This window comes from Pimephales promelas, chromosome 23 (assembly GCF_988280905.1).
Source record: "Pimephales promelas chromosome 23, fPimPro1.hap1.1, whole genome shotgun sequence".
Classification (NCBI taxonomy): domain Eukaryota; kingdom Metazoa; phylum Chordata; class Actinopteri; order Cypriniformes; family Leuciscidae; genus Pimephales; species Pimephales promelas.
Window position 1 is genome coordinate 28,921,379 of NC_142791.1, and position 288,358 is coordinate 29,209,736.

General features: G+C 39.0%; 18 protein-coding genes and 4 long non-coding RNA genes across 32 annotated transcripts in view; 15 read left to right on the forward strand and 7 right to left on the reverse strand.

Annotated features, from left to right (window-relative positions):
- Positions 1-3,713: 3,713 nt before the first annotated feature.
- Positions 3,714-29,217, reverse strand: arvcfa (ARVCF delta catenin family member a). 3 transcript variants are annotated; one of them, XM_089126181.1, is made up of 19 exons: positions 28,996-29,217; positions 24,857-24,970; positions 22,206-22,313; positions 20,795-21,251; positions 19,699-19,772; positions 18,572-18,890; positions 16,297-16,480; positions 15,138-15,255; positions 13,850-14,018; positions 13,327-13,344; positions 13,006-13,071; positions 10,623-10,750; positions 9,901-10,051; positions 8,430-8,622; positions 8,172-8,283; positions 7,341-7,428; positions 6,687-6,763; positions 4,882-4,985; positions 3,714-4,298 (listed from the first exon to the last, which is right to left on the reverse strand). In XM_089126181.1, the coding sequence occupies exons 1-18, from the start codon at positions 29,011-29,013 to the stop codon at positions 4,893-4,895; spliced, it is 2,487 nt and encodes an 828-aa protein (XP_088982307.1). In that variant the 5' UTR covers positions 29,014-29,217; the 3' UTR covers positions 3,714-4,298; positions 4,882-4,892. The 3 variants fall into 3 exon arrangements, with proteins under 3 accessions (XP_088982307.1, XP_088982306.1, XP_088982308.1); XM_089126180.1 differs by having other exon boundaries at positions 24,857-24,973; positions 28,996-29,216; XM_089126182.1 differs by lacking the exon at positions 13,327-13,344 and having other exon boundaries at positions 24,857-24,973.
- A 5,421-nt stretch (positions 29,218-34,638) lies between these two features.
- Positions 34,639-78,520, reverse strand: zdhhc8a (zDHHC palmitoyltransferase 8a). The gene is made up of 10 exons (XM_039670359.2): positions 78,368-78,520; positions 44,129-44,250; positions 42,968-43,125; positions 42,614-42,786; positions 41,808-41,910; positions 40,982-41,073; positions 40,659-40,773; positions 39,085-39,193; positions 38,877-38,983; positions 34,639-35,989 (listed from the first exon to the last, which is right to left on the reverse strand). The coding sequence occupies exons 1-10, from the start codon at positions 78,448-78,450 to the stop codon at positions 35,207-35,209; spliced, it is 1,845 nt and encodes a 614-aa protein (XP_039526293.2). The 5' UTR covers positions 78,451-78,520; the 3' UTR covers positions 34,639-35,206.
- Positions 43,326-49,572, forward strand: LOC148969484 (uncharacterized). Its single transcript, XR_016149572.1, has 3 exons — positions 43,326-44,252; positions 45,147-45,343; positions 49,254-49,572. It is a non-coding gene; the product is annotated as an uncharacterized LOC148969484 (long non-coding RNA).
- Positions 51,370-52,823, forward strand: LOC120478456 (uncharacterized). The gene is made up of 3 exons (XR_005622719.2): positions 51,370-51,751; positions 51,943-52,060; positions 52,129-52,823. It is a non-coding gene; the product is annotated as an uncharacterized LOC120478456 (long non-coding RNA).
- Positions 53,802-54,410, forward strand: LOC148969485 (uncharacterized). Its single transcript, XR_016149418.1, has 4 exons — positions 53,802-53,868; positions 53,979-54,146; positions 54,217-54,267; positions 54,347-54,410. It is a non-coding gene; the product is annotated as an uncharacterized LOC148969485 (long non-coding RNA).
- On the forward strand, positions 54,493-58,319 carry LOC120478455 (murinoglobulin-2-like). Its single transcript, XM_089126451.1, has 10 exons — positions 54,493-54,698; positions 54,774-55,506; positions 55,612-55,717; positions 55,828-55,995; positions 56,066-56,116; positions 56,196-56,257; positions 56,331-56,543; positions 56,619-57,835; positions 57,938-58,057; positions 58,168-58,319. Exons 6-8 carry the CDS (start codon positions 56,255-56,257, stop codon positions 56,751-56,753), a joined length of 351 nt encoding a protein of 116 aa, XP_088982577.1. The 5' UTR covers positions 54,493-54,698; positions 54,774-55,506; positions 55,612-55,717; positions 55,828-55,995; positions 56,066-56,116; positions 56,196-56,254; the 3' UTR covers positions 56,754-57,835; positions 57,938-58,057; positions 58,168-58,319.
- Positions 58,323-59,117, forward strand: LOC148969486 (uncharacterized). Its single transcript, XR_016149598.1, has 3 exons — positions 58,323-58,545; positions 58,741-58,809; positions 58,921-59,117. It is a non-coding gene; the product is annotated as an uncharacterized LOC148969486 (long non-coding RNA).
- A 15,262-nt stretch (positions 78,521-93,782) lies between the features above and the next one.
- LOC148969487 (uncharacterized) lies at positions 93,783-96,690 on the forward strand. The gene has a single exon (XM_089126254.1). The coding sequence runs from the start codon at positions 93,913-93,915 to the stop codon at positions 94,900-94,902; it is 990 nt and encodes a 329-aa protein (XP_088982380.1). The 5' UTR covers positions 93,783-93,912; the 3' UTR covers positions 94,903-96,690.
- Positions 96,691-96,761: 71 nt separating this feature from the next.
- Positions 96,762-107,631, reverse strand: LOC120478441 (ankyrin repeat and LEM domain-containing protein 2). The gene is made up of 12 exons (XM_039670337.2): positions 107,361-107,631; positions 106,592-106,921; positions 106,223-106,405; positions 104,631-104,818; positions 103,566-103,754; positions 103,064-103,186; positions 102,706-102,769; positions 102,257-102,441; positions 100,985-101,091; positions 99,617-100,027; positions 99,126-99,257; positions 96,762-97,160 (listed from the first exon to the last, which is right to left on the reverse strand). Exons 2-12 carry the CDS (start codon positions 106,902-106,904, stop codon positions 97,004-97,006), a joined length of 2,052 nt encoding a protein of 683 aa, XP_039526271.2. The 5' UTR covers positions 106,905-106,921; positions 107,361-107,631; the 3' UTR covers positions 96,762-97,003.
- Positions 107,632-109,729: 2,098 nt separating this feature from the next.
- LOC120478449 (protein FAM222A) lies at positions 109,730-123,662 on the forward strand. Of its 5 annotated transcripts, none has more exons than XM_089126255.1 (4): positions 109,730-110,148; positions 115,266-115,387; positions 115,852-116,005; positions 121,549-123,662. In XM_089126255.1, the coding sequence occupies exons 3-4, from the start codon at positions 115,882-115,884 to the stop codon at positions 122,262-122,264; spliced, it is 840 nt and encodes a 279-aa protein (XP_088982381.1). In that variant the 5' UTR covers positions 109,730-110,148; positions 115,266-115,387; positions 115,852-115,881; the 3' UTR covers positions 122,265-123,662. The 5 variants fall into 5 exon arrangements, with proteins under 5 accessions (XP_088982381.1, XP_039526284.2, XP_039526286.2 ...); XM_039670350.2 differs by having other exon boundaries at positions 109,731-110,148; positions 115,266-115,391; XM_039670352.2 differs by lacking the exon at positions 115,266-115,387 and having other exon boundaries at positions 109,731-110,148.
- A 1,790-nt stretch (positions 123,663-125,452) lies between these two features.
- On the forward strand, positions 125,453-135,113 carry dact3a (dishevelled binding antagonist of beta catenin 3a). 2 transcript variants are annotated; one of them, XM_039670301.2, is made up of 4 exons: positions 125,453-125,826; positions 129,378-129,483; positions 129,970-130,041; positions 133,687-135,113. In XM_039670301.2, the coding sequence occupies exons 1-4, from the start codon at positions 125,641-125,643 to the stop codon at positions 134,595-134,597; spliced, it is 1,275 nt and encodes a 424-aa protein (XP_039526235.2). In that variant the 5' UTR covers positions 125,453-125,640; the 3' UTR covers positions 134,598-135,113. The 2 variants fall into 2 exon arrangements, with proteins under 2 accessions (XP_039526235.2, XP_039526236.2); XM_039670302.2 differs by having other exon boundaries at positions 133,690-135,113.
- A 5,170-nt stretch (positions 135,114-140,283) lies between these two features.
- LOC120478451 (uncharacterized) lies at positions 140,284-142,817 on the reverse strand. Its single transcript, XM_039670353.2, has 3 exons — positions 142,739-142,817; positions 140,773-140,921; positions 140,284-140,673 (listed from the first exon to the last, which is right to left on the reverse strand). Exons 1-3 carry the CDS (start codon positions 142,796-142,798, stop codon positions 140,556-140,558), a joined length of 327 nt encoding a protein of 108 aa, XP_039526287.1. The 5' UTR covers positions 142,799-142,817; the 3' UTR covers positions 140,284-140,555.
- A 3,246-nt stretch (positions 142,818-146,063) lies between these two features.
- LOC120478415 (putative transcription factor ovo-like protein 3) lies at positions 146,064-149,887 on the reverse strand. The gene is made up of 4 exons (XM_039670296.2): positions 149,771-149,887; positions 148,168-148,361; positions 146,732-146,918; positions 146,064-146,499 (listed from the first exon to the last, which is right to left on the reverse strand). Exons 1-4 carry the CDS (start codon positions 149,859-149,861, stop codon positions 146,189-146,191), a joined length of 783 nt encoding a protein of 260 aa, XP_039526230.2. The 5' UTR covers positions 149,862-149,887; the 3' UTR covers positions 146,064-146,188.
- A 2,612-nt stretch (positions 149,888-152,499) lies between these two features.
- On the forward strand, positions 152,500-168,180 carry vaspa (vasodilator stimulated phosphoprotein a). Its single transcript, XM_039670336.2, has 13 exons — positions 152,500-152,643; positions 156,696-156,867; positions 158,716-158,896; positions 160,141-160,210; positions 161,073-161,403; positions 163,679-163,812; positions 163,955-164,003; positions 164,097-164,130; positions 164,233-164,284; positions 164,556-164,612; positions 166,612-166,684; positions 166,766-166,823; positions 166,939-168,180. The coding sequence occupies exons 1-13, from the start codon at positions 152,639-152,641 to the stop codon at positions 166,974-166,976; spliced, it is 1,254 nt and encodes a 417-aa protein (XP_039526270.2). The 5' UTR covers positions 152,500-152,638; the 3' UTR covers positions 166,977-168,180.
- A 1,714-nt stretch (positions 168,181-169,894) lies between these two features.
- On the forward strand, positions 169,895-182,437 carry nhlrc3 (NHL repeat containing 3). Of its 2 annotated transcripts, XM_089126350.1 has the most exons (8): positions 169,895-170,056; positions 170,404-170,559; positions 171,750-171,900; positions 174,351-174,551; positions 179,477-179,568; positions 179,743-179,855; positions 180,903-181,182; positions 181,996-182,437. In XM_089126350.1, exons 1-7 carry the CDS (start codon positions 169,967-169,969, stop codon positions 181,141-181,143), a joined length of 1,044 nt encoding a protein of 347 aa, XP_088982476.1. In that variant the 5' UTR covers positions 169,895-169,966; the 3' UTR covers positions 181,144-181,182; positions 181,996-182,437. The 2 variants fall into 2 exon arrangements, with proteins under 2 accessions (XP_088982476.1, XP_088982475.1); XM_089126349.1 differs by having other exon boundaries at positions 180,903-182,437.
- On the forward strand, positions 176,016-178,235 carry LOC148969488 (uncharacterized). The gene has a single exon (XM_089126352.1). The coding sequence runs from the start codon at positions 176,780-176,782 to the stop codon at positions 177,650-177,652; it is 873 nt and encodes a 290-aa protein (XP_088982478.1). The 5' UTR covers positions 176,016-176,779; the 3' UTR covers positions 177,653-178,235.
- Positions 182,438-186,534: 4,097 nt separating the features above from the next.
- On the forward strand, positions 186,535-188,545 carry LOC148969489 (uncharacterized). Its single transcript, XM_089126351.1, has one exon. The coding sequence runs from the start codon at positions 186,646-186,648 to the stop codon at positions 187,618-187,620; it is 975 nt and encodes a 324-aa protein (XP_088982477.1). The 5' UTR covers positions 186,535-186,645; the 3' UTR covers positions 187,621-188,545.
- A 5,609-nt stretch (positions 188,546-194,154) lies between these two features.
- emsy (EMSY transcriptional repressor, BRCA2 interacting) lies at positions 194,155-214,717 on the forward strand. 3 transcript variants are annotated; one of them, XM_039670326.2, is made up of 21 exons: positions 194,155-194,289; positions 195,245-195,302; positions 196,194-196,299; positions 196,379-196,478; positions 197,583-197,657; positions 198,164-198,339; positions 198,537-198,692; positions 198,777-199,036; positions 200,290-200,524; positions 200,785-200,988; positions 201,782-201,931; positions 202,115-202,285; positions 203,646-203,782; positions 203,861-204,037; positions 204,725-204,896; positions 207,263-207,427; positions 207,816-207,971; positions 209,040-209,164; positions 210,127-210,480; positions 210,796-211,158; positions 214,214-214,717. In XM_039670326.2, the coding sequence occupies exons 3-21, from the start codon at positions 196,197-196,199 to the stop codon at positions 214,397-214,399; spliced, it is 3,465 nt and encodes a 1,154-aa protein (XP_039526260.2). In that variant the 5' UTR covers positions 194,155-194,289; positions 195,245-195,302; positions 196,194-196,196; the 3' UTR covers positions 214,400-214,717. The 3 variants fall into 3 exon arrangements, with proteins under 3 accessions (XP_039526260.2, XP_088982233.1, XP_088982232.1); XM_089126107.1 differs by lacking the exon at positions 214,214-214,717 and adding an exon at positions 212,984-213,043; XM_089126106.1 differs by having other exon boundaries at positions 203,646-204,037.
- Positions 214,718-230,995: 16,278 nt separating this feature from the next.
- On the reverse strand, positions 230,996-237,962 carry lrrc32 (leucine rich repeat containing 32). The gene is made up of 3 exons (XM_039670339.2): positions 237,818-237,962; positions 236,089-236,179; positions 230,996-233,035 (listed from the first exon to the last, which is right to left on the reverse strand). Exons 2-3 carry the CDS (start codon positions 236,173-236,175, stop codon positions 231,134-231,136), a joined length of 1,989 nt encoding a protein of 662 aa, XP_039526273.2. The 5' UTR covers positions 236,176-236,179; positions 237,818-237,962; the 3' UTR covers positions 230,996-231,133.
- Positions 237,963-241,632: 3,670 nt separating this feature from the next.
- klhl35 (kelch-like family member 35) lies at positions 241,633-251,605 on the forward strand. Its single transcript, XM_039670298.2, has 8 exons — positions 241,633-241,771; positions 244,066-244,417; positions 245,352-245,845; positions 247,297-247,481; positions 248,207-248,325; positions 248,465-248,653; positions 250,350-250,538; positions 251,109-251,605. Exons 2-8 carry the CDS (start codon positions 244,067-244,069, stop codon positions 251,370-251,372), a joined length of 1,791 nt encoding a protein of 596 aa, XP_039526232.2. The 5' UTR covers positions 241,633-241,771; position 244,066; the 3' UTR covers positions 251,373-251,605.
- A 25,033-nt stretch (positions 251,606-276,638) lies between these two features.
- Positions 276,639-281,936, reverse strand: mpzl1l (myelin protein zero-like 1 like). The gene is made up of 6 exons (XM_039670334.2): positions 281,762-281,936; positions 280,604-280,764; positions 280,083-280,296; positions 279,762-279,891; positions 277,835-277,940; positions 276,639-276,863 (listed from the first exon to the last, which is right to left on the reverse strand). Exons 1-6 carry the CDS (start codon positions 281,832-281,834, stop codon positions 276,765-276,767), a joined length of 783 nt encoding a protein of 260 aa, XP_039526268.2. The 5' UTR covers positions 281,835-281,936; the 3' UTR covers positions 276,639-276,764.
- A 3,198-nt stretch (positions 281,937-285,134) lies between these two features.
- psmg1 (proteasome (prosome, macropain) assembly chaperone 1) overlaps positions 285,135-288,358 on the forward strand; it is a 6,507-nt gene continuing 3,283 nt past the window's right edge. The window contains exons 1-3 of the mRNA XM_089126200.1: positions 285,135-285,364; positions 287,516-287,604; positions 287,695-287,816. Of these exons, the coding sequence (XP_088982326.1) occupies positions 285,240-285,364; positions 287,516-287,604; positions 287,695-287,816 (336 nt within the window). The 5' untranslated portion in view covers positions 285,135-285,239. The remainder of the gene's footprint in view (positions 285,365-287,515; positions 287,605-287,694; positions 287,817-288,358) is intronic.

Consider the following 288,358-nt stretch of genomic DNA (forward strand, 5'->3'; position numbering starts at 1 on the left):
GGTCGCAGTGTGTGTCTGACGTCCAACAGTCAGTTCCGGATGCGTCTCCTCTTCTGTTAATAATCCTAAACACATAAACACATAAACATCTGCATTCTTGATTCTCACATTCGTTTACTGTCATTACAATGAAATGTATGTGAAATGCATTTATTTTATGCTAAGTATCCACAAGTTTCCGAGGGGCACTCCTGTAAAAAATAAAGTGGGTGAAACTTCCGGTGACGCGGCGGAAGTAGCATTCCAATGGTATTTTGTGTGTTAGTTAGCGAAGAGGCTAGCTGTTTTTCGGAGAATTATTTTACTATTTAAAGACGCAAATCTTTATGAGAGATGTCGTTACGGAGCTCAGAGACAACATGTGCTGTTCGCGGTTGTATGTATAACCGGACTAAACTAATTTAGTGGCTTAAACGTGATTGTTTTGAACATAAGCTGAAAACGAAATCAGAGTGATCCTGCAGAGCCCGTCTCTGATCCTGCCAACGACTGTAGTTTCCATCACCTCCCAAAAGACGACGAATCTTCCTGTGTACATTTGTTTAAATTCTTAATGTTCTATAAACTCTATCAGCATGTGATTGGCTGTTCGCTACTGATGTTACACCTAAACTCAGGATCAAAGCCTGTGTTGACAGAATACCAATGTGCCAGTTAATGTATTCAAGCAGCACATTCATTTATAATTTTGAATAAACTCCAAAGCACAATGACTAAGTGTGTATTTTTTATTTGAATTGTTTGTCAGCTCGCACAACTGTCTGTCACCATGCCTTGATGAGTATTGATTATTAATAATGTTATTATAATACTCCCAATCAACTACTGCGGAGGGTAAAGGTACTGTTATTTAACCCTTTTGAATTTCGTTGAGGTTGTGTTCCCACATCGTTAGCTAGTTTGGATCGCTATAACTTGAATGACTGTCAACTGTTGAATGAACGAGTGTGAAGTATGTCAAGTTGCGCTTTGTTTACTTCCAACCGGAAGTCGCGCCCACTTTTGACGCAAGGCCTCATGGGGCGTAGGAAACTTGTGGATACTATAAATACATTTACATATTTATGTAGCCTATTAATGTAAATACATTACAATTTAACGTTTGGTTACTAAACTGATATTCCTAAATTTGAAGTTATTTATCTGGAAACAGCGCTGATAAACTTAGCGATATGTCAGTAAATATGTCAATAGATTTGTAGTATACTTGGTATGAAATAAATATATTTTAAAGGTTTTTTCACTATACACACAAATTATGTAAGTCAAGATTTTGGCATCATAACAAATCATATGAGATACAAAGTCATAATTATGAAAATAAAAAGCATTTTTGAAAAGATTAAAGTTTTAGTGTTAATTTCAACATATTATGTTATTTTGAATGTTGTCAATTTCCACTTATGTTAAAATAATTATAACTTTTAAGTCATAATTTAGACTTTTCATGCTATAACTATTCATTTTTACTTGATAAAGTATTCATTTCAAGTTTCATGTCATAATTTTAACTTAATTTTGACAACTTCGAAGTCAATTGCAACTTTTTATGTCAATTATAAAGTTTAAGTCATCATTTTGGCCTTTTATGACCTTAATGTTTTATTTTTATGTCTTAAGTATACATTTTAAGTCATAATTTTGACTGTCATAATCATTTCAATGTTTTTCATAATTTAGACTTTTGATCTCATAATTGACTTTTTAATGTCCTAAAGTCAACGTTTTATATCAGAATTTCAATTTTATTCATTATTTCAAATATTTATCTCATCGTATGACTTAAGTAGGCTAGTTTCAACTTTTTATGTCTTAATTATAACTTTTTAGTTAGTTTAGTTAATCTGGACTTTTTATGTGACAAAACAAGTTTTAAGTCATAATTGAAATCCAAAAACATAATAAATAACAATTAGACCTTTTCAAGTTGTCATATCAATTTTGACTTCAATCATTACATCATAATTATTAAGTTTTAGTAAAAGATTTGGCCTTTTATGTCATTATTTTGAATTTATACTGTAAGTCATAATTATAAATTTTAAGTCATAATTTCGAGTTTTCATGTCATAATTACAACTAAAGTCATAATTTGACATTGTGTTGACAGTTCCTCTTGTCCTCTGCACAGCCGCTCCGGTCACTGCCATCGCCGCTTTAGAGCTGCTTTGGCCAAAAACACTAAAGGAACTCTTTTATTTCCACTGCTATTTCTATTTTAAAAAAGACTTAAAAGTGTCATTAGCATATTGGCCTTGAGCCTTTATTGTTGTACATAGTGTAAGGCATGCCTACTTTTTTCCATGTAACAATTTTAAATTGTGATGTGATTGTATTGTGTATATTTGAGCCTTTTTTATTATGAGATAAAAAATGATGAGTGTATTATGAGTCTTCGCCAGCTCATAGCAGCGGTGATGAGGAGCTTATGGAGGTTTTATCTCGTGTTGTAGCTAGATTAATTATTGAATGGCCAGCCGATGATTCAGAGACATTTTTTGATTCAATTTTGAATTGAACAGAATTTTGACTGTCATAATCTCTTGACTCTCATCATTTACTTTTTAATGTCCTAAATTCAACTTTTTATATAATAATTTTGACTTTTTTCATAATTTCAAAGATTCATCTCATCATACTCCTGACTTAAGTAATTTGAACTTTGTATGTCTTACATGTCAAGTAACTCTCATTAGAGTATTAGTATATTATCCTAGACTGTCAGTAGACTTGTTAGGTTAAGCTTTGGGTTTAGGAGAATAAGTTTACTTGTAGTCGCCAAGTTACTTATAGTCAGTTGAATGTCTGTTGGGGGACCAACAAAAAAAGTATTAGAAGATATTAAGCTGAAAGTCTACTATAATGACAGTTATTTGACATGTAGTTGAAAAGTTACTTGTAGTTAGTAGAATGTCTAAAGTGGACCATCGAAATAAAGTGTTACCCATTAATTTAAAAGAGGAACAGAGATCTGGATTTGTATTGACTAACATAATACTGTAACAAATGTATTGCTCATGGGAGTTATTAGCTAATGTTAACAAATGAGACTTTATTACCAAATGTTGTAAGTTGTAGAAATTTTGTTATGGTATGTTTTTATCTGTCTATATATTTGTATTCTTGTTTTAGTTTTTAATTATTTTAGTAGGCCTAGTAAATTTTAGTAGATTTGAAATGATGCCTTGGCAAATTAACTCAAGCTAACATGCATTTTCAATCAAATTTTATTTTATTTTAGTTAACATTTATTTTATTTCAAGAACTTTATTTAAATTGTATGGTTTAATTTGAGTTAATTATCAAGTCATGATATAAGTCATTATATAGATCAGTGGTAGTAAAACAGCATGCTATAACAAGCAAAAATACGCAAATAGTTCTGAACGGGCATTGCAAGCTTGCTCAAATATAATAAAGTAAATAATAATATAAAGAACGTTCATTTAAATATATTTGCATATGAACGCATATCGCCTCTGGCTCACCTGTGCAGTTTCTGTTGTTCTCCTCAGTCAGTAGGCTAATCGATGATTTTCACTTATTTCTGCCGATCAGCATCTGGAGCTTCAGTGATTCCGTAACCGATGCGATTTCAAAAAAGGCGAATCTTTTGAACCGAATCTTTTCTTTTGAATCGCTCAAAACATTCCACTGACGATGAGCGACTCGTTCATTGCGCCCCAAGAAATTTGCAACAAAGCAAGTTTTGTTTAATTTTTATTGCATTTTATTTTCTGTTAGATGCATGATTTAACAGATTTATTAAGAACTCATTGATTTTTATTTTTCAAGCCATTAAATGAAATTATGAAACAAATTTAGTATGAATGCATTAAAATCTCTGTCATATTCTCTGATTTAGACTGTTCAATTTCGTCTTTGTCTGTAGAGAATATTAATATAATCATATAATGTTATCATTTCTTTTTGTGCATAAAACTTTAGATAGGCTACAGAACTGAAATCGTCTGTGTGGATGATCAGAAATATATGGAACACTATTATACAATTTATAGACTCGTCAACAACAACAACAACAACAACAACAAAAAAGCAATAGAAACAACACAAGATCATAATATGGTGTATAATCAGATCTATGAGTGACTCATCACATCATGATACTTGAGTTTAACAGTGAAGATTGCCAAAGCAGCAAAGAGTCAAATTCCCTGTTCAGACGGATCGGATCTTCAGCGTTTGGTCGTGTTGCATGTCGTATTTGTCTCGTTTGATTCTGTGATGAATTGTGCTGAACGTCAGTCTAAATGCAGGTCTGAACGTGGATCTGCAACCTGTGAAAACACACAGGTTGTGAGTTTTCATCAAACTTGACATGGTAGTATATGTGTTAAATTATAACAACAACAATTAGGGGTGGAACAATATATCGCAATACAAAAACGCAACAGTATGTATCGCGGATACTGACTAAAAATGCAAATTTTTTAAAAAAATGCAGAGTTTTAGTGTCAGTACAACATTAAACTACTATATGTTGTATGTAATGTATAATAATGTGATGGGGGAATATTTGTGGGTCCTGATAATGCCAGATGTCTGTAAAAAGTGTCCTACATTATTTTAAATATAATTTAGTCAATGAAAGAGCGCATTTGAGTTTCAGAATCATGAATATTTTACAATATTGTACCAGCACCAAGTCCAAGCATATTAATTTCCACAGCCAATTTAGCATATTAATCAGTAGTTAATTTGTTGTTAACCTTTTATCGTATGTCTTGGAGTATCGCAATAATATGGTATCAGTTCAGTATCGTGATATGAATCAAATCGGGAAATTGAGGGTACCGTTACACCCCTAGATATTTTGGGTCTTTATATGATGATGATGATGTGTGTGATGGTGTGGTTTACCGTGAGCCGGATCAGACCCATGAGTCGAGTGGTTGAGGCGTTCGCTCCACTAAACCCACGGCTGGCCTGCTGGTCCTGATGAAAGGCCTCTTATCACACACACCCTGAAACACAATCAACAGCAGCTTCTTACACACATACATGACGTCCTGGGGAGATCGGTGTTTAAACCATTAAAATAGGGAAAATCTTTAACACATTTTTTTAATAATATTTGCATGAAGAGTGTGAAACACTGACGGTGTGGATCCACTTGTCGGTGCGACGCTTCTGTTGCACCACTCCACTTTATTCCTTCCTCCTTATGATGTAACGAGTACATCAAGACTTATAGGACGTTTTCCTGGTTCCGGCTGACCTAATCTCTACAGCCTAACATTGAATTATAGAAGTTCTAGACGTGTTGGGATGTTAGATGTGTGTGTGTGTGTGTGTGTGCTGGGAGATGTGTAAGAGATGTGTTTTAGTCTAGCTTTGAGCAGTGTTTCTGCTTACTGGACAATGTTAGGAACAGAATGTTTAGCAATGCTAAATAGGAAACGGATCTCCCGCCTGCAGTCGATTTTAATATTCTAGGTATTATCAACTTTGAGGATCGCAACAGACGTGACGGACTATTAATGTGTTCTACGGCGTCGAATATCCATGATCACTGGATCTCTGGTAAGTTGTAAGTAACACTATATCAAATCCAACCTTTAGTTTAAACTTATAATCGTTTGTTTTACTGGCGTTTCTTTTATCAGTCCCTCCAGGATTTCACGATTTTTTTGTGTGATTTTTGCAATCAAAATGGCTGATTTTGTGGTGGTAATTTCCAAAAATTTGTGAAAAAATTTGCGATTTATATATAACATTTACCATAATAGTATTCAGTCCTTCCAGAAAAACGTGGAGTTTTTTTGTGATTGTTGCGGGCAAAAATTGATTGATTACGCGGTAAACTACTGGCAGCTGTGGTTGCCAGCATCATACCGTAAATTTATGCAATTTTATGCGATGAAATTGCAGGAATTTGCAAAAATTGCGGTTTGATGAAAAAGAGAAAAAAAGTGATTCCCCAACATCCTGTTCTCACTCGGCTAATGTAAGAGTCATTTCTTATTACTTCCTTTGATAAACAAGCATACATCATCATAGAAAGTGCTGGGAATATTTAATTTCTCATCTTGTTTTATTTCAGACTGTAACGAGTGTAAATAAGGTGTGGCCCCTTTAAGAGCTCTCTGCAGTGTTATATGTGCGTCTCGAACGCCCCGTGTGTGCGGGTAATTTCTGTTTGATGCTACTTCTTTTATATTATGTTGTTTATTAAGTAACGATGTGACGGTAGAACGTGTGACGGACAGTTATACGAGTTCGATTTGTGAGATGTCAATCGCCTCCGTGAGTCTGTCTGGCGTCGCGTAATTGCGTCACTTCATAACGTTCCCATGGAAACAGGGGGAAATGGCTGCTCTTGTGTGAAGCAAACGCAACATTTTTCAACCTTCTGATAAGATACATGTGACTTTTTTTGCAACGAAAATGCGAGGATTATGAAATTATGCAAACCCCGCATATTTTGCACGGAAATCGGCAATTTATGCGGCGAAAGTGCGCCGTATTTGAAAAAATGCGGCCCCCGCATAAATATGCGGACTTTGGCTGATTTTGCATTGAATTCAGCGATCGCATAATCAAGTTTTTCTGGAGGGACTGTTTTATTAAACTCCGCAGCTCTTCTACCGCTCAGTCCGGCTGAGGGAGTGTGTTCCCGCAGGAAAGTGACGTCAATGCATACAGGACACAACATGAGCATTGACCTGAAAAGTTTCTCGTTCGATCATGTGACACGGAGCGTCTCCGGCTCTCTCGGCCTGATCAACGGAGCAGTATCCATCTGAAACAGCAGAACACATGAATTAAAGTGCATAAAACACACACACCAAGGTCGGAAATTAACGGGACATGAGGCAAAAATGCCCCCCAGTAGTCAATAATTTTATCCCTTAAAACTCATCTTTGATCACTAAAATGATTTTCCTTTTACAAAATGTCTTCATGCCTTCATTCCTTAAAATATCTTGACTGTAACTCGACACCCTCGCCTCATTTAGTATGTGCGGTTCTATGAATATGCAAATCAGCCCCGCCTCCACTCACTCACTCACTCAGAGATCCACTGGTTGACGATCACACGTTGATCTGATTGGTTACAAGGTCGTTTGTGACGTCAGAAACACCAGCGATTTCAAAGCGTGTTTTTGAGACTGCAGTTTTAAACTTTTTATGTAATTTTTTATTTAAAAACAATATTTTTATTTATAAATATGTCCTTAGTGGTGTACAAATATCCTCGTAAATGAAGAATTTATTGTCAATAAAACGTATATGCCATTACATGACAGAAAGGCTTGTGGAAAAGAAGCATTTTTCTCATTCTCATGAATATAGTTCAGTAAATGCGGATCAATTACCTTGGTGTTTCTCCATTAAGGGCAGTGTGATGTCATCGCTCCCTTGCTTGGCGTTCTTCTGCTTTTTGGGCAGGCCGGAGACGGCTGGCTGAAACCAGATCGATTTTCATCATCAGGACAACATGAATATGAATATGAACATGAAAGTACGGCTGTAAATCAGCAAGAGATGAAACACTGTTATCTAGGGCTGTGACGTATGGATATCTTTCTTAAAGCGGTGAAGAAGCAGCAATCACGTGGTTTGGTGGTTAATCACAATCTATGACTTATGATGAAGATTGCATGTTCTTGCATACATATGCACATATAACTTTATCATATTTAACTTATATACTGCAGCACACTTTTGTTCCGTGCAAATGTATTTATTTCTACACCATGCCACTACCTTCTTATCGCGACCAGGTCAATGTTCATATCAATCTGTATTTATTAGCCTCTATATTATACTTTTATTCTTATTTTCCATTTCTTTATTGTGTATTTAATGTGTATTTCTGTAACAAGCGAACAACTCTAATATTATATTATCTTGATCATGTAAATGCACAGGCATCATAAGTGTTAGCCAGTTATTTATGGGATGTGCCATAGGCTATTTCATTTCGTATTCACGTTGATATAATAAAAATATTAACAATAATAACATGAAATAATATTAATTTATATAACTTTGTTTTTTTTTTTAATAACTTTTGAGTTTAATAGGAATTATGGAACCGTTTTTGTCGTTGTTTGTAACCCATTTTTTGTACAATAAATTATTTTAAAAATTCGGTGATGACTTCAACGCCGCAGTCAGCTTCTCTTTACCAGCTCTGCTGTTACCTTGAAGTGTGTTTTGTTCCAGCCGGCCTTGAACAGTGTGTGTCGGAGATCTTTATAGGCCCAGATGCTCTGCAAGATGTGTGCCGCCGCTTTGGTCTCGCGCAGTGATTGGCTGACAAGAAGGGAGGGAGGGATGGATGGAAAAGTAAAACAATTTTATTTTAAAATTCACTAGTAAATTTTTTTTTTAAAATCTGGTGTCTGACTAATTTTTGGTTTGACAGCACAGCATTTCTCAAACGTGATGCGGTTTGTCACCTTGTTTTGTTGATTGACACCAGTTTCTGTATTCCCTGTCCCTGGATGAGGAATCTGGCGTTCTCCAGGTTCTCCGAGATGATCTCCAGGATTGTGTTCAGGATGGCCACCACCGTGTCTCCCTCCAGGTTTTTAGCGGGTCTCTGTTGCCCACAGGGAAGATTACTGACCAGATCCCGCATGGCGATGCTCCCTGATTGGGCCACACAGATGATGATGTCAGCCTCATTCACATTTACAAAGCGACTTACAAATGAGAACATCTGAAGCCACAGTATACAAGTGCTGTAAAGTCTAGCACAGAACACAGAGCAAGGTTTATTTAATTATTAGAAAAACAAATAGAATAGAATAGAAGGTAAGTGCTACTATTAATTTGTCAGGTGTTAGAGAAAAAGGTGTGTCTTTAGATATTTCTTGAAAATGGCCAGGTTATTCCTCCAGCTTGGAAGGAATGTTGCTCTCCTCATTTACATAAATCACCATCATTATCATCACCATTGTGATCACCATCATCATTACCGTCGTTATCACCATAAATGTAAATGAGTACAGCATAGTGTCACTGTATATTCATATCTCATCACCATCATCTTTACCACCATTATCGTTATTGTCATCACCGTTGTCATCACCATCATCGTCATCATCACCGTCATCATCGTCACCACTGTCATTAACACCATCATCAACGACATCATCGTCATCACCATTGTCATCACCGTCATCATCACCATCATCGTCATCATCATCACCATCATCGTCATCATCATTACCATCATCATCGTCATCATCGTCACCACCGTCGTTAACACCATCATCAACGACATCATCGTCATCACCATTGTCATCACTGTCATCATCACCATCATCGTCATCATCATTACCATCATCATCGTCATCACCGTCGTCATCATCATCTTTATCACCATCATCATTATTGTCATCACCATCATTATCATCGTTGTCAACACCATCATTATCATCACCATCATTATCATCACCACCGTCATTATCATCACTATCATTATCACCATCATCATCACCATCATTATCATCACCATTGTGATCACCATCATCATTACCGTCGTTATCACCATCATTATCATCACCATCGTCATCACCATCACCGTCATCATCATCATCACCATCACCATTATTATCATCACCATCATCATCGTCGTCATCACCGTTGTCATCACCATCATCATTGTCATTACCATCATCATCATCACCGTCATCACCATCATCATCATCACCATAGTCATCACCATCATCGTCATCACCATTGTTATCATCATCATCACCATTGTCATCACCATCATCATCGTCATCACTGTCGTCCTCACCATCATCATCACCACAGTCATCACCATCATTGTCATCACCATTGTCATCACCGTCGTCCTCACCACCATCATCACCACCACCATCATTACCACCACCATCATCATCATCACACAGGTCTTACCGATGAGGTCTTTGTTCTTGTGGTCGATGGCCAGGTTTCTGAGCGCGATGGCGATGGCTCGCACCACTTTATCTGCGTCGGAGTGCAGCAGCTCCACCAGCACCGGCAGACCCTTCTCCTTACGCACCGTCACGCGGATGTAACTCGACCACTGGAAAACACACACACACACACATTATGAGCACTAACTAACTGCGTTATGTTAGTTTTGCGTTACTTTTTTTTACCTGGGCAGGGCTTGTTTTCATTTTTATAACAAAAAATTATATTTTTGGGCAAATGTACCCTTTCACAGCACAAGTGAAATAATAAGCCTCACACCACAAAACTACAACAATCGTGTTAAAGGTGTCGCTGTGGTCCACTCACGGCCCAGTGTCCGACACACACACACACACACACACTCGTGTTAAAGGTGTTGTTGTGGTCCACTCACGGCCCAGTGTCCGGCACACACACACACACACTCGTGTTAAAGGTGTTGTTGTGGTCCACTCACGGCCCAGTGTCCGACACACACACACACACACACACACACACACACTCGTGTTAAAGGTGTTGTTGTGGTCCACTCACGGCCCAGTGTCCGACACACACACACACACACACACACACACTCGTGTTAAAGATGCTGTTGTGGTCCACTCACGGCCCAGTGTCCGACACACACACACACACACACACACACACTCGTGTTAAAGATGCTGTTGTGGTCCACTCACGGCCCAGTGTCCGGCACACAGGTTCTGCAGCGCTCCGGCCGCCGCCTCCAGGGTGTTCTGGTTCTGGCTCAGTTTGAGGAGTGACAGGTAGAGGCGAACCACCTCGGGCTGGTACAGGAGCTCCATCCCTGCAGGAACACACACACACACACACATCTGAAGCTCCAGTAGCGTCAATCATTCATGAGCACAGGGACTCATCTCCAATGCATGGTAAGAGCAAATCCTGTACGGTTTACATTATTTCTGAGGACATGGAGGTTTTTCTCTTCATGCTGAAGTTTAATACTTAATATGAGAGGTTTGTTCAAATCACGATGAGCATTAGACTAGAGATGTAGTGCCTACAGGTCACACCTGAACCGAGACATTCATGATTTTTGTCCCCCTGTGTTAAATCTAGCTTTTAATGTTGTTTGTGTGTGTATGTGGTGTGTTTAATCCGCTTTAACACACACCGTGTGTAAGTTGATAAGTGGACAGCATTGCTGAGTATTTCCTCCTTAAAACTGCAGTGAACCAAAGACAGTCTCAAAAACACGCTTTGGTGTTTCTGACACCACAAACCACCTTGTAACCAATCAGATCAACGTGTGATCGACAACCAGTGGATCTCTGAGTGAGTGAGTGGAGGCGGGGCTCATCTGCATATTCATAGAACCGCGCATACTAAATGAGGCGAGGGTGTCGAGTTACATTCAAGATATTTTTTGTAATTTTAGTGAGTTTAAAGGTATAGAATGATTGACAACGAAGGACTTCACCTGGTTCTCTAGACTCGTACCACTCTATATGGTTCTATATAAAACTCTAGGGTTCTTGAATCAATTTTAAAGAACACTTTATGCCAAAAAGGTTCTACTCTTTTTTTTACACATTTCCCCCCAAAAAACTCTCAGTAATCAGTTTTTTCAGAAGATCCATAATTTTTAAAGAATTTCTTCAACTATAAAGATAAAGAACCTTTCGAAAAGGATCCATGGGTCGATGGATGTTAAAGGATCTTCATGAACCATCAACGCCAATAAAGAAACTAAAAAATAAAAATGGTTATTTTATGGAATCGTGACGAAAACCACCTTTTGGAACCTTTATATGTGTGTGTGTGTGCGAGTGTGCATTTGCGTGTGAGTGTGTGTTTGATTGTCTGAGTGTGTGCGTGTGTGTGTCTGCCTATATCTATGAAACGCCTGACGGAAGGTTCCATAAAGAACTGAGCTGAGAGAGAGAGAGAGAGAGAGAGAGAGAGAGAACATTATCCGTAATCTGTTATACAAACACACATCGAAACAATTCCTTTCTTTCCTGTAATGAGCAGAAGAGTTTCCCACATCACAGGAATGTTCTCCTGATTATGAGCTGAGGTCAGATCACATGTGAGTAAGCGCTGGTTCATATTGTCATTCTCAGGCTTGATGACCCAGTTACATGAAATTACAGTCGTCTGGTCTTTAAACACACACTCATCCGCTCCCATGTAAATGTAATGCCACAGCAGCGCATTAATAAAACAGAATCATATTATGTCAATAAGATATAAAACACGTCAGCGGAAATCAAAGCTGTCCACAGATGATCAGTTCAGATCAATATGCAGTTTTCCTCTCCTAATCTACTCTACAAGACAGAATACATAGAGAAAACACTCTTCTGGTGTTTATGAAAGCAAGTATGTTTTTAAATCATTCATTTGTTTTAATATATTTGCTATAAACATGCAAATTAAGACATTGGCTGTGTGAAACCGTGCAGAACGTCTCATTAATACATTTATGAATTCAGTTACTTCTGTCAATCATTCATAGATGCCAGCATTTCTGTGTGTGTGTGTGTGTGTGTGTGTGTGAGTGTGTGTGTGAGTGAGTGTGTGTGTGTGTGTGAGTGTGTGTGTGTGTGTATGAGTGTGTGAGTGAGTGAGTGTGTGTGTGTGCTTCCGCATTTGCTACAAATAAATGCTTAAACTCAAATGAAAATTTAAAATGTTGTTTGGTGAAATAAATAAGTTTAAGTACTAAAGTTCAATAAAAATAAAAGTAATATAAAAATAAAGAAAAGTTAAATAGAAAGTTGCTTTGGGATCTAACTGAAATTAAATAATTTTTAAGATGAAGAATTAAAATTGAATGACACTAAAAGTAATAAAGTAAAATAAATTTAAAAAGCTAAATTGGATTATAAAAAATGACAAAAGCACATAACAAAATTAAAACTGAAAATAAAACAAGCTAATGCAATTGTTTAGTATATAAATGGTTTAGTTCAGTGTAGTCGTGATACGCAGATCTGACCAGCAGGAGGCGTCTCAGTTCCCATGATGCCTCTGTGTTTGGCCTGCGGTGTGTGTGTGTGTGTGTGTGTGTGCTGGTTTCAGACGGACTCAAACCTTTCATCGGCAGACTCCTCCTGGGCAGATCCGTGCTCTTCTTCTCTACGGCTCCGTGCCGCTTACCTGCGAATCACAGCACACACATCAGCATCTGAACACCAGTGTGTGTGAGTGTGTGTGTGTGTGAGAGAGAGGGTTTGAGTGAGATTGTGTAAGTGAGTGTGTGAGTGAGTGAGAAAGTGTGTGTGTGTGTGTGTGTGTGAGTGTGGGCAGCAGTGGGTGGTGAGTAGGAGCACTCGTAGAGTAAATGGAGAGAGTGTGTGTGTGTGTGTGTGTGTGTGACTGACTCTCGGCAACAGTGAAGGATTCGACACTCACACTGATGGAACCATTCGTCTGCAGCGTGAAACAGAAAACACACATTTACACACAATCACAATCTGAGAGAATAAGACCTAGAACTTTTGTACTTTCTGTAAAGCTGCTTTGAAACAATATGTATTGTGAAAAGCGCTATACAAATACATTTGAATTGAATTGAACTTTTTGTATTTTAAACAAATGAATATGGAAACAGTCATTCCGTCACACAAGCTGTTCAAACAACACAAGTGGACATCAGTGAGATTCGTTGCTGCTTTTTAAAGAAATTGATACTTTTATTAATCAAGGATGCATACATCGATCAAGATTCAAATAATTAATATTTTTTAAATAAAACATGTTTCAAGTAAATACTGTTCTTTTAGAAACATGACCTTGAGACTAATTATTGGTTGATTATTTCTGGTCTACATGATTTTATTACTTTTTGTTTTTAATGCAATTCCATCAGAGTAACTCTCTTTTTCAAGGGAAAGTAATTATCCTCCAGTAATTAATGAGTAATGGCTTTAATGACCTTTGCTGGTGCGTCCAGTGAAGCAGTCTGGCTCCTCCCTCTTCTTATGATGACCTCCTGACCTCGCACTGTGATTGGCCGCTTGGACGTGGAACTTCTCGGCTCCGGGAACCTCCTTGTGCACGTGATAGGAGAGATTACGCAAGATACACACACAGTTCTCCACCGACTGCAGGAGAGGAGACACACACACACACACACACACATCAGCGAGATCAGAGGACATGCCCACACCAACGACACACACATCATTCACACACACTGCACCATAGAGCAGGGCATTCACTTGGATTCAATTATAAATAATAATGCATCATAATTATAATTATTATTTTAATTATTATTATAGTAAATTAAAATAAACAAAATACTACTACAAATAATAATAATAATATAAATTATTATAATTTAATTAAACTAAAAAGTAATAATAATAATAATAATAACAATTATTATTAAATTAAACTAAACACTAATGATTGTGTTAAATAAAATACATTTTACTTTAATAATATCAAATTTAAATGAAACTGAATTAATAAAATAATGATTATGATTATTAATATTAATATAATTTAATTTAAACTTTACATTTTAAATTTAGTTATTTAAAATAATAATAATTATTATTTATGTTATATTATTGATTGATATGCTGTAGTGTGTCATTATTAAATTATTATTATGTTTAATTTAACTTTTTAAAAATTCAACTGTATAAATAATACTTATAATAATAGTAATAATAATACTATTGTTGTTGCCGTTTTGAATTATTACATTTAATTTTTATTTAATAATAATAATAATTTTAAATGAAAATTAAACTGAATTAATAATAGTAATAATAATAACAACTATAAAATTAAACAAAATATTAATAAATAAATAACTAAATTAATATTAATTATTAACATTAAATTAATTTCATTTTACTTTAATATTAAATCAAAACAGAAACTGAAATAATAATAATAATAGTAATAATAATAACAATTATTATTATTACAATTACTAATAAATTAAAGTAATTAATTTTATAAATATCATTGATTTTACTTTAATTATAATATTAATTTAAAATCAAACTGAATTAATGATTTGATGATTTATTTAATTAATTAATTAAATTGAGTTTATAGCTTAGCATCGTTTATTACATTGTTTTTTGTTTAAGGGAGAAATCAAGATGTTTTAATACACTATATATATATATATTTATATATATGAGTTGGTGTGCAGGTGTGTGTGTGTGTGTCGTGGCCTGGATTTCTATGTAAATTCTTACTTTGTTATTGATGTCTCTCTTTGCGACGGCAGAGTAAAGCGCGTGCAGAAGCGCGTCCACGAGACCCTCACACACACGCAGTCTCTGTCGCGCTTCGGCTCCGTCTGAACTCACGTTCCTGCAAACACACACACACACAGCCTGCGTGTGAGATTCAGTGTGTCCCACAGCATAGTGTGCCACTAAAACCTTGACTTCCTAATTATGTGCACTTGTTTAAAAGGATTATTTTATTTTGGTCTGGTTCAATTGATGGCATCTGTTTGTATGGTTAATTGAATCTGTGATATATGTTTGTGACACAGCTGAAACCTATAATAAAATGTTGATGTATGTTGAGTAAATGTTATACAGATCCGTCAGGTCATTAACTTTTAAATGCCTCATTATGCATTAATATGAGGAGAGTCTCCACATACTGTAATAGACCCGCGACTGCAGATCAACGTTTTGGGAAATGAAATGAAAAGAGGAGGATTGTAACTGTGACAAGATGATTGACAGGTCAGTTTACGGTGAAAGTGTGAAAGAGAATGCTAAGCCCCGCCCCCTTAGTTACTAAGTGTTGCTAAGTGACAGCTGTCAGCGTGTGAACCCCGTCCTGAGATGTTGTTGAAGGACCAGCTCTCGTCGAGGAGCATCAAGTGGGACTTATATGGAGGGATATATAAAAGATTTTCAAATAAATATGGCGGGATAAGCCTCAGCTATGCAGGTTTGTGCGACTAACTTCCAGAAAATGAAGGTTTTGGTCTTCATTGGGATTGTTGAATCCTTAGGGAACCATGTGCGCTCGCATCCCTGATATCATAAATAAAGCGGGCTTCAGTCGTACAGTGCAGATAATACTCCTATCACAAGAACCCAACACACACCGTTTAACATTTTTGTGACATAAACACCATCAAACTGACGAGAGCCTCGCATCTTCCCATGTGTCTCTATGGCGCTGAAACCCTTCTGTGTGAAACTGATACTCCACTGCCATTGGCTGATCTGCGTTCGAAGGGGAGGGGCTTACCGATAGGTCAATTGTATGTCCCAAAGCATGTCTACTCTTCTGCTACACACTCAAAAGTATCTACTAGGGCGCAAGTAGGTGGACCACACTCCCTGATAGATGTGAGGGTTCAGAGAGAAACGCTACGAGCGAGCGGACCTCAGGCATCCAGACGTGTTCTTGAAGACCGTGTTCCACTCGGGATCCCCGGGCCGGGCCGGGTCGTTCGGGTCTCCTCTCAGGCCCGAGTGAGGGATGATGATCTCGTCCGTCAGCGTCTGCAGGCCGTGGTCGATCACCAGCATCTTCAGCGGCTCGTGAGACGACAGGTTCCACAGCGTTCCTGAAACAGCACCAGACTGAGATTCACAACAGTGGGGTCTACAACTGGCTGAGGCTTTAGATCAAACATTCACAACTATTTTTACAGTAGCTTTGAAAACAGTAAAAATAGTGAAATATTATTCCAATGTAAATCAGCTGTGAATATACAGTAGAATTAAATGATTCCTTTGATTAAAGCTGAATTTATTTAATTAAAAATACAGTAAAAATCACTAAATATTATTGTAATGTAAATCAGCTGTTTTCCATGTGAATATACAGTAGAATTCAATTATTCCTTTGATTAAAGCTGAATTTATTTAATTAAAAATACAGTAAAAATCACTAAATATTATTGTAATGTAAATCAGCCATTTTCTATGTGAATATACAGTAGAATTAAATGATTCCTTTGATTAAAGCTGAATTTATTTAATTAAAAATACAGTAAAAATCACTAAATATTATTGTAATGTAAATCAGCCATTTTCTATGTGAATATACAGTAGAATTAAATTATTCCTTTGATTAAAGCTGAATTTATTTAATTAAAAATACAGTAAAAATCACTAAATATTATTGTAATGTAAATCAGCTGTTTTCCATGTGAATATACAGTAGAATTAAATTATTCCTTTGATTAAAGCTGAATTTATTTAATTAAAAATACAGTAAAAATCACTAAATATTATTGTAATGTAAATCAGCTGTTTTCTATGTGAATATGCAGTAGAATTAAATTATTCCTGTGATTAAAGCTGAATTTATTTAATTAAAAATACAGTAAAAATCACTAAATATTATTGTAATGTAAATCAGCCATTTTCTATGTGAATATGCAGTAGAATTAAATTATTCCTGTGATTAAAGCTGAATTTATTTAATTAAAACTACAGTAAAAATCACTAAATATTATTGTAATGTAAATCAGCCATTTTCTATGTGAATATACAGTAGAATTAAATTATTCCTGTGATTAAAGCTGAATTTATTTAATTAAAAATACAGTAAAAATCACTAAATATTATTGTAATGTAAATCAGCTGTTTTCCATGTGAATATACAGTAGAATTAAATTATTCCTTTGATTAAAGCTGAATTTATTTAATTAAAAATACAGTAAAAATCACTAAATATTATTGTAATGTAAATCAGCCATTTTCTATGTGAATATACAGTAGAATTAAATGATTCCTTTGATTAAAGCTGAATTTATTTAATTAAAAATACAGTAAAAATCACTAAATATTATTGTAATGTAAATCAGCCATTTTCTATGTGAATATACAGTAGAATTAAATGATTCCTTTGATTAAAGCTGAATTTATTTAATTAAAAATACAGTAAAAATCACTAAATATTATTGTAGTGTAAATCAGCTGTTTTCCATGTGAATAAACAGTAGAATTAAATTATTCCTGTGATTAAAGCTGAATTTATTTAATTAAAAATACAGTAAAAATCACTAAATATTATTGTAGTGTAAATCAGCCGTTTTCTATGTGAATATACAGTAAAGTGTAATTTATTCCTGTGACAAAAGCACATAAAGAAATGACAAAAACTAACATTTGTATTTAAAAACTAGTATTTGCTGCTCAATATTTTTGTACATTTATTTTCCAGGATTCTTTGATTGAATAAGTTCAAAAGAACAGCATTTATTTGAAATATAATCTTTCGTAACATTCTAAATTTTCTGTCACTTTTAATTAATTTAATGCTTCCTTTATGAATAAAATGCATCATGGATTTTCGTGCATCATGATTGAACCCAGGACCCCAATCATCTGAAAGCTGAAAAAATAAGCTTTCCATTGATGTCGGGTTTGTCAGGATAGGACATTGATCGCCTTTAAAGATGTCCATTTATGTTCACGGTTTTTAAATATATATTTACGGCAAGAAATTTACTAAATATGTTCATGGAACATGATCTAATATCCTAATGATTTTTGGCTTAAAAGAAAAATCGTTAATTTTGACCCGTACATTGAATTGTTGGCTATCGCCACAGATACACGCAGGCCACTCGGTCCGTTGTTAGGCAGCAAACCCGCTCTCCCTCAAATTTCCCCGTTCTCATTGATTAATGAATGCTGATGCGCACCTGTGACCAGTTCCCGGACGTCGGCGTCGTTGGACCTCCTCAGCAGTCTCAGCAGCGCAGGAATGCCGTCCGAGTTCTTGATGGCCACCTTGTTGAAGTTGTCTCTGCCGTAGGAGATGTTCCTCAGCGCTCCACAGGCCTTGCGGTGCACCTCGGGTTTGGGATGATCCAGGAGCCCGACCAGAACCGGGATTCCTCGGAGCTGCCGGACGTCTTGCTTGACCGTGTCGTTCTCGTAGCAGAGATGCTGGAGATACGCCGCGGCGTTGGACTTCACCGGGTCCATCGGGTGGCTCAGCATGGAGATCACCTCCCTGCGGTCACACACATTATTAGCATTAAATTAAAACTACACTAAACACTCATAATACTTGTGATTAGTTCAGTTTTAACTATAATTAAAGTAAGTTAAAACTAATCTAAACACTAATAATACTAATATAATCATAAAAATATATATTTTATTAAATAAATTGAATGCACTTTAATGATATAATAATTAAAAAAAATTGATATCACATATACGATATACGCATATACATACGAAAAAATAATATCACATTCAAATTTAACTGAATTAATAAAATTATAAGTATGATTATTAATATTATTTAATTTGTAAATGTAATGTAATGTAAATGTAAAATGTAATACTGTTTAAAATATTAATAATAATTATGATTATTTTTATAGCCTTGTAGCGAGTCATTATTAAATTATTATTATGTTGTTTAATTTAACTTTAATCATTTTATTAAAATGCTTATAATGATAGTAATAAAATAATAGCAATAATTCTTATTATTTATTACTACGATTTTTGTTGCTGTTTTGAATAATTGCATTTATTTTTTATTTTAATAATAATAATAAAATTAAACTCAAAAATAATAGTAATAATAAAACTTATTATTATTACTATTAACTTTAAGTAAATAATCATTCAAACTGTTATTGATTTTACTTTAATTATAATATTAAATTAAAATCAAACTGAATTAATAATAACAATAATTATTAATTAAAATAATTAGTTTATTTTAAAGCAATTATAATGATAACTATACATTTATTTATATATTTATATATAATAACATAAGCATGGTGCATGCGCTGCCGTCCCTCAGGTTCGGGTCTCTCCAGCGCGGGTCTTTCCGGATCGTGTCCAGGCTCACCATGCTGGCCCGTTTCTGCGGGATCCCTAGTGGGAAAATGGTTTAATTTATTATATTTGAAATATATTTCCTTTTTCATTAGTACACTGCAAAAATAATAATAACAAATTGTACTTGGGTCCCAGAGTGAGTGTGTGTGTGTGTGTGAAGTTTTATCTCAAAACACCCCACAGATATTTTTTTATATGTCCGTTTTTTACAATTGTCACTTTTGTGACGGTGATGCAGATGTTTAGAATAATAGATTAAAAATTAATAATAAAATAATAGATTCACCATTTGCTATACAAGCTATAACGCACATACTATTTTTTAATGTGTTTATGTGAGAGATTAAAATCTGCCAAACTTCACATTCTACTTCTGAATAGCATGTCTACTTCATAAATTGTATGAAAATTATAGGAATATATTTTTCAAAAATATATTTTCTAAAAATACACTTTTAAGGTGGACATAAAAGGGTCTTTTTAAACTGAAGCTAAAATCTCATTGAGATTGTTGTAGTTAAATTGATTGGTTGACTGATTTATTTATTTATGTTGTTTTATGGCCTTGACAGTATGTGTGCATTTATTGTATGTGAATATTGGTATTGTCTGTGTAATGTTTTGTTAGCTTTGTCTTGTCTGGGGGACTACGGATGAAAAATAGCCTAAATCCGGTACAATACATGAAATGGTAATTTTATGTAAATATTGTGCATGGTCCCTTCATAAATAAATAAAGAATACAAAGAATACTTGAAGTGAAAATTCAGTTTATTTTTTAAAAGTGTATTTATTTGCACTTTATTACCAAATATCTAATTTAGGTATATTTTAACTGTGCTGGAAATGATCATTGTAACAATGCATTTTATGTGCTTATTAGAGGTCAGATACATATAAATATCAGCCAAACTTCCCATACTTCATAAATTGTATGAACATGATGGAAATGTATGATTCAGATCACTCAAACCATATGGAAATGGAGGCACCGTTATATGGCTTGAGGTTTACTAAACGAGTGTGTGTGTGTGTGTGTGCTAGTATTGTGTTTTCACCAGGGATGCACGTCCGGTACAGATCCTGGAGGAACGCGTGTGGAACCGGCCCGAGATGCCCGTCCTCCGAGAGGTCCAAACTCTGCCTCATGTGATGGACCGGGAGGTTTGGTACGCCGGAGAGAATATCTATCCCATCATGCTCTGCTTTTGAAGCGCCGCCTCGAGTAAGACTGTCCCGGTGGAGCGGGAGCGGGAGTGTGTAGCAGTTTTCTGGTAAGTAGTTTCTGGTGGGAACGCTGGGAAAATGGAACGGGAATCCATGTAGGAGCGTCAGGGAGTGAGTGTTCAGAGTGCCGTAGTGAGCCGATTGGTCCTTCGGATTCTCGAGGTCAGAGGTCACGCTGGCCTCAGGGTTGGGGGGTAGGACCGTCGGACCTTCCTTATCGACGGAGGATTCGGGAATCGGCTGGGTATTCGGCGACTGTAACTCGTCAAACACTTCAGATGAACTTTCCTAGACGGGAAAAGTCAAAATACACACATGATTTGAGGAATCACACAGGAATAAATACTTCAAAATGTAAATAAACAGCTAAACATCAAAGTATGATGCAATTATTTAAAGTCCCCCTGGGTTAAATCCAGCGTTTAATGTTGTTTGTGTGTGTGTGTGTGTGTGTGTGGTGTTTTAAATCCGCTTTAACACACACCGTGTGTAAGTTGATAAGTGGACAGCATTGCTCCTTAAAACTGCAGTGAACCAAAGACAGTCTCAAAAACACGCTTTGAAATCGCTGGTGTTTCTGACGTCACAAACCACCTTGTAACCAATCAGATCAACGTGTGATCGACAACCAGTGGATCAGTGAGGGAGTGAGTGGAGGCGGGGCTCATTTGCATATTCATAGAACCACGCATATTAAATGAGGCGAGGGTGTCGAGTTACATTCAATATATTTTAAGGCATGAAGAACATTTTTTTTCAAGGAAAAAACACTTAAATATGTCATTTTGGGGATCGAAGATGAGTTTTAAGAGATGGGTGTCATGGTGTGGCTCTGGCTGAAGGACGAGGAGACCGGAGTATCGGTAGAGATCAGGGTTTATTATATACAAAAACTGGCAGGAAGACAGGAACACGGACGCCACACGGGCTTACAACAAGCATCTATAGACAACAACCGACAAAGACAGAATGAAACTGAGGGAACTAAATACACAGAGGAATCAGACATAATGAGGTGAAGACAGGTGAAACAGATGAACAGGACGCTGAACGGGAGGCTGATGAGGGAGTGAGTTCAGGTGTGCAGACAAGAGGATCATGGGAAGTGTAGTGCTGGAGACGCAGACAGGATGGTGCAGACGAAGGACTGTGACAATGGGGGACTTTAAGATATTTCTTTCGGCAATAATTGAGTGGAGAACACTAGAGTTCTCTCATACGAGTGATGTGTGTAATATTCACCTTCAGGACATTGGGCAGGACCAGTTGGTTGGAGCTGCTGGAGCTGAGCGGGTTGGTTTCGCTGTCCGGACTGGACGACTTCTCTGTCCCGATGCCTGAACTCTCAGTCTACAAAACCAGCACAGAAACAGCGCGCTTTCCTCAGCGTGTGCTCATTACGGCTCGTTTAAAAACAGAACGGCTCATTACCCTGATGAAAAAACAGCAAAAACCAGCCTAAGATGGGTGGCTTCCAGACTGGTCATGGCTGGTTTAGCAGGCTGGTTTTACAGGGGCCACTTTTCTAGGTGGTTAGGCTGAACCCAGCTTACAAACCTGATAAAAACCAGCTAAACACCAGCTTGGCCACCCTGGGAAACCAGCTTAAACCAGCTAAAATCAGCTTAAACTAGTGACATCCATTCTAAACCAGTTTAAACCAACAACATCCATATTGAATCAGCTAAAACCAGCCAACCAGCTTAAACTAGCTTAAACCAGCTAAAATTAGCAACATCCAGTTTAAACTAGCTAAGACCAGCAACATACAGCTTAAACCATCTTAAATCATCTTCAACCAGATTAAACCAGCTTAAATCTAGCCTAAACCAGCGACATACAGCTTAAACCAGCAACATCTAGTAGAGCCCGACCGATAAAGGATTTTGAAGGCCAATACCGATACAAATATTTTTGGGTTTTAAAATCCGATATTCCGATATATCGGCTGATACTTTATTTATTTTTTTAAACTGGACATGATAAGTCACAAATTTTGTCCTGCTTATTTGAGTTCAGAGAACTGATGGGGATGTTCTTTTAATTGTTATTCAAGCGATGTATGTATCGTGACCAACTCAACGAGTGTTGCCAACAGGAACGGTGTAGAGCGCCCTCTGGTGGACAAACTATACAACTCCAACACTCATGACATGGTTCAAGCGTGTTTCGTCCGTTTTTATTTTATTTTTGAAATATTCATTTATCGGCCATTATAAATGCCGATACCGATAGTTTGGAAAATGCCTAATATCGGCCAATAATATCGGTCTGCCGATATATCGGTCTGGCTCTAACATCTAGCAATATCCAGCTTAAACCAGCTCAAACCAGCAACATAGAGCTTAAACCATTTTAAACCATCTTCAGCCAGTTTAAACTAGCTTAAAAAACCACATCCAGCTTAAACCAGGGACATCCAGCTAAAACCAGCTGAAACCAGCTTAACCCAGCGACATCCAGCAACATCCAGCTTAAAACAGCTAAAACCAGCAACATACAGCTTAAACCATTTTAAACCATCTTCAGCCAGTTTAAACTAGCTTAAAAATGACATCCAGCTTAAACCAGCTTAACCCAGCGACATCCAGCTTAAAACATCTAAAACCAACAACATACAGCTTATCTTCAACCAGTTAAAACTAGTTTAAACCAGCGAAATCCAGCTTAAACCAGCAACATACATTAACATCCAGCTTAAACCAGCTAAAACCAGCAACATACAGCTTAAACAATCTTAAAACACCTTCAACCAGTTTCAACTAGCTTAAACCAGTGAAATCCAGCTTAAACCAGTTTTACCCATCTTAAACCAGCGAAATCCAGCTTAAACCAGTTTAACCCATCTTAAACCAGCAACATCCAGCTTAAACTGTTTAAGGCCAGCCAACCAGTTTAGGTTGGTTTTGGTTTGCTTTTCCAGCAGGGTATGTTTGTTTTTTAAGGCTATGAATAAAATCTACTCTTATAAATTAAAATCCAAAATAAATCATTAGACATGAATTATGAATAACTGATTGAAGAACCCAAAGATTTTTTTAATCTCAAAATCTAGCCAAACTATGAATATTTAAAGACTCAAATCCTTTTAAATCCTTTTTTATTAACTGTTTGCACAGCATAAGGATATCTAAACTGTAACATTAAAAAAAGATTAGTTGGTTAAACTTAAGACAAGTTACCTGGTAGCTTAAACTTTTGAGTTCATTTAAACTAAACATTTTAGTTAATAGAACTAACTAAATCTCTTCCAATGCATTAATTTGTTTTTTTAGTTTCAAAATTTTAAGGTTTCTTGAACACGTCACAATATTCCTCATTATAATAATTCATATGCAGAAGAAAGGGGCGGGGCCTGGTTGAGTTAGTTAGTAGTGTGCTAAACTGGCGGTTATGGAAAGGGGCGGGGCATTTCCCAAACACACTCAAAGCGCTCGACCAATCAACACACTGCTCCAGCCAACCAATCAGAGCACAGTGTGCTTTTCAGAAGGAGGGGCTTCATAGAGAAAGAAAGTAAACAGAGCGTTACTGACAGACTGGGAAGAGAGGAGCCACAACAATGGAGAATATGAGGAGAATAATCAACATTCAAGCAGGAAAACCTGTTCTAGGAGAGCCTGAAACTAGACTGTGTAAAAGGGCAGAATAGCCTCTCTTTAAGTTAAACCAGCAAATAATTTTTGAGCAGACTTTCTATGGCAACTATGAGGAAACAGCTACTCAATCAATTCAATTCAATTCAATACACTTTATTTGTGCCCAAGGGGCAATTAACGAGGCCACATAGAGTCACGTAAACATAAAAACATCATCCATTAAATAAATAACACAATGTGCACGGAATACATAGTAATTATAATTATGAATGAACATATAATGAATTGACCTACATGAGTTTCTGTGTGATGCGAGGCGTCCGCTGTGTCCTCCGCTGGAAGAGCCTCCTCTATCTTCTCGATGGTGTCGAGAGGGCACGGTTCGGCCGGGGGTTCCTCTGGCTCCGGCTTCTTTCCGACCAAATATAACAAATATGGAGGAGAATCAATATTAGCATGAAATCTGAGTGTTTGTAGAGCGTCTGTTTGAACAAGCACACACATTCATGACAGAGTTTATCAAATCGTCCTGATGAACGTCTCCACATTAAAGAGCATCGTGAGATCACAAAAAAACTTTTGATGAAACTGCGTTAATATCACCTCTGGGCAAATTCACTAAATTATTCTCATCCCGGCAACGGAGCAAACACTCTTAGCAACCCCAGCAGAACTTCCTCCCAGAGCATCCGAGAATTATCCATGAGCGCAGCCTCTAAACAGCCTCGTAAACACAAGACACGCTTTTAAGAGACAACTTACACAAACAACTGGCACTGAAACTGCTAACAAGAGTGGGAGAATTACTCAGACTCAACACTAACCTGTAAAAGTTATTTTAATCATTTGTTATTTTGTCTTTTGTCAAACTTAAATTCACAAATGTTGTTCACAGTCTTGGTTGTTATTCATTACAAGTAGTGTGAGTAATGTGACGTAATCCAATTTTTTTCAGAGTACTTTTAAAATAAAATAAATATCTGTACTTTTTTTCCAATAAGTAATGCAAATTTGTTCACCCATTTATTGACTGACAGCTCTACTGTCTTCATGTTGAGAGAAATCAGGAGTAAATGCAGACGCGCCTTGTGTAACACTCTTAACGCCAACATGTAACATTACTTTCTATAAAAAAGTAACTAGGTAACACAATTTGTTACTCTTTAGGGAGTTAGGCAAAAGTAAGGTAAACCATTACTCTCCATAAAAAGTAATAAAGTAACACAATTAGTAACTTTTTAGGGAGTAATGCAAAAGTAACATAACACATTACTTTCCATAAAAAGTAACAAAGTAATACAATTAACTTTTTGGGGAGTAACGCAAAAGTAACATAACACATTATTACTTTCCATAAACAGTAACTAAGTAGCGCAATTAGTAACTTTTTAGGGAGTAACGCAAAAGTAACATAACACATTATTACTTTCCATACACAGTAACTAAGTAACGCAATTAGTAACTTTTTGGGGAGTAACGCAAAAGTAACATAACACATTATTACTTTCCATAAAAAGTAACAAAGTAATACAATTAGTAACTTTTTGGGGAGTAACGTAATGTAACCCATAATTACTTTCCATACACAGTAACTAAGTAACGCAATTAGTAACTTTTTAGGGAGTAACGTAACACATACTTTTTAAAAACAGAAACTAAGTAACAAAGTTGCCTTTTTAAGGCAGTAACGCAACATTGTAACACATTACTTACTTTTAAAGGTAATTTTCCCAAACACTGATTGTTCAGCATAATATTCTGAGTTTCTGTTGATTAAACTCATTTATTTGAATTAACTTTTTTTAGCTTAATGAACTCAAAAGGCAAACACGTTTTTTTTTTAACTTTAAATTAAATCCTGATTTATTATTTCAAACTTTTGTGGAAAAGCCAGGAAAGTGAGTTAGTTCTTTTGTTTGTTATCTAGCGCAATGACATTCCCCACGAACTGAAGTGATCTGAATAACGGCTCCTGTCTTCTGGAGCTGCAGTATTTGGATGTTTGCATCATTGATGATTCGGTTTATTCCTGTGAAGCTGCTTTGAAACGATCCGTACTGTGTAAACGTGACTTGGCAGATGTTTTTGGGTCACTGTAACTCAACAGGTATGTTCAATCTAAGAGGAATCTGGCTTGCGCTGCATAATGATAATTTCCGCTTTGAAGCCGAATCATGTAATTCTTACGCTGCCGTCTCTGGATCATGAGCGTTTCCTGAATCTCTCAGAATAATCCCATCTGCATATCTCCATCATCTCTATAAAGGACAGCGCGTGATGGAGCGCTTCAGGACAGATGAAGCCGTGCGGGAACCAGCTCAATGTGCTCGTCTTCTGCACTTCCTGTTTGATCTCTGCTGACTTCCTGTTTGTGTTTATTAACTCATCACATCTTACTTTCTGTGTTTATTTTCTTTTTTTTTGTGTATTTTCTGTTTATTTCCTTTTTTCACTACACATTCTTAGAAGGTTCTATTAAAGGGTTTTTATATATAGAACCTTTTAGGGGTTCCATCACTTTATGGATTTAGTTTTAATTTATTTTTAATTCATTTTTACATTTTACACTGTAAAAAATATTGATGGTTTAACTTAAAAAAGTAAGTAACCTGGTTGCCTTAAAATTTTAAGTTCATTGAACTGGAAAAAGTGAGTTAATACAATGAAGGAGATTAATTTAACCATCAGAAACTCAAAATTATATGTTATCTGAACTAAATAAATTATTTAAGTTGATTTGACAAAAGAAAAAATGTTGTGATTACTACACTGTAAAAATTTTTTGTTGGTTTAACTTAAAAAAGTAAGTAACCTGGTTGCCTTAAAATTAAGTTGATTGAACTGGAAAAAGTGAGTTAATACAATGAAGTAGATCAATTTAACCATCAGAAACTCAAAATAATAAGTTATCTCAACTAAATAAATTATTATAAAGTTGATTTGACAAAAGAAAATATGTTGTGATAGCAAATCTTGAAAATATTTTGTACAGTGATGAATCATGCAGCTCATAAAGTCATCAAGTGACCTTTATTTATAGCGCTTTACAGAGATAACAGGAAAATAATGCAACAAAGTTTGTTTCTAAGAAAATAGTGTCGACATGAAGTAAGGCAGATCAATGATATGAATATTAAATGAACATAAATAAACATATATTATAACTTTCTAAACATAAAAAAAGAATTATGCATTTGTTTAAGATAATAAAGCAAGAATATAAAAGTGGTTTTGCATGTGTCGAACGGTTGCTATGTAGGCTAGTTGTTCGGGTTGTTAGGGTGTTGCCATGCAGGTTCAAATGAGTGATGGTAATAGTGATGCTTGACTTGACTAAAAATGGAGAAAAATGTATTTGACTCAGGGGTTTTATACAGCAACCATAAATCTAATTTAGTGTTTGTGGTAAAATCACAAATGTGCAATGGTTCTTATTCAAATCACATTGTTAAGAAAATGATAATAATAATTGACCAAAACAAAGATTATTGGAGTGCATTTGACAAGAAAATACTATTTCTACTTCAAAATTGCCCATTTAATTCAATATTTTACTTTTTGATTCTTTGCAATTATTTGTGTCTTGTGTAAATTGTTTCTATACTAATTGTTTCATATTTTGAGTAAAACCATGGATAATAATAACGATTAAAATACACTCCAAAAAACATAGTTTAACTTTATGTAAGAAGTGAGTAAAAATACTAAATGTGTAATATTTAAGTTATTTTAATGAGATCTAGACATTGGAAATATGTTTTAACAAAATTCCAAATTATTATTAAATAATAAATATGATTACAGGAAAGTCTCAGAGGTGGAGCAAGTTATTTCAGGATGATGAAAGATACATATGCACTGATGATGAATTATGTGTTTATCAGCCCTAAATTCCCACCTCATAAACGCCAGATGATTATATGGTTTCTAACCCGTTTTACAAAATACGTCATGCCAAGTGGCCCATCCATCATCCATCATCCATCCATCATCCATCATCCATCCATCATCTACCCATCCTTCGGCTGCTCGTGCACATGCCGGATCCTCACACACAGTGTCAGTGACTCGCTCAAGGGCAGCACGGATCCGAACACACACAAGTGGGACACATGAATCACGGAGCGACGGCAAACTTCATCGGGATCTGCATGTGATGCGCGCGCCTGCAGTGCGTGTTTTGGTATGCCAGTCGAGTTACGCCGCATCCAACGCAACGCAACGCAGCGCGTCATTCCCACGGCAACCAGAGTTTAAAGCTCACTGCCAAACGCGCACTAAAGCACGCGTTAATCATGATGACATGTGATTCAGACGCATGTGTGAAGCATGTAATGCACACGAACACAGTCCGCAGTCCGTGCATGGAAAGATCCAGATCGCGCGATGTCCACATAACGCTCGACTGACGCGGAACGCGCGGAGACACTCACCTCCTTCACCTCCTGCATGCTGGCGGCGCGGGCGACGAGTCTGGCGTTTCTAAAATACTGCTGTCTCTCTCTCTCTCTTGCTCTCACACACGAGCAAGCATCCTTCCTCCAGCCTCACGCGTACACATGCACTCGATCATGTTCTTTCACGCACGCGAGCGCGCGCACAGCGCAGTGGAAGAGCTGCTGAATCAACAGCACGGGTTGCACTCTCTCTCTCTGTCTCTCTCTCTCTCTCTCTCTCTCGCTCTCTCTCTCTCTTCAGAGCGCAGCGAGGAGTGCGACTGTGTGTGTCATTCATTAAATGAGACCATTAACGCTCATTAAACAAGAGATGCGAGTGAACAAGAGGTCCGAATGCGACTGATGATGCACACACACACACACACACACACACACACAATCTCTCTCTCTCTTACACACACACACAAGTTCTCTCGCTCACACAAACACTACACACTCTCTCCCTCTCTCACACACACACACACACACACACACACACTGTCTCTCTCACAAATTCTCTCGCTCACACATACACACTCTCTCTCTCTCTCTCCCTCTCTCTCTCTCTCTCACACACACACACACTTTACACACACCCAAACAAATCTGTTATCAGATTTTCAATTTTTATCAGATTTTCATCTTTCTATCTCATAATTATAAAAATAAAAGATTTTTTTTAATATCATCATTTATTTTTCCTCTTATTATGACTCATTATGTCATTTTGACTTCTTTCATGTTGGCTTTTTAATATCATAATTACTTTTTAAACCATCTCTCTCTCTCTCTCTCTCTCTCTCTCACACACACACACACACACACACACACACACAGACACACAATTGCGTGAAATAAAGTCAAAATTGTGAAAAATAATGTAAAATTTACTCTCTGAGAAATAAAAGAAAAGAGAATTTTAAGAAAATAATCTGAATTGCGGTACAGGACAATTCTGACTTCATTCTCAGAATTTACGAGAACGAAATTCTGAGAAAAATAGAATTGTGAGCGAAAAAGTTACAATTAGCTTCCACAGAGTCCTGACGGATCGGCCGAAGCTTCATGCTTTTACACACACACACACACACACACACACACACACACACACACACACACACACACACACACACTGTACACACACACACACTCGTTCGTGTCTATGGCACGAATGTCATTTCTCGTGGCATTTATACGCCAAAAACAGTTTTTGCGTGTATTTGGCACGCGATTTTCGCGTACATATGATACGCACTTTTTTGCGTATAATACGCACGAACTCCCCACCCCCCTCCCCCCTAAACCTAACCCAGGGTTTTTTAGTGCGTACCATATACACGAAAAAAACACTTTTGGCGTATAAATGCCACGAGAAATGACACTCGTGGTATAGATACGCATCTTCATGAGACTGTGTTGCTCTATCTCACACATACACACACACACTCCCTCAGGCTCTAAGATGGGAACTAGCCAGGAGCAGTTTATGATAAATAATAAATGAACAACTCTATATGATATAATGAATGTTAAAGAACTTGCCTTGGAGAGCCGGAGGATTTACTCGCATCTTCAACTTTCCTCAGAGAATCCAGACACAGACAGAACCATAAACCTCACCAGAGGATCCAGTAATGCACATCAGACAACAGTCAAACATTTCTGCAGGAAAATCTATTTCCGTAACACATGAAGATAATACATTAAAATACTAAAAAATATTTGAAAATTGTAAAAAATATATAAGAAGGACCATATAGGCTAAGCGAACTTTGATATTTAACAAGAATATTCATGCAATTTTACATGACGTGTTTATTTGAATTTTATGTAAAAAGTAGAACTCACCTTATAGTCGAGATAGAACATGACTTTCCCAGAATCCTCTGCGTCAACCCGCTGCATTATCTGCATCCGCCTGATCTCATCGACTCATTCTCATAAAGACCTTCAACATGTTTAAATAAATAAATGCAGAATAAGAGCATAAACAGTGGTTGTGTAGTCTTCTCACTGACGGTTGAGTTCAGAGCACACTTCCTGCAGGAGAACCACAGGCGAGACGAGAGATATGGAAAGCTGATTATTATAAGAAATTAGAAAATTAAAACTGCGTAATTATGAGATAAAAAAGTTGAAACTATAGACCCAAAAGGTAAAATTATGGTTTAAAAATTATTTTAATTATTATATTAAAAGTATATATATAAAAAATGTCAAAATTACATAATGAGTCATAATTATAAGAGGAAAAAATTAAATTATGATCAGTAAAAAACTCATTATGAACTCAAAACTAATTATGAGATAAAAAGTTCAAAATATGGCAAAAAGTTGAAATTCTAATATCAACTTAATGTGTGAGTGTGTGTGTGTGTGCGTGTAGCTATGTTCGAGAGAGTGTGTGTGAGAGTGTTTGTGTGTGTGTTCTCTGACAACATTAATCTGAAGTTCACCTGCCTCAGCTGCTGTAGTTTAAGCCAAGTTTAGTCCCAAGTATCTCTGGTCTTCCTGCAGGAATCAGTTTATTATTAAACTCGATCTGAACGATAAGTGTTCAAACCACGACAGAGAAAGCAGGGTTGTGTTATTCCGATTAAATGGACTGATTATAAATTTGGGACTCGGCTTTATCTCTGTCCGGGAAACCTTCTTAATGCCACAATTAGGCTATGCTTTAAGTCGAAGCTTTACCGATTATTAATTATGATTTAGTATTTTATCCCATAAATCAAAATTATGACTGTCAATATCAACTTTTTAGTATTACAATTATAACCAGTTTCACAGGCGGAAGGATAGTTGAGAACTCATGTCATGGCAGCATCTTCACCTGGTCTGAACTTGATATGCGAGACACATAATCAGCTCCTCCTCATAACAGCAGTGTGTCGAGGCTCTACAGACTGAATCATCACGACCCAGTCATTAACAGCACTCGCTTCTGCTGGTTAAACACCTCACACACACTTTCAGACTCACACAGCTCGGTTAATATTTGATCAAAGCCAGGAGAACTGATTCCATCACATTGTATGCTCGCGGGAAATTACCGGGGATCACGTGACTGATCATCACACACGGACGGGCCGCGCGCTCTCTACGTCACCGCACGTGCATTTCATGCATTTGTCAAATCCAGACAGTAAACTACATCAACCCCTTTAGGCTTTAGCGCCATCTACTGTTCTCGAAGGGGAAGTTACTATTCACATTTGGTATTTGTTCAAAGGTTACATGCAATTTGCAGGATCGTTTGTATTTGTGAAATAGCCTATTGTCTTGGCTCATTTATTTATATTTTTAAAACACAATATTGGTTATTCTACTGTATGTTCGCTCAAATTGACCGCGTTTTTGCACATTTCTTTCTGTTTGTTTGCGAGTCGAGGTTTCCTTCAGAAGAGCAGATCGAGTTTGTTTGCAAAATGCTGGATTTGTTTGTTTAATTATGGCACATAATTCGCCCCAGCATAAGAAACAGACTTCCATGATCACTAAAAATAAAGAAAAGCTTTTCCAGCCATTGCAGTCCATCAGACCACCTGTTATATTCTCATTCTGCTGGTAAAGTTAAACTACACTCAAGCCACCCTTGATATCTGAAGTGAGGAACCACATTTAACAAGGTATTTCACTTTCAGAAAAGATGTGTAAAATATGAGCAAGGAAGGACACAAAGGAAGCGTTTTTAAACAGACTCATTTACATCAGTGGAACAACATGTAATATTTCTCAGTGAACACCAGAGGGAACTTCTGCTCGAATAAAGTGTGTGACTGTATTCCCATCCTCTCACTGAAGAAATCAAGGAATAGGCTACTCATCTTTAGTGAGGGTTTGTATCTGTCGATTATAGACAACTCTTGAATATTGCAGTGTTTATTTTATTTATCATTACTGTGTTACATTCATGTTCCAATTAGTTCCTCTTCCAGCATCTCTTCTTTGATGACGTGGGCAGGGCAACCTGTCACTCACATATAATCAGCCAATAGCAAAACATAGCCATCCAATCAATTCCCCCCAGACACAATAAAGCCCGGCCACATTTATTCTTGTGTATATGAATATGAAGAAATGATATTTAATTGACTTTAAGAGGATAAAATACATTTATTCATTGAGAGAATATCAAAGCAAAACTATGAAGCCAACAAATCAAACTTTATTAGCCAAGAAATAATTTATAAAACACAATATTGATACAGAAAAAAAGAAATAACAAGAAACAAATATATTTTAATTATATAATTAACAAAAACTTTTTAAAATAATTTTAAGCACCATACTTTAATTGTTAAAATTTAAAAAAAGAAACTAAATAAGAATTGCTCATAGAATATAATTTTATTATGCAATATATTCTTGTAAATACATTTTAAAAATATATACACTGATGGTCAAAAGTTGGTAATAATTAAAAAAATTGTAATCTGAAAGTCTCTTCTGCTTAAAGTTGCATTTATTTGATAAAAATACAGTAAAAACAGTGAAATATTATTCCAGTGTAAATCCGCTGTTTTCTATGTGAATATAAAGTGTAATTTGTTCCTGTGATATAAAGCTGAATGTTCATCATCATTACTCTAGTCTTCAGTGTCACATGATCCTTCAGAAATCACTCTAATATGATGATCTGATGTATGATTATTATTTTTCAATGTTGAAAAGTTCATATTTTTGTGGAAACTGTGATTGGTGTAAATAAGAATATAGCTTTTATTCATCAAACACTCATTAAATTGATCAAAAGTGGCAGCAAATACATTTATAATGTTTCAAAAGATTCTATTTCAAATAAATGCTGTTCTTTAGAACTTTCTATTTGGTCTGGCTATATCGGTTGGTTTTGTGCCGTTAAGAGATGTAAATATCGGTCGGTTTTGTGCAGTTAAGAGATTTAAATATCGGTTGGTTTTGTGCAGTTAAGAGATTTAAATATCGGTCGGTTTTGTGCCGTTAAAAGATGTAAATATCGGAATGTTTTGCTCCGTTAAAAGATTTAAATATCGGTTGGTTTTGTGCCGTTAAGAGATGTAAATATCGGTCGGTTTTGTGCAGTTAAGAGATTTAAATATCGGTTGGTTTTGTGCCGTTAAGAGATTTAAATATCGGTCGGTTTTGTGCCGTTAAGAGATGTAAATATCGGAATGTTTTGCTCCGTTAAAAGATTTAAATATCGGTTGGTTTTGTGCAGTTAAGAGATTTAAATATCGGTTGTTTTTGTTCTCTTAAGAGATTTAAATATCGGAATGTTTTGCTCCGTTAAAAGATTTAAATATCGGTTGGTTTTGTGCCGTTAAGAGATGTAAATATCGGTTGGTTTTGTGCCATTAAGAGATTGAAATGTTTTGCTCCGTTAAATGATTTTAAATATTGGTTGGTTTTGTGCCATTAAGAGATGTAAATATCTATTGGTTTTGTGCCGTTAAGAGATTTAAATATCGGTTGGTTTTGTCCTGTAAAGAGATTTAAATATCGGAATATTTTGCTCCGTTAAAAGATTTAAATATCGGTTGGTTTTGTGCCGTTAAGAGATGTAAATATCGGTCGGTTTTGTGCAGTTAAGAGATTTAAATATCGGTTGGTTTTGTGCCATTAATAGATGTTTTTATCGGTCAGTTTTGTGCCATTAAGAGATTTAAATATTGGTTGTTTTTGTTCTGTTAAGAAATTTAAATATCGGAATGTTTTGCTCCGTTAAATGATTTTAAATATCGGTCGGTTTTGTGCCGTTAATAGATTTAAATATCGGTTGGTTTTGTGCAGTTAAGAGATTTAAATATCGGTTGGTTTTGTCCTGTAAAGAGAAGTAAATATTGGTCAGTTTTGTACCGTTAAGAGATTTAAATATCGGTTGCTTTTGTTCCATTAAGAGTACAGGATTAAATTGATGAAAAGTGACAGCAAAGATATTTATGGTACAAAAGATTCTATTTCAAATAAATGCTGTTCTTTAGAACTTTCTATTCATCAAAGAATCCTGAAAAATAAGTCTTCACAGTTCCCACAAAAATATGAAACCATTTTCAACATTGATAATAATCATAAATGTGTCTTGTGCAGCAAATCAGCATATATTAGAAGAGTAATTGATGGCGTATCAGCGTCTCCCAACACCTTTTGAGCAGGAAAGTGAAATTTTCCAGGTCTGCATAATCCCTATTGAAATTCCCTGATTTTTTTGATGATTTCCGTGAAGGACTCATAGTTCAGGTTCGGGTCTTTCTTCTCCTCTGATGAACGCCAGTGCTTTCTGATGGCCGTAGGAGGAGCTGGGAAGAGGCGATGGGAACTGTTGGGAATGTCGGTCCAGAGAGTGATAGAAGGAGGGAGAGAGGGATCGGTTAAAGTGCAGCGGGGAGCTGGCGGTCCGAGGCGTGCGGGTGAGCGAAGATGAGGAGGAGGAAGACAGATGCGGCCGGCTCCCGTATCCGTACGCTGCGCTGCTAAGGAGGAACTCGCGCGAGCCGTACGCCGGAGGAGTCGGTCCGCGAGACGACGGGCCTCGGAAATCATGTGGAAGGCTTCGTCTGCTGGGAACGTCGTAGATCCCGGAGTTCGGAGCGAGAGGTTTGTCCTTCTCGTCAGGTTCCCGGCGCTCCTGAATGGAGCTCATTAGCGGTTTAGCGAGGCTGTCGTAGCAAACGGGCGACGGCTCGCGGTGTTGAGGTGAATGCCGGCTAATATTCATGAACACCGGGCTGCAGTTGCATCCAGGACCTCGGGAGAGACTCGAATCCGTGGGAAGGAATGGCGCCTGGGATCCGAGGCGCTCGACGGGACGCAGAAGACTGTCGTAGGACAGACTCCCGGATCGGCTAATGAGGATGCTAGCGCTCGGATGTGGACCTGGAGTTTCGGCTATGCGACGGTGGGAGTGTTTCAGACTCAGCGAGCGGGAATTCAGAGTCAGAGAGTTTCCGGGATTCTCCGACTGAAGGAGACTGGGATCGGACGTGTGCTCCTGCGGGACCAGCGGGGAAATCTACAGGGATAGACAAAAGAACATCATTTAAAATCACATTTTGTATTCTTGCATGAGTTATACATGAGTGTTGTGTTAGTGCTATAACGGGTTTTTATTAATGCCTCATTGTCTGATCTGTGACTGTGTTGTAATGATATCAAATTTGAATGTGATTTTTATGATTATTTTGCTTGTCCCGTTTACAGCACTGTGGTCAACTGTTGTTGTATTAATATGTGCTTTATAAATAAATTGAACATTGAACATCTAGAAGAATATGCAGCCACAGCTTTATAGTAAATCTGTTTTCAAATCAGCACAAGTAATCTTAGAAGTCAAATTTATTTACAGAAATTCATACTGTTATGTCTATAATGCAAGTTTTAGGGCTTAGGGATATGATGATATAACAATGTTATGATTTATATCTAAAGTTTCATTAAGAGATTTAAATATTGTTGGCTTTGTTCCGTTAAGAGATTTCAATATCAGTTGGTTTTGTTCCATTAAGAGATTTAAATATCGGTCGGTTTTGTTTCGTTAAGAGATGTAAATATCGGTCGGTTTTGTTCCATTAAGAGATTTAAATATCGGTTGGTTTTGTTCCATTGAGTGATTTAAATATCGGTCGGTTTTGTGCCGTTAAGAGATGTAAATATCGGTCAGTTTTGTGCCGTTAAGAGATTTCAATATCAGTTGGTTTTGTTCCGTTAAGAGATTTAAATATCGGTCGGTTTTGTTCCATTAAGAGATGTAAATATCGGTCGGTTTTGTTCCATTAAGAGATGTAAATATCGGTCGGTTTTGTTCCATTAAGAGATTTAAATATCGGTTGGTTTTGTTCCGTTGAGTGATTTAAATATCGGTCGGTTTTGTTCCGTTAAGAGATTTAAATATCGGTCGGTTTTGTGCCGTTAAGAGATTAAATATCGGTCGGTTTTGTTCCGTTAAGAGATTTAAATATCGGTCGGTTTTGTGCCGTTAAGAGATTAAATATCGGTCGGTTTTGTTCCGTTAAGAGATTTAAATATCGGTCGGTTTTGTTCCGTTAAGAGATTTAAATATCAGTCGGTTTTGTGCCGTTAAGAGATTAAATATTGGTCGGTTTTGTTCCATTAAGAGATGTAAATATCGGTCGGTTTTGTTCCATTAAGAGATTTAAATATCGGTTGGTTTTGTTCCGTTGAGTGATTTAAATATCGGTCGGTTTTGTGCCGTTAAGAGATGTAAATATCGGTCAGTTTTGTTCCGTTAAGAGATTTCAATATCAGTTGGTTTTGTTCCATTAAGAGATTAAATATTGGTCGGTTTTGTTTCATTAAGAGATGTAAATATCGGTCGGTTTTGTTCCATTAAGAGATTTAAATATCGGTTGGTTTTGTTCCGTTGAGTGATTTAAATATCGGTCGGTTTTGTTCCATTAAGAGATTTAAATATCGGTTGGTTTTGTCCCGTTGAGTGATTTAAATATCGGCCGGTTTTGTTCCATTAAGAGATTTAAATATCGGTTGGTTTTGTTCCGTTGAGTGATTTAAATATCGGTCGGTTTTGTTCCATTAAGAGATGTAAATATCGGTCGGTTTTGTTCCATTAAGAGATTTAAATATCGGTTGGTTTTGTTCCGTTGAGTGATTTAAATATCGGTCGGTTTTGTTCCGTTAAGAGATTTAAATATTGGTCGTTTTTGTTCCGTTAAGAGATTTAAATATCGGTCAGTTTTGTGCCGTTAAGAGATTAAATATCGGTCGGTTTTGTTCCGTTAAGAGATTTAAATATCGGTCGGTTTTGTGCCGTTAAGAGATTAAATATCGGTCGGTTTTGTTCCGTTAAGAGATTTAAATATCGGTCGGTTTTGTTCCGTTAAGAGATTTAAATATCGGTCGGTTTTGTTCCGTTAAGAGATTTAAATATCAGTCGGTTTTGTGCCGTTAAGAGATTAAATATTGGTCGGTTTTGTGCCGTTAAGAGATTAAATATCGGTCGGTTTTGTTCCGTTAAGAGATTTAAATATCGGTCGGTTTTGTGCCGTTAAGAGATTAAATATTGGTCGGTTTTATGCCGTTAAGAGATTAAATATCGGTCGGTTTTGTTCCGTTAAGAGATTTAAATATCGTCGGTTTTGTTCAGTTAAGAGATTTAAATATCGTCGGTTTTGTTCTGTCAAGAGATTTAAATATCATCGTTTTTTTCTTCTGTTAAGAGATGTAAATATCGGTCGGTTTTGTTCCATTTAGAGATTTAACTATCGTCCGGTTTTGTTTCGTTAAGAGATTTAAATATCAGTTGGTTTTCTTTCGTTAATTGATTTAAATATAGTCCGATTTGTTTTGTTAAGAGATTTGAATATCTGCCGGTTTTGTTCCATAAAGAGATTTAAATATCGGTCGGTTTTGTTCTATTAAGAGATTTAAATATCGGTCGGTTATGTTCTATTAAGAGATTTCAATATCGTTGGTTTTGTTCTATTAAGAGATTTAAATATCGTCCGGTTTTGTTTCATTAAGAGATTTAAATATCGTTGGTTTTGTTTTGTTAAGAGATTTAAATATCCGTCGGGTTTGTTTCATTAAGAGATTTAAATATCGGTTGGTTTTGTTCAGTAAGGAGATTTAAATATAGTCCAGTTTTCTTTCGTCCGTTTTCTTCCGTTAAGAGATTTAAACGTAACTCGGATTTGTTCTATTAAGAATTTAATAGTCAGTCGGTTTTGATATATAAAGAAATTGGAATGTTGGTTGGTTTTTCCATTTTCCAAATTAAACTAGCAGCCGTCTATGCGAAGATAATGAGAAATATAGGATATATAGGATACACATGCACAACCTGTGTTTGAACATCATCCTGTGTGTCAGTAGCATACTGTGGTTGAAACGGACTTCTATCGGTACAGTGTAAACAGTCTCACCTGATCTCGGGGAACCTGGTAGAGCACTTTGGTAGGCGACTCTGCAGTCTGAAGGGGAATTATTTTGTGTCCTGAAGGCATCGCAGCTCTGGACTGGAGCAAACTCTCTGTTATAAAGCAAAACGAGAGGACATGAGGACGTTTAGTGTTTCAGACCTTTCAGAAACATGATTGTGCTCAACGCTTCCACACACACACACACACACACCTTCCAAAGCTGCCAGATGGTTCTTGAGCAGGACTGGGTCTGGTTTAGGGGGCAGTGGAGGGGGACTGGTCAAACTTTTACTGTCTGGATCATCTACTTCCTCCAGAGACTGAAACAAACACATCAAAATATAATACAGATACTGTTCCAGCAGTGACGAAAAATCCCACTCTCACTGTCTACATGTCAATCATTTGTTAACAAACAAGTATTCATTACTTCAATGAGATCTTTGTTTCTGCCTTAAATTATGACCTTGTTTAAATTAATACATTTATAGATAACTGTGATTTTGTATATGTACATTTCTGAAATACATAACTTAGTTTCCTCTGATAATAGATCACTGTACACTGTAATGTGGACTTGTGCATTTTCTGTGAAGCCGCTTTGAAACGATGTACATATACATCATCCATCATTTATGAAACATACAAATAAATGTGAATTGAATTGATTGTAGGGGAAGCTACTTTGAAACCTTACAAACCTGGGTTGTTAAACTAAAACTAATACCATAAGAAACATGTCTGTAACTTTCAAACATTATAAGCCATCAAATCTTGTCCAGACAAACTTTACTTTCTAGTTTAAGTTCAAATTAAAAACAGATATGTAAGACAAACAAGTTTTATAAATATATAAATAAAAACTATACAGATAAATAAATAAAAACTATAACTAATAAAAGTTTTACTAAAATTAAAATGAAATCAAAACATAAAAATAAAAACAAATTCAAAATATTAATAAAAACTATAAATATATATTTAGAAATACAATAACTAATAAAATAAAGAAAGAAAATTACTAAAAATAAAATAAAATCAGAAAATGTAACTAATAAAAAACATTCAAAATATTATTAAAAACTATAGTAAAATAACACTAACTAAATAACAAGTCAAAATTCAAATGTAATCAAGCTTTGTATCTAAGCTGTCAATATATCTTTAAATAATTGTTTTTTTTTTCAGAGCAGCATTTATTTTTCAGAAAAACCTCATGTGTTATAAAGTCAAATCTCATTTAACTAAATACATAACAACATTTATAAAAATGGTATAGACGATCTATCTAAACTGACAGTATCTTGACTTTATCTATAAAACTCTGTAAAAGGAAGTGAGTTTATGAGCCACAGCTGAACGCAAGTTAACTTCCATGATCTTACTCAGTTATTCACAGCTTTTATTGAATTGAGTTGAGTTGAGTTTAGTTCCTTTATTGTCCACAAGTGGAAATTAGTATTTGGCTTCACTATACACCAACACACAACAGAACAATATAAATAAAAAATATAAAACAATTAAAACAATAACTTTCCCATAACTACATAATGAAAAATAAATAAATAAATAAATAAAATGTAAAAAAAAAAAGAAAAAAAAAGTTGCCCAGTGCTAGATTTCCTGAGACTGTTACAGCTTGTATACTGCGGCACTCTCGCTGGTCTAACTGCTTCTATTTGGATAAAAGTGTCTGCTAAATGTCTAAATGTAAATGTGCATATACATTCCATGCATACATATCCACACCATGCCCCATGATGCAGTATGGATAAAGCCGTGCACCTTGACGGGGAGCGCGTGGCTGGAGCTCTTCACCGGCGTCAGTGTTTGAGACTCAGGCTGGTGGAACGGAGGATGAACGCGAACCGGCAATCCGTCACTGAGTTTCCCAGTGTACCTACAATTCCAGGAGCAGACGATACAACTTCAATAAAGTTATCATTTAATACTATATACTGTATAATAAATAAACAGCACAAAAAACATTCTGTGCTGAACATGCATGCTGTTTTTGGCACTGTTCCTTCATTAATGAACAATTACACTGATTAATGTACAGTGATGAAGGAACAGTGCAGTACAGTGTCACGTGTCGACCCGCTCACCTCGGTATGATGGGACTGAACAGCACAGACCGCAGGTTGTGGCCGCAGCCGCTTGTGAACGGGTTCACTCCGCCTTGAAACTTCCCTGTAACCTGAGATTAGTTTCAGTGAGAGTTAGCTCAGTGTTAGCAGGATTCGCTCTGTGTACCATGATCTCATGTGTCCATTTCCACAGCAAATTGATTTGGTTTATGTATTCTTGATTTATGCATTCTTTAAAACAACTTGCATACATCATTCTTTATTCTTTAAAGCAGACATATTTATTTGTATAAATTAAAATAATTACACCTCATTTACGCTATTAAACAGCAGTGAATGCTTTTCTCTTTTAGTTTAGTTTAGGTTTATTAGGCACTGTCACTTTAAGACTGAATGCACAGATCCAATGCACTGACGCACATCCGCTATTCTCACACTGTTTACATTCTGTAAAGATATAACCGACAGTGTTTACATGAATATTCTCTGCTCTATTGCATCGTCACTCTTGCTCAGATCTGTCCATATGCTGTTCTCTTTCTCCCAGGCCAGACGTTTACATTTTTTAAAGTTTTTTAAGAAATGCATCAAGCGCAAGCCAACTCGTGATCAGCACGTTACAATACATATGTGCGCATCTTCCACAAACGCAGTTCTGTCTACGTAGATCTCTTCCCAAATCGTCACTAACATTTTCGTAAATTTTTTATGAAAATGTCAATAGATTTTCGTCATAGTTTTTGTCATTCGAAACTAGTTTTTATTTAGTTGTCACATTTTCGTTCGTGAAAAAATGTCGTCGACGAAAATAATGACGAAAATGATTATTAACACTGGGTCTCACCTGTTCGTTTGTGGTGCGTCCTCGTGCCACCAGCACCAGATGAAAGCAGGCCAGACCCAAGACCGGGATGAAGAACAACCCGGACACGCTCATGACCGCCAGCCTGAACACACACTGTCAAGGCACTCAGTCGTCTGTGTGACGATTAAATATAGAATGCAACCGACCATAGAATGCAAATAAATATGTGCGTAGTGTGTGTGACGTCACCCGTAGTGTTTCTGCAGAGCGTTTCTGAAGCCCAAAGTGGGCGGAGCCGGCCGTCGCCATCTTGGCAACGCGTCACTCCCGGATAAACGAACATATGCAGTGAGATTGGCTGAGGTGGTGTGACGCTAATGCTAGCAGACAAATGGCTAGCGGTGACATCAGTGGCTATCCACCTGTCACTCAAGTGACCACGCCCTTAATTATGCACAACTTTTAGGCTTGATATAATTTAAACGGATAAGTTATACAGTAAAAACAGTCACTTTCATCACAGTCGATATGAAGGGCAAAATTAGCTATATAGAACGACAACCAAACTGTAAACATGTTTTTTTTTTTGTGCTGTAAAGTTGGGCATTTTAACATGCGGGTCTATGGGATTGAGTCTCTTCTGCAGCACCTCTAGTGGCCAGTGAAGGAACTGCAGTTTAAGTCTCTTCCATGTCGGATTCAAGAGAGAGACTGGAAGGTTGTCGCTTGGACCCAACATGTCCACTTCTGACTCAGCCAATCACATGAGTTTGGAGGCGGGGCTATCAGTCTGACTGACCAATTATTCTAGCTTACCATGACACATTAATGCAGCTTAAGGATACGTGACAGCGGCGTGCAGTTCCCACAAATCCTCCAGGTGATCCAGGACATACAGGAGACCTCCGGAAAAAACACCAACCATGTGAAGACTCAGAGACAGGAGGAAGAGGAAGAAGAAGCGATAGTTGCGTCGCCCGATGCAGTTGTTCACCCAGGGACAGTGATGGTCAAAGTTCTAGAGATTGAGAGAATATGACCTTTCCTCAGCGCAGAACCTACACTTTTTAAAAATACATGCTTATGATTGATTAAGACGTAATGCCATAAAAATCTCCAGCCAGATGACCAAAATCTGGCCACCCTGTAAATTACTGTACAGACAGGCAGACAGACAGACAGACAGACGGCTGTCTCACCTCCACACAGTGATCACACACACTGCAGTGAGAACATCGGGGTGGCCTGTAGAAGTGACAGGAGGAGCACCACTTCATGCGCACCTGCACTCCTCTCACCTCCACCGTCTTGTAGAGTGGAGCGCGCAAGTCTGCGTCCTTGTCCTCGTCGTCATCCGCTGGAAACACAGCGTGAAAACATGATCTGTTTATATATATATATATAAACTATGCACGCTATATGCACGCATAAGTTCTGTATTTGACGCAAGGATGCTCGTCCATTTCCGGTTGTGGAGATTAAAGCGGAGGAAAACCGAGGAAAACGGGATTATAGCAGAGTCTTCAATATTTACTGTCCTCCCGTCTTTGAAACGAAACTTTCATACGTTTAGATGTAATTTTATATATAGTTATGTTTATTTAATATAATTTTAAAAAGAAGCATAAAAACATCGAGGGGTGTCTGTTTTGTCTGTTTTTGTGACTAACGTTTCATTAGTATAACCATAGAGTATAAAATTCAATGTAAATTCTCGGTATTGCATTGGACTCTACGATCGGCGGAAGTTATCGAGCATCCTTATATCTTCACCGGAAATACCGCCGTGCATAGAGCCCATTGCGCCTTTTCAGATATCCCCTCTCAAGCAGAATGCAATAAAGCTGTTTATGAATGTAAAAGGTCTGAAATGTTTGTTATTGTCAAGTTATTGTCTTCTAAAAGAAAGAAACGAGTCGTCAGTAATTCCATTCTCACTTTCAACGTAGGTTTGTCACTAATTTGCATAATGCCAGACTCTGGTCCTGATCTGAGACTGGAAGAGTTCGGCTCGAATCGAGAAGATGCTGTTTTCTGAGATTGAGACGGTAAAACCCACGCCATCGTCACTGTTCTTATCACTGTGATCAAGAGCTGCGATTCAGATATGATAATGAGCGTTTGCTTTCTGACCAATCAGAGCAGTGCAGCTCTCAGAGAGGCGGGGCTTAGAGAGACTGAATCTACACAGAAGCGTTTCAGACACTGAGAGGAAGAGCTGACGCTGCAGTGGAGATCATGAGGACATTACAGTGTTTTTGAGCTTGAATGAAGGTGAACCTGTTGTAGGAGACGCCAAAACAATATTAAGAGCCTTTAAAACAGCAGAATAGAGGCACTTTAAGCTTGACTCGACTCACCCCTCGGGAACACGCCGGCGTCCATGAACGTTGCCATGGTGAAGTTTGCCATAACAAAGAGGAACACGATTCCGACACATGGTGGGAAAATGAGAGACACGTTTTCAGCGAGCCAAGGACACCTGTGAGAGATACAACATTTACTTTATTAACCCTTTAAAGCTACTGCAGCATATTTGATGCAGTCATTTCCAACATGATCTGAAAAACCTGTCGCACTCGATCTTCCACTCCTGACTGAGAGTTTAGACTCTTTTATCAAGTAAAAGTCCTTCAGTATATTGTACAAACGTCCTCCTTCAGCTCGAGCTTCACGCTGTCAAATCTGCTCTGACATTATCAAGCAAACGTGAGAATAGCTGTGATGTTGTTAGTAATATTTCAGCTGGACTGAAGCAGGTTTTCTGGATTATCATCATAAAAATCATGAGTATCAAATATGATCATCAGGCTTTTGAGGAATTGGTTTATTTGTTTATTTCTCATATTGGATTGCATTATGTATTTTTTAAAAGTACAGATCATATAACAAAGTATTAAAATATCATCTTACCAAGACATATCATTGGAAGATATGGATATTTATATACAAGTATCTGCTATACGGTCCATATGCAGCAAAACACATATTTTTGCCCAGTTTGAGGCTCTGATAAGTTTTTCTAAGTTTTTTCATAAGTTTTTTTCCCCTCCATATTCTCACTATATCAGACTATATGAGCCATAAAAGCTTGATGCATCTAATATGATGCGCAAAAAAACACACATATACTAAATATTTTGTCTAAAGGTTCAATAAACTGTTCCATTTTTAAAAAATATTTATATAGATATATATAAATATGTTCTCTAAAGATTCATTAAACTGTTTCAAGTTTTAAAAAATCCTTCAGGTAAAATGGGCTGTAAATGCCGTTTCATGTTGACTTTGAGAATCCACCTCTAAGAACAATCAAATTAAATCCTGTCAATGCACTAATGATCGTTTCCGATCTGCCTTCATTGTTCCATCCTTTAGAGCCAATGTAGTGTGGGCTGAATAATTCACAAGCAAAAGTTGAATCAAGCGTCTTCTGTGGTGTTTGAAGCTCCGTCTCGAGCCCGTCTGACAGGCCCGTCGGCCCCAGAGCAGGGCCATCACAAAGTCAAAAATGAAGAGTGGATCAGTCCAGAACAGGGGATGATTACATCTGGAGCATGAGATTAAACGGAGAGGTAAATCACGGCCCCTGGGACGCAGATTAAACTCAGGTTTTCATTGAATGAATGTTTCGTTTATGGAAGGATATTTCTGCCGCATATGAAAAAATAAGTCATTCAATTGTTTATGCTGTTGTTTATTCAATTTATGCTACAACTTCAACTTAGAATTTAATCATTTTTTTACTTCTTATATCATAATTATGACTTAGACTTGACTTAGACTTAGACTTAGATAATTTTGACCTTTTATGTCATAACTTTCGATACTCCTCGACACCAGGTTTATTTATTGTTTTACTTGTTGTGTGCTTTTTAATTTTGGTAGTTACATTTTTATATTTTTTAAATTCTATTCTTTTCACTTTGGTCAGCCTTGTTTTTTTTTAATGTGCTTTATAAATAAACATTGTAAACTTAATGTTATAATCTTTACTTTTTATATTGGCTAATGACTTTTTAAGTCATAATTTTTTCATCTCATAATTATAATTTACCAAAGCATGATTTTTTTCTCCTTACGTGTTAGAAATGGATTTCCATAATCGTGAGATCGAATTAAAGATATGGTTCCAGCTGATATGCATGCAGATTTGTTTCTGTCACATATTTCTTCATACTCTCTAGTGTCTGTGACACAGTTCTGTCTGGTTTATGTGTGTCAGTGGTGGTCCTGTAGTAAAGAGGGAGGGGAGGGTCCCACTAATCCCAGATTACTGACTGCGGATCAAACATCCATCTGCCAGAAAACTGCTGGATCCTTATGAACACACACTATAGTGAGCACAGAAACCGGCAAGCAGAACATAAGACAATCAAGTAGTGAGATATATATTTAGTATGACATGAAAGATTAAGCCTATTTTAGGACTTTTAAGGTTTTCTTTTCTTTAAATTTTTATCACAATTAAGCACATTTGCCCAATTTGCCCCATAATATCTAATTGAAATGTGCTTAAAACTGTTTATTGATGTTTAGTCACTTTTGACCGGAAATGTTTATGCTTTGATTTCTTTTACTTTATCGGAAAGTTGGACATGATTAAAAAAGGTCAAAGTTTCTCGGGGGAACCCTAAGTTTCTCGGGGGAACTCAAAGTTTCTCAGGAGAACCCAAAGTTTCTCGGGGGAACCCAAAGTTTCTCGGGGGAACCCTAAGTTTCTCGGGGGAACTCAAAGTTTCTCAGGAGAACCCAAAGTTTCTCGGGGGAACCCAAAGTTTCTCGGGGGAGCTCAAAGTTTCTCTCGGGGGAACTCAAAGTTTCTCGGGGGAACCCAAAGTTTCTCGGGGGAACCCAAAGTTTCTCGGGGGAACTCAAAGTTTCTCGGGGGAACCCAAAGTTTCTCGGGGGAACCCAAAGTTTCTCGGGGGAACCCAAAGTTTCTCGGGGGAACCCAAAGTTTCTCGGGGGAACCCTAAGTTTCTCGGGGGAACTCAAAGTTTCTCGGGGGAACCCAAAGTTTCTCGGGGGAACCCAAAGTTTCTCGGGGGAACTCAAAGTTTCTCGGGGGAACCCAAAGTTTCTCGGGGGAACCCAAAGTTTCTCGGGGGAACCCTAAGTTTCTCGGGGGAACTCAAAGTTTCTCGGGGGAACCCAAAGTTTCTCGGGGGAACCCAAAGTTTCTCGGGGGAACCCTAAGTTTCTTGGGGGAACTCAAAGTTTCTCGGGGGAACCCAAAGTTTCTCGGGGGAACCCTAAGTTTCTCGGGGGAACCCAAAGTTTCTCGGGGGAACTCAAAGTTTCTCGGGGGAATCCAAAGTTTCTCGGGGGAACCCAAAGTTTTTCGGGGGAACTCAAAGTTTCTCGGGGGAACCCAAAGTTTCTCTGGGGAACTCAAAGCAAAGTTTCTCAGGGGAACACAAAGTGTTTTTTACCTGTAATTGCTGTATTCTGTGAAGCAGTGAACACTGTTTTCAGGAAGGAAGTTAATGTGCACGACACGTGTCTGATCCGAATGAAGCTGGTCTCAGATCAGACTGATATCATTTTTACATGAACTTTATTGTGTTCGATCTCATAATCAGAATATCACTTTCAGAAGTGTTTCCTACACAGTCAGCATCACCAAACACCACTCAGACTCAAGACAATATATAAAGCATATACGCTGTGGGAAAGTGAGTGAATCACTGAATATAGGTCATGAACAAATGATTTCTGTGTGAGGACAAAGGCTTTTCTCTTTAAGATCCTGATTTCTTATCAACGGATTACTGCCGATGTCTCTGTGATTTCTGACCATCTGCACACACATCAATCCCTGATGAGAAACAGAGCCCGAAAGCTAACAGCAGCAAAAACACACAGAGATTCCCATCAGTAACATATACAAATATACAAACAAAATGATTCACTCAAAAGTGCTAAAAATCATTTAGAGAAAGACAGATTCACACAACAAATCAATCTCAAATCAAGGTTTGGATGATATATTCTTCATTCTTCATGCTCTAATAATAATAAATGCAGTGTAGCAGTAACGTGAGGCCAACGAAAATAAGAATAGTGCCGTGATAAAAGCTGAAATAACACCAATAAGTCTGGAAAGTGATGAAAACGTCAAACAACTGACAATTTGCTTATATTTGAGCTTATTTGCCTAGATTCCAGTGTTATTTTAATGTCATTTAAATACCATCATTGTTTTCAACGTTGATAATAATCATAAATGTGCCTGATGAGAAACAGTAAAGCTAACAGCACCGAAACAAATACACCGTCATTGAAGTCTACAAACACAGAGGTAGTGTGTTACTCGTGTCACCTGGATCATCCCTGTGCATGAAAACTAAAATGAAAAAAGAATTCAAAATATTAAACTGTAATAGTGTATCTCAAAGAATTGCCTCCATTTACCTTGTGTGTTAAATTGCTTAAAAAAACCCAATATGATATAATAACATAATATAAAACACTATATAATACAAATATTATGATCCGATTTATCTGTGATTCTTCCACTAGATCTAGTTGTGTCATAAACTAAGTTCACTGTTTTCGATCTGGTCTAATAATAAGCAGACACTTTTATACGAAATAACTCATAATCACTTATTACAAACAAACTGGATTTGAAAGCATTGCGACCTTCAGTCAGCAATAAGCCAGGTTTAGTCCACAGAACCCACAGAGTCCACCAACACAGAACAGATGTAGCGCCGCGCTTTCATTAGTTCAGTTAATAATGGCCCGTCTATCTCTGAAACAGCAGCCGAAGATTACAATCATAAATAACCTGGGGACAATCATGCTTTACACAAGCACAGTGCATGCTGGGAAATCTGCATGCATTCCCAGAGACTCTGGTGGAGCATTTACAATATGAACAAGGCGTCAAATAAAAGCTGAATATTATGGGATAAAATGATTCACTCAAAAGTGATATAAATCATTCAAAGTAAGACTGATTTGCACAACAAATCAAGCTCAAATCAAGGTTTGGATGCGTATCTTCATTATTCACGATGAAAGCATAAATAAAACACGTTGTGATGAAACGTGACGCAGATGAAAATTTTTTGTCACGATTCCAGTGTTATTTTAGTATCTTTCAGATACTATTATTGTTTTCATCACTGATAATAATCATAAATGTTTCTTGATCATCAGATCCTATTAGAGTGATTTCTGAAGGATCATGTGACACTGAAGACTGGAGTAAAGATGCTGAACATTAAGGAATAAATTACACCATTCACATAGAAAACAAATGATTTACATTCTAATAATATTTTGTGATTTTTTTTTTTACTGTATTTTTATTTAAAGAAATTCAGCTTTGATCACAGGAATAAATTCACATAGAAAACAGATGTTTTACATTGTAATGTCTTTGATACAAGCAGCTTCTGCTCACCAGCATTTATTTGATGATGAATGCAGGAAAAATAGTGAAATATTATTACAATCTCTTATTTATTCCAGCATCTGAACGGTTGGTGTGTGCCGATGACAGATGTGGTTTCTGTGAGCTTAAACTCGTGCAATGGAGGTCACGCGCCGGATGAACACCTCGATGTGTCCTGACTCCTGAACGGGGAATAAAACAGCACTGGGAGCAAATCCTAATCCCGATCTTCCCATCTGCTGGTGCCATCAGAGCTAAACGCACAAAACCGCATGAAATCTGGGACAGGCACGGTTTCAAAGGTCATTCCAGCTCACCTGAACCAATCAGATCAGACTTTCGTTTCAATGCGTAAAGTGCTCGTTCTCGACATGGATATATTTGCATATAAAAAGTGGAGCAATGCAAATTAACAATCACAATCCTGTGTTTCAGAGACTAGATATCTGAATCAACGAGATATATCCAGCTGCAGACCCGCAGCACCACCAGTTTCAGAACCCCAGTGCCAGAACCGGAAGTGAAGGAGGGGCGGAATTATTATTATTGCATTATAATTATTTTAGCAAGCATGTAAGGACAAACCGGGCCTTGAGTTCCTCATTTGATACATTGTAAGTTAAATTTAAACAAAATTGTTGTGATAAAACAGGCCTAGCTTGGGTTGAATTGGTCCTTTATAGATCTTTAACAAAATAATGCCGAATTTTCTCTTTTTTTAGATTTTGACATTATTTTACACGAAAAATGCATGCTGCACATGTTCTTGTGAAATAAAGTATATTTTATAAAAAATACCCATGCTTTTTTATTTATTTTTTATTAAACAATCAAAATCATCTTACAAATACTTCTTCAATATCAAAACAATTTAAGATTTTTGTAAACACAATAAAGAAATAAATAAATAAATAGAACATAAAATATCACAGAGGTCTAATGAGTTATCAGATTGTGTATAATTTTGAAAACCGCCAATGATTGTCTTGTTTTATATCTTTCAAAGCTTTATTATACAAAGTTAACTCCTTCATAAAAACCAAAAAACTTCCTAAATCTACACGTATGTATAAACTGCTTGGCTAAAATTATTAAACTGTTATACATTAAAATAGAGTCTGGTTGAACCAGGCTACATTAAAAAGCCCATAAGTTTCAAGTAGCCTATTATTTTTTTCACCATCATGATCAGGAAGTAACTCGTAATACACTGAAACGAATAACTGAAACTGTATACAGTTATTTTACACAAAATCAATGTTTTAAAATGCTTATTGTATAGTAATGTATAGCATCATAACATTACGTAGAGAGTAGGACGTTTCTTGTTCAATAAAAGCTGTTTCATGTGTAAAATACCCTCCAAATTACGTTAGTGGCGTTATTAGGTTTCAAATCTAAGCTCCGCCCCTCAATTACGTTCCTTGCGCTGGTGTTGGTTAGAATCTAACGCCGCCCCTCACTTCCGGTTCTGGGGTTCTGAAACTGGTGGTGCTGCGGGTCTGCAGCTGGATACTATAGGAATCAACACACACCAATGCTACACGTTTCTTAAGTTGAGTAGATGAACTACCGAGCTCACCGTCTTCATCCAAAGACCTCAAAAGCCACCTCTAATAATCGTTAAAAATTCAAAACACAAAGAACTCGTTAAAAGCAGAGGAAAGCAGCTGAAGAACACCACATATGGGATGTACGATCAGTTCACCAAACAAACTCAAGACCGCAGACGACTTAAAAGCAACACCAAGGGACTTCACCTTAGCGGTCGCCCTACAGGTCGGAAGTGGAATTGTCCATTATCGCTGTCGTAAATCATGTATCCTACTGTCGCGCACGCGCACGCACACACACACGCACACATCTGACGTTTACGTCGATGCATTTGTAAATCAGGAGAAGAGTTTTCGGGAAGGTCTCTTTACGCGCAAATCACTTTCACTCGTATTTACGAATGTTTCATGATCATGAATGAGACTCACTGTGAGGAACTGCAGGCCAACGGTGACGTCACGCGCGTATACCCTCTATTAATAATTTCTGAACATTGAATCATTCATACAAGCATAGAGTAGAAAAGCAATAATTCTAATCATTTGCTCATTGCAACGCAGTGTGACAACATGCCCCGCCTGCACAACTGGGACAAAGTTCTCTTAAATATAGGATTTAAACCCAGCTAGTAGTTTGTTTAAAATTAACACAAGAAACTTTTGCAATGGTTAAATAAATGTTCAGTAATATCTTCAATACATAAGCTATATACTTTTTAAATGTTAATATGTTAATATGGCAACTAGAAAATTCGTCCGCTAACCTCCATAATGTGTCGTGTTTCAAATCAATGCCAGTTGGAACTCCTAATCAAATGATAACATTAATTACTGCCAGGTGGTGAATTAATTAATTGAATTAACGAGATGAGTGCGTTCCTGATCTATTCAAGTCTGAAGAGTGGCTTGATAAGGGTTAGCCTTGGGTGATCTGTCCTCATGGCTGTTAGGGAGATTTGTGTTTGGGAGAAGCTCATTTTCACCCTTTTTCCTCTTTGCTGTTGATGGACTTAAAGAACCAGGTCAGTACCATTAGGATTTGAAGTGAACAGAAGCATTCTGTTTTTATGTTGGAGTTGTTTCCTAAACTTTATAGATGGTGAAAATAAGTTTTGTGAACCATTGAAGCTTTCCTTTGACACCATTACTACTCTTGGTTTGTTTGCCATCCAGTGATCAAATGGATGATGGTCCTGTTTTTTTCCCCCCACAGGTTATTCATGGTGAATTTCCCTGTGGTGATTGAGTCTGGATCTAACTCCAAATTATGCATAACTCCTCTGAAACCCCAAGAGATTGGTAGGGGGTTTTCCCTCTGCTTTTGTTTCCAGGTCTGTCATTAGATGGGTGTGGTTCTTTTTGTCTTGGTTTCTTGTATGTTAACTGAAGTTCTCTACAGGCTCCTTGGGTAGATGGAGATTTGGTGCAGAGGTTGAAGTTCAAGGGGTGGTCGAGGTCGCCTATCTTTGTGTCTCACTGCCTCATTGCTTGTCTGGCTACGTGGTGTGCTCCACCTCCATCACCTCCGGTAATCCCCTTGGTAGTGTTGGGACTCTTCACTCCATGGCTACTCCATTCTGCGACGCCGCTGTGGGATGCAGTCCTGACTGTGGGCTTGGTCTCCGTCTGCCCTTCCCTGCTCAAGGCCATCCCCCCTGGCCGTCACCACCATCTGCACCAACCTTTTGCATGGTTCTCTTCGGGTTTTTATTGCCGTCCGCCCAAGCCGTCCGTCCGTCCACCCGCCCAAGCCGTCCGTCCGTCCGCCCGCCCAAGCCGTCCGTCCGTCCGCCCGCCCAAGCCGTCCGTCCGTCCGCCCGCCCAAGCCGTCCGTCCGTCCGCCCGCCCGAGCCGTCCGTCCGCCCGCCCGAGCCGTCCGTCCGCCCGCCCGAGCCGTCCGTCCGCCCGCCCAAGCCGTCCGTCCGCCCGCCCAAGCCGTCCGTCCGCCCGCCCAAGCCGTCCGTCCGCCCGCCCAAGCCGTCCGTCCGCCCGCCCAAGCCGTCCGTCCGCCCGCCCAAGCCGTCCGTCCGTCCGCCCGCCCAAGCCGTCCGTCCGCCCGCCCAAGCCGTCCGTCCGTCCGCCCGCCCAAGCCGTCCGTCCGTCCGTCCGCCCAAGCCGTCCGTCCGTCCGCCCAAGCCGTCCGTCCGCCCGCCCAAGCCGTCCGTCCGCCCGCCCAAGCCGTCCGTCCGCCCGCCCAAGCCGTCCGTCCGCCCGCCCAAGCCGTCCGTCCGCCCGCCCAAGCCGTCCGTCCGCCCGCCCAAGCCGTCCGTCCGTCCGCCCGCCCAAGCCGTCCGTCCGTCCGCCCGCCCAAGCCGTCCGCCCGCCCAAGCCGTCCGCCCGCCCAAGCCGTCCGCCCGCCCAAGCCGTCCGTCCGTCCGCCCGCCCAAGCCGTCCGTCCGTCCGCCCGCCCAAGCCGTCCGTCCGTCCGCCCGCCCAAGCCGTCCGTCCGCCCGTCCCCCCAAGCCGTCCGTTCATCCAAGCCGTCCGTCCAAGCCGCCCGTCTGTCCAGGTCATCCGTCCAAGCCGCAAGCCGTTGGATAAAATGTAGTCTTTGTTGTAATGGTCGATACTAACTTTTGTTACTGAATGTGATCTTTTAATGTGACGGGCAGAAGTAAGTCCGTCCGTCGGTCCAAGCCGTCCGTAGCTGGAGGAAAGGTTGGTGCAGATGGTGGTGACGGCCAGGGGGGATGGCCTTGAGCAGGGAAGGCCAGACGGAGACCAAGCCCACAGTCAGGACTGCATCCCACGGCGGTAGCGCAGAATGGAGTAGCCATGGAGTGAAGAGTCCCAACACTACCAAGGGGATTACCGGAGGTGATGGAGGTGGAGCACACCACGTAGCCAGAGAAGCGATGAGGCAGTGAGACACAAAGAACTAGGCGACCGTGACTAGGCCGCGACGTCGCAGAATGGAGTAACCATGGAGTGAAGAGTCCCAACACTAGTCTCCCAAGTTTTTGAGGTGAAAAAATACGGTAAGTTGTGTAAGGGAAGTTCAATGACGGATCTGAGGCCTTAATCTAAAGTGCTTTGTTTCTGGTTTAGTTTTGCCCAAGTTTGACGTTCAACACCAAATTTGAAGACCAAATTCAAGTCACATTTCTTGTAAATGTGAATGTTACTGAGGAGGGAACAGGTGAGCTTTTGGCTAATCTGAACTATATACTCTTTATCATCTTTACAAGACATCCACTTTAAGCCACAAAGTTGATATTCTTCACTGTTTGTTTGGACTTTCTCTCGCAGATGTCATGGTCAACATCTGCAATAGTGTCCTTGACAAACAAAGCTGTATATCTCTTGGAGGGGAGCAACTGGCCCAACAAACTGCTGTTGAATCGAACCACAAACAAGAATGGACGGGCTGCGTTCTCCCTAAACACGGCTAATCTTAAGGCTGATCTGAATCTGATGGTATGACTTGTATTTTGTAAAAATTAAGACTTTCTCTAGCATGAAACTGATTAAGTTTGATCTCCCCCAGGCGAGTGCTAATCCATCGTTATAAATCGCCATACTTCACTACAGATACAAGGTTTGTTCAGTTTCTCTTGACAACCCATCGTTTAGTGAACTGACTATAGTGAAGCTCAAATGTGGTGCTTCGCTTCCAGTGACCGTGGAGTATTCATTTGTTGGAGAGGCTGGTATCTACAGCGCTGACATAATCTATATTGTGAGTGGACATTAGTTTTGTAGTTAAGTTTGCTGGTCTATTTGTTCCACAACTTGCACACCTATGTCTTCTGTCAGATCTTATCCAAAGGAGTGATCATCCTCCATGGATTTCAGACGGTTAAAGCAAAGACTGATGATGCAGACACAAGTGGCTCTGTGACGTTCCAGTTGTCCGTCAGCGTTGATATGGCTCCAGCAGTGCAGATTCTGGTCCACAGCGTTCCTCCCAGTGAGAATGTAGTTGCTGCTAGTGTGCTGTTTGATACTGATATGTGTTTCCAGAACCAGGTACTGTATGATGTGGCTATTTTTCAATTTGGGAATGTTGGTGTGTGTCCTACAGCGTGTTGGTCCTTGTTCCAGGTGTCTCTGCAGTTTTCTCAAGCTACGGCTGTTCCTGCGGAGGGAAACGTTCTGATGGTTTCTGCTCAAGCAGGATCTCTGTGTGGTAGATCAGAGCGTCTGGATCATGGAGCCAGGAAGACGTCTGAGTGCTGAAGGGGTGTCTGTGTGCCTCAATCAGGTTTTTCGTTTTGGCTTTTAATCTGGATATTTCAGTGTGTGGCACTTCAGATTAGAATGCCACTTCAGTTTATCCCAGTGTCTGAAGTACAAGGGCCTGAATTTTTATCGCAACTTCAGTGTCGGTATGTCTGTTAGTTTGATTCTTGCTCTAGAATTGGTACATGATTTAAAGATAAAATGTGGTCTTGTGTTGTAATGGTCTATACTAGCTTTTGTTACTGAATGTGGTCTTTTAATATGACTGTCGGAAGGACGTACGTCTATCTGTTCATGCGTCCGTGCGTCCGTCCGTGCATCTATCCGTGCTTTCGTCCGTGCGTCCGTCCTTCCGACACAAAGACCTGAGCGCTGCAGAATGGAGTAGTTATGGAGTGAAGAGTCCCAACACTAGTCTCCCAAGTTTTTGAGGTGGAAAAAATACGGTAAGTTGTTGTGTGAGGGAAGTTCAATGACGGATGTGAGGCCTTAATCTAAAGCACTTTGTTTCTGGTTTAGTTTTGCCAAAGTTTGTAAACGCACCGCAGACCTACAGCGTTGCAGTTATGGGACTGAAAGTTGAGTCTTGTGCCAAGTGAGATGCTTTATTTTCTTTGTCTTGTGGGTGGAATTTTTTTATTTTTTATTTATCATCCTTTTGCCTGTGCTTGACTTAATTGTGTGTTTGTTCTCCTACCAGATGAATGCCACGGGCTGTGCCTCTCTTACGTTTATCAACACCAAATTTGAAGACCAAATGCAAGAAGCATTTCTTGTAAATGTGAATGTTACTGAGGAGGGAACAGGTGAGCTTTTGGCTAATCTGAACTATATACTCTTTATCATCTTTACAAGACATCCACTTTAAGCCACAAAGTTGATAATCTTCACTATTTGTTATGACTTTCTCTCGCAGATGTAATGGTCAAAATCTGCAATGGTGTCCTTGACAAACAAAGCTGTATATCTCTTGGAGGGGAGCAACTGGCCCAACAAACTGCTGTTGAATCGAACCACAAACAAGAATGGACGGGCTGCGTTCTCCCTAAACACTGCTGATCTTAAGGCTGATCTGAATCTCATGGTACGACTTGTATTTTGTAAAAATTAAGACTTTCTCTAACCTGATGCTGATTAAGTTTGATCTTCCCCAGACGAGTGCTGATCCATCGTTATAAATCGTCACACTTCACTACAGATACAAGGTTTGTTCAGTTTCTCTTGACAACCCATCGTTTAGTGAACTGACTATAGTGAAGCTCAAATGTGGTGCTTCGTTTCCAGTGACCGTGGAGTATTCATTTGTTGGAGAGGCTGGTAGCTACAGTGCTGACATAATCTATATGGTGAGTGGACATTAGTTTTGTAGTTAAGTTTGCTGGTCTGTTCCGTAACTTGCACACCTATGTCTTCCGTCAGGTCTTATCCAAAGGAGTGATCATCCTCCATGGATTTCAGACGGTTAAAGCAAAGACTGGTGATGCGGTCACAAACGGCTCTGTGACGTTCCAGTTGTCCGTCAGCGTCGATATGGCTCCAGCAGTGCAGATTCTGGTCTACAGCGGTCTTCCCAGTGAGAATGTAGTTGCTGCTAGTGTGCCGTTTGATACTGATATGTGTTTCCAGAACCAGGTACTGTATGATGAGGCTATTTTTCGATTTGGGAGTGTTGGTGTGTGTCCTACAGCGTGTTGGTCCTTGTTCCAGGTGTCTCTGCAGTTTTCTCCAGCTACGGCTGTTCCTGCGGAGGGAAACGTTCTGATGGTTTCTGCTCAAGTAGGATCTCTGTGTGGTAGATCAGAGCGTCTGGATCATGGAGCCAGGAAGACGTCTGAGTGCTGAAGGGGTGTCTGTGTGCCTCAATCAGGTTTTTCGTTTTGGCTTTTAATCTGGATATTTCAGTGTGTGGCACTTCAGATTAGAATGCCACTTCAGTTTATCCCAGTGTCTGAAGTACAAGGGCCTGAATTTTTATCGCAACTTCAGTGTCGGTATGTCTGTTAGTTTGATTCTTGCTCTAGAATTGGTACATGATTTAAAGATAAAATGTGGTCTTGTGTTGTAATGGTCTATACTAGCTTTTGTTACTGAATGTGGTCTTTTAATATGACTGTCGGAAGGACGTACGTCTATCCATTCATGCGTCCGTCCGTGCATCTATCCGTGCGTCCGGCCGTGCATCCGTCCGTGCGTCCGTCCGTCCGTGCATCTATCCGTCCGTGCATCTATCCGTCTGTCCGTCCGTCCGTCCGTCCGTGCGTGCATCTATCTGTCCGTGCATCTGTCCGTCCGTGCGTCCGTCCGTCCGTGCGTCTGTCCGTCCGTCCATGCATCTATCCGTCCGTGCATCCATCCGTCCATGCATCTATCCGTCCGTGCGTCCGTCCGTGCATCCATCCGTCCGTGCATCTATCCGTCCATGCATCTATCCGTCCGTGCGTCCGTCCGTGCGTCCGTCCGTGCATCCATCCGTCCGTGCATCTATCCGTCCATGCATCTATCCATCCGTGCATCTGTCCGTCCGTGCATCTATCCGTCCGTGCATCTATCCGTCCGTGCATCTGTCCGTCCGTGCATCTATCCGTCCGTGCATCTATCCGTCCGTGCGTCCGTCCGTCCATGCATCTATCCGTCCGTGCATCCGTCCGTCCGTGCATCTATCCGTCCGTGCGTCCGTCCTTCTGACACAAAGACCTGAGCGCTGCAGAATGGAGTAGTTATGGAGTGAAGAGTCCCAACACTAGTCTCCCAAGTTTTTGAGGTGGAAAAAATACGGTAAGTTGTTGTGTGAGGGAAGTTCAATGACGGATGTGAGGCCTTAATCTAAAGCACTTTGTTTCTGGTTTAGTTTTGCCAAAGTCTGTAAACGCACCGCAGACCTACAGCGTTGCAGTTATGGGACTGAAAGTTGAGTCTTGTGCCAAGTGAGATGCTTTATTTTTCTTGTCTTGTGGTTGGAATTTATTTATTTATTTTTTATCCTTTTGCCTGTGCTTGACTTAATTGTGTGTTTGTTCTCCTACCAGATGAATGCCACGGGCTGTGCCTCTCTTACTGTTGATAATTCAGTGTTTTCAACACCAAATTTGAAGACCAAATGCAAGAAGCATTTCTTGTAAATGTGAATGTTACTGAGGAGGGAACAGGTGAGCTATTGGCTGATCTGAACCATATACTCTTTATCATCTTTACAAGACATGCACTTTAAGCCACAAAGTTGATATTCTTCACTGTTTGTTTGGACTTTCTCTCGCAGATGTAATGGTCAAAATCTGCAATGGTGTCCTTTACAAACAAAGCTGTATATCTCTTGGAGGGGAGCAACTGGCCCAACAAACTGTTGTAGAATCGAACCACAAACAAGAATGGACGGGCTGCGTTCTCCATAAACACGGCTAATCTTAAGGCTGATCTGAATCTGATGGTACGACTTGTATTTTGTAAAAATTAAGACTTTCTTTTGCATGATGCTGATTAAGTTTGATCTTCCCCAGGGGAGTGCTAATCCATCGTTATAAATCGCCATACTTCACTACAGCGGATTCGCCCTCGCTGCTCATGCTGTTGATCCTCAGAGTCTGGGTGGTCTTAGCTGGGAACTGGGTTGTTGGCGTTGTTGTCCACCGTTACGACGGTGAGTGGTAATCCACAGGACGCCAGCACCCACTCCACGAATTCTGAATTTCTACTCGTATGAAATGAGGTCTTTATACACCCCTTAGGTCAATTAATATCTCCAAATTGCTGCAGTAAAATGGTTTGAAATGAAGTGTTTATACTGTATGGGATGTCCCCTATTAGAAATAACCTTTTATTTTCTACTTATTAGGTATTTATGTGCTTCTGAAGTTGAATAATGCGACATTTCTCCAAAATACTGCAGTAAAATGGTGTCACGGTTGGTAAATCCTAAGTCTACTTCTTGTCTCGTGTTTCTGTTATTATTATGGGTGTGCCGCTCAATCAGCGCTTATCAGCAATGTGTATATCTTCTCATCTCCTTTGTCAGATCGGTGTTTGTGGTTCCCGGTGTGTGTCTCGGGTCTCGCTCAGCCGTGTTCTTCCCTGGTTCTTGTTCGCCATTTCTTGGATCACTGTTCGTCGTTGGATTTCTCCACCACTGCACCTGACCATTGGAGTCCCTGTGTCGCTAACCTGTGTTCCTGGATAGAGACTGTTACTTGTCATTTATTATAAATAAAAGAGTCAACTGCATTTGCTTCCGTCTGATCTATCATGACAAATGGAGTCTATACTGTATGGGACGCCCCTACAAGAACTGACCATTAGTCTACTTATTAGAAATGAGGTATTTATGTGCCTCTAAAGTCGAATAATGTGACGTTTCTCCAAAATGCTGCAGTAAAATGAAAAAGAAATGTAAGAAAGAAAAGTAGTCGTTACTGTCCACATCCACGCATGGTAATTTTGTTAACATTTTTTGCTGCTCCAGAAAATGAAAACAATTAAATTTTTGTTTTTAAAAACCTAAAAGATTAGGGGCGTTTGATAACATTCGATTTGATAACTCCGCCCCTCGAAGGGCTTGCGGGGATAGTATCATAAACAAACACACTTCTAAATACAACAACTTAAATATGATCAGTTTCACCTCAGAAAGTATTTGGCAAACATTTTACAATACAAAAAAAGACCAATCACCCATTCCCACCCATTTTGTACACTTTAAGTAAAACTACACAGGACCCTCAAGAAATCAATAATACCCTTCGCCAGTTCTACAGCTCTTTGTACACTACCGGCACTTAACCTCTACTGACTCTTTTCTTAATAATCTGGACCTTCCCTCATTAACCACAGAACAATCAAACTCTTTATTAAAACTCATCAAACCTGAAGAACTCAAAGCCTTACAAAGCAAATCACCGGGACTATCTCATCACAGAAATCCAAACCACATGTACCATTCCCACATATATGAAGAACACGGCGCTCATTACCGATTTACGGAAACCCAACACACATCCGCTATCATTAATCAACACTGATCTGAAGATTATCACAAAGACTCTAGCGACCAGGATTGAAACCGTTACGCGTTCACTGATTCATCCAGACCAGACAGACTTCATCACAAACAGAAATGCAACAGACTTTTCAATCTTATCAGTATTGACCAAGGACAGCCACAAAAAACTATAGTTGCATCACTAGATGCAGAAAAAGCATCGACGCGGTCAACTGGACATTCTTATTCACCACCCTCCGTGAATTTGGTTTTGGAGAGTCTTTCATCCAATGGATAACACTATACACTTCACCAAGCTTCACTCGGAGGATCCGGACGGGGACGCCCACTCCCTCCATCTCTCTTTGCCATATTCACTGAACCACTTGAAGCAGAAATACGCCACAACAACTAAATTAAAGGAATCCAAGTCAGCAACTCTAAACACAAAATGAGTCTATATGCAGATGATTAACTATACTCACAAACTCCATCCCAATCACTCAACGTCATCAACAAATTCTCAAAAATCTCTGGAACAAATCCACTATACCTCCGCTATCAGGAGAAGATGTGGACTCACGACCCTTCCCTTGCCCTCAACACGGGTCACATCCAGTACTTAGGCATATTAATGTCCCCCAGGCCGTCAGAGCTCTACAACCTCAATTATGCCTCACTCCTCAAGAAAATAGAAGATGATTATAAACGATGGACGAGCTCCCACTAATAGGCCGTATCGAAATCTAGACGCACCCTAGCGGCAGCAAAGATTATTCAGCAGCCAGTGTGGTCTATCAACGTCGAGCTGGAAAACCCAAACTCTGATCCGGCCAATCACATCGGGTATAGAGTTGGTGGGCGGGATTAACATAATGACGGCAGAGTTGTGACGTTCCGCATGATTTCCACAAAGAAGATGGTGCTGGCGAACAGCGGTCTTTCGAAGCGGCTTTGGCCGCGACTCTGGAGGACTTGGGAGTTAAGAGAGCGTCACGTAAGTCATTCTTAAAAAAGGAAGATGTGTTCGGAGTTGATGACCGGATATGGCAAAAGTTTAATATATCAACTAGCTCCGCTGGTGGAAAACGCATCCCAGATACTCAGGTACGTCTGCAAGACGTCTGTTAAAGATCCCTTCATCTGGAAAGCTCTTCATCTGCTGTTTACGAACATCTGATTGAATAGACGTCTCTGTGATGTATGTGTGCTATCAGGGATGGGACAGCGCAGTCTCATCATATCATATAACTGACGTTTTGGGACGTCTTTTGACCATACGTCAATATTCGCCTTTTTAGGGCCCCCTTAAACGTCGGTAGATGAGGTTATGGGATCCTAACTCTAAACCTAACCCGTCACCTAACTGACGTTAAAGGTAAAGCGTCAGTTGTCATCACATCCACCGACGTTTAAGGGGGCACTAAAAAGGCGGATATTGACGTATGGTCAAAAGACGTCCCAAGACGTCAGTTATATGACTTTTTGGGATGAGACCGTGTTACTCAATGATCTGATTGGTTGTAGCGCTGTCCTATTGCGTGCAGAGGGATACTGAAAGACAGCCGTTAATCCCGGCCCTCGGATTGAGGTGTGCCAATTGCGAGTTCCCAGACCTAAGATCTTGATGTCGGTCTGGCTTGCCAGGCTACCGTATCACAACAATCAAAATGGAAATTCTTCCCCAGATCAATTCCCTATTTTCAATGATTCTGATTACATCGACGGACTATTGGTTCAAAAAACTAGATTCCCTCACCACCCACTTCTACTGGAAAAAAAACACCAACATAAACTAGAAAAAAAAGTTTGATGACAAACTTTAAGTTGGCTTGAGAAAGCCGGACCAGAGCGTTTGAAGTTTTGAAGTTTGAATGAAGTTTTAAAGATAGATTAGAAAGAAAGAAAGAAAGATGGATAGATTAGTTAGAAAGAAATATAGATAGATAGATAGATAGATAGATAGATAGATAGATAGATAGATAGATAGATGTTTTCGGCAAGAATCTAACATGATTAGCATGTAGCTAGCTTGATGCTAATTTGATTAGCATGTAGTTAAGATGATTAGCATGTTGTTAGCATGATTAGCATGTAGCTAGCATCATAATAGCATGATTAGCATGTTGCTAGCATCATGCTAACGTGTTTTTATCAAGAAGCTAGCATGACTAGCATGTAGCTAGCATCATGCTAACCTGATTAGCATGTTGCTAGCATCATGCTAGCATGTTTTAGCAAGAAGCTAGAATGATTAGCATGTAGCTAGCATCATGCTAGCATGATTAGCATGTTGCTAGCATCATGTTAGCATGTTTTTAGCAAGAAGCTAGCATGATTAGCATGTAGCTAGCATCATGCTACCATGATTAGCATGTAGCTAGCATCATAATAACATTATTAGCATGTTGTTAGCATCATGCTAACATGTTTTTAGCAAGAAGCTAACATCATTAGCATGTAGCTAGCATCAAGCTAGCATGATAAGCATGTTTTTAGCAAGAAGCTAGCATGACTAGCATGTAGCTAACATCATAATAGCATGATTAGCATGTGGCTAGCATCATGCTAGCATGTTTTTAGCAAGAAGCTAGCATGATTAGCATGTAGCTAACATCATAATAGCATGATTAGCATGTTGCTAGCATTATGCTAGCATGTTTTTAGCAAGAAGCTAACATGATTAGCATGTAGCTAGCATCAAGCTAGCATGATTAGCATGTTTTTAGCAAGAAGCTAGCATGACTAGCATGTAGCTAACATCATAATAGCATGATTAGCATGTTGCTAGCATCATGCTAACATGTTTTTAGGAAGAAGCTAGCATGATTAGCATGTAGCTAGCATCATGCTAGCATGATTAGCATGTTGCTAGCAAGAAGCTAGCATGATTAACATGTAGCTAGCATCATGCTAGCATGATTAGCATGTAGCTAGCATCATAATAACATGATTAGCATGTTGCTAGCATCATGCTAGCATGTTTTTAGCAAGAAGCTAGCAGGATTAGCATGTAGCTAGCATCATGTTAGCATGATTAGCATGTAGCTAGCATCATAATAACATGATTAGCATGTTGCTAGCATCATGCTAGCATGTTTTTAGCAAGAAGCTAGCATGATTAGCATGTAGCTAGCATCATGCTAGCATGATTAGCATGTAGCTAGCATCATGCTAGCATGTTTTTAGCAAGAAGCTAGCATGATTAGCATGTAGCTAGCATCATGCTAGCATGATTAGCATGTAGCTAGCATCATGCTAGCATGTTTTTAACAAGAAGCTAACATGATTAGCAGAAAGCTAGCATGATTAGCATGTTATTAGCATCAAGAAAGAAAGAAAGAACGAAAGAGAAAGAAAGAATTTTTAGAAAGAAAGATGCATAGATTAGTTAGAAAGAAAGATGGATAGATTTGTTAGAAAGAAAGCTGGATAGATTAGTTAGAAAGAAACATGGATAGATTTGTTAGAAAGAAAGAAAGAAAGAAAGAAAGAAAGAAAGAAAGAAAGAAAGAAAGAAAGAAAGAAAGAAAGAGAAAGAAAGTATTGTTAGAAAGAAAGATGGATAGATTACTTGGGTAGAAATAAAGAACGATAGATTTGTTAGAAAGAAAGATGGATAGATTAGTTAGAAAGAAAGATGTATAGATTTGTTAGAAAGAAAGATGGATAGAATTGTTAGAAAGAAAGATGGATAGATTAGTTAGGTAGAAAGAAAGAACGATAGATTTGTTAGAAAGAAAGAACGATAGATTATTTAGAAAGAAAGATGGATAGATTAGTTAGAAAGAAAGATGGATAGATTAGTAAGAAAGAAAGATGGATAGATTAGTTAGAAAGAAAGATGGATAGATTAGTTAGAAAAAAAGATGGATAGATTTGCTAGAAAGAAAGATGGATAGATTTGTTAGAAAGAAAGATGGATAGATTTGTTAGAAAGAAAGATGGATAGATTAGTTAGGTAGAAAGAAAGATGGATAGATTAGGTAGAAAGAAAGATGGATAGATTTGTTAGAAAGAAAGATGGATAGATTAGTTAGAAAGAAAAATGGATAGATTAGTTAGGTAGAAAGAAAGATGGATAGATTATGTAGAAAGAAAGATGGATAGATTTGTTAGAAAGAAAGATGGATAGATTAGTTAGAAAGAAAAATGGATAGATTTGTTAGAAAGAAAGATGGATAGATTAGGTAGAAAGAAAGATGGATAGATTTGTTAGAAAGAAAGATGGATAGATTAGTTAGAAAGAAAAATGGATAGATTAGTTAGGTAGAAAGAAAGATGGATAGATTAGGTAGAAAGAAAGATGGATAGATTTGTTAGAAAGAAAGATGGATAGATTAGTTAGAAAGAAAAATGGATAGATTAGTTAGAAAGAAAGATGGATAGATTAGGTAGAAAGAAAGATGGATAGATTAGGTAGAAAGAAAGATGGATAGATTAGGTAGAAAGAAAGATGGATAGATTAGGTAGAAAGAAAGATGGATAGATTAGGTAGAAAGAAAGATGGATAGATTAGGTAGAAAGAAAGATGGATAGATTAGGTAGAAAGAAAGATGGATAGATTTGTTAGAAAGAAAGATGGATAGATTAGTTAGAAAGAAAGATGGATAGATTTGTTAGAAAGAAAGATGGATAGATTTGTTAGAAAGAAAGATGGATAGATTTGTTAGAAAGAAAGATGGATAGATTAGGTAGAAAGAAAGATGGATAGATTTGTTAGAAAGAAAGATGGATAGATTAGTTAGAAAGAAAAATGGATAGATTAGTTAGGTAGAAAGAAAGATGGATAGATTAGGTAGAAAGAAAGATGGATAGATTTGTTAGAAAGAAAGATGGATAGATTTGTTAGAAAGAAAGATGGATAGATTTGTTAGAAAGAAAGATGGATAGATTAGTTAGAAAGAAAAATGGATAGATTTGTTAGAAAGAAAGATGGATAGATTAGGTAGAAAGAAAGATGGATAGATTTGTTAGAAAGAAAGATGGATAGATTAGTTAGAAAGAAAAATGGATAGATTAGTTAGGTAGAAAGAAAGATGGATAGATTAGGTAGAAAGAAAGATGGATAGATTTGTTAGAAAGAAAGATGGATAGATTAGTTAGAAAGAAAAATGGATAGATTAGTTAGGTAGAAAGAAAGATGGATAGATTAGGTAGAAAGAAAGATGGATAGATTTGTTAGAAAGAAAGATGGATAGATTAGGTAGAAAGAAAGATGGATAGATTAGGTAGAAAGAAAGATGGATAGATTAGGTAGAAAGAAAGATGGATAGATTAGGTAGAAAGAAAGATGGATAGATTTGTTAGAAAGAAAGATGGATAGATTAGTTAGAAAGAAAGATGGATAGATTTGTTAGAAAGAAAGATGGATAGATTTGTTAGAAAGAAAGATGGATAGATTTGTTAGAAAGAAAGATGGATAGATTTGTTAGAAAGAAAGATGGATAGATTTGTTAGAAAGAAAGATGGATAGATTAGGTAGAAAGAAAGATGGATAGATTTGTTAGAAAGAAAGATAGATAGATTAGTTAGGTAGAAAGAAAGATGGATAGATTAGGTAGAAAGAAAGATGGATAGATTAGGTAGAAAGAAAGATGGATAGATTAGGTAGAAAGAAAGATGGATAGATTTGTTAGAAAGAAAGATGGATAGATAGATAGATAGATAGATAGATAGATAGATAGATAGATAGATAGATAGATAGATAGATAGATAGATAGATAGATCATTAGTTCATATAGAATGGTAGTTTAATTGAGTCTAGGGCTTCAGGGAATTTAGATTTGAGTTTTTGTTGTACGCTATTGGGCCACCGTAGTCTTGGCTCAATTTGACCATGCTGCAATGAAAGTCAATGGGATTTTTATGATTTTTAATATTAATTTTTAAGAAATCTGAAAGTCGAATCAGTCTAAAAAGATATAGCACACTAAGTCAGAACAGTCTGAAGGTCTGACCCGAGTTTGGAGTTTGTAGAGTCAAAGCTCTAGGAGGAGTTAGAGTCAGAAAATTTTGAGTAAGAAGAATAATAATAACTAGAAAAAAAAGTTTGATGACAAACTTTAAGTTGGCTTGAGAAAGCCGGACCAGAGCGTTTGAAGTTTTGAAGTTTGAATGAAGTTTTAAAGATAGATTAGAAAGAAAGAAAGAAAGAAAGAAAGAAAGAAAGAAAGAAAGAAAGATGGATAGATTAGTTAGAAAGATAGATTAGTTAGAAAGAAATATAGATAGATAGATAGATAGATAGATAGATAGATAGATAGATAGATAGATAGATAGATGTTTTTGGCAAGAAGCTAACATGATTAGCATGTAGCTAGCTTGATGCTAATTTGATTAGCATGTAGTTAAGATGATTAGCATGTTGTTAGCATGATTAGCATGTAGCTAGCATCATAATAGCATGATTAGCATGTTGCTAGCATCATGCTAACGTGTTTTTATCAAGAAGCTAGCATGACTAGCATGTAGCTAGCATCTTGCTAACATGATTAGCATGTTGCTAGCATCATGCTAGCATGTTTTAGCAAGAAGCTAGAATGATTAGCATGTAGCTAGCATCATGCTAGCATGATTAGCATGTTGCTAGCATCATGTTAGCATGTTTTTAGCAAGAAGCTAGCATGATTAGCATGTAGCTAGCATCATGCTACCATGATTAGCATGTAGCTAGCATCATAATAACATTATTAGCATGTTGTTAGCATCATGCTAACATGTTTTTAGCAAGAAGCTAACATCATTAGCATGTAGCTAGCATCAAGCTAGCATGATTAGCATGTTTTTAGCAAGAAGCTAGCATGACTAGCATGTAGCTAACATCATAATAGCATGATTAGCATGTTGCTAGCATCATGCTAACATGTTTTTAGCAAGAAGCTAGCATGATTAGCATGTAGCTAACATCATAATAGCATGATTAGCATGTTGCTAGCATTATGCTAACATGTTTTTAGCAAGAAGCTAACATGATTAGCATGTAGCTAGCATCAAGCTAGCATGATTAGCATGTTTTTAGCAAGAAGCTAGCATGACTAGCATGTAGCTAACATCATAATAGCATGATTAGCATGTTGCTAGCATCATGCTAACATGTTTTAGGAAGAAGCTAGCATGATTAGCATGTAGCTAGCATCATGCTAGCATGATTAGCATGTTGCTAGCAAGAAGCTAGCATGATTAACATGTAGCTAGCATCATGCTAGCATGATTAGCATGTAGCTACCATCATAATAACATGATTAGCATGTTGCTAGCATCATGCTAGCATGTTTTTAGCAAGAAGCTAGCAGGATTAGCATGTAGCTAGCATCATGCTAGCATGATTAGCATGTAGCTAGCATCATAATAACATGATTAGCATGTTGCTAGCATCATGCTAGCATGTTTTTAGCAAGAAGCTAGCATGATTAGCATGTAGCTAGCATCATGCTAGCATGATTAGCATGTAGCTAGCATCATACTAGCATGTTTTTAGCAAGAAGCTAACATGATTAGCATGTAGCTAGCATGATTAGCATGTAGCTAGCATCATGCTAGCATGTTTTTAACAAGAAGCTAACATGATTAGCGGAAAGCTAGCATGATTAGCATGTTATTAGAATCAAGAAAGAACGAAAGAGAAAGAAAGAATTTTTAGAAAGAAAGATGCATAGATTAGTTAGAAAGAAAGATGGATAGATTTGTTAGAAAGAAAGAAAGAAAGAAAGAAAGAAAGAGAAAGAAAGTATTGTTAGAAAGAAAGATGGATAGATTACTTGGGTAGAAAGAAAGAACGATAGATTTGTTAGAAAGAAAGATGGATAGATTAGTTAGAAAGAAAGATGGATAGATTTGTTAGAAAGAAAGATGGATAGAATTGTTAGAAAGAAAGATGGATAGATTAGTAAGAAAGAAAGATGGATAGATTAGTTAGAAAGAAAGATGGATAGATTTGTTAGAAAGAAAGATGGATAGATTAGTTAGAAAGAAAGATGGATAGATTTGTTAGAAAGAAAGATGGATAGATTAGTTAGAAAGAAAGATGGATAGATTAGTTAGAAAGAAAGATGGATAGATTTGCTAGAAAGAAAGATGGATAGATTTGTTAGAAAGAAAGATGGATAGATTAGTTAGAAAGAAAGATGGATAGATTAGTTAGGTAGAAAGAAAGATGGATAGATTAGGTAGAAAGAAAGATGGATAGATTAGGTAGAAAGAAAGATGGATAGATTAGTTAGGTAGAAAGAAAGATGGATAGATTATGTAGAAAGAAAGATGGATAGATTAGGTAGAAAGAAAGATGGATAGATTTGTTAGAAAGAAAGATGGATAGATTAGTTAGAAAGAAAGATGGATAGATTAGTTAGAAAGAAAGATGGATAGATTTGTTAGAAAGAAAGATGGATAGATTTGTTAGAAAGAAAGATGGATAGATTAGTTAGAAAGAAAGATGGATAGATTTGTTAGAAAGAAAGATGGATAGATTAGTTAGAAAGAAAGATGGATAGATTAGTTAGGTAGAAAGAAAGATGGATAGATTTGTTAGAAAGAAAGATGGATAGATTTGTTAGAAAGAAAGATGGATAGATTAGTTAGAAAGAAAGATGGATAGATTAGTTAGGTAGAAAGAAAGATGGATAGATTTGTTAGAAAGAAAGATGGATAGATTAGTTAGGTAGAAAGAAAGATGGATAGATTTGTTAGAAAGAAAGATGGATAGATTAGTTAGGTAGAAAGAAAGATGGATAGATTTGTTAGAAAGAAAGATGGATAGATTAGTTAGAAAGAAAGATGGATAGATTAGTTAGAAAGAAAGATGGATAGATTTGTTAGAAAGAAAGATGGATAGATTAGTTAGAAAGAAAGATGGATAGATTTGTTAGAAAGAAAGATGGATAGATTAGTTAGAAAGAAATATGGATAGATTAGTTAGAAAGAAAGATGGATAGATTAGGTAGAAAGAAAGATGGATAGATTAGTTAGAAAGAAAGATGGATAGATTTGTTAGAAAGAAAGATGGATAGATTAGTTGGAAAGAAAGATGGATAGATTTGTTAGAAAGAAAGATGGATAGATTAGTTAGAAAGAAAGATGGATAGATTAGGTAGAAAGAAAGATGGATAGATTTGTTAGAAATAAAGATGTATAGATTTGTTAGAAAGAAAGATGGATAGATTTGTTAGAAAGAAAGATGGATAGATTAGTTAGGTAGAAAGAAAGATGGATAGATTAGGTAGAAAGAAAGATGGATAGATTTGTTAGAAAGAAAGATGGATAGATTTGTTAGAAAGAAAGATGGATAGATTTGTTAGAAAGAAAGATGGATAGATTAGTTAGAAAGAAAGATGGATAGATTAGTTAGGTAGAAAGAAAGATGGATAGATTAGGTAGAAAGAAAGATGGATAGATTTGTTAGAAAGAAAGATGGATAGATTAGTTAGAAAGAAAGATGGATAGATTTGTTAGAAAGAAAGATGGATAGATTAGTTAGATAGATAGATAGATAGATAGATAGATAGATAGATAGACAGATAGACAGATAGATAGATAGATAGATAGATAGATAGATAGATAGATAGATAGACAGACAGACAGACAGACAGACAGACAGACAGACAGACAGACAGACAGACAGACAGACAGACAGACAGACAGACAGATAGACAGACAGACAGACAGACAGACAGACAGACAGACAGACAGACAGACAGATAGATAGATAGATAGATAGATAGATAGATAGATAGATAGATAGTTCATTAGTTCATATAGAATGGTAGTTTAATTGAGTCTAGGGCTTCAGGGAATTTAGATTTGAGTTTTTGTTGTACGCTATTGGGCCACCGTAGTCTTGGCTCAATTTGACCATGCTGCAATGAAAGTCAATGGGATTTTTATGATTTTTAATATTAATTTTTAAGAAATCTGAAAGTCGAATCAGTCTAAAAAGATATAGCACACTAAGTCAGAACAGTCTGAAGGTCTGACCCGAGTTTGGAGTTTGTAGAGTTAAAGCTCTAGGAGGAGTTAGAGTCAGAAAATTTTGAGTAAGAAGAATAATAATAACTAGAAAAAAAAGTTTGATGACACAAACTTTAAGTTGGCTTGAGAAAGCCGGACCAGAGCGTTTGAAGAATTTTGAAGTTTGAATTAAGTTGGAAAAAGATGGAATTAGAAATAAAGAAAGAAAGAAAGAAAGAAAGATGGATAGATTAGTTAGAAAGATAGATTAGTTAGAAAGATAGATAGAAAGATAGATAGATAGATAGATGTTATTGACAAGAAGCTAACATGATTAACATGTAGCTAGCATCATGCTAGCATAATTAGCATGTAGCTAGCATCATGCTAGCATGATTAACATGTAGCTAGCATCATAATAACATGATTAGCATGTTGCTAGCATCATGCTAGAATGTTTTTAGCAAGAAGCTAGCATGATTAGCATGTAGCTAGCATCATGCTAGCATGTTTTTAGCAAGAAGCTAGCGTGATTAGCATGTAGCTAGTATCATGCTAGCATGATTAACATGTTGTTAGCAAGAAGCTACCATGATTAGCATGTAGCTAGCATCATGCTAGCATGTTGTTAGCAAGAAGTTAGCATGATTATCATGTAGCTAGCATCATGCTAGCATGATTAGCATGTAGCTAGCATCATGCTAGCATGTTATTAGCAAGAAGCTAGCATGATTAGCATGTAGCTAGCATCATGCTAGCATGATTAGCATGTAGCTAACATCATGCTAGCATGATTAGCATGTTGCTAGCAAGAAGCTAGCATGATTAGCATGTAGCTAGCATCATGCTAGCGTGTTATTAGCAAGAAGCTAGCATGATTAGCATGTAGCTAGCATCATGCTAACATGATTAGCATGTTGCTAGCATCATGCTAGCATGTTTTTAGCAAGAAGCTAGCATGATTAGCATGTAGCTAGCATCATGCTAGCATGATTAGCATGTAGCTAGCATCATGCTAGCATGTTTTTAGCAAGAAGCTAGCATGATTAGCATGTAGCTAGCATCATGCTAGCATGATTAGCATGTTGCTAGCAAGAAGCTAGCATGATTAGCATGTAGCTATCATCATGCTAGCATGATTAGCATGTAGCTAGCATCATGCTAGCATGTTTTTAGCAAGAAGCTATCATGATTAGCATGTAGCTAGCATCATGCTAACATGATTAGCATGTTGCTAGCATCATGCTAGCATGATTAGCATGTAGCTAGCATCATAATAACATGATTAGCATGTTGTTAGCATCATACTAGCATGTTTTTAGCAAGAAGCTAACATGATTAGCATGTAGCTAGCATCATGCTAGCATGATTGGCATGTTGCTAGCATCATGCTAGCATGTTTTTAGCAAGAAGCTAGCATGATTAGCATGTAGCTAGCATCATGCTAGCATGTTTTTAACAAGAAGCTAACATGATTAGCATAAAGCAAGAAAGAAAGAAAGAAAGAAAGAAAGAAAGAAAGAAAGAAAGAAAGAAAAAGATTTGTTTGAAAGAAAGAAAGAAAGATGGAATTGTTAGAAAGAAAGAAAGAAAGAAAGAAAGATAGAATTGTTAGAAAGAAAGAAAGAAAGAAAAAGAAAGAAAGAAAGAAAGAAAGTGAAAGAAAGAATTGTTAGAAAGAAAGATGCATAGATTAGTTAGAAAGAAAGATGGATAGATTTGTTAGAAAGAAAGATGGATAGATTAGTTAGAAAGAAAGATGGATATATTTGTTAGAAAGAAAGATGGATAGATTTGTTAGAAAGAAAGAACGATAGATTTGTTAGAAAGAAATATGGATAGATTTGATAGAAAGAAAGATGGATAGATTAGTTAGAAAGAAAGATGGATAGATTTGTTAGAAAGAAAGATGGATAGATTAGTTAGAAAGAAAAATGGATAGATTAGTTAGGTAGAAAGAAAGATGGATAGATTTGTTAGAGAGAAAGATGGATAGATTAGTTAGAAAGAAAGATGGATAGGTTTGTTAGAAAGAAAGATGGATAGATTAGTAAGAAAGAAAGATGGATAGATTAGTAAGAAAGAAAGATGGATAGATTAGTTAGGTAGAAAGAAAGAACGATAGATTAGTTAGAAAGAAAGATGGATAGATTAGTTAGAAAGAAAGATGGATAGATTAGTAAGAAAGAAAGATGGATAGATTAGTAAGAAAGAAAGATGGATAGATTTGTTAGAAAGAAAGATGGATATATTTGTTAGAAAGAACGATGATAGATTAGTTAGGTAGAAAGAAAGAACGATAGATTAGTTAGAAAGAAAGATGGATAGGTTTGTTAGAAAGAAAGATGGATAGATTAGTTAGAAAGAAAGATGGATAGATTAGTAAGAAAGAAAGATGGATAGATTTGTTAGAAAGAAAGATGGATAGATTTGTTAGTTAGAAAGAAAGATGGATAGATTAGTTAGAAAGAAAGATGGATAGATTTGTTAGAAAGAAAGATGGATAGATTTGTTAGAAAGAACGATGGATAGATTAGTTAGTTAGAAAGAAAGATGGATAGATTAGTTAGAAAGAAAGATGGATAGATTAGTTAGAAAGAAAGATGGATAGATTTGTTAGAAAGAAAGATGGATAGATTTGTTAGAAAGAACGATGGATAGATTAGTTAGAAAGAAAGATGGATAGATTTGTTAGAAAGAAAGATGGATAGATTTGTTAGAAAGAAAGATGGATAGATTTGTTAGAAAGAACGATGGATAGATTAGTTAGAAAGAAAGATGGATAGATTTGTTAGAAAGAAAGATGGACAGATTTGTTAGAAAGAAAGATGGATAGATTAGTTAGAAAGAAAGATGGATAGATTTGTTAGAAAGAAAGATGGATAGATTTGTTAGAAAGAACGATGGATAGATTAGTTAGTTAGAAAGAAAGATGGATAGATTAGTTAGAAAGAAAGATGGATAGATTTGTTAGAAAGAAAGATGGATAGATTTGTTAGAAAGAACGATGGATAGATTAGTTAGAAAGAAAGATGGATAGATTTGTTAGAAAGAAAGATGGACAGATTTGTTAGAAAGAAAGATGGATAGATTAGTTAGAAAGAAAGATGGATAGATTTGTTAGAAAGAAAGATGGATAGATTTGTTAGAAAGAACGATGGATAGATTAGTTAGTTAGAAAGAAAGATGGATAGATTAGTTAGAAAGAAAGATGGATAGATTAGTTAGAAAGAAAGATGGATAGATTAGTTAGAAAGAAAGATGGATAGATTAGTTAGAAAGAAAGATGGATAGATTAGGTAGAAAGAAAGATGGATAGATTAGTTAGAAAGAAAGAACGATAGATTAGTTAGAAAGAAAGATGGATAGATTAGTTAGAAAGAAAGAACGATAGATTAGTTAGAAAGAAAGATGGATAGATTTGTTAGAAAGAACGATGGATAGATTAGTTAGAAAGAAAGATGGATAGATTACTTAGTTAGAAAGAAAGATGGATAGATTAGTTAGAAATAAAGATGGATAGATTAGTTAGAAAGAAAGAACGATAGATTAGTTAGAAAGAAAGATAGATAGATTAGTTAGAAAGAAAGATGGATAGATTAGTTAGAAAGAAAGATGGATAGATTTGTTAGAAAGAAAGATGGATAGATTTGTTAGAAAGAAAGATGGATAGATTAGTTAGAAAGAAAGATAGATAGATAGATAGATAGATAGATAGATAGATAGATAGATAGATAGATAGATAGATAGATAGATAGATAGATAGATAGATAGATAGATAGATAGATAGATAGATCATTAGTACATATAGAATGGTAGTTTAATTGAGTCTAGGGCTTTAGGGAATTTAGATTTGAGTTTTTGTTGTACGCTATTGGGCCACCGTAGTCTTGGCTCAATTTGACCATGCTGCAATGAAAGTCAATGGGATTTTTATGATTTTTAATATTAATTTTTAAGAAATCTGAAAGTCGAATCAGTCTAAAAAGATATAGCAACTCGAGTCAGAACAGTCTGAAGGTCTGACCCGAGTTTGGAGTTTGTAGAGTTAAAGCTCTAGGAGGAGTAGCAGTCAGAAAATTTTGGGTAAGAAAAATAAGAAGAAGAATAATAATAAGTTTAAATAGGATTTCAGTAAGTTGGCTTTCTCAAGCCAACTTAATAATAATAATAATAAGTTTAAATAGGATTTCAGTAAGTTGGCTTTCTCAAGCCAACTTAACTAGAAAAATTGCATTTCCTGCGGAATATGCGTGTGAATGCTTCAAAAGCTGAACTGAAATGTACAAACAAATGCAAAATATTGCAGTTCAAATATTTGAAATGCAAAAACAACAGCAAAACAGAGCAAAAAAGCAAAAAAAAAGCTTAATTAAAATGCATTTAATAAGCTGAAATGCAAAACAAGATCCAAAAATTTTAGAAAACTAGAAGTTTATTTAGAGAGGTAAAGAGAGGTAGAGAAGTAGACACAGGTAAAGAAATAAAGGGGTAGAGAAAGAGACAGAGGTAGAGAAGCAAAGGAGTACAAAAAAAGAAAGGTAGAGAAAGAAAGAAAGAAAGAAAGAAAGAAAGAAAGAAAGAAAGAAAGAAAGAAAGAAAGAAAGAAAGAAAGAAAGATTAGGTAAAAAGATAGATAGATAGATAGATAGATAGATAGATAGATAGATAGATAGATAGATAGATAGATAGATAGATAGATAGATAGATAGATGATAGATAGATAGATAGATAGATAGATAGATAGATAGATAGATAGATAGATAGATAGATAGATAGATAGATAGATTATTAGAAATAAAGAGAAAGAAAGAAAGATAGACAGAAAGAAAGATAGACAGAAAGATAGACAGACAGAAAGAAAGAAAGAAAGAAAGAAAGAAAGAAAGAAAGAAAGAAAGAAAGAAAGAAAGAAAGAAAGAAAGAAAGATGGATTAGGTAGAAAGAAAGAAAGAAAGAAAGAAAGAAAGAAAGAAAGAAAGAAAGAAGGAAGGAAGGAAGGAAAGATGGATTAGATAGATAGATAGATAGATAGATAGATAGATAGATAGATAGATAGATAGATAGATAGATAGATAGATAGATAGATAGATAGATAGATAGATAGATAGATAGATAGATAGATAGATAGATAGATAGATAGAAAAATAAAGAAAGAAAGATAGAAAGAAAAAAGAAAGAAAGTTTAGTTAGAAAGAAATATGGATTTGAAAGAAAGAAAGAAAGAAAGAAAGAAAGAAAGAAAGAAAGAAAGAAAGAAAGAAAGAAAGAAAGAAAGAAAGAAAGAAAGAAAGAAAGAAAGGATTAGTAAGAAAGAAATATGAATTTGAAAGAAAAAAGAAAGAAAGAAAGAAAGGATTAGTTAGAAAGAAAGATGGATTTGAAAGGACAAAAAAAAGGAAAGAAAGGATTAGTTAGAAATAAAGAAAGGATTAGTTAGAAAGAAAGATAGATCAGTTAAAAAGATAGATAGTATAGTTAGAAAGAAAAAGATTAATTAGAAAGAAAGATAGCATAGTTAGAAAGAAAGATAGATTATCTAGAAAGAAAGAAAGATAAATTAGTTAGAAATGGGTTAGATAGATAGATAGATAGATAGATAGATAGATAGATAGATAGATAGATAGATAGATAGATAGATAGATAGATAGATAGATAGATAGATAGATAGATAGATACACAGATAGATTCACAGATAGATTCACAGATAGATACATAGATAGATACATAGATAGAGACATAGATACATAGATCATTTGGACACAGAAAGTCAAATAGACAGGCAGATGGATAGAAGAGGATAAAAGGAAGAGTAGAAAGGAGAAGAGATTAGGAAAGGAGGAGAGAATAGGAGGACAGGAGGAGTAGAGGATTGGAGGAGGAGAAGAGGAGGGAAGAGAGAGGGAGAACAGGAGAAGAAGAAGCATAAATGCAACAAAAACTTGTAGTATCCTTCAGAAAAGAGCTGAGTGACTTTCCACCAATCAGAACACAGGACCAGTTATGTGTGTCTCCCTTTGATCTTTGCTAATCAGCATCACCTGTGCAATCAGCTTTCCTATTTAGACAGAGGCCAAAATTGCTGATACTTGGCCTCAAACAAACCTCCCTAGAGACAAAACTATAAGTTGTATCGGCGAAATGACCTGACCGTGAGCGAGACAAGGCCTTTGTGAACGATGTGATGTATTTTTTGTGTGGATAGAGTTGAAAAAAGGGACCACTTTGGCAAGTTAAAAAACTGGTTCGTAATGCTCTGATCACAAAAGTTTGACCTGAATTTATAATTGCTGCCAATGGAGGATTGTCTGTCACTCTTGTGCTTTGGAAGGACACAGTGAAAAAACTATAAGTCCCAGGGATTTACTAAACACATGAGAGGAACCACAACAAAAATACCTACGTTTCAAGTATAATTTCATGCCCAAAGAGTGAAAATTGTGGTCAGGCCAGCGATTTAAAAATTATTTTTTAGCATTAGTTTTTAAGCTGGCACACTCTAGCTTATGACATCACGTGCTCTAGCTCTGAACAGTCTCTCTCATTCACTCCCATTATAATTTCAGAAACGGCTTGAAAAACATCATGAGACTAAAGTAGAGATTGTGAAAAAAGTATAATAGATATCAAAAAGTTGAATACAACTTTAATAGCTTACAAATTTCTCAACATTTTAAAGTTTAAATGACAGAAATAGCTGAAAGTATGCAGAAGTTGTAGGCTTTGAAAGCAGAAGGAGCATAAAGCAGAATTTGAAGAATTCTCCATTGACTTCCATGTTAAAAAATATGCACAAAAAGTTTAATAATTTAAAAAGTATAAAGGTTATAAAAAAGAAAAGTAATAGCACACATGTCCTTGAAAAGCTGCACATTTTGATACTTGAATGGTTTTTGTAGCACAAAGTAGAGAGGAGAAGAAAGCGACCGAAAAACGTACGGAAGAATACGGAATAATAAGAAAGATTTGGATTTCAAGAGTGTGAATGCTTGAAGCATTCACACTAATAATAAGTTTAAATAGGATTTCAGTAAGTTGGCTTTCTCAAGCCAACTTAATAAATAAAAAATATAGGATAACACTTACAACACTTCAAAACACTAGGAGGACTGGAAACACCACATTTTATGCACTATTGTCTGGCGAACCAACTGCAGAAACCATCTAGAAATGGACTCAACAACAAACACGTTCGTCTTGATCTTGAGCAATACTTGTGCTCCCTCAATTCAAAGGCAAGACCTTCCCTTTCTACCAAAGTCGATAAAAAAACTGGACTTCTATCATAACATTACAATAGCAACATCTCCTGGTGGAAAACCAATAAATCACTCCCAGCACCATCTGGCACAACCCTGACCTCCCTCTTCACAATGAACCGATTTATCCTTCACCACGTATTTGAAAATCATAAATTTATGCTTTTCACCTCAATTATTCAGAAATTCGGGATCGAGAGAGACTGATTTCTCTACTACCAACAGCTTAAATTTTTAATTCAAAGTAAAATAACTTTAACTAACACCCTACAGCCTTCTAAAATCACTGAACGGTTATTAGAAGAAGCCAACCACCCAAGAACACTTATATCCAAACTCCACAGCTTCATACACACCGTAACCCTGCCTAAGTGATCTCACGCTACATCCCAACTCGGATTTCTGGACACAGATCTACAGAAATACCTTTACTGTGACTACCAACACCAAATTACAACTCATACAATATAAAACTATCCACAGAACTCAAGAGTACACGGATGATCTGGCCCTGTTCACTCTCTCTGGACTACATGGACTAACACACTATCCTCCATCCATCCCTTCCAAACACAAAACCCCAGTCCATGTTTCTCTAGCAGTCGCTAAAATAATCTTTCAAAACTGGAAATCAAAATCCTCTTGCCATTTCACCCAGTGGATTAACTTCATTACAGATTTTATTTTGACAAAAGAAAAATATAGACCTGAAATGTTGTAATGGCTGTACATCAGAGCATAAGCAGTGGTTTGCAGCGGCTCACTGCCCTACTTTCAGTGCTGGATTAAAACCACATCTCAGTATATGGAGTTTATAAACCGTACTGTGCTGTCCTGTTCAACATTAAACCCAATACTACAAATACACTAATTAAGATTTAGCTTGTGGTTGTGCTGCTGCTTATCTGATAAAAACTCAAGTTTCTTCAGTCAACATGAACGGTGTGAATGAAAGAGTGTCATGACTGAAAACCAGGTGTAAAGGTAATGAAAAATAAAAACAGTTTATGTACGGGGAGGATTCCCAGCATGCAGTTCTGCGTTTAAAAGACGTCTGTAGAGCCAGATGTGTGGACTAACACAAGGCAACGTTTGGGCTGTCAGTGTCTAACCCATCGCCCGAGAACAGACTATCATCAGTTAGAAAACATGTCAAAGAAATGAAACTACACACCTGTGATCGCTGACTGATTACATGATGGAGTATCATAAATCTCAAGTTATTTTTGGCAAAAACAACATTAAACAAGCCGGACTATACGGTGTGTGTGTGTGTGACTTACGTGAAGACGAAGAAGAGTGTGGATGAAGAGACCAGCAGAGCGGCAGCGGTGGACACTGGGATATAAGCGCTGCTCCTGCGCATCGTTCATCTGCAACATCCATCAATCAGCCCAACAATCACACACTCATCATCATCATCATCATCATCATCATCATCATCAACCCCGGCGGCAGCATCAGTGATTAAATCCTCAGTGTCTTTCTCCGGTCAGGTCAGTGTATTTATACTGGGGATGCTGAGAGGGGGCGGGGGTTGAGGGCTAGTGGGTGTGGCTTACAGAGGGCGGGGTTTGATTGTCCAGGGGTGTGACTTACAGAGGTGAAGAGCAGGGTTGATTAGTGGGTGGAGCAGAATGGTAGTGGGTGTGGCTTACAGAAGGTGAAGCAGGTGTTTATTTATGTATTTACATACAATTTAATTTATTTAAATCATGCTTTTGTTTATTGCATTGTGTATTTACATTAAATTAAATTTATTTCAAGAAATTTATTGTAATCAAATATATTCATTTAAATGCATTTTTAGTCAAATACATTTATTTATTTTACATTTTTAAACATTTATAAAACACTAATTAATTTGAGAAGTCATGTTAAATGACCTCTGATCTGGTCATTGACTTTTGTGTGATAATCTGAGAAGTTTTCATAGACTGTAATAATAAAAGCTGTTTCCAGTAGCGAGTCCTTCACTGGCGCCCCCTGCTGGAGTAGAGGATAAACACCATTAATCCTGCAACACTCACAGACACACGATCTCGACATTCTGGACTCAGACAACACACCAACCCCACTGTTTTATTAACAAGTCTTTATGTAACAAAAAAACACATTTCATTACATTATAATTATAACTTAAATATGCATTAATAACTCCAGCATGATAAAGGCAACACAACTGCTGCGCAAACATGGAAACATATTCTTTAACTTGCATTAGTGTTCAGGAAGTGGTAAAATCAGCTGTAATAAATGTGAATATAAGAGCTTGAAGAGTGTGAGAGATCTCAGTGTGTGTCTTTAACTGAACTCATTGAAGACTCACCAATTCTACAGACGGATCAAGCTGGTGTATTCATTCCTTTGAAAAAAAAAAGAGTTAATTTTGAAATATTAATCAATAGATTGGAGAGGCTCGGGATCAGGGGGATAGTGCTGAATTATAGTAATTTAAAAGACAGGAAACAGTTTGTGAAGTTGGGAGATGATTGTTCGGGTGTTGCGTGTTTTGTCCACCAGAGGTCAGTATTGGGACTAAAATTATGCATTCTCTACATAAATGATACATGTAAACTATCTGAACTACTGAAATGTGTGTTATTTGCAGATGACACAAATGTCTTTGGTTCTGGTCACAATTTGGAGCAACTCCTAGACTTAATCACTTTAGACTTCAGGAAAATAAAATAGTGGTTGGTTTGATATAAACAAGTTATCATTAAACTTGAGTAAAACTAAATTGAGGATTTTTGGCAACTGTTCAATCAAGCAATTTCAGTCAAAGAAAATGTTAACATAGAAAGCGTATATGAAATTAAATTCCTTGGAGTGGTTATAGATGCCAAGATTTGTTGGAAATCTCACATAAAATATATCCAAACAAAAATGTCTAAAGTATCTCAATCCTGGCTAAAGCTAAACTCATTCTGGATTATCACCATACTTGTATTGTTCATTGGTCGTGCCGTATTTAAAGTATTGTAGAGGTTTGGTGAATCACATATCAAAATACATTGCAATAATTTTTTTATACTTCAAAAAACAGAAATAAGAATAATTCATAACACATGATTATTTTCACACAGTCTAAAGCTTTAAAACTATTAGATCTGGTTGAATTTCCAACAGCTGCATTTATGTTCAAGGCTAGAAACAATGTATTGCCTTGCACTATACAGGAAAGGTTTTGTGAAAGAGATTTAAGGAGAATGTCAAATTTTAAGACTCCCTTTAAAATTGTGGAATAAACTAAATAATGAGTAATGAGCAATGTACAAACATATTACATTTTAAAAAGATGTACAAAGAAATTATATTTTCAGAGGTACACAGAAACATAGCATTAATAATAACTTGAGCTTATACTGAATAATGTATGGCCAGGATCAGTGGATCTGCGACGTGTCTGGCAGTCCAAAGAAAACACAAAATACATAATATGTATTTAAATTTCCAGTTATGACCAATAAAGTCCAAGAAACTCAATGTAAAATAATAAATTATTATCCATGTGATGATTTTATAAGTTTAAAAAAGGGGTTTCTACGTTTATTTTATAGTTGTAAGTATTCCACATTATTTTGGTCCAAAGTTTCTCTTTATTTTTGAAGGGTTTTACAAATTTGTAACGATAACTGATGTAATGATCTTGTTTATGGATTGTGATACTGGTTTATTGGAAATGGATAATATAACAAAAACTATCATTTTATTTGGGAAATATCAGGCTACATAAAGCAAAATATGTGTTAATTGCATCAAATGGTAGACTATTTTCCACTGAGTTAAAGGAGTTTTAGGATTCTATGACTTCAATGGGCTACCAATCATAAATCTATGAAGACATCTTCTCAGTATATGTTTGATTGATTTTCTGATACAAGATGCAGAGTAGTGAGTTTTTGTATAGACTCAAGTGTTTTGTAAATCTCCGCATTCCCCTATTGTTATTGTTATTGAAAAAAAAGTGCGGTCGTGCACATGCGCAGTGTAGCGGACCTCGTCTCACACCACAAAGAACTCAACGACACCACTGGCTTCGGTGGACCACGTCTGCAGTTTATTGAAAGAGGACAGAAAATCAACACACGCCTTCAGTGTTTACTCTCTCTCAGCTCGCTCTCTCTAGTCACAGGCTGTTCTCAGATCATTTTATACAATAAAGTTTTGTATTACAACAATTTTGTCTCTCATTTATGAAAATTCACTTTCACACAAAACATATTAAAGAAATAAAATTAAATTGGTTACACATTTTTACATTAATATTATAGCCAATATGTCTCAATTTCTTAGATCGTATAGTGGTTTTTTTTTCCTTATTCAAAACAATTTCACATACCTGCAGTTTATTGAAAGAGGACAGAAAATCAACACACGCCTTCAGTGTTTACTCTCTCTCAGCTCGCTCTCTCTAGTCACAGGCTGTTCTGAGAGAGCAGGCGCGCCGCGCGCGACCAGTCCGTTACCAATGACGTCACTCACTGGCCAAACTCGAAATATTAATTTTAAACAAAAATACAGAGTTTTCTTGTATTGTAGAACAAAATAAAGAGTATACTTGTAGTGCACGTAATTGTTTTAAATTGAATTTAACAACTTAATAATTAAACAAAAAGTTTGCTGGAACAGTTACCATGGAAACACAAAACACTACACTCTCCCCTCCTAAATTTCAGCAAACTTTAAGACTATAGGCAAGTAATTTTCCTTTAAAGTGGGATACCCAGACTTCAGTCACTCAAATGAATAGCAAAACATTTTGCTTGGAAGAAATATGCCCTTATACATATTACCATAAATTCCCACAAAAAGTACTTCTCAACCCATTTTAAAGTTCACCCAGTTCTAATTTCTGGTCAGTTCTCAAAATCAGCTTAACATTTGACTCCAAAGATCAATTCAACTCTCGATTAAATTGGACAGACTTATGAGCAACTCTGCAAGAGGATCTTTTTGCCTCGATTCAGTCAATATCATGCTCATACACTCAAGCAGACGCCTGACAGGTTTCACTAGCCTTCCTGCCCTGGTTCTGACTGTTCCTTCACTTGGTTTCAAATTAGTATCTGCTACAGACACTGTTCTTGGGGGCTTTCTCTGTGCATGTCCACTTTTGCAACTTGAGGCTTGATGCTTAGAGCTTCCGACTGACCCGCTCATTGAACTGGCATCATTTGACATGACAATTGATTCAGCTTGAACACTCTGGTTGCTCGCAGATTCTTGGAGCCTTACCCCCTTCCTGCTGCATGATTGAGCTGGTTCTAATTCATGTACACCATTGTCATCCTCAGACTGCTCACTGTCAGAGTTCATATCCCTTGTACCACATTCATCACTAGAACTTTCAGTGTGCTCACTTTTACTTCTAGTAGAAAGATCCTTCTCTCTTGTTTGACTTGCACAGACTGATTTTTCCCACTCCGTGGCATGTTCTTTGGTATTCTCTACAGCACATTTTCCACTGCTACGAGTTGCTTTTGTGTCTACACCTTGAAAAATCCATGCAGCCGTTCTACTGTTCCTTGATTCCCTTTCCATACTGAACAAAGACCTTTCGTCCTCAGTTTGACATTTTTCATCCTCCGACGCTGTTGATAACACTGTCGATTCGATTTCCGGCTCCTCCAATGGAAGAAAATTGACTGGGAGGAGGAAGTTACGATGGACAACCTTACTTTTCTTTGTTGTAGGATTCTCAACTCTGTAGATGGGCAATGATGGGTCTTTCCATGTCACTACGTGAACTGCTGAGTCCCACACATCTGCCAGCTTTCCCTTTCCTCTTTCCTTTTTATTCACTAAGAGAACACGGTCTTCAACCTCCAGAGGAGCACCCTTAGATCTTTTGTTATACCCTTGTGCCTGTTTTCTCTGTGCCTCGGTAGTGTTGCTTTTAGCAATACGCACAGCTTCTCTGAGATCTTTCTGAAGAGATTTCACATACTCATCATAGGCCTGAACATCTTTATCTCTGAGAACACTTCCGAACATGACGTCTACGGGTAACCTTGGAATTCTTCCAAACATTAAGTAGAAAGGTGGGAACCCTGTTGTTTCGTGGGTGGTACAATTATAGGAAAATGTGAGTGTCTGAACAATTTGTGGCCACTTCTCCTTTGCTCGAGGAGGCAAAGATCGGATCATGCTACCAAGAGTGCGATTAAATCTTTCTGTCTGCCCATTACCCATAGGATGGTAAGGTGTGGTATGGGACTTTTCAACACCAGACACCAGCAACAACTCAGCGATCAATTTGCTCTCGAAATTTGCACCTTTGTCGGAATGAATTCTCTGTGGAAACCCATACACACAGAAAAAGTTATCCCACAATTTTTTAGCCACTACTTTGGCTGTTTGATTGGGGCAGGGGAACGCATGGGCTAGTTTGGTGAAATGGTCTGTTATAACTAGAACATCAATACTCTCTCCATGCATTCCTTCTGCGGACCAGAAATCTATGCATACGAGCTCAAGTGGTGCACTCGTTCTGATAGACTCTAGAGGAGCTCTAGCCTCAGGTTCCTGTGTCTTTCCAACAACACATCGTTTACAGTGTGAGACATACTTCTTTACGTCCGTGTCCATACCAGACCAGAAAAACCTCTGGCGCACAAGATGAAGTGTTCTACTTTGCCCTTGATGGCCCGCGTCGTCATGAGTTCCTCTGAGAGCAACAGCTCTCAGTGACAGTGGAAGGACAAGCTGATACCTGACTTTACCGACCCGGTCTTTGGACCTGCGGTACAGAACTCCATCTTTTACTTCAAGCTTTTCCCAGTGTTTCAGATGTCTTATTACTGGTGCAGTTTCATTGTCTCTCTCTCTACGCGATGGTCTCCTTTTCCTGTCGACAAAGAATGCAACACGGGACACAGTTGGATCTGCTTTCTGCTTCATCCGTATATCCTCCATAGAGAAGGCCGGAAGGGTGTTGACACCTCCATGTACGCATTTATTGTTCTGGGCCAGATGAACACTATGAACTGGACTGTTGGCTTCCCAGTTGAGACAGGATTCAAAGACAGCTCTTACTCCTTCACTATCCACTCCCTTCAGTGTTTCAACTTGGGAATCCATGCTGCTTTCCCCCATTTGATGGTGTACATTCACTGATAACCGGAAGGCTTCCTGTATGGTCTCAGAAGTCACATGTTTAGATTTGATCTCAAGTGCATCACAGACCTCTAATGTTCTGGCAAATGGGCGGCGGCTCAAAAGATCAGCAGGGATGTTTTTGGTACCTGGTATATATCTGAGGTCAAAATCAAAAGGGGCAAGCTTAGATACCCATCTCTGCTCGCAGGCATCTAGCTTTGGCTTTGACATTATGTACGTCAGGGGATTGTTATCAGTTAGCACTGTAAATTTAGTCCCCTTCAGCCAATGGGTGAATTTATCACATACTGCCCACTTCAGTGCATAGAACTCCAACCTATGAGCAGGGTAATTGGACTGGGCTTTTGACAGGGTCTTACTTGCAAAAGCAACTGGTCTAGGTTTTGTCTCACCTTCTGGAATCTGACTCAAGACTGCACCAAAACCATCCATTGATGCATCCGTAGACAAAAGAAAAGGTCTGTGGAAGTCTGGGTGGGCAAGAACAACAGTGTGAGAAAGTGCATGTTTTATGTTCTCGACAGCTGTGTCACACTCTTCAGTCCAGTCTTCAGGTCTTAAACGCCTAGGTTTGGAAATGAAGGGGTTCTTTTGTCCATGTCTCCTCCCGACTTTCTGTCCAGCAGTCAGTTTAAACAATGGTTTCGCTAAAGTCGAAAGACCTTCAATGAAATGGGAATAATAATTTGCCATCCCAAGAAAAGACTTAACTTTGGTTGGTGAAGGAGTCTTTCCGTCTGTTTCCATCAGGTCTGTGGATTTAATGTCGCTGATTGCAGACACTTTCGCTGGATCGGTTGCTATGCCACTCTCAGTTACAATATGACCCAAAAACTTGACGGTTTTTCTCAAGAAATAGCACTTCTTTTGTGCCAGTTTCAGGTTATGCTCCTTAAGCCTGGAAAACACCATCTCAAGGCGATCAAGCGCTTCCTTCTCAGTTTTGCCGAAGACGAGTAGATCATCTAAGTAGCAAAGAAGCGAAAGGAAGTTCTGATCTCCAAAGATAGACGTCATCATCCGTGAGAATGTTGCTGGGCTGTTACATAAACCTTGAGCCATGCGATTATATTCATAGAGCCCCACTGGAGTTGTACATGCAGTATATTTTCGATCATCCTCATGGATTGGAATGTTATAGAACCCCGATGTTAGGTCCATGGTGCTAAAATAACTATTTCCTCCTAATGAGGCAAGGGCATCAGCCTGATGGGGTAAAGGATACGCATCCTTCTCTGTCCTTTGGTTGAGCCATCTAAAGTCTGTACATATCCTTAGCTCTCCAGAGGGTTTCCAGACTAAGACTAGGGGTGACGCCCATTCACTGTTTGACTTTTGGATGATACCACGCTCCTCCATCTCATCCAAAGTTTTTCTCAATTTTTGATAATGGGTGGGTGGAACCCTTCTGTAAGGCAGTCGAAAAGGCTTCTCATCTTTGAGTCGTATCCGATGAACAGTGTTCTTTACTTCACCACAATCTAGCTTGTCACGAGAGAAGGTACTTTCATACTGTACTATGAGATCAGTCAGCTCTCCTTTCCAGTAATCACTTACTTCACAGGATTCAATGTCAATTTCTGTCAGCCCCAAATCTCTCAGCTTGACTTCATAGTCAGACTGCGGCTTGCCTTTCTCGTTTAGCTCATTAACTTGGACAACATTCTGCTGAACTCCTTCCTTCTGGTATTCTGTACCTTTTTCAGCAAGGTCTAGTTCCTCTAGCGCGAGGCATGGGTGCACGTTAGCAATTTTAGTATTGCGGCGCAAAACAATAGGGCGGTCAATCATATTGATCACTTTCATAGGAATCCACTTATCACCCCAGAGAGGGCAAACACTGCGAGCTACCATAACATTTCTTGGTGCAGAACGGGAAGTGGAAGGTTCGAGCATTACAGTGCTTCCAACAGACAAGGGAACTTCTTCCTTTAACCTTCCCCAAACCAAATGTTCTTGCTGTGGCTCTAGTGTAAGGCATTGTCTCAATACTACTGTGCCAACTCTCTGTGGTATCTTATCTCCATGCCATCGGTCAACATTAGAAAGCACATTCAGCAGATGTTCTTGACCATTATCTTGGACTGGTTGAGATAAGCTCTTCCAGTACCACTCGGTTTTCTTCATCTGCCGAGTCACGTGCCTGATGACATTCGATCCAACGATCATTTCATCTTTTTGACCAGGGACAACTAGAAAGTTGATTGTCATTTTGCAGTCAAGCATATCCACACTCAACTCGTATGTGCACTTTGGTTTTGTTTCATTCCCTCCACAGCCTGTAAGTACTTTTTTGGTGGGTTTACTCGAATCTGTGTAGATCAAGTTCCAATCTTTCAGTGTGCGTTCAGCTGCTTCACTCAATGTACAGGTAACGGATCCACTATCAACAAGGGCTAATAGTTTCACTTTCCCCTCAACCAATACTGGAGCATAAAACAAATCATCTTCATCATTAATTCTCTGGTAGACAGCTTTTGGGGCCTCATATGGAGTCTTTTGCTGAACTGTAGTTACTTCAATTAAACTGTTTTGACTTAAGTGGACGTCATTGGTAGTTACATGAACAGCTAATTGGTTTTCTGGGGCCTTTGCTTGGCTGACACCCACACTGTCCCCCCCACAGTGCAGGTTTTCTAGTTTAAATGGTGTTCAGGTCTGGTGCTTACGCTGGCTGTGACTCGTTTTACTTGTCTTTTGTCAGGGCATTCAAACCCTCTGTGGCCTGACTTGAAACACCTAAAACACAGTCCCTCCTTGAAACAGTGAGTCTTTGTCGTATGGTCTTGAGCCCTACATATTTTGCAGGGGACTGCAGAGCTTTCAGGCATGACCTTGTCCTGTTCCGTTCTCTGTTCTTGCCCCTTCTGTTTGACAAGGAACTGCTCGAGAAGAGAAACTACTCGCCCTAGGAGAACAGAATCTGAACTGCTTGCTTGATTACCTGCGGTGGACTGCTGTTGGGTCATACACCAAGCATTAGGTGAGGTTTCATCAATCCTTCTCTCTCTATCTACTCTTGTAGACTGCTTGTCTCTGTGGTGACTGTCAATTAATGCTTGAATTTCATGTGCGTTCCAGCTTTCCAATGGTTTACTCCGAAGGGCAGTGTACAGACCAGGCTCGGGACAATGCCTTACAAACATCATTGTCACTTCATGACTAGGGTCTTCAACTCTTTTTCCTTGTCTTTTTAGGCATTCATCAGCAAGGTCAACAGCCTTATTCAGTCTGATCCAATAATCCAAGCCACTCTCTGACTGCTTTGGCAAAGTCTCATAAAAGTCTCTTAAAGGTGTTGTAGAGGAGATTGCATCTCCAAAATGTTGCCTCAGAATTGAAAAGATGATATGCGGGTCTCTAGCCACATCAATCAAGGGATTGTTGCGAATACATGTCCTCACAACATCTTTGGCATGGCCCATTAGCTTGTCGAGAATCTCTTGGCCCTGTTCAGATGCACTAAAGCCCTTCTTGTTCAAGTAAGCTTGCATCAGTTCTTGCCATTCACTAATGGTGCATCGATCTGTCTTATCACCTCTAAAGGTAGGAGGTTCTTTGATGTCTTGATGCCTAACAATTAGGTTCAAATTTGATAGATCAGGAATCTGAGGTGAAGGCTGTTGGGCATTAACATAATCTCGCTGGGTATTTGGCCCTGCAGATCTCAGGTTTGCAGAAATTTGGTTCCCTATTTCACTACCCAGTTGTTTCATTAAATCTGCCATTGTTTGCCACTGACTCACTTGTTCTCCCACTGGGGAGTTGTGTAGTCTTTCCCCATTAGGCATAGTTGAGTCACTACTCATACCTTGCACAGTTGGGCTACTAGTTGGGGGACATACAGGAGGAGCTAAACGTACTGGAGTGGCTACCATGTTTTGTTCTAGCATACTATTTAACTGGGCCCCCCTCCCCAGTCCAGTAGAGAACCTCTGCGAGCTTAAAACACTACCCCTTACACAAATAGGTGTCACCATTGCAGGATTAACAACTGCATCTGACATGTTTTCTTGTGTTCTGTTGTGTGTAAAACCGTAACTGTCCATGTTTAAGTCACACTGCTTATCTGCCACGAAAGTTCTGTTGACTGGTGATGTTGATGACTTGTCCCGGTGATCTGCGATGGCTGATCCCTTTATCCGGGTCACGGCACCAATTTGTAGCGGACCTCGTCTCACACCACAAAGAACTCAACGACACCACTGGCTTCGGTGGACCACGTCTGCAGTTTATTGAAAGAGGACAGAAAATCAACACACGCCTTCAGTGTTTACTCTCTCTCAGCTCGCTCTCTCTAGTCACAGGCTGTTCTCAGATCATTTTATACAATAAAGTTTTGTATTACAACAATTTTGTCTCTCATTTATGAAAATTCACTTTCACACAAAACATATTAAAGAAATAAAATTAAATTGGTTACACATTTTTACATTAATATTATAGCCAATATGTCTCAATTTCTTAGATCGTATAGTGGTTTTTTTTTCCTTATTCAAAACAATTTCACATACCTGCAGTTTATTGAAAGAGGACAGAAAATCAACACACGCCTTCAGTGTTTACTCTCTCTCAGCTCGCTCTCTCTAGTCACAGGCTGTTCTGAGAGAGCAGGCGCGCCGCGCGCGACCAGTCCGTTACCAATGACGTCACTCACTGGCCAAACTCGAAATATTAATTTTAAACAAAAATACAGAGTTTTCTTGTATTGTAGAACAAAATAAAGAGTATACTTGTAGTGCACGTAATTGTTTTAAATTGAATTTAACAACTTAATAATTAAACAAAAAGTTTGCTGGAACAGTTACCATGGAAACACAAAACACTACAGCAGTACCGATCGTGTGTGCGGGTCGGGTGCGCATTGAGTGGTGATGATGACACAGCGCGTTCTCGAGTTGTGCTGCTCGTTTCCTCTCATTGGGAGATTCAGGATTTATCTCAGTATTCTGATTACGGTGTTCAGTCTGTTGGTCAGGGGACATCTGAACTAATCATGGGCAACGAAATCTCACAAGAGACCTGTGATAAGAATGCTCTTCAGATTTATAAAAGAATTTTACAGCATGAGCCGCACATCTTACCAGATGTAGGCATAGATGAGTCTCTGCTTAAGTATTCTGGTCCCGACTCTAATGCTGTACTGCAGGAGGAGTTCTCTAATAATGAGATGCTCACCAGGGTGCCGGATTACATCAACAGTTTCGGGTCTGCTCTTGCTGCACTAAATAAAGTCCCGAATGCTGTCGGGATTGGAGCTCTGGTGATTTCCTTGATCGTAGAGATCATCATCAAGTGCGACACTCAGACAACTGATGATGACCCGTACAGCCTGTTACGACGAGTGTTTGGGGAAGAGAAAGCTTCGAGTGTCCGGGACACAATGACAGAGTATCTGAAACGCCATGAAATATATATGAACAATGACCAACGATTACGGGAGGAGATACGGAGACTGGAACAGCAGCTGAGCAAAGATCTCACCATCCTCAGGAACTCCCTTCTGCTTGACGGACAGATGAGCAGCCGCGGGTTCAAGATCTGGGTCAACGGGGCCGCCTTCCACCTGCAGATGCTGATCCACGAGGCCCGGCTGGAGATCCAGGCTGGAAAACCCGCATCAGACTGTGTTCATGAGATCGAAGCTGCAATCGATGTGTATTTACGGGACCTGGATCTTATGCTGGAGAAATACATGACCTACTTGATGAAGGTGTTTACAATTAAATATGTCGAGGTCGGCTACGCTTATCCAGTGGCGTTTTATTATCTGAGAAATATTGAAATTGAACAGTGTAGTAAAATCGAGCTAAGTAATATTTATCGTGGTCCAGAATTTATGGCGGCTTTAATGAATCTTGTTCACTCAAAGTATGAACCAATCAATGGTTTAAAGAGTTATTTTTTAAATATCAAGAACAATCTCAACTCTCGAATCCACGACCGTGGTTCATTCACTCCGAGTTTAGTTTAGATATGTGGTGTTGATAAGGGATATATTCAGTGGCGGCTCCTGCAAAATCTCTCAGGGGGTGCAAATATTTGGATGATTGATAAGGACAAGGCCCACCCATGCAATGGATAAATTAACAGCTTAAGAATGTAAAGGCAACTTCACTTTAATATTAGCTAATGACAAATAAAGTGACTTAATAACAATAAATCTTCTTATACTCACTATTATTACATCACATTACTCACTTAAAGAGATATTTCACCCAAAAATGAAAATTATGTACTCTCATGTTGTCCCAGCCCCGTCAGACCTTCGTTCATATTTGGAACACAAATTAAGATATTTTTGATTAAATCTGAGAGCTGGATCACTCCTCCATACACAGCAAAAATTTTTTTTTAAATAACTCTGCCCTTGGAGTTGAATTTTTAACACTTTTTCAGAGTTAAAATGTAACTCTTTATGGAGTTGAAATACTAATCCTATATATAGCTACGGAGAGTAAATGTAACTCTAAAAATAATTAGGCTATATGAACTCATTACCAGTGTAAAAAAGTAACACTTAAAAAAAATTAGTTTAACACTTCTTAGAGTTAACATTTATTTAACACAATATGTTTTGTGGAAATTACTACACTGAACACCATATTCTTGATTTATGCCTTTATTTCAGCAAATTTGGTTCAGACTTGAGGAGGAGTGACCTTCAGCCGCTTGTCTGCAGGACAATATCTGAAGATCACAAAAACAACAGTATGAGGCATAATATAATCTGTTCATTGAGAATGCAAAAATATATTATCTGAAAATCACGCACATCGTGGGTCACCACTAATACGTAGCCTAAGGTAGCTGTTACAATTCAAATCATTGCAGGCCTACACAGCACAACTATAGGCTACCTTATTTTCCAGGGCAACGTTAGACTCTGCAATTGTGTAACCACGTATGCCTGCATTGATGCATCAATTTCACGATAAAACACTCATTTTCAGAAACACGGTGAATGGAAAGACGGTTAGCTAATGTTAACTCGTTTACATCGACAAAAACCCCACGCAAATAGTCAATTCAAAATTTGAAACAAGGAAACAAACGTTCAACAGCAAGTTTGCATAGTTGACGTTAGTAAACAGTATAACTAGCCCGATATTAAGTTGGTTTGACGTTGGACGTTTGACATTTGGCAGAGATTCAGCTCATATTCAGCTTTAATACATCAATAACAAAAGGGTATAAGAACGAAAAACAGGTTGTGTTCGAACTGTTGTAAAACGTATATGAGAACACGCAGAGTAGTTTTTGTGTTTTATTCGGCTTTACTGTATCACAGCATATCCATGTTGTAATGTAAAACAACAGAAAGAGACCGTCTACAAAGTACAAAACGAAGAGGAAAAACGCTAAATTGTTCCATTCACATATGCTTTACTCTTAAAAAAAGTGTTTAAACTGCACAAAAAGCCATTAAACACACACACACACACACACACACACAATCTCAATCGGTAAAAACACGGTTATGTGTAATTGTTAGAACACATGCGAAGAATAAAATGTGTTGTAAAAATAATGTGTGACATTTATCCCAAAATTCTATTAAAATAGTGTATGCTGATAAAATAACTGCTTTCAGTTTGTTTAGCTGTCATAAGTGATGCAAAAACGATAGTAGGCTACTGAGATTCATATTTGCAAATAAATGTCTCTAAAATACATTTCTGAATATTTGTTGCTGATTTATAGAAGAACATTCACATAATCACATCACAAGGTATGGTATACTCTGATATTTAAAGAAAGACATAAGCTCATTAAAAATAAATGAAGAGTTTGGTTCCAAAACACTATAAATCCATTTTGATGAATTTGAGTAAAACTGTGTTTTATTTAGCAAGAAAATGGGCAGATGAAAACCACTATTTTCTGTTTCAATTTTTCCACATAGCATTTGTAGGTTATAATAACAATAAAAAAATTAAATCCAGGTTTTGATTTTCAAAGATTTATTATAAAAACAGATAGTTTTTTTCCCCAAAATGCAATAAATCCATTCATTTTTTTTTTCAAAATGCAATTAATCAAAATAAAATTTTATACACATTGATTTTTTTTTCTTGTGCATACTATAAACCCATTGCTTTAATATAACAACATTCGGTTTACACTCTAAGGGTTATGAATTACGAATTATGCATTCATTCATAATTAATATCATCAGGAAACGTTTTTTTTAACAGTTCAATGTTTTTCATACATGACTTCATGGATGAACAACACCTTAATTAAAACATTAACTAAGATGAGCACATCATCATGAATTATGATTTATTAAGCATGATCTAACGTTACTTCTGCATATCGCTGTTGTCAATCTTGGGACGTCGCCGCTGAACTTTTTTGACGGCGATCAGCTGTAAACTGGCTCGGTCCTGCTCGGTTTTCGTTGACTTTGAATAAAACAACTGAAAGTTTTTCAAAAGATCGCCTGGGTCAGTGTGTCAGCGTGACAGAAGTTTGATGCTGTCGTGTGAGAACAAGCAACAGCGAGTGCCTCATCTTCTTAATCTCCTCACTTAATTCGATTTCGAGGATGCCTTACCCTTCGCAGGTTCACAATGCTGTCAAAATTATTAATTTTTTTGTTTGTTTGTTGATCGAAAAGTACAAAATAGATGTGTAAACCTATAGGTTCCCGGAGTTAAAGCGCTGCCGTTACTGTTTACATTGCGTGGAATTGTGCGTTGATATTTAAGCGGATATGTCGCATTTTGCAGAGAAAAGAGACTGGCCTTTGTCGCGGTTTGGAAAGAAAGGGAGAAAACATTACATAATAACATGGCGGATATCGCATTTTGCTTAAAAGTAAACATTGACTTTTCAAGACCGACCAGATACAATACAGATTTTTGCAGTAACTCAATTATTATTTTTTTAATGGCGTTTATCGCGTTTTGGAACCAAACTCTTCAAATATTGTTCTAACTCAACTCAAATGGTGTGTGATGTTACTGGTTAATAGAAGAACAATTTTTTTTTTAATTCTTTTAAAAATTCATTGAGTTTTCTATCTCAACTTCAAAGGGTGTGTGTTGTTGCTTGGACCAAAAACATTATTTAAGCGCAGGCGACTTTTTTATTTGTAATTGATGGTAAATTGAATAAAATTCAAACCTGATAATAAATTCATTAAAAATAAAGTTTTCAATCCCAACTTCAAAGGGTGTGTGTTGTTTCTGGATTTTACGAGAACATTTTGAAGTCTTCATTCACAGAATCACATGCACAAGGTTAATTTTCAAACACCGACATATAAGCTCACCTATAACGGCTCCTGAATGTTTTCTCCAGATCAGAAAAAAATCACGCTTCTACATACTTTTAGGGCGTAGTATAAGTAAGCGAATTGGGACGCAGCATATGACTTCAATCATAAATCTATGAAGACATTTATGTTTGATTGATTTTCTGATACAAGATGCAGAGTAGTGAGTTTGTATAGACTCAAGTGTTTTGTAAATCTCCGCATTCCCCTATTGTTATTGTTATTGAAAAAAAAAAGTGCGGTCGTGCACATGCGCAGTACCGATGGTGTGTCCGGGTCGGGTGCGCATTGAGTGGTGATGATGACACAGCGCGTTCTCGAGTTGTGCTGCTCGTTTCCTCTCATTGGGAGATTCAGGATTTATCTCAGTATTCTGATTACGGTGTTCAGTCTGTTGGTCAGGGGACATCTGAACTAATCATGGGCAACGAAATCTCACAAGAGGAACGTGATAGGAAGGCTCTTCAGATGTATGAAACAGTTTTACAGAATAAGCCGCACATCTTACCAGATGTAGGCATAGATGAGTCTCTGCTTAAGTATTCTGGTCCCGACTCTAATGCTGTACTGCAGGAGGAGTTCTCTAATAATGAGATGCTCACCAGGGTGCCGGATTACATCAACAGTTTCGGGTCTGCTCTTGCTGCACTAAATAAAGTCCCGAATGCTGTCGGGATTGGAGCTCTGGTGATTTCCTTGATCGTAGAGATCATCATCAAGTGCGACACTCAGACAACTGATGATGACCCGTACAGCCTGTTACGACGAGTGTTTGGGGAAGAGAAAGCTTCGAGTGTCCGGGACACAATGGCAGAGTATCTGAAACGCCATCGCATGTACATGAAAAATAACCAACTATTACGGGAGGAGATACGGAGACTGGAACAGCAGCTGAGCAAAGATCTCACCGTCCTCAGGAACTCAATTCTGCAGGACGGACAGATGAGCAGCCGCGGGTTCAAGATCTGGGTCAACGGAGCCGCCTTCCACCTGCAGATGCTGATCCACGAGGCCCGGCTGGAGATCCAGGCTGGAAAACCCGCATCAGACTGTGTTCATGAGATCGAAGCTGCAATCGATGTGTATCTAGAGGACCTGGATCAGGTGCTGGAGAAATACAAGACCTACATGCTCGATTCATATATGATTAGATTTCAACATGTAGTGTTAAGCCAAATAAAAATTTTCTTTTTGCCATGGGACACACACAAATTCACAGTTTTTGTGAGAAATAATGAAACTAAACAGTGTAGTATAGTCGTTGTTGATGTTTTATGCAATGGCTCAGAATTTATGACGGCTTTAACGAAAGCAATCATCAATGGTTTAAAGAGTTATTTTTTAAATACCAAGAACAATCTCAACTCTTGCATCCATGAGCGTGGGTCATTCACTCTGCCGTCCGCATAAGGTAGGCTATAGATAGGCTATATGTGGTGTTGATAGACAAGGGATATATGGGGTTATTGTTGCAATATTCACTAATAAGATCCACAAATAAAATATGGTCAAATTCACAAATAGTCTAAATAAAATGAGATTTGCAAATAAAACAAATGTTTTATTATTTTAAAAACACAACTCTGGCTGGCATTTATTTGTGAACTGCTTTCTGTGCATTTATAAATAGGCTATTTGTGAATTTGATACATTTTTTGAATGTCATTTCTCGTGGCATTTATACGCCAAAAACTTTTCGCGTACATATATACGCAATTTTTTGCGTATAATGCGCACGAACTCCCCACCCCCTCCCCCCTAAACCTAACCCAGGTTTTTTTAGTGCGTACCATATACACGAAAAAAACACTTTTGGCGTATAAATGCCACGAGAAATGACACTCGTGGTATAGATACGCATCTTCATGAGACTGTGTTGGAATATTAATCTATTTATTTGGAATATTGCAACAATAATAACCCCATAGGGATAGTGGTTTTCAAAATATTTCAAGAGCAAAATGTTTTTTTATTTATTTATTTATTTTTTTGCAACCCTAACCCAAGTAGCCTATACAGAATACAATGGGACTAAAGGCGCATTTGACTTTATTCTCATTTAAAACACTGTGCGCAAATTCAGCTCAGCACTTTTCTTGCGCTTTGATGACGCATGCGCACTGGATCGTTCATTGACGCAAAGCTGATTCGGCAATCTGCACTATTCTGATTAGATATGCGGGGATTGCACGGGTTTTAACCAACAACCTACTATCGTTTGCTCTAGGCTATGCTTTAAAAAATACACTACAAATATTACACATCAAATCCTTTAAATTGAATAACAGAACAAGAATGAAAAAATATGCCAAAAAGCCAAAATGAAATAATTTAAAGCGAAAGTAAAAGAGGCATTGGCCTCACGTAACTCACACAGCTCAGCCATCACACACACACACAGCCTAACAACACTTTTGGGTTTATTCAAAAATATTAAGTTAGATTAATCTTTATTTATCTCTGCTTCAAATGAACACTTAAGGTTTTCTAGGACTATTTTCGCACAGTTGCACTTCCATTGTAATATTTTAATGTATTTACTCTCATCTTGTGATCTACATGAGTGTGTTATCTGTGTTTTGCTGCGCAGTGATGTTACACGTTTGAGACACGTCTGCTGCTTTGAATGTCTAGCATCTGAAATATTTTAGTTCTATTTCTGGTTTAAAAATCCTTCAAATTGCTCCTCTTCCTCGTTGAAGACTTCTGCATCTTTGAACAAGTAAATGTTGTTCATTATAATAGTGTAAGTGCTGAACACGTCTCCTACTTCACTGTAAAGTTTGTTCTTAACGATTACTTTTGTGATGTTCATGTAAAGGATCATGTGTTATTCCACGTGAGTAAGTATTGCTTATATACTATACTATACAGCATTAAATAATTTTTTAATTTATTAAATAATTAATTAATTTTAATGCCTTTGGGCCAACTTTTTTGTTTATTTAATTGTGTATTTACATTAAATTTGTTTTAAGAAATTTATTGTAATCAAACATATTCATTTAAATGCATTTTTATCCACTTATTTTTAATTTTATTTTACATTTTTAAACATTTCTAAAACACAAATTAATTTGAGAAGTCATGTTAAATGACCTCTGATCTGGTCATTGACTTTTGTGTGATAATCTGAGAAGTTTTCATAGACTGTAATAATAAAAGCTGTTTCCAGTAGCGAGTCCTTCACTGGCGCCCCCTGCTGGAGCAGAGGATAAACACCATTAATCCTGCAACACTCACAGACACACGATCTCGTCATTCTGGACTCAGAAAACACACCAACCCCACTGTTTTATTAACAAGCCTTTATGTAACAAAGAAACATTTCATTACATTATCATTATAAATTAAATATGCATTAATTAATAACTCCAGCATGATAAAGGCAACACAACTGCTGCGCAAACATGGAAACATATTCTTTAACTTGCATTAGTGTTCAGGAAGTGGTAAAATCAGCTGTAATAAATGTGAATATAAGAGCTTGTGTGTGTGTGGACATCTCTGGTTAAAGGCGAGTGTAGGCTCTGCTCGGTGGACTGAACATGAACTGTCCCGGGTGGATGAAGTGACCGGCGCGTCTGAGCTTCGGGGAGACGGTGACCCGCGTCGGGACCGATGGACTGCGACTCTCGCCGCCTCTGCTCGGTGACGCTGACGGCCAGCTGGAGATCACACACAACAGAATGTCATTACATTTTACAGAATACAAGTTTTTATCAGTGGCGGGGGAAAAATCGCTGTTCAGTATCTCGATATTTTATCAATACAGTAGTAGCGCAAAGTATCGCAATATTTAATTATACAATTATCTGAGTTTACAGAAACACTGAATGACCAACAATATTCACCGCCAGTTCAGTTAAAATGACAAATACACCTTCATGCTTCATGATTATCAAGATTTATTTCTAAATACTGAAGTTCTGTCATTAAATATGCTAATGCTGGAGTATCAGAATATAATGCTTGACTGACAGACTTTAAGAGTGATTTAGATATTTTACAATGATAAGCTGATTTGGTGGAATTATATAACAGTTTTTGCAGTTAATGTGTAGATAATGTTCACAGAATTAAAAATGAGTTTTTTGTATTTTAGTAATGCTTTGAATAATATATATCGCAGAATCGAATCGCAATACTTGCTGTCTCGCGATATGTTTAGAATCGCAATAATCTGGAATCGTGGCCCAAATATCGCAATCCTATCGATTCGTCAGATTTTTGCCAGTTCCCAGCCCTAGTTTATCATACGAAACACTGCGACTGCAATTAAACATCAAGCGTGCAAACGTTCAGATTCGTGCCGGCTGAGATCAACGAAAGCCCAGTTTACTTGTGCAGGACTAAACTTCCTGTTTATGATTTTGTAAACGTTTCAATGACCCGGTGCCACTTGCAGTCAGGAGCGACTTAACGTCCGTGAAATATGATATAAACGTCAGAATATTTGAGAGAAGGTATTGTTGAAAATCCTCAAATATGATCCTCATCAACGACATCTTTTAAGTATTTTAGGCCTAAGTATAAAGGCCCAGTTAATACTGTGAACATTTTATATTATAATTATGTGTAAATACTGTTTGGAATATGTTTTCTATTACATAACATTTTGGCATTATTTTCTGTTCTCTATAGTACTGTCCTGTTCCATTTTTTAGATCACATATTCAAAAATTAATTCATTTTTGATCTACTTATTCGTTTAAATACATTCATATTTTTAATTGTTTTATTTATTTATGTATATGCCTTTGTTTATTTCACACCAAATTTGATTAATTCATTCATTTGAATTTTTTATTTTTCTATCATGTACAGCTTTAAATAATGTTTTATTTATTTTTTATATCTATTTATTTGATCTATTAAATGTATAGATTTATTATTTATTTGCTGAAATCATTTTTTTCTTATCAATTTATTTTAATAAAATTTGCAAATTTTTCTGAACCAATTATTATTATTTTTTTATTATTTATTGAAATTAATTTATTATTTCTTTGTATTTATTTATTTTCTAGAAGGTTAATTAATTGCATTATTTACTTGCTATCATACTGGACTGTTAGACATAATTAAATTTATTAAAATCCAATTTTATTTTGATTCATTTATTCAAACCAAATTAGTTCCTTAAATCATGTTAAATTTATTTGAATCTTTATTGAAAATAATTTCTGTTTTATTTTAATATTTTTATTTTAAAATTCCTATGTATTTCAATTACATTCTTTCATAGTATCCTACTGTTCGGCTGGATGTATTATTTATTATTATTTATGATTGTTTTAGTATTATTCATTATTTAAATACAATTATTATATTATTCTAATCGATCTTATTTACTTAAAGATGCATAACGCAAGTATCTGAGTTTTTGCAGAACTATGCCACCTCTGGAGAAGCAAAACTATTATTAAATTATCATGTTTTATTTATTTTTAAATCCAACATTTTTGCTAATTTAGTTAATTATTTATTTTTCATTACATATTTTTAATGAAATCTATTACTTTAGTTTAATCTTACTTTCTAATAATAATATTTATTTTTATAAATATTATAATAACATAATATTTATTTTGATGTGTTTTCCTCCCCGCTGGTCTGGCAGTAGTGTGTACCTCTGTGTTTCGGATGCCGAGTGCGCCGTGACCCTGTCCCTCCACCGGGCGACGCTGGGGAGCGCGAGCGGGTCGATGTCCACGCCGCTCAGCGCCAGCAGAACCTCACAGTCCAGTTTACTGGGAGAATCACTAGCCAACGTAAAGGCAAAACAATTAATAAACCAAAACTCATCCAGACGCCTTCAACATCTCTCACATTATCTCAGTTTATTGGCTATAGTTATGAAACATGAGCAGAACTCAAGCAATGCTTCATGTTGATCAGTGTGTGTGGAAAAAGAGCAGAAAACACACTTCAGCTCAAAGTGGACGAATCATTTCTGGTCCCAAATGAAGAATATTTGGGTGTAATATGTCACAGTTTACTTTATTTTGCTTTCCTCACTCATATAAATGAACTATAGTGTCCTGAACACACTAGTGAAACAATACGAAACTGATATCTGGTGTGTGTTAATAATGTCCTCCAGCTGTGTGTGATTCCTCACCCGAGGATATAAACGTCCGGTCGGCGCCGATCCACAGAGTCCCGGTCCGCTGAGCTGCGAGTGGATTTAAACGATGATCCCGAATCCGATGAAGACTCTCTGTCATCATCATCATCTTCATCAGCTGTGAAATACTCCTCAGAGCTGACACTGGACCCCTCGTCTGCTTCATCACTTCTGATCATGTGATCCGCCGAGAGCAAAACCTTCTCGAACTCCTGCATGAGGTCACAGACCGGGAAGCGTCGGGATGATCCCGGATCCTCGTCCGGGTCAGGGGTCAGGCGGGCCTCAGTGCTCCTCAGGTGCTCGTCCAGCATCTGCAGGCCGTCTCTGCTGGACAGGTCGATGAAGCACTGCAGGAAATCCCAGTGTTCGGCCCACGGGTGTCCCATCTCACGAGCCAGCTCTCTGCGGACCACACACTACACGAGTAAGGCTGAAGAATGACAGATTTTTGGCTGAACGAACCCTTTAAATCAATCAAACCTGTCACAGTTATTCACATTTCCCCCCATTTTGACTGTATTATAATGTGCAGTTTTATTTTAAAGGTGCAGTGTGTACGTTTTAGCAGCTTCTAGTGGTGAGGTTGTGAACTGCACCCAACATAGCAGGCCGACAGGAAGTGATGTCATCGTCTGAGACAGCAGAGAGTAGCCAGTTAAACAGGTCTACTCTATAAAGCTTCTTTAAGGACTTAAAGCTTCTTCAGCTTGTTCATTCATGGCACGATGTTTCTCCTGGTTTCCACGTCAGCGCCGTTTGATCTGGGATGGTTTATAAGAGAGAACTCTGAATCCGAATCTAAATGTTTCTCACTGACGTTATTAATTCTGTGGTGAATTCGATGGATTCCCACGATCTCCAGCGATGTGTAGTAACAGTGCCGCGTCATCGTGATCGAGATTCTATTATTGGTCCGAGCGAATAAATGGTCTGTGAAGCACATAACGAGTAGCGCAGTTTCGTTCCGCTTTCACTCTGTTTGCCAGCAGGGTTCCCACACCTCGGTTCACTTCCAGACTCTCCAGGTCCAATACGTCATGGCAACGTACAACACAAAGAACCTCACGCGGGAAACACATAACGTAACACGTAGATGTGTGTAACTAGCGTAAATCAAGCAAGCTAGTGCGAATAGGCCACGCAGTGCTGGCGGAATAACACATTAGCGGACCGGAGGGAATAATACAGGATTTTTCCAGAAAACTTTGAATAAATTCAAGCACTTTCTAGGACATTTCTTTTTCCAGATTCACAAACTTTCAAGGATTTCCAGGACCCGTGGGAACCCTGTCGTCGAACAACCGATATCAGATTTCCTCCGTCTGAGCCCTAAGCGTTAGCATCTCGCGATCAGCTGACCTGCCCACCCGCTCCGCTCCCCGCTGCGAGTCCGACTTCAGGATGTGATGGTAGTATCCGGCCCGATCCCGAGGAGGCGTCCTCCACAGCCGGTGAAACTCCTGCGCCTGCAGAACAACATGGCTCTTTTAATTGGATTTGCAAACATGTTTTTGTTTCGCTGTTTTGCTCGACTGGATTATGTGTTTGTTTGACATTTATCGTATTGTTCTGTTGTTTTTGTCTCTCTTATTCATTCAAAGCGACTTTGTTGTCCTGAAAGGCATAAAAAATATCGAATTAATTATTTAATTATTAATAAATTATTACTACAATTATTTTTATAATTTGTGTGCCAAGAAAATTTGTAATTATAATATTTTCTTTTAAATAATATAATTTTTTTAATTATGTCAATAATTAATAATGCTTGTTTGTAATAATAATAATAATAATAATAATGTTATTACTACTACTAAATTTATTAATTAAATAACAAATGATAAAATGGATAAATAATAAATAAATGTTTTTTTAAATAAAATAAAATAAAATATTAATTTAAAAATTTGAATTATTAAAATGTATGTACAAACTGTAATAATGTTTATAACAATAATTGTATTTTTAAATATCATTATAGTGCGTGTTTGTGATAATAATAATAATAATAATAATAGCAAAATAAAAAGTAATGTTATTATTTCAATTAAAAGTAGTGGTTTTATCATTTGTGTGCCCCCCCAAAAAATATAATTACAACCATTTTAATAAAAAATACATTTCTACTAATAATAATAATTTCTTGATTATAATAATAATAATATGTTTTTATTATTAATTACTATTAATAAAATGTATTTGCAAACAGAAAGATAACAATAAACTTAGTAATGCTTGTTTGTAATAATATTAATAATAATGTTATGGTTAGGGATTACATAGTAATAATAATAGTAAAATAAAAATTTTATTATTAAAATCATTATTATAATTTGTGTGTGCACAGTAATAATAATAATTCAAGCATTAATGTTTATAATATTAATTAATTAATTAATAATTAATAATTTACTAATTTACAAATAATTTAATTATGCTTGTTCGTAATAATTTTTTTTTTTTTTACAATTAATGTAATAATCATTAAAATTATTATTATTAATTAATTTCTGTTGGCACACATACTGTATACACAATTCCAAAAGAGATTCAAAGAGGTAAAGCACCATTAAAAACATAAAACGTAAACATTAATGTTTCCCAACGTTTGTCAGGAACTGTATAAACGACCTTTGATGCGTTCAGAGGCCCGACGAAAGCCTTGATGACCTTGGCTGGGTGTTTGGGACTGTCCGTCATCCGGTCGGGCTGGTAGAAGCGATCACATGACTCCGGCGACCCCGGACACCAGGGGACGCTGATCTCTGGAGGCAGTGTGTTATCAGCCGCCCGCAACAGAGGCACATAAAACCTGTCTGTGACACACACACACACCCAGCAGTGAAACACATCCCAGACACACACACACACACAGCAGTGAAACACACCCCAGACACACACACACACACACACACACACACACACACACACACACACACACACACACACACACACACACAGCAGTGAAACACACCCCAGACACACACACACACACACACACACACACACACACCCAGCAGTGAAACACATCCCAGACACAGACACACACACACACACAGAGCAGAACGACAGACACCGACCTTCCAGATATTCCCTGATCTTCTGCTTCACTTCCTTACTTCTGTTTTTCCGCTCACAGATCATCTGCAGAACGAACACCAGTGATTATTTCACCTGATTTATTTGTTTATTTATGTGTTTATTTATATAGGGACTTGTGCTGGACAACGAGAAATCACAATTAATCACATCCCAAATAAACGTTTGCGTTTACGGAAGTACACAAAAGCACAGTAACAAAATAATTTATTTTTAAAGATAATAATAAATATAGTAATGCTAGTTAGTAATAATAATAATAATGTTACGACATATATATATATAATAGTAAAATAAAAAAACTTAATTTAATTTTAAGTCATGTTTGTAGTTCCTTACACTGGACGGGTCGAGGTCGTACTTGTTCCTGCAGTGTTTGTCCACGCTCGGATGTGAACACAGAACATCCACCACTTCTGGACACCCGAACTTGCAGGCGAAGTGTAGCGGCGTCTCGTTGCTCTAAGGGACATCACATCTCAGACAGTTATCATCTCTACAGGGTTCCCGCACACCTCGGATCATTTCTAACTCAAGGACTTTCCAGGTCCAATACCCTAAAACTCAAGGACTTAATGTGGGGACACACACCTATTGTGTCCAACAACGACCGTTGAGGTTCCATCATATTAGTGCCGTGTGCGTGTGAACGTCACGGAAACGTACAACACAAAATGATGTTTCATAAACAAAGTTGGGTAGGAGCACGGTCAAATAATCAATCCAATCTACTTTCCTCAAACATTTATGTCTAACCTAATCAGCAGGACAAGAAGAGTATATACAGTATATTCACTCTGTCAACTGTGTGTGTGTGTGTGTGTGTGTGTGTGCTACTCACGGCTTTGTCGGGCGTGTTGAGGTAGAGGTCGACGATGTAGCGGATGCGCTGCCACAGCATGAGCTCCTGGTCGTGAGGATACATGAGTCTCATGAACTCCGGGTCCTCCAGCGTCTCCAAGACCAGACGAGCCATTCCGGCCTGGTTCTCCTTCGCTGCGACGTGCAACACGTTATATCTGCAACCCTCCTGGACAAACACATCCAACACACACTGTACTCGAGGCTTGGAACCTGTTAGTGTTGATATTCTGATGACTTTCTTTCTTTTTAAGTTTTCAAGGACTAAAATCACAAATCTCACTTATCAAATAATATCTTTATTATCTTTCAAATTCTAAAAAATATAAATAGATAACGGAAAATAAGCTAATAAAACAAAAGGGTGGTACAAATAAAGTGCAGCACATGCAACGACTGGTGACTTTAAAGCAAGTATTCAGAATAAATAAAGTCAGCTTCGGAAGTTAAACAGTTGAGAGAAAGTTGTGTATCAGTATATTGGAGCATTCGCTCTTAAAGTGACAGTAGCCTAATAATCCTGCTGCTGTTTATCATGTCAATCACGGAACAGAAGACTCACTCGCTGCTCTTGACTGAACGACTTTTGTAACTTTAATTGTAAGCATTTTTTCTGTATTTAGTTTTACATTCGATTACTTTCATTTCTGTAGTAGGTAATGGTATCTACAGAAAATGGTATCAAATATCGATACTTTTCTCCCCTTTCAAAACCTATTTTCCAGGCTCTCCTAGAACAGGTTTTCCTGATTGAATGTTGATTATTCTCCTCATATTCTCCATTGTTGCGGCTCCTCTCTTCCCAGTCTGTCAGTAACGCTCTGTTTACTTCCTGTCTCAATGAAGCCCCTCCTCCTGAAAGCACACTGCGCTCTGATTGGTCGGCTGGAGGAGTGTGTTGTGATTGGTCGAGCACTTCGAGTGTGTTTGGGAAATTACCATAACCGCCAGTTTAACACACTACTAACTAACTCAACCAGAATACAGTATGATTTGATCGTAGTTTGATTGATCAAATGCAGCGTTTTTCTAAATCAAGTCCCACCTGCACGATCGTGGGATTGTCCCCGGATCCGATGAGGTATCTTGGGTTTCCCCAGACGAGCTCCCTGAAGGTGTCCTCGTCTCCTCTCTCCACGGCCCTGCGGAGCTTCGCCGTCAGATCTTGAGTTCGTGGACTCCTGAACTCATTGGCCTTCTCCATGTTCGCAGGATCTGCGTTCATCAGCCACTCTGCACAAACACACCTGATGCTCAGAATGTCCCATGTCCTCTTCACCACTGTAGATCTGTGAGCTAGAGCCGCACCATTCTGGACAAACTGACGATTCTCCCATGATACTGAACAGCAGCTTAACAAATTAACATGTAATTAACTAAACGCTCTGACAAAATTTTAATTGCTGCTGTCTATTAAAAAAAAAAAATTGGGTTGAGTGAATGATTCAATGACTCTCTCATAAAGACTTCACTTGCTTCATTACTGGATGAATCAGCGTTTTTGAACGAATCTCTTGGGTAAATAATTAAATGACTCACTCATTAAGACTTCACTTGCTTCATTACTGGATGAATCAGCGTTTTTGAACGAATCTCTTGGGTGAATAATTCAATGACTCACTCATTAAGACTTCACATGCTTCATTACTGGATGAATCAGCGTTTCTGAACGAATCTCTTAGGTGAATAATTCAATGACTCACTCATTAAGACTTCACTTGCTTCATTACTGGATGAATCAGCGTTTTTGAACGAATCTCTTAGGTGAATAATTCAATGACTCACTCATTAAGACTTCACTTGCTTCATTACTGGATGAATCAGCGTTTTTGAACGAATCTCTTGGGTGAATAATTCAATGACTCACTCATTAAGACTTCAGTTGCTTCAATACTGGGTGAATCAGCGTTTTTGAACGAATCTCTTGGGTGAATAATTCAATGACTCACTCATTAAGACTTCAGTTGCTTCATTACTGGATGAATCAGCGTTTTTGAACGAATCTCTTGGGTGAATAATTCAATGACTCACTCATTAAGAATTCACTTGCTTTATTACTGGATGAATCGGCGTTTCTGAACAAATCTCTAAAAACTAAAAATGAAAGTTTCTGAAATAAGGCCACAAAACACATATGAAATGTGCGTCCACAAGACTTTTGACTAATGGATGTTGTTGCCTAGAGTTTTTTCTTCACAATGATCTGAAAAACATCCAGCCTAATCGTTCACATAAAACTGTGAATTGGGTTATATTGTGAAAAACATTAATATGCGAATGGGCATGAACAGTCCAGTCCATCTCTTATATATAATCATGTATTGGTTTTATTTATACGACCATTAATGACGGAGTATTTTAATTCTATGCAGCAGCTATGTCTGAAAAAAAAAACAGCAAAACGCAGCGCCACATTTGCCGACTTCAGAGGGTTAAAAAGACAGTTTGTAAAGCTGTTCAATAGCTATACATGAAAACGGCTCTCTCTGGGATCGGATCTAAATATTTTTAGTGTTTTATATATATATATATATATATATATATATATATATGTAGATATTTTATATTATAAGTTTGAATCAAGATTGCGATCTGTTAATGATTAGTCGTGCAGCTGTAATGTGAACGTTGGCTTACCAGTGACGGACCCAGCGGCGGGTTTCTCCGGAGAGGGTGTGTGTGGCGACATGCCTCCGTCACACACACCTTTAGAAAAGTTCTCAGCGTCTTCTCTACTAACGAAGGCTTTGAACCGAGCGCCTTTCAGCTTCATCACGGCCTTCAGCGCCTTCGTCTTCTCAGTGTACACGAGCGGCAAGCCTGTTAAACAGCATCAACACGGGTTATGATCAGCTCAACTTCACATTTCTCAGTAACAGTGTCAGAAAAATACATCAAAAACAGAAACACTTTAGGGCTATGACAATTAAGACTTTATTTAGACTTTAAGACTATATTTATTTAGAATTAAGACTTTGTAAAAAAGAACGATGATTAAACACAGACCATCTTCCACCGAAGGGTCGTCCAGCTGAGGACACACGCCGTAATAAACAGATGGACTTTCCGTAGGCGTTTGAGCGTCGTGATTCGTTTCCTCTCCGTTTTCGGTCTCGCTGATTGGCTCTTCGACGGGATCTGGACTCCCAGAATGCACCACGGCCACATCACTGCCCTCCAGGAGAGCTCGAGCCAACTTCTTCTCGAAGATGCTCCGGGTGGTGGCGGTTACCGGGCCACATCTGAGTCCAGCGCTGATGATCTGTTCTCTCAGCTGATCTGAGGTCAGTGTCTGAAGCCTCTTCAGGACTGCCTCCATAGTTCACAACCTTTGACCTGAAACAGAGGTTAAACAGGCTGAATGAGATGGAGTTTTTAATAGTGTGACTGACATACAGATCATGAGTCTCTCATACTGTATGTCATGGTTTACCGTTTAACTTCACATTATGAGCTTCTATTAATAACTGAATAAACTTTCAATTAGTCACTGAACTTGAACACTTTTAATAAAATAACACAAAACCTGTTCAAAATCTTGTCTTGAATTAAATGTGACAATTTGCCCCATCTTGACACACACACACACACACACAGAGAGAGAGAGAGAGAGAGAGACATGCACACTAAATCACTCTCTCTCACACACACGGATAAACTTCCCATTAGTCACTGAACTTGAACATTTTAATAAAACAAACAGGCTTGAATTCACGCATGTCATCCAATTTTATATGTTTACTAAATAATAAATAACACGAAAAAAATACTTTACCCGTCTATTTTCAACCAATTATTGACAGATTCGTCTGATATTAATCCAGCACACGAAACGAATGAAATGTACGTCACTGACTAAACGCGTCCACAGAACAAATCAAACTCATCTGGATGATCATCACAAACACTTTCGAGCCTCAAATGAAACGGTAATGAAAACATACTACTGATATATGAGAATCGTCGTGGTTTTTTTCGCAAACTGAAGTTGAAGTGAAACGTTGCGAGCGCAAGGCGTGCCAGCGTGATCCAGCAGAGGGCGTCACTGCGCATGTGCCAGTGTGTTCCAGCAGAGGGCGTCACTGCGCATGTGCCAGAGTGATCCAGCAGAGGGCGTCACTGCGCATGTGCCGATGTGACCCAGCAGAGGGCGTCACTACACAGATATTAAAGTGCCTTTCGAACTGATATGCAATTGAAGTGTATTAGTTACATTGTTCAATAAATCCATGGGCTGCTAGTTAGACATAGTCCTACAACAACATAAATAAAAAAGGATACTAAATGTACTTATTTATTTGTTTGTTTGCAATATATTATCTTTCTTTTGGTGTTGATTTATTATGTTATGTTGTTACATCGGTGAAAACTTGACAGAGATTGAGTTTACTTATTTGCCATTAATCTGCACAAAACACTCATTTTAGAAGAATAAAATCTAATAGTGTTTTCATTTTAATGTGTTTCCATGTTCATTTGTAACCTTTTGTTTTGTTGTCATTGTTGTGTTGCATTAAAGAGGCACTATTTTCAGTGGTAAAAATGCTTAAATAGAGGATATTTGATCTGATATTAACGGAAAATGATCATGACCTCAGAGTTTGAGTATGAAGGATAAGATTAACTAGAAAGTAAAGTTTGTTAGAACAAACTTTAATGTCGGCTTGACAAAGTGATGTCTGAAAGTTAAAGTTACTGAAAGTTTTGCTTGCATGTTTGTTGCAGATTTTAGTACACTAATGACATTAATTAGCATATTGCTAGCATGTTTTAGCATGCTACTAGAATGATTAGCGCATTGCTAGCATGAATTGGTAAGTTGTTAACATGTTTTAACATGTTTATAGCACGTTTTAGCATGTTTCTAGCTAGATGTGACATGTTGCTAACATTAGATAACATGTTGCTTGCTTGAATTGGCACATTGCTAGCATGTTTTTATTTTATGTTGGTAGAATGAAATAGCATGTTGCTAGCATGAATTAGGAATTATTATTAGCATGAATTAGCACATTGCTAGCATGAATTAGCATGTTGTTAAGATAAATGAACATGTTACTAGCGTGTGCTAACACATTGTTAGCATGAATTAATGTTTTATTAGCTTGTTTTAACACGTTGATAGAATGTTTCTAGTATAATTTAGAACATTGTTGTCATGAATAATCACATTGTTAACATTTTAGCATGCTAATAGCATGATTAACACATTGCTAGCATGCATTTGTATGTTGCTAACAGGTTTTAACAGGTTTTTGGAATTTGTAACAAGTTTTTGACATGATTAACATGTTGCTTGCTTGAATTGGTACATTGCTAGCATGTTTTTATTTTAGCATGTTGCTAGAATTAATTAGCACATTAATAAGCATGTTGCCAGCGTGTTTCAGCATGTTGTCCATGGTTGCCGTACAGTGGCATCACATTAATAGTGAGTCTGATTAAAAATGGAAATTTATTTTAAATTAAAAACACTCAGAAATATATGCATATGACTGCCTTGAATGGCTTTTGATTTTTAAATACACTTTACTTCTCTTTCTGGTTTTTATGCAATATCAAAGCTATTCTTCATGGAGGCCATTCTTCCATTAAACAAAGGAAAAGGGCCGTGGAAAATAGAATTAATTTGATCCGCATCCTCCCTTCAGATGGATGGATGGAGCGCACTGAACATTAAGAGTATTTCACTCTTCATAATTAGTCCTGGATATGAATTTCAAATAACATTAATAAGAGATTCTGTGCTCACTGTAAATCCACATCATGATTCAGCTGTGGTGGTGAATGTTTACCGTGACTTAAAATTAAACCTTAGATGTAGTAAATTCTCTGTGTATTCAGTTTAGACTGACACTCCTCTTCTCAAAAACATGAATATTAATCTATACTCATAAACCTTCCCGTCTTCACTGCGGAAATTATATATGGAACAATTTTACTGTCATTGTGACACACACCACACACACACACACACACACACACACTGGCTCTGACTAGAAGTAATAAGAAACGCACATGACGCCACTGCGCCTTTAAGATTTTGCGCGTCATTCTCTGCCGCGCCTCCTGTCACCACTGATTGGTCCGATCACACAGCGTCTGTACGTTGATTGGCTAAGATTGCGTCAGCGGAATGATCCAGCGTCGCGTCGTGTGTGTGTGAGATCAGAAGATGAAGAAGCGGAGGAGAGTTCCAGCTCGCGCTCATCCGCGGTTACACTCAAACTCACTTTATAAACAAGAAAACTTTTTTCCTTGGGGCTTCTAATAATACAACCACTGATTCATGATCGCCATCAAAGATCAGTTGGAGATGATTTTCAACCGATGTTTGTGTTTGTCGGAGAGTGTCGCTGATGAACCGTGAAGCAGGTGCACTTATAGAAGAATATTCTTCATCTTCATCCTCAAAACATGATCTGCAGGATCACACTCAACTACTGGAGGGATTCGAGGGAATTTAAATCGCTGACCACACTGATGGACTCATGATCACACACACACATGCTGGAATATCGCATATGGATTCTGCTGGGATCAGATGTTTAGAGCTGTTTATGGTATGATTCCCCTGTCTGTCAGGCTGGTTGTGATGGACACAGTGTTGATGTCATGTGACTGACGTGTGCGGCGCTTTGATGTCTGTTCTTGGAGCAGGAGGTCATTTCCGCTACATCCACACAGACACACACACACACACACACACACGCACGCACACGCACACTGAACACACACACACACACACACACACACGCACACTGAACACACTCTCACTCACTACACACACACACACACACACTTTCTCTCTCTCAATTCAATTCAAATTGCTTTATTGGCGTGACTGTACATATTACAATATTGCCAAAGCTTGTAACACTGAAGACAGTAATAATAACAAAGTATTATAACAACTTAAATTAAAATGTACATATTAAATTAATTGCAAAAAATAACAGTGTAACAGATTATAATTTCTATGAACGTTTGATACCACAGTGTTTTAACATACATACATATATACACACATACACACAAAACTGAGGGTCACTGTGGTGGACATTAGGAAAACACACTGAGGTCACACACACACACATTCACCTACTGTCTCTCAGGCTGTGGCACGCACGCACGTATCTGGCAGCCAGTGCTGCGGTCTGTCCCTCTCCTAGTATTATCTTTATCTGCTCTATTTCAGTCATGGTTGTAAAGTTGTGTATTAGTGTGTATTGTGTATCTCTCTCTCTCTCTCTCTCTATCTCGCACACACTTTCCCTGCTGCAGTTCTTGTTGCCGGTCTCGTGTTCTGGTTAGTGAGGGAGTTCCTCTAATGCTGTTGTGACTGTCGTTCGCCCAGATCCTCTTACAGCGATGATGTCAATCTTCAGGTTGTTAAGCAGTTTCCTCTCCTCATCCACAGTAATAATCACCTGTATCCGCTGAGGAAGTGGCGTGTCATTATGGGCTGGCTGCCGTCCTGTGCATCTGCCCAATTGGTTGTTTTATTTTTATAGGATAAAGACACCAGGTGAAGTACTGAGTTCTTTAAAAAGGACTTCTTCATGTTGTTTTTGGTCTCTACTGAATGATGATTATTCTCCTCATATTCTCCATTGTTGCGGCTCCTCTCTCCCCAGTCTGTCAGTAACGCTCTGTTTACTTCCTGTGTCTATGAAGCCCCTCCTTCTGAAAAGCACACTGTGCTCTGATTGGTCGGCTTGATCAGTGTGTTGTGATTGGTCGAGTGATTAGCGCCTTAGCGCTCGCGGAGTGAAGTCTATTTTCTGCGGGTCATTATGAAGCTCTCGTGTGGAAACCCTGCAGGAAGAATTCGTTCCGTCTTCTCATGAGCGCCCTGCGTTATTAACATTTTTAATGACTTGAAGGATTCGGTGACCCTTAACAGCGTAACGAACCGTCCCGCGAGCCTGAGGATTGAGGAGACGGGAGCACTTCATTAGATCAGATGCGAGACTTACAGTTTATTCATGCAACTTAGTTTTTTCGAGACCTTCTGGCAGAAAGACTGTCTCTGCCACAGAAGAAGGAAATCATGCTTTTCTTAATCACAGTTATGACAAATTATGATATTAAAAATTTCACAATTACGACAATAAAAAGTAAATTACGACATTAAAGATAAAGTTGAAATTACAACAGTAAAAAGTTGAAATTATAACAATAAAAAAATCGAAGTTGAATTGACAGTCAAAATAACAACATTAAAAAGTCTAAAATAAAACAGTAAATGTTTACAACATTAAATGTTTAAATTACAAAATTAAAAAAGTCTAAATTATGGTATTTAAACGTCTAAATTACGACAATAAAAAGTTACAATTATGACAGTCGAAATTACATAAAAAATTAGACATTAAAACGTCTAAATTACTACAGTAAAAAGTCGAAATTATGACAGTAAAAAGTTTAAATTACAACATAAAAAATCTAAACGACAGAGTCGAAATTATGACATTTAAAAGTAGAAATAATGACAACCAAGTCAAAATTGCAACAATAAAAAGTCAAATAATAAAATGACTACTATAAGAAGTTGAAATTTACAGCAAAAATGTGAAATTAAGTCGATAAAAAGGAGCGGTGGATCACAGACGGAGTCAGATCAGATGTGCGACTGTGTTTCAAGACTTGTTTTTTTCAAATTGAAAAGTGAAAAGGAACGATGACATTTCACCATTTTATCAAACATTAACAAAGAATATTAACAAATGACTATGACGCACCGGCTAATGGGACCTTATTGTAAAGTGTTCACAAATAAATGTGTTTATAAATGTGTATGATGTGGAGATAGTCGCACATTTTGTTGCACACATTTTTTAGCCCTTGTGAACAACATCATATTTCTATCATAAATCAGCAGTATAACTCAAATAACTCATAAAAATCCTTTTCTTAGTATTTTTTTCCAGACCAAAGATGTCTTTACTAATTAAGATTATTTTTCTTACCCGATTTGCTGATAATTTTGCATTGTTTAAGCAACAACTCACTTAATTTTGATGTATTTCCCCAGAAAAGAAGACATAATATCTAATGGCATTTTACTACTTTAGCAAAGACATCTTTATTTAAGAGTTTGTAGCACTGAAAAGTGGAAACAATGCAAAAATATTAAGTAAGAAAAGCATTTTTGCAGTGCACTAGTTATGAGACTGTATAGATAAGCGTGTGCTGAAGCTGCAGTCGCTGCATAATCCATCAGATCTGCATTTCCACGTAAAGCGGGCCGCGAATCCCCTGTAAATGTTGGGATGTAAATAATTGCATGTTTCCGGGCTTTGGTGAGACGTGCTTGAACGGTTTCAGAGGTTATTTAGCAGCTCGGCTCTAAAGAAACATCTTTGTCTTCTCCGCTACGCTGTGATACCAATTATGCTAAGCGTTGGAGAATTTAAACAGGGCCGTCCCTTATCGGCTAATCCTGGAGTTATAGATTCCATTAAAATGCATGAGGAGCTTTACGGATGAATCCGCAGATGTTGCGTGTCAAACTCTCTCTCTCTCTCTTTCTCTCTCGGTTATCTCCTCATTATTCTGATAGGATCCCGTTTCTTCCACAGAGAGGCGGTCTGTCGACTCATCCTATAGAAGCTGATCTGTACAAATCCTCCAAACCAAAGTCACTTTCCAAACCTTTAAAAACCTGAGAACAAGAAGTCAATAGAGCTGATTCGACACTACGGTCATGACAGTACCAGTGTAATTCTCTCATTAAACCATTACTGATGACTAACGGTACTCTGTAAAAAAAGATTTTTCAAGATTTGTTATCACAACATTTTTTCTTTTGTCAAATCAACTTATAATTTAATAATTTATTTAGTTGAGATAACTTATTATTTTGAGTTTCTGATGATTAAATCATTCTCCTTCATTGTATTAACTCACTTTTTCCAGTTCAATCAACTTAAAATTTTAAGGCAACCAGGTTACTTACTTTTTTAAGTTAAACCAACAATATTTTTTTACAGTGTACAGCGATGTGTCGTTCATTAATCGCACAATATTCGCCTGTTTTGAGAGTCTCAGCGTATTTGGTTTCAATAAATGTTTTTGGACTAACGAGGAAGTTCTGAAACGTGCAGGGTTTTTATATTACAATGAAACGAGGAAAATTTGATTTCTCAATTCATGAGCCATTTAAACTTTTTAACAGCAAAGTAGAAAAGTAAAAAGTTGAAATTATGACAGCAAATAGTCAAAATTACGACATTAAATAAAAAGTTAAAATTATGACAGTAAAAAGACAAAGTTATCACATTAAAAAATGACAGTCGAAATTATTACAACATTAAAAAGTAAAAATGACTGTTGAAATTGACATTATAAAAATTGAAATTAGGCTACATGAAAAAGTAAAAATTAAGACAATAAAAAGTTAAATTATGACAGAAAATTTTGACTTTGTCGTAATTAAGATTTAACAAAGCATGATTTTATTCTATTGTGGCAAAAATGGACTTCCATACTTCTGAGATTTGTTAACACTGACCAGTCATTCCTTAGTAACTCTTGCCATCCAGCATTTTATTAGGTAGGTTACACTTTAATTCAATAGTCAAATTTAGACCTGCTAACTACGCAAGTACATTTCAACTTAGTAACCGTAACCTCACATTATACTAATACTGTAATGACAGTTAGTCGCCATGTACTTATTACATCTATTTGTAGACTGTTAGGTTAGGGTTAGTAGAAGAGTTGACATTATAGTCAGTAAATAATTAAATATCAGCATCTTCAGCAAATGCCATATTTGTGCTCAGTTTGGGGAAATAGCAGAATACAGGCACAGTTTGTCTGCCGACGGGCCTTATCAGAAACCCCTGATCGGCGGGTCGTGTGCGGGAGCGTTATCTCATTGTGCTTGATAATATGCTTATCGCTGGTGCCAATGTTACTGTAAAGTGCCACGGGTTTACCGTCCTTGCCATTCAAAGTTTGACGTCCCTCCAACAGCTCAAAAAAATGACAAGATCCTTCGTTTTCATGCAGAGACGCTTCATTCCTGACTCTCCATCATGATGTTCTGCCTTCTGTGTGTGTGTATAATGGGCAACTTGTGTTGTATTAAACTGCTATATAATAAGAAAGAAATATTTAAATTAATATGATTATAATCATAAATGTTTCTTGATCATCAGATCCTCATATTAGAGTGATTTCTGAAGGATCATGTGACAATGAAGACTGGAGTAATGATGATAAATTCAGCTTTGATCACAGGAATAAATTACACTTTTCTGTATATTCACAAAGAAAACAGATTATTATCAGTGTTGAAAACAGTTGTGCTGCTTCATGTTTTTATGGAAACTGAAGTGTTTTCTGCAGATGAACGAACGCTGAATGTTCACTCCTGACTGAAGTCGTTGCCGTCCCTTATAAATCGTCTCTCTTGTATTCTTTCTCCTTTGAATAAATACTAATATATATATATATACTTTTTTTTAAATACAGAGTTCTTGTGTCTTTAATGCATTTGTCGCCCTGAGCTGAAGCTGCTTTTACGCTTGTTGATAAAACTAAAAAGGCTTTTCCCAGGAGGACCTGATTTATTCTCTCTCTCTCTCTCTCTCTCTCTCTCTCTCTCTCTCTCTCTCTCTCCACACAAAAACCTGAATCTTCTCTTCTTGACAAATGTGCCATAATGGAGGCCTTGCTGTGAGTGTGCAGGTTTTGGCCGTCGGGTCACTGGTTTTGAAGAAGGGATTCCTGTGAGGTGAAGATGAAGGTCTGCTGATGTTTCTCCAGGCGGTTTCCTTCATCTCTGCTGTTGTAGGTAATCGTGTCCATACAGATGCTTCTGAACTGTTCTGCCCTCTGGAAATGAGAGCAATAAGCAGATAAATCAGAAACAGTCCATGCACTATGAGTCTGAATCTCCTGTAGCAGCTTCTGTTTGCTGGTTTAGAAACGTGTAATTGAGTCATTTCTCTACAAGTCTCTTTAAGTCTTTATAAGTCTCGTGCCGTAGGTGTAGGTTGCCGATGTATAGAAAGGCCAGGTATAGTAAGTTTTGTTCCTGTATCTATACAAGCTCTAAATGCATAGGAAATTAGCCATTGTTTTTGTTTTGTTGTTTTTGTGATGTCAGCGACTAGTTTGATGGTATTGTGATATGTTGATAATGTAACATGTTATGTCTGTTTGTGTGATGTACGCATCTACGGTGGGAAAAAAATGTCCTCTCGAGGACAAATTAAAAATCTATCATTTTGAACTGGTTTGTCTTGTTGCAGATCTTTGACCTGTAGAGCTGAAACGGCACCATGCTGGCGTGTCTTCAGAGACCGAACCAGCCGACTCGACACCAACACCAGCACCAGCACCAGCCGGCCCGGCAGCGACCGCTGACGTGTGCAACACAGATTCTGGACACGCTCAGTCACAAGAGTAAGTCTGCCACAAACACTGTCTCTGTCACAGAGGAAAATATCTGGCTTTTGTAAATCACAAATTAAAACACCAACTTGACATTAAAAAGTTGAAATTGAAACAATTAAAAGTTGCAATTAAAACAATGATTATGACATTAAATATAAAGTTTTTACAACCATAAAAAGTCATATAAATCATAGCAATAAAAAGTCGAAATTACAACATTTAAAAAGTCAAAATTATGACTGTCGAAATTACAACATTAAAAGTCTAAATTATGACACTAAAATGTCTAAAATACAACAGTAAACGTTTACAATATGTCACTTAATACAGGAGTGTATAAAGTATAAAATCATAATAAGATCTGCTTTGAGTGTATAACGTAAATGTAATGCACCTTTACTTTTTCAGTTTCTTTGTTTGGTTTTGAGCCTCAGATGGCTGAAATATAAAAGTGTTATATATTTTTTTTGTGTTAATGTTAAATTACATGCTGTAGATTAATAACTAAACTCTTTATTCGTGCATTTATTTATTTATTCATTTTTGCATACAAATATTAATGCATTTTGTATGCATTTCATTATTCAATTATTTATGCATTTATTATTCATTTATTTACGTATTAATTTTTTGCCATTTTGCATGCATTTAATTATTCATGTATTTATGCATTTATTATTAATTTATTTACGTATTTTTTTTGCCATTTTGCATGCATTTAATTATTCAATTATTTATGCATTTATTATTCATTTATTTACGTATTAATTTTTTGCCATTTTGCATGCATTTAATTATTCATGTTTTTATGCATTTTTTTCAAGCATTTATTTCTCAATTATTAATGCGTTTTTGCATTTAGAACGGTAATTGGGCTTAAAGGGATAGTTCACCCCAAACTTTTGTGTTAAATTTGAAAGATTTGTATTATCCGACAGTGAAAGTCAATAGGCTCCTATGTTTTGTAAAACATCTTCCGTTCCAAACATCAAATTTGTGCTGTGACCCTTTAAACTCATGGTTCTAGCATTAACAGACAGGGCTCGAGCCGAGCAAATGCAGTCTGACAAACGCAAATGCAAGGCTTTAGTGCTTCCCTCACGGTCAGATGTGAAGCGGTGTGTGTGTGTGTGTGTGTGCGTGTGTGTGAAAGATCTCCATCTGTTAGTCCTTCCTCTTGGTAATGAAGGAGTCCGTCTACGTGAGTATTAGCGGTTTGCTCTTGTCCTTCTGGAAGTTCAGTCTGCATCAGGTGTGTGTGTGTGTGTGTGTGTGTGTGTGTGTGTGTGTGTGTGGAGTTAATTATCTGCATGTTAATTGACATTTCTTCACCTCGTCCTCATGATCGAGGGCTTCTTCGTCTGAGGAACATCACGTGCGTTTACTCTCAGCTGATAACTGCTTCTCGATTGCTGTGTGTGTGTGTATCAGTATCTGAAGAGTCAGTGTGCGCTTGGTGGATAATTACTGAAGGTCAGGATGCTAATTACCTCTTCATAACCAACGAACACCTACGCACGGGTTTAGGGCATCTCTACACCTGTAGTTTGTTTGCTTTGTTCAGAAACTTTTGTTATTATGTTGCGTTTTCTTCTTGTTTGGTTCTCTTGCTCAAGGCAACATTATGTGCGGGTCACATGTGAGTTAAACTGTCCTCTCATTGGTCTACACACTCCTCAGTGTCGTCCATCAAGCTTGAGGCGTACCAATCGTGTTGAAGCTTTTCACCGGGTCAATACTTTTAAATGGACAACTTTGTACCTTATCCGTCTGTAAACATTAGTAAGGTAGAGGCGTTGTGTGTACCTTTAAGACACTATTCTGGGGTGAATATAGTAATGATGTCCTGTCTATATTCTCTACGTCTACAGGGAACGTCATTTCATGGGTCTGTAGTCATGATTGGTTTGACTGACTGGTCAATAGTCACGGTTACTCCCCCTGTGGTGAGAATCCAGCGTTTAATGTTGTTTCTGTGTCTACGTGGTGTTTTTAATACGCTTTAAGACAAGCCATGTGTAAATTCATAAGTCATGAGTGGAGGCGGAGCTCATTTGCATATTCATAGAACCGCGCATACTAAATGAGGCGAGGGTGTCGAGTTACATTCCAGATATTTTGTTGAAGGAAAAACTAGCTAAATACGTCATTTTGGTGATCAAAGATGAGTTTTAAGGGATGAAATGATTGAACACACACAAGTTCGTTCAGTCTGAGAGCAACACACACTCAAACTCAAGCACTCGCTCGCGTCTCCTCCTCGGTGTCGCTCGGCCCGTTGGGTCTCCGGTTCTTCCCGTCGTTTCAAACACTCAATTTATTTCCTTTATGAGATGGATCTTGTAGATTGAATGGTTTTCACAGTTGGAGGCTCACTGTGGGCCTGGGATGAAATGAAGTCCCGAATCAATCCCAGACGGGAACAACGTGACGCTCAATTTGGCTCTGAATGGATTATACGTGTGTGTTTCCAGATCCTTCAGTCGTCCGCCACCGAGCGATGTGATCGACCTGCCTTCATTTCAGCACTTTCTGGTGTTGTTCCTGCCATATTTCTGCTAGTAGATTGGCTGCTCATCAGTGGTGTTGTGGGAAGCTAAACGGCCATGAAATTGCTTGAATAATGTGTTTAAATCCAATCTCAGCGCTTTCCTTCACCGGCTCGTTTTCATCTGAAAGCCTCGGCGTTTGCACAGATCTCAGATCCGTACACCAGTATGATATTGTCCTGCATATACTGTGATAATAACATAAAAACCCTAGTTAATGTCATTTGCATACATTTTGGCACAGGTGTTTATTTTTAATGGACTTTTACTATTTCAACCTCATTTCCTTTAATAAATCCATGTTGCACTAGAAACATAAAATAGTTCCCATTAAAACTGCTATTTTTAATCCCAGAGCCATTTAACTATTAAATGATGCAATCTCTGTTCATAGGCATTCATGCTGTTGGCAAAGCTTCAGAATTTAAATTTTGTAAAAATAAAATTACCAGATAATTACCAGGCCTATAAAGCAAATACTCCCTTTGTTCCTGTTTTCTGCTTATGGATATTATAGAGCTGACTGGATTAAATATGCAGCTGTAATTGTGTGGGTGTGTTGTATGGATGTCAGAGTGTGGTTTAAATGTGTATAATAACAAAATGTATGTGTGTGCTTGTAATATTTGAGAGAGACAAACTGCAAATCCCAGATCCGACTGTGTCCCAGTGTGTAAATCTGTCATGCGCTCAAACACACACTCATTTCTGGAGATATTAACCTCAGATGTGGAGCACGACCTGTTCAGATGTATGGCTAGAGTTCAAATACTTGTTTATATAATAAATCATTTTCATAAACCTAAACAACTTTTTTTTTAATTACTTTTTTAACTTTTTTTTTTTACTTCAACACTAATCTACCAAAGGTCTTCTTTAAAATAATACCAAACTTTTAGAATTAAACTTCACATTCATTTATGACCGTTTTTAACATGGGTAATTCAACTTAAAAGCTGAATCTAATATATTATACAGACTCATTACATGCAAAGTGAGTTATTTCAAGCCTTTATTTGTTATAATTGTGATGATTATGGATTACAGATATGAAAACCCCAAATTCAAAATTAGAATATTGTGAAAAGGTTGTAATCCAGTTTTCATAAACTTTGCATGTAATGGGTCTATATAATAAATTAGTTTCACCTTTTAAGTTGAATTACTGAAATGAACTTTTTCCAGATATTCTAATTAGGGATGCACCGATATCAAAATTTTGCCCAATACCGATAACCGATAATTCGTTATATTTGAAAGCTGATAACCGATATGTTGGCCGATATTTACAAATCCAAATTTTTATATAATTTTTGAGAGACTGATTACAAAAGCATTAATTTTATGTAGCCAATATGACGGACTTAACTGTTTCACTGTATTTTCCTTTTTTGAAGTGATTCCAAATCATATTTTAAGCAATTCAAAACTATCTTGGCGAACAGTGCGTGTTTGAAGCTGAAGGAAATAGTCCATTATTTATCAGCTTTAATATATCAGGCAAATTTTCTAATCGGGCCGATACAGATAATGTCAAAAATGAACATATATCGGCCGATGCCGATATATCATGCATCCCTAATTCTAATGCGTCGAGTTTCCCCTGTTTGTGTAACTTCTTTAAATTGATGCACAAGTGTTACGCAAACATGCACAACTCCTGTACTGTATATATCCCTGTGCTTCTGTATATCAGCGTTCTCCACTGTTATTTCTCTGACGTGGCGTCCCGTTCGTTTCCAAGAGCGAATTGCGAAGCCAAACGCCATGAAATGAATTCCACTCAAGCCGCTGAAACAGAATTAGCTCCTTCCCTTCCCCCTCCTCATCCCTTTTCTCTCTTGATTTCCCAGGGTAATCCAATTTTGTCCTGAAGAAAGACCAAATTAATTTCATAATGCACCGATCAAACATTGCCCGAGGTGTCTCGCTCCTCAAAATGAGCTTTTGGAGAGATGCAGATGTCTGAGCGTGAAGGAGAACCACACAATATCTTCCTTTTATTGGGCGATTTTTCATGTGATCATTCCTGCACTCATCACTCTTCTGTATTCATATGCGACGCTCCTCCAGCGCTCTGTTGGACAGCGGATCTCACACTGGAGACATCATTGGGAGTTGTGCATGAGGCTGTCGGACGGAGGTTTGCGTTGGGAATAACGCCGTGTAGCGCTGTCAACAGGGCTGAAAAGATCAATTCGAATTTCTTTCTTAAATATGAACAAAATTCAAATTATATTAGAATTCTAAAGGCAATGCTTAATGTAAATACAGTGCTGTATCGTCTCCTGTGTCCACAAGAGGGCGCAATAAGCAGATGTAAACCAAATTATCACATCTTTTATTGACTTTTTAAAGGGTAACTAAACCCCTGGTCAGAGCCTGACTCCACCCACTGGCAATGCTGAAAAAGTGGGCGGACCCCAGCGGAGATAGAGGGGACAAAATCAATGCTAAAACACTCTATCATGATCATTTTCAATACTCACAATTCCAACTCCTGACTCGCTGCAGTGGTTTTGACGAAACAAGCTGGTTTTTATACTGCCAAGGGCGTAGCTCGCGTGCTGAGCTGAAAGTGCAGAACATCTAATAGGAAAATTCAACTGCAGTAGCCACCGTTCAACCTGAAGAGGGCAGCACTAAGACGATTTTACACCATATATTGTAGAAATGAAACACTTTAAACACAAATGTCAAAAAAGTTACTCGAATCAATGACTGGTATTAATAAAGATCCATTCTTACAGATCATTAACTAACGCTGTATAAGCTAACAACAAAAAAAAAAGAAAACGCGACAGTGACGTCATCATCATGTCTCGCGCGCCTCGACACACCAAGAATACGATTGCACTTTTTTTTTTCATTTGAATGTGCAGTTTTTTTTATAAATTCAACAAATATTCAAAATTCGATTTTTATTTCATTAGCTCTAATGCGGAGTTGAATTATTCATGCCATGCACCGTCTACATCTCTCTCTCTCTCTCTCTCTCCGCAGGCGAGCCGAACCCCACACACTCCCTTCGCCAGCCGTCCGTGGCCGAGCTGAACGCCTACGCACAGAAGACGCTCGACGCCCCGCTGTCAATCAAGATCTTCCCCTCCAACATCCGGGTCCCGACGCACAAGCACGTCAGCAGAACCATCAACGGCCTGGACACGCGGCTCGGCTCCGGCCCGCATCCGTACGCCCGCGGCTACCAGGGCCTGTTAGCGATCGTCAACACCAAAGGCGTGCTCGATGTCAAACGAGCCAAAATGGCGGTGGCTCCGCGTAACAGACACCGACAGAATCCGTACGTTCATCCGAGCCCGTCCTTCGCCGAATCCAGTTTCGCTTATTCCGGAGCCGTGTTGCCAACTCAAAGCGCAGGCGTTAGCGGATTGGGATCGGATTATTGGGAGAACCGACGAACTCTACACGGGAGTCGCTCTTCCGATCTCTGCTATCGATCTCAGCTAGCGTCTCCGTCGTTCGGACAGTTCTTCGCGACTGCTTGGAACGGCGGCGACATCTCAACCGGACCGTCGCTCATCGATCCCGGACTCGCGCCGTATCCCGCGGATCCGAGCCGGAGCCGGGCCTCGCTCCTCAGCACTAGCACTAGCCTTCGGTCTCTGGAGAGCCTGATTAGCGAGATCCGTCCGCCCTGCATCAAGGAGAGCATGCTGGGACACGGATACGGCGGCGACCATCAGCCTGTGTTCAGATAGAACCGGCTCAGACTGGAGATCAGAGTTTAAAGGAGTCGTCAATCGGGATCCCTCTCAGCACTGAGTGAGTTAGCCTGCAGTTCCTCCACTGGCCACTAGAGGCGCTGCAGAAGAGACTCACTCCCATAGACACGCATGTTAAAACGCCCAACTTTACAGCAGAATAAACATGTTTACAGTCTGGTGCAAAAAGTGGTTTTGGTCTATAAAGCTAATGTTGACCTTCATGACGACTGTGAGGACGGTGAATATTTTTTATAACTAATCCGTTTAAATTATATTAAGCCTTAAAGTTCTGCATAATTAAGGGCGTGGCCACTTAAGTGACAGGTGGATTGATGCTGATGTCACTGCTAGCCTTTTGTATGCTAGCGTTAGCATCATGTCACCTCAGCTAATCCGCCTCGCTGCACATGTTCATTTATCCGGGAGTGACGCGCGACCAAGATGGCGACGGCCGGCTCCGCCCACTTTGGGCTTCAGAAACGCTCTTCAGAAACACTACGGGTGACGTCACACACACTACGCACATATTTCTTCAGTCTATGGTATCGATAATCCTAACTAACTGATCGGAAAGGTCACATGATGTTTAAACTTGGATTTAAAGATGCAGTAAGTGAGATATCGCCCTCCTCCGTCACACTGAAGGCTCGTTCACACCAAGGACGATAACGATAAAGATAACGATAAAGACATGAGGAACGACCCAACTCTGCCCCCTGATCCCTAAACCCACCCCTAACCCAGCTCCACCCCTTGGATCTTGATCCGACTCCTCCCCATGGATCTCATGTACTGCACATTTTAGAATAATTTCATTTTTGAGATGATAAATTATAACACACACATAAGCTTCAAACGTCTTCAGTCTGTCACCTCGTTTAACCTGCATCAGTTCTCTTTAACCTGTGTGTGTGTGTGTGTGTCTGTTGTTTACTCGTGTCACGATTACACGACTCATGAAGATCTCTGTGAGTCGATGCCGATAGGACGACGGTCATGTGTTTCATATTCTTTATTCTGGTTGGTCAGTTTGAACTGTTCTGCTGATGATGTCGTGTGTTTTCATCTCTGTGATCGATCGGTGGGTTTTGGGGTCACGACCTCTCCATCAAAACAAAGGAATCTTCAGTGTGTTATAAATGTTATTCCTGGTGTTTTATTTATTGATATTTGGACTCAGGAGTCGGTGACTAAGTTCATGATCGAATCTTTTATTTTGGGAATTTAACGCATTGAAGCTGTTTGTGTGTGTGAGGGAGAGAGAGAGAGAGAGAGAGAGTGTGTGTGTGTGTGTGTGTGTTGTGACAGTTATGATGTCAGCAGAGGCATGGACTCTGGAATCTCCACAAATAAGATTGTCAAATAAAGATAATTTAGCAATGTTTTCTATTTCAGCTGTTTGTCATTATTTTAACACACACACACACACACACACACTCTGTCAGATGCTGCACACACATAGTTTTCTGAAGGTGTCGACAGCGTTCGGTTGTCGTGTCTCTGCTCTTAAAACAGATTTAATTTCCATAATATCATTTATTTCTTCCTTTTGAGCTGAATTTGTTTTTGATGTCCCAGGCTGTAGAGGTCAGCACACACACACACACTATCGGCCCCGGGACTGCAGCTAATCCTTTTTCAGTGTGACCTGAGCTCTCTCACACACACACACACACACACACTGTTATCAGCTCTGCAAGGGCACAGAGAGCCACGAGGCCCACATTAGTGACTGTACAGATGGGTGTGTGTGAGCCGCTAACACACTCATCGGAGATCAGAAGAACGGTGTAATCATGGAGAGTGTGTTTCACTGTAGCTCCAGTAACACCAGTCTCTGCTCATGCTGGAACTGAACACTGTCTTTATCTGGAGTGAACATCAACACTGGCAACCGTCTTTATTTACCCCCCCCCCCCCCCCCCCCTCTCTCTCTCTCACACACACACACACACACACATCAATCAAATGTTCAGTTCAGTTTTCGGCAGAGTGACTCACTGTGCACGCGCGCCCTCTGCTGGCACTGGCACTCTCTTAATCCCTGTGTGTGTGAGATTGTTTCTGTGTGTATTCGTGAGACACACACTCCTCTATCTTCAACTTCTCCCTTTCTTAACCGTATTCTCTGATGTCAGTTAGTCTGGCTGAAGGGGAGGTCATTACTAAAATAAAATGTTACATTTATATGTAATTCACGTCATTTGTAAATGATTATGTCCTGCAGGGTTAAACAACTGTCTAATGACTCTTACACTGAGTTATTGCATCCTAACAGTGAAATAACTAAGATATATACATAAATCAAATATATCGGTCTATCTGATATCAAGACAGAAATGCTAATTCTCGTTGAGCTCTTTAAACAAATGAATACATTTTGTGTTTGGTATAAACTATAAACGTTGTTCTATATGAGATCTTGCTGTAAATGTCTGCTTTTGTAATGATCATAAGAGTCCGATAGGTGGCGCTCTGACATCACCAGCCAACTTCAATCACATTACATTACTCTTCAGTAATTAGGAAATTTAATTCATAATCCGCTCTTTTTTACTATTTATTTGATATTAGACTTGTCATCTTTAAAGCGTTCATTCCATTCAGTTAAAGGAAAGGAAATGAATTTATCTGAATAAAGAAACTATTTTTTTTATCATTATCTGGCATTCCAAACCACAATAAATAAATATAGCCTAAAACTAAACGAAGTTAATAATTTGAAAATAAATAAAGTAATAAATTACTTGACAATTTTTTTTAATTAAATATAGCCTGCTTTTCTTTTTGTATTACATTTCCTTTATTTAGTAGCTATTTTCTGTGTTTATCATTTTATTCATATTTTTGGTGTTTATTAATCTTTTTTTAAACGTGTATTTGCTCTTTCATTTATTTATTTTTTATGTATTTTATATTTCAGCCTTCATTTATTTTTTTATATCTATTTATTCCCTTCATTTATTTTTTTTATATCGATTTATTCCCAAATGTATTTATTTACCTATTTACTTATAAATGTATTCATTTTATATAGAAGTGGATACGTTAATTTATTTTTAACGGGTCTCGGTCCTCAAAGGGGCGGGGCTAATAAAATATTCATTTGCGGAGAAAGTCTGCAGCCAATAAAAAGCGGAAGGTCAGAATATGCTAATGAGCTCTTGACAGCTGTGCTGGAAAGTCTGGAATCCTGCAGCTCGTCTCGTGAGGAGGAGAGGAACCGTTAACTCTCTCAAGTCTCGAACTGACAGGATTTCATCATGGTTGCCACATTTACTTCATTAAAAACGGCTGTCGGTGTAGTGTAACGTTAAGTGTGCGGTTTTCCGCCTCTTTAGATGTGTTTGCGGTGAAGGAGTCGTTAATAATGTTCCGTTTGTTCTCCTCGGAGCGCGGGAGACAGAAGCAGCGGCTCGAGCTCAGTCTGGCGGGAATCTGCGAGCTCGAGCTGCTCAAGCGCAGGCACGAGGCGTTGGTCATCAGCGCGCTCGCGCTACACGCACCCGAACCGAACCCGAGGTGCCAGAACCCGAACCCGAGGTGCCCGCCGCCGGTAAGCCTTCTTCAGGCACATCTTTATACACTTAAGAAACACTGAGAAGGAGTTCAATTTGTTAAATACGCGAGGGATGTTTTACATAACCAATTCTCACTTATTAATCCACTCAAACGTAAAAAGTAAACACCTTTTGGTTTAATAGTTTTGTGGTGTTCTCCTACACTGAAAAAAAGAAAGAGTGTAGAAACAGAGTTTGGTTGAATTTTTCACAGGTCCTGTTCTTCAATAATCATTAAAATAAAGTTATATTTGTTAGCATTAGTTTATTACATTAGAAATACTTCTAAAGCGTTTATTAATTTTAGTTACTGCTATTTTTAACATGTACTTATCCATTATTAAAAAATAAAAAGTCTGTTTGTAATTTGATGGGCCTGAGCTTATATAAAATATACTGTAACCAATATTTAATGCATTAACTAAATGTAACTATTTGGAGTTTATTATTACAGTAAACACAACTACACACAGGTGTCGTCGTTGACACACAACGGCTCAATATTGCTCACACTTATTTCTAATAATGTGACCAAACCAACTGTACATAACACACGTCACTTCAGAGCCCAAATGTACTCAAGTCTCAAAATGTTGCAGTGAATGTTGATACGAGTAAGAGGAGGAAGAGGAAGAGTCCAGCATGACTGTACTTTACTGTACATGCTTTTCATTTGGAGAGTTTTACTGTAACCTTTTGGCTTTCCCAGTTGGTCACTGTATGTTCCCAGTGTGCAAGAGCTGATAAACACTCCTTCCATTGGCCCACTATTGTGTGCAATACTAGACGTGCATACTGGATATACAATTAATTCGCCTTAAGTTGTCATTACTATACTTTTTTTTACGTAATTGCAAAATTTGTTTTGTTACAATGTACTATTTTTCTGTAACTGCATACTTTGGGTTCTGTGTTCTCCACTTTCGGGTGTTTGATGGATGATCTGTAGTGTTTGTAATATTGACTCGTGTGTATGATCTGAGAGCGTTGTGTGTTTTTGAGCTGGTAAAATGGTTTTGAGGTGATGGTTTGATTTTGCCAGAAGAGTCAGAGGTTCTGTGGATGTGGTCTGAAAATTTGGTTTTGTGTTTAAGGTTTTGAGAATGTGAGTGATGGGTTCAAGAAATGTGTTTTAGCTAATCAGAAAAAACGAATTAATGATCACAGTGTTATAAACAGTTATTTCAGACAGTAAAGCAGCGATGAGACAGAGTGAGTGAATCCGTTAATAAACGAACATCTCAGAAGCGTGGACTCGAGCAAGAGTGCGGCTCACGGACCGAAAAGAACTGAACCGAACTAAACCAAACTGAACTGAAACTGAATTGAACCAATCTGAAACCGAACTGAACTGAACTGAAATGAACCAAACTGAAACCGAACTGAACTGAACCAAACTGAAACCGAACTGAACTAAACCAAACTGAACTGAACCAAGCTGATACCAAACTGAACTGAACCAAACTGAAACCAAACTGAACTGAAACTGAACTGAACTTAACTGAACCAAACTGAAACTGAACCGAATTGAAACCGAACCGAACTGAACCAAACTGAAACCAAACTGAACTGAACTGAACCAAACTGAAACCGAACTGAACTGAACCGAATTGAAACCGAACTAAACTGAACCAAACTGAAACCGAACCGAACTGAACTGAACCGAATTGAAACCGAACTAAACTGAACCAAACTGACACCGAACTGAACTGAACCAAACTGAAACCGAACCGAACTGAACTGAACCAAACTGAAACCGAACTGAACTGAACCAAACTGAAACCAAACTGAACTGAACCAAACTGAAACCGAACTGAACTGAACCGAATTGAAACCGAACCGAACTGAACCAAACTGAAACCAAACTGAACTGAACTGAACTGAACTGAAACCGAACTGAACCGAACTGAACTGAACCGAATTGAAACCGAACTAAACTGAACCAAACTGAAACCGAACCGAACTGAACTGAACCGAATTGAAACCGAACTAAACTGACACCGAACTGAACTGAACCAAACTGAAACCGAACCGAACTGAACCAAACTGAAACCAAACTGAACTGAACCAAACTGAAACCGAACTGAACTGAACCGAATTGAAACCGAACTGAACTGAACCGAATTGAAACCGAACTAAACTGACACCGAACTGAACTGAACCAAACTGAAACCGAACCGAACTGAACCAAACTGAAACCAAACTGAACTGAACTGAACCAAACTGAAACCGAACTGAACTGAACCGAATTGAAACCGAACCGAACTGAACTGAACTGAGCCAAACTGAACCGAACCGAACTGCGACTCTATTGTCCTCGGTGAAGCTGCTGTGACACGATCGTACTGATAAAGCGCTGTAGAAATGAGGCTGATAAAATGAGATAAAACACAGATCACAGTTAGAGGAGAAGCTCAGCAATTTAACCTTTTCTTCTCATCCATTATTCACACACACACACACACACACACTCAATCACACACACACACACACACGCACACGTTTGAGCACTGCAATTATTCCTTCACTTCTGAATCTGCAGGAGAAACAGATGTTAATTACAGCAGAACTGTCCAATCAGAGCACAGGACCACCAGCACTACACTAACACACACACACTTGTGTTTATACACACACACACACACACACACACACACACAGATGAAATGAGGGCAAGTGTTTCTGGCTGTTGTCTTGTGTCAGATTGCTGTCAGCACTGATGCCAGGAATAAACATTGTGTGAATGAGTGTGTGTGTGTGTGTGTGTGATTGAGTAAGTGTGAGTATCTGTGTGTGAAACAGTGAGTACTTGAGTGTGTGTGTGAGAGAAAGTGTGTGTCAGTAGTATCAGTGTGTGAAAGAGTGAGTGTGTGTGTGTGTGAATCAGTCGATAGGGATAATGGACAGTGCGCGGCTCTTGATCTCGGGGGCCGCTGTTTCCATGACGACGAGCCGCTTCATCCGTTTAAGCTAACAGCCTTAGCATGATCTTATTTGGGGGCCCAGGAGACATTAGTGAACACACACACACACATCGCTGACATCTGACCTGTAAACACTTCCCCCAAAACACACACACACACACACACAGTCGTCAGCTGTCGGACACAACACACTGACACACTTCTGCACTGGTTATTCTGCTGATGTTGTTTTCATTAATCAGAGTCTGGAACTAAAAATCCTGATATTCCTGGAGTTTTAATGAACAGTATTATTATTATTAGTCCATTCTACAGTACAGTAATATATTTCTGTCCTAATTTCTTGATGAATCGATAATGTTTCAGAGTGTGTGTTCTCGAGCTCAAACACTGATGTGTGTGAATGAACGGTCTTCTGTTAGCGGAGTCGTGTTAGCGGCCGCTAAGCTAATAACTAATGATCTGAATCAATCAAAACTAACTTTATCTGGACAGTAACTTTATTCTAGATCTGCTGTAAAGCCCAAACACTCTCTGTGACTGTGATCTCCTGTTATCACTGTAAAGATGAAACTCTGTTTTAGGAGTCTGCCTCATTGTGTGTGTGTGTGTGTGTGTTTCAGGAGGGCGTGTGGAGTTTGATGAAGCTCCTCCAGCATCAGGTCGGAGAGCTAAAGATGGACGCCGCCGAGACTCTCGCTGAAACGTCACACACTCACCCCGGCTCAGGTACCGAACACACCGCATCATCACGTTCATCAGGGGTGGGGAATCTCAGTCAGATGACACTGTTGTTACACAGATCCAGTGAGGAAGCAACTGAATTCACAGCAGAATTAAACTAAGCTAACTAAAGTGAATTGTATTAATGTGTACATGGCACGATGACAAGTATGCTACTATTTTTATTATTGCTTGACACAAATTAAAATTCTTGTGTTTTGATTTGATCTGGATTCAATATCGATTCCTTTTAGAGACGCACCGATTGCTCCTCTTCTGCTGTCAATATTTCACATTCATTCATTCATTTATTTGGTAAATATCTCTAATAAATGGGATTATGTGCGGTCGTCATGCAGGATTAATCCCTTCAGGATGAGAAGAGAGAGTCACTGTGTCTTGATCATCAGAGTCTGTTCTTCTGTAATAACGTCTGACTGTATATTATCTGATATACTCATGTGTGTGTGTGTGTGTGTGTGTGTGTGTCAGGCTCCTCTGAACACACTGAGGGTCCTTGTCCTCTCGGCCCCGTCCGGCTCTCTGAGAGACACGAGTCTGTTGGTGAGTGGACCACCCAAATAAACTCACACACACACACACACGTCTGTCTGCCAGCTCTGCACACACACAGACTCTCTCACACACACACTCACACGTCACGTGAAGTTCAGATTTTTCAACTCGGGCGGCAGACACGAATTCGCATCAAATGAAAGAAAGCATTAAATAACGCGTCTTTGCATTGATTTGACATTGAAATCGCGCGCCTGACGCTCTATTCGCGCGAGTCTGGTGTGAACGCACTTACAGTGTTGGGGAAGCTACTCTGAAACTGTAGTTTGACAAGCTACTCGTGAGTTAAAGTAGTTAAACTACAGTCAAGTTACCCTTTTGGAAAAGTAGCTAGCTACACTACAAGTTACTATCAAAAAGTAGCTAGCTACGTTGAAACTACTTTTGCTTTTTGAACAACATATTATAAATATTATATTACATATTATTATTATAACATGCTATAAATTATATATTATAAATAACTGAATAAGTGTCTGATGAATGTTTTAATTAAAATATTTAGTGTTTAAAACAATGCAATACAATTATGATTTCATAGAGTATTGTTTTATTACACACAGCACTCAAATATCGCAGACTGTTTGTCAAAAGTGCAAAATTGCAACAAATATCCTACAACATTGCAAGAACAAAATATACATTCAACATAAATTGCATTTAGAACATTTTCTCAAAAATACCGATTGAACTTGGACAAATAAGGCCATGGGTAATTAACGTCAGTTGTTTCTCCATCATCCAAATCTGCCGTCACCTCTGGCTCCATCATAATCATAATATGGGTGTGTCACTGTCAATCCACTTCTTTACGTCAGTGAACCGTTAGCCGCAAGACGCGTTATTAAACAACAGGTGACGGTAATGCCAAAAAATGAGTTTGTAATCTAACAAGATGAAGAATATCCTTGCATCGGGCTGATTCGCGCAGGCTCGACAAACGCAATGTAGCTTTTGCTCGCGCTACACCGCTACTTGCTGCAAAAAGTAGTTAGCTACTGGAAAAGCTACACTGTTCAAAAAGCAACTGAGCTACAGCCAAACTACTGAAAAATGTAGTTAAGTTAGTAGCGCCGCTACTTGTAGTTAACTACTCCCCAACACTGGGCACTTATAATCAACTTATGAACTCGTTCCAGACTGTAATGTTCACTGTTTGTTTGTTTTGGCAGTGAAGCGGTTAAAGCAGAGACTGCAGAAACACACACAGAGTCATGAGATCTTTAAGCGTCAGTGTGAATGTACACACTTGTGACACTGAGGAGGAGAAAGACCCGCTCTGTTAGAGCACACACACACACACACACACACTACACACTCTCTCACGCCGCCTTCACACTGGCAGTTGAGATCAGTAATACGCAACGCCCCCTAATAGTAATACGCAAACTCTCACACACACACTCTATTACACACAGCAGAGATGTTCACAAGTCATTTTTTGGAAGTCCAAGTCAAGTCTCAAGTCTTTTGCCACGAGTCCAAGTCAAGTCTCAAGTCTTAAATTATTAGGCATTGTCTAATTAAATATGTGCGAATTTGCATATATGTAAAAAAAAAACCCCGAAATCTGAGTAGCCTATTAGATAGAGCCATGTTTAAAATAATTTTTTCATTGTGTTCACATACAGTAATAGATGGGGGGAAAATAGATATTTATGGATATCTGCTTTTGTTATCCTGTTATCAGACAGCCTTAAATAGATTTTCGCCATGTTTTTAGAAAAACAATGTTATATAAATCAAGCTAGGATTATAATATATTTACAAATCCATCTGTAATAGTCTTCATAATAAAACTAGGTATACGACTGGACGGTTTGGTGTATTAGGTTTGGTATATCGGTGCTACTGAAGTGGAGATTTCAGACTTGGAGTTTGAGAGAAAAGTCATTTTGAGAAACCGCAAAACAGGATCTAAAGATTTCCATCAGGCCAATTTAGAGTTAAATCCCCCCTTTTACTTTCGCGATTGGTTGCTGATTAAAAGGAAATGACCATATTTGGATCCGACAACATTGATTTGGAGAGAGAGAGAGAGCTTTCTCACGATGTCTGTGATGACGGTGCAGATCGGGATGATTTACAATGCCAACTTTTGTTGAATTTATGAGAAATCTACAGACGCAAAGTCGATGGAGACGGTTGGATTGTTTTCCCCCGCTGTGGGCGTGGCCTAAATTCGCTCTGTCTCATGCACAGTAAAGGGCGGGGGACATGCAGCTTATCATACGCTTCCCCAACGTATGCGCCAATAAAAGAAAATAGAAATACATAAAAATGAATTTAGATTTAAAAAGCAATAACTGCATGAAAACAGATTACTGACAAGTCTTTTGGGTCGAATCGCAACTCAAGTCTGAAGTCAGCTGTTTGTGTGACTCAAGTGCGACTCGAGTCCCCATCTAAACATTAATATATGCAAAAGTTAATATCAGATAATTTTAGAATATACAGTTTAGGATGTACCGGATAGGGGTGTAACGGTACACAAAAATCACGGTTCGGTACGTACCTCGGTTTTAAAGTCACGGTTCGGTACGTTTTCGATACAGCAAAAAGAAAGAAATGCCAGAGAAATTTCCTATTTGTTTAAAGAAAAAATATTTTTAAATAAGTGTGAGTTTTTCTAGATCTTGAAACTTTCAGGTTTATAAATGGGGGTCATCTTTGAAGGATGAACAAATAATGTTTTGGTCATCACATTAAAAATAACATTTAAATATATATTTATTTATATAATATTTGAATTTTGAAGTGCTGGAAAAAGATGTGTGAAGTACTTGAAAGCATTTCACCATTCCAGCCAAACTGGTTACAGTTAGTGTTACTATATTAAATCCATGGTGAATGTTGCTGGTCTGTGGACGTAAAGTATTAGTTCATTCACGGCACAATGTTTCTCCTGGTTTCCATGACAGCGCTGTTTGATCTAATAGAGATCTACAGTTAATAACGGAGAAATGTGAATGCATCTCACTAGATCTCGCAGCGATGTTATTACCTCAGTGGCGAACTCAAATGTTTTCTTTACCGGAGCGCGGTGTAGTAACAGTGTTGCTTGATCGAGATCGGCTCGCGCTGCACAGATGTTGCTGGTCCGAACTCCGAACTGATAAACGATCCATGAAGCACATAACGAGGAGCGCAGTTTCGTTCTGCTTTCATTACGCTTGCCATTTGATTTTGCGCAACGTTGTGTTGGCCGCGGCGTCAGCATGAATTTTGCCGGCAGGAAAAATGGTCCAAGCAATCGTTCGGTTTGTATGCGTACCGAACCGGAAGCCTCGAACCGAAACGGTTCAATACGAATACATGTACCGTTACACCCCTAGTACCGGATATTCTTCAGTTCTATGCAAAACAGAAATACGACAAATAGAATATCAGATCTCTGTCAAAAATGAATGACAAAAAAAGAAGAAGCTTTTTTACATAGTTGTGTTTGACACTGAAAAACTGTAACGATGTTAAGTCACCCACATGTCCCCACATCACGTCCTTGAGTTTGAGGGTTTGGACCTGGACAGTCCTTCATGTGGAAGTGGACCGAGGTGTGGGAACCCTGCTATTGTTAGCTGGGCTGCCGTTGTGTCGGTCTGTAGGTGATGTGTGTGTTTCCCTCTTTCCCAGCAGCCTCTCCTGCGCTGGAGGGCGTGAGTGAAGACGAGCCGTGGGTCTGGCCCGAGGAAGAGCCCAGCGCCGAGGACTACAGGCAGGCTCAGCGCGTCGAGACGTACATCATCGGGCTGATCCAGCGCCGCTCACCTCATGCTAGGCCCAGCAAACCTCCGCGCACTAGCACGGGTCCCGAGGCCAGAGTGATCCGGCAGAGTAGCGTTAGCCGGGCCGGGATTCGCTCCACGTCTCTGGATTTTCCCAGCAGCAGCGAAGCGGAATCACCACAGCGTGCCTACACACACACACACTCCTCCGACGAGCTGGTGAACGCGCAGTACATCCCAGCGCAGCCGTGCCGCGCTCTAGCGCACAAACCCGAGAGGAAGCCGAAGAAGTGCCGTTTCACGGAGGACAAGATCGCCGCGAAGAAGCCCGGACGAAAAACCTGCCGCGCGCAATCCGAGAACAACCTAGAGCGCAAGTACAACACGGCGGAGAGGAACGTCACGGCTAAAACACGCCGCGGATCCGCTCACCGGCGCTGGCGCTCCACGCTAGAACTGAGTCAGGACGAAGCCGAGCAGCCAATCAGACGCTCCCGTAAGCCCCGTGTGTACCGAGTCGAGTCCGAGTCGAGTCTGAGCGAGGCCGAGTCGCGCGGGTCCAGCTCGCGGTCCAGCGACTCAGACGGGAGCAGCGGATTGGTCTGGCCACAGCAGCTGGCTCCGCCCACTCAGCCTGGAAACAGCAGCGGATTGGTCTGGCCACAGCAGCTGGCTCCGCCCCCTCTGCTGGCTCCGCCCACTCCACCTGGAAACGCCCTGCAGCCCAAAGCCTTCGTGAAGATCAAGGCGTCGCACGCGCTCAAGAAGAAGATCCTGAGGTTCAGAACTGGGTCCCTTAAAGTCATGACCACCGTATGAGACACACACACACACACACATCACATATCTCAATGGGGGCTCTCCATAGACGTAATGGTTTTTATACCATCCAAACTGTTTATTTTGTCTCCTACACTAACCCGACTCCTAAACCTACCCCTCACACACACACACACACACACACACGTTTGTTTGGACCTCCATAGACGTAATGGTTTAATCCCGTCCAAACTGTATATTCTGTCCCCTTACACTAACCCTACCCCTCTTTCTGTCATTTTTATTCGTTTCTTGAATCCATACATTTCCTGGAGAAGCGACGTGTGGCACACTTGTTCTTCCGGATAAACCCTTCGAGAAGCATCATGTCACAAGGAGGTCCTAAAGCACAAAAATAGACAAACACATGACAACACAATAACTACAGTAATCCCCTCATTCAAAACAACAAACACACCACTAGGGCTGTGCGATAGAGCTAAAACAGCATCACGATATAATGTTTCATATCGTTCGGTACCGATAATCGTTGACATTTTTGATAACCTTTTTTTTTTTAAATTTAAACCACATTTTTTATTATTTATTTATTCACATTATTAAGGAGAAATTTCCTTGATTTAAACAAAAAAAATTATGTGAGTTCAGATTCTTATTGGCAAAACGTAACGTTAACCCCCTATTTGGCTCGCGACGAGTGACGAGTTTCCGGTCCAGCTGGATCCGGAGCGAGAACAGGGCGGGTTCGAGGATGAGCGACTCACAGAAACCCTCGACCCGCCGTTACGCCACTCAAGGCTGAAGATGCTTAAAAAATGAAAAAAGCCAAAACGTCGTCTACATTGACCAACACTTTAAAGGGATACTCCACTTTTTTTGGAAATATTTTACCACTCCCCCAGAGTTAAACTGTTGGGTTTGACCGTTTCCGAATCCATTCAGCCGATTTTCTTATATTTAGAAGAGTATCAGTAACCAGACAGTTTCTGGTCTCATTGACTACCATAGTATATATTTTTTTTCCTACTATGGAAGTCAATGAGACCAGAAACTGTCTGGTTACTGATACTCTTCTAAATATAAGAAAATCGGCTGAATGGATTCGGAAACGGTCAAACCCAACAGTTTAACTCTGGGGGAGTGGTAAAATATGAGCCTATTTCCAAAAAAAGTGGAGTATCCCTTTAAAAGAGCAGAGTAAACACCCCTCACGACGATGAGGATGATGTCACATGTGTAAATGTCTGTAAATGTTCCCTGTATTTATGAATGTAACCTGTAAATAAAGACCTCTTCGTAAAGATGTGCTCTCGATCTGTTACTGTCGCGATAAAACGGAGTTAGCGGCATCCTTTCTGACGTATTGTGAATAATAATAAATGTAGGGCGGAGCTTGGTTGTATGTAACGCGACGTGGGTGTGGCTCTCATGTCTATGCAAATTAGCGTGAGCTTCCAGGGGTGGAGTTAAACCCACTACGTGATTCCTGAATCCAGCGGACGTCACCAGTTGTGACATTTTGACATTACAAGGTCACAAAAATAAAACATGCACAGATTAAGATCTATAATATGCTTTTTTAAAAACAGCATTTTTATTTAATGTCTCTTTAAACAGCAAATTGTACTTTAGTACTCAGTAATATTAACATCGGATTAGGGTTAGTTGCATGTAATTATGCATAATTTACTGTTATAAGTACATCTAACAAGTACTTTGGCAAGTTTTTGCACGCAATTATTTTAAAGTAAATTTCACATTTGGAATTAAGTAAACTCTTAAGTTAACTAAGTTTAGTGGAATTAACAAAGAAAATGAGTAATTTTAACTTGGCTAGTAAAAGGCTGGGTGACGGAAAAATTTGATGGATCAATTGTGTGTTTTCAGTGTGTCATTTTGAGTAGAAAATGAACTTTAAATGTCACAAAATGGCCAGTTACTGATCAAAGCCGTGACGAATCAGCGAAAAGTCAACCTCATTACTTATTCAAGGCCCAGTGCATGATGGGAACACCAGTATCAGAAAAGTTCAGAATTTTACTTACTTTTATTGATATTTACACTTTAATTTCTACAAGCTTGAGTTGAGTACTAATGTAGAATTTACTGTATTTACTATAAAATTAATTTACTGTAAAATAGTTATATTAGTTTACTTTAGAATGTTCTATAAAAAGTAGAATTTTCTTCGGTTTTATTCCATTCTTGCCCGAACTAACTTTTTCATGTAGAAATTAAATTTTTTTATTTATTTATGTTGTATTTACTTCACCACAAAAACTTTTTTTCCGTGTAAAGATCAACGAATAGAGATTGGCGAGTCGTGCTGATGCATGATGGGATCTCTCTGCGAGGGGACAGCTCTTGTGTGTGTGTGTGTGTGTGTGTGTGTGTGTGTGTGTGTGTGTGTGCGCTGGATAACGAGCTCCAGCTGGAGCAGGACTTCTGCTCGCCGGTTATTAGTGGCACAGACACACAGGCCCATTCACAGACCCTGGAGGATTCTGGGAGTTTGCATAGTTGGAGTCACATGACTGTTCTCTCTCACTGATAGACTGTCTCAGAGTTATATATATATATATAACAGTTAAAGAACATTATCGAGGCATTCTCAGATCGTTGAATGTTTTTTTAAAGTTACTCGTTCCCGAACGCTCGAGAACCGTCAAAAGGAACATCCCATAATGTTTGAGGAGTGTGTCCGTGCTCACATAACCCAAAAGCGTTCAGAAATATTGTTTTCATAACTTAATGAGTTTTTTAGTTTTCTTTATAGATTTTATATAAATATTTACTTTGTTCTGCTTTCAGTTTAGTTCAAGTTTTAGTAGTTTTGTGTTTGTGTTCATTTGCTGTACTGGAGTAAGATCAGGCCTGATCAATCTGATTTTCTGATGTTCTCGTTTTCAGCACACACTCGATATCTCCAGCCGTTCTGCGGCTCCAGGAAGTGTGTGTTGATTTGAGAACGTCGTCTGTGCTGGAACTCCACACAGAAACACTGATTTTGTGATTTTTAACCAGCATAAACCAGTCAGAACCAGTATGGAGTTCAGGATCATGCCGGAGGAGAGAGAGATGAAGAGGAACGGAGAGCAGCGAGTGTGTGTGTGTGTGTGTGTGTGTGTGTGTGTGTGTGTGTGTGTGTGTGTGTGTGTGTGTGTGTGTGTGTGTGTGTGTGTTCATCTGGAGCTGGTTACAGAGGCACGTTCCTTCTGGGCCAAAAACCTGGAGTATTTCCGGAGGGAGCGAGAGGAAGACGAGGGAGTTAGAGGAGAAGGAGTGTATTAACCACATCTGGACTCCATTACAGGAGACGCGATCTCACAGACCAAACACACACTCCAGATCTGATGAAGGACACACACACACACACACACAGACAGATCTGCAGCTCTGTGTTGTTTCTGCTCACGGCGCGGATGAGATTCTCCAGACCGCCAGAAGGACAGCCTCCGCCTGATAGGGTACACACACACACACTTAGTCTTACACACACTCACTCACACACACACTCCAGATCTTATAAAGGACCTTCACACACTTACTTGCACATCATTCACTCACACACACACACTCCAGATCTAATGAAGGACCTCACACACACACACACACACTGCTGCTGGTCGAGTTAGACGGGCTCATACCTCAGTCTGGGATCTTGGCCAGAGAACGAGAGGATCACATGCTTCCACTCTTGCTGTTAGTGTGTGTCCTGAGCTCAGTGTGTGTGTGTGTGTGTGTGTGTGTGTGTGTGTGTGTGTGTGTGTGTGTGTGTGTGTGTCCTGAGCTCAGTGTGTGTGTTCCCAGATAACACTAACATGATCAGGAATGTTTTGCTAGCATTCCCATTCAGTTATGAAAACATTACTTCTCTGAACATTCAAAATGTCCATTTTTTGTTTATGTGAAATCTAAGGGAACATTTCATTCTAAATGAACTGGTTTCATTCCAGTCAAAAATGATTTAATATCGCTGAATTTAGCTAAATACGTTAAACCAAAAAAACAATCAGGTAGAAATAGCTCTAATAGCTCTAGTGACAGAGTCGCTCACGCTTTAACCCCGCCCTCTCGGTGGAAATGGGAGGGGCCTGTCGATGATTAACATTTTGACTGGTTTCACAAATCAATTTTGCCGTATGATTATGACTTACAGCTTATGAAAATCTTTAGAATTTGGGGTTTTCATAATCAGTAATCCATAATCATCACAATTATTTCAGTTTTTAAGTTGAATTACTGAAAAAAAAAAGAACTTTTGCACCATATTCTCATTGTTCGAGTTTCACTTGTAAAATGATGTTTCTAAACAAGATCGTTGCTCCATGCAGAGAAGATTTCTCGACTTTCACCAGCCATGTTGAATTTATGTTATAATATGAATATAAAACACGTAACAGAGGAGAATGGGATTCTGGGGGAGGAGAACGGCTCATGGTGGAGCCGTGGACACAGGCCTGGGGTCAGACATGTTTAGTCTACATCCGCTGATCTCCGTCCGGCTGTGTGTGTGTGTGTGTGTGTGTGTGTGTGTGTAGCTATCTGACGCATTTAACGGTTTGTTATTATTGTGCATGCTTGGCTTCTCACAGTAAACACAATCTACATCTGATCTCAGATCAGGCTCTTGTTTAACATGTAGATGAGGAGGATTCGTGCTTGTGTTGTACTGCCCCCTTGTGCTCACACACACACACACACACACACACACACACACTCATGTTTTATCGTTCATAATGTCTAGAAACAGTCACACAAATCCAGTGTCAGACGTTATGGTGTATTGAGCCCAGTCGTGCAGGGATACGGGTCACACTGGACGTGTGTGAGATGAAACACACACTCTGAACGCTGACCTCAGACCTGTGGCTGAAATATCAAGGCGGATAATATATAACACACACACACTGCAAAAATGCCCTAACAGTATTTCTGTCTTGTTTTCCAGTACTAATATCTAAACATTCTTTTGTTTTCCAATTAAATTAGTTTTATAATTTTAATATTTTGTATTTTGGGGGGTTTTATGGTACATTATTATACTTATGCAGTATTTTGATCATAGACTGGTGATCGAGTGCTTGGAACACAAGGTCCAAAAGACAGTTTCAGTGCAAACTGAAATGAATAAGGGTCTTATCAAGCGAAACGATCGCTCATTAAAAAAAAAAAAAAAAAAAAGATTTGTTTATTTTGATAAACGAGCTTATAAAACTTTTTTATTTATGTATTAAATGATGGCTCGTTACGCTTGATAAGACCCTTATTCATCGTCTGGTGTCGTTTAAAGGCCTTTGAACAGTTTGCACTGAAACTGTCTTTTGGACCTTGAACCGTTTGGTTCCCATTGAAGTCCATTATATGAAGAAAATCCTGGAATGTTTTCATCAAAAACCTTCATTTCTTTTCGACTGAAGAAAGAAAGACGTGGACATCTTGGATGACACGGGGGCGAGTAAATTATCAGCAAACGTTTTTTAGGTGAACTATTCCTTTAAATTAAAGAGCAAACAACTTTATTTTTCTGACCCTATTCTGGCAGATATTAGTTTTTAAATGTTTGTTTTTATGTTGATGCATTTTTCATCCAGACTTTTGCTTCTTCTCCAGTAAATGTGTCTTGATTTCAGAATATTAGTGCTGGAAAACACGACTGAAATGTTGAGAAAACACATTATTTTTGTAGTTTAAACACTTTGATATCACACTGATCATATTTGATTTCCCGGTTATCAGAAAGTGTGGAAATGCTTTTATTTAGCATTTTTCTTATTGTATATCAGTCTTACAATTGCAGTGAAATATTGAACTAACACATTCATCCAAAGAACATCTAGATCTTCAGTCTGGCTTACGTGAGTCACATGATCTAGAGGTTAGTCACATGTATCTGTTCACAAGACTAAAACTTTTCATTTCGGCCTATAACTAGGTTTAAATCCCATATTTGTGAGTTGTGACAGTGCCGGTGTCGTTTCTCTGACGCTGTCCGCCTCAACCGGGGAAACAGGGCGGAGCCGCGCGTGATGACGTGGGCGAGGGGGGCGGAGTCAGCCTGCTGTAGTCGATCTGGATGCTGGGAATGGATGAACGTTTAAGGCCAGGAGGAACTCTGGGACAGAAGGAGAAGGGATCTCGTTTATTCACATGTGAAGACAGTTAAAGTGATGGCGGCGGTGTTTAAAGGATCCGGTGTAACGGCGGTACTGACCCGTCCTCGTGAGGCTGAGCGCCGCCGGCGGGGTCACAGGGGTCATGGAAGGGGTCCGCCTCCTCACGGCTGCTCTCCTCCGACGGCTCCACCATGATGGACGGCAGTCGCTCCTTCAGGCTCTTCGTTTCCGACGCCTCGGGGAATATCTGCGGGTCAGAGAGGTCATGCAGTGTTCAGATGAGCAGGTTCTGGGGAAACGCTTTAAAGATCAAAGTAAAGTCTCCTAAACTGTGGCCTTTGGCTTTTGAGTTGGTTTGTTGTAGGACTAGTGATCGACCGATATATCAGGCCGATATTTGCGTTTTTTACGTGTGTCGGAACCGGCCGATACGTGACAGCTGCGTTCGCCGATAGTTTTTCCCGGCACAGAAAAATTTACTTTTTGAGTTACTTTTATTTCATTTATGCTTAAATATTTATTTTCAGCACTGAACTTTTTTTTTTGTTCAACCACATGTTTTTAATATTTGTTAAAAATTGTTTATCTACTTGTTCTTGTTCTACCTTACGTGTTTTACTATTTGTTAAATATTGTTTTTTGTTAAAGTTAAATAAATGTTACTTTTGTTAAATCGAGACCTGTAACATTTGTTAACATCATGTCATTTTTATGAAGTAAATTTAGCAGGCAAAATCTATCGGCTCCAAATATCGGCTCAAGAAAATCGGCAGCCCGTATCGGTCATCAGCTAAGGCTGATGGGAAAAAAAATCGGTTTCGGCACTAAAACATCCATATCGATCGATCCCTATGTAGGACATTTAATTTATTTTGATATTCATCAGTATTATTGATCTCCTGCACTGACTGCATTATATGAGAACTGAGCTGGACGATGACATCACGGTTTCTCCAGTGATGTCATCGTTCTCTCTGTAAAGCTGCTGTGAACGCGCTGTAGAAGTGAAGCTGACGTGACTAAAAGAAAGATGCGATTCTGAACAGCTGAAATGTTGGAAGAGCTGAGCTTGGTTTCTGACCAATCAGAGCAGAACAGCTCTCAGAGAGGCGGGGCTTAGAGAGACTGAATCTACACAGAAGCGTTTCAGACACTGAGAGGAAGAGCTGACGCTGCAGTGGAGATCATGAGGACATTACAGTGTTTCTGAGCTTGAATGAAGGTGAACCTGTTGTAGGAGACGCCGAAACAACATTAAGAGCCTTTAAAACAGCAGAATAGAGGCACTTTAAATGCTTTATAAGCTTTTCTGAGTGGATCACTCCTTTCGTTCGCCTTCTGCAATCTGAACAGACAAACAAAGAACTCTAATGAATATCTAAATGTATATTTATTCAGCATAATTATACTTGCATCTGATGGCTATTATTGTTATAAAATGATTCTGACCAGACAGGTTATTCATCTTTTCTCACAAAATTACTGCGATCTGCCCCACAGACTCGTATAGAAGTGTAGATTTTCACTGTTTGCATATTTGCTTGTATAATATATGATGAGTGAGATGCAAATAAAATCTGCATGACATAATGTAGGTTATACTTTAGTGAAGGTGTCATTTTTACAGTGTAATTATATATTTTAGTACGTTAGTGAGTAATAATTATGAACAAGATGTACTTACTATAGGGTTAGGGTTTGACTGAGGGCTGAGGGTGCGTTGCATGTAATTACGCATGATTTACTGTTATTACTGTGAAAAGTACATGTAACACACGGTACAAGGACACTGTAAAATAAAGTGTTACCAAAATGTTTTTGTGCTATTTCAGAGAAATTAGTGTTATATATAATCTATTTCTTAATAATAATAATAATAATGATTAGATGTGTTTGATGCTTAGCATTTCAAGCAGTAGTTTCACAAAAACCTCCAACAAACATGAACTCACAGTGAAACACAAACTGACACCAATGATTGCTCTAATATGAGGTGTGTGTGTGTGTGTGTGTGTGATGTTATTCTCTAATATAAGGTGTGTGTGTGTGTGTGTGTGTGAGTACCTGATATGATGTGTGTTCTCTCCTCTGCTCCATGCTGGAGTCCTGTGGACCTGTGGACATCACTACACACACACACACACACACACAGAGAGAGAGAGAGAGTTACTCTCTCCTCATCCACACACAGATAAACCTGCTCAAACGGTCCATGAGCTTCAGCGCTTCACATGAGTGTGTGTGTGTGTGTGTGTGTGTGTGTTTGCAGTGTCCGCTTTAATCCCTGTAAGATCCTAATGTGGGAACAGGTGTCATGCGTCACTGAATGACACTGCAGGACAGAAAGTGTGTGTGTGTGTGTGTGTGTGTGTGTGTGTGTTCTCTCCCTCTGATGAGCCTCTCACCTGTGTGTGTGTGTGTGTGTGTGTGTGTGTGTGTGTGTGTGTGTGTGTGTGTGTGTGTGTGTGTTCTCTCCCTCTGATGAGCATTAGCAAGTCGAGAGCAGGATTAGCGGCTCTGGAGATTAAAGGTTCATTGTCACACACACTTCCCGCACAGAGCTCGACACGCTGAACACACACACACACACACACACACACACACACACACACACACACACACACACACACACACACACACACACACACACACACACACACGAAGGACCTGTCGCTTGTGTGATGATGATTCCTTTATAGGAGCTGCTCATCTAATTGTATTATGTAAAAGTGTAGCCTCTTCATGATGGTTGTGTGTGTGAGACTGAAGGTGTGTGTGGTTGTGTCACACACCACTAGAGGGAGACATATAATCGCACAGGCTGGTTTGCGGGTTCTCAACAGAAATAATCCCAAACCTGATTCCCCTCATGAACAGACCGACTAGTGCAAAAACCTTTACTGCATAGATGTTTCGCATTATGTAAATTTCGCATGTAAAAGCTGTCATTCATTGGATGTCATCGGATGCCCGCTTCGTGTTGTACAAAGATTCTTTTGGGGAAAATGTCTGTCCGCTTGTTTAACACATTTATTTTGCGATTTAAAGGGTTTAATGAAGCTTCTGCCAATTTTTAAATGATAAAGACATTTTTAGTTGATTCACTCTGGGCGTGGCTTGTGTGACCTGCGTGGAGTGGGCGTGGCTTGTGTGATCTGTGTGGAGTGGGCGTGGCTTGTGTGATTTTTGTGGAGTGGGCGTGGGTTTTGTGATCTGCGTGGAGTGGGCGTGGCTTGTGTGATATTCGTGTGTGGGCGTGGCTTGTGTGATCTGCGTAGAGTGGGCGTGGCTTCTGTCTCTTGTCAGGTTAGCTTGGATCAGTGAACCATGTGATTTTGAGTTGACATGTGGAGGAACATGATCCTGAGTGAATATTCCACTGCATTTCCATTCAGCTGGGGGACTGAAAAGAAGCTAATGTGCATTCTATAAATCTATACATTTATATAGGTCCTCTTGTTGTGTATAGACAGTATTTTGGCAGCACCGCATGTGTGTGTTATCGCTGTTAGCAGCAGTGTGAACATTCATGACTTTATTGTCCTCTGAAAGTGTGTAAAATAATCAAGTTTATTGAAGACAGAGAGACGACATGCAGCAGATCTCACAGCTCGTGTTCAGAAGGCAGAGATTAGATAGCATGGGAATAGTATGCATTATGCAACACAAACATAAGTTTGTTACATTATTCTCATCTATGCTGCATGTTTAATTCCTCAAGTGCTAAAATATAGGGATGCACGATATATACATCGGTATCGGCCGATATATGTTCATTTTTAATGTTATCATTATTGGCTCGATAGGAAAATGTGTCCGATATATTATAGCTGATAAATTATGTATCGTTTCCTTCTGCTGAGACTCTTCAGATGCGCACTGTTTAGCATGATGATTATGAACTGCTTGAAATATGATTGAAATCACTACAAAAAAGGGAAATACAGTTCAGTGCAACATGTGCATATCGGCTTCATAACATTACAATGAGAACGTCATAATTGTGTGTTTGGGACGTGGCTTTTAATGATGAGACTTTTGTTTTTGTAATCAGGCTCTCAAAATTATAAAAATGTGGATTTAATTTACGACCATTATATCGGTTATTGGCTTTCAAATATAAAGAATTATCGGCTATCAGCTTTCAAATATAAAGAATTATCGGTTATCAGCTTTCAAATATAAAGAATTATCGGTTATCGGCTTTCAAATATAAAGAATTATCAGTTATTGCCTTTCAAATATAAAGAATTATCGGTTATTGCCTTTCAAATATAAAGTATTATCGGTTATCGGCTTTCAAATATAAAGAATTATCGGTTATCGGCTTTCAAATATAAAGAATTATCAGTTATTGCCTTTCAAATATAAAGAATTATCGGTTATTGCCTTTCAAATATAAAGAATTATCGGTTATTGCCTTTCAAATATAAAGAATTATCGGTTTTCGGCTTTTAAATACAAATAATTATCAGTTATCAGTTTTAAAATATAAAGAATTATCGGTTATCAGCTTTCAAATATAAAGAATTATCGGTTATCCACTTTCAAATAGAAGGAATTATCGGTTATCAGCTTTCAAATGTAAAGAATTATCGGTTATCGACTTTCAAATATAAAGAATTATCGTTTTCGGGTTTTAAATAAAAATAATAATCATCAGTTATAGGTTTTAAAATATAAAGAATTATCAGTTATCACCTTTCAAATGTAAAGAATTATCGGTTATCACCTTTCAAATATAAAGAATTATCGGTTATCGGCTTTCAAATATAAAGTATTATCGGTTATCGGCTTTCAAATATAAAGAATTATCGGTTATCGGCTTTCAAATATAAAGAATTATTGGTTCTCGGCTTTCAAATATAAAGAATTATCGGTTATTGCCTTTCAAATATAAAGAATTATCGGTTATCGGCTTACAAATATAAAGAATTATCGAATATCAGCTTTGATATATAAAGAATTATCGGTTATCGCCTTTCAAATGTAAAGAATTATCGGTTATCGGCTTTCAAATATGAAGAATTATCGGTTATTGGCTTTGAAATATAAAGAATTATCGGTTATCGCCTTTCAAATGTAAAGAATTATCGGTTATCGGCTTTCAAATATGAAGAATTATTGGTTATCGCCTTTCAAATATAAAGAATTATCAGTTATCGGCAAAAATGTTCATATCGGTGCATACCTACTAAAATAAATAACAAAATATTGCATGTCATACCCAGCTCACAAAAATATGTTCAAAGAACCCATTAAATTATCAAAAGTTATTTCAAAATGTTCAAAAATCATGGGAATGTTACTTTTGAATGTTCTTCTGAAACAAGTAGTAACATAAAAAAAATGTAAAAACTGAAAGTTTCAGGAAAAAACCCTCCTTGAACGATGTTTTGTGTGAGAACATTATTAAAGAGCAGAAAACGTTGAATGAACGTTCTATTGACGTTACTGTAAGAGTGTTTGTGGGTCCCTTTAAGAGTCTGCGTGAGTGTTTGAGGCTGGAGTTGTTCACATGTAGAGGCCGGCGGAGGGATACAGCACGAAGGGCCCGATGCCGTGGTTCGGCGGGTTCTCCAGAAGGTGTTTGCGGTAGTAGCGGCGCAGGGCCGGGCTGCTCGGGTGCTGCTGCCTCACGTGGAGGAAGTATTCGTCGGGTCGGCTCGAGGTGAAGCCGCAGTCCTCGCACACGAAGATCTTGGAGCGCCGCTGCCGGTACGCGTACTGTTGCCGCACGCCGTGGATCTTCCTCAGGTGAGACTCCAGAGAGCAGCGCTGAGTGAAGGCCTTCTCACACAGGTCACACCTGTACGGACGGATACCTGCACACACACACACACTCAGAAATCAGAACACACAGCTGTTTTTGCAGCTCACAGCTCATTTACATTTAAAGGGACAGACACAAAAACTGTGCTTTTTTGCTCGCCCTCAAAAAGTAATCAATTTAACATGATATATAATGGGTCATTTTGAGGTAAAACTTCACACACACACACTTTGGGGACTTATTTTACTTCTTGCACCCGTTTCCATGCTGAATGGTGTTCTCACCGGTGTGTGTGCGCATGTGTCTCTTGAGGTCGAAGGTGTCGTTGAAGCCTTTCCCGCAGTATCTGCACGGGTGTCTCTTGATCAGACTGTGACACTTCAGGTGTCGCGTGAGCATGCGCTGCAGCGGGAACGCTTTATGACACACCGAACACAGAAACTCCGACGAGCCGCCGCATTCACGCGCCCCCTGGATCAGAGGAACACATGCATGTGCAGGTAAACACTCAATGCTCTCTGAAACAAGTTGCATTTATAAACACACACATTTACATACACACACCTGAGAGAGCCGAACACCACTGCACACACACACACACAGAAACCTGAGACTGAGAGAGCCGAACGCCAAATCAAATAGGATATTTTTTGCATCCAAAAAACAAACGAGTCAACACCTCTTTCCAACATAAATCGTCAATATCAGAGTATCTTGCAATTAATGATTTAACAGGATGAATGTCATGCAATTTTTTTTTTAAATTATTTCTTTGGGTTTATTATTAATGCAATATTTAAAGGGGATTAACCAAGTAGTCTTAATCAATCAATTCAATGCCATTTAAAACTAATTTTGGATTTATCATTAATGTGGAGTTAAATTGAATATGACTTTTGATAAGATGAATCCGAGCAGGGTAAATAGCTTTAATGTCAGAATTAAATTCTTTAAAATGCACAGGAAAACCATGGATTCACTTAAATTGTTTGCATGTTAAAATATTTCCATAATTATCATATTCATAAGATGATTAATATCCCTGTTAAACCCTTAAATAAGGATGTATTGGTTGCGTTGTAACCAATAGTTTACGTCTTTTTTAATCTAGAGCAGAAGTTTAAACTTTGACATCTTGTTTTCCTCATACTAGTAATGATGACAGTGACGCAAACTGGACAAACCGGGAATCTTTTTTTCAATGTCCCTTTAGGGGCTCCGTAATATCTCATATTCTCCTGATGTCTTGTACCGTTAAACATAGAATAACGCGGATGAATATGCATATCAAGCCAAGTCAAGTCACATTTATTTATATAGCGCTTTTTACAAAATAGATCATATCAAAGCAGCTTCACAGTGTTAACATGAAAATAATAGGCTACAACATCTATTGTTGAACATTAAATGTCCCCAACTAAGCAAGCCAAAAGCAAGGCAACAGTGGCCAAAACTCCATCAGGCGATTGATGGAGAAAAAAACCTTGAGAGAACCCAAAGATGTAAATGATATGCAATATGTAAATGTTATGCAGATGAGGATCTGTATAGTAAATGAGGTGCACGATATAGGGATGCACCTCACACACACACACACACACACACACACACACACACACACACACACACACAGTTTATAAACGAGAGCCCTGATAACTCTCAACGTGACTGGATGAACTGTTCGTATCTGTGTGTGTGTGTGTGTGTGTGTGTCGTTCACCTTGTTCAGCGGTGCTGATGTTAAAGCAGCGGGAGGAAGAGGAAGAGGAAGAGGAAGAGAACTCTGGGACGCCGGAACTCTCTCCATCCCATAATCCTCTCTGCGGCGCTCCAGAGCTTCAGAAGCAGGTGTGTGTTTATGGACGCGCTCCGACACTGATTCCAGACCAGCAGCACTGTGTGTCTGTACAGCTACTGAAACACACACACACATTAGATCACTATATTAGATCGCTGGTCCCGTCCAGTCCAGAGCCTCCACTGCTGGTCCTGTCCAGCCCAGCCGAGCCTTCATCAGTGGCCCCGTCCAGCCCAGAGCCTGAATTCCCACCCAGCCTCTCTTACCCACCTCCTCCCATCTGCCTCGCTACCGTTCCTCCACAACCCCTCTGCTCCTGTATCCACCCTTGAGGAGGTGGAGTCGCCGAGGATCTGCCTGCCAGCAACGTCTTCAGGGTCGGTGGATCCCCGGGCTCTGCCTACAACCTCTTCAACCAGGACTCTACCTCGGCCCTTCACTCCATCTGTTCCACCTTGGCTCTTACCTCCCCCAGCTCCACCATGGCCCCTCAGTCCCTCAGTTCTGGCAGGCTCCCTCGTCCCCCTGGATTCACTTTTGTCTCTCGTTGGCCTTCCCTCACCTCTGGACTCGTCTCCTCTGTTGGGCTCCTCACTCCCTCTGTCTCCACCGTGTCCTTCTGTGCCCCTTCTACACTTCAGTCGCCTGAACCTTCGGTGTCACCATGTTCCTCCAGTCCCTCAGCATCACCTGGTCTCGTCTGCTCTACAGCTCCACCCTGGTCTCCTCTCCCAGCTTCTCCGCACCCGTCAGTCGGCCCCTTGTCTTCTGCCCTGCCCTCTCCATGGCTCCTCCCTCCGTCGTCTCCGCCCTGGCCGCCTGATCTGCCCTGGTCCCTCTCTCCCTCTGCTGTCTACGGCACGAGGACACGCCTACCGGAAGGGGGTTTTAATGTGACCGTCCGCCTCTTCACTACACTTCCCAGCATCCCTCATGTTTTCCCGCCTGCCTGTCATCATCGTTGACACCTCTGCGTAGTTAATCACCTTCATTTGTGTCTTCTGGTTTCTGTTCATTAGTGTCTGTATTTAGTTCCTTCCTGTTCAGTCTGTCCTTGTCAGTTGTTAGTTGTATTCAACATGTGTGTTATAATGATCGTCCTCCTGCCTGCCTGTGTGTTCCTGTGATTTATATTAGTAAAACTGTCTGATTTTGAGCCTTTTGACTGTGAGTCTTCTTCAACCCACACCACGCCGTTACAGTTACATTGTATCATTCTCCAAACATTATGGAATGTTACATTGTATCATTCTTCAAATGATATGGAATGTTACATTGTATCATTCTTCAAACATTATAGAATGTTACATTTTAATGTTCTCTGAACATCCTGAAACAATTTGTTACATTTAAAAAACGCCAGATGAACATCCAACTGAAAACATTCCATGAACGCTGTATGAATAATGTTTTGTGCTAATGTTTTGAGACGATTATTAAACACCAGATAACTGAGTGATAACTGATGCGCAGGTGTTCATGTGTTCATGTGTTCAGGTTTTCAGGTGTTCAGGTGTTCACGTACCTGCGGCGGGCCCGAGGCTGAGGTCCGGCTCCGTCCACTGCCATCCTCCACACAGCGCCTGCTTCCTCTTGACCAGGAACGAGCGTGGCATCCTGGAGCTCCTCTGATGAAGTCCACTCTACGGTGTCTGGAGAGTGAATCTCAGAGCGGAGGATTTCCATATCTCTGGAGAGAGGACACACCTGTGCGTGCGCGCGCTGCTTTAACTGCTGCTCCGCTGGTTTGCATGCCAGGTAGAGAGAATCTGGTCTCCTCATTTAACTGGACCTGCCATGCAAATGGAGCCGCGCGGCTGAAGGGCTCGGCGCTCTAACAGGAGCCGCGCACTAGGAAAATCATGCTTTTATTTCACGTTCCACTTGATTGTCTGTCGGGTTTATGTAACCCAAACTGGGACAAAGGCGATTCAAATGGGCTTCTTTACTGTTTAGTGTCTGTTAGCCTGCCGGCGGACGAGCCTGAAAGCCTTTAGTTGGGACAGGTGTGCTTTTCTTCAGACTCCTCAAAAGCTTTTCCATCAGTTATCTGTCAGTGCAACTGTGCCCAGATCAGCAGCTCGCCGTCAGTACACTGGCAATGGAAATGCATGCCGTCCAATTAAAATAAAGCTTAAACTGGTCATTTTCATTGAACTTCTTAGACTAAAATAGCTCAAACTATAATAGGAATGAAAATAATAAAAAAATAATATTATTAAATAATATTTTGTTTATTTATAAAATGAAGTAATAATTGAAAAAAATATACAAATAAACACCCCAAAAATAAAAAAGGTTTATAAAGTGCCTTTCAAGACTTTAAGTTCGTTTTACAAAAAATTGTAAAAGTAATACAAATGTATGAAAAATACAAATTATTTATATAGCAACTTTCAAGACCTCAAGGTCACTTTATAAAAATTAATGAAAGTAATTAAAATGAATTAAAATGTAACTAATTTGAAATGGCATGATCTTATTTTTATGAATAGATGAATAAACTCTGTAATATCAGCAGCTATTCACGAGTCTTAAACCGAGCAAAGTCTCACGTTTACACAGTCATTAACGCTGCATGCAGGCAAAAATCATTTTTAATTTCTTCCTCAGTAGTTTTATTTTCTCTTCAAATATCTAAACATCTTCAAATCAAGAAACATTTACTTGAGATTGAAATGCAAAAGTTGGACAAAATGAAGCAAGATTATGCTTTTCCTATATACAACTCATGCTGTTTCTCTGATATTTATTCAATGTATTCCTTTAATTTGCTTTAATTGGTCTTAAAAGGGTCTTTAATTGATTCTCATTAAAGCATTGTTTATGTCGGTTAGTGTGGATGTATATGAGTGACCGTGTAACAACTGCATTGCACAGGATATTCGCTGTTATTATGCAAACTGTCGTATAGTGTGTATTAGAAGAAACTCGAGGTGAATCTGAACATCATCTGTGTTTACTGGATGCTGATGAACACTAGAATACACAAACACACACTCACTCACTGGCAGTATAAAGCAGTCGAGAAACAGTCCTCACACACACACACACACACACACACACACACACACACACACACACACACACTGCTTTGCATGTGTCTTTGAGCGCTGACCTGCTCAGACATGAAGAAGAACGTGTGTTTGACTGTTAAATGTCTCTGTTTGTGATGTCGACCACACCCGCTGACACACACTCCACATCTCCTTATAATCACTGCTGTACTGTCAGCTGCACTGTGTGTGTGTGTGTGTGTGTGTGTGTGTGACTAACAGCAGGACTCATTTGGTTAGGGTTAAGGTTACACTAGAGGTACAGTGAACCAAACAAACACCAGGACTCGTTTTGAATGTTCGACTGGTAAAACACATGGAAGTGCTTAAATAACAGCGTCTGACAAATGCGTGAATGCAGATTTAATAACGTGAGATTGTGAAACACACACAACTTTAGATTTCATGCACATTCGTGCGTTTGTTTTCCATGTGTTTGTTTAATTGCAAAGAGCAAATGAAAGGATAATCATCTTTGCATTCATTCTAGTTTTTTTTTTAGAATGCAGATTACAAACATACAATCATCACAGTTCGTAAACAGAAATTATATAGCAAAAAATAAATAAATAAATAAAAAATAAACATCAGAATAAAATTAATTGAAAAAATAGATAAAAAATAAATAAATAAAAATGCATAGCTTAAATAGACAGACTTACAAACTAACTATATTTGCATTCATTCTAATGCTTTTAGAACTTTAGACTGATGACATCACTCCGTTCTCAGATCAGTGCTGTGATGTCACAATATGCAAATGAGCCGAGCGCAAGGACACGCCCACAGCCGTTCCAGTGTTTCTGCCCGCTGTATTTTCAGTAATTCAAGTGCTGCTCTTCTTTTCACACATATACATGTATTTATATAGAAATAATTCATTTCACGGATCAGTTTATCTGTTCAATAACAGTGATATGCTGACTATTGTATTGTAATACACACACACACACCAAACCTCCACTACAGTTCAGAAGACTTCATTCAGCATGATCGACAGCTGATCATTCATGCGCTACACACTCACACTCAGAATAAAACTGCATGATCACTGAGTGTCAATCATCTCACACAGCAACTGTCAATCTCCTAAGGTGTGTGTGTGTGTGTGTGTGTGTGTGTGTTTCACACGCGAGTATGCAGAAGTTCAGGAGCAGACTTGAAGCTCTTTATTTAGTCGTGTGTGTGTGTGTGTGTGTGTGTGTGTGTGTGTTTGCCCTCAGATCTCAGTCAGTGTTTGATTTGTTAATTTCCCTCTCTGAAAGCAGGAAACTGATGACAGTTCGGCGGATGTTCTTCAGTGTCTCTGCAGCGCGCGAGATCGATCTCCATCGATCATGAGGTGAGTTATTAACTTTAATTTGATAAATCATCAGACTGTGTTTAGTGTAAGTATGAGCCGTTCTCAACAGCTGAACTGTTCATGGACTACAGAGCTTATTTTAGGCACCGTCGCGTTTAATGTTCCTGACTCACTGAATCTCTAATAAACTTTCGGTTTTTCTTGAAGAGATTCGGTTCAGATCAGCATCGTTCAGTTCGGTTCGGTCCTGTTCGATTCAGTTCTGATCGGTAATGAACTTACACAGATGGGACAGAAACATGTATTTTAGTGCCTCCTCGCTAACATACATTTGTTATAAGAACATTCAGAACTGGTATCAAACATTATTTCTGAGCGTTATGTGAAAATGTTCAAAACTTAAAAAAAACAACAACAAACAAAACAAGTAGCAACATTTTAAAAGCGTTGAAGGAACGCCCAACTGAATGTTTGTGGTAAAACCGCTTTATGAACGGTGCATTAAATATGTTTTTGTTCTAACGGTTTGAGAACACTGATCGCAGGATGAACGTGTACTAATGCCACTGGAAGGCCGTTTGTTCACTTTGAGAGAATCTTGCAGAACGCTCCGGTTCGTTAATTGTGTTTAAGCGTTTGAATCGTGAGAGTTGATTTCCGGCTTGATCACATCGGTGAGGAAGTGCAGCTCTCTCTCTCTCTCTCTCTCTCTCTCTCTCTCTCTCTCTCTCTCTCTCTCTCTCTCTCTCTCTCTCTCTCACACACACACACACACACACACACAGTGCAGGTTTTGTGGGATGGTATAAAATTTGGAACATTTGTTTTTAAGATGTAATAGGCTGAACGGTCTTTTTAATCTCCTTGATAGATGGTTTCAAGCATTTGATGAAAAATTCCTAGAAGAAGTATTTATTGGGGGTGTGATGTACAGATTCTTAATCAGACGGAAAGCATGTTTGTTAAATTACTTGATCGGAACGGCAAAATTAGCAATTTGGAAGACGAGATAGAACGAAGGGCTGAATCTTCTTAGTACTGATGCTGAATTAATGTTCAAGAACCTTGTAGCTGGAAGGTTAAATATTGAGTTTGTATATTATAATCTCATAAAAAATGAGGGGCGTTTTGATGATATTTGGTGTTTTAAAAATGTCTTGTGTGAAATTAATAAGGGACGGTTAGTTCTGAACTTTTAATTTGTTTTATTTTTTTGATTGAATATTTGATGATGTTGTGAACGTTTTTATGTAAATAGTAAAGTATTGTTAAATCTCTCTCTCTCTCTCTCTCTCACACACACACACACACACACACACAGATCTCTGATGATTATTATAGGCCAGTAGCCTGTCAGCATTAATTTACGTCCTCTTAATAAATGATCTGAGGCAGAGCTCGATGTTTCCAGGAGAGACTGTGTGAAACAGAAGCTACATGAGTATTCAGTTTCTCTTCAGTGTTAGTGTGTGTGTGTGTGTGTTCTTATCTGAGCCACATGTCAATAACACGTCGAACCCTCGATTGAGCTGCACTTCTCTTCTTCTGCTTCCTCTTGTCGTCTCTTATTGCTCTCACATCCTCTTGAATACATTTAAGAGTGACTGTGCACTTCATCTCACACACACACACACACTCACACACACACACTCTCTCTCACATACACATTCATTCACTCACACACACACAAACAAACACACGCACACACATTCATACACTCACACACTCTCTCACACAGACACACACACACATTTTACAGACGTCCTGCAGTGAAAACCAGCTGATTCCCAAACACACTGAGACTCAAACTTGAAGAACAGTGACATTATCAGTAAAAATAAAGTCTTTCCATTCCACAAAAGCTTCTTTAGATGTTTTTAAATAAAGAAAACATGTTCTTTTACAAGAGCGATCACTCGGGTTCTTCTAAGCAAAACATGAAAACATTTTCCCAACGTTTAAAGTCCCGCTGGTGTTTCAGGGTCAGTGCGTTTGTGTGTGTGTGTGTGTGTGTGTGTGTGAGAGAGAGAGAGAGAGAGAGAGAGTGAGTGTGTGTGTTTGTGTGCATGTTCACAATATCTAAAGATGTTCAGATTGACATGATTTCGGTGTGTTTGATTGATCATTAACGACAGCTTCGGTTTCCAGCAATCAAACACACTGAATCTCATCAATCGTGTCTGTCTGAGTGTGTTTTAACAGTTATTTATTGTTCCATAAAGAAGCTTTAACATCCATGGAAGGTTCTTTAGATTATTTAAGCGTTCTTCACAGAAGTTCACACTGAGATAAAATGTTTCTGTTGAGAACCGATCGCTGGAAGGTTATTGTAGGAAACAAACGCGGTTCTTCTCTGGGATCACTTTAAAAACACACTTTATTTTCAGAGTGAACATGAGCGGAAGACAAATATTGTGTCATGATGTTTAACTGAGAGTGTTACACAGGTTTCCCACATCCTCCTGACACACTCTATCTCACACAAACACACACACCTCACTCACCTTCATGTATAGACATTGCTATAGGCATTATATAGGCATTATATAGCCATTCATATAGGCATTCATATAGCATTCATATAGGCATTTATATAGGCATTTATATAGGCATTCATATAGGCATTCATATAGGCATTCATATAGGCATTTATATAGGGATTCATACAGGCATTCATATAGGCATTCATATAGGCATTTATATAGGCATTTATATAGGCATTCATATAGGCATTCATATAGGCATTCATATAGGCATTCATATAGGCATTTATATAGGCATTTATATAGGCATTCATATAGGCATTTATATAGGCATTCATATAGGCATTCATATAGGCATTCATATAGGCATTTATATAGGCATTCATATAGGCATTCATATAGGCATTTATATAGGCATTTATATAGGCATTCATATAGGCATTCATATAGGCATTTATATAGGTATTCATAAAGGCATTTATATAGCATTCATATAGCCATTCATAGGCATTCATACAGGCATTCATATAGGCATTTATATAGGGATTCATACAGGCATTCATATAGGCATTTATATAGGCATTTATATAGGGATTCATACAGGCATTCATATAGGCATTTATATAGGGATTCATACAGGCATTCATATAGGCATTTATATAGGCATTTATATAGGCATTTATATAGGCATTCATATAGGCATTTATATAGGCATTCATATAGGCATTCATATAGGCATTTATATAGGCATTTATATTGGCATTTATATTCCTGTATAAAACACCATCTCAAAGTTGCTTTTTCAACATTTTAAACTCCTCGGTTCTCTCGTCATCTCCTTAAGCCAAGCTGATGTTGATTCTTGTTTTATTACGGACTCCGTCTATAATCACTTATAATAGAGCAGCCAAAGTGAATCAGGGTAAGACATAAACGCGTTTAGGAAGCAGTGATGTACTGACTCATTTAAATTGTGTTAATTTGTAACAAAATAAAGTTAGTTAGGGGATCTTTTAAATTGTAATAATATTTCACTGTTTTTAATGTATTTTTGATCAAATAAATACAGCCTTGGTGAACAGAAGAGACACTTTTAAAAACAAAACAAAAAGTGAATTATTCCAAACTTTTGGCTGGAAGAGAAGACAAAAATATTGAGGAAGAGCATCAGTGTTTACATCGGGTGTCCTGATGTCGTCTGCTTGATTCTGTCATATTAGATATCATTTTTTGACATTCCAGCTAACAACATTTTCTGTGAATGTTTTGCAAATGTTGTTGTTAATTTATGAAACCTATTTTCATGTTGTTATATCACACTGGAATAACCTATTCATTAAAACTGTCCGTGTACCTGCATACACTATCTGTACATCTATATATTCAGGGTTTGTTCTTCCCTCTGTGTACTTGTGTGAATGTGTCATTAGTCTATTACTTTGTATATGCAGCTGTCTTGTTAATATATATATATTAGCTTAGGCTCACGATGCTTTTGGGTGAACGTTACTGGACGTTTGTTCATAACTTTGAGAGAACGTTCCCTGTTCGCTGGGATGGAGCCTCAGTTTTCCAGTTTCTGAAGTGAACGTTGTGTTTGTTTTCCAGTGAGCAGAGCATCTGTCAGGCGCGGGCCACGGTGATGATGTACGATGACGGCAGTAAGCGCTGGGTCCCGGCCGGTTCCGGAGCTCAGGCCGTCAGCCGGGTCCACGTCTTCCAGAACCCCAGCAACAACAGCTTCAGGGTGGTGGGCCGCAAGCAGCAGGCGGACCAGCAGGTGAACACACTCTTTACATTTGTTATCGGTTCACTTCTCTAGCTGGAGTTAGTGTGTGTAATGTTGCTGTTTGAGCATAAACAACATCTGCACAATGTTACAACGCTCAAAGTTCAGAGCTAAGAGAGATTTGCTTTTAAAGAAATCACTTCTTAAGGACTACAACACACGGCTGGTAGAACTACACCAGCTTCCTCCCGGGTTAGTGACATCACCAACCCTAACATTTACATAAACCCCGCCCCCGGGAACACGATTTACAGATTATCATGACAGAATATGCTGATCCATGACTGGAAGATAATTACACATAAGCAACATAAATGCATCAAATAACCATCAGAAATCTTCGTCCGACTCCGGTTTTGAACATTTTCAGTGTGTGTGTGTGTGTGTGTGAGGTAATGGAAGCTGCTAAGCACACGATCTGTTTAAGCTCCGCCCCCTGTGCCGGGAGCAGCAGCTCATTTGCATTTAAAGGGACAGACGCAAAACAGTGTGTTTTTGCTCACCCTCAAACTTCACACACACACTTATTTTATATCTTGTGAAAAAGGGGATTATATCACCCCTTTAAAGCCATTTAATCCAGGTAAACGGGCATTTAACGTGTGAGACAGGTTTAGACAATCATGGGAAGTGGTGTGTGTGTGTGTGTGTGTGTGAAGCCACAGCATGAGGAAAGAGGAAGTCAGAGATGTGTGTGTAGATACTGTTCGTTCATTTTTACTGTGGATATCTTCATGTTTGGTGTCGCTGCTGTTTTTCTGCATGCCGGGCATCATAGATGAGTGTGTGTCGCAGATCTCTGTGGTTTTCTCTGAGACGTCTCGGTCTCACGGCTTCTGAATTGTCTTTCATTTCCTGTGAGTTTGGTTCGTGTGCTGATGCACGCCGTCTGTGGTGCGAAGAGTGCCTAAAACAACACTTGAGCAAACGCACAGCGAAAATATCTCTTGAGTTACGGGTCACTAATTCCAGTCTAACTCGAGTAACCGAAACGTGTTGTGTTGTACTGGTGCTCGAAGATGAACTGGTCCTCAACAAACCAAAACGGCCAATAGTAAACCAGTATGCTTCAAAAAATATCTCGTCAATATGTTGGATAAATATCATTTCCTCATCTCGTATACGAAGTGCCGTCACTGCCCTGTAGGTGGCGGTGTGCCTACTTTAGGAACTGAAATAAACTTAAAATCAGGTGCCATGCAAAATATGAGGAGTAATGCATTCATATCCTGCATTCATATGCTAGAGCTGTATAATTCATCTCTAAAAGATCCACGCAGTCTTCCTCCTAAATAACAACGATTCGGCTCCTAACGTTAAAGTCCTAACCCTAACGTTACAGATCTTTATCCAAAGAGACTCAAGCCACACATTTACATTATTATCAGTTCTTGCTTTCCCTGGGAATCGAAGCCATGACCTGACGTTGCAAGCGCCAACGCTCTACTGTTTAAAGTGCAGGAAAGCTATTATGTAATATTTAATATCTCATATTTTAGTTTGTTAGGCCTATGCAGATCTGCGTTCTGATCCAGAGAGAGCCGTCGTCATGTGTAGATGTGAAACTTCTTAACCACAGAGAATCATTATTTCTGTTTTGCCACTTCAGATCAGATTATCTCAGAAGTGCTGGGATAAAAGTTTATAGTTCACTTATAAACACTGATGTCTACAAAAAATTCTGTAAAAAAAGCTTTTCAATATTTAATTTTGTTGATCAAAGATGATCTAATACATAACATCGAACAAGTCAAATAGTTGTCATTCAGATTTATTTTTAATATATCCTGTCCTTTGTGAATGTGACTCCAGTGTGTGTGTGTGTGTGTGTGTGTGCAGGTGGTCATTAACTGTCCTCTGGTCCGCGGGATCAAGTATAACCAGGCCACGCCCACGTTCCACCAGTGGCGGGACTCGCGGCAGGTGTGGGGGCTGAACTTCGGCAGTAAAGAAGACGCGGCTCAGTTCGCTAGCGGGATGATGCACGCGCTCGACGTGCTCAACGGCCAGGCCGACTCGGGTCAGTCATCAGGGGTCACTAGCGGTGTAACGGTTCCCTCATATCACTGCCATACTCCAAGACATGATAAAAGAATAACAAAAAATGCACTGTTGATTAAAATGCTAACTTTGATATTACAGTGTGTGTGTGTGTAAATCAGGGGTCACCAAACTTTTTTCTCTGGGGGCCACATTATCGTTCCTGGCTGTGATGGGGTGCCGGGGCTATATAAAATAGAATTGTGTGACCAAGACCAAACTGACCACCAGCAGGCCTCATAGTAGAGATTACTAGCCTGGCACAGCCATATTTGTTTATCATTAATAGTTGTTTGCAAAAGTAGTAATCGAGTCTTCACACTTTGTTTTAATTTGAAATACCACAGATTTTCCATTTATTTATTTTCGAATACAAATAACATCAAACCTGTCAAGGTAAGAAACATCTGCCTAGTTGAGGTGAGTGGCACTGGTAAGGATGAATGAAAAATTATAAATTATAGGTAGGCCTGTTACTATTTATAATAATTGTGTACAGCACTTAATAAAGGTCAAATAAATAGGCCTACAAAATAAATAAATAAACATTGAAATTATAACAACAACATGAGTAATAGAACTAGTCAGCTCTTATGCCTATCCAGGTGAGCATGCTCAATAAACAACAAAATACCAAATGCAGACATGTTATTATTTTCCAAAAAGCAATTTAAAAAAATAGGCCATGACAACTTTTGGGGATTGCCGGTTCAAGTAGTGGGGGGCAGAGGGGTTGGGGGGCCAGTCAAAGGGGTGTGGCGGGCCTGATTCGGCCCGCGGGCCTTAGTTTGGTGACCCATGGTGTAAATGAACAGGATGGACTTGGTGCCGAAGCACCAAGAGACGCCAGAATAACAATATTCATGATTCAGAAGCTGATAATACTAAATTATTGTAGATGAATATGCTTGAACTCAGACTAGATATATTTACAATAGTGTAGGCTGTTTTTACTGGTAACATCAGATATTTGGCATTATCAGGACACACAAATATTCCCCATTGCAGTATTATACATTATATTCAACATTATATATTAGGTTTAATGAAGTTCTGACACTAATATTCTGAAAACTTTAATTTTTCTCACACGAGACTTAGCCTATAGTTAATTTTTGTATTGCGATATATGTGACTTGATATATTGTTCCACCCCTAGGAGTTATTACTGTCTCGTATGTTTGAGTTTGGTCTGATCTGTGTGATTCGGTCTCTTTCGTACAGGTGCATGTCCTCCCTCTCCTCGACCGCCTCAGAACGGCCCGAGCGCGGAGGAGTTAGAGCGGAAGAGGAGGTATGATCATCATCATCTTCACTGCTAGCGCTTCATCAGGGATCTTATTTTACATCATCAGAATGTAACAGCTGATGTCATCAGTGCCTCTTATTCATCAATCTCATTTACCCACATTTATTTCTCATTGAACATCCTGTTTCATGTGTCACATTACAGAAGCGATACGAGTTTTCTATCTATTTGTCCGTCTGAGAATATACAATATATACATGTTTATTTATCAGTCCCTCTGAAAATATATAATATAATGTATATTTATTTTTCTATAATATATATGTATACATATATATGGTCCCTAAGAATATATATTTATTCATTTAAATATTTGTGCATTTATTTATGTGCACATTTATTAATTTATTTTAATATTTATTATATATATAATATTAATATTTATTTATGAATTTATTTATTAATTTAATTGTCCGTTTATTAATCTGTTAGTGCATTTATTAACTTATTTCTGTATTTATTTATTTTTGCATTTATTTTTTATTTCTGTATTTATTTATTTGTGCGTTCGTTAAATAAACAAACAAATAAAGAAAAAATGCACAAATAAATTAACAAATGCACAAATAAGTTAATAAATGCACAAATGTATTAACAAATACACAAATCAATTAACAAATGTACAAATAAATAAATGCACAAATAAATTAATAAACACAAATAAATAATTTATTTATTTTTGTTTTTATTAATATATTTGTGTATCTATTAATTTGTTGACTTTTATTCATTTATTTGTGCATTTATTTATGTATTATTTTTATTTGTGCATTTATTGATTCTATTTTGAAATGGTTATCATGTGGATGTCAGTGAGATGCTTAGTGTAACTGGTGTGTGTGTTCAGGCAGGAGCAGCAGGAGAGAGAGAGACAGGAGCAAGAGCGACTGGAGAGAGAGAGACGGGCGTCTGTGGCTCCAGCCCCGCCTCCTGTTCCTCCTCCCGCTCCGGCCTCTGGTCCTCCTCCTCCTCCTCCACCCGGACCTCCACCTGCTCCAGGACCCCCACCGCCGCCGCCCCCACCACCACCTCCTTCAGGAGGAGGTCCAGCACCCCCGCCCCCGCCCTCAGGAGGAGGTGGAGGAGGAGGAGGAGGAGGTGGAGGAGGAGGAGGACTAGGAGGAGATGGAGGTCTGGCCGCAGCACTCGCTGGAGCTAAACTACGGAAAGTGGCCAAGGTCAGTCCGAAGTTCACCCTATCCACTGTGTTCATCATCTGTGCTGTTTAATAAGATTCCTGTGTGGAGACAGAGCGCATTTAGGCCACGCCCAATCCAACCATCTCCATTGACTTAATATTGCGAGAAGCTGCCTCCTTGTCATTTCTGAATTATAACAAAAAACAAAACAATGTCTAAAAGGTGTACAGCAAACAAGTAAAAAAAAACAGAAACAAGTTTTTATAAGCTGTTTAAAGACACAAAAGTGCACAACAGATTTGTCTCCTCTGGCCACCAAGGAGACGGCCAAGTCAGTAGGCCGCTCTAAGGCAACCCTGGAGAGACATGTTGGCCACGGAGAGACATCTTAGGGTAAAATCTATCTGACATGAAAGATGGGGATAAATCTGTTCTAATGGATGCTTCACTTTCACCTTCCGGCCTCTCCGGCGACTCGGCTAACATGCTCGTTGAGAGGTTTCAGGAGGCGAAGAAACAAGCTGCAGCGTTCCAGAAGTTTCTTCCTCCCCGAACTATGGTTCCCGAGACGGGGGAGCTGAGCGGGAGCAGTCTCGGCCGTATACGAGCTCCTCACAGCAGAAAAGAGGTGCCGCCACTCAGGCTCCTCCACAATCAGGCGGGTCTTGGTGGCAATCGCAGTCGAGATCTGAGGACTCTCATTATCTCGAAGATGTCTTCAACTAAGAAAGGCCCTCCTGGGATAAATGGTTTCCAGCTCATTACACGGTGCCCGTTTCTCCTCGGCGCTCTCTCGGGGAAGGAGGGCCGCAGTGCTGCCAGTTCGGTTGTTATCTGCCGGTTCGCCATTTTAGGCTCCGAGGTTGCTGTTCGACCAATACCAGAGGCCAGTTTCTTGAGAGACTGATCCCCTTAGTAGAATTTCTGGCGGCATGGAAGCTACTGCCAAATATATCTCGTTGGGTCCTGCTTAAAATAGAAAAGGGTTACAGAATTAACTTCGGTTCTTGTCCGACCAGAATTCTAGGGATCCTCCCATTGTGGTGGAGCCCGAACAGGCTCTGGTTATGTAGCAAGATGTTCAGACTCTTCTACGAATGGAGGCTATAGAAAGAGTTCCTCGTCCCAGCAGGGAGTCAGGGTTTTACAGCCGTTACTTCATTGTTCCACAGAAGGATGGAGGGTTGCATCCTATTCTAGACCTGTGCCAACCTAACCGCAGGGTTCAAGATGCTTACACTCAAACAGATCTCGTCACAGATTCTGTCCGAGGACTAGTTTGTCTCAATAGATTTGTAGGACACGTTAATGTAGCCATCCATGCTCATCAAAGGGAGGTCCTAAGGTTTGCTTTCAGGGGGGAAAGCGTACCAATATCAAATTCGTCCCTTCGGCCTAGGTTTATCACCCCGCACATTCACTTTCAACATGCATGGGTGCAGCTCTGGCTCCACTGAGACTCCAGGGCATTCGCATGTTGAATGAAATCGGTCTGTCTCAGATTTAGAAAGGCTCATGATTCTGGATTCGACAACAATGCCGGCACAACTGTCCCCTGCCCAGTGCTGGAGGCTTCTTGTCATTGCATAACGCTAACGGCTGATGCTCCCCTGGGGTTCAGTGTGATGGTTCAGTTGTGCCTGAGGCTATACCTGTATGCCTTTCTTCATCCTTGGATGGGTTATGTCCCTAAGGTCCTTGCTAATGTTGCGGATCCCATTATAGGGAAGAGGGAACGAGGGTTACCCTGCTATACTCCCGGCATGCCCGTGATCGATTTGCTTCAGCATATCAGAAGCTAGCAGGGTCTGTTTCTGGGTATGCTTTATAGTTTCCGAGTTTGCGTCTCGTCCATTGGACTGATTTCACGCAGCTTCACGATGCAATCACGCAGGGGCGTTTCCACAGCGTCTCAACACAGCGTCTTGCTCCCTCTTCATTGCATCCCTCTTCGATGGGCATGGTTTTCAGATTATGATGCATGTCGCTCTGTCTCAATGTTTGAGCTTTTGTACATGTTCCAAGTAAGTGATTGACAGGGGGGTGGGCGGTCCTTCAGTGTTGTCCATGATACATCAAAACTACAGATCTGATCACCTGACAGATGTAACCACCCAGTTTACGAGATCGTGGGCCAGCTCTTTTCAACCAGGGGCCTCAAGATGACTTAAAATGAGACAAACTAAGCTAAAAAACTCAAGATCAAGATTTTTATTCGTTTAATTCTGCCCCCCAAAAACTTTAAAATATTGTTGTTTACAATGAGGGCCCTTAAAGTCAAAAGCCCTCTGCTGGTTGTTTGTTGGATGTGCAGGAGGACAGTGGAGCGGCGGCTCCTGCGGCGAGCGCCAGTTCAGGAGGAGGAGGAGGAGGAGGTGGAGGAGGTGGAGGAGGAGGAGGTGGAGGACCAGGACTGATGGGAGAAATGAGCGCAATTCTTGCTCGACGGTCAGTTAAATGCTACCACAATCATATGATGTTTGCCCTGGAGTACTATAGCATAAATGTAGTCAAAAACCACCCGCTTAGACAGGAAGTCGACAGAATATCTGCAGCCTTATTTAAAGATCTTCCTCTCTTTGTGTTACAGAAAAAAAATGTCGGACACTCCAGGGGCGAAGAAGGTTGAAGTGAGCAGCGTAAGTGTGTTTGTGTTTTATTAGAGCTCTGTGTGTGTGATGGGGACGCTGATCTCTGATCTCTGATCTCTGATCTCTGTTCTCTGTTCTCAGGCTGATTCTGTGAGCAGTGACTCCAGATCTGCAGGTGAGAAAATCACTTCTCACCACACTTCCTGTTTACTTCCTGTTTACGTTGAACGGTTCACTTCACATCCTGACCTCAAACACACTTGTGTTTCTCATTCAGATAAAGCAGACGTGGTGAAGAAGCCGTGGGAGAAGCCGTCGTCCGTTTCACGGTAAAGTTGCGTCTTCTTCTGTGTGTCTGTTCACAGGATCAGTTAAACCGGTCATAAGTTTTCATTTTCATTTTATTTATTTATTTATATGCGAGGTTTTGCTTTTAAAAATATTTCTAAATAGTTTTCTTTTATTTCAGATATTAATCTTTGAGCTTCATCTTATTTTATTTTTGGTTTATTTAATTTTATATTTATATTTTGTTTTATTTCAGCTTAACAAAAATGTTTTAGTTGGTTTAATTAAAGATATTCACACTGGTTTAAACAGGGTGAACTCAACGCCTAAAAGCCCGGTTTCTCCGGCAACCGCGGCTCCATTGAGCAGGTATTTCATACTTCAAACTAAGCTTTCTCTATATTTCTGAGGGTTCTGTGTGTCTCTGAGGGATCTGTGTGTCTCTGAGGGTTCTGTGTGTCTCTGAGGGTTCTGTGTGTCTCTGAGGGTTCTGTGTGTCTCTGAGGGTTCTGTGTGTCTCTGAGGGTTTCTGAGGGTTCTGTGTGTCTCTGAGAGTTCTGTGTGTTTCTGAGGTTTCTGTGTGTTTCTGGGGGTTCTGTGTGTCTTTGAGGGTTCAGTGTGTTTCTGAGGGTTTCTGAGGGTTCTGTGTGTCTCTGAGGGTTCTATGTGTCTCTGAGGGTTCTGTGTGTCTCAGAAGGTTCTGTGTGTTTCTGAGGGTTCTGTGTGTCTCTGAGGGCTCTGTGTGTTTCTGAGGGTTCTGTGTGTCTCTGAGGGTTCTGTGTGTCTCTGAGAGCTCTGTGTGTTTCTGAGGTTTCTGTGTGTTTCTGGGGGTTCTGTGTGTCTTTGAGGGTTCTGTGTGTTTCTGAGGGTTTCTGAGGGTTCTGTGTGTCTCTTAGGGTTCTATGTGTCTCTGAGGGTTCTGTGTGTCTCAGAAGGTTCTGTGTGTTTCTGAGGGTTCTGTGTGTCTCTGAGGGCTCTGTGTGTTTCTGAGGGTTCTGTGTGTCTCAGAAGGTTCTGTGTGTTTCTGAGGGTTCTGTGTGTCTCTGAGGGTTCTATGTGTCTCTGAGGGTTCTGTGTGTCTCAGAAGGTTCTGTGTGTTTCTGAGGGTTCTGTGTGTCTCTGAGGGTTCTGTGTGTTTCTGATGGTTCTGTGTGTCTCTGAGGGTTCTGTGTGTCTCTGAGGGTTCTATGTGTCTCTGAGGGTTCTGTGTGTCTCTGAGGGTTCTGTGTGTCTCTGAGGGTTCTATGTGTCTCTGAGGGTTCTGTGTGTCTCTGAGGGTTCTGTGTGTTTCTGAGGGTTTCTGAGGGTTCTGTGTGTCTCTGAGGGTTCTGTGTGTTTCTGAGGGTTTCTGAGGGTTCTGTGTGTCTCTGAGGGTACTATTTGTCTCTGAGGGTTCTGTGTGTCTCAGAAGGTTCTGTGTGTTTCTGAGGGTTCTGTGTGTCTCTGAGGGTTCTGTGTGTCTCTGAGTGTTCTTTGTGTCTCTGGGGGTTCTGTGTGTCTCTGAGTGTTCTTTGTGTCTCTGGGGGTTCTGTGTGTCTCTGAGGGTTCTATGTGTCTTTCAGGGTTCTATGTGTCTCTGAGGGTTCTGTGTGTCTCTGAGGGTTCTATGTGTCTCTGAGGGTTCTGTGTGTCTCTGAGGTTTCTATGTGTCTCTGAGGGTTCTATGTGTCTTTGAGTGTTCTTTGTGTCTCAGAGGGTTCTGTGTGTCTCTGAGGGTTTCTATGTGTCTTAGAGGGTTCTATGTGTCTCTGAGGGTTCTGTGTGTCTCTGAGGGTTCTGTGTGTCTCTGAGGGTTCTGTGTGTCTCTGATGGTTCTATATGTCTCTGAGGGTTCTGTGTGTCTCTGAGGGTTCTGTGTGTCTCTGAGGGTTCTATATGTCTCTGAGTGTTCTTTGTGTCTCTGGGGGTTCTGTGTTTCTCTGAGGGTTCTGTGTCTCTGAGTGTTCTTTGTGTCTCTGGGGGTTCTGTGTTACTCTGAGGGTTCTGTGTCTCTGAGTGTTCTGTTTGTCTCTGAAGGTTCTGTGTGTCTCTGAGGGTTCTGTGTGTCTCTGAGGGTTCTGTGTGTCTCTGAGGGTTCTATGTGTCTCTGAGGGTTCTGTGTGTCTCTGAGGGTTATATGTGTCTCTGAGGGTTTTATGTGTCTTTGAGGGTTCTATGTGTCTCCGAGGGTCATATGTGTCTCTGAGGGATCTGTGTGTTTCTGGGGGTTCGGTTTGTCTCTGAGGGTTCTGTATGTCTTGCAGGGTTCTGTGTGTCTCTGAGGGTTCTATATGTCTCTGAGGGTTCTGTGTGTCTCTGAGGGTTCTGCATGTTCAGAGGGTTCTGTGTCTCTGATCACTGGATCCCTATGTGTCTATGGTTCTTGCAGGACGAGGCCCGGCAGCAGCACCGGAGGAGACTCCGGATCCAAAGACGGTTCCGACCTGGAGAAATTCAAAGAGGTCAGCAGCTCCTTCTCACACATTGATTAGTTTCTCTTTTGAACACAATGACTTACTAAAGCATGTTATGTCTGATAACAGGAAATCCTGCAGGAGATGCGCAAAGAGCTGCAGAAAACCAAAGATGAAATCATCAACGGTCAGTCATGCTCTTCCTCTGCTGCACTTCAGAATCAGAATCAGAAGATTCTCTTGAGGGAAATACAGCGTGGTTCTAGATTTGACACTGGGATTGTTGTTTTTTCCATCCACAGCTCTGATGGAGGAGCTGAAGAGGAGCAGTGTGGTGTAGCAGCTTCACGCGTGAGCATCAGCGAGATGAAGAGACGTCTGCTCAAACCTCAAGCACCGCAAAAAAAAAAAATGTGCTTCTTCCTCAGTATTTTTAAATAAAATAAGATAAATTCACTTGAGAAACTAAATGACATCAGATATTAAGTCTTGGTTTGCACAACCAAGATCACATCACAATCAAATCAATCAAATATCACAGCCAATCAGAAGGGCGTGTGGGCGGAGAGATGGTTTTCAGCTGAATGGTGTCAAAATTACAAAATTTTATAATAGACGTGAGAATAATTCTTAAAAAATTCTTTAAAAATTCTATTTATTAACATTTATTTAAAATGTCATGTATGTAATTTTGCTTCTCAGGTAAATGTATTTTGGTTAAAAAAATATTTAGATATTTTTAGTGGAAAAAAAGATGCCTTCAGTTGCATATTTTTACACCTGCTGCCTTTCACTTCTCTTTTTTTTTGCATCATTTTGTATGTGTGTGTGTGAACATTAATGATGTCTATTAATATCTTTCTGATCCGCTGCTGTTTATTCTGTCTAATGCGTGTGTTTTAACCATCGGTTCACCATGGCATGTGCATCTAGAAATAGTGTCAGTAGTTAGTTGTTTACATCTGCACTAATTAGAACACGGTGTAACTGCAGGTTATTTATCATCCTCTGTTCTCTGTGTTTGAAGAGTGTTCAATCGGAAAAGCTCAGAGAAAAAGTGAAAAAATAAATGAAAATAAGATTGGTTGAAATAAATAAAAAATAATTTTAATAATATAACAGTGTTTAAAGTTAAGGGAGAAACATAGTAATGTCACATATTCAAATCAAAGCGAAATATTTTGCATATAATATTTGATGTATTGCACATTACTTTTTTCACCATAAATGGTGAATATATTTTAATTGTGTTTATATTTTGGGGTCATGTGAAAGATTGAAAACCTCCTGCGTTAAGTGAACCAGAGGTCTCAGGGAAGAATTGAGTGTGTGTGATTGCAGGGGAACGTCAGATGTGTCGAACGAACGACTGTATTAATCTGTTATTTTGAATGTAATCAACGAAAAAGTACTGTAATATTACCATGCTTTTTGGTCATGTACGATGGTACCGTCAAAGTACTCTCGCTGATTGTTTAACTGATTGTGAGAGATCCGCTATGCAGCGCTTGAAAGTGCAAATAAAAGCTGATCCCGGGTCAGTGTATGAGCCTCAGTGTGATTGCAGAGCATAGAGCGCGCCGCGCGTCCACCTGACCGGAGATCAGCGCGTGCACACAGGGGGCAGGGCCTGGCGCGCTGACGTCATTCACCGTGATGAACTCTGACTGAACACAAGAGTCAATCGTGCAAAAGCGTGTTGAATTCGGCTTGAATATTTTCACTCGATCCGGATCAAGACGTGATAGGCGCGACACCTGTCATTGCACTCATATTCATAATCAGAGCGGAGATATGGTTCATAAAGTGCGTGTTTGGTAAACATCAGCTTAGCGCTGACAGTAAACAGGTATTTTGGATAAATCACTCAAAGAGTGGTGATTTGGTGTGTAGTGATTAAATTCAGTTTGGTTGGTGAAGCTCAAAGTTCATGTTGTGTTAGTTTGTTCAGGTAAGTTAATGTTAGCTTAGCTTCAATTACTGAGTCAAAACCTTCTGAAATTAAGAACGAGCTCATGATTATCATCTGTAACATGTTCATGACGCGATTCGTTGTTTTAAATTGTAATATGACAGTAATAATCCGGTTACACTAATGAGTTATAACCATGTGCTACTGTAATATCATACTCTAGTCCAGTCACGTGATCTTCTCTGAAGTGCCATGTAAGTTTTCTATGGTAATAGTTCAGTACCGTGATTTTACTGTATAATACTATACGGTTTAACTGTAGAAATATGATATTATATTGTATATATTGTCATACTGATATAAACAAAGTTTAAATAATACGTTTTTATTATATTTAATAAGTTTTAACTTAAGACAAAATTCTGATCATGCCGAGACGGGTTTATTTAACCCTTTTTTTTTCATTAAACTCTTTAAAAAATATATTTTAATTAAAAACTTTATTTAAAAAGCACTGTTTTATCCAGCCAGAGTAAAATCGTTAAAGAGAGATTATAAATAAACGGAGTGAACTGTACTGGACTGTGTGTGTAAAAACACACAAACACATGCATGTTTACTTACACATACACACACATTCTCTCTCTCTCTCTCTCTCTCTCTCTCTCTCTCTCTCTCTCTCTCTCTCTCTCTCTCTCTCTCTCTCTCTCTCTCTCTCACACACACACACACACACACACACACACACACACATCTGATCGCACAAACCTTCACTTATCCTAAATGCCATAACAGTGAATGAACTCTACAGTCAGAGGATCGGCTCTCTTCTCTCCAGACACTGGAACCGTCTGTGTATTCTTTATATTATACCTTCATCATCATGAAACTGAAAGGCCATTTCGATTTTTCATAATATATATTATCCACAACAGCCCAAACAAACAGAGAGCGTTTTATTTCCTCATTAGTTTGATGTCTCATATTTTGGCGTATTAAACCTATAAAGCTTCTGAATCACAAGTGATATGCAAATTTATAATTGCATTGTGTTTTAAAACTGCAGAGCTTTAATCGTAAAATGGAGCATTTTAATAATATCTTACTGAGACATTATTGGCAAATATTGATATTTAAATGCATTTAATGTATCTCTACTGTTATGAAGACCTCATTGATTTACAAGCATCAGAGTCTCATAAATATCAGAATTATTTTGCTCAGTGTGAGTGAATAATGATTTGTAATGATCTGTAATATCAATATTATTTACAGTAAGTGTTTTTCGATCGCATGTGACGTCACCGCGCCACTGTCAATGTCAGCCAATGAGCTTAGAGGAGTTGTCATGTGATCATAACAGGAAGTGCGGCGCCGCTGGACTCAAGCTCGAGATGAACGATTCATTTTAATCTCTAATGAGAAGGCGTAATTACTGCTGTTTAATTGCTGTTGCTATGGCGTTATTCCTCTTCCTCATGTTCATGTGTGGCGCCATCAGCTCTCGCGTGAGTTTGATTGATTAGTGTTCAGTGTCACCGGAGATTAAATATGAAACTATGCCAACGTTACGTGTTATTTCAAAGTATACTTTAATGTATGGTATTACAATTATATATTTCTAATTTGTTTGCAAGTGGAATAAACTAACGCTAATGAATACAATAAGGATACTATACTGTAATATTATTCATATATTACTGTGGTGGGATTGTTTAGTACTACTTGTCCGGTTATATCACAGTATAAAAATGCATCAATTTGTATCGTGGATAGTGACAATATGTATTGTTTATAATTCACCTAAAATAAAATTTTTGTGAGGAAAAATTCAAGTTTCTGTTTTTTTTTCTAGACGAGCGTCGCGTCGCGATCTCACGCGGGTTTCCGTGTTTCCGGGCGCGCGCTTTATAAACTGGACATTTCGTGGCCCAGAAACCCCGAGCTGTTCAGCGGTCAGGTGTTCGCAGTGGCTGTCAATCACCTGAGGGGGCGTGTCTATGTGGCGCAGGTGAGGAGCACACACTCATGAACGAATTATGAGATACGATTTAAGTGAGGTGAGATACAATTATTTTACTATCGTTATTTTCGATTTCATTTTTATATTTTCCACTGTTTCAATGATATATGATCAACACAGAGCATATATTATTGATCGGTGTTGTATTATTTTCATGTTATCACTGTGAAGCTGCTTTGAAAAGCGCCAGATAAATAAATGTGACTTGTTATTTCGCGTTAGTTTTTGTACTAATATTTTGTTTTTGGAAATATCTATATTTTTTATTATTCATTTTGTACATTTTAATTAATTCTATATATTTTGATTAACTTTTATTCTGGTTCTATTTTGAAAATGGGAACTGTTGCCTTGGCATCTAGCTGAAATAAAATAAGGGGTAAATCATATTCACGTGTGAAGTGCTGAGGACTCTCTAGTCAATCATTTCCAAATAAAGTTGAATTTTCGCAATTAGATGATTATAATAGGGTCATCTCAATATGTGGCTTGACCAGGGGTCCCTGAAAGCCTGTAAGTCCTCAAGGCATGCACAAAAAAGTAAATCTGACATATGACTCTAAACAAGAAGGCACACTTTTACAGAGATCTGGCAAATATAACATTTAAAGGTGAAAAATGTCATATTCCTATGATAAATTGACTGAAATTGCCATTATGACCAGCCGATGGCAGCAGGGGACCACTCATTGGCTCGTTCTGCTCACTAATATAGTTCTTTTCACAGGTTTTGCTTTTGGTTTTATATTCATTAAGAGCTTTGTGAGACCACTGAACCTGAAATAAAGCAAATAATGTTGGAGTTATCAACTCTAACCCTGCTCTGAAACTCTGAGTTTGTCCAGCTAGCTTTGTGCAGCAGGCCACCGGATTAAGCAGTTTCTCATCTATCGTTAATTACAATCTATATCTATATCTAAAATGTGAAAATGTGTCTTGCTTTAGTAGAGATGACTGGTGGAAAACCAAAAACTGAGAGTGAGGCAGTGAGTGTTCCTCTGCTGGTTATAGAAGCACACGTGTCCTTCTACTCTCTTCATATATAGACATTATAATATCACTAGTAGTTTTGACAGCTCATTATGATTCATGTCAAACCTAAAAATGGTGTTTTAAATCATTTAGTTCAAATATCTGTATATATAACAAAGTGTGTGTGTGTGTGTGTGTGCTCTCAGAGAGGCGAGAACATCCCGAAGGTGCTGGTGTTCAGCACGGATGGAGAGTTCCTGCAGGCCTGGAACAGCAGCACACTGGAGATGCCTCACGGGATGTTCCTGGCCAACGCCTCGGCCGACCCGTCCCTGTGGATCACGGATGTGGGGAACGGTGGGTTTTGGGACCCTCACTAAAAGTGTACATGTGCCTGGAAGAACAGAATCCCCTTTATAACCCCAGTCAGAGGAAAGGCCCGTACACACCGGGGCGAATATCAGCGCGTGTTATTCGTCAGTGTTTTTCAACGCGTTTTTTGTGTTCACACCCAAGAGATTTTCACTGACGGTGAGCCGAGTGAACATGCAAATTCATTCCCTGACATTAGATGGCGCCAATTTGCTCTGCAATACCACTCCTTATCAGTTTTCTTTTATCAAGATGCTTGTAGTCCCTGTCGGCGGCGTTTGTCATATAGTTCTTTATGTTCTAGCACCCACGAGACCGGCAGCTCTACATTCATCTTGCCTTGCATCTTCCTTGTCTTAATTCTTCCTGGCTGTGTAGACGGTGACGCTACTGGGCAAGACCGTTTTGTGTTTGAGGGCCCCCAAGTTGTGTTTTACTGTAACTTCAGAAGCTCCAAACACGTGAGCAAAAGCGCCAATCTCATTGGTCGGATAGTTTTTGACGCGACATTTCAAACTAAAAAATGTGTCGTTTTATGTGTCGGTGTGAACACTCACATTGGCGCCCATTGTTTCGTCACGAGTCGTTAAAGGGTTAGTTCACCCAAAAATGAAAATTCTGTCAGTATTTACTCACCCTCATGTTGTTCCAACCCCGTAAGACCTTCGTTCATCTTCGCAACACAAATTAAGATATTTAAGATATTAAGATCGCTCCTGCATACTAGTCCATAGGCTTCTTGAGGGAATGACTCGAAAAGTCATTAAAGACATCGTTAAAATAGTCCAAGTGACTACAGGGGCTCAATCTTAAGTTTATCAAACCACGAGAACACTTTTTGTGTGCAAAAAACAAACAAAAATAACGACTTTATTTCAACTATTCACTTCCTTCTCCATGGGCCTGTAGTCAGTTAGCGTAATGTGATTGTGTAAAGCTACGTCACACGTAGGCTCACTATTGGCCGACGCTGGTCATGTGTGTGATGCGTGTGACGTACAATAACAGAAGCTTACGCTATTAAACTAGTAACCTGACTCGCGCAGAGGGAGAAATAAACCAATAGTTGAAATAAAGTCGTTATTTTTGTTTGTTTTTGCGCACAAAAGTGTTCTCGTCGTTTGATAAAGTTAAGATTGAGCCGCTGTAGTCACTTGGACTATTTTAACGATGTCTTTAATGACTTTTCGAGGACAGCAAGAGTCATTCCCTCAAGAAGCCTATGGACTGTATGCAGGAGCGATCTTAATATCTTAAATATCTTAATTTGTGTTTTCCGAAGATGAACGAAGGTCTTACGGGGTTGGAACAACATGAGGGTGAGTAAATACTGACAGAATTTTCATTTTTGGCTGAACTAACCCTTTAAACGTCGGCGAATAACGCGCAAAATTCGTCCGGTGTGAGCAGGCCTGAAGACTGTGCACATGCGCCTTCTCCCTGAAATAACCATATTCAGGTGAAACTCCAAAAATGTGTTATAATTAAAGTTATAATTTTGATGATTATGTATTATAGCTAATGAAAACCCAAATTCAAAATCTCAGAAAATGAGAATATTACATGAAATCAATAAAAAAGGATTTTGAAATGCAGAAATGTCGGCCCTTTGAAAAGTATGATCATATATATACATATACTAAATATAGTAGTTTCACCTTTTAATTTGAATCACTGAAATGCATGAACTTTTGCACGATATTCTAATTTTTCGAGTTTCACCTGTGACAACGCCTCGTTTTACTATATCCTGATCCGCAAATCAAAGTGATTCCATGTTTAACGGTACGAGACATTAGGAAAATATGAGATATGGATGTGCATTACATTACATTGCTAAAAATCATTTAGTAGCCAATCTGTATCAAGAAGCAGAACATTCGACCCAATTTAATAATAAAATTACTGTCAAAACTTTTAAAACAAAACGGCAGTAAAACACAGCCGCTCACGGACGACTGCGGTCACATATAATAAAACTAACACACACACACACGTCTAGGGCTCCAGGCCTAGTCCTGTCTCTCCCTCCACTGCCGTTGCTCCTCCGCGAGAGATTCGTGCGCTCATCATCGATCGCGACGCCGGCCTCGTCCTGCTCGCCACACTGTTCCTGACTCGTGTTAATAAATATTAATATTCATAAAAAAATGAACAGTGTAAAATACATTTCAAAGAAAGTTTTTCTCAATCTTTTCCACTGGCCAAATAGAAATTTTAATTGCTTTTTATTTTTAATGAAGACAGAAAGGCCTTATTGATCATAATTCCTCAGCTCAGGAGTTAACACAGCAGAAGTGTTTTTAAAAGCAGCGCATTCACCACTAATATTACTATGTATTCAAATATAAATGTATGAAGCGCAGTATAGGTGAAGCTGACTTGACTTGTGGTGTGTGTGTGAGTGAGTAAAGCTGACTGGCTCCTGTGTGCAGGGCCGTTCGGACACACGGTGAAGCAGTATTCCCCGGACGGGAAGCTCCTGCGTGTTCTGGGATCCCCCGGGAAAGCCGGATCGTCCCTCAGTCCGCTGCAGTTCGACCAGCCGGCCGAGATCTTCATCCACAGCTCCGGAGAAATCTACATCGTGGACGGAGACGGTGGCGTGAACAACCGGCTGATCAAACTCTCTCCAGGTGTGTGTGTGTGTGTGTGTGTCCAGGCGATCCTCCTTCGTCGTAGATGCCATTTTTCTTATGATGTAACGAGTACATCAGGATTTATGGGACGTGTTCCCGGTTCACACATCATCAGTGTGAAAGTTACTGGTGTTTTTATGTGAATTATGCATATGCATGATTAGTAAATGAGATGTGTGTGTTTGAGTAAATGTTTGTTATATATTGTTGTTTAATAAACTTGTTTAAAACAAAAATAACTATTCACGTGAACAAAATCCTCAGTTGCACAGATCCAGTTTATCACAAAATATTGGACAGTATAAATGCTGACGAGGTTACGTCAATATCCTGTTTCTGTGGAGGATTCTGGGAAAGTTTTCTGTATTGAAGTATCTTATAAAACACAAATTTCTAATCTCTGCATTAGGGTTGTGTTTGAATAAACTATGAGTGTAGATTCATGCGGCACAGTGTGTTTTTCTACACCTTGAACACATTGGACTTTAGAGAGAAGTCAACAAATACGCCTCACCATCTTCCAGAGCTCTGATTGGCTGCTGTCGTCCTGGTCAAATGTGAGAGAGATATGAAGGTAAAAGAGCAGCTAAACTCGAGAGTAGATGTGATTCTGAGAACTTGTACAATAAATATTACAATAACATCTACACTCACAGGTCTGATGTGAAATCTGTACAACGCAAATCTGAAGTCGAACGTTGAGATTTGCACTGGCAAGCCGCACACAACAGTCACACGTGTATAAATTGCCTTTTACAGAAACACAATGACAGAGACAAACTCGAAATATATTTGCACTAACTCTTACATTCACATACGCTGCAGTACAAGCTCAATTGGGCACTTCTCAAATCTGTCACTGCAATTTCTAATTTCGCACCTTGGCTTTCGCTACTCTTTTCGTGATATAATAGATGCAAAACGAAACGTACTTGGTTACCTTATGTAACCTCGGTTCTCTCTAGAAGAGTGAGCGAGTATTGCGCAAGTTGCTTACGCTACGGGTACCCGAGAAATGAAGCCAAAAAATGATCCTTAATGTTGTGTTTATTGTCAACGCAGTGCAGCAGCTAGCAGACCTAGACTGCTCATTGGCTGCCCTGCGGCTATTGCAGCAGCCTACCACCACGCCCTCTACGCGTCACAGCCCGCCAGAATGGGTGTGGCATAGCGTATAAAAGAGAGGCTCGACGGCTGTCTCCCTGGTTTTCATCGACTGAAGCGAAAGTCTCTCGTGGCGTACGCTATACTCGTTCCCTCTTCAGCCTGAAACGCAGCTCTGATTTGTCTGCAGCCGGAAGCCTGTGCTCAATGGCCTCCTGTTTCCGATCGCGGCTCCAGAAACTGAACCGGAGGTGTGGGCGCGGCGCGCATGCCCTCGACGCTTGAATACGGCGGCTCGCTGACAGCGCTGGCTGGCTGTTTCATATGTGACGTCCCGATTGCTTTGAACGGGTAACGTTTTGTGCCTGGGGTGAAGTGTTTGTATGTTAGTAAGTGTGAGCGGGTATGTAACTTATATGATATGAGGCTGTTTTGACCGTGTGACAGAGCGGGCAGAGAGTTGGCGTGGGCACATAGTTGTGGGCACATTTCCTACATCTAACACTCCAGCGCCATTTGCCAGCTTCATGAGAGAAAGAGACACGTTGGGTGTGCACTTGTGTGTAGGGGTGAACACTGAGATGTGGGCACATTTTCTACACTTATGACAGCAACGGCCTGAGCCAGATATTATACTCTCGCCAAAATTAACTATTCACATGAAAAAATCCTCAGTTGCACAGATCCAGTTAAAAAAGAATCCTGTTTATCACACGATATTACACAGTATAAATGCTGACGTGGGTGAAGTCAATGTCCTGATCATGTTTTTGGCTTGTCCTGTTTCTGAGGAGGATTCTGGGAAAGTTTTCTTTATTGAAGTATCTTATAAAACACTTAGGAACAATCTCTAATCTCTGCATTAGGGTTGTGTTTGAATAAACTATGAGTGTAGATTCATGCGGCACAGTGTGTTTTTCTGGACATTGAACACATTGGACTTTAGAGAGAAGTCAACAAATACGCCTCACCATCTTCCAGAGCTCTGATTGGCTGCTGGAGGTGGTTATAAGTGAGGGAGCTGCTGGGTTAGATCTCAGTATTCTGGTTATAGTGGTCCGTCTGCTGGTCGAGGGACATCCGAACTCTGTGTGAGCGATCACAGATCGAGAGGAACAATCATGGGCGGCTCATACTCACAGGAGGAGATTCAGGCGGCTGCTCTTCAGATGTATAGATACCATGTACAGAATGATGATCTACAAGTCTTACCAGATATAGGCATAGATGAGTCTCTGCTGAAGTATTCTGGTTCCGACTCTAACGCGGCGCTGCAGGCCTTCTCTACTGAGATGCTGAACTCGGTGCCGGGTTACATCAACAGTCTGGGATCTGCCCTTGGTGGTCTGAACTCAGTCCCGAATGCTGTCGGTCTTGGAGCTCTGGTGATTTCCATGATCATAGAGATCGCCGTCAAGAGCGGCACTCAGACAACTGACGATGACCCGTACAGCCTGTTACGACGAGTGTTTGGGGAAGAGAAAGCTTCGGGTGTCCGAGACAAAATGTCAGAGTATCTGAAACGCCATCGCATGTACATGAACAATGACCAACGATTACGGGAGGAGATACGGAGACTGGACCATCAGCTGAGCGACCATCTCACCATCCTCAGGAACTCCCTTCTGCAGGACGGACAGATGAGCAGCCGCGGGTTCAAGATCTGGGTCAACGGAGCCGCCTTCCATGTGCAGATGCTGATCCACGAGGCCCGGCTGGAGATCCAGGCTGGAAAACCCGAATCAGACTGTGTTCATGTAATCAAAGCTGCAATCAATGAGTATTCACAGCACTTGGATACTTTGCTGAAGGAACACAAAACCCACAGGATGAAAGACCTTGGAGAAGTTTGGACGGCTTTTTTTAATGTTGTTTACTCAAATTATGAACCGATCACCGGTTTAAAGAGTTATTTTTTAAATGTCAACAACAATCTCAACTCTCGAATCCATGAGCGTGGTTCATTCACTGTGCCGGTCATGTCTGCAGGCTAGTGTAGATATATGGTGTTGAGAAGGGATCGGATTGGTGATGTGTAGATCATATGTAGAGGTGTACTCTTCGATGCACCGGGCCTGGGTTTCACTCTGACCTTTGACCCTTTGCTGCATGTCACCCCCCCCCCCCCCCATGTCTTCATCTGTCCTGTCAATAAAGGCCTAAAAATGGCCAAAATAATCTTTAAAAAATAATAATAATCTTTTAATTTGACATTAAATAACTTCAAGTAAAATAAAGTGTTGATAAAACTTCCAGTGTAATAGTTTAACATATTTACTCTCATCTTGTGATCTACATGTGTGTGTTATCTGTGTTTTGTTACACGTTTAAGACATTAGATAATCTGCTGCTTTGAATGTCTAGCATCTGAAATATTTTAGTTCTATTTCTGGTTTAAAAATCCTTCAAATTGCATCTGCTCCTCTTCCTCGTTGAAGACTTCTGCATCTTTGAACAAGTAAATGTTGTTCATTATAATAGTGTAAGTGCTGAACACGTCTCCTACATCACTGTAAAGTTTGTTCTTAACGATTACTTTTGTGATGTTCTCTTTAACAATAAAGGATCATGAGTGTCGTTGTTCCACGTGTGTATTTTAACTTAAAGTGTTGCTTATATACTATACAGCTTCTGCTGTGCCATTCATGTCTTTCTTTCAGGGTTTGAAATGTACTTTTTCGACCACCAGCCAAATGATTAGTAAATGTTAAAATTTCTCCAGCCACTCAATACATTACCATTGTTTTTACAGCTGCTGAGTGAAGCAAATCTACGAGCTACTTGCACGTTTGACCAGCATTTGGCTAGATGGTGCTAATTTTGAACCCCGTTTTCTTTGCCTTAGAGCGCTTTGAATAGTCTGTGTGCTTAAAAGGTGCTTAAGAACAGGGGAAACAGAACCCCAGCTCAGGTGTAACCAATGGCTTACTGATCTTATCCATGGTAACATCATATTTTGTGTGTGATATTCCAAAGCATTTGAGTTTTTTAACAAGTACATGCGGTCACTAGGCTAACAGCGCATGCGCTGAAAAACAAACAAACTCTTATTTGCTATTATCCGAGCCGATCTACTCCGCGTTTGTGGAACGTGTTCACCCAACAGACCTCAGCAGACATATAAATACAAGTAGTCCGCAGCTGTTCGTGTACGCATCCAAACTGGAGTATAATTAGCCATCACCTTCCGTTAGCATTGCGTTGACTCCCATTCAAGGGTTAGTTCACCCAAAAATGAAAATTCTGTCAGTATTTACTCACCCTCATGTTGTTCCCAACCTCTATGTGTTTATTTGTTCTGCTGAACACAAAGGAAGATATCTGGAAGAATGTTTTAATCAAACAGATCTCAATCCCCATTGACTACCATAGTAGGAAAAAATACCTAAATACTGACAGAATTTTCATTAACCCTTTCATTTTGGCTTCACTTTGACAGTGAATAACTTTACATCTGAAGCGTTTAAAGACTCCATTTGTCCATTGTTTATTTCTAAAGAAACATCACAATGCATAAAAAGCTCCATTACCTTGTATCTCATGTAATGTAATGGCTCCGTAGCAGACTTTTTTGTATAAAAATAGGCTAACGATTGTGTCATGACCATGGAAGGTTCTGTCGCATAGAAGAGCAATTACCGTATAGTTAGGATAAGCTTGCAGGATATCGGGGGGACGTGGAGGCATACAGTCAAGGGAGAAGCCCTAGAGAGTCCCTGAAAGCATCGGAACAAAATGTTTTGGCTGTCGGGCTCGAGTGGAACCCTCTAGACTCTAGAGTGATAGTCTTGTGTTGGTAATATAGACGTGTGTGTCAGATCTGCAGGTTCTCTGGATGCACGGAGAGAGAGGTCCAGGACTGGCTCAGTTCTACATCCCTCACAGTGTGGCGGTCGACAGCTATCAGAGGGTGTGTGTTCATGTGTGTGTTCATGATGTGTGTTTTCATGTGTGTGTTCCTGTTTCACCGGGAACTTTAGTTCATGTTCTTGCTGAAAACATTTTGCAAATCTTTGTATTGCAATCAAAAGATTTCCGGTCTCTCCATCAGTCTTCAGATCTAAGGGTGTGTGTGTGTGTTCAGGTGTGGGTCGCCGACCGGGGGAACAAGCGTATCCAGGTGTTTAACTCGGTGACGGGCGACTGGCTCGGCTCGTGGGGAAGCTGCTTTAAAGACGACGCGCCGTACTCAGTCAGGTGACACACATCATCAATCAATAAATAATAAAAAATAAGTTAAATAATTACTCTGCAAGGTACTGCAGAATGGGGACAGAGTAAAATAAATAAATAAAAACATTAAACTAATATTTTAATAAATACATTTAAAGTTTATTTAAATAAAAAAGAACTATAGATTTTATAGATTAATAATTAGATTAATATAGATTAGATCAGTAATTAAATGATACAGATGTGTTTGGAATAAATAATAATTATAAACGTTACATTAAAATAAAGTATATAATAAAAAATTTGTTCAAAAATAAATAATTATTTAAAAAACTACATGAAAATAAAACTGTAAACAAAAAAATGTTATAAATAAATAAATCTAAAATAATTTATAATAATAGTAAACAACAAAATGTTACTTTAAACATTAAAATAAACATAAAAAGTCATTAAATAAATAGATTCAAATAAAATAGTAAACAACAAAAATGTTGAAAATAAATAAAGAATAGTTTAAAATATTAAAGGGGGGGATAACTGTTTTTTTTTTCTTTGCATGATTGTGTTTATGGGGTGCAATATTTAAAATCAAAAAAGTGAAATCGCAGTCAACCCCCCTTTAAGATTTAAACAAATATTTATTGTTTATTATTTATTTTAATCTAATTTAAATATTTAAACATTGTTTAATTGTTATTTTAAACTGTTTTGTTTACTTATTTTAAATTACATGACAAAATTAGATTAAGATAAGTGAAAAAAAAGTTAAAAATGTTTCAATAAAAAGATTAAGTTAATAAAACTACATAAAAATAAATAAACAATAAAAAATATAATTTACATGATGCATTTAACAGCACTGTACAATAGTGTGTAATAACTATGTAATACATATTTTCCAAATAATACTTACAATAAACAATTTAAAGTCTTTATTGATGATAATATACAATTGTGGTTGAACTGTAGGACGACGGTATTTGTGCTTCTGTGGATGTAAAGCACTGACGAGCCGTGATCTGCACTTCTGAATGCGTACTGTAGATGTTGTGTGTTTACGACCCGCAGATTCACTCCTGACCAGAAGTACATAGTGGTGGCCCAGTTAAACACCAATCAGATCACTCTGCTGGAGGCTCCGCCCATCGGCATCATCGGCCAGTGTCAGGTGATCAGCACCATTGAGCTGGCTGAAGATGTGAAGCCACACCTGGTGGACCTGGACCTGAAGAGTTCTGACCTGTACGTGGCCGAGATCGGAGCCGCTCAGGCCCAGAAGTTCGTCCCGCTGAGCGCCGCCGGCGTTTAGAGGCTTCGCTGATTATAACTGACGCCTGTCAATCAAACCGTGAGCGACTTACCTGACCAATCTTTCATTTACAATCACAATACAATCTACAGAAGCTTGTTTCCAACACAGAATAACAAAATAAAAAAAGGGAATTGTGAGTTTTTATCTCGCAATTCTGACTTTTCGTAGTTACGAGATTTTCTCACAATTCAGACTTTATTTCTCGCAATTCTAACTTTTCGTAATTACAAGTTTTTCTTGCAATTCTGACTTTCTTCATAGTTATGAGTTTATATCTAACTGACTTCATTTTTTGTAAAGTTTAGTTCACAATTCCGTTTTTTTTATTACGATTATTTCTCGCAATTCTAACTTTTCATAATTACGAGATTTTTTCAAAATTCAGACATTATTTCTTGCAATTCTAACCTTTCGTTATTACGAGTTTTTCTCGCAATTCTGACTGTATTTCTCTCAATTCTAACTTTTCGTAATTGAGAGCTTTTCTCGCAATTCTGACTTTTTTGTAGTTATGAGATTATATCTAAACTGACTTAATTTTTGTAGTTTAGTTCACAATTCAGATTTTTTTGTAATTACGAGATTTTCTCACAATTCAGACATTATTTCTCGCAATTCGAACTTTTTGTAATTGCGAGTTTTTCTCATAATTCTGACTATTTCTCGCAGGTTTGAGTTTTTCTAATTAATCTTTTGTAAAGTTGAGTTCACAAATCTGTCTTTTTTCTCAAAAGTGTGAGAGTAAAAGTCACGGTTACCTTTTTTTTTTTACTCTGTGGCAGAAACAAGTTTATAATCGAATATAAGTCTGAGGTCTTAATTCAAATCAGAAATATAATATGATTCCAGGTGATTCTCATAGAGGAATAAAGGGAGTGTTGGTGATCTGGAAGAATTATGCACATCTGTGGAAACACACTTGTTTTGTATTTGTTATTGTGCTTATGGTGTACGTGTTATAATCTTCATGTGATTGTATATGATAATTTAAGCTTTGTGTGTGTTTTTGTCATCTCACCTGTGTTTACATGTCACTGTTTTTGACATTTTAAAGAGATCTAAGAATTGTATCCATGTCCTCTGATGATGATATTTTGATGCTTCTTGAACTCGTTGTGATTTAGTTCTCAGGTTTGTGATCATCTGTGTTTCTGAAACATATGAAAAGGTTCTGTTTAAATTCAATACATTGGGCTGGTGGAGTATAATTTGTGCTGATGTGTAATAATATTCGCATCGAACCGTATGTGTATTTACTGTAAATAAAGACATTGTTCTTTGTAACTGGGAATTTTATTGGCACTCACATCACCCAAAACCAAACAATAATACATATTTACACATATTTTCCAGTAAATATTATATGAAAAAATACAACAATACAATAACGCGCGTGCTAGTGCACATGAACGCGCGTCTCCAGCGCACAAAACAATGTTAACAATGGCGGCGCGCATCTTCTGATTGCTGCCCAACTCCTGCTGATGTGTATTTTGTGGTGACTGCATTTAATAAAATTCAGAAATGGAGAGTGCGCCGCTAGAAACCTGAACCCACACTCGTGCGAGATACCGCGTGTACTCGCCCTTTTACAAGAGCTTTTGGGCAAGGGTCGCACCCCCTCCACGTTTAAAGTATATGTGGTGGCCATCACGCGGACGGCCGGACAAACACTGGGGAGAAACGGCCTGGTCCGCCGCTTCCTTGAAGGGGTGAAGAGGCTAAACCCTGCGCGTCACCCGCTGTGCCTATCTGGACCTCTCCACGGTCCTGGAAGCACTGAAGGCCGCCCCGAATGAGCCACTGAAGTCCCTCTCGCTCAAAACCGCTCTTTCACTGGCGCTCGCCCCCGTTAAAAGAGTGGGCGCTGTCTTAGAGCGCGTCCTGTCTCGAGTTTGGACCTAACGGCTGTTCTTAAGCCTGGACATGGGTAGCGGCATTTTCAGAACTTAATAGATCCGTTACCTACGAGATGCCAAGCCTTCATCCCCGTTATAATGACAGCATCCAACTGGATATCCCGTGGTAATGATAACTGACCCCAAGTGGCCCATAGGTCGTGGGGTCAAACTCCTTCCATCTCCTACCAGAGATGATTGTGTACAAACCGTTGAAATTCAAGTACGGGATAAAATGTACACACGAGGCCGTCTTATCCCACTTCCCGGACTGGCAGATACAGAAAATCATTCCATTCTGTTCTAGAAAATTAAGAAAAGTCCCAGATCCTGTCAGATATGTGTGGGGGTTTTTTTGTTTTCGTTTGATTGAGTAAGTCAGTCTTTGCTATACAAGAAGACAATTCTCTGATCCAGAGTGATAAAGTTGGACAAGTACTTTTCCAGTGTATGGCAATCAGGTTTTCGCTTGCAATAAACACAGATTTCTAAGCTTCTGTTCATGTATTTTCAAGGATAAGGCAGGTGGAGTGGACCAAGAATACAGATTTTGGGGCAAACGGGATTTCTTTAGCAATACGCCTCATTCACGGCAGCGCCATCTTTGGTTTTTAATGAGAACGAAAGCGAGGCTGTGAGGGATAGACATGCATCTCTTCAATGGGCTGTACTGTTATTTAATGTGTTTTCGGATTGTTCTGCTCATGAAACACTGGAAAAATATCTTTCTAAGAAATGTCAGTTGACAAAAAACTCCCGACAATGTAAGCTGTGGAAACTTGTAAGTAATCTAGCCGCTTTATTCAGCTTTTTACAGCGGATGCCATTGGAAACACGGTAAGTCTATCCCTCACAGCCTCACTTTCATACCTGTCATGGCGCTGCTCTGAATAAGGTCTATACTTTCAGATCAGCCTTTCTCAAACTTTTTTCAGTCAGGGCACCTTTCAGAAGTGCATAAAATCTCAAGGCACCCCAGTGTAAAATATAATTAAAAAAAAAAAACACTGCATAACCCAAATGTAAATGTCTTGTTTAGTTAGACTGAACAGAGCATAATATGAACTGTAAATAACAATAATAATAAAAACTGTATAGTACCTTTAAAAACAAAGGTTAGCAAGGTAATTTACAAAATAATTAATCAGAGACACAAATGCCATAAAACCGTAAGAGGTGGACCGCCCAATAACAAATCCAGACCAGGAGAACTCAAATGAAGTGCAGGATGCAGTTAAAATAAAATAAAAAGGGGAAGACATTAATATATATACATACAACGCAATAAGAAAAAGATGCATGTTAAAAAATGCACCAGAGATAAGCAGGAATGTTTTTCCATATAGGGAATATGTTTGTTTTTTATCCGTGCCATGCACATGCACATGCACACACACACACACACACACACACGCACACACCCACACACACATACACATACACACAAACAATAATCCACAACGAGAGAGGGAGAACGATCTACATGCGTGCATGCAGCGCGTATACGCGCTTACACAAGCCGGGGGTGGGGGTGACCACAATCGAGACGTGAGCCTGGTGCGACCCACACAGCCGCCCTATCCTAGCAGGGTTGGATGAGAGGTGGTCAGGTGTCTTTTAAGTTTGCGGAATCATCCCTTGGTTTGATAGTATATTAGACACAACGGGAGAGGGCATGTTGCATCCCCAGTACCGAAGAAGTAGGCTGAGGCTCCATTTCACAGAAAAACTGTCCGGTTCTTGGGGGGATTTTCTTTTCAAAAAAAAAAAAAAAGATCCACAATGCTGTAACTAAAGTGACCTAAATTTACGATTATTTTTACGTTTCTGTCAGTCTGAGGTGTTGTTGCTATAACGCGTTGCTATGGATTGCGTCACTTCTGTCAAGTTTCGTGTCTTGCGAGACGGATTTTTATGCTTAATTTTATATATTTATCTAAAATGAATTTACAATTTTATTAATACGTTCATATGTTTAAAAAGAAGAATGTAAACATGTAAATTCAAATATATTTATATATGAAATGTCAGTTGTTTTTTTATTTTTTTTAGCCTACGTAATTTTTTGGCGGCACCCCAGACACAGTCAGGGGGCACCCCAGTGTGCCGCGGCACCCACTTTGAGAAAGGCTGTTTCAGATAATACACCGATCACTTGGAAGTGCTCGCATTGCCAGATGCAATGAAATAATGTTCCTTTACGAGTGTCACGTGTGGGTCTTGTATTGCACATGGGTGTCTTTGTTATGTTGGGCCATGCAGTGCTCTCGTTGTTGTTTGATCCCTCCCCCTCGTTATCTGATTAGTGTTTGAGTTCTTCCACCGGTTCCCTCTTGATTTGTTCCCTTTTTAAGTCTCCTCTTGTTTGCAGTCTTGGTCGGATCGTTCCGTCATTTGTTTTCCGTGTGATGGTCTTCGTGTTCAGAGTCAATGACTAAATTCAGTCATTAAAGTCAAAGTCTGTTAGAATAATAAAAAAAAAACAATGTCAGGTAAATGTATTATTACAATTCTGTAATCAATTCAAAGATAATTAATGCAAACCATCAAATGTTCTAGAACAAAGAAGAATCCTTTACCCGACATGGTTACGTGAGCTGGGGGTCTGAACTCCCAACTCACGGCTCATCTAAGGGCCCCGTCTTTCCGTTGCGTTTCCCTTATATAGCAAGACCTTACCTGATATCTAAATCACCAGGTTACAATGGAAAGTTACTGAATTCAGCCCCCCAGACTCACTGTACTGGGGGCAGACCATTTGAACAAAAGGCCAGACGGTGTTAACTCAAAGACACAGCCTTCTGTGTGCAAGATATTTCTATATTCTTAAAAACCTTATTACCTTTTTTTTTTACTTCTTTGGAAATGAGACATTATTACCAGTCATCTTCATATCATATAATATCATATTCACATTCAAAACATAAATTCTTGTGTGAGCGGTCTCTGCAAGAGTGGCGGTGTTTGTGTGTGAGTTGTTCTCATGTTAATTTGTCCTTTGTCTTCAGAGGACTCTGGTGAGTGTGTGTTTCAGTTTTCCAGTCTCACACAGGCTTCCTGGAAACATGACGCAAGGCTTTTCTCCTGCTCAGACGGCCCGCTATAGACGCTTTTAAGCACACAATGCCCACTGACAGACACATTGTCTGAGCCAGAGAGCGGTTTTGGAGGGGTTTGGGGATTCACATCTCGCCAGGCGACTTAGGCTTTATTCACACCCTCATGAAAGAAAGAAAATCCCATCTTTACCCTCATCTGACCCCAGAATTAATTTTTTTTTTTGTAGATGCAGAATAGATGCGATCCAGGGTGCATTAGGCTGAAAATCAGCTTGCCTTTTCCCGTACTCAACTTGTCTTTTCCCGTACGCAGCCTCAGAATAAGTCCTGTGAATAAATGAACAACACAAAAACATTGTGCTTATATAAGACCCACGCATAACCACTTTCCAGAGCTCTGATTGGCTGCTAGAGTTGCCATCCTGGTTATAAGTGAGGGAGCTGGCTGGGTTAGAGCTCAGTATTCTGGTTATAGTGGTCAGTCTGCTGGTCGAGGGACATCCGAACACTGTGTGAGCAATCACAGATCGAGAGGAACAATCATGCGATGGAGCTATGAGAGGGCTGCTCTTCAGATTTATGAAGACATCTTACAGCATCAACCATGCCTCTTACCAGATGTAGGCATAGATGAGTCTCTGCTGAAGTATTCTGGGCCCGACTCTAACGCTGCGCTGCAGGCCTTCTCTAATGAGATGCTCGACACGGTGCCGGATTACGTCGGCAGTCTGGGATCTGCCCTTGGTGGTCTGAACTCAGTCCCGAATGCTGTCGGTCTTGGAGCTCTGGTGATTTCCATGATCATAGAGATCGCCGTCAAAAGCGGCACTCAGACAACTGATGATGACCCATACAGCCTGTTACGACGAGTGTTTGGGGAAGAGAAAGCTTCGGGTGTCCGAGACACAATGTCAGAGTATCTGAAACGCCATCGCATGTACATGAACAATGACCAACTATTACGGGAGGAGATACGGAGACTGGAACATCAGCTGAGCGACCATCTCACCATCCTCAGGAACTCAATTCTGCAGGACGGACAGATGAGCAGCCGCGGGTTCAAGATCTGGGTCAACGGAGCCGCCTTCCACCTGCAGATGCTGATCCACGAGGCCCGGCTGGAGATCCAGGCTGGAAAACCCGAATCAGACTGTGTTCAGGAGATCGAAGCTGCAATCGATGTGTATTTACGGGACCTGGATCTTATGCTGGAGAAATACATGGTCTACATGGTCATTTCAGATATGTTTGAATATAAAACTGTCTTGAGCATTCCTCACCCCTTATCAAAATGTCATATGAAAAATACTGAAATTCAAGGCTGTATGAGGGATTTTGATTCTGTTGTTCCTAAACCGTGTGCTTTTATTAGAGTTCGGGTGGATTTTATGCTTCTTCTTTACTCAAATTATAAACCGATCACCGGTTTAAAGAGTTATTTCTCAAATGTTCGGAACAATCTCTACTCTCGAATCCGTGAGCGTGGGTCATTCACTGTGCCGCCAGAAAAACGCTAGAGATCTGGTGTTGATGTCATGAAGCCTTCTCTCTCTCTTTCCTTTTTCCATACACACACACACACACACACACACGCTCAGCTGTTCCTCATCATCTCAGCCCTCGCGCTGCGCACACACTTAGTTGTTCCCATTCATGTTTTCCTCTCTCTCTCTCTCTTATCGCAGCTGGTCCCCATAGTAATCAACACCTACACTGATCCTTTCTCAACTGTGCTCGTTTTCCCCTCTAATTTGGTCGGCTACTTCTAGTCGCTGTTTTCTCTGTTTCATTGTCAGTTTAATGTTATACGTGGTCCTACCAGCCGGTAACCTGTGATCTGTGAAGTCCCTTCACTGGGCGTGGGAAGAGTCAGCGCTGTACCAGCTATTGACTGTCTCTGATTTATGTGATGCACTGAAGAGATCTGCGTCTGTCTACGGCAGATTCTCCTCATTTCTAGTTATTGTGAATAAACTCTGTTACTGCTTTTGGGTCCTTCGTTCCAAGCTCTGACGGTTGATCTGCTGCGCTCGTATGTAGAGGCCATTTCCTCTCTCCAACCCTCATGTCTTCAGCTGTCCTGTCAACAAAGACATAAAAATGGCCAAAAATAATCTTTAAAAATCAATAATAATAATCAATTTAACATATAGTAACTTTAAGAAAAAAAACTGTTGATAACTTCCATTGTAATATTTACTCTCATCTTGTGAACGTGGTTACACGTTTAAGACATTAAATAATCTGCTGCTTTGAATGTCTAGCATCTAGCAAAAATTCGTCAAATTGCATCTGCTCCTCTTCCTCGTTGAAGACTTCTGCATCTTTGAACAAGTAAATGTTGTTCATTATAATAGTGTAAGTGCTGAACACGTCTCCTACTTCACTGTAAAGTTTGTTCTTAACGATTGTTTTCTTTAACAATAAAGGAGTGTTGTTCCACGTGTCTGTGTATTTCAACTGAAAGTGTTGCTTATGTATTATACAGCTTCTGCTGTGCCATTAAATTAATTTATTTGTGGAATCTTTGAGGCAACTGCACTCTACCTGTATTTTTGTCTGTTTTTATTTTAATGAATTTTATTCTGATTTTTTTAAATGTCTTTCTTTCAGGGTTTGAAATGTACTTTTTCGACCACCAGCCAAATGATTAGCAAATGGTAAAATATCTCCAGCCACTCAATACATTACCATTGTTTTTACAGCTGCTGAGTGAAGCAAATCTACGAGCTACTTGCACGTTTGACCAGCATTTGGCTTGATGGTGCTAATTTTGAACCCCGTTTTCTTTGCCTTAGAGCGCTTTGAATAGTCTGTGTGCTTAAAAGGTGCTTAACAACAGGGGAAACAGAACCCCAGCTCAGGTGTAACCCATGGCTTACTGATCTTCTCCATGGTAACATCATATTTTCTGTGTGAGCATCTGGAAAGCGTTCCTCCTCTAGGAAGATTCTAAGGCTTACATTAGTACAGGTCCTTCTCAAAAAATTTGCATATTGTGATAGTTAATTATTTTCCATAATGTAATGATAAAAATTAAACTTTCATATATTATTGCACACCAACTGAAATATTTCAGGTGTTTTATTGTTTTAACACTAATGTTTTTGGCATACAGCTCATGAAAACGTCTCAGGTTACTACTGTAAGCTATGTTCCCTGAGAACAGGGAACGAGACAATACGTCGAATGACGCAATGGGGAATGCCTCAGGCGTGACAGGTGTCTGAAATCACAACATGACATCATGACTTTTGCGTAAACATACTCGAAACATACTTGAATCGAAAGTGGCGTATTATCTCTCTATTATCAAGACCTGACAGACCCACAATGTGGGGCTACCTACGAAAAAGGTCTAACGAGACCTAAAACCACCAGTTGTGGGAGATAGCTTGAACAAGGGAAGTGCCTGTCGTAATGTATTGTGACAAAAGACACAAAAATGGAAAAAAAAATAAAATCACACATGCCCTATTTCCTTAATGCACAAAAGAAAGAGTTCTGAATAAAACATTACAACAGCTCAAATGTCATGTGATTTCTCTTCATTGCACAATGAAACGAGTCAGTTCTTTTATGCACACGTTATTCTTGAAAGCCCAACAGGTTTAAATTAGATCTTACAATCAGCATAGTCAAAGAAACATTTCTTGTTGAATAAACTATAAATGTAGATTCATGCGGCACAATGTTTTTCTAAACCTTGAACACATTGGACTTTAGAAAGAAGTCAACAAATACGCCTAACCATCTTCCAGAGCTCTGATTAGCTGTTGTCATATGAGGGATATATGAAGGTAAAAGAGCAGCTAAACTCCAGAGCAGTGTTCAAACTAAGGTCATAGCGCTAGTATATTGTTTTCCTACTGCAGTTTCAATGCTTCTGTTCTCATGTGTAATCGCTTTGGATAAAAGCAGCTGCTAAATGAATAAATGTAATATAAGTGTTTTCTTGGTTTTCTATGGGAGGAAACTGCATAATGTACAAATAAACGCGTTGCGTTTCTGTACACTTTATTGTTATGTTTCCCGAGTTTGGTCATTTAAAACTCAAGTCTTTAAACTTGTTGCATTCATATTCTGTAATTCAGTGTAGTATGCATTATTAGTATGGAGTTTCCTGAGTTTTGGAGTTCATATCATTAATTTATTTTAATATCAGTCTTGCATTAAGCCATGTTAGCGTTTCAGAACGTCCTTGAGGACATTGCCACGTACAATTGAAGTCCCATTTCATTGGCTAGGTGCCAACCAATAAAACATCTCGTTTGAACAACCCCTCCCCCCAGTGGTCAGTCTGCTGGTCAGGGGACATCTAAACTCTGTGTGAGCGATCACAGATCAGGAGAGGAACAATCATGGGCGGCTCATACTCACAAGCAGACTATGAGGCGGCTGCTTTTCAGATTTATAAAGACGTTTTACAGCATGAGCCATGCTTCTTACCAGATATAGGCATAGATGAGTCTCTGCTGAAGTATTCTGGTTCCGACTCTAACGCTGCGCTGCAGGGGTTCTCCAATGACATGCTCGACACGGTGCCGGGTTACGTCGGCAGTCTGGGATCTGTCATCAGTCCACTGACTTCAATCCCGAATGCTGTCGGTCTTGGAGCTCTGGTGATTTCCATGATCATAGAGATCGCCATCAAGAGCGGCACTCAGACGACTGATGATGACACATACAGCCTGTTACGACGAGTGTTTGGGGAAGAGAAAGCTTCGGGTGTCCGAGACAAAATGTCAGAGTATCTGAAACGCCATGAAATCTACATGAAAAATAACCAACTGTTACGGGAGGAGATACGGAGACTGGAACAGCAGCTGAGTGACCATCTCACCATCCTCAGGAACTCCCTTCTGCAGGACGGACAGATGAGCAAACGTGGGTTCAAGATCTGGGTCAACGGAGCCGCCTTCCACGTGCAGATGCTGATCCATGGCGCTCGACTGGATATCCAGGCTGGAAAACCCGAATCAGACTGTGTTTATATAATCGATAATGCAATCAATGTGTATTTACGGGACCTGGATCATTTGCTGGAGAAATACAAGACCTACAAGATCAAATCAGATGTGTTTTCATGTGGTGCTTTATTGTGCCTTAATACAGATAATGTATGTAAAATGTATAATGGTGAAATTGAAGGATGTGCAATTAACGTGCATGTGTTTTCTCCTTACCCGTGTAGTTATGGAAAAGAAGTTATGGGGGCTTTTATGGATGTTGTTTACTCAAATTATGAACCGATCAAAGGTTTAAAGAGTTATTTCTCAAGTATCAAGAATAATCTCAACTCTTTAATTCATGATCGTGGTTCATTCACTGTGCCGTCCGCTGCTGGCTAGCGTATAAGGGATTGGATTGGTGATGTGTAGTTCATATGTGGAGGTGTACTCTTCGATGCACCGGGCCTGGGTTTGAGCCCGACCTTTGACCCTTTGCTGCATGACCCCCCCGCCCCCTCATGTCTTCAGCTGTCCTGTCAATAAAGGCCTAAAAATGGCCAATCTTAAAAAAAAGTGTTGATAAAACTTCCATTGTGATATTTTTTACGTATTTACTCTCATCTTGTGATCTACATGTGTGTGTTATCTGTGTTCTGTCATGATGCTCTCCTGACACACCTGCCTCTTCCTCGTTTAAGACATAAAATACTCTGCTGAAATATTTTAGTCCTGTTTTCGGTTTACAAATCCTTACATAATTGCATCTGCTCCTCTTCCTCGTTGAAGACTTCTGCATCTTTGAACAAGTAAATGTTGTTCATTATAATAGTGTAAGTGCTGAACACGTCTCCTACATCACTGTAAAGTTTGTTCTTCTTAACGATTACTTTTGTGATGTTTTCTTTAACAATAAAGGATCATGAGTGTCATTGTTTCACGTGTCTGGGTATTTTAACTTAAAGTGTTATACAGCTTCTGCTGTGCCATTAAATCAATTTATTTGTGGAATTTTAATTCCTTTTATTGAATTTGGGCCAACTGCAATTTCCCCGTATTTCTGTCTGTTTTTATTTTATATATTTTGTTCTGTTTTAATTTACATTTTTAATGTCTTTCTTTTGTTTAAATTGTCATTTTTTGGGGCTCAGAAAAACGCGCTGTTTTAGTGTGTGCCCTTTAAATGCAAATAAGCTGCTGCTGCCGGCACAGGGGGCGGAGCTTCGGGAGCTCGCGCTTAGTCTCTCAGGACAATTTAATCTCACGGAATGATGATAATATCAGAAACTCTCAGTAACGGTGTTCATTTCCCTAATCACAATGCATAAAAAGCTCCATTACGTTGTATCTCATGTAATGGTTCAGTAACAGAAGTTGTTGTAAAAAAAAATAGGCTAACGATTGTGTCATGACCATGCAACTTTCTGTCGCACAGTGGAGAAATTACTGTATAGACCATTTCACAAGATGTAAACAACACTGGTCCAGAAGCACTTCCTGTTTCAGTTTTTTAACACTACAGAAAAGCTGGGATAAAATACAACCAACAGAACATTTAAAACTGAATCAAATCAAAAAGATCCCTACGGTGATCTTAAATAGACGCAGGATCAGGAAGATCTGTCTGGGCACTGGAAGGTGGCGTTTTTAAATAGATCCCCATTCAGTCAACGTCAACTCCGTCTGACGACTGAAAGAGAACAGTGGGTTGCATACGCAATCAGGACATTCACCTCACTGTTCACACACACACACACACACACATTTCCATTGCAGGTTAGGAGTGTAAGGCTGGTAACTAATCTTTCATTTACAATCACACTACAATCTACAGAAGCTTGTTTCCAACACAAATAAAAAAGGGAATTTTCGTAATTACGAGATTTTCTCACAATTCAGACATTATTTCTGGCAATTCTAACTTTTTGTTATTATGTTTTTTTTATGATTTTGTTATTTTCTTAAAAAAAATTCTCACAGTTTTGAGTTTCTATCTCAAAATTCACTCTTTTTCATAATTGCGATTTCATATCATATTTCTGAGATTTTCTCGCAATTCTTACTTTTTTTCGTAGTTACAAGTTATCTGACCTCTGACTTAATTTTTTAGAAAGTTTAGTTCTCAATTCAGTTTTTTTTTGTAATTACAAGATTTTCTCACAATTCTTATTTCTCCCAATTTTGAGTTTGTAAAGTTGAGTTCACAATTCACACTTTTTTTTTCTCAGAATTGCGAGGAAAAAGTCACGGTTTCCTTAAAATGTTTTTATAATCAAATAAAACTCTGAGGTCTTAATTCAAATCAGATATATCATATATGATGTGATTTCAGGTGATTCTCGAGGAATAGTAAAGATGATTGTTGGTGATCTGGGAAGAATTATGCACATCTGTGGAAATCCACTTTTTTATTTGTTATTGTGCTTACATGTTTAATCCCGTTATAATTATGTGATTGTATATCGTAATTTTTTAGCTTTATGTGTTCATCACAGCCACTCACCTGTGTTTAAATATTGACAGTTCTTGATGACAGTTTTTGACATTTTAAAGAGATCTAAGAATAGTATTCATATTCATGTCCTCGATGATGATATTTATACTTCTTGAACTCGTTGTGATTTAGTTCTCAGGTAAGTGATCATCTGTTTGAGATGTGATTGTCATGTTCTTGAAATCTGAAACAAACAAAAAGGTTCTGTTTAAATTCAATACATTTGAGATGGAGTATAATTTGTGCTGATAACCGCATAACCGTATGTGTATTTAGTGTAAATAAAGACATTTTTGTTACTGGGAATTTTCATTTTCAAATTTTCAGTTTTAATGTGTTTTATTGACACTTACATCGCCAAAAACTAAACGATATTATACATATTCAACTACAAATATTATATTACAACATACAACAAATCAATAACACGCGCGCTAGAGCACATGAACGCGCGTCTCCAACGCACAAAAGAATGTCAACAATGGCGGCGCGCATCTTCTGATTGCTGCCCAACACAGTGCCTGTTCGCCTGCAGATGTATATTTTGTGTTGACTGACATTTAATAAAATTCGCGAGAAAAAAATGTATTAGCAACTCTCATTATGCACACACCGCGTTCAGTTGTTTAGTTTAGCTGTAATTGTTGTATGTTCTTGCGCTTCTTTGGGCTTTCCCGCGGGCAGCCCCAGTGTTTTGGCGTCGGATAAACATGGCGGAGCTGAAGGACTGTGCAGAACTGAAGGTAAGTGCAGATATAAACACACGGCTGACATTAGAAATGACACACTGGTGTGTGTGCTGATGATCAGCTGTGGTTTGGCACACACACTCGATTGAGCTGTGCAAGCAGAGGGTCACTGCTGTGTTTATGTGTGTGATGAGAGAAACTCCAGAGAGGCTAACGGCTAAAGCTAACTCTCCACATATCACACTGACAATGACAGAAAAACACAATTTCAGAATCATTAGTGTTTATTAAACATTCTGTTTTATAATAAACATGTATGTTATTCTGCTTCCCACTGAAAGAACCCGGATTGACGTGATCAAACTGAGCGTTTATCGCGATTATATTATTGTTTCGATTCCACCTTGTCAGAATAAACACTGATTTCAGATCAGATGATATTCAACTCTCATTAAGAATAAACACTATGATCTCTGCAGATTGGTTTAATTTAAGCTGTCTTGATGATCTGACGCGAATCTAAACACTTGAAACGGGCTCATGTTTTCTTATTGAGTGGGCGGGGCCAGCGGCCGAACTGGCTTTGATGTGGGCGGGGCATAGGCTGAAATACACGCGTGACGTCAAGTACGTGTTGAGGTTTTTTTGTGTCTTTTATAGTAGTTTTGAAAACGACGGTGTTTATTTATTTCAAAAGAACAAGAAAATGGTGTAGATCTGAAACATTAAGATCTATTGTCATAGTGAAATGAAATGATTATTTTGTCCATTATCCATTGATTCCTCTTGAGAAAGACAGAGTAGAAGGGCATACGAATACTACAATTCGATAATAACAATAATAGACATTTACAGTAAGAGTCAATATACACAATACAATATAGGCAATACTCCATATGAATAAGAAGCAATGTGCAATAAGAACAATACAAGTGACAGCCATGTTGTGCTCATGTGTCTGCGGTGATGATGATGATGATGATGATGATGATGATGTGTATTCCTGAAGGATACGGTGAAGATCGTCAGCTCGTAGAGACCCAGAGAGAGTGTGTTGTGTGTCAGAGGTGAGTGAGCCTTTATCTGTTCTCCAATCACTTTCATTTCCCTCCAAATTCTGTTTTATTGTCACATAATGTTGAATATATCACAAAATCCCCTTTTGTTTTTTTCTATTGAAATATTTCTGAACTCTGATTTAATGCTTTAATTAAATGTTTAAAATCAAAAAGCATGTCTTGATAATTGAAATCATTGCACTTTTACAGTTTAACAGCGATTTATTAAAAGTTTATAAAACTTTTAAAACCCAAAGGCATTTTAGGGCCCAATGAAACATGTCTCATTTTTTCCAGATTCCTTGTTTTCTGTTTTAATTTTTCTAGATTCCCTTTTAATTGTCTTAATTAATAATGATCAGAAAGCATGTCCAATCAGTTGAATTCATAAAACTTTAAAACCCTCTTTTACACTATAAAACCTAATTTGTTACTTTTTTTTTTTCAATATTAGGGCCCAATGAAATGTGAAATTTGGTTACATTTTTTCTGGATTTATGATTTAATACCAATTTATTATCCAAAACATATTCAAAAATTTCATCTTTTAAAATCAAATAAATATTAAAAAAATCTCTTTTGCAAAACACAATGCTGCACAACAGGTTTATTGTCAAATTAAAAAAAAAATATTTTCCTTCGATCATTCCTTTGTTTTAATAACTATATATTACTAAATAACTCAAATTATTATTCTAACTTTGAGGAGTACCTGCTACTGTACAACAGTGCCGTCACGAGTCTCAGAGATACACAGCAACACGCACTGTAACACTCACACACACTCGTCCATATCAGCGTTTGATCCTGTGTGAAGCACTACGTCTGATTTATTCAGCCAACCATAGGCCAGTTCTGTGGCGTGAAACGTCTCGTGTGTGTGTGCGTGTGTGTGTGCAGTGGATGATTCAGCAGGAGAAGCCGTTGGCGGGCAGCATGCCGGTGGTTTGGCCCACGCTGCTCGACCTCAGCAGAGATGAGTGCAAACGGATCCTGCGCAAACTGGGTGAGTCTCGCCCTGAACGTGTGTGTGTGTGTGAGTGTGTGTGTGTGTGTGGCGTCTCACGTCTCTCCGTGTGTTTCAGAGCTGGAGGCGTACGCCGGGGTGATCAGCGCTCTCCGAGCTCAAGGAGATCTCACCAAAGACAAGAAGGAGCTGCTGGGAGAACTGACTCGAGTGCTGAGGTCCTTCACACACACACACACACACACACACACACACACACACTCACCTCGAGTGAGCGAATCATCAGCTGCTATCGGGATCAATATCTAGAAGAATAACCTCGTGCTGTCACTGAACATGATGACGTATGCTGGTCTCATCCAATCATTACTCACTTAATAATGATGAGTTCAAAATAACCCAAGGAGTAACCCAACTGTGGGCTAATGTAACCCACTGCATTGGGTTAAAAGCCAGAGTTGGGTTAAAAGTAACCCAACAGTTAAGTTAACTATTTGAAGAGTTCAGATGCAAAAGCCTCTAAGTGCCATTTAAAATTTTCTTCTAGAATGATCATTTTTAACAAGCTTGTATATTTAAGTTCAGTGATTTCACTTAAATGGCAATGATAATTACCTATTAATTGTTATTTAAGTGAAATTACTGAACTTAAATATACAAGTTTGATAAAAAATCATCATTAAAGAAGAAAATTTCAAATGGCATTTAGAGGCTTTTGCATCTGAACTCTTCATTTATTTTTATTTCTGACATTACTTTATAATTAAAATACACTTGTTTTTAAATACAGATTATTTGTATAAAACAATAAATACGTCTCAACAAATATATATTTTTAAATTACAGTTGAAATTTTAATGTAATTTAATGTAATTATACATCATTGTTTACGCAACAAGCGTGTTTTTACTAGAAATGATTTGAAAATTAACCCAACATTTTAGTGAAAATAACCCAACTTACTGACCCAATATGTGTAACCCAGCGGTTGGGTTAAAAAAAGAACTCAGCGCTTATTACCGTGTGGGTCTGCTTAAACCCCGCCCCCAAGCTCGCCTTCAGATTTGCCTCCATTTTGGAGTGCAACGCCCACTTTTCAACATCCAATCAAAAACCAGCAGATAAAACTAAGCCCCGCCCTACAGGGTTTTTTCTTTCAATAATTAATTTCACTCCAATTTGTTTCATTACGACTTTATTGTGTCTAATATCTTAATGTGTTCTAGTCACAATAATCAGTTCAGACCCGAACGATCTGTCAGCGAAAGTAGTTTTACTCTGACTGAGGATGATGATGGTGTGTGTGTGTGTGTGTGTGTCAGTATCTCCACAGAGCGCCATCGAGCCGAGGTGCGCAGAGCCGTCAACGATGAGCGCCTGAACACCATCGCACATCAGTGAGTCTCTGCAGTTCTCATGTCTCAGATCTTATTTGTACTTTGGAATATTCTGAATCACTCGAGCAATATCTTCATAACTGTGTGTTCAGCGGTGTATGAAGAGCTGACATAGTGAAGTTGTGTGTTTATTAGCTTAGAGTGAGGTGTTTCTCTCCACACACACCGCGGGTCCGCTTACACACACGTGTTTCTACGGTGGCCCTGAGTGGACACACGCGTTTCGGCACTGTGTTGTTCTTCGAGATCAGCGAGTAAAACACTGACACAACGATGAACGAGTGACAATAATAACTTAACTCTGTCTCAGACGACGACATCACTTCCTGTCGGCCACCGTAACTTATGTTGGGTGCAGTTCACCACCTCACCACTAGATGCGGCTAAAACTTACACACTGCACCTTTAACTGTTAACACGCTCAAATTGGCTGATTGTGTTGTTAGCCCGAGTGTTTTGTACTGGTTGAGTGATGTTGGTGTGTGTGTGTGTGTGTGTGCGCACAGCATGTCGGGGCCGAACAGCTCGTCTGAGTGGTCGATCGAGGGCCGTCGACTGGTTCCTCTGATGCCCAGACTGGTTCCTCAGACGGCCTTCACCGTCACGGCTAACGCGGTGGCTAACGCTACAGCGCACCAGAACGCCTCGCTAATGCTGCCCGCGGACACCGCCAACAAAGAAGGTGAACTCCGCCTACAGCCCGCAGTGATTTGCTGTTTCGTGATTTAAATTTAGAAATGCATTTTGATGACTAACATTGAATTTAACAATTAGAACAGAATTTTGGGAGGAAATGGGCATTTGGGGAAAATACAACAGAATTGTGTGTGTAGAACCTCAGTGTGAGAGTACAGCAGTGACGCAGTGTTTGTGTTGCAGTGGTTGTGTGTTACTCGTACACCAGCACGAGCTCCACTCCTCCCAGTGCATCGACTCCCAGTAGCAGTGCAGCCGCCGCTGTCAAATCCCCTCGACCCGCCAGTCCTGCATCCAACGTGGTGGTGCTGCCCAGCGGGAGTACAGTCTACGTCAAGAGTACGACACACACACACACACACACACTCTGTCTTACACAAACACACACACGACAAACACTGAGGTGTGTGTGCTTCTCCTCAGGCGTGAGCTGCTCGGACGAGGATGAGAAACCCCGGAAGAGGCGCAGGACCAACTCCTCAAGCTCCTCCCCCGTCCTGCTGAAGGAGGGGCCAAAACTGGCCACGCCCCTTTCCAAAACCATCACGGTCCCCGTGAGCGGCAGCCCGAAGATGAGCAACCTGATGCAGAGCATCGCCAACTCTCTCCCGCCACACATGTCCCCGGTGAAGATCACCTTCACCAAACCCTCCACGCAGACCACCAACACCACCACACAGAAGGTCAGACACACACACACGCACACACACTCACACACACTCACACACACACACGCGCAGACCACCAACACCACCACACAGAAGGTCAGTCACACACACACACACACACACACACAGACCACCAACACAACCACACAGAAGGTCAGTCACACACACACACACACACACACACACAGATTTATAATGGCAGTGAATGAGCATTTCTGTTTTGAAGTCCTTAAAGGGTTAGTTCACCCAAAAATGAAAATTCTGTCAGTATTTACTCACCCTCATGTTGTTCCAACCCCGTAAGACCTTCGTTCATCTTCGGAACACAAATTAAGATATTTAGGATATTAAAATCGCTCCTGCATACAGTCCATAGGCTTCTTGAGGGAATGGCTCTTGCCGTCCCCGAAAAGTCATAAAAGACATCGTTAAAATAGTCCAAGTGACTACAGCGGCTCAATCTTAAGTTTATCAAACGACGAGAACACTTTTGTGCGCAAAAAAACAACAAAAATAACGACTTTATTTCAACTATTCACTTCCTTCTCCATAAGCCTATAGTCCGTTAATGTAGTGTGATTGCGTAGAGCTACGTCACACGTAGGCTCACTATTGGCCGACGCTGGTCATGTGTGTGTGATGCGTGTGACGTACAATAACAGAAGCTTACGCTATTAAACTAGTAACCTGACTCGCGCAGAGGGAGAAATAAACCAATAGTTGAAATAAAGTCGTTATTTTTGTTGTTTTTTTGCGCACAAAAGTGTTCTCGTCGTTTGATAAACTTAAGATTGAGCCCCTGTAGTCACTTGGACTATTTTAACGATGTCTTTTATGACTTTTCGGGGACGGCAAGAGCCAGTCCCTCAAGAAGCCGATGGACTAGTATGCAGGAGCGATCTTAATATCTTAAATATCTTAATTTGTTTTCCGAAGATGAACGAAGGTCTTACGGGGTTGGAACAACATGAGGGTGAGTAAATACTGACAGAATTTTCATTTTTGGGTGAACTAACCCTTTAAAAGTGCATCTACACACACACACACACACACACACACACACACTCACACACACACAGATTTATAATGGCAGTGAATGAGCATTTCTGTTTTGAAGTCCTTAAAAGTGCATCTACACACACACACACACACACACACACTCACACACACACACACAGATTTATAATGGTATTGAGTAAGTGTTGCTGTTTTGAAGTCCATAAAAGTGCATCCACACACACACACACAGTAAACGCTCTGTCCTGCAGGTGATCATCGTGACCACGTCTCCCAGTTCCAACTTCGTGCCGAACATCTTGTCGAAGTCCCACAACTACGCGGCGGTGTCGAAGCTGGTGTCGAGCGCGGCGCTCACGGCGTCCAATCAGAAGCAGACCATGGTGATCTCCGCCGGCTCCTGCGCGACCCCGGGGCCCAGCGCTGTCGCCGTGACGACCGTGGTGTCCTCCAGCCCCTCTGTGGTGATGTCCACCATCGCACAGGGTCAGTGTGTGTGTGTGTGTGTGTGTGTGTGTGTGTGTGTAGTGCTGGGAAGTATGGCCCAAAGTTTAAATCACTGTATTTTTCAAAATAATACCAATTTCATGGATGCGTTTAATTCATTTTTTTGAAGCATGGCTGGGCAAGGATATCACACAGCGCCAGCACGACGAAGACCCTCGAGAACATGAGATGATGCGATCCTTTACTAATGCAGTGCACTGTGTGTGTGTGTGTGTGTGTGTGTGTGTGTGTGTGTTCAGGCGGGTCCTCCACGGCACTGAAGATGTCCTCCACGCGTCTGCCGTCCCCGAAGGCTCTGATTGGCTCCTCGTCTCAGATCCTGCAGATCCCCAAGGCCCAGCAGGCCGTGCAGTGTGTGTCTCCTAAAGCGCTGCAGGCGCTGGCGTCTCCTCAGGCCTCGGGCCCCGGGGCCAAACCCACCATTCAGATCAAGCAGGAGTCCGGTGAGCACACACACTGACTGAGTCCGACATCATCGTATGGGTTTCAGCATTGGTCATCCGGCGGCTCTGATTGGTCGAAACTCCTCAATGTTTAATACGGATGCGAAAAATGCAGAAAACCCAACCCAACCCGATCCGAATGATTTCCTGATGGAGGGTTGTGTGTAATCGTGATTGACAGAACGTCAGGTCGTGTGTATGTTTCGTCGCGCGTAAGTCTCGGTCAGTTTGTTTACGACCTCTGACTGAGTCAGCAGCGTTTCAGAGCGAGTTCATTCACACACGAGCGCTCTGATCCGCAGGCACACCGACATACAGAAGCCTGCAGGAATTATTTTCATTTTTAAAACTTGACATATTTTTATTGTAATACAGTATAGTTGTACTTTTAAATAAAATGGTTATTCAATATTTATTAAAAGCTCTTTTTTTATTTATTTTTTTAAATGTTTTTTATGCTGTGGTGCCTTTTTCCCCTTTATGGCTTTTGGCTAGCTTAGTTGGGGACATTAAATTTAACATTTAATATAATATTCATCAATATTATTAATCTCCTGCACTGACAGCATTATATGAGAACTGAGCTGGACGATGACATCACGGTGGATATATACTGTATATTAATTAACTAAATTAATAACTTTTTAACAACGAAAATGAAGCATCACTGAACCGGCTTCAGCATCTCTTCTATAAACACACTCTGTCCTGTTATCTCTGTAAAGCTCCTCTGACACACACTGTAGAAGTGAAGCTGACTTGTGTGTGTGTGTGTGTGTGTGTGTGTGTGCAGGTGTGAAGATCATCACGCAGCAGATGCAGCCCAGTAAGATCTTGCCCAAGCCCTCGGGTGCCGCCCTGCCCAGCAGTAGCTCCGCCCCCATCATGGTGGTCAGCAGCAACGGCGCCATCATGACCACCAAACTGGTGTCCAACCCCACAGGTCAATAAAATACCATTTAAAAAAGAAAAACCATAAAATCATATGTGTAAATACACATATAAAGCGCATCTATCCATGATCAAAGTTTGCGTGTAAATGGGTGTGGGCTACACTGTATGTGGGGCTCATCAATAACACTATATTGTTTTTAAAGGCTTGAGTTTGAAATGCTGTGTTTCGCAGGCACTCAGGCCACATACACTCGTCCGTCCGTCAGCCCTGCGCTCGGCACTCGGGTGTCGTCCCCCGCCGGAGCCACCTACGTCAAGACCACCAGCGGCAGCATCATCACCGTCGTGCCCAAGTCCCTCGCCACGCTGGGCGGCAAGATCATCACCAGCAGCATGGTGTCAGGTGACAGGGGCTCCTGGGGGGAGATTACAGTAAAACACACACCTGTGACAATGCATGCGGTGGGCCATAACACACGAACACTAAACTGAAAAAGACAATTCCTGCAAGGGTTAATTAACTAGTTTCATTGTTCAGCTGAAACTAATATATTATATAGACTCATTACATGCAAAGTGAGATATTTCAAGCCTGTATTTGTTATAATTGTGATGATTATGTCTTACAAATATGAAAACCCAATAATTAGAATATTGTGAAAAGGTTTTCATATCTATAATCCATAATCATCAACATTATAACAAATAAAGGCTTGAAATATCTCACTTTGGATGTAATGAGTCTATATAATATTTTAGTTTCAGCTTTTAAAGGAGTAGTTCACTTTTGAAAAAGCTTTTGCTGATAATTTACTCACCCCCGTGTCATCCAAGATGTCCATGTCTTTCTTTCTTCAGTCGAAAAGAAATTTAGGTTTTTGATGAAAACGTTCCAGGATTTTTCTCCATATAATGGACTTCAATGGGGACCAAACGGTTCAAGGTCCAAACGACAGTTAATAACAGTTTCAGATGCAGCTTTAAACGACACCAGACGATGAATAAGGGTCTTATCATGCGAAACGATCGGTTATTTCAAAACTTATTCCAAAAATGTAACTTTTCTAAGGACAAATGCTAGCCTTGCTCTATTCTGTGAGGCGCGTTTGTAACGTCACGTAATACGTAATTACGTTCAAAAGGTCACGGGCGACGTAGCCGGAAGTACAGAGTCAGTGTTTACAAGTTGAACGCATAGGTTGAACGTGCAAACTAACTCAAACACCGTTTACAAAAAAAGGAATTAAAAGGTAAAACAACGATGTCGGACGATTTTGATTCTGTACTTCCGGCTACGTCGCCCGTGACCTTTTGAACGTAATTACGTATTACGTGACGTTACAAACGCGCCTCACAGAATAGAGCAAGGCTAGCATTTGTCCTTAGAAAAGTTACATTTTTGGAATAAGTTTTGAAATAACCGATCGTTTCGCATGATAAGACCCTTATTCATCGTCTGATATCGTTTAAAGACATTTGAAGCTGCATCTGAAACTGTTATTAACTGTCTTTTGGACCTTGAAACGTTTGGACCCCATTGAAGTCCATTATATGGAGAAAAATCCTGGAATGTTTTCATCAAAAACCTTAATTTCTTTTCGACTGAGGAAAGAAAGACATGGACATCTTGGATGACATGGGGGCGAGTAAATTATCAGCAAAAGTTTTTTCAAAAGTGAACTACTCCTTTAAGTTGAATTACTGAAATAAATGAACTTTCACGCCATATTCTCATTATTGTTTGTGGCGTTCTGCGTTAACAGGAAGCACCACGAAGATCACCACCATCCCCATGACGTCGAAGCCCAACGTGATCGTGGTGCAGAAGACCTCGGGCAAGGGGACCACCATCCAGGGCCTGCCGGGGAAGAACGTGGTCACGACGCTGCTGAACGCCGGGGTGAGGTCACGTGACCGTCACATGACGCGTGCGGGCGCTGATGCGGCGCTGACGAGTGTGTGTGTGTGTGTGTTTCAGGGAGAGAAGAGCCTCCAGGCGATGCCCGGGTCCAAGCCCGCCATCATCACCGCGTCCAGACCCATCACTAAGATGATCGTGACGCAGCCCAAGAGCCTCAGCGCTGGGGTCACGCCCTCCACCGCCACCAAGATCATCCCCACCAAGATCGTGTACGGACAGCAGGGCAAGACACAGGTCAGAGGCGGGGCTCATTTGCATATTCATATCGCAGGAATACTAAATGAGGCAAGGGTGTCGAGTTACATTCAAGGAGTCGTTCACTTTCACATATGCACACTAATAACGTCCTCAGAGTCTCGATCGCCCCCAGTGGCTGATCCCAGTACAGCTCGTAAACCATGAAGGCTAATGGGCCGCGATGGAGACTAAACAATCTTAATTACTCTTTCAAAAACGCATTTTCTAAAGATGTTTTCTGTTATTTGAGTTAGTTTTATCACGCTGATATAAATATAAGTTTGGTCTCGTTATAAACGTGAGTGTGACGTCATGATTGACAGCTCCTCTAAACGAGTCACTGAGGGACTGATGGACTTTTGGGGGATTTCCATGAGTTGATTGGAGCTTCAACTTTAATTTGTACATGTGTTTATTTCACACAGTGCACTTTGCAGTAACCGTTTCTACAAGAGTGAGGATGGGAGCGTGACACACACACACACACACACACACACACACGCTAGTGCGCAAAATCAGGTCCCGAATCTGCCGTATTAGGTCTCACCAATGGAAGAGAGTGAAGGGGCGTCGTCCATCTTTACAGTCGATGCTGCATTCCCTCTGTGGATGCATCTATAAGCTTCACATCTTAAATACGGTGTGTGTGTGTGTGTGTGTGTGTGTGTGTGTGTGTGTGCGCAGGTCCTGATCAAGCCCAAGCCCATGGCGTTCCAGGCGGTGGTGAGCGAGCAGGCCCGTCAGCTGGTCAGCGAGACGCTTCAGCAGGTCTCTCGCGGCGCCGACCCGTCTGGATCCACTCAGGAGACGCTCCGAGACGACACCGCCGCGCTCAGCGAGTCCGACAGCACACACGGTAGGGACGCACATCACACCAACGCCAACATTGGCGATTATCACAATCTACATTGAACGATGCTTTGAATAGCTTTATACTAGTGGCTCTCAACTCTCTGGCCCACATTACCCCATGGTCATCAAGCCCAACACACTTTTTTAGGAGTTTTATATATACATATCATATTACAATATCCCCGGCCCTTAATCTGCACGTTCACACACACTGGCGACATTGGGTTCGCGAGCGCCGACAGAGCCCAGTTCTAACGCACTGGAGAAGATCCAGCTGAGCCTGAAACTGTTCTGAGGTCAGCACAGAACACTACTGACCAGAACATGTGACCGCTGTCTTATAAACACTGTGTCAGGAACTGTGGACACTTGTGGAAGAGTTCAACATGATGATGAGATGATCAGTGAACTCCACAACAACTACACAAACGTCTCCGCTAACATTCAGAAGCGTGTAAAAGAGTCTCTCCGTAAGGCGGAGCTAAAGCTGCTGTTACTCCTGATCCTGGATCAGTCAGATCCGCCTGTGTTGAGTCTCTGAAGCTCGTGTGAAGGCTCCGCCCTCTTCTGGACGGAGGTGGAGCTAAAGCTCATTTGCATTTAAAGGGACACACACAAAAACTGCACTTTGTTCAAACCCAAAACAGGGTGAATCTTACAAGCTATAATATATTTAAATATCTATGGAAGTAAAATAATGTCAAATGTTTTTGAAACAAAAAGCATGTTGAATTGCACCAATTGAAAAAAAAAATGCATTGCGTTAACCATGCTTGCATTTTAATCCATTGTATTTTTAAGGCTTGCATTTTTATGGGCTGAAATTCAACATGGTTGAATATTTAAGCTGTGAATATTTCAATTAAAAACATTTCAAACATATTTTCATTTTTAAAAAAAAATCAATAACCCATATTCACCTTTCATATTTCACTTGCAAAATGTTCAAACTGTTAGTTCAACAGGCATTTTTCGGTCCATTTTATTTCACCTTGAAAATTCGCTTCCACAAATTCAGTGGTTCAAATTCGACAGTAAATTCAACGTTGACGTCCAGGAACTGCAGGAAAAGCAATAGATTACCGAGCATAATCTCCATCTGCTGTTAGTCGCTTTACCAGCAGGGGGTGCAAGTGTGTGTTGAACCAAATCAACAGGAGAGGCCTTCACAAAACGTCATTTGTTGAAATGGACAGAGCGATGAGTACGAGTTATCATATATGTGTGTGGAAAAGACACAAAACACACAAGCGTTTACTCGAGTGTCTTACTCTTATGAGACTCTTATTTTTACCCCGTTCACAGTAAGCTGATTTGTCCACTGCAAAACTAAATTCTCTCACCGTTGGCATTGATGGTAAAACAACTGTAATACACTGAGACAGAGCGAATCGTTTGTTTTAGTGACGGAATACTAAATTGATGGCTGGGTTTTACATGATGGCAAAGGCAATTTTATTGAAATATCGCATCATTAAATACAACCCAATTACAATTATAAATGAAATTCAGCAATTATTCATTAATAATTACATCTGTACCATGATATCGATTAATCTCTGTGTTATAACGTGAATGTTCTCCGCCATTAGCCAGGGCTGCGTACAGTAGGGCTATTTGTCATCTTATTTTATATCTTATTCGCTCTTTTCGCGTCACGTCACCTATTAGCGTCGCGTCTGCCACAAGATCTCTCACTGTTTACATGAACCAGACACTCCGATGAGAGCGCATGAAGTGCAATCCATCTCTTATTTACCATTTTTCCATCTTATCGTATATTTTAATCCCTGCTTTGCCCGTATTGGAGCCCGTCTCGTGGCTCTTACTAAGCAAAACTAATATCTTGTGAAAAGGAGCATAATAAATGCTTCCTTAAGTTTAATATCAGGCGCACAGAACTAAGCCCCGCCCTACATTCGCCACCATTTCACTCAGTTAACATCTTTCTTTTAATAAATGAAGAGTTCAGATGCAAAAGCCTCTAAGTGCCAATTGACATTTTTATCAAACTTGTATATTTAAGTTCAGTGATTTCACTTAAATGGCAATGAAGATTACCTATTAATTGTTATTTAAGTGAAATTACTGAACTTAAATATACAAGCTTGATAAAAATCATCATTAAAGAAGAAAATTTCAAATGGCATTTAGAGGCTTTTGCATCTGAACTCTTCAAATGTTTTTAGTTGTCATGTTTGTAATTGTTGCTCTCCCCTTATTTATCATTTATTTTATCACTATTGTTATGTACTGTTATTTTAATATTGTAATTGTTGCTGCTGCTTGTTGTATGGTGGCCTTGAGGGATTTGGAAGGTGTCTTTAATAAAATGCAGTATTATTGTGAAGACTTGCTCTCTGTGCGCAGACGCTCAGCCGCTGGTGCACGTGATCGCCTCCAGGGGGCAGGACTGGGCCGAGCAGGAGGTGTCCGTGGAGGCCAGTCCCACCATCATCTACCAGGACGTTACAGGAGAGTCCCAGTCGGCAACGTCCACCATTAAAGCCCTTCTGGAGCTGCAGCAGACCAGCGGTGTGTGTGTGTGTCAGCCGTGTGTCCGTCCTTCTGTTGGACTCTCACACATGAATTATGCTGCATATCTGTCAGCTGTTCAATTAGATAATACCAGTTTAGCTCAACCAGTGACCAAGCAATGCTTCATGTTGTTCAGTGTGTGTGTAAAAAGAGCAGAAAACACACTTCAGCCAAACATCATCAGCTCAAAGTGGAGGAATCATATTTGGTCCCACATTATCACTGTTAGTGACTGTATGAAGAATATTTGGGTGTAATATGTCACAGTTTACTTTATTTTGTTCTCCTCACTCACAGAAGTGAACTATAGTGTCCTGAACACACTAGTGAAAAAATATTAAAAATATTAAAAAATGTTTGACTGTGTGTGTGTGTGCTGTTACAGTGAAGGAGAAGAGCGACGCTAAACCTCGGCAGCACACGATCGACCTGAGTCAGATGGCAGTGCCGATCCCAGTGTCCTCGGAGCGGAGACAGTCCCCGGAGCCGTCGGGTCAGAACACCGGAGACGCCGACCCCATCCCCGAGTACATCCCTATCGGTACACCAGCACCGACTCATTTCATGCCCACATCTCAACTCTGGGTCCTCTTAATATATTTAAGGTCTCCCTGTAGGCGATAATTGTACCCCTTAAAACTCACCAAAATTACATATTTAAACGTTCCTTTTTAAAAATAATGTCGTCTTGCCTTAAAATATCTTCACTGTAACTCGACACCCTCGCCTCATTTAGTATGTGCGGTTCTATGAATATGTAAATGAGCCCCGCCTCCACTCACTCACTTAGAGATCCACTGGTTGTCGATCACACGTTGATCTGATTGGTTACAAGGTGGTTTGTGACGTCAGAAACACCAGCGATTTCAAAGTGTGTTTTTGAGACTGTCTTTGGTTCACTGCAGTTTTATCAACTTACACACGGTGTGTGTTAAAGCAGATTAAACACACCACACACACACATAATCAACTTTAAAAGCTGGGTTTAACACACGGGGACTTTAACTGGTATCTTTTCCAGATATTCCCTCATGCAGTGTGTAATAAAGCTGTCTGCAACATTTCAAAGTGCAGATAAAAGAAAGAAGCAATTCTAAAGTGCTGAAATGAGTCGTCAGTAATTCCATTTTTTTACTAATTAGCATATATTAGATATAATAGATCAGTTATTTATTGTGCACAATCAATATGGCACATTTATGCGAAGCGATTGCTTTGATCTGCTGTTGATGAATTATGTTTACCTTATGATGTTTATATTATAATCCATCAGAGATTTGCTCGTAAGATGCATGATTTATCTTCCTCGTCTCACATTTCAAAATAAGAGTCCTGCTGTATTTCAGGCTTGGTTATAATTAAAAGGTTCATTATGCATACAATATTTTTTTCAAAATCATTAAAAAAAACAAATTGGTGGGAAATTATTGGTATTTTTTATTACCCAATAAAACCCAGTATCGATCGACATGTAGTTCATTTGTATTATGTAGTTTTGCAATGTGCCGTTCAATGATGCAAAACTTGATTTATTTTGATTTATTTTTGTTCTATATAGTGTAAGAAGTCGTTAAGTGTTTTTTGATTTTAAAGACGTGTTTCTGTGCAGTTTCAGGAAAAGTGTGTAAAGCTGTGGTGGGAGGAGACGTCACTGCGTCCAGCAGCCAGAACCAGAACCAGTCGAGCTCTGCCAAGAGCACCGCCACTGTAGCGTGTGGAGCCACCGCACAACAGGTCACACACACACACACACACACACACACACACACAGCCCTGAGTCCACATGTGCCACTGCATCACATTTACACTGCGACTACAACTGTGTTTCACGTCTTTATGCATCAAACCCACGACCTGGAGCTGCTGTTAAAGGGCCAGTTCACCCAAAAAATCAAACTGATGTCATTAAAGGGTAACTAAACCCCTGGTCAGAGCCTGACTCCACCCACTGGCGATTTTTGAAAAATGCTGAAAAAGTGGGCGGACCCCAGCGGAGATAGAGGGGACGAAATAGATGCTAAAACACTCTATCATGATCATTTTCAATACTCACAATTCCAACTCCTGACTCGCTGCAGTGGTTTTGACGACACAAGCTGGTTTTTATACTGCCAAGGGCGTAGCTCGCGTGCTGAGCTGAAAGTGCAGAACATCTAATAGGAAAATTCAACTGCAGTAGCCACCGTTCATCCTGAAGAGGGCAGCACTAAGACGATTTTACACCATATATAAAACACTTTATACACAAATGTCATAAAAGTTACTCGAATCAATGACTGGTATTAATAAAGATCCATTCTTACAGATCATTAACTAAAAAAAGTTGGTTTAGTGTTCAGTTACTCTTTAATGACTCGTCGTCCCAAACCCGTCAGACCTCGTTCATCTCCAGAACACAGTTTAAGATATTTCAGATTTAGTCTGAGAGCTTTCCGTCCCTCCGTTGAACATGTGTGTACGGTACACTGTCCTTGTCCAGAAAGGAAATAAAGACATCATCACAGTAGTCATGTGACATCAGTGGGTTAGTTATAATGTTCTGAAGCGTCGAAAATACATTTTGGTCCAAAAATAACAAAAACTGTGACTTTATTCAGCATTGTGTTGTGTTCCGGTTCTGTTGTGGATCATATTTTATTGCATTATTCATAACAATAAATACTTGTGTGTGTGTGTGTGTGTGTGTGTGTGTGCAGGTGGAGGGGAAGCCGCTGCCGGAGCCGATGCTGGTGGACGAGGGCGAGTTCGAGGGAGACACGTTGGACCCTCAGACGGGTCTGTTCTACCGCTCGTCCCAGCAGCCCCTCAGCAAGCCTGTGATTGGCCCGCCGGAGACGAAGAGGGCGGAGCCTGTGCCGGCGAGAGCTGTGGTCCCGAGAGCGCCCTCTGCTGGCCCTCCTCCGGTGTCCCTCACTCCACACACACCTCAGCTGCCCCGACTGCATCAGGCGCCCACCTCACACAACCGGCCCAACACACACACACAGCTGTCCCAGCCGCCGCCGCTGCAGGCGCATCACCCCGTGGGCTCCGGGAAGAGCAGCGCGCAGGTGTGTGTGTGTGTGTGTGTGTGTGACACGCTCTGTCAACTGAGATCATATTTTTAGGATTTTTTTTCCCAGATTCTGTTTTATTTATTTTTCACAATCATTTTTTTTCTGGATAATTTTGCTTTTTTTTTTAAGACAACTCACTTAATTTCGATTTATTTCCCCACAAATCAAGACGTACTCTTTTATGGCATTTTACTCCTCTAGTAATTTGTAGATATTTGGACTGAAAACAAGAGAAAATACTGAGTAAGAAAAGCATTTTCTGCAGTGTAGAACCTGTTTTATTGGTGTGTGTGTGTGTGTGTGTGTCAGGTGCAGCAGCCAATCATCACGCAGGGCGCCAGCGTCACCAGGATCACGTTCGGCAGCCCTCCGCCGGTTCCTCATCCGGTTCCTCATCTCCAGGGGGCGCCGGTGTCCAGCAGCGCCGAGGCGGCAGTGAAGCTCCAGTCCGAGTCCAGCTCCAGTGTGCCGGAGAAGCCCTCGGTCTCAGACATCCTGAAGATCTCCATGCTGGAGGCGGAGCTGGAGCCCATGATGGTGGACTCGTCCAGCGACTGCGGCCCGATGACCTCAGCGGCCGCCTCCTCCTCCTCTTCATCACTCATCAGCAGCTCCAAGCAGACGCTCGAGGCCTTCAGCCGAGCCAAGAGCAAAGAGCTGGACATCATAGAGGTGCGGCTGCCGCTCTCTCACACACACACACACACACACACACACACTAGAGCTCTGCACGGGCTTTAAACTTAAACCCGAACCCGGCCCGTACCTGGAATCAGTTAACCCGCCCCCGACATTATGGTTGTATTTAGGGCTGCAACAACTAATCGATAAAATCGACTATAATCGATTATGAAAATCGTTGCCAATGAATGTCATTATGGATTAGTTGGTCTGATTACGTCACAGGGATTGTTTACGGGCTGCATGCGCTTCATGAGGAGCACACACACAAGGTCTCTCACCCTCGCCGCGCGAGTCCGTGAGTTTGAACTAATTTGTGGGCATCAGGAAACCGCTATCACACGAAAATCACTCGCCTTTCGCCGAAATTCGCCGTTTTGAAACCAAACTAGGTGAGCTACGTTAATCGTCTATACTTAATACTACATGAAGCCATACTATAGTATAATGTGAGATAGAAATGTATATTTAAGTCATTAAATTGAAGTTTTCCCTCCACTGCGGCTGTCAGTCATTCTCCATTCGGTGTTCAAACAGCGCGACGCGTTCGTTACGGCAGTCAACACGATGAAACTCTTTCCAAGATGATTCAGTGTTAATATTTGTATAATTGATCCGTAGATAAAGGTCCGTGGTTTCGTAAAAGGACTATCTTTAGTGCTACACTTCTTGTCTCTCATTTGTTCCCCACTAAGGAATGTTTTTTTCACTAAATGTTCAGATTTTATACAATTATTGTGCGCTTGTGATTATTCTAGGCTAAGTTTTGCTGAGTTATCCACTAATCTAGTTTACAATAGCATTTTTGTCATAGGTTATGTTCATATATATATATATATTTTATTTGTTGTTTTTCTTTATAATGAAGTTGTCTGTGTTGAACACACAAAAGAGTGATTATCAGATCACCGAGGTCTCGTCCTGCTCGCCACAACCCTGATTTAGGGTTTTATTTAGTTATAATAAACCAAAAAATTAAATATATTTTTTTATCCGATTAATCGATTGATCAAAAAAATAATCGTCCGATTAATCGTTAGTTGCAGCCCTAGTTGTATTTTAATCCCGAGCCGAGGTGCGTTTCTCACAGTAAATAGCTTTTGTGTGCAGTATGCTGTATTTTATGATTGCTTGCCACGATAATTAAAAAAGTTGTGCTCGGGTCGGGTAGTAGACCTCACTCACACACACACACACACACACACACACACACACACACAAACACACACACACACTGTAATTAATATTCATGAACTTTAGCATGTTTGAAATCACATATAAATGTATTTAAATCACACATTGTTCTATAATTATCACACCTAACATTACATTATTTGTATTATATTATTTGTAATAGATATTTTTTTGCATCGAATCTCCAAATTCATGTAGAAAAAAACATTTAAAATATTATTTAAATAGTATGTAAAATATTTTTAATGGCCGCCATGAAATGAGTAATTATAGCCATTCAACAGTAGTGTAATTAAAAGCCATCATTTAAATTAAATCACACAGTCATAACTTTTAATTGAACAGCTTAAAAAATCTTTTCAAAACCATATTATAATTAATGTCTAAATTTAGTTTTGTTTTGTTTTTTTATGGGCGATTAAATGTCTAAAACAAAGGCTTTCAATTATACAGTATTACTGAAAACCTCTAATTATTCAGTTCATTCCCAGAAAATGAGAAAAATAACTTGATTAATCAGTTAATAGTGCTGAAAAACAAAGATCAATGATTCTCTTGCTGCGGCTGCTGTAATTGGCCTACACTTGTGTCGTGATTGGCTGAAGCTTGTGTTTGTGGTCAGGTGATCCCCCAGCACTGCTGTGATTGGCTGACACTTCTGCTGTGATTGGCTGACGTTTGTGTTGTGATTGGCTGACGCTTGTGTTTGTGGTCAGGTGATCCAGCACTGCTGTGATTGGCTGACGCTTGTGTTTGTGGTCAGGTGATCCAGCACTGCTGTGATTGGTTGAAGCTTGTGTTTGTGATCAGGTGATCCCCCAGCACTGCTGTGATTGGCTGATGTTTGTGTTGTGATTGGCTGATGCTTGTGTTTGTGGTCAGGTGATCCCCCAGCTCTGCTATGATTGGTTGAAGCTTGTGTTTGTGATCAGGTGATCCCCCAGCACTGCTGTGATTGGCTGACACTTCTGCTGTGATTGGCTGACGTTTGTGTTGTGATTGGCTGACGCTTGTGTTTGTGGTCAGGTGATCCAGCACTGCTGTGATTGGCTGACGCTTGTGTTTGTGGTCAGGTGATCCAGCACTGCTGTGATTGGTTGAAGCTTGTGTTTGTGATCAGGTGATCCCCCAGCACTGCTGTGATTGGCTGATGTTTGTGTTGTGATTGGCTGATGCTTGTGTTTGTGGTCAGGTGATCCCCCAGCTCTGCTATGATTGGTTGAAGCTTGTGTTTGTGATCAGGTGATCCCCCAGCACTGCTGTGATTGGCTGTTTCTTGTGTTGTGATTGGCTGATGCTTGTGTTTGTGGTCAGGTGATCCCCCAGCACTACTGTGATTGGCTGATGTTTGTGTTGTGATTGGCTGATGCTTGTGTTTGTGGTCAGGTGATCCCCCAGCACTGCTGTGATTGGCTGATGTTTGTGTTGTGATTGGCTGATGCTTGTGTTTGTGGTCAGGTGATCCCCCAGCACTGCTGTGATTGGCTGACGTTTGTGTTGTGATTGGCTGATGCTTGTTTTTGTTGTCAGGTGATCCCCCAGCACTGCTGCGATTGGCTGACGTTTGTTTTTGTGGTCAGGTGATCCCCCAGCACTGCTGCGATTGGCTGACGTTTGTTTTTGTGGTCAGGTGATCCCCCAGCACTGCTGTGATTGGCTGACGTTTGTTTTTGTGGTCAGGTGATCCCCCAGCACTGCTGCGATTGGCTGACGTTTGTTTTTGTGGTCAGGTGATCCCCCAGCACTGCTGTGATTGGCTGACGTTTGTTTTTGTTGTCAGGTGATCCCCCAGCACTGCTGTGATTGGCTGACGTTTGTGTTGTGATTGGCTGATGCTTGTTTTTGTTGTCAGGTGATCCCCCAGTACTCCATCATGCCCGACTCCAGCCAGTCTAATGTTGTGGTGGAGCCGAGCGGGTTCCTGGAGATCAGCGATTACACCAGCCAGCGCCTGGACCAGGAGGCCATGCAACAGGAAGTGGACAGCAGCAACGACGAGGGGGCGGCGGCCAGCCCCACGGCTGACCAATCACAGTGAAGCACGCGGAACTCGTGCTGTATAGAGAAACATTCAGTGAGTTTGTGCTTCGTCCTGCAGCGGAGAACAATGTTTGTGTTGAATTCTGCTTCATTTATAGATTTAAGTAGAGCTGATGGACTCTTGAAGACTCTGTTCTGCTCTCTGATTGGTGTAAATAGCGTTGCTGTAAATCAGTGTCTGGATATTGTGCTCTCTCTCTCTCTCTCTCTCTCTCTCTCTTTTTATCTCTCTCTCTCTCTCTCTCTCACTCACTCACACTCTCTCTCTCGATGTAATGTTAGCATTTTAACTCTATAAACTTTACTACAAAAGCCCGCCGTGCCTTGTGTTATTGTGTGTGTGTGTTTGCACAGGTGAGCTCTCGGGTTACGCGGGGCGTGTCTACAGGTGTGCTCATAAAACACACGCTCATCTGGTGTGTGTGTGTTGTGTGTGGAAAGTACCAGTGTCATTAAATGGGGAGAGTTTCATTGTGATGGAAACAAATGCGCATGTGGGTCTGTGTGTGTGTGTGTGTGTGTGATCGTGGGACGAGGGGGTTTTGTGCGTCGCCGGTGTTTCTGGGTGGATTCCAGCGTGTGTGTCGCTTCATTCACGCAGCGGGACTTTCCTGTGGGATGGAGCAGTCTTCCGCTGGGATCACTCGCCCTCGTTCTCCTCTCATCCACGCAGAGTCCTTTCGTTTCTCAGAAAAGCACCGTTTATGTAACAGCTCATTACACTAATTTGTCTTGCCTGAAGTAATTGTCATGTTGCGTAATGTGTTTGTTTGCTCCGGGTGAGGGTTTGATTCGTCATGTGATCACTGAAGGCTTAGCGGTTTTAGAGCTACGGATCGCATTCTTCAATACCACATCAGAAACTAACGTTCACAGATTATTGAAGACAAGTGAACAGCTGATGATAGAATAAGAACTCAAATTACAAGCAGAGATGAACTCTAAATAACAACAGTTTTCAGGTACAGAAACTAATATTAATCCTAAATGTGTAGAAATTAAATATAGATTTATCTTTGTTAAAGCTGCATTTTGTTGTTTTATTAACATTAATGGCACAGACAACAGCAGGAATATTAGGCTGCCGTCACTTTAAGACCGAATATACTGACAGACATCCGGTTTCTTCTCGACTCTTCACTTCACTCTACTTTTTCACGCATCACACACATGACCAGCGTAGGTCACCCTGAAATTAATTTTTGATATGTTTTATCTGACCTCAAGGGCATCCCAGATGTAGGTGTCTTTGTTTCCACAGTAGTTTCAATTTTGACATTTTTAGGTTAAACCGTTCTTGTCTATCAGTCATATAATGGAGGTCGATGGTCACCACCTCAAAGAGCAGCACAGAGAAGTCCAAATTAAACATGATTTAATGACTCGTAAATGTAAGTACACACTGATGGCCTAAGACACGAAACGAGCGGTTTGTGTGAGAAAACCAACAGTATTTATATAGTTTTTACTTCTTGTAACCATATATCAGCCATATATTGTGACTGATATTGTTATTATTTCACAAAATATTAACCTAATATGATTAAATTATCAAGAAATAAAATAAATATTTTAAAAATAAATAATTTATTTAGCAGCAGGGATTTTCATGCATCGGTCAATTTTGGGATTTTGGTCTTTTCATAAAGTGTTTTATCAGATTAGTGGACAGAAAACACCCAAGATACACTTTAACTGCATCTTTTAGAGCAGTGTGTGTGTGTATGTGTGTGTGTGTGTGGGTTTAGGGTGTTTTTCCTCCTACACTGAGCCTGACATCTCCACTTCAGCAACACTGATGTTCCCCGAACTTCCCCGCTTTACTCTCATCTGGACTCGGAAGCTTTTTCTGAGGGGTTTGTTCATTTAGCATTTTCATGATTTTCTGCAACATTTTATTCCAGTTCTATATGTGTGTGTGTAAATGTATTTATTTTTGTCTGCTGACAGTATTTTCTGATTTGTGGAGAGATAAATATAGATATCCAAAACCCCCTCTGTAAATACCTTTGACTAATATATATATTTATATATATATATATATATATATATATGAAACAAGGATTATTTAACCTGACTTCATCAAATGTTCTGATTTTTGTATTAGAAATGTATGCAAATTAGTGAATTTTTAATTAGAAAACACCTTATTTACATATGTACCATAACATTTCAGAAAACATGTAATACACATTTCTTTTTTTTTGTTGTTGTTTTTTGCAATTATCAGTGTATTCAATCAACTGGTTTAGTATGGTGATATCTATTCATTATTTTATAATTGTAACTAATTATTAAGAGATATAAATTAGTTATTATTCTTACTCCTATTCACCTGGGGTGTCTCGCATTTTAAATAAATAAAATTTTTTATTAATGAATAAAATTTCAAAAACATAAATAAATATGATTTATTTATTTATTTAAAAATAAACAAACAAATAAAAATGACCAAAAAAATTATTTTATCTATTAAATAAATATGTATTGATCAAATTAAATAAATATGGACATTTATTTATTTTAAAATACACACAATTCTTAAAAATAGAATTCTAAAAGTAGAATGAAAATAAGTGAAATGGTAAATAAAAACGAGTTTGCTCTTATCTAGGTCGAATAGAGTTTCAGTTTCACTGTACCTGTGTGTGATGCCAATAGAGATGAGTCTATTCTAGTGATGATGTCAGCTGATGAGCGTGTGTGTGTGTGTTAATAACAGCTGTTTAATGTGATCAGGCTCGGCTGCTCTGGTCTGGAAAGCCCCTGAGGACGAGCGCCGACAGCGTTTGAAGAAGTCTTAAAGGTGACAATCTTCCAGCGGCGTCTGATACGGCCTGACCCGCGGGTCACACACACACACACACACACACATGACTCCATAAAGATCATTGTGAAAGCAGAAGTAAACCCCCTGACGAGTTCAGACGCCCACATGAGCTGCAGAACAACACCTCGGGGAACATCAGCTTTAGTAAATGTGAACTGTGTGTGTGTGTGTTTATCAATGTTGTTTTCTAAATGTAGTATTTTTGAGGCTGACCTGGCTCTACACCCGAGCGCCTGATCAGATCCGTGTGTGTGTGTGTGTGTGTCCACCTTACACAGATCGTGACTGGATTCCCTTGTCCAGCTGGAGTGTGTCTCTCTCCATGTGTGTTTGCTTTGGCCTGTGAGTGTGTGTCCGACACTCATTAATACTCCTCCTGAAAGACACACACACACACACACACATATTTGCGATATTTGCCCTCGCGGTTGTGCAGAAAGCAAGCAGCTGGAGTGTGTGTTCTCACTGAACTGTTGAAACAGTTTTACTCGGAGATTTCACAAAGAAACACAAAACATGTTCCCAGAGCTTGTCGGAAACGTTTTTCAATCAGAGCGTTGTGCCGTTCTTCAGACATCACGGGAACATTAACGTCTGAACGGTCACGGTCACACTTTAAAAAATGGCCAATAATCCAAAAACGTGTATAAGAGCTGTTTATTTTTATTACAGCAATTATCACATATAGATGGACCCAAAATCACACACACCACACACACTACACACAATCACACACACACACACACACACATCACACACAATCAACTCCTGAATATATATATACGCTGAAAAAACAAGAAGAAAAGCAGTGACCCGCAGCTGATGGACACACACACACACACACACACACCAGTTCTGTGTTCTCTACATGTCGATCATTTGTTAACAGTCAGGGATACTTTACTATGATGAGCTCATCGTTTCTGCCTTAAATTATGACATTGTGTATATGAATACATCTTTATCTAAGCGCTATACAAATGACTGAAGTGAAGTGAATTGAACCGGCAGCAACCATTATAAAAGAAAAAGGGCGGAAAAGACATCAATTGAGAAGCAACAATACATGACCCATAATGCAGAGCGCTTCAGTAACAGCCCTTCCCACAATCCTCCAAACACCAGCTTTAGATTGAACACTCGGCGGCAGGTCCGCTGTTGGTTTTGGCTTCTCATATCATTTCTTTCATTTTATTATTCGCCTGAACACAACAGAAACCTGAGGAGGGGATATTAGAATCCAGAAGAGTCTCAGTGCCAATATGGCTATTTCTATTCAAACTATTGCTTTCTTTCTCGACACTTTCCTTCTCTTCATTATAAACTCTATACTGGATCTGGTCTTCTGTTCTATAACTTGACATATTTCTCTGAGTCTCATTGTTAATCTCTCCATCATGTAGATTTCACACACTATTCCCAGACAATCAGTCCTTTCACACACGACAGGTTAGAAGCGTTCTCTCGTTACCATCATTACAATCCTCATCAAATCCTCATCACATCTGCAAGAGCTTTTGAGAACGTTCCATTGTATCATTCTCTGAACATTATAGAACGTTCCATTGTATCATTCTTCAAACATTATAGAACGTTCCATTGTATCATTCTCCAAACACTATAGAACGTTCCATTGTATCATTCTCCAAACACTATAGAACGTTCCATTGTATCATTCTCCAAACACTATAGAACGTTCCATTGTATCATTCTCCAAACACTATAGAACGTTCCATTGTATCATTCTCCAAACACTATAGAACGTTCCATTGTATCATTCTTCAAACATTATAGAACGTTCCATTGTATCATTCTTTAAACATTATAGAACGTTCCATTGTATCATTCTTCAAACACTATAGAACGTTCCATTGTATCATTCTCCAAACATTATAGAACGTTCCATTGTATCATTCTTCAAACACTATAGAACGTTCCATTGTATCATTCATCAAACACTATAGAACGTTCCATTGTATCATTCTTTAAACATTATAGAACGTTCCATTGTATCATTCTTCAAACACTATAGAACGTTCCATTGTATCATTCATCAAACACTATAGAACGTTCCATTGTATCATTCTTCAAACATTATAGAACGTTCCATTGTATCATTCTTCAAACACTATAGAACGTTCCATTGTATCATTCTTTAAACATTATAGAACGTTCCATTGTATCATTCTTCAAACACTATAGAACGTTCCATTGTATCATTCATCAAACACTATAGAACGTTCCATTGTATCATTCTTTAAACATTATAGAACGTTCCATTGTATCATTCTTCAAACACTATAGAACGTTCCATTGTATCATTCTCCAAACACTATAGAACGTTCCATTGTATCATTCTTCAAACATTATGGATTGTTAGTAAAACGTTGGGATTTTTGGCTTTTCATAAAACATCCAAAATACAGTTTTGGTTCCTCGACATTGTCGCCATTTTCTAACTTTGCTGCCATTGGCTGAGCTGGACAATGACATCACAGTTTTCTCCAGAGCGGCTGTATATATAAATGAACTAAATTAATAATTTAATAACAACAGAAATGAGCATCACTGAACTGACTAAAGCTGGACTGACACTATTCTGTTCTGGAAACACACTTGGTTGCGTGACGTTCCTGTCGTCTCTGTAAAGCGTCTCTCACACACTCTGTGCTGTGTAAATATGAGTGACGGTGAGTTGACTTTAGCCTCATCTTTAAGAGCACTTGCTCAGTGTGTAGATCTCAGTGACAGTGTGTACCGTCTCTTTAAGGGCCGTTTCCCCCCATCACTGAGACACAAATCTCCAACAAACTCTACCGGTTTATTCTTATCTGTATTCTGAAGGTTTTTACTGAGGGGTTTGTTCAAATCATTTTTCTGGTTTTATACCTAAAAGAATGTAAATGTGTTTATTTTTGTCTGCTGACAGTATTTCTGTGGAGTGATAAATAGAAATATCCAAAACCCCCTCTGTGAAAACCTTTGACTAATATATCACTTACTTCATCCAAGCTTCAGATTTGGGTTCTACAAATGTATGCAAATTAGTGCATGGTAATTAAATAATTTGCATAGCAATTAGATAATGTACACCTAATTTGCATATTGAAACATTTCAGAAAACATAATGTAATACACTTTGTTTGTTTGTTTGTTTTTTGCAGTTATTAGTGTACTGGTGAAGTTTGAGGCGTCTCGCCTTAAAAACAGCCAACTAAAATATAAGTTTATTGTTCCTTAATTTTTGTGCTAATGTTTACAGAACATTATTAAAGATGGGTACACAGCCATCCAATCAAATCCCCCAGACACGGCCAAGCCCCGCCCACATGTGTTCTTGTTTCTCGATATACGACACGATAGAGGAGACCAGCGCTACTTCTCTTCAACAGTTTGTGGGAACGTTTCTGAGGCCCTTGATTGAGAAGCACTGATGTCGGGCCTGTAGTGTGTGTGTGTGTGTGTGTGTGTGTGTATAGTGTGTATAGTGTGTATAGTGTGTGAAGTCGTTCCGCTTGCCCTGGTGACGGTCAGTGTGTGTGTGTTCAGTAAAACCCTGAGAATCCTGCAGAAGCGTCTGAATCTGATTCTGTCTTGTATTTTATTCTTTCAGACTAAACCGCGACTCGAGTGTGTTCAGTGTTTACATCAACAGATTCTTTCTGCCGAACAGGGTGTGTGTGTGTGTGTGTGTGTGTGTATTTATAGAGCTCTCCCTCTCCCGAGACCAACAGCTGGAACAGTTCAGTCTGGAATCCTGTTGTTGGTCTAATGTCAGAAATATGCAGTGTGTGTGTGTGTGTGTATGAGAGAGTGAGAGTGTGTGAGTGAGAGAGAGTGTGTGTGTTATTGGGGAAGAAACTCTGAGACCACACGTGTGTGTGTGTGTGTGTGTCTTATTGGTCGCAGATCAAAGCTGAGATTCCTCTCTAATGAAGTACATGTGCTGTGATGAGTGTGTGTGTGTGTGTGTGTGGGTGTGTGTGTGTGTGTGTGTCGTGCACCTCTATGATTTGTTTGTGTTTGTGAAGAACATGAGAACATTGAAACCATCTGAAGGTTTTCCTCGATGTTGTTTGAGGGTTTAGTTTCTCATTACAGACGCTTCAGAAGAACAAACACACACACACACACACACACACACACATCTCTGCATTTACAGTTATTCATATAGCAAACGCTCTTATCCAAGATCACACCAAATGAGGAACATTAACATGACCACATATAGCAACAGCCTGGTGAGATCTCCTTCATCTATACAGCGACACACTCACATCTCCTTCATCTATACAGCGCTGTAACACACACAGTTTCACAGCAGCTTTACAGTAATAACAGGCGATTACAGTAACAGAAAGTGTTTAGGCTTTACAGCAGATCTAGAATAAAGTTACTGTCCAGATAAAGTTAGTTTTGATTGATTCACTTCCGTTGTAAAGATCATTAGTTATTAACGTTAGCGTCCGCTAACACGACGCCGCTCTACTGAAAACTCTTAACGCGCTCCGGCCGCTCATCCGCACAGCAGTGTTTGGACTAGCTGGAGTTTGTTTATTAAGAGTGCAGGGCAACCCCCAGTAGAGTATTACAGTCATCTAGCCTTGATGTCCTGAACGCATGAACTAACGCCGCCGTCACGGCAGTCGAAATCAGCTCCGAAACAACCGGAAGTCATTCATTTCCAATGGAGATCCGCAGACCGCATGCGCATGGGTCCGAAGCGGGTCCGAGCGAGTGCGGTGCGAAGAAAATCGCGTCCAATTTTCAATTTCGATTATTCAAAAAATTGAACTCTTGCGGACGGATCCTATCCGACAATTCCAGCGGAAGTTAGCGTTGCTATAGTACTAATAAACTAACCTGTATTCTTAACTTTTAATAAAATAAATTGTGATTTTATAACGATTTGTTATTAGGGCAGTTAATAGAATTAAATTGTATAGGCAGATTGAACTATTGACGTTACACCACTATATCACATTTTTTAGCCGACCTGACGTGTCACCGTCCTGAATAACGTCCCCGCGCCACAGCCGTCCTGTTGACCTCTCTATAACCTCCTCAGATCTGACAGAAGCATCTCTGTGCTGTTCCTGTTTCTTCCCGCTTCCGGCGCTTTTCCCTGTGTAGACGGCGTCCGCGGGGCGCACTTTTATTATATTGTTGTCTGAGCTCAACTTAAGACGTTCGCTTGGTTTTTGCATTCAAAAACATCAAAATGAATAAATAATAGGCTATTTTGTACCCAAGTTGTGAGCCTACTTGAAAAACGGTCGGTTTTTATGGGCGTGTCGCACTGAAGACTTGGAAGTAAACGCCCACTGCTGTGAGTGGAGAACAGTTTTGCATATTATAATGAGTTTAACTCACCCGTCGGTGCACTTGAGGGAAAACGTCCAATGTTGTCAAATGGCAACCGGATTCGCCCATACATGTTGGACCCAGAGTCCGTGTGTTACACAATTCCTGTCAGATCCAATATAGACGGTAGAGCACCGTTCTTTACTCTTAATCGTCTAAAAATCCAGTCTTGTTTACAAAACAATCCTCAGTGAAATGAAGCGAACAGACGACGATGTTTTACCTCATCAGCTGGAACGTCATTAAAAATAAAGTTTATCCATGCAGTCCTATTGGAGTCCAGAGGAAGCTTATGCAGACTGTCTTCTTCCACAACCAGCGCTGCACAATATTCAGTATCGCTCCGTAGATCGATCGTCATCACGAGGTAGGCATCTATGTTATTTAGCTATGCGTGTAATGCGCGAATTGGTGGGCGGGGCTAAACCGGCCGTGTTGAAGTAGGTGTTGATCTTCTTCTGTGGGGGAGGGGTTTTAGCCTCTTTGTTGTCATAGGTCCCCACTTTTAAAAACGAGGCGTTTTCAGAGGCTGGTGTCAATAAAAGCTTTTATTGGACTAATAAGGACGTTCTGAAATTTACAGGATATTCTTATAATATGATGACCTCTTAGATGTCAAACGCTCAAGGAAAATTTGATTTCTCAGTTCATCACCCCTTTAATGAGCTGACCTCAACTGCCAGTGTGAAGGCGGCGTAACTGTTCCATAATAATAATAATTCCGTAATAGTCATTTTGTAATATAGATATACTTTCAAGATGGAAAAATGCGGTTTTACAGATACTAGACACGTGATTTTCAAATGAAAGTTTGGTATCAAAGACCACACACACACACACACACACACACACACACACCCAGGTTCGTACCTGATGATGAAGACTTAACAGGGCAGCCATCAAGTGTTGTTTTCCACTCCCTGTATTCTAGGCTGTTACCTTTGGAAGTTTTTTGTCCAATAATTAAAATCTCTGTTTTTTCAGAATTTAGTAGCAGGGAAAGTCATCTAGTGTTTATATCAGCTCTGCATTACGTTAATTTTGTGAATTGGTAAGTTTCGTCAGGTGTTGAAGAAATATACAGCTGAGTATCATCAGCATAACAGTGAAAGCTAATGCCATGCTTCCTAATGTAGCATGTGTGTGTGTGTGTGTGTGTGTGTGTTTGTAGCATGTACAGAGTGAACAGCAGCGGTCCTAGTACTGAGCCTTGTGGTACCCCATACTGAACTCGTGATGATAAGACATCTCTTCATTTACTGCTACACACTGATAACGGTCAGATGAGTGTGATTTAAACCATGCTAATGCGGTTCCACTAATGCCAACATAGTTTTCTAGTCTATTTAAATAGTAACAACCAAAGCAACACCCTGGCGAACACATGGCAACTCCTTAGTAACATAGAAACTCCCTGGTTACTCAGGTTTTTTCAGAAGGTTGACAGTGAGCACAGTGATGTTTCCAGATCAGACATCTCTACTCTTTCCTCCAGAGCAGAGTCACACGCTGAGGTCAGAGGTCATGTGCTGCTTCATCATAGAGACATCACAGAGGGAAAATGGTTCGCCTGTGACCTGTCTGACCTCCAGAAAGTGAGACTTTACTCACAGCGAGCCGTTCAGTGTGACTCACGTCCAGCTCATGAAGCTCAACGTCTGTTTACAATTTACTGACGGCAGGAACTTCCTGTGCCTCACACAAACACACACACACACACACACACATGCATGACGGATCCTTCCTGTGGAACACATGTCTGAGGACCCCGCTAAACTTATCATGGACATTTCATTTGTAATACATCACACACATATTAATATATATACTGAATGTGTGCATGTGTATATAAATAACTTTTTATATGCAGATTTTACTTTTATATATGATTATTACTTTTAGATAATTTGATTTACATTTCCAATAAATAAATGTAACTGGTAAAACCAAGCCTTTGTGATTAAAATATACCAAGTTAATATGATATGAATATCTATATTTGAATCTTTAAACTATAATATTTAAGCTTATTAACTTTTAATATTTAATCTTTTATAATTATTAGACTAACTGCGTTATGTTACTGTAGTTCTGAATGGAATTTCCTGACTGTTGTACTTTATTGTAATTATATTTAGAACCCTAATAGAAGGAAGCACAGAAGACGTCCATATAAGGGAATGTGTGTGTTCTGGAGATGTGAATGTGTGTGTTGTGGAGATGTGAATGTGTGTGTTGTAGAGATGCGGGCGCTATCAGTTATTCCCAGATGTGTGATGAACCTCCGCATCCCGGGACTGGGAATCATGAGAATCATCATCATCAGATGTGGACCGACAGAAGCGAGGGTGTGTGTGTGTGTGTGTGCGCGCGCCTCACAGTAACACACTCTGTTCTCACTCATTCTGACGTCACACACACACGGTCAGTGGATGAAGAGCAGATATCCAGCGCATCGATCTAAACATACATAAAACAACTTATATTTACTTACGAGACAAAAAGATTCAAGATTTGGTGTCTTAACTTCAGAGGAGAGATGTCTGAAACAGAAACACAGTTCGCCAGTGTGGGGAAAAACGGGAGAACAGGAAAAACAGGATTTTTTCACAAAACTGATGTCTCTGAAATCAAGACGTAAATTTGTGTCATTTTGCTTCTTTCAACTGGAAATGTCTCATGTCAAAGACGTTTCGATTAATGTGTTGCTCAATGAGGCAAAATAACTGAGAAAACTGATTCTTCGGAGTGTGAGTAAATCAACTCTTGTGAAATCAAAGTCTGCTAATGAACTCCAGTTGAGCTGTTAAACTCCAGAGCAGCAGTCATGAGAGAACACACACACACACACACACAAACACACAAACCTGAACAAACCTACCCATCACACAGACACACACACACACACACACACTAACCTGACCCCTAAACTAACCCATCACACACACACACACACACACACAAGCCCCTCTTGTGGTTATTGTAAGAAGGTTTGACTGATAACGAGATTGGCCTTTGAAAAGTCCCTCACTATCAAACTCTTCTGCAGAATGAAGGAAACTGGCAATTCATATCGAAGCGAAACACGAGTGGAAACTGAGTTTGAGTTGAATACGATGGAAAACTGACGCAATCACTGAATTATTGCTGACGTGCACGAACTCTCAGAAGCTGATTCAGTCCATTCAAGCCGAGTCAGCTTTATTTCTACAGCGCTTTATAAAGATCGATCCACAGTAATACACAATCAACTTCCCTAAATCTACAGGCGACACTAGAGTCCTTATTCACATCCACTTCACTTCAGTTTTCATCTGATAAAGTTACTGAAGGGAACTAGGGGAACTTTCAGAGTTCATGTGTGATTTATTTCTCTCCTGGTCTGTTTTCTTTCTCATTCCAGGAACATTTAGATTTGAGTTTCTCTCTCCGGGGAGCAGCGAACGGGAAAGGCCAAAAACCTGGAGTGGACGCAATCAGAATTATATTAAACATGTCCTGACTCTCCCAAGCTTTATAATGACAGTGAATGAGCGTTTCTGTCCATAAAAGTCCATAAAAGTGTATCTGTCCATCATAAAAGTGCATCTATCCATCATAAAAGTGCATCTATCCATCATAAAAGTGCATCTATACATCATAAAAGTGCATCTGTCCATCATAAAAGTGCATCTGTCCATCATAAAAGTGCATCTGTCCATCATAAAAGTGCATCTGTCCATCATAAAAGTGCATCTGTCCATCATAAAAGTGCATCTGTCCATCATAAAAGTGCATGATGGACATAAAAGTCCACCTAGGACGGCTTCAGTGTGAGTAAATCATGGGCTACTTTTTTATTTTTAGGTGAATTATTCCTTCAACTCACTTCATTTGAATAACAAAGACTTAACGTCTTCAATAATTTTGTTTCTCCAGTAAATGTATCATGATTCAAGAATCTTTAGATATTTGTGCTGGAAAACAAGTGTGGCATAAACATCGGTTCCTTAAAAACACTTGACATTTGACTCGTATATAAGCGGATCAGAGTTCAGTAAGCCGAGCGCAGTCTTTGTTCATGTTTACAGGATTGCAGTTTCAGGGCTGCGGGGAGAATCTCTCTCTCTCTCTGTGTGTGTGTGTGTGTGTGTGTGTGTGTGTGAACTCTCATTGTACTTTAATTGTCAGGATCAAATATCCGCTTACAGTTTATTCAGCATGATGAACACGACAGACACTGGAATGTGATCATGTGATCCGTGTTGAGTTATTAAGACATGAGTAATAAACATTCAGACTGAACACTGATCCTTGTGTGTGTGTGTGTGTGTGTGTGTGTGTGTGTGTGTGTGTGTGTGTGTGTGTGTGTGTGTGTGTGTGTGTGTGTGTGTCAGAGAGATGCAGACAGTGATCAGGACGGGACGTTTACACATTTCCGGGATAAACACGAGTGGGATGATTTGTTTATCGTCTGGAGAGTCTGAGTCTGTTTCTGATTACAGTCACAATTCCTTTGATTTCAGTTCAGCTCTTTGAAACGCAGGTGAACTAATGCTGATGTGTGTGTGTGTGTGTGTGTGTGTGTGTGTGTGAATGCTGGAGCGCTAACGGGATGGATTCTGATTGGCTGTCAGTGTTTTTATCGTTCAACAGTCGCTCTGAAAGTGATTCCAGTGATGTAGTTTCTGTCTCGTTCATGTTATAGTTGTTGAACGTAAACTCCGCCCCGAAGCAGATTCTAGAGATTTCATTGGTCCTGCCAGTGCCAGTCTCAGTGCTGATTGGCTACTCAATCCTGAGCCGAAACCTCAAACACAGGAGATGCGCTGAACTGGTTTGGAGGGGAAAAACACTTAATTTACCCAAGAAGTGTTACTCCGATCCAGTTCCTGTTTTCCTCATTCCAGACAGGGGCGGCTCCGACACACACACACACACACACGATGAAGATGATGATGATGATGATGAAGACTGCTATTGTTTCAGAGATTCCACAGAGACAAAGGCGCTCTTCAAACATGTGATTCTGTCCTCGTCTCTGGTAATTACACCTTCATGTGAAAACAAGAGCGTCCGACACATGACAGGATTTACAGTAATTATATAAATAAAACCGCTGCTATTATAAATGCATAATTGGCCTGTGCGGCTCGTACACAAACAGAGCCTGATATAGAGAAACACAAGTTCAGCTCCTTCTCTTGATCTCACACACAAGCGGCTCATTGTGCGCTCAACCCGACAGAAACGTTTAAGAATCCGTGAGGTCATGATGACATCATCACACGGACACATGACGCCGGCCTCTGGGGTCACGACGAGGTCATGATAAAACCTACCAATTTAGAATGGCGTTTAATACTTTTTCTTTTCTTTTGTATCTATTGTATAATATGCCGTTTTATTATAATGTTTTATGACGTGAAGCACTTTGGATAGCTGACGGTTGTGTAAAGCGCTATAGAAATAAACGTTGATTGATTGACAGTGTAACGCCTGACACGCTTGAGCAGCTTTAGAAGCTGTTATTAAAGGATGAGCAGATTAAAGTGGCCCTCATCTCACACGGGAACAGGCGTTTACACAGAACACCGAAACACGATTATAATGCTGCCGAAGATCATGTTTCAAACACTGTTCTTTTCAACTTTCTATTCATCAAAGAATCCTGAAAAATAAAATGTATGACGGGTTTCACAAACATATGAACTGTTCAACTTTGATTTTAATACCGGTAATAAATGTTTCTTGAGCTTCAAATCATCATATTACAATTACAGAAATAAATTGCACTATATTTTCACATAGAAAACAGCTGATTTACATTGGAATAATATTATGTTTTTTTTTACTGTATTTTTAATTAAATAAATTCAGCTTTGATCACAGGAATAAATTATAATTTACTATATATTTACATAGAAAACAGCCGATTTACATTGGAATAATATTTTATTTTTTGACTGTATTTTTAATTAAATAATTTCAGCTTTGATCACAGGAATAAATTATAATTTACTATATATTTACATAGAAAACAGCCGATTTACATTGGAATAATATTTTGTTTTTTGACTGTATTTTTAATTAAATAATTTCAGCTTTGATCACAGGAATAAATTATAATTTACTATATATTTACATAGAAAACAGCCGATTTACATTGGAATAATATTTTGTTTTTTGACTGTATTTTTAATTAAATAATTTCAGCTTTGATCACAGGAATAAAATATAATTTACTATACATTCACATAGAAAACAGCAGATTTACATTGGAATAATATTATGTTTTTTTTTTTACTGTATTTTTAATTAAATAAATTCAGCTTTGATCACAGGAATAAATTATAATTTACTATATATTTACATAGAAAACAGCCGATTTACATTGGAATAATATTATGGGGTTTTTTTTACTGTATTTTTAATTAAATAAATTCAGCTTTGATCACAGGAATAAATTATAATTTATATATTTACATAGAAAACAGCCGATTTACATTGGAATAATATTTTGTTTTTTGACTGTATTTTTAATTAAATAATTTCAGCTTTGATCACAGGAATAAATTATAATTTACTATACATTCACATAGAAAACAGCCGATTTACATTGGAATAATATTTTGTTTTTTGACTGTATTTTTAATTAAATAATTTCAGCTTTGATCACAGGAATAAATTATAATTTACTATACATTCACATAGAAAACAGCTGATTTACATTGGAATAATATATAATAATTTGATTTTTTTTTACTGTATTTCCATGAATGCAGCCTTGAGTAGAATAGAGAAGCATTATACATATTTATATGAACAGTGGAAACTGCAGTCAAACGAACAGCAGCGGGTCATTTCCTGCAGCGCTACTTCCTGTTTGAACAGATGATGTCATTGCGCTGGGGTCTGCATTGCTCTAATTATTGATTATTCATGCTGTTTTAATAACCTTATAAAAGCTAAACATTCTTACATCAAGACACATCTAATGACTTCACATAGTAGGCCTAAGTCCGGGTTTTTAAATTATTACACTTATAAGTGAGTTCATATTTAATAAATAAATAAATAAATAAATAATTAGGTCAAAATAAATAAAAAATAAATAAATGCCGATTGGCTCAGAAAAATAATCTTAATTCAGCGGGGAAATTATTGTTCTGCCCCCACCGCCACATGATGCGTGTTCTTGTTTAAAGCACTCACTTCATTTGAATAATTAAGACCTAATATGTTTTGTTTTTATATTATATATTTTTAAATCATTTTGCATCTCCACTAAAGACTGTTTGGATAATCGTGCTGGAAAACAAGGCTACAATATTGAGGAAGAAGCTCGTTGTTTGCGGTCCAGACCACATGTGATATTCCTAACACAACGTCTAAACACACATTTGAATATTGTCTAATATTAGCCAGCGGTTACGCAGACCTAAAGCTGGAGTCAACGAGATACGAGAGCGTTTCCTTTTCAGTTTATCATGCAAACTACTTTGGGTATTTTGGATTGATGTATTGATGATGATTTTGGCCTAATTTGGTCATGTTGAAGTAGTGAGGAGGAACACACACGCTGACGACGTAACACAGACCTTTTATTTAGGAAAATACTTCATAAATAGATTTACACAGTAGTAGTTGTGGTACAGTTCCTTCATATAGTAGTGGCAGCTCATACATGACGTGTGTCTGGAAAGCAGAAGGTCCGTGACTCAGACAGATAGGAGGAAGCTCAAACACGCGTCTATTAATATCTGTGGTGATGATGAGCGCTTCCCTCAGCCGGGATCTCCTGTCTATCTTTGTCCCCGCTCATGATAAACACACCAGGGTCGAACTTATTCCAGGCTGGAAAATCTAAAAAAAGACCAAACAAACATTGCGGTCTATGTGTGTGTTCATGTGTGCGGAGCTAAATGTGATCAGCAGTCAAACACGACTTGAAGGGATAAATCTCCAACACCAGGATAGGAAACCGAGCTCAACAACAGGAAAGAGGTGCAGGTGTTGCGGTAAAACGCTTCCTCCGTCCATGACATTCCTTCGGCTAATGCACAACACGCATACTGGCTCGAGATCTCTGAGTCAATCTAGCGTGTGCACCATGTTTTGCATTGGTCAAGGGCGGTTTCGCAATATGCAAACATATCGCAGGTACATTTCACTCCAATAATCACAAATCACAGTCCATAAAGTGCATGCAATATACATCAGAGAGTGTAGTGTTGAGCCTGCTTTTAATATTCAGGCTGTCCTGTTTATTATACAGTGTAAAAAGTGTTTAGTTCACTTGCTTAAGGCAATTTTATGTCAACAAATGTAAAAAAAAGCCTGACAATTCCACATTACTTAATTTTTTGTTTTTGATAAACTTAAGCTAGGTCAACTAATCGCTTTTTACGGTGACTGGTTTGTGCATTTATGGTGGTGCGTTTCACATTGAATTGGTTCCAGATCGCCCACGCATCACATACTGAAACCTGGGGTCATGCATTCGCCACCAGTCAGGTGAGAACGCTCTGGTTTCTTTTCCCTCTTTCGCCTTCAGATTCAAGCTTTGAAGCCTCTCTTGAATCTATTCCTCTTTGAGTGACAGAGCTTTATGGTGACGGCCAACACCAGCGCCATTCCCAGCGCCAGCGCCACGATCACGCTGATCCACAGCACCTTCCCGTCGGCAGACTCGCAGTGCTCCGGCTTCACGCCGCTCACGCTGATCTCCACGCGCTCCGAGTCTCGGGAATACCAGCACGTCGCTCCGGAGAGGTCCGGCACCGTGAGTCTCTCCTGCCGGAGGAGCGCGAGGAGGTGCGGGTTCATGCAACAGCTCAACGGGTTCGATCCCACGTATAAAGTCCGCAGCGACTCTTGCAGCGTGACTTCATAAAGCGATACTAAACTGTTGTTTTGCAGGTTGAGCGACTCGAGGGAGGAATCCCCGCTCCATAGGGAGACTCCCGTGAGCCGGTTCACCGACAGATCCAAGGATTTTAGATTCGGGAAAACGGTGAAGTCAATTGTTAGGGACTGAAGTTGGTTTCCCTTTAGGGAGAGATGGGAAAGCGACGCCTCCAGACCGGAAAACGAAGCCGGGATAACGTCAACGCCGGGATTCTGGGATAAATCCAGGATTAGCAGCGGGCTTCCCTGGAGCGATCCCGGTGGAACCGAGAACAACCCGTTTTCCGAGAGGTACAGGTACCTGAGGGTCGGGATCGAGGAGAGTTGGACGCAGCCGAAACTCGGGTTTTCCGACGGAGAGCAGATGCTGAGCTGGTTCTGCTGAAGATGAAGGCTTCGGATGCTGGGGAGCCTGAGGAAAATCCCGGCGTCTAGCGTTTGGAGAGCGTTTCCCCCGAGGCGGAGCTCGTGTAGCGCGGCCAGCGCGTTCAGCCCGAAGGAAAGGTTCTGGAGATTGTTGGAGCTGATGTCTAGCGTCTCCAAAGAGTTCAGACCGCCGTCGTCCACAGTGAAGCTTTCTAAGCAGTTGTAGCTGATGTTCAGGGTTTCCAGCGCAGTCATGCTGCTGAAGAACGAGGACGGGACCGCTTTGAGCTGGTTGAAGCTCAAGTCCAAGTAAAGCAAGCTGGGAAAATCCTGGTGCCTCTTGTTGACGCACAACGAAAGAGGTTTATCAGGATCAGTCATTAGATATCCACTTTCCTTCAGGTTCTCCAGCTCTTCTAACGGACCGGAGCAATTCACACTCCGCAGGAGATTTCTAGACAAGTCCAGGTATACGAGCTTGTTCCTTTGGGGAAGGACGGGGAAGTAGAGGATTTTGTTTTCTCTCAAGTCCAGATACTGAAGCTCAAACTCCTGAGCCGAGTCGTCGGCCTGGAAGTTGGTCAAGCTGTTCTTGCTCAGGTTCAGCGTTTTGAGCCGAACGAGGTTGAAATCTGTAATGCATGAGATGGAGTTCATGGACAGGTCGAGATCGGAGAGTCCCGTCAAGGACTCGAACGCGCCTTCTTCGATCTCTATGATTACGTTGTTGTTTAAGTCGATGCTTTTTAAAGCTCGGGATCCGTTGAATGTGGATCGGCCTATCTTAGTGATGCTGTTCCCGCTCAAAGACAGGTTGGTGAGAACCGGGGCGTCGTTCAGGAAGAAGTCGCTCATATCCGTGAACAACCCGTTTCCGGATAGATCCAGTCGGCGCACGGATGTGAGAGTCCCGACGTGTGTTTTCAGAGACGCGTAAAGATCCAGGGAGTTTTCCGACAGATCCAGCTCCTCCAGAAGGCTCGTGTCTCGGAAGAGTCCCGGCTGGATGAACTGGATCTTGTTTCCGTGAAGGTTGAGATGTCGGATGGTGGAGGAGGACGGCAGGTCTCGGTCCGTGAGGTTCTGGAGGAGGTTTCGGGACAGATCGAGCCGGAGGATGGTGTCCGGGATTTGCTTCGGGATCCGTCTAAGGTTCAGATTGCTGCAGTCGAGGTCCTCCTGGAGCTGGAGAAGAAACAGGGCTATTAGTCAACATCAGTGTCAGAGCCAGGGTTTCTGTGCATGCCTCTTTCAATATTAATGAAGTGCATGTCTCTTTAAATGATAATGAGGTGCATATCTCTTTAAATGATAATAAGTGCATGTCTCTTTAAATGATAATGAGGTGCATGCCTCTTTCAATATTAATGAAGTGCATGTCTCTTTAAATGATAATGAGGTGCATGTCTCTTTAAATGATAATGAGGTGCATGCCTCTTTCAATATTAATGAAGTGCATGTCTCTTTAAATGATAATGAGGTGCATGTCTCTTTAAATGATAATGAGGTGCATGTCTCTTTAAATGATAATGAGGTGCATGTCTCTTTAAATGATAATAAGGTGCATGTCTCTTTAAATGATAATGAGGTGCATGCCTCTTTCAATATTAATGAAGTGCATGTCTCTTTAAATGATAATGAGGTGCATGTCTCTTTAAATGATAATGAGGTGCATGTCTCTTTAAATGATAATGAGGTGCATGCCTCTTTCAATATTAATGAAGTGCATGTCTCTTAAAAAGATAATGAGGTGCATGTCTCTTTAAATCATAATGAGGTGCATGCCTCTTTCAATATTAATGAAGTGCATGTCTCTTAAAATGAGGCATGCACCTCATTATCATTTAAAGAGACATGCACCTCATTATCATTTAAAGAGACATGCACTTCATTAATATTGAAAGAGGCATGCACCTCATTATCATTTAAAGAGACATGCACCTCATTGTCATTTAAAGAGACATGCACTTCATTAATATTGTCATTTAATGAGGTGCATGTCTCTTTAAATGATAATGAGGTGCATGTCTCTTTAAATGATAATGAGGTGCATGTCTCTTTAAATGATAATGAGGTGCATGCCTCTTTCAATATTAATGAAGTGCATATCTTTTTAAATGATAATGAGGTGCATGTCTCTTTAAATGATAATGAGCAATTGCTCCCCCCTCGAGTAATGCCTTGGCGGACAGTACACAAACGGCTAAGGACGGAAATATGCTAATACTGGACAGCCCGTCAGCGTTTGTGGGCGGAGCATGAGCATTATGACATCATATTGTTCGGACAATCCAAACGGCTTGATTATTGAGAGTGTTTAGGCTTTCTCAGGATTAAGAAAATGTGAATTGATTTTCTTCATTGTTTGGTGGTTGTGTCCACACACTGCAAACACACATCTATGCAAACACCTTATAAAAGTGCAAGTGATCAGTTTGTGCCTTTTGGGATCTCACACATAGCAGAATATTTTAGTCATATATAACAAATACAGTTTTGACTTTTCTTAGTATTTTTGTCTTGTTTCCAGTCCAAATATCTAAAAATTGTTAAATAAAGATACATTTACTATACGAGTGAAACGCTATGAGATATTGTCTTGTTTTCTGGGGGAATAAAACAAAATGAAGAGTTGTTGCTTAAAGAAAGTGCGAGTACAAATGATGTGGACGTCAGAATGAACAGATCGTCCAAAGTTTGAGTTTCCCCGTCTGCATGTTCGAGTCTGAGACGGGATGTAATCAACCCAAACGGGGACTTCCTTCATCTCTATGATAATTAAGCCATTATGGGGATGAGCTCATTCTCAATTATATTTTGGAGTGCAAGCAGACTTCTTACAAAAGCAAAATCATCTGCCAATGAGGTCAGAAAAATAATCTAGTTTCTGTTTAATTAAGATTGTTCTTCTGACCCCATTAGCAGATCATTGTGCTTGTTTTAAGCAACAACTCTCTTCATTTTGATGTGTTTCCCCAGAAAACAAGACTTCATATCTCATGATCTTCATACTTCAGTAAATACATCCCGATTTAGGCATTTTTACATATTTGGACTGGAAACAACACAAAACATCTTTTTTTGTGTGTGTGTGCATTGGCTGTTTCCTGGAGTATTTCAGCACAAGGCTGAGCGTTCGTCCTCTCGTCTCCTCCTCACACTCGTAACCCGCACAGATCAGACGCAGTGTGATGTGTTCATCCGACACAATCTGCTCATTATATACAAATATTCTTCATACGGTGACATTATAAAGACGAGGGACCAGAAATGATTCGTCCACTTTGAGCTGAAGTGTGTTTTCTGCTCTTTTTACACACACACTGAACAACATGAAGCATTGCTTGGTCACTGGTTGAGCTAAACTGGTATTATCTAATTGTGGAGTTCAATTGAACAGCTGACAGATATTCAACATAACTCATGTGTGAGAGTCCAACAGAAGGACGAGTTAGACTATCCACTGAGTTCTGCTCATGTTTCATAATGAGAGAGATGTTGAAGGCGTCTGGATAATGTTGGTTTGACTGTATGTCCACTAAAGCTGAAGCGTTTTCTAAGTCACCAGTCGTCACGTAGAGCTAAAATGATTATAGATTTAATGAGATTCTTAAATCAAGACACATTTACATTACAGGAGAAGAAGCAGAATGAACATATTGAATCTTGGCTGTGAAAAATGCATCAAAATGAAGTGAGTTTGAAAGTGAGTAGAAAATCATCTTGTTTTCCCTTTAAATTAAGTTTATTCTTCTGTAAACTCTACTCAACTAAGTGAAGTAAAATCAACAAAGAAAATAAATAACTTGTCCAATAAAAGGTTGAGGCAATAAAAGGTACTTTTAACTCAAATCTATATCTTCTTTTCCTTTGAATTCAGATGATGGCCATAATGAGCATTCCTGTAGCGTCTCCAGATGACGAGTCCATCGGCTGATTCCAGTTCTTAAAGTTTTAACCAAAAACTCGCTTCGTTTTGATGCATTTTTCAGAACGCAAAACTATCTGCTTAATTTAAGTATGTTTGACATTCGTGCTGGAAAACGACAAAAATGCAAAGTTAGAAAATAATGTCGTGTGCAAGACTCGACCGAAGACGCATCAGTCTACTCTATTAGAGACAAACAACGGAGAGCTCACTGTTTCTGTCATGCTGACATTTCAACAAAGTCTGTTTCACTTAAGCAACTGAGTTACACACACACACACACACACACACCTGAATGACTGACACTCACCTCTCGACAGGCCGAGGCCGGAGCGGGACGTCTGAAGGCCAGGACCGGCTGGACCACGAGCACCAGTATCCACACACACGGACCCATGATGCTACACACACACAGAGAGAGAGAGAGAGAGAGATAAAGTGCAGCCATGACATCACACACTGCGCACTGCTTCTGTTTTTAACAGATGATGTGGAAACACATGTGTCACTGTCTCAAACATGATCTAGTTTCTGTCAGATATTGGACGTGAACAGAAACGCCCACACGTCGAGCACAGCAGAAATATAATAAAGGTTAAAAGTCGTTTCCACATCATGTGTTGAAGATGATCAGAGAGATGTTTCAGAACGGCGATTACTCATCCTGAACCAATCAAAGACGAGAACAACCGCAAGATCGGAAAACAAAACCTCAGTCTGATCCTCCAGACAGAGACTCAACCATATACAACAGACGTCAATCACATCATTATCAGATCATAACATCATCAGATCATAACATCATTCAATCACATCATCATTCAATCACATCATCATTCAATCATAACATCATTCAATCACATCATCATTCAATCACATCATCATTCAATCATAACATCATTCAATCACAACATCATTGAGGTCATCATCAACATCATTCACATCAACTGTGTGCAGATCATTGTTTACAGAAACATTTATCCAAATTAATTGAGTTTGTGCTTAAAAACAGAACAAATATCTGCAATGGTGTCAGAAAAATAAACTTCATTCAAAAGAGAAAACGAGATCATATGTGTGTTCTGTGTGTGTGTGTGTGTGTGTGTGTGTGTGTGTGTGTTCTGTCTCAAACTCAACTGGACAGTTCTCAGTAAATAAGACTAAAGTAAGAACATAATTAGTTTTGCAGTGTAATTTCATTATTCAGTCCAACAACTTCCGTCAGCTGTAGTGTGTGTGTGTGTGTGTGTGTGTGTGTGTGTGTGTCATCTCAGTTCTGTTACCTCAGAAGTGTTTGTGTGTGTGTTACCATAGTAATGAGTTACCTAGGTAGTGTGTGTGTGTTACCAAGTAATGTGTTACCTCATAAGTGTTACCTAAGTAGTATTGTGTGTGTGTGTGTGTGTGTGTGTGTGTTTTACCATAGTAATGTGTTACCTCAGAAGTGTGTTGCCTAAGTAGTGTAGTGTGTGTGTGTTACCTCAGTAGTGTGTTATCAAAGTAGTGTATGTTACCTCAGAAGTGTTACCTAGTGTAATGTGTGTGTGTGTGTGTTACCATAGAAATGTGTTACCTCAGAAATGTGTTACCTCAGAAGTGTAGCGTGTGTGTGTGTGTTACCTCAGTAGTCTAGTGTTACCTCACACGTGTTACCTCAGGAGTGTGTTACCTCAGATCTGTTACCCCAGTAGTGTGTGTTACCTCCAAAGTGTGTTACCTCAGTTGTGTTACCCTGGTAGTTTGTGTGTACCCCAGTAGTGTGTGTTACTTCAGTACATGTAGTAGTGCATGTTACCTCAGTAGTGTTTTACCCCAGTTGTGTGTGTTACCTCAGTAGTGTGTGTGTGTGTGTGTGTTAGCTCAGCAGTGTTACCTCAGTAGTGTGTGTGTGTGTGTGTTACCTCAGTAGTGTGTGTGTGTGTGTGTGTGTGTGTGTGTGTGTTAGCTCAGCAGTGTTACCTCAGTAGTGTGTGTGTGTGTGTGTGTGTGTGTGTGTGTTAGCTCAGCAGTGTTACCTCAGTAGTGTGTGTGTGTGTTACCTCAGTAGTGTGCTTCTCCAGTGCTGTTCTCTCTCATGCTGCTCTCCTCAGTCTGGCTGAAGCTCAGGACTCTCTCTCTCTCTCTCTCTCTCTCTCTCTCTCTGCTCGATACACATCCTGTGAGAAGAATATCCTGCAAATACTCACTTGTTTTTTCCTTCTGAGCTCAAGCCTCTAGGATTGGTCAAATCTGACCTCTCCCTCCCTCTCTCTCTCTCTCTCTCTCTCTCTCTCTCTCTCTCTCTCTCTCTCTCTCTGTGTGTGTGTGTGTGTGTGTGTTCCTAAAACACGTTGCGCGCGGTTAGTAACTGTTCTGTAAACTCGTCGTCATGAACTCGCCCCTCACTCGAGCACTTGTAGCTCCACACACACACACACACACACACACACACACACACACACACACACACACACACACAGCCTCCTCATGATATTTCATCAGTCCTGTCCTGTGAGTGTGTGTCTGATGTTAATGTTAATGTTAATGTTAATGTTTATGTTTATGTTTAAATTAATATTAGTTTGCTTGGAAGGATGTATGTGTTATTCGTTATTTCTGTTTATTTCTATTATTCTTTCTATTTCGATTTTGTTCATTTGCAATTAAAATATTTATTTTCTATTATTGTCTTTATTTTTAGATCTGCTTTACGGCAGAATTTGCATTTCTCATTTTTTATTGTTTTTGCATCTTGATTCTGTTATTTTGCTTTAAAACTATTGTATGAAGCTCAATATAAAGCTGAATTCCAAGTTAACGTCGTTTAAAAATAAACCTGTTGAGTAGTTAAAGCAAATTGCTGCGTCACTGTGTGTGTGTGTGTGTGTGTGTGTGTGTCTCATATGACCGCGTATTCCCACAGCATCTTCAGGGATTCCCGGGATTCATTCAGGATTCCCGCGGGAAAACTCTTGCTATTTCCGCAAGCGCTTTGCTTTCGGTTGTGATTTCAGTTTTTCCCCCTATAGTTCATCTTCTGTCGAGTCAAAGCAGAAAACAACAACTCTGATTATGAAATAAATTGTTTAAGTGGGCTAATGCAAAAAGACACGAGTTGACATATAATAAGCAGGTGTGTTTATAATACACTATAACAATAATACACCCATTGTCAACAGAACACGGATAAATAGCCTAATAGTTAATGATTTGCTAGCAAGAGAAAAAGATAAAGAGAAAGATAGGAGAAAAAATCGCTTTATTGTGTGTTTGTCGTGTCGCCCACACTTTTCAAGATCGTTATTGTCATCTGTAGGCCTACTTCTTCAGTACAATTAAATTATTATTCTGTCCATTCTGTGATATTTTTATTTTTCTTAGCTGTTTAGGATAACTTTCTTAAGGGATTGTAGGAGATGACTTTTCTTTATCTGTCTCTCTTCACAGCATAAGGATAAATAACTTTATGAAGGCCAGAAGCGCCATCTACAGGCCAGAAGCGCCATCTACAGGCCAGAAGCGCCATCTACAGGCTAGAAGCGCCATCTACAGGCTAGAAGCGCCATCTACAGTCCAGAAGCGCCATCTACAGGCCAGAAGCGCCATCTACAGGCCAGAAGCGCCAAAAATATCAAACTTAAGGCAATGTCTCCTTTCACACCGTCACACTGTTCTTAACCTCGTCACATTCATATATTTATTTATTTATTAAGTGGGGAAGAGAATGAAGAATTGCCCATTAAATATGCATTTCTTGCTGATTACCACCTGACTAACACAATAACATTGTGGTTTCAGTTAAACAAATTGTGTCTAGAAGTTTTTTAATTGTGTTAGAAGTTTTATTTTTAGCTCCAGTTACATTTTTTATGAGGGACACATGAGCACTAGGTGGATGTTTGTTTTATAACACGTTTTGTGTAAAATTGTTTTAAAACCAATTACAGGGTTGAGAATAAGTGTTCTAAAAATAAAACAAAAAAAATAATAAAAAGGTATTTAATGCCTGAGGTGGGAAAATATGATTTGCTGGAGGTTTGATATATGCATTTAGAAAATAAATCATATGCAGTTTAAAATAAAGATCAACAGAGGATTATCATATTGTTGATAATAATCACGTGTCTCCCTCTAGCGGACACTTCATCACATGACACGTGACCGACGCTTATAATCATCAGCATTCAGAGATTTACAAGATTATTCACTAGTTTTATAAATTCGATTTTTTGTCTGCATTTTCATTGTGTCATAATTCAAGTCTGTGTTCCCCTGTCTCCTCTCATGTTTTCAGTTCCCCATTAGTTTGATTAGTCTCCCCAGGTGTTTCTTGTTAACCACACCCCCTTGTTATCTTGTCTAGCTAGTTTTCCCCTGTATTTATACCCCTGTAGTTTAGTTGTTCCTGGTCAGTCGTTGATGTTCCTGTCTTGCTGTTCCGTGTTCCTGCTCTGAGTTTCTGGTTAAGTAACATGTTTTTATTTCATTAAATAAGTGCTGCACATGGATTCTCTCTCCACTTCACTCCTTGCCCTACGTGACGCATTGCTTAATACAATATTTTCACAAATTAAAAAAAAAATAAAAATGACAAAAGAAGATCAGGCACAGGAGAAATAGGCCACAAAACTCACAACACGTGTTCAAGCCTTCAGGTTGCACATTTCACAGGCTTTTTACCGTATAATAATTATATTAATAAATAATAATACATCAGACACTGACTTTACCACCTGGTAAAAAATACAATAATACACATAGCCTAATCTATACTTTCTTAAAGAAATGACTGTCTTTTAATGTCCATAGCAGAATGCTTTTGATCTTTTATGGTTTTATTAAAACTAGAATCCCTCAGGAAACGGGTCACATGACAAGAAAACTGGGCTAAAATAAAGCCACATCATCGTGATCATGATTACCCATATACTGATCAGGAAACAGACTGGATCATTTCCAGCTTCAGAAATGCGTCTGAGCTTCTCTCTCTCTCTGTGTGTGTGTGTTTGGTGATGATGGAAAAAAATCCCAACCAACTTGATCTAAAAGTGAAAGTAAAATCCTAATAAAGAAAATAAAATAAAATTTATTACGATGAATAAGGGTCTGATCTAGGACCCTTTGAGTCATTACTCGAAAAAAGATTTGTTCATTTTGATTTTGAGTTTAAACAGGAGAGTCACGAACGCGCATCACAGAACAGAGCAAGGCGAGCATTTGAGCTTATAAAACTTAAACTTTGTTATTTATTTATTAAATGAGCGATCGTTTCGCTTGATAAGACCCTTATTCATCGTCTGGTGTCGTTTAAAGCCCTTTGAACAGTTTGCAGTTTGCACTGAAACTGTCTTTTGGACCGTTTGGTCCCCATTGAAGTCCATTATATGGAGAAAATCCTGGAATGTTTTTATCAAAAACCTTAATTTCTTTTCGACTGAAGAAAGAAAGACATGGACATCTTGGATGATATGGGGGCGAGTAAATTATCAGCAAAAGCTTTATTAAAGTGAACTACTCCTTTAAGACCTCTTTTAAGGCTTAAGATACTTTCTGAATTACTCTTTTCTTTACTAGGATTTTTTCTTAATTTTAAGAGTAAACACCCACATTTCTGAGAATTTTCTCAGAATTTTGTTACTAGGAGCGACTCTTTAATTAAAATTCTTTACTGCTCAATATATACTTACATATGTGTCATAACATGTACAAAACCCTCAATCACGGCTGCTTTTATTAAAGTGCACATTATAAGAGTTATGCAACATTCTCCATTTGTGCAGTCATTATCCGTCGCTGTCGTCATGAACCACGGCTGTGTTTGCAGTGTGGCAGAACTCGTTTACACTCATGACAGCCGTGATTCTCCAGAACAGGGAAGGGAAGTCGATTTAAAGAGAACAGGGAAAGAGTTTCCTTTATGCAGATGAGCTGCTGAAGCTCCGCCCACACAGAGATATACCTGCCTCAGGTGAGTCTGCGCTCACTGATGAAGAAGCTGCAGATCCGCCACACAGGTGAGCTCCCATAGAAATATCTATAATCATCTCAACTCTGTAAACGAGTGGAATAACGGTCAGTACTGGGTTTCTGTAATGTGACTTTTTAAAAGATGTGTTTGTTTCATCATTTTTAATCTTCAATGTTTTCAACACCTATCCCATAATTTCTATCCAATGTTTTCTTGTAATTAATATGAGCTGATTAAACTTAGCATGTCAACTGCACAGGGTTATTGGAGTTCATTAAAACTATATATAAAACTATATAAAACTATATATATATATATATATATATATATGCATTTTTGTTATTGGAATAAAATAAACATTAACTGAAACAAAATAAAATATAAGAAAACCTGTTTTATTTATTATAAATAATTTATTTTCATTTAAATTATTTATTTATTTTACGCATTTAAAACTTAATTAAGTTTTAACTTAATTTTTTAAAATATATTTTAAAGTTGTAAATAAAACAAAGATTATATTAGAAAATACTATTTCAGTTTTTCTACTTCAATAATTCACCTATAATTTAATACGGTAATTGCAGTTTGTTTGTGATTGTTTGTGAAGTTTAGAAACAGTTTTTACACCAAAATGTTTTCAGAATACTAAAAAAATGTAAACTGAAATATCAAATGATAAAAACGGCAAACATGATGTTCTTCCTCAGGGTTTCTGTCTTGCGCTCCAGCACTAATATCTAAAGATTATTACATTTTAAAAAATCTTTAAAAAGACACTTTTACTGGAGAAGCAAAGTGACTGAAGATATTGAATCTTAATTATTCAAATGAAGCGAGTTTGTGCTGAAAACAACATTTAATAATAAATAATTAATAATAACTAATACAGAAAAATAAATAATTGTTTTCCCTTTGAAAGTTATGTTTCTAACTCTGACACTGACATATATGTTATATATAAGCATGAACTCATTTTGTCATGTCATTTTGATCATATTTTCTCAGTGAACAACACTTAATATCTTATTCGTTTTGTTTCTGCACATTTTACTTCATTTTTCGTTTTTGCACACAGATCTTTTACATAATTTCAAGTAAACTCTACTTAACTAAGTTCAGTAAAACAAATAGCAAAGAAAGAAACTTAGCTGAAGTTTCCTTTGCAATAGTTTTAACTCAAGCAATATAACACTGAATTAAACCACGCTTTTAAAATGTATGCTTTACTTAGAAACATCTAAATAAATCATACAATAGATATTGTCTTCACACTTTGTCTACATTATAGAAGTAACGCGGCAGCTGGACACAGAGAACTCAATATTTATACAAAACACAATGACGGTCGTATCCGTTGGATCATTTTGGAGTAGAAAATGAACTCCATATGTCAAGTTACTAACCCTAACAACAAAAGCAGTGATAAAACAGTGTAAATACAGCTGTTAAACACACACACACACACACCAACCGCGTTCATTATTCAAGCCTTAAATACTTAGTAGTGAGTACCCCAGTGAGTAAATATAGCGGTCTTGCCTGAGCCAACTTTTCATCTACACATTACGTGTTCATTTTTCTGTCGCATTTACAGAATTATTTTATATCAGTGCAGTGAATGCATCTTGATTTAAGAATGTTTAGATATCTGTGTGATATAAAGACAGAAACACTGAGGAGGGAAATCACTGACTAAAACTCTAATCAAATGTGAAGACTAGAGATGCATGATATATCGGTCACCATATCGGTTATCGGCTTTCAAATATAAAGAATTATCGGTTATCGGCTTTTCAAATATAAAAAATTAGCGGTTATCGGCTTTCAAACATAAAGAATTATCGGTTATCGGCTTTCAAAAATAAAGAATTATCGGTTATCAGCTTTTCAAATATAAATAATTATCGGTTATCGGCTTTCAAATATAAATAATTATTGGTTATCGGCTTTCAAATATAAATAATTATCGGTTATCGGCTTTCAAATGTAGAGAATTACTGGTTATCAGCTTTTCAAATATAAATAATTATCGGTTATCAGCTTTCAAATATAAAGAATTATCAGTTATCAGCTTTTCAAATATAAATAATTATCGGTTATCGGCTTTCAAATATAAATAATTATCGGTTATCGGCTTTCAAATACAAAGAAATATTGGTTATCGGTTTTTATATATAAAGTATGATCAGTTTTCGCCTTTCAAATATAAAGAATTATCGGCTTTCGAATATAAAGAATTATCAGCTTTTGAATATAAAGAATTATCGGTTCTCTTATCAGCCAATGTTTTCATATCAGTGAATCCCTGGACTAACACAGCAACTGTTGGTTTTTCAGAATGGGCATCGACAGCAACGGAGAGCTGATGGACAGCAGGTCAAAGGTCGGCTTCTGCTCGGGCTCGTGTCACGCCGAGCACATCCTGCAGGTTCTGAACGGATACAGACGGAGCGGCACCTTCACAGACGTGGTTCTGCAGGTGGACGGATGTGAGTTCCCGTGTCACCGCGCGTCTCTGTGCGCTAGCAGCGAGTTCTTCCGCTCGATGTTCAGCAGTAATTTCCGGGAGAGCCGGCAGGCTGTGGTCAAGCTCACGGGGATCTCCGGGAAGGCCATGGATCAGCTGCTGGACTTCATGTACGAGGGCCGGCTCACGCTGGACGGGGAGAACGTGGAGAGCGTGTTCCAGGTAGGGGTGTAAATCGGATACGACATGATATCGATTCTCTCAGCCAGCGCTACGATATTTGCAGATACCTCAAAAAATTCTGTGATACGATTACGATTCGATTCAGGGTTCGATATTTAGATATTATGTGCCAAGTTTACCCCAGACAGCAAACTGACATTGAATCAACGTGGAAACGACGTCTCTCATGACATTGAAACAAAGTTGATTTTGCTCATCGAATTAACGTTGAACCAACGCCAGACGCGGCATTTTTCAAAGCTAAATAAAAATCGAAAATTGGTTTGCTTTCATAACGTTGAAACAATGCGTTGATTTCAAGTTGATTTTCCGTTAGTTTTGAAAGAATGACGCGTCTGACGTTGGTTCAACGTTTATTCGATGAGCAAAACAATGTCAGATCAACGTTGTTTCGATGTTATATTTCCACGCTGATTCAATGTCAGTTTGCTATCTGGGACACAATCAGTTACATTTTTATTAACTCACAAACACAACCACAATATATAACATGAACGTTTGTTAATCTTTGTAAAGTTAATTGAAACAGCTCTGGCGTATACCTAAGGACTGAACCCAGATTAGCGATTTTGAAGTTTGCACAGAGATTTCGTTTTTCAGAAATGTTCACCGATCGTACCTTGGAATCTAACACTGTTTTCATGTGAAAGAACGGGCCGGAGCGTATTAACTGTCTTCTGTTAGCGGCGTCGTGTTAGCGGCCGCTAAGTTAATAACTAATGATCTTTACAACGGAAGTGAATCAATCAAAACTAACTTTATCTGGACAGTAACTTTACTCTAGATCTGCTGTAAAGCCTAAACACTCTCTGTGACTGTAATCTCCCATCCTAAAGCTGCACTGAAACATCTGTATTGTTAAAGCGCTGTATAGATGAAGGAGAGTTGACTATTATTGCACCCGTACTTCCAGGCCGCCGACCAGCTGCAAGTGTCCGAGCTTTCCCGAGCCTGTGTGCAGTTCCTCCAGGAGCGCGTCTGCCACTCGAACTGCCTCGGGCTCATGACCTTCGCGGGCTTGTACTCCCTGCAGCCGCTGCAGGATCAGTGCCGGTCGCTCCTGTACCGGGACTTCCAGCAGGTGCTCCGGCACGAGGAGTTCCTGGATCTGGGCCGGGAGCGAGTGCTGGAGCTGCTGGGATGCGAGCGGATGCTGGTGAGCGAGGAGGTCCGGGTGACGGCTGCGCTCCGATGGGTCCACCACCGACCGGACCAGAGGACCGGAGCGCTCCGGGAGCTGTTGGAGACGCTGCGTCTGCCGCTCCTGGATCCCGGGTTCCTCGCCGGCACGCTGGAGGCGGACGAGCTGGTGCAGGAGTGCCGGGAGGTCCGGCCGCTGCTTCAGGAGGCGCGCTTGTACCGGGCGTACGGGCGGGAGGTGCAGTCGGACCGAACCAGACCCCGCCGGTGAGTCCAGATCACTTTATTCAGCGTTTACTCATTTTACTGTATTTTTAATGATGGTTTTTTATATACGTACGGGGGGAGGTGCGTTCAGCGCGAACCAGACCCCGCCGGTGAGTAGGGTTGGGTACCATTTGAATTTTAACAATTCCGAATTTCGATTCCAATAAGATAAAAAAAAAACAACAACCTTGATATCATTCAGATTTAGTGTGTAACTGCAGCTGAATATCATGAGCAGAAATCATCCGCTGAAGAACACTTACACACGCAGCGTTTGCTTTACAAACACAGAAGCCGAACTAATGTATACACTTCAAGCATTATTAAACACTATAAACACTCAGTGATTAAAAAAGAACAAATAAAAAATTAGCAATCACAACAAACAGACACAACTGAACAAATCTTTGTTCAGTTGTGTCTATTTGTTGCTAATGCGATTGCTAAACAAATAGTGTTTTAAGATTTTCAGGTTCAGGAACTGTAATCAAAAGTAAAATAACACTGCAGTTTATACATAAAATATGCATTACAAATTCAGTTACAAAAGTTATTCAGTCAAGAATGACAACTTTTCGTTCGTGTGAAGATGTAAACAACACTGGTCCAGAAGCACTTCCTGTTTCAGTTTTTTAACACTACATAAAAGCTGGGATAAAATAAAACCAACAGAACATTTAAAACTGAATCAAAAAGTTAAACAAACATCTTTAAGATGTTTTATTTACATGTGAAATAAAGAAAACAGTTACAAACTGAAACAGGAAGTGTGTCTGGACCATGTGTTGTTTACATCTTGTGAAATGGTCTAATGTTAGTGCTGTCACTTTAAGAGCTGCGCGGGTCCAGAACTCGCGCTTGAATGGTTTAAAATCATATTGAAATGCTCACAAAGAAATTGATGAGGGATTATATTGCTGCGTTCATGTGCTGTGGTAATTATGGTAAATACCAAAAGACGACGTGGAAAATGCACATGAACACCCCCTCATGTGGTATTTACTACTGAGCAACTCGATGAGATAACCTTTGACCGTTTCAAAATGGCGGAGAGCACCGCGAGAGTCGTGAATGGTAAAAAATATAAATACATTCATGATCTAGAAAATATACAGCATATTATTTACCTTTTGAGTTTTTTATAAATCATTTTCTTGCTGTTGTTGATGACTTAAGCAATCTAAAATAGTTTTAGCTAAATAACTGGTCTGGATCTCCATCTTTTTACAACATTACGACAACAAAAGCACCTGAACGCAACGCACTGGTAAATACCAGTTCACAAGTGGAAAATATCCTATTTTCCATAGCACGTGAACGATTTCCAATTCCCAATCCCAACCCAGCCGGGTAGTCCCGCCGCTTCAGTCTCTGGTGGTTTTGTTGTCCTTCAGGTAACGTTAAGCACTGAATATATTATATAAGCCCGCGTGCCTGTGTGTGTGTTTCAGGAGCTGTGGCTGGGCCGAGATGATCTTCGTGATCGGAGGCTGTGATAAGAACGGGTTCTCCAGACTGTCCTTCATGGAGAAGCTGAACATGGAGTCCAGGGAATGGCTCTCGGCCAACGTTCTGCCCGGATACTCCAAATCCGAGTTCGCAGCCTGTGAACTTCAGAACGACATTTATATATCAGGTATAACAGATGTCTGTATCGGTTCTCGTGCTGGAATCAGGTCTGTCAGCGTGTGTGTGTGTGTGTGTGTGTGTGTGTGTGTGTACTCTATCAGCTCTGGCATCAGCATGGAATGTTTTGACACGGGTTCCAGAGAGTCTTATCAGGATCAGGATCGGAAGTCAAACGTGTGTGTGTGTTTGTGATCTCTCAGCCATCTGTTAGTTCAGCCAAAACATCATTCTGTCACGCGTTTGTCATGCTTCATTTACTCCTTTATTCCAAACATATAACATGCTATTTTGTGAGTTGTTGTTTTCTGTCCGGACAATACATTGGAATGGAAACATAATGTGAACCAGTTTCACTTTATTTACATTCACATTTGCATCATTTCTAAAAGATTTTCCTCTTGAATCGTCTGTGAAATTCATGTAAATGTATGAAAACCTTTGTAATAATGTGACACATTATAATAAATGATTGTATTATATCATGACAAAATGATTGCATTATACATCTTTGGCCAATTTGTGCAGTCCTGTATATTTTATTTTGAAAATAACAATATTACTAAACATTAACTAAAAATAAAAGATTCAACATTTGATCTAATTTGCATGTGACATTGCAGAAACATGAACACGCAAACATGTTGTTAAAATGCTGAATTAAAATCTTCAGGAACATATTGCATGTCTAAGAGGTTGTGCTGACAGGTGTGTGTTGTGTGTGTGTGTGTGCAGGCGGGCAGCTGAACAGCGCAGACGTGTGGCGCTACATGACGCAGCTCAACCAGTGGGTCCGAGTCTGCGGGCTGAACAAAGGCAGATGGAGGCATAAGATGGTGTCCATGTGTGGGAAGGTGAGGCTCGATCGTTTCAGCATCAAACACAAGAACGAACGAACTGATTCATTTGACTCATTTAACTCATTCACTGCCCAACAGCAGCAAGTGTTCTGTGGTTCATGTGCTGTGTGTGTGTGTGTGTGTGTGTGTGTAGCTGTATGTGGTCGGCGGTTATAACGGTCGCGAGCGTCTGTCCAGCGTGGAGTGTTACAGTCCTCATGAGAACACCTGGACGAACGTCTCTGACCTGCTGATGCCCGTGAGTTCTGCCGCTCTGAGCAGCTGCGCCGGCAAACTCTACGTCATCGGAGGAGCCGTGAGCGAACACGCCAACACTAACCAGGTGAGACTCGTTAACATGCTAACACATGAGCAAACACTCCAACACTAACCAGGTGAGACTAGTTAACATGCTAACACACGAGTGAACACTCCAACACATGAGCAAACACTCCAACACATGAGCAAACACTCCAACACATGAGCGAACACGCCAACACTAACCAGGTGAGACTAGTTAACACGCCAACACTAACCAGGTGAGACTAGTTAACATGCTAACACATGAGCAAACACTCCAACACATGAGCAAACACTCCAACACATGAGCAAACACTCCAACACATGAGCGAACACGCCAACACTAACCAGGTGAGACTAGTTAACACGCCAACACTAACCAGGTGAGACTAGTTAACACGCCAACACTAACCAGGTGAGACTAGTTAACATGCTAACACATGAGCAAACACTCCAACACTAACCAGGTGAGACTAGTTAACATGCTAACACACGAGTGAACACTCCAACACTAACTAGGTGAGACTAGTTAACACGCCAACACTAACCAGGTGAGACTCGTTAACATGCTAACACATGAGCAAACACTCCAACACTAACCAGGTGAGACTAGTTAACATGCTAACACACGAGTGAACACTCCAACACTAACTAGGTGAGACTAGTTAACACGCCAACACATTAGCAAACACGCCAACACTAACCAGGTGAAACTAGTTAACACGCCAACACATGAGCAAACACGCCAACACTAACCAGGTGAGACTAGTTAACACGCCAACATTAACTAGGTGAGAATAGTTAACACACCAACACATTAGCAAACACGCCAACACTAACCAGGTGAGACTAGTTAACACGCCAACATTAACTAGGTGAGAATAGTTAACACACCAACACATTAGCAAACACGCCAACACTAACCAGGTGAGACTAGTTAACACGCCAACACTAACTAGGTGAGAATAGTTAACACACCAACACATTAGCAAACACGCCAACACTAACCAGGTGAGACTAGTTAACACTCCAACACTAACCAGGTGAGAATAGTTAACACACCAACACATGAGCAAACACGCCAACACTAACCAGGTGAGACTAGTTAACACGCCAACACTAACCAGGTGAGACTAGTTAACATGCTAACACACGAGTGAACACTCCAACACTAACCAGGTGAGACTAGTTATCACGCCAACACTAACCAGGTGAGACTAGTTAACACGCCAACACATTAGTAAACACGCCAACACTAACCCGGTGAAACTAGTTAACACGCCAACACATGAGCAAACACGCCAACACTAACCAGGTGAGACTAGTTAACACGCCAACACTAACCAGGTGAGAATTAGTTAACATGCCAATACATGAGCGAACACGGCTACACTAACCCAAACCAGGACCCAGTGTTAGCTCCGCCTCTGAAGCTCCACCCCTGAATACACTGTTAAGAGCCACACCCACATCTCAACAGCCAATCAACAACTGACGCACAGAACCAAGCCCCGCCCCACGTTTGTTTCTTTTTTGACAATCCGTTAATCTTGGATAAACGTCACAACACAACAAGAAATGCACTTTTCATGACGACATTAAGATTGAAGCATTTAGATGTAAATATTGTTTATTATTCCTGTTATTGATTCAGTTTAGTTCAGTAACTGTAAAGTTGCCTTCAGATATAAGCTGCTCAATTCTGTCATTATTCAGAATCCATCATGTTCCTGTCACAGGTGCAGTGTTACGACCCGTTGACGAACCGGTGGGCGTTTGTGTCGAACTGCCCGTTCTCTCTGCGCTCCATCAGCGCCGTCACTCTCGACGGCTGCATCTACGTCAGCGGAGGCTTGCTGGACCACATCTTCTGTTACTCGCCCAGTAAAGACAGCTGGAGCTCTGTGGCGGTGCTGCCCGTCAGAGTGGTGAGAGAACACACACACACACACACACCCAGTCTGCACTGGAAATACACACTGGACCAGAACCCATTTTCCCTCAGAAATGTACATGCGCTTAGAGCAAGGACGCCCAATGTAACGGTGGACTGGAGTTAAACGAATAAAGGTTTTACACACGTGACAACGTAAATGACAATAAACCGCATGTTATGTCAAAAAGAGTAAGTAAATGTATATACTAATATTCAAAATTGCTAAGTTTGACATATACAGTAGGTTCATCTAAGTGAAGTTGAGGAAACATGATTGGGCGCATGGACATGTTCCTGGCAAAAAGTGTTTTTCGGTTATGTTAATTCGGGAACATCTATGCCACATTAAAGTTGATGAACATTTTTGTAAAACATGCATTTGGAGACACAATGTTTTCGTTTTTAATGACTTCCGAACCGCATTTTTACGCTGAGACGTGTTCTTATTCTCAGCGTTACGTTTAGATTCAGACGGCGTTTAGATTCTGGTGATGGGTAAAAGTCCACAGCGGCGCCACTGAGACGTGTTCTTGAACCGCGTGTGTGTGTGTGTGTGTTTCAGGAGGGCTGCGGCCTGACGGCGTGTGAAGGGAAGGTGTATGTTGTCGGGGGTCGGAGCGAGTCTTCCTCTGCCCTCGATCAGATCTGGGCGTTCGACCCCGCGAGTGGAAAAGTGACCGAGGAGAAGCCGCTGACCCGATGTCTGAGTTACCATGGGTGTGTGAGCGTCTTACAGCGAGTCGGACCCACTGACACACACACACTCTCCTCGTCAACCAAAATTGAAACATACACACACTCCTCATCAACTAAAACAGGCATCTAGTCCAACTGGATTCATCTTCAGAGGTTCTGCCCTGATCCGTCCACTGACGAGTGCTGCAGTTGGCATGTAATCCATCGAGTGTTTGTGTATTCTCATTATTATCGGGTTCTGATGAACTCTGTGTCGCTCACTGCTGGAAATCCCAATGTGAATCTGAATCAATTTATACTGTGAATGTTTTTAAATGCTTTGTTTGTAATGTTATATGTGTTTAAATAAAGACTAAAAGTAAAGCTTTATTGTCTTAACTCTAGATTCCCAGAGCTGCCAAACCCTCTCCGGTCCAGCGTTTGCTCAAGCCTGTGTTCAGGGCACTTTTCTTTAAATGAGTATCAAAGAACAGTCCAGTAAGGTTCAGGCGTCAACATCAAAAATATGTGTGTGTGTGTGTGTGTATGAAGGTATAGAGAAGCCTTTTGGCTGGTTTTATAAAGTTTTTATTTTATTTTGCATGTTCACAAATTGAGTTTTTCTTTGCAACGCTGTGTGATGAGGGACAGTTTTCAGGGATGTCTTGAACAATACTTCACTATAGAAGGGCAGATGCAGGAGTCGGGAGTCGGGGGACATTTTCAGTAAATCAGTAAATGTTCCCAAATGAGCCAAGAAATAATGTGGAATCATTTTTATCAGGTGCCATCAAAATGGATGCAGTAGAGGGATAATGAATAAATACAAAAATAAATACATATGAAGAGTTCAGATGCAAAAGCCTCTAAATGCCATTTGAAATTTTCTTCTTTAATGATGATTTTTATCAAACTTGTATATTTAAGTTCAGTAATTTCACTTAAATGGCAATGATAATTACCTATTAATTGTTATTTAAGTGAAATTACTGAACTTAAATATACAAGTTTGATAAAAATCATCATTAAAGAAGAAAATTTCAAATGGCATTTAGAGGCTTTTGCATCTGAACTCTTCATATATGCAGTGCCGCTGCTAGCCATTTTGGTGCCCTAAGCATAATTCCTTTATAATGAAATATTTACTTCTTTTCTTATGAAAGAATCAGATTGCACACTACATCACAGAGACTAGTTATTTGATGCAGGCCCGGATTGGCCATCTGCCAATTCTTGCACATGCCAGAAGGGCCGGTGTGATTTTCTATTGTTTTGGTCCGAGACACAGATAGTTGCGTGTTCTGAGTCAGTTAACACAATCAGTCAGAGCGTAAAAATACGGGATATTTTTAGGGATGGCTGACGCGAAACAGACGTTTCGAAGCTTTGCGAGATCCCGAAGCGCAGATGATTCGAAACACTGATCCGAAGCGTGATTCAAAACACCTACGTCACGTGACTACGGCTAAACGAAGCGTCTAATTAGTGTTTCCTCAGGTGGAGTGCTCCGCTTAATCAGGGTTGAAACCCGATGGTGGGTCAAAGACTCTTGCGCTTAGAAAGGTATTTGGGAAGTTTGGGGATCCAGAAGGATCAAGTCTTTACATTGATCTTGTTGCTACACTCAAGGCCTTGAGCGAGAAGACAACACGAAGCAGCCGACTGTGCGCGCGAAGGCCGACGGTTATGCTGAAATACCAACCCATCCTCATTACCCAGAGGTACGTTTTTACGCATCTTCCAACAACTCCACTTTCCAAGTATTTGCAAACTAGTGGAATGGATTTGCTCACGGCCCATCGCTTCGTCACAAGCACACAAGACAATCTGAAAAAATATGTCAGATATTATCATGTCCATAGCCATCATGCCAGATATTTTGCTGATAAAATGCAATTGTAATATACATTTTATTTCATTACTATTTTGTAATGAACATTCACCCGCCAGTGGGTGCCCGCCAAACGGAAAATCTACCCGCAATTGGCGTCTTCCGGGTGTTCATTTCAGACCTCTATGCGCCTCAGTCTTATAGACCATTTCACAAGATGTAAACAACACTGGTCCAGAAGCACTTCCTGTTTCAGTTTTTTAACACTACATAAAAGCTGGGATAAAATACAACCAACAGAACATTTAAAACTGAATCAAAAAGTTAAACAAACATCTTTAAGATGTTTTCTTTACATGTGAAATAAAGAAAACAGTTACAAACTGAAACAGGAAGTGCTTCTGGACCAGTGTTGTTTACATCTTGCAAAATGGTCTATATATGTATGCCTACAGACTACAGTGTGAAAGTCATTGCTGCCTTGTGTGATGTGTCTGGGGATGAAAAATGTTCAGATTCTGGGGACGTTTTTGCAGTGTTGTAGTACTCGAGACTCGGACTCGTCTCGGACTCGGTCTCGAGACCATATTTTAATGGTCTTGGTCTTGTCATGGACTCGTGTCCATTTGGACTCGGAATTGACTCGTACTCGAACATTTTTTTTTAGGACTCGAGTTCGAGTCCACTCGAGTTCAATTAAAAATATTTTTCATGATTATTAATGTATGTTAATAAAATATTTCTTTAAATTGATTGACACGCCCAGTGATTGGTGATTTTCTAGTGTGCAACTGCGCATGACAAATTGTAATAAAATTACTTTTAACACCACCTACTATGTGGCCTTTTTACCCTAAACTGATCATGTTTTTTAAACTCTAAGTAAATTCAGTAAAAAAAAAAAGGATTTCTCTAAGTAAATAAAAGTAAATTAGGTAATCAACCCTCACTGGTCTCGGTCTCGACTCGGACTCGACCGTCTCTGGTCTCGGACTCGACTCTCTCTGGTCTCGGTGTCGACTCGGACACGAGTGAGGTGGTCTCGACTACAACACTGCGTTTTTGTAACGTCATCAAGTAGTTGGGCCAGTGAAAACCACAAATGCCAGGGCCGAATTTTGGTCCCAGTCCGGCCCTAATTTGATCTGTATGTTTACATCTGGAAGACCTATTCTTTAGAGTGTTTGCTCATCTGCAATACGTCTATGTTTCCTGTCAGATGGCATTGCAAATAGACATTTAGAAGATGTCTTCAAGATTGGAATGTATGATAGGAGATAGGAGACAGCAGATGCTCTCCAGATGAAGGGATCTTTAACAGACATCTTGCCAAAAATATACTATAAAGGAAGAATTTGAACTGTAATTATAACTAGAAAAAAAAGTTTGATGACACAAACTTTAAGTTGGCTTGAGAAAGCCAGACCAGAGCGTTTGAATAATCTTGAAGTTTGAATGAAGTTTTAAAGATGGAATTAGAAAGAAAGAAAGAAAGAAAGAAAGAAAGAAAGAAAGAAAGAAAGAAAGAAAGAAAGAAAGAAAGAAAGAAAGATGGATAGATTAGTTAGAAAGATAGATTAGTAAGAAAGAAAGATAGATAGATAGATAGATGTTTTTGGCAAGAAGCTAACATGATTAACATGTAGCTAGCTTGATGCTAATATGATTAGCATGTAGTTAAGATGATTAACATGTTGTTAGCGTGATTAGCATGTTGTTAGAATCATAATAGCATGATTAGCACGTTGCTAGCATGTTTTTAACAAGAAGCTAGCATGACTAGCATGTAGCTAGCTTAATGCTAACATGATTAGCATGTTACTAGCATCATGCTAAAATGTTTTAGCAAGAAGCTAACATGATTAGCATGTAGCTAACATCATAATAGCATGATTAGCATGTTGCTAGCATCATGCTAACATGTTTTTAACAAGAAGCTAGCATGACTAGCATGTAGCTAGCATCATACTAGCATGATTAGCATGTTGCTAGCATCATGCTAGCATGTTTTAGCAAGAAGCTAGCATGACTAGCATGTAGCTAGCATCATAATAGCATGATTAGCATGTTTTGCTAGCATCATGCTAACATGTTTTTAGCAAGAAGCTAGCATGACTAGCATGTAGCTAGCATCATGCTAGCATGATTAACATGTTGCTAGCATCATGCTAGCATGTTTTAGCAAGAAGCTAGCATGATTAGCATGTAGCTAGCATCATAATAACATGATTAGCATGTTGCTAGCATCATGCTAACATGTTTTTAGCAAGAAGCTAGCATGACTAGCATGTAGCTAACATCATGCTAGCATGATTAGCATGTTGCTAGCATCATGCTAGCATGTTTTTAGCAAGAAGCTAGCATGACTAGCATGTAGCTAACATCATGCTAGCATGATTAACATGTTGCTAGCATCATGCTAGCATGTTTTTAGCAAGAAGCTAGCATGATTAGCATGTAGCTAGCATCATGCTAGCATGATTAGCATGTTGCTAGCATCATGCTAGCATGTTTTTAGCAAGAAGCTAGCATGATTAGCATGTTGCTAGCATCATGCTAGCATGTTTTTAGCAAGAAGCTAACATGATTAACATGTAGCTAGCATCATGCTAGCATGATTAGCATGTTGTTAGCAAGAAGCTAACATGATTAGCATGTAGCTATCATCATGTTAGCATGATTAGCATGTTGCTAGCATCATGCTAGCATGTTTTTAGCAAGACGCTAGCATGATTAGCATGTAGCTAGCATCATGCTAGCATGATTAGCATGTAGCTAGCATCATGCTAGCATGTTTTTAGCAAGAAGCTAGCATGATTAGCATGTAGCTAGCATCATGCTAGCATGATTAGCATGTTGCTAGCATCATGCTAGCATGTTTTTAGCAAGAAGCTAGCATGATTAGCATGTAGCTAGCATCATGCTAGCATGATTAGCATGTAGCTAGCATCAAAATAACATGATTAGCATGTAGCTAGCATCATGCTAGCATGTTTTTAGCAAGAAGCTAGCATGATTAGCATGTAGCTAGCATCATGCTAGCATGATTAGCATGTTGCTAGCATCATGCTAGCATGTTTTTAGCAAGAAGCTAGCATGATTAGCATGTAGCTAGCATCATGCTAGCATGATTAGCATGTTGCTAGCATCATGCTAGCATGTTTTTAGCAAGAAGCTAGCATGATTAGCATGTAGCTAGCATCATGAAAGATGTTAGAAAGATGGATAGATTTGTTAGAAAGAAAGATGGATAGATTAGTTAAGTAGAAAGAAAGACTGATAGATTAGTTAGAAAGAAAGATGGATAGATTAGTTAGGTAGAAAGAAAGATGGATAGACTAGTTAGAAAGAAAGATGGATAGATTTGTTAGAAAGAAAGACTGATAGATTAGTTAGGTAGAAAGAAAGATGGATAGATTAGTTAGGTAGAAAGAAAGATGGATAGACTAGTTAGAAAGAAAGATGGATAGATTTGTTAGAAAGAAAGATGGATAGGTTAGTTAGGTAGAAAGAAAGATGGATAGATTTGTTAGAAAGAAAGATGGATAGATTTGTTAGAAAGAAAGAAAGATGGATAGATTTGTTAGAAAGAAAGAAAGAAAGATGGATAGATTTGATAGAAAGAAAGATGGATAGATTAGTTAGAAAGAAAGATGGATAGATTTGTTAGAAAGAAAGAAAGATGGATAGATTTGTTAGAAAGAAAGAAAGATGGATAGATTTGTTAGAAAGAAAGATGGATAGATTTGATAGAAAGAAAGATGGATAGATTTGATAGAAAGAAAGATGGATAGATTTGTTAGAAAGAAAGATGGATAGATTAGTTAGAAAGAAAGATGGATAGATTTGTTAGAAAGAAAGATGGATAGATTAGTTAGAAAGAAAGATGGATAGATTTGTTAGAAAGAAAGATGGATAGATTAGTTAAAAAGAAAGATGGATAGATTAGTTAGAAAGAAAGATGGATAGATTAGTTAGAAAGAAAGATGGATAGATTTGTTAGAAAGAAAGATGGATAGATTAGTTAGAAAGAAAGATGGATAGATTTGTTAGAAAGAAAGATGGATAGATTAGTTAAAAAGAAAGATGGATAGATTAGTTAGAAAGAAAGATGGATAGATTAGTTAGAAAGAAAGATGGATAGATTAGTTAGGTAGAAAGATGGATAGATTAGGTAGAAAGAAAGATGGATAGATTTGTTAGAAAGAAAGAAAGATGGATAGATTTGTTAGAAAGAAAGATGGATAGATTTGATAGAAAGAAAGATGGATAGAGTTGTTAGAAAGAAAGATGGATAGATTTGTTAGAAAGAAAGATGGATAGATTAGTTAGGTAGAAAGATGGATAGATTAGGTAGAAAGAAAGATGGATAGATTAGTTAGAAAGAAAGATGGATAGATTTGTTAGAAAGAAAGATGGGTAGATTAGTTAGAAAGAAAGATGGATAGATTTGTTAGAAAGAAAGATGGATAGATTTGTTAGAAAGAAAGATGGATAGATTAGTTAGAAAGAAAGATGGATAGATTAGTTAGAAAGAAAGATGGATAGATTAGTTAGGTAGAAAGATGGATAGATTAGGTAGAAAGAAAGATGGATAGATTAGTTAGAAAGAAAGATGGATAGATTTGTTAGAAAGAAAGATGGGTAGATTAGTTAGAAAGAAAGATGGATAGATTTGTTAGAAAGAAAGATGGATAGATTTGTTAGAAAGAAAGATGGATAGATTAGTTAGAAAGAAAGATGGATAGATTAGTTAGAAAGAAAGATGGATAGATTAGTTAGAAAGAAAGATGGATAGATTTGTTAGAAAGAAAGATGGGTAGATTAGTTAGAAAGAAAGATGGATAGATTTGTTAGAAAGAAAGATGGATAGATGTGTTAGGTAGAAAGAAAGATGGATAGATTTGTTAGAAAGAAAGATGGATAGATTAGTTGGGTAGAAAGAAAGATGGATAGATTTGCTAGAAAGAAAGATGGATAGATTTGTTAGAAAGAAAGATGGATAGATTATTTAGAAAGAAAGAAAGATGGATAGATTTGTTAGAAAGAAAGAAAGATGGATAGATTTGTTAGAAAGAAAGAAAGATGGATAGATTAGTTAGAAAGAAAGAAAGAAAGATTAGGTAGATAGATAGATAGATAGATAGATAGATAGATAGATAGATAGATAGATAGATAGATAGATAGATAGATAGATAGATAGATAGATCATTAGTACATATAGAATGGTAGTTTAATTGAGTCTAGGGCTTCAGGGAATTTAGATTTGAGTTTTTGTTGTACGCTATTGGGCCACCGTAGTCTTGGCTCAATTTGACCATGCTGCAATGAAAGTCAATGGGATTTTTATGATTTTTAATATTAATTTTTAAGAAATCTGAAAGTCGTATCAGTCTAAAAAGATATAGCAACTCGAGTCAGAACAGTCTGAAGGTCTGACCCGAGTTTGGAGTTTGTAGAGTTAAAGCTCTAGGAGGAGTAGCAGTCAGAAAATTTTGAGTAAGAAGAATAATAATAACTAGAAAAAAAAGTTTGATGACAAACTTTAAGTTGGCTTGAGAAAGCCGGACCAGAGCGTTTGAAGTTTTGAAGTTTGAATGAAGTTTTAAAGATAGATTAGAAAGAAAGAAAGAAAGAAAGAAAGAAAGAAAGAAAGAAAGAAAGAAAGAAAGAAAGAAAGATGGATAGATTAGTTAGAAAGATAGATTAGTTAGAAAGAAATATAGATAGATAGATAGATAGATAGATAGATAGATAGATAGATAGATAGATAGATAGATAGATGTTTTTGGCAAGAAGCTAACATGATTAGCATGTAGCTAGCTTGATGCTAATTTGATTAGCATGTAGTTAAGATGATTAGCATGTTGTTAGCATGATTAGCATGTAGCTAGCATCATAATAGCATGATTAGCATGTTGCTAGCATCATGCTAACGTGTTTTTATCAAGAAGCTAGCATGACTAACATGTAGCTAGCATCTTGCTAACATGATTAGCATGTTGCTAGCATCATGCTAGCATGTTTTAGCAAGAAGCTAGAATGATTAGCATGTAGCTAGCATCATGCTAGCATGATTAGCATGTTGCTAGCATCATGTTAGCATGTTTTTAGCAAGAAGCTAGCATGATTAGCATGTAGCTAGCATCATGATACCATGATTAGCATGTAGCTAACATCATAATAGCATGATTAGCATGTTGCTAGCATTATGCTAGCATGTTTTTAGCAAGAAGCTAACATGATTAGCATGTAGCTAGCATCAAACTAGCATGATTAGCATGTTTTTAGCAAGAAGCTAGCATGACTAGCATGTAGCTAACATCATAATAGCATGATTAGCATGTTGCTAGCATCATGCTAACATGTTTTTAAGAAGAAGCTAGCATGATTAGCATGTAGCTAGCATCATGCTAGCATGATTAGCATGTTGCTAGCAAGAAGCTAGCATGATTAACATGTAGCTAGCATCATGCTAGCATGATTAGCATGTAGCTAGCATCATAATAACATGATTAGCATGTTGCTAGCATCATGCTAGCATGTTTTTAGCAAGAAGCTAGCAGGATTAGCATGTAGCTAGCATCATGCTAGCATGATTAGCATGTAGCTAGCATCATAATAACATGATTAGCATGTTGCTAGCATCATGCTAGCATGTTTTTAGCAAGAAGCTAGCATGATTAGCATGTAGCTAGCATCATGCTAGCATGATTAGCATGTAGCTAGCATCATGCTAGCATGTTTTTAGCAAGAAGCTAGCATGATTAGCATGTAGCTAGCATCATGCTAGCATGATTAGCATGTAGCTAGCATCATGCTAGCATGTTTTTAACAAGAAGCTAACATGATTAGCGGAAAGCTAGCATGATTAGCATGTTATTAGCATCAAGAAAGAACGAAAGAGAAAGAAAGAATTTTTAGAAAGAAAGATGCATAGATTAGTTAGAAAGAAAGATGGATAGATTTGTTAAAAAGAAAGAAAGAAAGAAAGAAAGAAAGAGAAAGAAAGTATTGTTAGAAAGAAAGATGGATAGATTACTTGGGTAGAAAGAAAGAACGATAGATTTGTTAGAAAGAAAGATGGATAGATTAGTTAGAAAGAAAGATGGATAGATTTGTTAGAAAGAAAGATTGATAGAATTGTTAGAAAGAAAGATGGATAGATTAGTAAGAAAGAAAGATGGATAGATTAGTTAGAAAGAAAGATGGATAGATTTGTTAGAAAGAAAGATGGATAGATTAGTTAGAAAGAAAGATGGATAGATTTGTTAGAAAGAAAGATGGATAGATTAGTTAGAAAGAAAGATGGATAGATTAGTTAGAAAAAAAGATGGATAGATTTGCTAGAAAGAAAGATGGATAGATTTGTTAGAAAGAAAGATGGATAGATTAGTTAGAAAGAAAGATGGATAGATTAGTTAGGTAGAAAGAAAGATGGATAGATTAGGTAGAAAGAAAGATGGATAGATTTGTTAGAAAGAAAGATGGATAGATTTGTTAGAAAGAAAGATGGATAGATTAGTTAGGTAGAAAGAAAGATGGATAGATTAGGTAGAAAGAAAGATGGATAGATTTGTTAGAAAGAAAGATGGATAGATTTGTTAGAAAGAAAGATGGATAGATTATGTAGAAAGAAAGATGGATAGATTAGGTAGAAAGAAAGATGGATAGATTTGTTAGAAAGAAAGATGGATAGATTAGTTAGAAAGAAAGATGGATAGATTAGTTAGAAAGAAAGATGGATAGATTTGTTAGAAAGAAAGATGGATAGATTTGTTAGAAAGAAAGATGGATAGATTAGTTAGAAAGAAAGATGGATAGATTTGTTAGAAAGAAAGATGGATAGATTAGTTAGGTAGAAAGAAAGATGGATAGATTTGTTAGAAAGAAAGATGGATAGATTTGTTAGAAAGAAAGATGGATAGATTAGTTAGAAAGAAAGATGGATAGATTAGTTAGGTAGAAAGAAAGATGGATAGATTTGTTAGAAAGAAAGATGGATAGATTAGTTAGGTAGAAAGAAAGATGGATAGATTTGTTAGAAAGAAAGATGGATAGATTAGTTAGAAAGAAAGATGGATAGATTAGTTAGGTAGAAAGAAAGATGGATAGATTTGTTAGAAAGAAAGATGGATAGATTTGTTAGAAAGAAAGATGGATAGATTAGTTAGAAAGAAAGATGGATAGATTTGTTAGAAAGAAAGATGGATAGATTAGTTAGAAAGAAAGATGGATAGATTAGTTAGGTAGAAAGAAAGATGGATAGATTTGTTAGAAATAAAGATGTATAGATTTGTTAGAAAGAAAGATGGATAGATTTGTTAGAAAGAAAGATGGATAGATTAGTTAGGTAGAAAGAAAGATGGATAGATTAGGTAGAAAGAAAGATGGATAGATTTGTTAGAAAGAAAGATGGATAGATTTGTTAGAAAGAAAGATGGATAGATTTGTTAGAAAGAAAGATGGATAGATTAGTTAGAAAGAAAGATGGATAGATTAGTTAGGTAGAAAGAAAGATGGATAGATTAGGTAGAAAGAAAGATGGATAGATTTGTTAGAAAGAAAGATGGATAGATAGATAGATAGATAGATAGATAGATAGATAGATAGATAGATAGATAGATAGACAGACAGACAGATAGATAGATAGATAGATAGATAGATAGATAGATAGATAGATAGATAGATAGATAGATAGATAGATAGATAGATAGATAGATAGATAGATAGATAGTTCATTAGTTCATATAGAATGGTAGTTTAATTGAGTCTAGGGCTTCAGGGAATTTAGATTTGAGTTTTTGTTGTACGCTATTGGGCCACCGTAGTCTTGGCTCAATTTGACCATGCTGCAATGAAAGTCAATGGGATTTTTATGATTTTTAATATTAATTTTTAAGAAATCTGAAAGTCGAATCAGTCTAAAAAGATATAGCAACTCGAGTCAGAACAGTCTGAAGGTCTGACCCGAGTTTGGAGTTTGTAGAGTTAAAGCTCTAGGAGGAGTTAGAGTCAGAAAATTTTGAGTAAGAAGAATAATAATAATAATAATAATAAGTTTAAATAGGATTTCAGTAAGTTGGCTTTCTCAAGCCAACTTAACTAGAAAAAAAAGTTTGATGACACAAACTTTAAGTTGGCTTGAGAAAGCCGGACCAGAGCGTTTGAAGAATTTTGAAGTTTGAATTAAGTTGGAAAAAGATGGAATTAGAAAGAAAGAAAGAAAGAAAGAAAGAAAGAAAGAAAGAAAGAAAGAAAGAAAGAAAGAAAGAAAGAAAGAAAGAAAGAAAGAAAGATTAGTTAGAAAGATGGATAGATTAGATAGATAGATAGATAGATAGATAGATAGATAGATAGATAGATAGATAGATAGATAGATAGATAGATACTGTAGATAGATGTTATTGGCAAGAAGCTAGCATGATTAACATGTAGCTAGCATCATGCTAGCATGTTTTTAGCAAGAAGCTAGCATGATAAGCATGTAGCTAGCATCATGCTAGCATGATTAGCATGTTGCTAGCATCATGCTAGCATGATTAGCATGTTGCTAGCATCATGCTAGCATGTTTTAAGCAAGAAGCTAGCATGATTAGCATGTAGCTAGCATCATGCTAGCATGATTAACATGTAGCTAGCATCATGCTAGCATGTTTTTAACAAGAAGCTAGCATGATTAGCATGTAGCTAGCATCATGCTAGCATGATTAGCATGTTGCTAGCATCATGCTAGCATGATTAACATGTAGCTAGCATCATGCTAGCATGTTTTTAGCAAGAAGCTAGCATGATTAGCATGTAGCTAGCATCATGCTAGCATGATTAGCATGTTGCTAGCATCATGCTAGCATGTTTTTAGCAAGAAGCTAACATGACTAGCATATAGCTAGCATCATGCTAGCATGATTAGCATGTAGCTAGCATCATGCTAGCATGTTTTTAGCAAGAAGCTAACATGATTAGCATGTAACTAGCATCATGCTAGCATGTTTTTAGCAAGAAGCTAACATGATTAGCATGTAGCTAGCATCATGCTAGCATGATTAGCATGTAGCTAGCATCATGCTAGCATGATTAACATGTAGCTAGCATCATGCTAGCATGTTTTTAGCAAGAAGCTAGCATGATTAGCATGTAGCTAACATCATGCTAGCATGATTAGCATGTTGCTAGCATCATGCTAGCATGTTTTTAGCAAGAAGCTAACATGATTAGCATGTAGCTAGCATCATGCGAGCATGATTAGCATGTAGCTAGCATCATGCTAGCATGATTAGCATGTTGCTAGCATCATGCTAGCATGTTGCTAGCATCATGCTAGCATGTTTTTAGCAAGAAGCTAGCATGACTAGCATGTAGCTAGCATCATGCTAGCATAATTAGCATGTAGCTAGCATCATGCTAGCATGTTTTTAGCAAGAAGCTAACATGATTAGCATGTAACTAGCATCATGCTAGCATGTTTTTAGCAAGAAGCTAACATGATTAGCATGTAGCTAGCATCATAATAGCATGATTAGCATGTTGCTAGCATCATGCTAGCATGTTTTTATCAAGAAGCTAACATGATTAGCATAAAGCTAGCATGATTAGCATATTATTAGCATCAAGAAAGAAAGAAAGAAAGAAAGAAAGAAAGAAAGAAAGAAAGAAAGAGAAAGAAAGAAAGAAAGATGCATAGATTAGCTAGAAAGAAAGATGGAATTGTTAGAAAGAAAGAAAGAAAGAAAGAATGAATTGTTAGAAAGAAAGTTGGATAGATTTGTTAGAAAGAAAGATGGAAAGATTTGTTAGAAAGAAAGATGGATAGATTTGTTAGAAAGAAAGATGGATAGATTAGTTAGAAAGAAAGAACGATAGATTATTTAGAAAGAAAGATGGATAGATTAGTTAGAAAGAAAGATGGATAGATTTGTTAGAAAGAAAGATGGATAGATTTGTTAGAAAGAAAGATGGATAGATTTGTTAGAAAGAAAGTTGGATAGATTTGTTAGAAAGAAAGATGGATAGATTTGTTAGAAAGAAAGATGGATAGATTTGTTAGAAAGAAAGATGGATAGATTAGTTAGAAAGAAAGATGGATAGATTTGTTAGAAAGAAAGATGGATAGATTAGTTAGAAAGAAAGATGGATAGATTAGTTAGGTAGAAAGAAAGAACGATAGATTAGTTAGAAAGAAAGATGGATAGATTAGTTAGAAAGAAAGATGGATAGATTAGTTAGAAAGAAAGAAGGATAGATTAGTTAGAAAGAAAGATGGATAGATTAGTTAGGTAGAAAGAAAGAACGATAGATTAGTTAGAAAGAAAGATGGATAGATTAGTTAGAAAGAAAGATGGATAGATTAGTTAGAACGAAAGATTGATAGATTTGTTAGAAAGAAAGATGGATAGATTAGTTAAAAAGAAAGATGGATAGATTTGTTAGAAAGAAAGATGGATAGATTAGTTAGAAAGAAAGATGGATAGATTTGTTAGAAAGAAAGAAGGATAGATTAGTTAGAAAGAAAGATGGATAGATTTGTTAGAAAGAAAGATGGATAGATTAGTTAGAAAGAAAGATGGATAGATTAGTTAGAAAGAAAGATGGATAGATTTGTTAGAAAGAAAGATGGATAGATTAGTTAAAAAGAAAGATGGATAGATTTGTTAGAAAGAAAGATGGATAGATTAGTTAGAAAGAAAGATGGATAGATTAGTTAGAAAGAAAGATGGATAGATTAGTTAGTTAGAAAGAAAGATGGATAGATTAGTTAGAAAGAAAGATGGATAGATTAGTTAGAAAGAAAGATGGATAGATTTGTTAGAAAGAAAGATGGATAGATTAGTAAGAAAGAAAGATGGATAGATTTGTTAGAAAGAAAGATGGATAGATTAGTTAGTTAGAAAGAAAGATGGATAGATTAGTTAGTTAGAAAGAAAGATGGATAGATTTGTTAGAAAGAAAGATGGATAGATTAGTTAGTTAGAAAGAAAGATGGATAGATTAGTTAGTTAGAAAGAAAGATGGATAGATTAGTTAGAAAGAAAGATGGATAGATTAGTTAGAAAGAAAGATGGATAGATTAGTTAGAAAGAAAGATGGATAGATTAGTTAGAAAGAAAGATGGATAGATTAGTTAGAAAGAAAGATGGATAGATTTGTTAGAAAGAAAGATGGATAGATTTGTTAGAAAGAAAGATGGATAGATTTGTTAGAAAGAAAGATGGATAGATTAGTTAGAAAGAAAGATTAGGTAGATAGATAGATAGATAGATAGATAGATAGATAGATAGATAGATAGATAGATAGATAGATAGATAGATAGATAGATAGATAGATAGATAGATAGTTAGTTCATTAGTTCATATAGAATGGTAGTTTAATTGAGTCTAGGGCTTCAGGGAATTTAGATTTGAGTTTTTGTTGTACGCTATTGGGCCACCGTAGTCTTGGCTCAATTTGACCATGCTGCAATGAAAGTCAATGGGATTTTTATGATTTTTAATATTAATTTTTAAGAAATCTGAAAGTCGAATCAGTCTAAAAAGATATAGCAACTCGAGTCAGAACAGTCTGAAGGTCTGACCCGAGTTTGGAGTTTGTAGAGTTAAAGCTCTAGGAGGAGTAGCAGTCAGAAAATTTTGGGTAAGAAAAATAAGAAGAAGAATAATAACTAGAAAAAAAAGTTTGATGACACAAACTTTAAGTTGGCTTGAGAAAGCCGGACCAGAGCGTTTGAAGAATTTTGAAGTTTGAATTAAGTTGGAAAAAGATGGAATTAGAAATAAAGAAAGAAAGAAAGAAAGATGGATAGATTAGTTAGAAAGATAGATTAGTTAGAAAGATAGATAGAAAGATAGATAGATAGATAGATGTTATTGACAAGAAGCTAACATGATTAACATGTAGCTAGCATCATGCTAGCGTAATTAGCATGTAGCTAGCATCATGCTAGCATGATTAACATGTAGCTAGCATCATAATAACATGATTAGCATGTTGCTAGCATCATGCTAGCATGTTTTTAGCAAGAAGCTAGCATGATTAGCATGTAGCTAGCATCATGCTAGCATGTTTTTAGCAAGAAGCTAGCATGATTAGCATGTAGCTAGTATCATGCTAGCATGATTAACATGTTGTTAGCAAGAAGCTACCATGATTAGCATGTAGCTAGCATCATGCTAGCATGTTGTTAGCAAGAAGTTAGCATGATTATCATGTAGCTAGCATCATGCTAGCATGATTAGCATGTAGCTAGCATCATGCTAGCATGATTAGCATGTTGCTAGCAAGAAGCTAGCATGATTAGCATGTAGCTATCATCATGCTAGCATGATTAGCATGTAGCTAGCATCATGCTAGCATGTTATTAGCAAGAAGCTAGCATGATTGGCATGTAGCTAGCATCATGCTAGCATGATTAGCATGTAGCTAACATCATGCTAGCATGATTAGCATGTTGCTAGCAAGAAGCTAGCATGATTAGCATGTAGCTAGCATCATGCTAGCGTGTTATTAGCAAGAAGCTAGCATGATTAGCATGTAGCTAGCATCATGCTAACATGATTAGCATGTTGCTAGCATCATGCTAGCATGTTTTTAGCAAGAAGCTAGCATGATTAGCATGTAGCTAGCATCATGCTAGCATGATTAGCATGTAGCTAGCATCATGCTAGCATGTTTTTAGCAAGAAGCTAGCATGATTAGCATGTAGCTAGCATCATGCTAGCATGATTAGCATGTTGCTAGCAAGAAGCTAGCATGATTAGCATGTAGCTATCATCATGCTAGCATGATTAGCATGTAGCTAGCATCATGCTAGCATGTTTTTAGCAAGAAGCTAGCATGATTAGCATGTAGCTAGCATCATGCTAGCATGATTAGCATGTTGCTAGCATCATGCTAGCATGATTAGCATGTTGCTAGCATCATGCTAGCATGATTAGCATGTAGCTAGCATCATAATAACATGATTAGCATGTTGCTAGCATCATACTAGCATGTTTTTAGCAAGAAGCTAACATGATTAGCATGTAGCTAGCATCATGCTAGCATGATTGGCATGTTGCTAGCATCATGCTAGCATGTTTTTAGCAAGAAGCTAGCATGATTAGCATGTAGCTAGCATCATGCTAGCATGTTTTTAACAAGAAGCTAACATGATTAGCATAAAGCAAGAAAGAAAGAAAGAAAGAAAGAAAGAAAGAAAGAAAGAAAGAAAGAAAGAAAGAAAGAAAGAAAGAAAGAAAGAAAAAGATTTGTTTGAAAGAAAGAAAGAAAGATGGAATTGTTAGAAAGAAAGAAAGAAAGAAAGATAGAATTGTTAGAAAGAAAGAAAGAAAAAGAAAGAAAGAAAGAAAGAAAGAAAGAAAGAAAGTGAAAGAAAGAATTGTTAGAAAGAAAGATGCATAGATTAGTTAGAAAGAAAGATGGATAGATTTGTTAGAAAGAAAGATGGATAGATTAGTTAGAAAGAAAGATGGATATATTTGTTAGAAAGAAAGATGGATAGATTTGTTAGAAAGAAAGATGGATAGATTTGTTAGAAAGAAAGAACGATAGATTTGTTAGAAAGAAATATGGATAGATTTGATAGAAAGAAAGATGGATAGATTAGTTAGAAAGAAAGATGGATAGATTTGTTAGAAAGAAAGATGGATAGATTAGTTAGGTAGAAAGAAAGATGGATAGATTTGTTAGAGAGAAAGATGGATAGATTAGTTAGAAAGAAAGATGGATAGGTTTGTTAGAAAGAAAGATGGATAGATTAGTAAGAAAGAAAGATGGATAGATTAGTAAGAAAGAAAGATGGATAGATTAGTTAGGTAGAAAGAAAGAACGATAGATTAGTTAGAAAGAAAGATGGATAGATTAGTTAGAAAGAAAGATGGATAGATTAGTAAGAAAGAAAGATGGATAGATTTGTTAGAAAGAAAGATGGATATATTTGTTAGAAAGAACGATGATAGATTAGTTAGGTAGAAAGAAAGAACGATAGATTAGTTAGAAAGAAAGATGGATAGGTTTGTTAGAAAGAAAGATGGATAGATTAGTTAGAAAGAAAGATGGATAGATTAGTAAGAAAGAAAGATGGATAGATTTGTTAGAAAGAAAGATGGATAGATTTGTTAGAAAGAAAGATGGATAGATTTGTTAGAAAGAAAGATGGATAGATTAGTTAGAAAGAAAGATGGATAGATTAGTTAGAAAGAAAGATGGATAGATTTGTTAGTTAGAAAGAAAGATGGATAGATTAGTTAGAAAGAAAGATGGATAGATTAGTTAGAAAGAAAGATGGACAGATTTGTTAGAAAGAAAGATGGATAGATTTGTTAGAAAGAAAGATGGATAGATTAGTTAGAAAGAAAGATGGATAGATTTGTTAGAAAGAAAGATGGACAGATTTGTTAGAAAGAAAGATGGATAGATTTGTTAGAAAGAACGATGGATAGATTAGTTAGTTAGAAAGAAAGATGGATAGATTAGTTAGAAAGAAAGAACGATAGATTAGTTAGAAAGAAAGATGGATAGATTAGTTAGAAAGAAAGAACGATAGATTAGTTAGAAAGAAAGATGGATAGATTTGTTAGAAAGAACGATGGATAGATTAGTTAGTTAGAAAGAAAGATGGATAGATTACTTAGTTAGAAAGAAAGATGGATAGATTAGTTAGAAATAAAGATGGATAGATTAGTTAGAAAGAAAGAACGATAGATTAGTTAGAAAGAAAGATAGATAGATTAGTTAGAAAGAAAGATGGATAGATTAGTTAGAAAGAAAGATGGATAGATTTGTTAGGAAGAAAGATGGATAGATTAGTTAGAAAGAAAGAAAGATAGATAGACAGATAGATAGATAGATAGATAGATAGATAGATAGATAGATAGATAGATAGATAGATAGATAGATAGATAGATAGATAGATAGATAGATAGATAGATAGATAGATAGATAGATAGATCATTAGTACATATAGAATGGTAGTTTAATTGAGTCTAGGGCTTCAGGGAATTTAGATTTGAGTTTTTGTTGTACGCTATTGGGCCACCGTAGTCTTGGCTCAATTTGACCATGCTGCAATGAAAGTCAATGGGATTTTTATGATTTTTAATATTAATTTTTAAGAAATCTGAAAGTCGAATCAGTCTAAAAAGATATAGCAACTCGAGTCAGAACAGTCTGAAGGTCTGACCCAAGTTTGGAGTTTGTAGAGTTAAAGCTCTAGGAGGAGTAGCAGTCAGAAAATTTTGGGTAAGAAAAATAAGAAGAAGAATAATAACTAGAAAAAAAAGTTTGATGACACAAACTTTAAGTTGGCTTGAGAAAGCCGGACCAGAAAGAAAGAAAGAAAGAAAGAAAGAAAGAAAGAAAGAAAGAAAGAAAGAAAGAAAGAAAGAAAGAAAGAAAGATGGATAGATTAGTTAGAAAGATAGATTAGTTAGAAAGAAAGATAGAAAGAAAGATAGATAGATAGATAGATAGATAGATAGATAGATAGATAGATAGATAGATAGATAGATAGATAGATAGATAGATGTTTTTGGCAAGAAGCTGACATGATTAGCATGTAGCTAGCTTGATGCTAATATGATTAGCATGTAGTTAAGATGATTAGCATGTTGTTAGCATGATTAACATGTTGCTAGCATCATAATAGCATGATTAGCATGTTGCTAGCATCATGCTAGCATGTTTTAGCAAGAAGCTAGCATGATTAGCATGTAGCTAGCATCACGCTAGCATGATTAGCATGTTGCTAGCATCATGCTAGCATGTTTTAACAAGAAGCTTGCATGATTAGCATGTAGCTAGCATCATAATAGCATGATTAGCATGTTGCTAGCATCATGCTAGCATGTTTTTAGCAAGAAGCTAGCATGATTACCATGTAGCTAGCATCATGCTAGCATGATTAGCATGTAGCTAGCATCATGCTAGCATGATTAGCATGTAGCTAGCATCATGCTAGCATGATTAGCATGTTGCTAGCATCATGCTAGCATCATGCTAGCATGTTTTTAACAAGAAGCTAACATGATTAGCATGTAGCTAGCATCATGCTAGCATGATTAGCATGTAGCTAGCATCTGGCAAGCATGATTAACATGTTGCTAGCATCATGCTAACATGTTTTTAGCAAGAAGCTAGCATGATTAACATGTAGCTAGCATCATGCTAGCATGATTAACATGTAGCTAGCATCATAATAACATGATTAGCATGTTGCTAGCATCATGCTAACATGTTTTTAGCAAGAAGCTAGCATGATTAGCATGTAGCTAGCATCATGCTAGCATGATTAGCATGTTGGTAGCATCATGCTAGCATGTTTTTAGCAAGAAGCTAGCATGATTAGCATGCGGCTAACATCATGCTAGCATGATTAGCATGTAGCTAGCATCATAATAACATGATTAGCATGTTGCTAGCATCATGCTAGCATGTTTTTAGCAAGAAGCTAGCAGGATTAGCATGTAGCTAGCATCATGCTAGCATGATTAGCATGTAGCTAGCATCATAATAACATGATTAGCATGTTGCTAGCATCATGCTAGCATGTTTTTAGCAAGAAGCTAGCAGGATTAGCATGTAGCTAGCATCATGCTAACATGATTAGCATGTAGCTAACATCATAATAACATGATTAGCATGTTGCTAGCATCATGCTAGCATGTTTTTAGCAAGAAGCTAGCATGATTAGCATGTAGCTAGCATCATGCTAGCATGATTAGCATGTAGCTAGCATCATGCTAGCATGATTAGCATGTAGCTAGCATCATGCTAGCATGTTTTTAGCAAGAAGCTAACATGATTAGCATAAAGCTAGCATGATTAGCATGTTATTAGCATCAAGAAAGAAAGAAAGAACGAAAGAGAAAGAAAGAATTTTTAGAAAAAAAGATGCATAGATTAGTTAGAAAGAAAGATGGATAGATTTGTTAGAAAGAAAGCTGGATAGATTACTTGGGTAGAAAGAAAGAACGATAGATTTGTTAGAAAGAAAGATGGATAGATTTGTTAGAAAGAAAGATGGAATTGTTAGAAAGAAAGAAAGAAAGAAAGAAAGAAAGAAAGAAAGAAAGAAAGAAAGAAAGAAAGAAAGAAAGATGGATAGATTTGTTAGAAAGAAAGATGGATAGATTAGTTAGAAAGAAAGATGGATAGATTAGTTAGAAAGAAAGATGGATAGATTAGTTAGTTAGAAAGAAAGATGGATAGATTAGTTAGAAAGAAAGATGGATAGATTAGTTAGAAAGAAAGATGGATAGATTAGTTAGTTAGAAAGAAAGATGGATAGATTAGTTAGAAAGAAAGATGGATAGATTAGTTAGAAAGAAAGATGGATAGATTAGTTAGAAAGAAAGATGGATAGATTAGTTAGTTAGAAAGAAAGATGGATAGATTAGTTAGAAAGAAAGATGGATAGATTAGTTAGTTAGAAAGAAAGATGGATAGATTAGTTAGAAAGAAAGATGGATAGATTAGTTAGAAAGAAAGATGGATAGAATTGTTAGAAAGAAAGATGGATAGATTTGTTAGAAAGAAAGATGGATAGATTAGGTAGAAAGAAAGATGGATAGATTTGTTAGAAAGAAAGAACGATAGATTAGTTAGGTAGAAAGAAAGAACGATAGATTAGTTAAAAAGAAAGATGGATAGATTAGTTAGAAAGAAAGATGGATAGATTAGTTAGAAAGAAAGATGGATAGAATTGTTAGAAAGAAAGATGGATAGATTTGTTAGAAAGAAAGATGGATAGATTAGGTAGAAAGAAAGATGGATAGATTAGGTAGAAAGAAAGATGGATAGATTTGTTAGAAAGAAAGATGGATAGATTTGCTAGAAAGAAAGATGGATAGATTTGTTAGAAAGAAAGATGGATAGATTAGTTTGAAAGAAAGAAGGATAGATTAGTTAGAAAGAAATATGGATAGATTAGTTAGAAAGAAAGATGGATAGATTTGTTAGAAAGAAAGATGGATAGATTTGTTAGAAAGAAAGATGGATAGATTTGTTAGAAAGAAAGATGGATAGATTTGTTAGAAAGAAAGATGGATAGATTTGTTAGAAAGAAAGATGGATAGATTAGTTAGAAAGAAAGATGGATAGATTTGTTAGAAAGAAAGATGGATAGATTTGTTAGAAAGAAAGATGGATAGATTTGTTAGAAAGAAAGATGGATAGATTAGGTAGAAAGAAAGATGGATAGATTTGTTAGAAAGAAAGATGGATAGATTTGTTAGAAAGAAAGATGGATAGATTAGTTAGGTAGAAAGAAAGATGGATAGATTAGTTAGAAAGAAAGATGGATAGATTTGTTAGAAAGAAAGATGGATAGATTAGTTAGAAAGAAAGATGGATAGATTTGTTAGAAAGAAAGATGGATAGATTAGTTAGAAAGAAAGATGGATAGATTAGGTAGAAAGAAAGATGGATAGATTTGTTAGAAAGAAAGATGGATAGATTTGCTAGAAAGAAAGATGGATAGATTAGGTAGAAAGAAAGATGGATAGATTTGTTAGAAAGAAAGATGGATAGATTTGTTAGAAAGAAAGATGGATAGATTAGTTAGAAAGAAAGATGGATAGATTTGTTAGAAAGAAAGATGGATAGATTTGTTAGAAAGAAAGATGGATAGATTAGTTAGAAAGAAAGATTAGGTAGAAGGATAGATAGATAGATAGATAGATAGATAGATAGATAGATAGATAGATAGATAGATAGATAGATAGATAGATAGATAGATAGATAGATAAGTTCATTAGTTCATATAGAATGGTAGTTTAATTGAGTCTAGGGCTTCAGGGAATTTAGATTTGAGTTTTTGTTGTACGCTATTGGGCCACCGTAGTCTTGGCTCAATTTGACCATGCTGCAATGAAAGTCAATGGGATTTTTATGATTTTTAATATTAATTTTTAAGAAATCTGAAAGTCGAATCAGTCTAAAAAGATATAGCAACTCGAGTCAGAACAGTCTGAAGGTCTGACCCGAGTTTGGAGTTTGTAGAGTTAAAGCTCTAGGAGGAGTAGCAGTCAGAAAATTTTGGGTAAGAAAAATAAGAAGAAGAATAATAATAAGTTTAAATAGGATTTCAGTAAGTTGGCTTTCTCAAGCCAACTTAATAAGTTTAAATAGGATTTCAGTAAGTTGGCTTTCTCAAGCCAACTTAATAAGTTTAAATAGGATTTCAGTAAGTTGGCTTTCTCAAGCCAACTTAATAATAATAATAAGTTTAAATAGGATTTCAGTAAGTTGGCTTTCTCAAGCCAACTTAATTACTTCTTCTGAAGCTCTGGAGAATCCGTACATGTGCTAGCTATATAATTACAGTCCAGATTCTTCCACTGAATTCTTCTTCCAAGGAAAGGGAAACTTCAGCAGGAGTTCAGTCCTCAAAACATCAATCAACAGAATCATATCAACAGATGCATATTACAGGAGATAGAGAGGGAGGAACACAGCACACAAAAACTGCCAAAAATAGAGATGTTTTTTCTGAAACCAGACTGAAACTCTGAATAAACAAGAACCATAAAAGAACATTACATGAAATAAAATCAATCAGAAATCACTAAATCCTGAACATAAGATTTTGCTAGCTTGAGCTAAAAGGGGATGACATTTTGTTCGGTTATTTATACTTAATTTTTTCTTCTCCAGTTCCTGCTTGAATTGTTGAGAGTAAACAGAGCAACAGACCCGTGATGAAGCTTCCAGAGAAACTCAATCACGTTAGATGGCCTTTATCCGCCGACACATTCGTGACATTCTGAGCGAGTTGCACTGTTTTCAAAGCGCCTCAGATTACCATCATTCTTCAGGAGGAAATTCAATCAGATGTAATTTGTTAAATCTGGCGACAGAGTAACTCTAGATAACATTGTTCTTTCACCCGTCATGTCCGAAGCTCTGGAGAATCCGCGTCTGAACACGACTATCTGAAGGGTCCTTCACCACGGGGACGGTATTCGGCTTTATGCACAGAGCTTCCTGAACTTCAGCCAGCTCCTTGTTTCCTGTCTGCCATTATTGGACAAACTGATTAATACAGGTGTGTCTGATTATTGTCGTTGTGACTACTGAGGTCAGACACACCAGTTTGTCCAATAATGGCAGACAGGAAACAAGGAGCTGGCTGAAGTTCAGGAAGTATTGTAGCTGTGCATAAAGCCAATTCTGATGAAATTCAGGAGAGTTTCCGCTCCGACTGACGCTCGAGTGATTTCCCAGAAGTCTTCAGGATGAGATGAAACGTTACCTGATGTAAACACAACTCTGCAAACACTAAAGCGACGCTGCCATCACGTGCGTTCAGAACTGCTGGATACGAGTTTCCGAATGGGAAATTCCTAGTTGGAAAATGGACACTCTCAAGTTGTATCATGAATATAATGTCATATATTTATTGTTGACACTGTTAAAATGAATACATTTTAGCAGCGTTAATTTCGTTGAGGAATAATTTTCATCATAATTTGAGCCAACTATATTTTGTTTTCTATGATACCTAAATAAAAACCAGTTTCGAATGAAACTATGACAGGAATCTATTGAAATATTCATCAACAAGAGAACATGGTCCACTCCGACTCAATATCTCCAGCCTCCCTCGGGATCCGGTCGTGGCTCTGCGGGAGGTGGGAGTTGAGACTCGGCCAAACGTTCCCAGCAATCCCTTACGGTAGGATTGGGTCTGCCGAGTCTGTCTCCTCCCCCGCCACCGGATCCAACTGATCAGTGGACAGCTCCGCCCCGAGTGTCCAAGACATACGGCCGCGGCGGGTCAGATGAAACGACCAGTCGATCATCGACCTACAGCCTAAGGTGTCCTGGTGCCACGTATATTTTCTAAGTTCAGTAATGTTATTTGTTTAATATAATGACGTTTTTTCTGTCAAAAATGACAGACGAGCACCAGAGGTTATTAATAGATGTTCTCTCCAGGACGAGTTTCTAAACCCATCAGCTTTTAGATGCAGATTTAGACGACTTCAATCTTCTGATATTTAGACGACTAAAACAAAAACAACTAAAATATGACTTTATAGCATTTCAGTCCAAAGACCATAACTCAAACTAAATCAAAGACTGCTGCCAAAATCAACTGCATTTCAGGAAAGTTTGTAAAAATGCAATACATCCATAAAAATGTTTTGAATTTGACGCAGGCAATGTTGTACTCGCGTTATTTCAGAAACACACACACCAGACATCTTCGTTCAGTTTGATATATTTATATATATATGCATGTATAAAATTAAACAGATACAGCTGTTTTCATATAAAAGCAGGAAGTGAGAAAGTTAGTTGGCGAAGGCACTCTCCCCCGGTGTTCCAGTTCACATGAGCGCGCCGCCGCGAGCGCAGGAATGTTCATCTCCAATAACAAAAATAATCATCTATGCAAAAACATCCAACAAAACGAGTCCAGCATCAGGAGCGAAAGGAATGGTCCTGATCCTGGTTACACTCAAAAGCGTTCAAAAGTGTCAGAACTTTCACAAATAAAACAAGACTTAAGTTACGACACATCAAATGTCCATGGAAGGAGTTTACGAGTTTTAAGACATAAAAGTGGAATGAGTGCGGAGTGTTTGAGATGCTTTACACACACTAAACTAACACTGAAGGCATTTCTACACTAACTCTAGAACCGTTCGTTCACACATGCTCAGCTTCTGGAGTGTTTATGAGGCCATTACCCATCATGCTCCCTGATGTCCGTCACATGCACACGCAGCTGTCAATCACACCACACAACCAAACCATCTTAATCAGTCTTTGGAAACATTATTACAAACTGCAACAATAACATACCATAGTTTATAAAAAAATAAAACTACTACACTAATATTTTCATGTAATTCAGTCACAAAAACAAATCTTTTCTCGACACACATGATATGATGCTTGTTTGATTCTCTGGTGGAATGCGAGATTGGATGCATGCACAAAAAATTAAAAAAATAAAATCAATAATAAATTTACAAAACATGGCATACAAGTATTTCTACATCATGGCATTTAGAAATAAAACTTTTACTGTAGTATTTTTAATATCATAAAAAAAAAAATATGTTCCTAAAGAAAGGCTCCTTTTTCTCTATGAAAATGATCATTTCTTTGTTTGACTGATTTTGTGGTGAAAAGGATGAAGCTTGACCTTTAACATAAATGAGAAATAACTGAACAAATGTAAAATAAGCGCATGTCCCCCAGACCTCTCATGGGTCATTCATTATGCAAAAAGCATTATTCATTAGTGTTTGGAATGGATCATTATTTAAGATGAGTTAGTGTTTATGTTGATTTATATGTTTTGAATAAACACAGCATGACAGTCATTTGTAGGATAATAAAGTAAAGCCGTACTGTACGGACGTGTGTGTGGAATGTAACAGAACTGCATTTTCTCAATGTAAAATCTGATCAGTTTGGTTTTGTGGTGAGATTCAGCATCGACATCCTCTCAGCTGCGTTATTTAACTGTAGAAACTCACACACACACACACACACACACACACACACACACATTTGTTTAACTATACTTGTGAGGACCTCCATAGGCGTAATGTTTTTTTTACGGTCCAAACTGTATTTCTATTCCACTACACAAACACGATCCCTAAACCTACCCATCACACACACACACACACACACACACACACACACACACACAGACAGACAGAAGAGCGAGTCTCGTCAGGGATCATCAGTCCAGCTCTAGTTCTTCCTGATGTCGGCGTACACCACCGGCTCCATCTTGTGGATGGAGGAGTTCTTGCTGCCGGAGTGATCGAGCTGAGCGTAGATCACCGGCCCCTGACACACACACACACACACACCGCATGAGTTGAAATATCATTATACACACTACACACTGCTGCTCATGGGGGATTCCAGAGAGCAGAACCAGTTTCATCTATTATGAAAACACTGCAGCAACAACAATAAAACAAAAAACATCTATAATTATATTTTTTGTGTGTATTATATATTTTACTATTTTTATTATAAACATTAAACAAATCAATAAAATAATACATTACTGTTGCACTCTACAATGAATTATTACTGCTTATAAAAATAATGCTGGAACATTACAATACGCTTACATTAGTCACATGAACTATAAATGGAAAACACTTCTAAAAGATGTAATGATCATTTCTATATTTCCTAAAGCATTATTAAAGCAACACTGAGTTAATGCACTGTCCACGGGCGAGAGCGTCTCAGTGCTGTCAAAATAAAAGTCCTGCTGAAACACTTCAAATATCGGCCAATAAACATCAGTGTGTGATTAATCAGTCGAGCTCTCGATATAATCACCGTCCAGCTGAACACACACACACACACACACACACACACACACACACAAGATGCATGAGGAGGAGAGGAAGCTATGCATGTAAACAATGGATCAGCACTGACGACACACACACACACACACACTCTCACTCTGTCACTCACTCACTCAACACACACTCACTCACTCACTCTCTCTCTCACCCACACACACACACACACACACACACACACACACACTCTTCCACACTCTCTCACTCACTCACTCACTCAACACACACTCACTCACTCTCTCTCTCTCTCTCACCCACACACACACACTCTCTCACACACTCTCTCTCTCTCTCACACACACACACACACACACACACTCTCTGCCACACTCTCTCACTCACTCACTCACTGTCTCACACACTCTCTCTCTCTCTCTCTCTCTCTCACACACACACACACACACACACACACTGGCAGTGAGTGGGTCGTACCTGTACGGGGGCGGAGGGGCTGGAGCAGCGTGAATTGTCGTTACTCGACTCCGCCTTCTTCCCCACCCGAGTGTTCTGTGAGCTCACACTCTCTAACGAGGTGCAGCTACACACACACACACACACACACACACACACACACACAGAGAGATGGACGCAGACACAAATGAGATGACAAGCAATATGATACAAACGCCACAACACCAGCTGTTCAGATCACACACACACACACACACACACACGCAGAAGGGATGACCGGCAGACGGGTTAATGAGACACACACACACGCAGAATAACGCAGACACGTGACGTCTCGTATTTCACACACAAATCCTGATTTTTGTCGTATGTACTGAAGTTTGCATCATTATTTGTGCTTCATAATGTGTGTTTCCATGCACTCACCGATGAAGCCCACTTCAGACTCGGTGTTGTGTTTACATGCACACTAAAATCTCCGATTCGCATTCGTTTAACGAGCGTTTCATTTATTCCTAGCGCTGATGTCACCGAGTACAGTAAGGGATACTCAGGATGATGGGATGTCCATCATCCTGATCTCTGTGGAACATGTCATTAGCTCAGTACAGACACAGCAGCAAGCCGGCGGCTTTTAGTCGACACGACTGAACAAAAAACACTCATTACCCACAGAAATACAAGATACATGATCTGAGATTAAACCGTTACCTTTAATTATCATATAATCCACCATCGTGCACAGCGTCCTGGAGACAAGATGAACACAGCAGCACATTACACTGCTGAACGCCTCTGATTCATGTGAATACAGTCGAAATATAGACCAATCAGAAGAAAGGATTCCAGAGAGCCGTGATTTAATAGCTTTTGTCTGAAACATAAAAGCTGATGTATAAGCCAATCAGTCTTTCAAAGACATAAACGTATGCGTGTTTAAGATGAAAACAAATGTGAATATTTTTTAATCAAATTGAGAAAATGTCACTGAGGTCCAGCCGAATCACGTTGTCGGACCGAAGCGGCGATCATGGAGTGCATGTAAACGATCACATTTAACCACAGTATTCTCCATCGTGACTCATTAGATTCTTATTTCCATAATAAAATCAGCCTATTCAAATCATTATAGATTCAAAACAGCACCACATACGACTACATTTTTTCACATTAAAGAGACTTTGAAGGGACGATGTCACATGACGCGTTACGGTGCGGCCCCATTAGTTAACATCAGTTGATCATTAAAGCCCCCCTGTGGTCAATCGTTTAAAACTCTTCCTCCCTCAAAACTAATTTTTTCATGCCATTACAAAATATCTTGAATGTAACTCGACACCCTTGCCTCGTTTAGTATGCACGGTGCAATTAATATGCAAATGAGCCCCGCCTCCACTCACTCACTCACTCACTCAGAGATCCGCTGGTGTGTGTTAAAGCGTGCTAATAACACCACACACACACACACACACACACACACGAACAACAGCAAACGCTGGATTTACACCACAGGGGGACTTTAACTGGCAGGGAGTGATGCGTCTGTTATGGTATTTATTCATCTTTGTCAACATTAGTTAATACATTTCATCTGTTGATTGTTAGCTCACGTTAGCTGAGGTTCATTGTGTCATATCAACAGAATAACGATAATTCAATAATGTATTAGTAAACGGAAATGGACCTTGATTAAGATTACGCAGCGCTGTAGACTGATGTTAACTGATGTTTTCCCGCCCTCATGTGATCAGCTGGTCACGAGAGATGTGTGTGTGAACTACGAGTCGAGAGGTTAGTGAGGGTCACCTGATGGGTTAACTCGACACACACCGTTTGACTAGAATCTGGTTTAGTGTCAAAACCTCTCAGTCCTGACGTCATGCTCCATGCACACACACGGTTAACCCACATGACCTATGACCCCAGAGTGTGTGAGGACGCCACATACCCTTCGTAGTCGTGAGTGGGCTCCTGCCGGCGGATGATGAGGTACGTGACCACAGAGATGATGATGATGCCGATCACGGCCCCGATCACACCGCCCACGATCACCGCAGCGCTGGTGTGAGGAAGAGCCTCTGAACACACACACACACACACACCGCTGTTTATGATTGTGTACATCATTACTGAGAATCAGTTCATCTTCATCATCAATCATCATCTCTTCTCTGATGATGTGGGCGGGGCCACCTGTCACTCACAGGAGATCAGCCAATAGCAAACCACAACCATCAAGCCCCGCCCACAGGTGTTCCTGAGCGCTCACCTCTCATGACGACTCTGACTTTAGTGACGGACATCTGCCCGGTGATGTCCGGCGGGTTCTTCACGTCGCAGCTGAAGGTGCCGTTGTCCTTGAACTGCATCTGGATCACGCGGATCGACGCGTCCTTCTTGTTCATGTCTCCGGCCCATTCCACACGGGACTTAAACTGCGGGAGCGAGCCCGGAAACGGCCTCCCACCGGCGTGATAGAAGATCTGTGCAGGACCAACACATCCATGATGATCACGTGATGCCTGACATCATTAGACAAACATATGTGGCCCTGAACCACAAAACCAGTCGAAAATCGCCTTTAACGTTTCTACATTGTCCATACATAATAAAAAATGTATTTCACGGTAGGAAATTTACAGAATATTTTCATCAACCCGAATATTCGAATACAATATTTTGGAAAAATTCCCACCCCTGATACTGTGCATTGTTGGCTTTTGCCACAAATATACCCGTGCGACTGGTTTAGTGGTCCAGGGTCACATGATACGGCAGAGTACGACTCACCGAGGTGGGCTGTCCCGTGTCCCCCTCCGGCAGGAAGTACCACGTCACCGAAGCCGCACTGCCCACCACCTCCTTCGACTTGAAGCTGCAGCTCAGAGTCGCCGTGGTCCCGTTCTCCACGAACACCTCGGCGGGAGTGAACACGTCTATCGCCGGCACGCCTGAAACACACATCAACACATCTTACAGGAGCACACACAAACAATCCCCTAAAAATACTAAGTATTAAATTAAAAAAACATTGTAAAACTAAAATATAGTAGATTACTTTGATTGAAATAAAAATAAAATAATAATTCGGTTACTTTTGACCACCACACAAAGAGTACCAGAGGGTAAATGTTTAGATTTCAAATAACGAATTGAAGTAGGAACATAATTATGTAATTACAAAGTTATTATAATGTTATGAGTACACTACAAATGAACGAATGTGCAATTTATTTTTTCCTTGAAAAAGGTGGACGTGTATTGTACTTGAAATAAAACCAAATTAATAGAATTTAAGCTTAAAATTGGCGTCATTGTCTACATGCTACATCAATACCATAGACAGTAAAAGATACAGGCGTGACCTCTTCAAACAATACCATGGTATATTTTAGTACAATTTAGACGCAGTATAAAAACAGACCATGTAAATTGTGTTATTTAAAGATTACACCAGATGCTCATTAAAATACACGAAATAAAATAATTAATTTAGATTTGAGTCTTTATTGTCTCCTGGTTTATTAATCAAGCTGATAATTCGGGTTTGATCTAACGTTAATTAAACCTAAAACATTAAAAAATACAATAGTACGTGAATAAATTATGTGAGTTATTAATCAAAAGAACGTTTTCGTGAGTAAATAATAGGATGTGATATGATATAATGTAAGGGAGGCTAACGTGCTAACAGAACAATACGAGCTAAACTTCCTGATCTGAGAAACACTTTCAACACACACACACACTGGATGTATTCAAACGAGCTGCTTCAGAACATTACATTAACACAAACAATAGATGTTCTTTATAGACTCACTTCATGTGATTTCATATAAAATCACCAGATAATTATTAATGTTAACTGAAACTAGCATGTTAGCACGGAGCTGCACTAACGCTCACGTATGACGTCAAAACGCCTCAGAGAAATCAAACAGAACTTACCCGCGATAATAAACACCACAAACACACACAAGGAAACATAACTGTGTGTGGAAATCGGGAGCCTTATTTCCATACTTTAGATTTCATAGATGTCGCCCGAGTAAACAGAGCCTCAGTGTTTGTTTACAGCATCAGACCGACGGAGTTTCCCGCTGATCTCAGATCAGACTCGGTGACATCAGCACGGTGTGGCAACCACACTCTATAGGTCTCAGATCAGCACTAGTGTACCGAACACACTCTACTGGCCTCAGATCAGCACTAGTGTACCGAACACACTCTACTGGTCTCAGATCAGCACTAGTGTACCGAACACACTCTGGTCTCAGATCAGCACTAGTGTACCGAACACACTCTACTGGTCTCAGATCAGCACTAGTGTACCGAACACACTCTGGTCTCAGATCAGCACTAGTGTACCGAACACACTCTACTGGCCTCAGATCAGCTCTGATGTTCCGAACACACTCTACTGGCCTCAGATCAGCACTAGTGTACCGAATACACTCTACTGGTCTCAGATCAGCGCTAGTGTACCGAACACAATCTACTGGTCTCAGATCAGCACTGGTGTAGTAGCGAACAGTACACACTCTACTGGTCTCAGATCAGCACTAATGTAGTAGCGAACACACTTCTACTGGTCTCAGATCAGCACTAATGTAGTAGCGAACAGTACACTCTACTGGTCTCAGATCAGCACTAGTGTACCGAACACACTACTGGTCTCAGATCAGCACTGGTGTAGTAGCGAACAGTACACACTCTACTGGTCTCAGATCAGCACTGGTGTAGTAGCGAACAGTACACACTCTACTGGTCTCAGATCAGCACTAATGTAGTAGCGAACACACTTCTACTGGTCTCAGATCAGCACTAATGTAGTAGCGAACAGTACACTCTACTGGTCTCAGATCAGCACTAGTGTACCGAACACACTACTGGTCTCAGATCAGCACTGGTGTAGTAGCGAACAGTACACACTCTACTGGTCTCAGATCAGCACTAATGTAGTAGCGAACACACTTCTACTGGTCTCAGATCAGCACTAATGTAGTAGCGAACAGTACACTCTACTGGTCTCAGATCAGCACTAGTGTACCGAACACACTACTGGTCTCAGATCAGCACTAGTGTACCGAACACACTCTACTGGTCTCAGATCAGCACTATAGTGTACCGAACACACTCTACTGGCCTCAGATCAGCTCTGATGTTCCGAACACACTCTACTGGCCTCAGATCAGCACTAGTGTACCGAACACACTCTACTGGTCTCAGATCAGCACTAGTGTACCGAACACACTCTACTGGTCTCAGATCAGCACTATAGTGTACCGAACACACTCTACTGGTCTCAGATCAGCACTAGTGTACCGAACACACTCTACTGGTCTCAGATCAGCACTATAGTGTACCGAACACACTCTACTGGCCTCAGATCAGCTCTGATGTTCCGAACACACTCTACTGGCCTCAGATCAGCACTAGTGTACCGAACACACTCTACTGGTCTCAGATCAGCACTAGTGTACCGAACACACTCTACTGGCCTCAGATCAGCTCTGATGTTCCGAACACACTCTACTGGCCTCAGATCAGCACTAGTGTACCGAATACACTCTACTGGTCTCAGATCAGCACTAGTGTACCGAACACACTCTACTGGTCTCAGATCAGCACTATAGTGTACCGAACACACTCTACTGGTCTCAGATCAGCACTATAGTGTACCGAACACACTCTACTGGTCTCAGATCAGCACTAGTGTACCGAACACACTCTACTGGTCTCAGATCAGCACTAGTGTACCGAACACACTCTACTGGTCTCAGATCAGCACTATAGTGTACCGAACACACTCTACTGGCCTCAGATCAGCTCTGATGTTCCGAACACACTCTACTGGCCTCAGATCAGCACTAGTGTACCGAATACACGCTACTGGTCTCAGATCAGCGCTAGTGTACCGAACACAATCTACTGGTCTCAGATCAGCTCTGATGTTCCGAACACACTCTACTGGTCTCAGATCAGCACTAGTGTACCGAACACACTCTACTGGTCTCAGATCAGCACTAGTGTACCGAACACACTCTACTGGTCTCAGATCAGCACTAGTGTACCGAACACACTCTACTGGTCTCAGATCAGCAGCACTAGTGTACCGAACACACTCTACTGGTCTCAGATCAGCACTATAGTGTACCGAACACACTCTACTGGCCTCAGATCAGCTCTGATGTTCCGAACACACTCTACTGGTCTCAGATCAGCACTAGTGTACCGAACACACTCTACTGGTCTCAGATCAGCTCTGATGTTCCGAACACACTCTACTGGTCTCAGATCAGCACTAGTGTACCGAACACACTCTACTGGTCTCAGATCAGCAGCACTAGTGTACCGAACACACTCTACTGGTCTCAGATCAGCACTATAGTGTACCGAACACACTCTACTGGCCTCAGATCAGCTCTGATGTTCCGAACACACTCTACTGGTCTCAGATCAGCACTGGTGTACCGAACACACTCTACTGGTCTCAGATCAGCACTATAGTGTACCGAACACACTCTACTGGCCTCAGATCAGCTCTGATGTTCCGAACACACTTTACTGGTCTCAGATCAGCACTAGTGTACCGAACACACTCTACTGGTCTCAGATCAGCACTAGTGTACCGAACACACTCTACTGGTCTCAGATCAGCACTAGTGTACCGAACACACTCTACTGGTCTCAGATCAGCACTAGTGTACCGAACACACTCTATTGGTCTCAGATCAGCTCTGATGTTCCGAATGTAATGAACTACTGATCTCAGATCGGAGATTGGGTAAACAGTATTTTAAATAAAAAAGGTTATAATAAAGATTTGAATACATTTGCTTTGCATTCTGACAGTTGGCGCAAGAATTGTAATAAAAACAAACCTGTCACACAAACGTCTGTGTTTGATGATGAGACAATGACAGTGAGATTCTGATTGTGATCTTAGTTTTAATAATACCAGAGCCCGTCTAACGGATACTAACATATTTATTGATAATGTATTATTATGATTTTTATATATAATTGTATCACAGCTCATATTAATTCACCAACAAGAAAAACAAGACTTTAAAAAGTTTTAATAAGAAACCAAGTAGAACGACTTCAATTTACAAAACCTTTCATTGTATACTCTTGTTGATGTCTATAAATTAATTTTATTCCCTCATGTTCTTTTTCTTATTTCTGAATTTTCTTACAATAGCATTTTTTGGGGTATTATGTTGATATTGTTGTTAAATTGTATTCGACATTTTGTTTTGTTTTTTGCATTAAAAAAACTGTCCAATCATAAAAATAACTGAAAACAACATAAAAGTCTCTTGCCGTTCTACTTCCGGTGTATGTCGGGCTAGTAGCGGAGCATCGATCGTTACACAGCGGGTTTGACTCGCATTGTTATTAATCTCAATAATCTTCTATTATGGCGACTTTCTTCGGCGAGGTGTTGTCGGTGTACTCAAGAGCTGTCGAGGAGGATGAGTATGATGATATGACGAGGGAAAACGAGGAAGATGAACAGATCCTACGGGAAATCGAGGAGAAGAGGTAAAACCATTAATTATATTTATTCATAATGCAATAAACTGTGTCCATGCGGGACATTTGATTTAAAGCCTTATTTCATCGGCTTTATGAGACTAAATCAAAACTATCCTTTCGGTTTCACTTCAGCCGCGTGTGTTTCTGTCAAGCTGTATTCTGTCAATATGTTTAGTTGCTTTGGTGTTTTTAGTATTATTTTATGTACGTGTATTCCCAGCTTTGGCAATATTGTATTACTTAAAGTGATGCCATAAAGCAATTTTAAGTTTTAATATGGATCACTGATCACGTCACAGATTAATCAATACACACACACACACACACACACACACACACACACACACACACACACACACACACACACAGTTTCAAAGCAGCATGTTAAATATCTTAATGTGGGTTTTTCTATATGATTGATTATAACTTAAAGGTGCCCTCTGGGATTTAAAATCAAATCATACAACATGTTCCATACCAGATGGGGGCAGTATACCTCCAGAAATACCTCCACGGCCACGCGCTCTCTCATGTCTTCAAACAATATGGGCGAGTGCTGTGTTGCTCTGTCTCCCTCGTGCATATTAATCAAATCAATTGACACGATAGTAAAAGGTTGGAAGACCGCAGTTTCACGTGGAGCATTTGGAGATTTTCAGAGATTAGAGACTTAATGAACAACATCTCAATACTAAATTATAAGGGCCGTCTCATAGACAAGTCGGTGCATTTCGACGATATGGGAAAATTAAAGCCCAGGCTATTATTTCTAGTTTTATGATATTCGATTTGTTCATATTACATTTTTTATCATTAGTTTGAATTAATTTGACAGACAGCATTCCCTGATGTGGACCAAGCTAGCGTCTTTCAGAGCTGCCAACTCTCACAACACTTTTCACACACTCTCACGCCACACATCAATTTTGTCATGCACAGAAAAGGACACGGAGACCGATCTCAGCTCTCAGATTCTGTTCATTTTATTATGCAATTCAAACAATAAATACAGTATTGGCGCTTTACACGACAGATCCCTAGCACACGTGAACCGATCATCTCTACTAGCTAATGGTAAAAGAACACGAACACTGTTAAAAGATACAGTATGCTACAACTTACCAAAATGTATTCCTCATGCATAATATCGACCAATTATTGTTTTTTAACTCTTCCCTGAACTGAAATGTAGTAGTGGGCTGTATTTTCCACACGACTGACGTCAGGTTCAAGTACACACAAGCTGGCGCGAGCGCGACTCACTCGTGTACTGCAGTTTGGCTGGTGGTAACGTTGCCCGCCCGCATACCGCCTCCCATGGTCGAAACTGGTATTACGACACCTGCCGGGCCGGGGCTAGTAATTTAGCATGCTAATTCAGATTAATATCTCGGCAGCACTATAACGTGTCAGTTTTTTAATGACATCATCAACCTTATTTCTTCTCAATCTTTTGATGCGTGTAGCTCATTTTTGGGATATTTTAACCTCAATTTTTACAGATGGCACCTTTAATTATGAAAAAAAGTCCAAATTGGCATACAAGTCATATGACATTAAAAAGTTTCAATTATGACAAATTGAAATTATATGACTCATAATTACAACTTTTTATGTCTCTTAGTATTTCAATTTCTAATTTAGTGTCATAATTACGAGCTAAATAGCTAAACAACTCATAACAACAACTTTTAATGTCACAATTTACACATTCTGTCTTCATTTTGCCAATTTCTACTTTTAATGTCATAATTATGAATGATTTACAAATGGTTCATAATTATGAAGGTAACCTAATTATAGACAGCAGACTTTTAAATTATTATTTCATTACTGGCTTTCCTGTAGCTCAACATTGGTGCAACGCCAAGGTAATGGGTTCGATTCCCAGGGAAAGCAAGAGCTGATAAAAATGTAAATGTGTGCCTTTAAATGCAGTGTAAGTTGCTTTGGATTAAAGTGTCTGCCTAATGCATGAATGTAAATGAACTTTTTTCTCATAATATGTCTGTCATAATTTTGACACTTTATTTCATAATTATGATTTAGCATGTCATAAGCATAATTTTGTGGCGGGATTGGAATGGGCTTCATGTGAGCTGCGGTTGATAATGAAAGTAATGTGTGTGTGTGTGTGTGTGTGTGTGTGTGTGTCAGGCGTGTGGATGTGCACTGGATCTCACACACAGACAGTGGGTCCCTGTCGTGTTCGGATCTAATCATCGCTGTGGGTCCAAACGCCACTGGTGAGAAACATCACGCTTCGCTCTAGAGATCTTGCAGAACCTGAGCTTGTTCTCCAGTTCCCCTGTTCTCATGTTCTCCTGTTCTCTCAGGCTTCGTCTCGGCGTACGTGTTGAGCTCTGGCGGCTGGCAGGCCGTGGCCCGGGTCTCCCTGTGGAACGAGCGGAGCCGAACTGACGGAGAGCAGTCATGTGTCCTGTACCAGCAGAAGCAGGTGAGATCACTTTCATGTCACTTGCATTTACATTTAATCTATGAACAGATGCTTATGAAGAATTCAAATTACAACTTGCCTATTTTTACTTAGAATCCTATAATATAGTAAAATTAATGATGGATATAGGCCCATATGATTTACTTTAAAGCTGCCGTCGGCAACAGTTTTTTGATCATATTCAGTGAAATCGACACTATAATCCGACAGAACAACATAAATAAACTGGTTTTAGGAAAAAACCCGAGCTTCTAACTCCATCTGGAGTGTGTTATTTGTTTTGGAAAACTCCTGCGCTCCCGTATCATCGGGTGCAGTCACTATCACGTTACTATCACACGCACACGCCTGAAGTTCGCGCAGTGAGGAAGAGTGATGGCAGAACACTAACAAACCAAGTTAGCTCATTTAGAGTATAAATCACGTTAGCAATTGCAATATACTGGTAGATTAGCCAGGCCAGCATACCTTACAATCCATGGTGTTGATGGATGCTGATGAGACGGTCGCGTTCACAGATAACGAACTCTGTGGGAGGGTGT

Excerpts from the sequence above, each read along its gene's own strand:
- arvcfa (XM_089126180.1), bottom strand. Across the intron at positions 19,773-20,794 it reads GTACCGGACGTGCATCCCTG|GGATCCCGCAGAAACGGGCC; the intron begins GTGAAAACACAA and ends TTTTCCCACTAG. Across the intron at positions 8,623-9,900 it reads CAAGAACAAAGACCTCATCG|GGAGCATCGCCATGCGGGAT; the intron begins GTAAGACCTGTG and ends TGGCCCAATCAG.
- LOC120478455 (XM_089126451.1), top strand. Across the intron at positions 56,544-56,618 it reads ATATGTGTTTCCAGAACCAG|GTGTCTCTGCAGTTTTCTCC; the intron begins GTACTGTATGAT and ends TCCTTGTTCCAG.
- zdhhc8a (XM_039670359.2), bottom strand. The coding sequence starts at position 78,450 with ATGCGCAGGAGCAGCGCTTATATCCCAGTGTCCACCGCTGCCGCTCTG. Across the intron at positions 42,787-42,967 it reads TGTGTGATCACTGTGTGGAG|AACTTTGACCATCACTGTCC; the intron begins GTGAGACAGCCG and ends CTCAATCTCTAG. Across the intron at positions 39,194-40,658 it reads GCCACGCGCTCCCCGTCAAG|TCTCTGGAGGAAGTAGATGA; the intron begins GTGCACGGCTTT and ends TGTTTGTTTCAG.
- LOC148969487 (XM_089126254.1), top strand. The coding sequence starts at position 93,913 with ATGGGCAACGAAATCTCACAAGAGGAACGTGATAGGAAGGCTCTTCAG.
- LOC120478441 (XM_039670337.2), bottom strand. The coding sequence starts at position 106,904 with ATGGAGGCAGTCCTGAAGAGGCTTCAGACACTGACCTCAGATCAGCTG. Across the intron at positions 101,092-102,256 it reads GGCCTCTGAACGCATCAAAG|GCGCAGGAGTTTCACCGGCT; the intron begins GTCGTTTATACA and ends GTTGTTCTGCAG. Across the intron at positions 100,028-100,984 it reads GGAGCGGAGCGGGTGGGCAG|AGAGCTGGCTCGTGAGATGG; the intron begins GTCAGCTGATCG and ends TGTGGTCCGCAG.
- LOC120478449 (XM_089126255.1), top strand. The coding sequence starts at position 115,882 with ATGCTGGCGTGTCTTCAGAGACCGAACCAGCCGACTCGACACCAACAC. Across the intron at positions 116,006-121,548 it reads GGACACGCTCAGTCACAAGA|GCGAGCCGAACCCCACACAC; the intron begins GTAAGTCTGCCA and ends CTCTCTCCGCAG.
- dact3a (XM_039670301.2), top strand. The coding sequence starts at position 125,641 with ATGTTCCGTTTGTTCTCCTCGGAGCGCGGGAGACAGAAGCAGCGGCTC. Across the intron at positions 125,827-129,377 it reads ACCCGAGGTGCCCGCCGCCG|GAGGGCGTGTGGAGTTTGAT; the intron begins GTAAGCCTTCTT and ends TGTGTGTTTCAG. Across the intron at positions 129,484-129,969 it reads ACACACTCACCCCGGCTCAG|GCTCCTCTGAACACACTGAG; the intron begins GTACCGAACACA and ends TGTGTGTGTCAG.
- LOC120478451 (XM_039670353.2), bottom strand. The coding sequence starts at position 142,798 with ATGTCCACAGGTCCACAGGACTCCAGCATGGAGCAGAGGAGAGAACAC. Across the intron at positions 140,922-142,738 it reads GAGAACACACATCATATCAG|ATATTCCCCGAGGCGTCGGA; the intron begins GTACTCACACAC and ends TCTGACCCGCAG. Across the intron at positions 140,674-140,772 it reads GCTCAGCCTCACGAGGACGG|AGTTCCTCCTGGCCTTAAAC; the intron begins GTCAGTACCGCC and ends CTTCTGTCCCAG.
- LOC120478415 (XM_039670296.2), bottom strand. The coding sequence starts at position 149,861 with ATGCCACGCTCGTTCCTGGTCAAGAGGAAGCAGGCGCTGTGTGGAGGA. Across the intron at positions 146,919-148,167 it reads CATCAGCACCGCTGAACAAG|GGGGCGCGTGAATGCGGCGG; the intron begins GTGAACGACACA and ends CCTCTGATCCAG. Across the intron at positions 146,500-146,731 it reads ACACATGCGCACACACACCG|GTATCCGTCCGTACAGGTGT; the intron begins GTGAGAACACCA and ends GTGTGTGTGCAG.
- vaspa (XM_039670336.2), top strand. Across the intron at positions 156,868-158,715 it reads AGCAGCAGGCGGACCAGCAG|GTGGTCATTAACTGTCCTCT; the intron begins GTGAACACACTC and ends GTGTGTGTGCAG. Across the intron at positions 158,897-160,140 it reads CAACGGCCAGGCCGACTCGG|GTGCATGTCCTCCCTCTCCT; the intron begins GTCAGTCATCAG and ends TCTTTCGTACAG.
- nhlrc3 (XM_089126349.1), top strand. The coding sequence starts at position 169,967 with ATGAGAAGGCGTAATTACTGCTGTTTAATTGCTGTTGCTATGGCGTTA. Across the intron at positions 174,552-179,476 it reads GCTGATCAAACTCTCTCCAG|ATCTGCAGGTTCTCTGGATG; the intron begins GTGTGTGTGTGT and ends CGTGTGTGTCAG. Across the intron at positions 179,569-179,742 it reads CGGTCGACAGCTATCAGAGG|GTGTGGGTCGCCGACCGGGG; the intron begins GTGTGTGTTCAT and ends GTGTGTGTTCAG.
- LOC148969488 (XM_089126352.1), top strand. The coding sequence starts at position 176,780 with ATGGGCGGCTCATACTCACAGGAGGAGATTCAGGCGGCTGCTCTTCAG.
- LOC148969489 (XM_089126351.1), top strand. The coding sequence starts at position 186,646 with ATGCGATGGAGCTATGAGAGGGCTGCTCTTCAGATTTATGAAGACATC.
- emsy (XM_089126106.1), top strand. The coding sequence starts at position 196,197 with ATGATTCAGCAGGAGAAGCCGTTGGCGGGCAGCATGCCGGTGGTTTGG. Across the intron at positions 198,693-198,776 it reads GAGTACAGTCTACGTCAAGA|GCGTGAGCTGCTCGGACGAG; the intron begins GTACGACACACA and ends GCTTCTCCTCAG. Across the intron at positions 199,037-200,289 it reads CCAACACCACCACACAGAAG|GTGATCATCGTGACCACGTC; the intron begins GTCAGACACACA and ends TCTGTCCTGCAG.
- lrrc32 (XM_039670339.2), bottom strand. The coding sequence starts at position 236,175 with ATGGGTCCGTGTGTGTGGATACTGGTGCTCGTGGTCCAGCCGGTCCTG. Across the intron at positions 233,036-236,088 it reads CGGCCTCGGCCTGTCGAGAG|CTCCAGGAGGACCTCGACTG; the intron begins GTGAGTGTCAGT and ends TTTCTTCTCCAG.
- klhl35 (XM_039670298.2), top strand. The coding sequence starts at position 244,067 with ATGGGCATCGACAGCAACGGAGAGCTGATGGACAGCAGGTCAAAGGTC. Across the intron at positions 244,418-245,351 it reads ACGTGGAGAGCGTGTTCCAG|GCCGCCGACCAGCTGCAAGT; the intron begins GTAGGGGTGTAA and ends CCGTACTTCCAG. Across the intron at positions 245,846-247,296 it reads GACCGAACCAGACCCCGCCG|GAGCTGTGGCTGGGCCGAGA; the intron begins GTGAGTCCAGAT and ends TGTGTGTTTCAG.
- mpzl1l (XM_039670334.2), bottom strand. The coding sequence starts at position 281,834 with ATGGAAATAAGGCTCCCGATTTCCACACACAGTTATGTTTCCTTGTGT. Across the intron at positions 277,941-279,761 it reads CCCACTCACGACTACGAAGG|CTGCACCTCGTTAGAGAGTG; the intron begins GTATGTGGCGTC and ends GTGTGTGTGTAG. Across the intron at positions 276,864-277,834 it reads GCCCCTCCGCCCCCGTACAG|GGGCCGGTGATCTACGCTCA; the intron begins GTACGACCCACT and ends TGTGTGTGTCAG.